Source organism: Streptopelia decaocto (genome assembly GCF_964273445.1).
Source record: "Streptopelia decaocto genome assembly, chromosome: 2".
NCBI classification, from domain to species: Eukaryota; Metazoa; Chordata; class Aves; order Columbiformes; family Columbidae; genus Streptopelia; species Streptopelia decaocto.
Window position 1 is genome coordinate 53,822,121 of NC_138655.1, and position 288,358 is coordinate 54,110,478.

The 288,358-nt window shown below is 41.5% G+C and overlaps 3 protein-coding genes across 18 annotated transcripts in view; all 3 read left to right on the forward strand.

Moving 5' to 3' along the window:
* PTPRM (protein tyrosine phosphatase receptor type M) overlaps positions 1-20,559 on the forward strand; it is a 470,229-nt gene extending 449,670 nt beyond the window's left edge. For all 8 annotated transcript variants that reach the window (XM_082045023.1, XM_082045024.1, XM_082045028.1 and 5 more), the window contains 9 exons: positions 2,871-3,025; positions 3,356-3,491; positions 4,097-4,246; positions 4,720-4,893; positions 7,216-7,347; positions 10,444-10,569; positions 12,366-12,529; positions 14,632-14,767; positions 19,784-20,559. In XM_082045023.1, the coding sequence (XP_081901149.1) occupies positions 2,871-3,025; positions 3,356-3,491; positions 4,097-4,246; positions 4,720-4,893; positions 7,216-7,347; positions 10,444-10,569; positions 12,366-12,529; positions 14,632-14,767; positions 19,784-19,837 (1,227 nt within the window). In that variant the 3' untranslated portion in view covers positions 19,838-20,559. The remainder of the gene's footprint in view (positions 1-2,870; positions 3,026-3,355; positions 3,492-4,096; positions 4,247-4,719; positions 4,894-7,215; positions 7,348-10,443; positions 10,570-12,365; positions 12,530-14,631; positions 14,768-19,783) is intronic.
* Positions 20,560-62,104: 41,545 nt separating this feature from the next.
* RAB12 (RAB12, member RAS oncogene family) lies at positions 62,105-87,720 on the forward strand. Its single transcript, XM_082046812.1, has 6 exons — positions 62,105-62,402; positions 75,993-76,053; positions 84,189-84,327; positions 84,863-84,952; positions 85,904-86,008; positions 86,480-87,720. Exons 1-6 carry the CDS (start codon positions 62,159-62,161, stop codon positions 86,591-86,593), a joined length of 753 nt encoding a protein of 250 aa, XP_081902938.1. The 5' UTR covers positions 62,105-62,158; the 3' UTR covers positions 86,594-87,720.
* Positions 87,721-118,572: 30,852 nt separating this feature from the next.
* Positions 118,573-229,268, forward strand: MTCL1 (microtubule crosslinking factor 1). 9 transcript variants are annotated; one of them, XM_082043854.1, is made up of 18 exons: positions 118,573-119,622; positions 130,734-130,958; positions 132,549-132,707; positions 177,937-177,996; positions 179,831-179,908; positions 181,065-181,082; positions 183,665-184,990; positions 185,933-186,088; positions 194,153-194,245; positions 197,069-197,299; positions 199,361-199,549; positions 206,511-206,678; positions 212,194-212,448; positions 216,351-216,656; positions 218,497-218,528; positions 219,937-221,488; positions 224,918-224,975; positions 228,104-228,162. In XM_082043854.1, the coding sequence occupies exons 1-17, from the start codon at positions 118,765-118,767 to the stop codon at positions 224,954-224,956; spliced, it is 5,745 nt and encodes a 1,914-aa protein (XP_081899980.1). In that variant the 5' UTR covers positions 118,573-118,764; the 3' UTR covers positions 224,957-224,975; positions 228,104-228,162. The 9 variants fall into 9 exon arrangements, with proteins under 9 accessions (XP_081899980.1, XP_081899972.1, XP_081899978.1 ...); XM_082043846.1 differs by lacking the exon at positions 224,918-224,975 and having other exon boundaries at positions 227,987-229,268; XM_082043852.1 differs by lacking the exon at positions 224,918-224,975 and having other exon boundaries at positions 228,104-229,268.
* Positions 229,269-288,358: the final 59,090 nt, after the last annotated feature.

Genomic DNA, 288,358 nt, shown 5'->3' on the forward strand with positions numbered 1-288,358 from the left:
CTCCAGGTTCAACAACCACAATTCTCTCAGCCTGTCCTCACAGCAGAGCTGTTCCAGCCCTCCGATCATCTTCGTGGCCTCCTCTGGTCCCTGTCTTTCCTGCACTGAGGGCTTCAGAGCTGGATGCAGGACTCCAGGTGTCTGACATCCAGGATGATTATGGATATATGAACTGCAAGGGGAGGTTAAGAGAGACGGCATTGTTCAGTGTGTTAGAGATGAAGAGGAGGGGTAAGGAGGATAAAATTGCAGCCCGCAACTACCTCAAAGATGTTTAGAAAATCAAGGCCACCAAATTCTTCTTATTATTCTTACTGGTGATAGATGGTAACACAAGCAGGAATGGCCAAGAAGTTGCAGCATAGAAGGCTTGCACTGGAAAAACTACTTCAAGAGGAGGGAAGTGCAGTGCTATAGCAGGTTACCCAGAAAAGCTGTGGAATCTCCTTTCTTGGAGGTCATCAGGAGTCAGTTGGACAGAGCCACTGGTGACCCGATTTAGTGTTGGCCATAGACCCACTCTGACTGGGAGGTTGGGCAGGAGACCTCGAGAGGTCGCTTCTGACCATCTTTTCTATTTGCAGATCAATACCTCATGACTGCTCCTAAAATACAGTTTAGAAGTTGATTTGTTTGGATATAAATTGATCACTTTTTTTTTTTTTTCAATGGCTATTTGGTAATTACTGAGAAGTAGGGGGACAACACTAAGAAAATTGAACCCAAAATTACACTCTGATTCTGAAGACCATTCCCTAGATACTGTATACATTTTGTGCATAAGCATTCCTTTGGAGCAGTTCCTTTTCAGCACAACAGTTAACTCAGATGAATTACTCAGATAGTAACACACAACAGCACCGTAAGTATTTGTAGATTTAGGATCTACAGTTTTTAACATCCTAGGTTTTATTAACAATGTACACCATTTTCTGTTTATTTCAGCTGAAAGAAAAAGTAAAATATACAGTCTTTCCAACTTGAGCGTATGCTTTTATGATTCATGCAGTTGTGTTGCTATTTTGGGTTTAGAAACCAGCAGGGAAGCTACAGACATGAAAGTCATTCTTTTATAGGTATAATAAGCAAACTCATTATAAAAGTACCCTATGTGCAAAACCTTTTCTAAGTAGCTCAGTGTTACCAGTGATAGACAAAAATGCAGTCAGCAGGACAGACAACATTTTCAAAACTTATGTACAAGATGCGTAGGACATATCCTGACCTGTGCAACAGCTGGGCACATTATTTTGGAGGGACAGTTTACTTTATGTAAATTACTTGAAAATCAAGGCTGCATACAGCATGAAGAACTTGTGTGGGGTACTTGTTTCAGTCCTCTGTTTTTATAGTCATGGTATTGCTTTTCTGTATGGGATCTTTGTTTCTTAGGGGATTGTGGGCAGCTGTTGTGAGCAATATAAAAGTGTTTGGGACATGGATACCCCACCTACGCACAGCTATTTACAGAGTTGAAGGCCTTGCTTTACAGTAGCACAAACCTGTGTTAACTAACACACTCTACAGTCCCCAGAGTACAGAGACTAAATTGTATCTTAATGTGTTTGCTAGACTGTCTTAAAATGCAAATTACTTTTCCTATTCTTGGGTTTCAATATGTTTAAAAATTGGGTCATTTCTGTTGCAAGGGTTTGATCTCCTCAGTCTACACCAGTGCCGCATATGCTCTTCACCTCCCTTGCCTGCCTTTTGTGTTACAGTTTCTGAGGGAGATGAGGGTGGACATTCCCCTGAACAGATACCCAGTCTCCACAGACCTCCAGCCTCAGCTGTCTGAGTGTCAGGACTCCAAGATACACTGAGCCAAAATTTTTCAGGCAAAATTTCTGAACCATGGAAAATCCCACACTCTTTTAACTTGCATACTAGCAATAAATTAGGAAGTTTATATAATTTCATAACGCAAAGAGAATTAGACCTTTTATATGCAAACCAGCTCAAGACAGAAAATACATCTTTAAGAAGAAAAACTGTAAACCAGCAGTTATTAATATCACTGACATTTAGTCCAGCCTAGACATGATATGTCATCATTTTGCTGTTTGTTTATGAAATATGTATGATGGCCTCTGGTCTGTGTATTTCTAATGAGAATAAAATACTGGCAGCTACATTTTCAGAGGGGGAAGGGGAAAAACAAACACTAAGAAAATCACTTCTGCTGTGTGTATCTGTATATCCAGACTGCTCCAGAAAGTCACATGGGAAATTACTTACATGATCAGCTTCTCATTCATACCTGTCTTACCATATCCACGTCCTTGTACACTGTGGCAAATCACTTCAAGGGTGAGCATGCAGAGGACTATGAACACAGCCCCTATGATTGGAGGTGCAAAAAGGTTTCTTACTATTCAGCTGTTTCTTTCAGACCCATGAAGAAGACAAATGATAAGGAAAATTATGCTGAAATTGTGTTTTTCTAAAGTCAGCAACAAAACTCCTGCAGAGAGCAGTGGGGGAAAAAAAAAGTCATCTGTGCTATATGTTCATGGCCTTGCTGCTGACCTGCTCTGTGATTACAGCATGCAACTTAAGGCCACAGTTTTCAAGCAACCTAGTGCTTAAATATAGAGATGAGCATCTATCTTGTTGATAAAAGTTTCTAACCAACCTAGCACTAAACTGCTCATTTTTGTTGTAAGGCTTTGAAACAAGTTGATACGTAACCTTAGAACTTGCTCTGCACTTATGAGAAAGTTCTCCAACAGTCTGTATGGATATGGCTGTTGCTAGGGGGTGAATGTTTTTCAGCAAGGCTCAGGCTTTTGAAGTTGCATTCTTACGATGCCTGTCATCCCATTTCTTTCACACTCCAGCTTGTTTTTCAACCCTTGTCTTTTCAACAGAGAGGTGCTCATGAGATTCGAGAAATTCGGCAGTTCCACTTCACTGGCTGGCCAGACCATGGTGTACCGTACCATGCGACAGGCCTGCTGGGCTTTGTAAGGCAGGTCAAGTCCAAGAGCCCACCAAATGCTGGCCCTCTGGTTGTTCACTGCAGGTGGGTAGAACAGAAATCCCTCCCTTGTGTTGTTCACTAAACCAGAACCTACTTTTGCTTCTCCTGTACTGCATCATCCACACACAGGTTGCTGAAGCCACTGGAGCTATACCCACAAGAACTTAATATCTAAATTATAAACAAGAATGGCGAAAGTGAGTCTGAAATCTTGGAAATGCCTGAATACAAGGCATAATTTCAGTAATCATCCCACCAAGCAAGTACCTGCAAGATGAACCCTTGCACTTGTTCAAGGAATAACTTCCTTAACATACTTCACATTTTTCGACTACACCACTGAAAATTAACTGTGCTCTTCTTTTACTTTAGTGCTGGTGCTGGCAGAACTGGTTGCTTCATCGTTATTGACATCATGCTAGATATGGCAGAAAGAGAAGGTGTTGTAGACATATACAACTGCGTGAGAGAGCTACGATCTCGGAGAGTTAACATGGTGCAGACTGAGGTAATGTTGATCTACTGGAATACTGCCTTACACTTCGCAAGACAAAGTATTCTTTTAGCCCATAAAACTAGAGCCGCTTTGTGGTAGGCACCATCTAGAAGGTAGTTTATTCAGCTGTATGCAGAAAATAATGCACACGCAAACTTGAAGAACCACTGCCCAAACAAGTGCCCAGTTATGCTGCACTTAAAGTTTGCAATGGTTTTCTAGGGGGGGAAAAAAAATAAATAAATAAAGGAAAAGTCATGAGTGTTTTGTCGCTAGGGAGGCTTCATTCTGGAGTACATCTTGTCAAGACTGCTATATGATAGCACATACAGAACTGTGCAGAGGAGTAAAGAAACCAGAAATATTCCAAATTTTATTACAGACTGTTATGGCGCTTCTGTTTGTATTTGTAAATAGTTTGAGTCAATCCCTCTATATTCATTTCTAAATGAGTGGGATAAAGTTTTGTGATCTGCTCTTGTTCCTTCTGGTCTTGCTTCAGTGCTGGTGAAATCAGAGGGAATTAGTGGCAACCATATTGGTTGTTATTTTTTATTTACCAAAACACTAGTAGCGTATACTTTCTATGTCAGTAATTATTTTAATTACTTTACCAGGAGCAGTATGTATTCATCCATGATGCTATCCTGGAAGCCTGTCTTTGTGGGGACACATCTATTCCAGCTTCTCAAGTTAGGTCTGTTTACTATGAAATGAATAAACTGGATCCTCAGACTAACTCCAGCCAGATCAAAGAGGAATTTAGGGTAAGTTGTGGCTAGCAGTACTCAGAAGCTCTGCAGTTCAGCTGTGCTAAAGACTTCTTCTTAAGTGTTTGCTTATTGCCATAAGAATTTTGGACCAGGCCTGGGAGGGAAAGACTGCAAAAAAAGGGGAAAATAATGTATCACTAATTGCTGTTGAATTATGCTGAATCCTAAAATAATGCAATACAGTAGTAGTAAAATCTTCTTTTTACTCAAGGGAAGTATATAGATTCCTTCCACTGTCATTTCTCCAGAAGGCAGGTTACCCTGCAGCTATCTTTGAGGTTATTTTTCAGATCTGTGCACTCCCAGGATTTTTTGCTTCCAAACCCTGCTCACTGTGATGTGTTTTCATTTCTCTGCATATTGATTCCCACTGAAACTGAATGCTGAGCTAATCTATTCTTAAATATTTTGGGATGCTTTCACTGCTGTGTTAATTTTTCTGTTGTACTGTTTACTCTTTTTGGAAGACTTTAAATATGGTGACTCCGACACTGCGCGTAGAAGACTGCAGCATAGCACTTTTGCCACGAAATCATGAAAAGAATCGCTGTATGGATGTTCTACCTCCAGACAGATGCCTGCCTTTCCTCATAACGATAGATGGAGAGAGCAGTAACTACATTAATGCTGCACTGATGGATGTAAGTCTCCACTACAACATTAATAATAAAAAGGGAATCAGCAGCCCTCCAAACTGAGCAATGCCAGAAAGTGGAGTCAGCATAAGAAGACTGAAATTCTTTTCACTTGTTTTCCAAAAACATGGCACAAAATCTTTAAACTCCCACGTACATTTAGGATCCCACATATGTTATGTCACAGCCAAGGTTCCAAAACCGTGCTCAGAGAGCAAGTCGGGGAGTTTCGATAAATTAAATGTGTCTGGTTTTCTCGCTAGTGCTTGAATTTTTAACCATCTGGCCTAGGAAAAAAAGAATTACCTATTAAGACACTCAGGCAGTTAAATACGATAATAAGGTTTGCAGCAATATTTCAGTTCCCTTTGTTTCTAATTTAAACAGTAATTAACAAAAAAAAAATTGTCTGTCAGCACAAGATAGTACACAAGCTATTATTTCAGTCTTTCAGTTTATTTCTGTTTGAATGAATGGTTCCTCTTCATGTGTGTTGATTTTTTTTCTTCTAATGCATCTATGGTAATTCTAATCCTGCTAATAGAATATCAGTAAAAAGACACTTAAACTGTCTTTACAGTCGGTAGATATTTATAACCTATCTTTGACAATTTAGAGCTACAGTAATTACGGTTCTCAAACACATAAACAACAAGAAAACAGAGGTTAGCAACGAATGAACACGTTGTAAATGGCCTTCTTGAAAAGTGAAGCTAGAGTAATAACAGTTTATAGCAGGTTTTGCATTTCTTTCCTTCCAAGTTCTCAAAGCATTTTCCCAAAATAAGCCTAAGTTCAAAACACTCCTGTGAAAAGGTAAGTGTATTATCTTTATGTTTATCTATGTAGAGAAACTGAGAACAAAAGTTTAAGTGACTTCTCTGGGTTCACACAGTAGGTCAACGACATTTCGTATTAGAACAGAACTTCCTTGATCTGCAATTTACATTCTTGCCATTACCTTGTCTTCCCTCCCAGAGAGTTCAGTACTGTTTTGTTCTGTAAATTAAGTACTACTCAGGAAGAGCAGTGCCTCAATATTTACTTTGAAAATACTCCCTTCCTTCACTGTTGAAATGATGAGCTGGATCCAAAAACGTGTCTGGGCAAAAGGATCCAAGGGAGGAGGTGATTTGGGTCACTTGCCATATCCCTGCACTGATGGACAAGATCAAACATCTGTACTTCTCTTTAAACACACAGTCTCCAGCAGGCAAGATGACGTCCTTCACCCTTTCCACTTGCATCCACTGAGATACAGCTGGATCACTTCATGTAAACCTTTAAAGCTCACTTCAAGCAAAAGGGGTAGCAAGCATAATTTTTGTTATTCAGTACCAAATGAGTTTGAGAATGATTCTCCCAGAAAAACTGTCAGGGCTTCTAAGTGAGGGAGTAATGGAGAGCCCTTCAGACATCTCTCATCCGCACGCAGCTTGCAGCAAGACAGGACCAGTAGGATAGAAGGCGGCTGACTGATGTACCACCAGCATCAATACCTGCTGGACACAGTTTCCTGAAACCGAAACAAAGAACTGAAGTCTTGCCTGTCTTCATCTGTACCCCAGAACGCATTGGATTCATTTTCTGTGGTGTCTTCAGTGACTGCCTCTGAAATAAATATCAAATAGCTGGTCAGATTGTATCTCTGTCACTCTACAAATACTTCAGTTCAAGGCACGTGGAGGCTTCCCTGCCCTCCTTGACAAAGCCAATGGCAGCTCCTCCCACAAATTGCCACAGTATGGCCACACTGGCCTTCAACCCTCAGGAGGACATAATTGAAAATTACACAACTGAACTGTTCTACCAAACAGCTCAGTCAATTATATACTCCGGTACTAAAAAAAATCACAAAGAGCACTGAAATTTATCCCCTGAGTATCCCTGCTGCTGTCAGACCAGAATTTCAACAGTATTTCTGAAAAATAACTAGATATTGGCTTTCATGGGCATCATTCAAATTAACAGCTAAGTGCAGACAGCCAATATTAATCTGTCCATTAACAGCTCAAAACAAAACTGTGGATCAAAATTTTGTAGGAGCTGCATTGAAAGCAAAAACCTCTGATGATTTTACTCTATGCCTGTGGCATAAAATACGTTTCAGAAATATAACATCTGCAGAAGTCATATTCTGTCCAAATAGAGTTTATTAAGTTTGAAAGATGTAAGATCTTGGGAAAGAGCTGAAAACAATGTATTAATTATGTAGAAAATAGAAATAATGCTTTCAGTCCTAAAGTTTTTGGGCCATGACTGGCATTCTGCTGAATGGATTTTTATCTTTTACCATTCTTCTCACCATCTCTTGTTATTTCTTTGCAGAGCTACAAGCAGCCATCAGCTTTTATAGTTACACAGCATCCATTACCAAATACTGTCAAAGATTTCTGGAGGCTGGTCCTAGATTATCACTGCACTTCAATAGTTATGCTGAACGATGTTGATCCAGCACAAGTAAGTCCAGAAAACTGCCCCATTCAACAGAGGAGCACTGATGCGTCAACATTTGAGCACATTTGCTTCAGAACAGCTTTAGGACATAGTTTTATATAACAACATTAAATACTAACACACTAAAAAATTGATTTGTAGCTTGCAGATACACATAGAGAAAGAGGAATAAATCAGACCATCAGCAGCTTCTCCACCAAAATGCTAATGCGCGCACACACAAGTGCAAACACCCATAATTTATTCTGATAGGAAAACATGCTTTGGGAATAGCTACCGAAACCCAAAAATGATGGTTGTAGAATTCTGACTCAAGTCTGAAACACACTAAAAATAGCCGAACGTCATAAACAGAAGCCAACAGCTATCCATTAGCTTGCCTGAAACAGGTCAATGACCCTGGTCTGCTTACCAGGGGATAGGTGTTCCCAGTGTGAAAATCTGTGTTATATTTGGCACAAAATGACATTGTTAGCAAGGAGATAGGAACTAAACAAGATTGGAGAGTAAACATTCTTCAGAAGACAAAGCAGAGCAACGGAACATATGGGGGAATGTAATTACCTAACAAAAGAGTTGTGCATGCTGTACATGTTCTTTAGAAAATTGAAAAACCGTACCTACTGGTTCGGCAATTTAAACACTAACATTAATCACTAAGTGTCCCAGAGCCTGACTCGCAACTGCGCAGTTCCGAATTCCTACATGGATATAATTTCCTTGGTTCCAACAAACCACACCAGACATCTGCTGGAATAACGTGGTGGTAATCTGGATTCTTAATATGTAAATATTCACTAATTATGGGTTAAGAGCGATTGTTATTTTTTTATAGCAGACTGCACGCCGTTTTCATTCTTGATATGATCAAGAATCTTAGCTTTCTTGAGTATTGCACATACTTATTTTTAACACAAAGAATTTGTTCTTAAAATATACTAATCTTCCGTTTTGTCTTTCAAAGGAATGTGTAGAAATTCCACACACTATTTTAAAGACTGAATTTCTGATTCCAGCCCTTGACTGTCTACAGGGAGAAAAATCGAAATGAAAGAAAAAAGTTTTATTCATGAGTCTAAGATTATTTTCTGAGTGAATAAGGAAAGACTCAAGGGAGTCAGGCTGTTAGGGACTGCTGAACAGAGGTTTTTTAATTTGTGGGCTGTGTTTTGAATTTACAATAGTGCATGGCTATTTCAAGCATTTATTAGCCTCCCAGGCTTTTAAAAGCTATTGGGATATGCAGTTAATGCACCTGCCTCTGCAGTATGTTAAACCTTTTCCCTCTAATGTGAGTAACAATCTTTTCATTAGGAATAAATCTCAAAACCCTCAGAGCAAACAGAAGGGGAGAGAGGGTAGAGCTTATTAAAAACACGCATTACATTCAGCTTTACTAATAATTACTGTTATCATTATTATTTATGTATATATGGGGTGTTTACAGTTCTGTTTAGATATTACAATTTATGTGGATTGTTATGCTCTATTGGGAAGTGAAACTCAACCCCTCACAGTGACTCTGACTCAAAGAGAGTCACTAGCATCACGTGCATGCAGAATACACAGACCTAAATGCTTTTGGGTTCTTTAGAAATTTAAAATCTTGGCTTCTCAAAATAACTCCAGCAAAGAGCTCTGCTTATTATCATTTAAGCATTTTTCAGAGATCTGTTAGAACAGGATTCCTAGGTATTTGAAACACGTGTATTAAATTGTGCATTTGTGCACATGTTAAATGATATGAGCACTGGCAATTTCATTAATTGTATACATGTCAGTATTGTATTTTGCTATCCTGTACACTAGCATATTTCATAATAAAAAATTGTGTAAGATTTAGACAATATTTGGAAAGTAATTTGCTCATCAGACTGAATCATGGGGGGGGGTAAAATAAATGAAAATATATTTTCCTACTCAGAATTTCTGGTTTTAACTTCTTAAAGTGAACTCCTGCAAATCAGACTCTGTTCTCTTGTTAATTGATGTAGTAAATGATTATGTTTTCCTAAAATGTAGTCATCTCTAAATGGCTTTGTTGAGGAATAAGTGTTATAAGAAATGCAAAACAACATCTGGAGTAAATGTGATTTGTCAGCTCAGCTCTGGATCACCAACAGCAATGCAGCAGAATGAAGACCACAGCTGTTCTACTGAATGAAATAAAGTTCCAAATATGACATCAATGCTTCTGCAAGCAAACAAAATTTCATGAGTTCATACTTAATTTTAGTGAATGCTTGCAAAAGCTACATGCTTGAACTGCTCTAAATATCTCTGGAAAAAAAAAATCATTAGGGATTTAATGGAAAAAAATGGACAGAGTCTCGCTTCAAAAACAGCCTTGCAAAGTGTTGATTTAATCTTTAAAGTATTAACACAGATGATAATTGGTTCCTGGATTAAGCCATCATGATATTATTAGACACTAGGACTGTGCAAGATAATGGTAGTATTACTTTGTGATCTTTAGATACCTAGAAGTTATGTTTTCTGAGCACTAAAGAAAGCATAATAACTATTTTCGGGTGGTATTCATACGTTGAAATTTAACAGTGGTTGAAAATGTAAATCAGTGCTGATATCATCAGTCATGGGTGAAACAGATGTGAAAGTTATGTCCTAAGTTGTGAGAACCGATGCACCCGTCATAATATAAAGCACACCTTCTGATGTAGCTTGAATTAATAGCAGCTTTTCAGGACACTTGAAGATACCAGGCCTCTGGTCTTTAGGCTTTACACCATCTCCGAGATATGGTGATGCTTGGCAGCATCCTCCTGTCTTGTCATAAGTTATTGCAGAATTGACATTGAGTGTCAAAAGTGTTACTCCAAATACCAGAGAATGGCGAGTACAGCAGCAAGCAATAGCGTGTTCAGTTAATTAAAAAGGCATTTGTTTAAACTTGTTCCACACAAGTAAAAGCAGAGTGCTCGAAACTGGGGGAGGGTGGTGCACTGTGTGTTTTATAAAGATTGTGTGTGAGAATTTCAGTAATAAATGCAGCACAAAGAAAAATCTAGGAAAGATATTGAGTCAGCATGAAATTCAAAGTGATTAACTGTGTTTGTTTGTGTTTGTGATCTTCTATAGCTGTGTCCTCAGTACTGGCCAGAAAATGGAGTACACCGACATGGTCCTATTCAGGTGGAGTTTGTGTCAGCTGATTTAGAAGAAGACATAATCAGCCGGATATTCCGAATTTATAATGCATCCAGAGTAAGGATGTTACTTGCAAAACAGTTCTGTCTCAGTAGATGAGTTGATTCTACTCGAATCACACACCCAAAAAAAGATAAATTAGCATAAAACCATTCTTATTTTTCACTCTTTTTATTTGAAAGCAACGGTGCAATTCTGAGTCACACCATAATCAATGAGAAACAAGCTTTCTATGTGTAATTAAAGTAAAAAATATTTTAATGCATATCTCAAGTGTGTTAAATGCAAATGAAATAAATGCGGTATTCAGATTACATGGTAGCCAAGAAATGCTGAAATCATCAGTGCTGTTTCCAACAGTTTGAAATTAACCATCTTGCATATTTCTATCCTGTGCCATGTGAAGAAAGCTGTGCACCAATAGCAGACATGTTTTTCAATACCAATCCCAGGCTTTTAGTGAAGATCCTGTCCCACTAATCATACTTCATAATATATTTAAGCACTTCAGAGGGCCAAGCACGTTCTCATATCCAGCTTTTACATTCCCATAAAGTTGACAGAAGACTAAACAAGGCATGTCTTTTAAGCTGAGTGGAAAAAAGATGCCACCACAGATCAGGCATGTCTTCCTATCCACACAAAGGGAGCCTTTGCAGCCCACTGCTATCGGTCACCAAAGAACCATAGCTAGGAATAAACAGTGCTCCCTGCTGCAAAAAATTCAGGAACTGCCCTGAGATCAAATAGCTCTCAGGGCAGTGAAAGGCCCCAAAAACACACCCCAAAACATGCTAGTATCCAAACAGGGAAGCAGATTTTAACATTCAGTGTAACTCTTTAATACTGTGAAGGCCTTGAATTTGCAGTAAATGTGGCAACATAAAACCACGATCTCCAGCAGTGTTAATGTGAGCTTTAGCAGGCACTGGGTCTGGCTGGGGTGCTTTGGGAAGAGGGGCCGTCAGCTGAAAGAAACTGGCCAGGAAATCAGTAGATGCCAAATTGTGACATAAAGCAGACAAAATCCATTGAAGAACATATCTAATGCTGCATCCACTTTGGTTTATTCCCTTATCTTGTTAATCTTACATCCTCTTTATTACCTCTTACTCTAGAGGAAAAATTGTAATGTCAACATTTCTGTGTGTTGCTCATTTTAAAAGTGGCACTAAAATGCCCTCACTTTGCACAGAAGTGAAAGTGGCAAATCCTAGACTACAAAACCAGTTTTGATGTGTGTGTTTATTATGCCCTTTTCAAAGGAGTGTAATTTTCTGCCACTAACACTTGTTCTATGCTCCTTTTTTATTTTAAATCACCATAAAGCAACTGTTCAGTAATGTTTCACCAGAGGGGTTCTAACTGCTGTAGCACACAATAAAATAAAATGTAGTTAGATTTTTTTATAAGCTGGAAAAATCTGAGGTTTTTGTTTGGTTTTCCAAATGTTTCCTGCTTCAAAATATCTTGAGAGGTTTTGACCTTTCTTGTAAAAAAAGACAGAAGCGTGCAAACATTCTTCAAAAGGCTGAAGCATATGAAAAAAAAGGTACATAATTGTAGTTGTGTTGTAGCTCCCTCTTTGCTACCACATTCCTGCTATGATATTAATTATTTGCTTGATCCTGCAGCTGTACCATTGCTCTATTCTAGTCTATTTGTATAGCACTCTGTTTAAAACCTCTTGTTCTAATAACTCTGTTGGAAATTAAAAGTCATAACTCCTCAAGGGCAGTTGGAATTGCATTAGTAGTTTGTCAGCGGTGATCTGCTTGAACAACTTTCCTTGCTGATGGAAATATCTTTATTATATACCAAAAAAATGCTGTAATTTTTCCTGATTGTTGCAGCCCCAAGACGGCTATCGGATGGTGCAGCAGTTCCAGTTCCTGGGGTGGCCCATGTACAGAGACACTCCTGTTTCTAAACGCTCCTTCTTGAAGCTCATCCGCCAGGTTGAGAAGTGGCAGGAGGAATATAATGGGGGAGAGGGACGCACAGTCGTACATTGTTTGTAAGTACTGGAAACGGGAGAGAGAAAGTAAAGGAATACTTATGCAGAATTTGTGCTGGGTTTTAAAAAATTTGTGAGAGCCGAAGAGGTTTCTATCTAATGCGAAACTGAATAAATAGTATGGCTGCTTATTTTAAAGCTTTGAATACAAGAGGAATTGTATAATTTTTTTTGTAGATTCATGAGTTTCCCTTTGTGCCCCTTGGCAGACCCCTGTGAAAAGATGATGGGTACAAGTTAACTCTGTTTTATGTAAATATGTGCAGTGACTTTTGCAGATGGAAAAGGTGCATATTTATTCATAGCAAATCAAAACTGTACCCTCAGAACAATGTACCTTTCATTTATACAGAGAAGGCATATAGGAATAAGTAGCACTGAAGGAGCAATTCCTCTTCCAGACACAAAGCACAGAAGTAAAAGTGGCATGACAGACCCGTTACAATGATTCCTTAATTGCCTTACCTTATATACCTTACATATGTATATATATCTATCTTCTTATATATGTATACCTTATCATGGTATATATTTTTGTTCTCCTGTCACCTTTGCACTCCACTGGTGCAGACTGTCATCCACTCTGCCACCATCCTCCTTTTGATATGGCTTAATACTTGTACATGCTGTTTGCCCTCAGCAGTAGCTGATCTTTTGAGATGGAGTCTTCAGTACTTGAAGTTGTGTCCATTTTCCTCTAAACATCTGCTTAAAGATGCTGCCGTGATGGGGAAGGGACATGTAATGGGAAAAGCACATGCTAACTCACTTTCAGAAGTTTGGACCCAATGTTAGAACGATGGAGGATAATCTAAGAGTGTATTAATAATTCCCACTATCACTGACCTTGAACAAGTCATTGTTCTTCAGTTTCCCCATCTGTAAAATGGGGATAATAATACTTTCATCAAAGGAGCATTGTGCGGTGTGATTAATTAATGTTTTGAGATCTTTAGCTGAAAAGACCCTTTTGAAGTGCAAATTACTGTTATCTCTGAGGTGGCTGATGATATTAAATAGTTGTACAACATCACACATGCGTCACTTCCAGGCAGTAAAGAAAGAAAAAGCTCTAATATAATCCTTTTAAATGACTTTATTTTAATTAAAATTCTCAAAGAGTCCCACAATATCAGGCAATGTTTTGGCAGCAGAGAGCATTCTTTTCATACTGCCTGGATGTGACAGATGTGCGACGTTGTATCTTCCTTTGAAAATCAACCATTTGCGAAGCTGGTTTGAAAGACCTGCTACCTAACTTGGCTGCACTCTAGTAATTATTAAGGTTTATTATTTTCAGTGAAGCGCAGCATAAAGATTCTGATTAGAATAGCTGTAGAAATAATAGGGTTTCCAGAAAGAAAGAGATTCTCTTAAAGATTAAAAATAACCAGGAATAGAGTATTATTACATACTGTGTTTGATCATGCATATGAACCTTTGTGCCTGGCTGCTTTGTTAGCAAGTCACTTTGGGTTCTCATCCTCTGATCCGGTGGGTGGAGGGGGAATACACACACTTTTAAGAGCTGTCATTGCCAGGCAGCCCGCCCTTCTGCCATCGCAGCACCACCCAGTGCCCTGCCAAATGTGCAGCCACCAGAAGGGCCCTCACAAATAACACTCTGGGCGCTTTTGCCGTTCCTCCAAAATGCCTTTGGGTCCAGGAGGAAAGCACCAGGATCTGGAATAAAAGAACTCAAAGATGCGCTTTATAACATCTCCAAGCCTGATGCTCGTTGCAACCTTGTGCGTTCGCAGTGCGAAGGGCTGTTGTACTGAATCTAAAAGTACCTTGTCCTCATTTTAGCCTCCTCTTTGTGCTGTCTCGAGTGTTCACTGAAGGGTGGTGCAAAACTCAGCTGTTCAATTCCCTCCAGGCTTTCAGCCTGCTGAAATTTGAATTATAGCTTTGAGATCATCCAGCCCATTAATTCCAATTAAAAATTGTGTTCTGCCTCGAGTTCAGCAGCCTTTGGGGGCACGAATGTTTTGTAGTTTCTTCCTACTGGAACTCATGCCTTCTGTACCCATCCCTGTTGTTTTACAAACTTGTAACATAGAGTCAATTGTAACTGAGCCATTTTGTCACTTTTATTGTAGGAATGGAGGTGGCCGCAGTGGGACATTTTGTGCAATCAGTATTGTTTGTGAAATGCTTCGACATCAGAGGGCTGTTGATGTATTCCATGCTGTGAAGACACTGAGGAATAATAAGCCTAACATGGTGGACCTTCTGGTACGAGCCTTTTAACTGCACCACTAAATAGAAAGTGTTCCTTTTACTCAGAAGACTCAGTAAGATTTCCAAGATTTGCTGTGGGAGTTGTTCACAAAGCAAGCAAGTCATTTCAAAGGGGATAATGAAGTCACTTCTCTTGTAAGAGTATTTTTACATTGCTTTTTTCCCAAGGAGACTTTGTCTCTGTTCATTTGAATTTTTTAAGAGTTTTAAACTTTCAGCCGAACATCCTTATTAATTTTCTTTCCTAGCTGGCTGAGCCAAGTGGAGAGCAGCCCTTGCATGGTAGAAATAATAGTTATGTAAAATGAAATGCCAGATTTTCAAATTATGTATTTTATAAATAGCTTAATCGCCTAATATTTATCAAAGCCATGAATTTCAGTTTGACATCCAGAATATTGCATTTAATTATGGTTGCTCTATCTCAGAGAAAGATTAAAGAAGTTCAGAAACAAGGAGCCATGTGCAATTATTTTCCTAGAGAGTGTTTTATGAGCTTTTTTTTTTTTAATGGAGAATTACTGAAGTGCCAGCTGCTATGCCACAAGAGCTGCAGAACAGCTTAAACCAGCAGGTTCTTACACTCCAGTGTGTAGTTCTGTACTTGGAGATGGGTGTAGCGTGATACCCTATTCTGAAGCCTGGGCTGTAAAAGACACTGTTTTACAACATCCCACTGTAGAGGTGGCTGCTTGAGAGGCAGCTGTATTCAATTCAGTGTCATAGGCAGGAGGAAACAGCATCTGGGCAGCTTCAGGGATGCTGAACCAGTCTGAGCTAATTTTGCAAGCTCTGGTTGAACAAGTTCAGGTCATATTTCAGCATCTTTTCTACAGACTGCCCAGGGTGAGACAGGAGGCATCTGATAGGGCTTTTCCAGCCTCCTGTAATTTTAGGAGAGATCTCCCTCTCTCAGACTTGCTGTTGAAAGCCAGGCATTTGACACAGTCTCCCACAGCATCCTCACAGCTAAACTGAGGGAGTGCGGTCTGGATGATCGCGTAGTGAGGTGGACTGCGAGCTGGCTGAAGGGAAGAAGCCAGAGAGTCGTGGTCAATGGGGCAGAGTCTAGTTGGAGGCCTGTATCTAGTGGAGTGCCTCAAGGGTCAGTACTGGGGCCTATATTATTCAATATATTCATCAATTATTTGGATGAGGGAATAGAGTGTACTATCAGCAAGTTTGCTGACGACACGAAGCTGGGAGTAGTGGCTGATATGCCAGCGAGACCTGGACAGGCTGGAGAGTTGGGTGGGGAAAAATTTAATGAAATATAACAAAGGAAAGTGTAGAGTCTTGCATCTAGGCAGGAACGATCCCAGGTTCCAGTATAAGTTGGGGAATGACCTATTAGAGAGCACTGTAGGGGAAAGGGACCTGGGGGTCCTGGTGGGATTGGAAGGGACCTCGAAAGATCATCTAGTCCAATCCCCCTGCCGGAGCAGGAACACCTAGATGAGGTTACACAGGAATGTGTCCAGGCGGGTTTTGAATGTCTCCAGAGAAGAAGACTCCACAAACCCCCTGGGCAGCCTGTTCCAGTGTTCTGTCACCCTCACTGTGAAGAAGTTTCTTCTCATATTTAAGTGGAACCTCCTGTGTTCCAGTTTGCACCCATTATCCCTTGTCATATCATTGGTTGTCACCAAGAAGAGCCTGGCTCCATCCTCATGACACTCACCCTTTACATATTTATAAACATGAATGAGGTCACCCCTCAGTCTCCTCCAGGCTAAAGAGACCCAGCTCCCTCAGCCTTTCCTTGTAAGAGAGACGCTCCACTCTCTTAATCGTCTTTGTGGCTCCTCCCCTTTGTGGATCCTCCCCTAGGCCCTGCTCTGGCCATGCTCATGGAAAAAAAGCCAGATGTTGCCAGCTGTGCAAAGCAAGGAGGTACAAGCTGCACCACAGGGCTGTGAGCCAGCAGTGTGGAACTGTGACTCTTGTATCGGTGAAAAACCATCAAGCTTTTGCAGTGGTGGGACAGAGCAGCTTATCTGGCTTCTCTTCCTCTAGTTTATATTCTCAGAGGGAGAATCAGCATGCTGAGAATCATACATTTTTGTTTCCTCGATATTAAGAAAAATGTCCTACTTCTTCATTCAGATAGTATAGTTTGGATAGAGACTTGGCAGGCCTGCTGTTCTCCCAGAGCTTAAGTCCGCAGAACACACTGATCTCTTATTCATTTATTTTATAGAAATAAAAAGATAATTACCAGTGTGAAGATGTACAGTTGAAGAAAATGCTCTCTATAAATTCCCATTTGTGACAGTTCTACAGGTGTCGGTTTGTCAGTCAGCTGTCTCCATTTTTTAGCAGGGAATCTTGTTAATCAAAAGCTAAATGTATAAGTATAGAATATAAAAATAACTTTTAGTAAATTGGGGATGGTATTGAGAATGTCTGGATAGCACTGAGGTCTTGTAAGGCCTTTTTATTAGGAGATTTCAAAGCAATTGTGAAGGAGATCGGTATTGTTTTCTTTATTTTACAGATAGAGGCATGAAGCCAGGGGATGATCAGGATTTTCCCCATTATCACGTAATTCACTGACAAAGCAGTTAGAACTACAGCCCTTCAGTCGTTATCTGCTACTTTGTAGGAACAAATATTTCAGTTAGCAAGATTTCAATTTCTGTGTCGATTGTTTAATGGTAAAAGGGAATCAGGACACTTGACTTCTTTTCCTGATCCTGTTACTGACTTTATGACCTTTCTTACAGTAATGTGTCTTTGCCTCAGTCTCCACATCTGAAAAATGAGAATAATATTCATCTACCCTTATCAAATACTGTGATAAGAGATGAAATGCGCAGAATTATAACAGTATTTCACAAAAATAGTTTCAAGACTGCTTTATTGAAACCTGTTATGCACTTTCTGACTAGATGAAGGGCAATCTTTACATTCCACACTTAGAGATTTATTGCTTGATGTCATTGAAAACTTTAGTTTTCCTGCAAGTGTAAAAATCTCAATGCCACATCCATACAATGTGGAAACCTATGCAATTATTCAGCCATCATGCAAAAGTAACGTGGCATTAAAAAATGTCTATTACATAATGCCCAAAGCATTTTGTGATAAATTTTATTGGACGTGCAAGTAGGTGCCCTAGAAAAAACTTATAAATATACTTCTCTGAAGCTAGCTAATGTAAAGAGACTTTTCAAATCCACCATTGAGTGAATGATAAAAATGTACAAAGGACATACAGGAGTGAGCACAGTGGGAAATTATATATGTCTGCTATTTAAGACAGGTATTGGATTTACTTAAAATGACAGTTATTCCGCTGTATCAGTAAATCAGCATAAAATGAGCATGGAAAAATGGAAATGGATGAGTAGCTGATCTCCTGTTTTGATCATTGTTATGTAGTTATAGAATAGTTGTCATTTATTTAGAAACATATATGCAATAAAAGCAGAAAATGAATAATTTACATAATACTCCTTTCTTTCCTTTCTTTGTTTTATTCTTTTCTCATTCCAAAGAAGACACTAGCAGTTCATGGAACCCTGCAGGATCTTAAAAACCTGACATACAACTTATTCATAAGTTAGGTGATCTGTGCACCTAAGATTTGTTTTCTTTTGACATGACAGCTCTCTGCAAAATAACTTGGAAATTATCCATGCTTGTTATTGCTTTTTTTTTTTACTGTTATCTTATTATTTGGTCTCTTAAATGTTAAGGTGGGCTCTCATCTAAAATGTGACCCAAAATCACAAGTACAGGCCAACAGACTTAATCCTTTAAAACGTTTGCTTCAATAAAAAGGAGAATATATCTGAAGTGTAATTGTAGGCTCCCTACTTGTCAGGTTGGGAAGGTGAAGGCTGAGTGCTGTCAGCTGGTTAACTCTGTTGTTACTATATAGCAGTACATGCAGAGTTATCTTTCATTAATTGATTAAAATGCATGAAAGAAAAAGGCATTTCAGTGGCCGAAATGGTTGCTAAACTGGCTGGTATTTCCAAGCTGAATTTTTGGAAGCCAGAGAACTTGGAATCAGGGAACCTGCACTTAACCATTTCTTTCAGCTGATTTTGTTTCATTTAAATGTTTGTAATATTGCTAAATATTGTGAGTAGCAAGAAAAGAAGAGGGGTGTGTGTGCAGACCCAAAACTGTGAAGTCAACAGCGACTGCACCATTTAAAGTTGCAGAGTGAGCGAGGGTCAGTGGAAAGCAGTGGTCTCTCTGTGCTGCCGAAGGTGTGAAGGGGACGAAGTCACAACCCTCTCTCCATCTCTGCAGGGTGCAGAAGGGGTTTGGGAGCCACAGGGAAGTGATTTCCCTGGGATCAGCCCCATTTACAAGCAGTCACAAATAATACCAGCAGGTCTGTGTTTGAAGCACAGGGTTGGCACCTGAAAACTTAGCCTGGGTAACAGAAGAGCTGGTAAGAGCCTAACTTATGCATCACCATTAATTGCTAAACATTAATTGGAGTGCATCCAATTAATTCAGCTCAAGGCTGATCTCCCAGTGCTTGTTGCACTGAGAGAGGACAGTATTTCAGCATCCTTTGGGCTGCATGTAGCAGAGGAACTGTAAGCAGTTCTTGCCCTGAAACATAGCAAATGTATGAACAACATCAAAATAAAAGGTACAATCTGGGAAGTACTAGACACTGGGTCTGTTTTAAAATAAACATCTCCAGGGAGGAATTTTATTAACTCCAATTCTCATGACGTCCTACATGAGCATTTTGACAGATGGGTTGCAAGTCAATTTGCTTATATGTAGTCAGTTTTTCTCATACAAGTGTATTAGAACAGCTAAATACACATCTAATATGAGCAGCACCATAAGTTACTGTGTGTGGTGTCTATTTTCTGGTTAATATAAAGATTTTCTTATCTGAATATAAATTGGATTTGCAAACTGGTCCCCATTGACAACAGCTGATAGTAAATAATTTTAACAGAAGAGAAACATTGATCCCCTTAATTAAGTTCCTTCAATAACTGACTTTGTGGTTTTCTTTTGATTTTTCAGGATCAATACAAATTCTGCTATGAAGTGGCTTTGGAATATTTGAATTCTGGCTGATTGAATAAACAACACAGGCAAAGTTCCTCCTTTCACCACCACGAACAAAGCAAGTCGCTTCATGATATCTGTGTAAATGAGATGAAGACTTCTCAGTGTTATGCTTATACTGCTTTGTATAATTGGCTCTTTTTTAAGAGCCCGAAAAGATGTTTATAAAACTGCTTGCACTGCCCATTTCCCACTATAATGCCGCTGCTTGACACCCATATGAACGTACACCAAACCACGTGGCAGTTGTGGAACACTGTATTCATACATAGCCAGTGATGTGGTGAAGCAGCATAGTCCTCTGGTAAATAAGAGAGCACAATTATATTCTTATGAAGGAATTTGTACTTTTCTGTCATACTTCGTTGCCTGTGATTCTCAGTTATTGTCACAGCCTAGTGTACATTTCTGTTCTGTGGAGAATGCTGTGCAGCATTTTGATAATATATGATTTTAGTTATATTTGTATTCTAACACGTGCATAACAAATGAATCATATGTAGCGTATCTGAACTAATGGAAAGACGTACCAAATCATGTTAACTGTTGAGTTGTAATTTCTATCCACTTTGTACCATTTCAGAGAGAGAATCTTGAGAGAAATACAGTTAGAAAATGCAAAATACAGGATGCTCAGATTAATATATCCAAAGCTTTTTCATTTGTTTATATTGTAAATATTTTTTGATTTCATCAAATTATTTATTCATTAAAATGAATTTTTTTGTGAAGCACAGTGAGTGACAATCATTTTTATTAAGCCCTGGAAATGCTTACTGTATGATAGTGTAAACATTTGTTTACCCTGTATGGATTCTCAGCTCAATAAATAATTACATACATGATAAAATCTCGTTTAATTTAATATCTCTTGGCATCTGAGTGCCTTCAGCTAAGCCTCTTTTCAGATTAATTCTTGTAAATACTGAGCTACCTCCAGAGCGTGTCTGTTGTGTGATCCGATGTTGATCCAGCCAATAGCAAGATGTGCCATGCCAATATATAAAGAGGTTAATTGTGTGTTTAAAGATGCACGTGCACAAGTGCAGAACCTGAAAACCGTCCTGCAGCATGAAGAAAGGATGATGTTGGGCTTGCAGGACTCAGTCTTGTGGCAGCATTCCTCTGCAGCCCTGCCAGTCGCTCTGTGCCTGCTGCCACGGAAGGGGTGATGGTGCATTTGTTCTTGAGAAGAACAGCTGCTGTGAAGGGGAAGAAATTCCTCGTGTTAAAGACAACAATACTAGAATGGCCAGGGGGGTTAAAAAGTGAATAAAACTGCTCTGTTACTGGGGCTGTTACCAGTGGACAGGTTCACATCATTAAAGTTCTTGCCTGTCCTGAGAATGGTTGCGCTGCAATTTCATGGCATTTGGACAGTTTGTCTTTCTCACAAGCATCCTGACCAGTGTTGGACCAGGCTGCGACTTGCCTTGTGTCCATGAATGGAGGAAGTGCAGCAGAGAAGCAGCAAGAAAGGGGAATGAGCTGGCAATGGTTTCCTGCACCGTCCGCTGGAATTGCAGATCTTTCTTTCAGCCAGCAGTATCAAGGAGACGTTGCAGATGGAGCAACCGCTCAATACTGAAGCATTCCAAAGCCATATGGGAACCCAATGCAAGAAAGTGGCAAACTGCACAGTAATTCTGTTCTTAAAAAGGTCCTTTTAATGTGCTAGCCATCTGGATGGGGACAGTAGCTATATATATGTATCAAAGTCAAAATATTTTGAGAGCCTCTAAGACATCCAGCTTGGCTAGGATGACTCACAGGTTGTCAACTGCCAATTCAGAATGACTGCACAGCTCAGATCTGAAGACATGAGGATACTCTTCCTCTGCAGCTGGAAAACATCTCTTTTAAAATTGCTTTAAAATGTAGCTAACAGGTACCAGCCACTGCTATGAATTGCACAGAAGTACTAAGGAGCTTAAGAAAAACACCCCCAGCCCTGAGAAAAATTATGGTCCTTAGATAAACCCTATAGCACTTCAGCCTGTTGAAAAAAAAATACTCTGATTCATTTGGAAACCCTAGTGTTAGGAAACAAAATCCAAACCTCTATCATATACCTCACAACGAGCTTGACAGACCAGGTATACCAGCCAGGCATGCTTCTTTGTCATAACTGGGACACTAAATATCTAGGTTTACACCATCTGTTTATTGAAATATGCGTGTATATGTCCAATATTTCCTGATGATGTCAAGAAGTATGAGTAAGACAGCTAAGTGTGCGAAGGAACCCTAGGACAGGCAAAAAGAATCATGTCAGTCTCTCCCAAGGACAGAGTGCCAGTGTCTGCCAGACTTTATTTCAGCTGCTGTCCTCTTGCAGACTTACTTTACACAGGTAGATGTTGGGAGATAAGGGGGAGAGTGTTTCTTATTGTTTTACTGATGATACAACATCTTTTTCTCCTTTTTTTTTTTTTTGTTCTTCTGACACAGGCATAGCCAAACCCATGTTACTGAGTCTGTGTGATGTTGTACAAAAAGGTGTTCTGTGAACTACAAAGCCTTAAGACTGGAGCCAGGTAAAGAAAGCACAGCAAGCAGTGTTGTGTCCTCACTCTCATACTACAGCTGTCAATCAATAGAAATGACAGAGAAATCCAGGTTCAGATAAAACAATATCTTGGCAAGAAGAAAAACCAATTGAGGACTTCAGGAGTCAGGAACAGAGAAAATGTAAGGAATCAGGAGTAGAAAGATGAACGTGGAGGGCAGGTATTCAAGCAGCAGCATGGAGCTTATGAAAGTGACCTGGGAGGTGGCATTTTCGAGGCGACAAGAGAAAGAAAGCAGCAGTGACAGCCATTTTAAGTGTTCATAAACCAACCTCCTTTTTCAGAAAAAAAATACACAACTACAAGCCCAGTACAGCTGCAGGATTTATGGAGACATCAGTCCTAGTTTGGGAGGAACAGAGGGATGAATGCTTTCTTCAGTTCCCAGTAAAAACGGACAAGGAGACACTGTAAATGGTTAGCCATGTGTATCACGCAAGTTATCGTCTCTCCAGGACTTGAGGTGGACGATTTTTGCCAAGCTCTTCTGGAAGAGCAGCAATGGGGATGGTGAGAGAGGTGGTCACATGCAGGTATCTGTCTCTTTTTAACAGAAATGCTCCTGACATCTTCCTGGTCTTGTTTATCAGCAAAATGAGCCTATCACTGGCATGGTAGCTTCACAGAGTACTAACCCAAAGCTTGCAGACTACATATAGTAATAATAAAAAAATAAAGCATAGAAAATTCAATTGATGCTAAAATATGAAATCTTTCCACCCAGCTGTATGCAGTGTGGCTCAACAGGTTCTCTGTGCCCTGAAAACTTGACCTGGAGGTGCTATGCAGCATCAATACTACCTTCATTTTGGATTTCTCCTTTAGCTAGTTAGGACCCATCTTTAATATATCTGAAATTATCTCTTCTTGTTTGACTGTATGTGCATGTCCCTCCAGGTCTAGCGGTTTACTGTATATGCCTGGTCTCGGTCAACACTGACCTTTCCATAACATATAGCAAGAGACAAATACATCTTTCTTCTTTGCGGTGTGACAATGAAGATAAAACGTTTCTAGCAGCAGGTATTCGAAGCAGCTTCCTTTGTGGGGCCTGGAGAAGCTGTCATGGTAGTAGCAAACCTAAAGCCCCTTGGCATGAGACACTCCAAACCACTCACAGCAGGATCAGCCGCTGAGTCTCCTTTCCCTTGTGGTTGTTTTGTGTCTCTCACCCTTGAAATCAAGGATGACTAAATGAAAGTAAGTGATTTGAAAGTTTACCTGAGGCTTTACAGCCTTATTAGTTTTCTGATTCAGAGGTAATTTGGTTGCTCTGCCTCCCAGAGTAACTTCTCCAAGCAGTTGTGCATCTGCCTTCATAAATAGCAAGGTATGTAGGCAGATGACTGTAACAGAACAATTTGTCACATCATTTTACAATTATTGTTGGTTTTACACTTATTTTATCAACTTGGAGCCTTAGACTACAAAATCTCTTGCATCCCATATTGGATTCCAGACACTCAGCTTCATAAAAATAAAAATCAGGAATAGAAGAAAAATACGTAGTTTAGTTCTTTCATTTGATGCTTGTTAAGAAAGCCAATGACCGCTGTCATTTTTGGGGCAGAGTACCAGTAAAATCCAACAGACCATCTGAAAAATGATGCCATTTCTAGTAGTTGTTTGTTTGTTTGTTTGTTCTTCATAGCCTAGGCATTGTCTATATGGTGAAATCGTAAGCTGCTGGGTGCATTTGCATTTACTGAGCCAGTCACAGCTCTGCCTGTGGGAGGCTTCCCGCATGCCGTCTCCCCCCTCCTTTCGTGTCCTAGCCCATTTTGAGCCACGGCACCTTTCTGAAGTCTTCTCAGCTCTTCACAAAGTGCAATAAACAGCAACAGCAAAATGTTTTCCTCACCCCTGCGGGGTATTTGCAAGCAGACTTTTCTGCAGAGGGCTCAAAAGGCAGTTTCTACACTGGTTATTTCCCCAGACTCACCCAGTTTCTTGCTCTAAGGCTGAAAGGAAACTCCTGCTGCTCCCCAGCTCCTCACCCCCTTTCCGGGAAAGCCTGAAAGAAGGTTACGGCATGGAGAGTGTTGATCTCTTCTCCCAAGTAACAAGTGATGGGACGAGAGAAAATAGCCTCAAGTTGCACCATTTTAGGGGACATTTAGATTGGATATTAGGAAAAATTCCTTCACAGAAACGGTTGTGAAGTGTTGGAACAGGCTGCCCAGGGATGTGGTGGAGTGACCATCCCTGGAGATGTTTAAAAGACATATAGATGAGGTTCTTAGGGGCATGGTTTAGTGCTAGAGTTAGGTTATACTTGTACTCATTGCTCTTGAGGGTCTCTTTCAACCAGAATGATTCTATGATTCTGTGATTCTATGATCTTCCTGGCCCAGCCTGGCTGGCCAGAGCAGGAGAGCTGCAGTGCTACTCTGCTTTCAGGCCTCTATCTTCCACCAGAGACTCCAAGGGTCCTCTTCGAAGATGCATTTCCCTCTGCTGCCATGGTCCTGCCTCTCAGCTCAGCACTGGGTGTAGCTTGCCCTCCATCCCAGTTCCTTCCCAAGCCTGTCACCGCAGCACATGACACTTTTTCTGGGTAAAATGACTTTACAAAGGTGGAAAGGTGATGTGATATTGGAAGAGGTTGGGATCTATAAACACAATTTTTTTAATATTGTCAATAGTATTTGATGCACGAAAGCACAGAAAAGGTGGGCTTTGACAATGAAGAGTGAGAGTGATGCTTGCTGTAGCTTGTCTAAGAGAATGTGTCAGGGGAGATTAATATCCCATGTTCACTGACAGTCTTTTCAAACAATGGTATTTTTACTCCTGAAATTCTTCTACTGATGTGTTTCCAGTAGAAGACTTTTAACTGTATCTCTACAGTCATGATGTTTCTAGTAATTGAGGTTTTTGTGAAGTTCTGCTCAGGGGCCATAATTAGAGCATGTCTCATTTGTGCTACACATACATTAATACTGCTGCCAGGCCTGAGTAAATGCAATCAGAACTCCTAGTCCCACAAACACATTAAATATCCTCGTCTCGTCCTATTTGTGCACAAAAATCAACTCAATACTCACAAACGTTTTATACCTGAGCTCATCAGCCATTGTACATACCAGGTCATGATATTCTACCAGGTCTGGCTGGGATGAAGTTAATTTTCTTTGTAGCAGCCCACATGGTGCTTTTTTTTGGTTTTGTGACCAAAACAGCATTGATAGCACACCAACATTTTAGCTGTTGCTGATTAGTGTTTGCACAGCATTGTGGCCTTCTCTGGTTCTCACTCTGCCCTCCCTGCAGAAAGGCTGGGGATGGGAAAGAAGTTGGGAGGGGACACAGCTGGGTGGCTGACCCAAACTGACCAAAGAAGGGATATTGGGATATTCCATACCTTATAACATCATGCCAGCAACAAAATGGGAATGGATGGGGTGAAGCCATTTCTAGAAGACTGTCTGGGCATTGGTCTGCTTGTGGGAGGTGATGAGTGAATGCCTTTGCATCAACTGTTTTGGATTTTATTTCCCTCTCCTTCCTCTTTCCTTCACTTATTAAACTATCTTTATCTCGACTCATGAGTTTCCACACCTCTTCTCTTACCCCATCCCACCAGGGTTAGGAGTATGGAAGTGGCTGTACGGGGCTCAGCTGCTGGCTGCAGTCAACCCACCACAGGTGGCAGAGATGTGTCTGCAGGACTCTACAGCTATCAGTCAACAATATGCTTAAACAAAAGGTTTTAAGTATTAACTTACTTGCCCTAAAATGAATGGAAATTCTTAGGTGCTTAAAATTAAGCACAAGATTTAAGCATGTTATTAAAATGAACCCAAATAGACAGGAGCAGATTAACGCACTCACTTAAAATGAGAAAAATGTAGGATTGAATTGCATGTGGCAGAAAATTTAGGACAGATACTTGGCCTTGTCTGTATCTGTGTGGTATTCAGCCCATTTTAAGTGCTGTCTATAACCAGCAGTTACTACAACAACAACAACAAAACCTCCTCAAGTGTTTTTGCTATCCAAAGAATGAACGTTACAGAGCTCTGCCAGGAAGGTTCCAACTCACTCGACTACAGGTGCTGTACAAGGAGGTGAAATTGACCCTGATGAGTTTCTCCCCCAGAAACTATTTTCTTTGGATAACTAGAAGGCAGAGCACTATGCTGGATCATATACTTAATACTCATACTACACATTGGGTTAATAATTACAGCCTCTGAAGAGACACTGGGATATATCCAGTCTCAGGTTACTCTCTGTATTTGTAACCTTTAGAAGTTGAGCCGAATGCACAGAGAACTCACCTGCTGTTGTGTCCCCTTGAAATTCCGATTTATATGGTATATAACAATCAGCCTGTAATATAAAGCCTTCTGAGGATGAAAAGTCTTGGGAGTGAAATATAGTTACTGCCTTGCCGCACAAGAAGTGGGATGAAATTTCATGTTGGTCCTTGAAGACTTCATTATCTGCTCGTCTCTGTGTTCCCTGGTCTGCGCAGTTTGGTGGGAACAGCTGTGAAACTGTCGCACCGCCAGGCATAAGCTGAGTGACCTTTGTTGGCCAGGTGTCGTGGAATGCAACCCCCCTCCCCTCTTTCTCTGGTACTTGAGGCTAACAGCTTCTTTTGTGTGGCCCAGAGCACACCCTGCCAGGCCCATTAGGAGAAGGGAGTGCCCAGGCGCCACTGAGCCGCTGGGTCCCTGCGGCCAGTATGGGGGATGTTTGGAAAGCTTCAGAGGCACCCACAGACAGTGTGGGGGTGCAGAGAAGCTTCTAGAGTGACTCCAGCCAGGTCTGATCAGCCTATAAAAACGGGACGCTCGTCGGCGACTCCGCCCCTTGTGCGGGTCCCTCGGAGCACGAGCTTGGCCCCTGCCGCCGGGAGCCACGGGCCCCCCCCCCGCTCCCCGGGATGGAGACTCCACTTGCCCTGCCGCCACGTGTGTAAGTAAAACTTCTCGCGGATTGCGAGCATATTTATACTTTTCGTGCACATTTGCACATATATTTTCCGTGCACATTTGCACGGGTACTTTAAATTAATCCTCGCACAGTCGCGAGTGGCCGCTGAGAGCCCCTCGCACAACCGCGAGTGTATTTTCCTCCCGTGCTTTCAGATAAGCACGTGTAGGATTCCGTGCACACTGGCACGTGTAAGTAAATTATTTCCTCGCACAATTGCGAGTGTATTATAAATTTACCCTCGCGGAATCGCGAGTGCACACTTCTCGTACTCACTACGAGTACGTGCATCTCTTTTGCACCGTGTTTGGCAAGTGTGTGCTTCTCCGGGACCCAAGGCTGGCTCCGGCATTGTTTTGGTGCAGCCACGTGCATGCACACTGTGGACCGCTGTTGTATTAGTTGCTGCCCCTTCAAATTATTTCCTCAACTGATATCTGAACCTGTATTTAAGTCACTTGTGGAGTGCAAGAACCCTGTTTCTTACTGGTTTAATAAAAGTTGCTGTGGACTCTGTTGTCCCTTAAATTAACCTTGGGGTGCCTCCGTGTAATATTTCGTGACAATTTTGGCGTAGTCGTGCAGGATATCAGAGATGGAGGAATTATTTGGAGGGTTGAGTAACATTTCTGATTCAACTTGGCATCTCGCGGTGTGTTTCCTTCTGGCCGTTTGCTTTAACTTAGCGCGGGCTGTGCGTAAACTTGACTTCCAAAGAGAGGAAGAAGTTTTGCGGCAAAACAAGCGCGCGGGCTTTTTAAGTGAACGCACCGCCGCCCCGCCGCTTCCCGACACTGAAAACAGTGTTGATGAAAGGGAGGATGTGCTCTCTCTCATTGAAATGGAGACGAGTACGTGCTTTGTTTGTGTTGTCCCGTGTGCCGAGGGTGATCGGATATTGTTAAGTGGTAGTTCGGACGCTTCCCCTCTCCCGGCCGGTCCCGACTGCCCATCGCAGTCGAGACCACCACCTGTCCCCAGCCGCGGTGTCCAGACGGTCCCCGCCCAGTACCGGCAACTCGGAGGGTCCGGCATAGCAAAGCCCGACCTTGCGAGTGCTGGCGACCGCCCCGGGACCGGCGACCGCTCCGGGACTGGCGGCGCGAAGCGGAGTCTCCAGCAACTCGGAGGGTCCGGCATAACAAAGCCCGACCTCGCGAGTGCTGGCGACCGCTCCGGGACTGGCGGCGCGAAACGGAGCAGCCTGAAAGGGCAGCTAGAAATACATGTCCAGTACGGGCGTGACCCGAAAAACGGAGACAAACTTCTCCCCGTGAAGCTTCTGCCGCCTCTCTGCGCACCTCCCCCCGGCTGGCCCCCTCCCCGCCACCGTTCCTGGCATCCAAGCCCTGGCGGTGTGGGGCGGGGCAGCCCGGCCTTGCGAGCGCCGGGAGGCAACCACCTTCCCCAGGTTGGCCGCCACCCCCCCTCGCTTCGGGCGGGAGCGCCCCCCCCCCCTCTTGCAAACTGAAGTAAAAAAAAAAAGCCGCGGCTTTTGGGCCAGCGACCCCGCCCCGGCTCAGTGCTCTCTGAGGTTCAGAAGCAGCCCCCATTAGGACCCGGCAATGTGCCTCAGCACTGCTGCTTACTAAAAGTAGCTGCTAATATTACTTCCTATCAAAAAAATTTACTGGCACTCCACTGCGGCTAAATGGGGCATTATGGAGGTCATTAATGATATTGATAAAGACCTGCCCCCAGAACAAAAGGTCCAAGAGATAGTTCCTGCCCAGAAACTTCTGAACTAGTTCAACATGTTAACTATGAAAGCCCGGTTCCAAAGGGACCGAGATCTGTTTTTGTGTTTTCTTACAGGGCGAAGGAAGATGACAGGGTGGAAGAGAAGTACAGATGCGTGTACCTCCACCAACAAGCTGTCTCATATTAAGAGACTAATAAGGGATTTTGACCAGAAGCAAGCAGAGTCATGGCACCAGTCTTTGCTTCGGCCTGGACATGTGAACGAACTGTACCTTCTAAGATTCTTTTGCATTCAGTATTAGCAGACTTAACTACTTTTGTTGCTTTTATGCATATTTGAAGCTGCTTTTCCTGGTTCCTTCTTTTCTACAAAACTTATGTTTGTCCATTGGAATAGCAAATTGAAATGTCCTTGGATAAATATAAGGCTGTTTTCTGACCTTTCTTGTTAATACACACTCTTTGCCTTAAATGGTAGAAGATTTTAAATAATAATAAGCCATTGCTTTGGAGGGTTAAAGAGGCAACTTAAAGCCCCCCACTGCGGTGGTTGCCTTAAAGTGTTTGCTTGTGTGTGTTTGGTGTAAAGTTTTAGCTACACCAGTTCCCCATTGCTGCAGCAGCCAGGGACCCCACATGGCCTATGGGTGTCTGGGTGCATGTGATTTAACGTGTGTGTGCACGAGTGCCTGATGGGGAATGCAAAATAAAGCTGCTACTCTTAGGTAAGCCAAACGCTCAGGTTAAAACAACTGATAAGTGTTGCTGTAGGTTTTTTCTACAAAATCTCTGTTTCTATTGTGGAAGAAGATCCAGCCAACACCAGCAAGCCATTCAGAAGGAAGGCCTTCACAGGAATGGAAGCACTAATGAGCTGTGACTGATGCTGGGACTCAATAACTACCTTGGGCAATTGTTGATAGTTGTAATTACTTCTATTGTATACTGTTATTAATAACTGTTTTGCAGGGGTAAGTCAACACATGAGACATGGTGATCCACAGTGGACATTAAGGCTCACCGGCAGAACCGTCCCCTTTTTACTTTGGAGGCAAGAGGTGACTATAACACCACTCCAGAGTTATATCAGACCATGACTGTAGTCACAGGGTGGGATTGTCGTGGAATGCAACCCCCCTCCCCTCTTTCTCTGGTACTTGAGGCTAACAGCTTCTTTTGTGTGGCCCAGAGCACACCCTGCCAGGCCCATTAGGAGAAGGGAGTGCCCAGGCGCCACTGAGCCGCTGGGTCCCTGCGGCCAGTATGGGGGATGTTTGGAAAGCTTCAGAGGCACCCACAGACAGTGTGGGGGTGCAGAGAAGCTTCTAGAGTGACTCCAGCCAGGTCTGATCAGCCTATAAAAACGGGACGCTCGTCGGCGACTCCGCCCCTTGTGCGGGTCCCTCGGAGCACGAGCTTGGCCCCTGCCGCCGGGAGCCACGGGCCCCCCCCCCGCTCCCCGGGATGGAGACTCCACTTGCCCTGCCGCCACGTGTGTAAGTAAAACTTCTCGCGGATTGCGAGCATATTTATACTTTTCGTGCACATTTGCACATATATTTTCCGTGCACATTTGCACGGGTACTTTAAATTAATCCTCGCACAGTCGCGAGTGGCCGCTGAGAGCCCCTCGCACAACCGCGAGTGTATTTTCCTCCCGTGCTTTCAGATAAGCACGTGTAGGATTCCGTGCACACTGGCACGTGTAAGTAAATTATTTCCTCGCACAATTGCGAGTGTATTATAAATTTACCCTCGCGGAATCGCGAGTGCACACTTCTCGTACTCACTACGAGTACGTGCATCTCTTTTGCACCGTGTTTGGCAAGTGTGTGCTTCTCCGGGACCCAAGGCTGGCTCCGGCATTGTTTTGGTGCAGCCACGTGCATGCACACTGTGGACCGCTGTTGTATTAGTTGCTGCCCCTTCAAATTATTTCCTCAACTGATATCTGAACCTGTATTTAAGTCACTTGTGGAGTGCAAGAACCCTGTTTCTTACTGGTTTAATAAAAGTTGCTGTGGACTCTGTTGTCCCTTAAATTAACCTTGGGGTGCCTCCGTGTAATATTTCGTGACACCAGGTACAGGAATTTAATCAATATTACACATCCCATAAAACAAAATGTAGCTTTGTTGTTACAGGAGATCTGCACAGATTCAGCCACGCTGGTGGATTGCAACCTTGTCTTTTGGAACAATTACAATCTCCATCTGAAAGCTACCAGTTTTGAGCAAATCCACAGAGACAGCACTGCTAAAAAAAACCCTCTGCCAATGGCTTATAACTCTTTTTCTTCATGATGTTCAGTTTGTGTATACATTGGTTTTCTCTTGGTAGGATAAGAGGAAAATACAAGCCATCTCCCAAACTAGATATTCTTCACATCCTGGTACTTATAGCCTGCCTGTACCAATCTCGGTCAAGATCTAGCAAGAAGATAGCACATGTAAAACTAATATCTCTTTGAATGACAATAAATGAATTAACTGCTATCAGTCTGCCCTCTGTCTTCTTTAGGCTGCCTAGCATGGATCTGTGCCTCAGCCTGACAGCCAAAAGGGTCAGTAAGTGAGTGCTGGTGTAATTGATTTGAATAAGAGCTTTTGATATATTAAACTGTACTGTCTTTCTGTCAGATGATAAAGCGTGCTGGTCAAATCGTGCTTCTTTCTCCTTCTGTTGGCACTCCTCCTTCCTCCCTCCCTCCCTGCAGCCATCATCCCCTCTTGCCAAATGCCTCTGACCCACATTCCAAATCTCTGACTACACTTCAAGGATCAGTCTGTGGTCACCCTGCGTCTGTTTTGACAGGCGGCATTGCCAAATGCGTGTTCTCCAGCAGAGGTTCTCATTCATGCTGACAGCCTTGCTCTCCCGTTTGCCGTCCCACCCTGTCTGTCAGCAGCACAGCCTGGGGCAGAGCTTCTGCTGAAGCTGGGCAGAGTCTTATTGGCTTGGGCAGTGTTCACCTTCTGTGTTTTTAAATACAGCATTCCCACACCTCCCCAGACCTCTGCCTAGAACAATTTTTTCATCACATGTACTTGTTGCATGAGGTTTCCATTTAGCTGAGACTCTTAGGAAGAGTTAGACAGTCTCCCCTCACTGGTGCTGCTGGTACAACGGCAGATTCGTTTGTCACACTTCATCCGGACTACAGAGATATAATTTAGCCCAACCTTGCACATAAAGCTACTAAATACTTTTTGTTACCAAGCAGTCAGAACAATTATTGCAATGTAATTTTCCACAATCAGCTGTGTCAAATGTACTGAGGTTACGGTGGTTGCCTTCTAGAAGCGGGCCGGCAAATGCGGCGTCTTCCCATTACAACTGATAAATGGCTGCGTGATTTGGCATCAGATTATTCAAGCAGACAAATTAGCTTCAAATATTAATACGTTCAGCAGCCAGTCAGCTAAATTGCTTGTTCTACAAGTGCCAGAGTGGTCACGGAGGGGTTTGCTTCTGCTTTCAGGAAACCAAACCTTCAGAGCAGTGCTTGGCCAGGCCAGCAAGCCCATCCATCAGCTAACAAAGTTGGCAGCAGTTTATCAGATCTTCATTTCTCTCCCGGAAAGGGGGAGGGGAAGAAAAACAAGGTTTGGCCGACTTGGCCAGTGTCTACCAGGATTGTCAGAAAGCTATATTTCAAATGAAACACAGGTGCCAAAGCTCTGACTCGGTCCTTAAATTGTGACCACTTGACTGAGGACCCTGCTAAGAGTTTGTCTACAACAGCCTGTTTCCTGTGGAGTCAGAGATGGCCATGGGGTCAGTCACCCTCGAACGGGTCTATCTGCCTCCACAGGCTGATGTAGATGGTGTACAGGTAACAGGGTCCACCATCACCTCTCCTTTCCTCTTACATATTTTACACCTAGATCTTCTCAGGAAGGATAGAATAATTTCAGTTGGAAGAGACCCTTAAGATCATCAAGTCAAAGCATTACCTAACTCTAGTACTAAACCATGTCCCTAAGGACCTCATCTATACATCTTTTAAACATCTCTAGGAATGGTGACTCCACCACATCCCTGGGCAGTCTGTTCCAATGCTTCACAACAATTTCTGTGAATGAATTTTTCCTAATATCCAATCTAAACCCTCCCTGGTGCAACTTGAGGCCATTTCCTCTTATCCTGTTGCCTGTTACTTGGGAGAAGAGACCAACACCCTCCATGCTACAACCTCCTTTCAGGTAGTTGTAGACAGTGATAAGGTTTCCCCTCAGCCTCCTTTTCTCCAGGCTGAATAGCCCCAATGGATGAACGTGCTGGTTAGATTTAAAGTAACGTGCTATATGATAATGTAACTTAAACAATTGAGGAAATTGAGTTTTATATATATATATATATATAATATAATTATAGCAGGAGACTTTAGTTTTTAAGTGCTCTTATCAGTTAATGAGAATGCAAAATCCCTGTATCACTTTAACTCTCTTCAGTTTTCAAGCTTTTGCACATTTACATATTTTTGGAACAGCAACGTTCTCTTAAAACTGATGGTAACTGAGTTGAATATGGAATTGGAAGCCAGTCTATCAGTGTAGCATATCAATAGACCAAATAAACTTAAAAGAAAGAAAGACATTACCACACATGACACGATATTGCCTGTACGAAATAATTATTGTGCTCTTTGTACTCACTTAATTGTCTGGTTGTAGAGCTTCAAAAACACTTCTAGTAAGGGAATATTTGAAGAAAGCCTTTAGGGGCAAAAACAGAAGCCAAGCTGACTGTTGCAACACAACCAAGATAAGATTACAAATATAAATTCTGTGTTCAACAGGCGGAAAATGTGTTTATAATTTTATCATTGTACTCAAGGCTTCCTTACAATTTATATCTTCGTTGAGTATAAATACATTTTCTATACAACATATGGCACAGAATTTAGCCAATCAGGAGGCACAGTTTGTTCTCTGAGAGCTAAAGCAATTTCATAAATTATGCAAAATATTTTGTCAGTAAATGTATAGATGGGAAAGTCATTAACATCACAAATCACACCTTATTGCTGTATATGTTAGCATATTTTTTTACTATAACTCACAGGTGTGAAGCTCTAAATACACTTCACATGGTGATGAGGTATGTGCATCCAACTTACTTGATTTGGCTTCCAGAAGATGTTTAATGTTACGGACCCGTGGGGATGGTCTTGTTCCACCATGGGACTTGGAATTAATTCCACTGCTGCTTCAGGCCCAGCAGTAAGCCACGCTCTTGCCACCCACATGTTGCATTCACATTACTGATTGAGACGGGCTCAGCAGTGCTGGTACATCCAATGCACGAATACACTTACAGACCTTGACCCTCCCGCATCCATCCCTACACTGAATAGATACGACTAAGTCCTTCGGGATGTGAGGTGTGTAATTACTCCAGGCTTGGTCTCCACACTTTAATTTAGATGTGAACAGCAATAATGTAGTGCTAATTTAAACAAAGGATTTTTATGTCCCTGACAGCAGAGATATAGTGAAGAAGATCATTTATCAGTAACACGTGGGCAATGTGCATATTTAACTTGATTAAGAGATTGTCTTCCCTCAGAACACACTGCAACAAGATAAAACCTGCATGATTTCTCCTGATTGCTTGAGATCAGAAGAGCAGTTTTTGGTGCCTCAGTGAGTGCGTCTCTGAGCCTTCATGGCTCCTTTTCTCTCCCCCCATGATAAGTCCAGGATCCTCCTAGGAGAAGGTTGACCAGCAAGGACAGCAACCAGCAAACACCTCCAGACTTGCTGATGTTTGTACCTGGAGTATTAGGAACCATAGCCTTTTACAGGCTATTTTTGGGGGCAGATCTGGCTGTGAATCAGTGTATTACAGGACAACCTTGCATCAGCCAGCTCTGCACCGCAGGCTCAGATGCAGCATGCACAGGACCTGATGTTCTGCTCTCCAGGCATCTCCTCGAGCCCTGGGGCCGTGGCCCTGGCATATTCCCCTGCCAGAACAACAGGCAGCAAAAAGGTCAAGAGAAGCTACAGGTCCTCCAAAGACTTTTAGTAATTAATGGGCTCCCACCAGCCAGACCAGCACACAAAACTCACCTTCTGCCCCCTGACAGCTGTGCTGCTGGCCCAGGGAAAGCAGACGGCAGAGAGATAAATATGCACTGCCCGCAGTGGTTGGACATGGTTTTCCCTTTGCAGGGTTCATGTCATTCACTGCTGTTCTTCTTGGCGCTTTCCCACCACATTTTCCCAGTAGCTCTGCAGGTGTTTTGCAGGAAGAAGGGGTAGCATCCAAATTAAACTCTCTCTCTGAAAGGTACCACAAATCACCCTCATCTTCTTGTTTACATTAGATTGCGTGTTGGTACCATTTTGAGGTTAAGTTCTTCAAATGCATTTCTTCTACCACAAGCACACCCACATATAGCTATGCCTGTTTTGATATGGATTTTTTGCTTTTTAGTTTAGCTTATTTGTATTACTTGCAGCTGAGACAACGCTTCATAGATTTGTTCAAGAAATGAATTATTGTGATTTCAAATATTTCTTTAACAAGATTTTTTTTTTTTTTACTATAGTGTTTCCTCCACACATCCTCCACCCCAAACTGTTCTAGTCCATGAGCAAGTTTTTAGTTCTCATTTGGAAGGAGAACCCCACTATCACTCTCCAAACAATGAGAAAGGTTCAGTGTTTGGCCTGAAAAGAAAATCAGTGGGGGAAAACCCACTGTATATTTTGACAAGAAAAAGGCATTGCCAGCACCCCATTTTGTCTGAAATTACCAGACCTGGGACAAGCTCACATTTCTGATTTTGCTGCCAGGAAACTTCTGCTAAGCACCAGCACCACCTTGCTCTTGTATGTAAAACTTGGTCTCATGCACAATTTTCCAACAGGTATTCACTCTATTAAAGAGTTTTCAAGAAATATCAATCTTCAAAACCCAGCTTTCATCAGTGGAATGCATTTATAGAAACAGGCTCTTCTCTGATTCCCTGGGCTAAGTAGCTTTGAGCCTTGACTCAATGGAGAAGAAGAGGGAGGTCTAAACAACCCAGCTTCCTAAGGACACTTGCCCTCCCTGTGTGGCAGAGTGTTTGTAGTTGACGCCAGGCTGCTCAGCTGGAACAGCATTACCAACGTGAGCATTGTGCTCCCATTTGCAAGAACTTCTCAGCCAAGCAGCTGGCTCTTCAGTGCCACCTCACTGCCCGAAGGCACTTGTGCCGTAGCGGGCTTCAGTTCGTGCCATGGGTACCCAAACAGCAGGACTTCACCCATCACAGCAGCTGTAGTGGTTATGTGGTCCAAAACACAGCATTGCCACACAAGTGTCCTGGGGGTTAACGACTTCACTAATGATGTATCCTTCTGGAGAGCTTCTCCTGGTGCTGGCACCCACTGGCATCTGTGCCTTATCCCGTGCTGCGGTGTAAGGGGAAAAGATTCCCTGCTCATACGCAGCTGTGCAGGAAACACTCCTGCCTCTCTAAAGGATGGCTCTGAGTGATAAATGGTATGAGCCAGAAATTTTGGCAAATTAAAAAGTTTAATTTATGATGCTGCATAATCCTAGCTGCTTAGCAGGTGTGACATTACTTGCTTATTTGAAAGCCCAAAGAGGTAAATTAGATAAAAATGTGTTTTGCAGGAGGCTGCTAATCAGAAAACACCACTGGGTCCTTCAAACCCCAGGTGTTTTCACCCAGTGGGCTGTGCCACCAGCAGAGACCTCCCAGCCCCATGGGTTCACGGCTGCCCACGAGGGCTATTTGCCTTGTTGGTGTTGGCAGCAGCTGACAGGTCTTTAACACGGCAACTTTCCCTCAGAAGGGTTCAGCTCCGACCGCCTTTTCCCCCAGCATGAGAGCTGATCACTGATTCTCAGCAGGAACTGGCACAGCTCCTTGGCTTATTCTGTATCCTACAAATAGCTGCTGAGCAAAGCAATTCTGGGGAAAGAGAGAGAATAACAGTTTGGAGCCATTCCCACCCAGTGTCATAGCAAAGTTCATCAGCCAGGCGATTTCTTTTCTGTCTGAAAAGAATAACATTAATCTCTGTAACAGAAGAAAATTAGTCTCTCTGTGTGGCAAGGTTTTGCTATCACTCACGACTGCTACTACACTTGCTCAAAAATCTAAAAACACCTGAAAAAATGAGTCGCGCAAGGTCCAGGACCTCCAGAATAGAAACTGCTACAACATGTATAAAGGAATAATAGGATCTTTCCAGGTCTACAAGTAGATTCAGCCAACCAGATGTGAGAGTAAATGCTAATATTATGGGGGAGGGAATTAAGTGTTTATAAGAAGTTACAAAAAACTGATATTGGCACTTAGCTGTAAGTCATCAAGGGTTCAGGTGTCTGTCCTGGGCTACACCACAGACCCGTACTGGTCCTTTAGCATGGTTGTGTTGCCTCTCATTTCTCCAGATGTAGAGTACAAATGAAAAAACAAGATCATACATACCCTATCATTTAGTAATTCCCTGGAAGGTGGTAGTGCAGATGTTACATGCACAGCCATGAGATGACTTTAATTCTGCAGCAGTGAACACAGGAGAGGACAAAGCAAAGGAACCTTTTATCTCATGTGGCACAGAAACTGTTCCTCACTCCCCTTCCCTGGCACTGAGCAGGGCAGGGCACAGCCACCCCGCCTGGCTTATCTAAGGATGGGGGTTACCCATCTGCTTGTTTTCTAGAAGTAATCTTTTCAAAGGTGCAGCTTCCGTGCGAGGTGGGTAGCAGATGCTGTTTATTATTGAAGAGACACAGAAATGGGAATAAAAATCAGTACAGGAAAGCTGTATTTGAAGCCTAGTTTCATCAGCACTCTGCAGACAGGATCTTCCTGTGACACAATGCAAAACATTCTACATTCTCCTTAAAATACCCTTTTTCTGTGCTATGTGAGTCGGGTTGCTAATTTTTCTTCACTTTAAGTCCCATCTTTACAGGTCTCCGTTGGCTTCTCGGCCTTCCAAGCGGAGCACAGCTGTCAGAGAAAGCAAGCTGTGAGGGAGAAACAAACCCAGAGTCCGGAGGGTCCCCAGTTGGACAATAAGATGGGTTGAAGTGGCAGTCAGCTGGTCAAGAGGTCTCCTCTAATTCTCTGCACCAAGGTCTGTGCTGACCTTGCCATGGTGCTCCTTCCAGTTACACGTTTCAGTCCTCCTGTGTTTCCTTCCCCTTCTTCCAGTGTATTAGGTTTGGTTTGGGATTTACAGGGTGTCCAGGGCAGGGGGTTTATTGCTGAATGAATCTGAGACTGAGGGGAAATTAATCTTCCTACTAATCCCTGCTCATATTTTTAGCTCAGTTGAATTTCCTAGTTTACTGTCACCTCCACCTCTCATAACAGCTCCCTAATAGGGCATAAAATACCAGTGAAATGAACACTGGATTTTGGACAGCCCAGAGCAAATGCCTCCTTCAGATTTGTCATTGTCATTTATTTGTTGAACTTTCTTTCCCTCTCCTTAAGTCCTTGATTCAATCTTCAGATCTCACGACTGTTTCTTTGCAGCTCAGATGGCTACTCATTTTTCACACCAGATTTTGTGACACACTCCATCAAACACCTTACTGAAAGCTCAGAACTGCTTAATCAATTTCATTCTCATCACCTATTAATTTAGTAATGCTATCAAAAAATAATCTAGCCTGGGTGGTATGATTTGTTCTTTGTAAACCTGCACAAATTTGTTTTTTCTTGGGTTTTTCTATCTCCCAGACATGTATGGAGCTCTTTCCCCCTTGGTATTCCATTACTGAACAACACACTGATATTAGACTCAGCAGAAGACACTATTTGAGAGCTGTGACAGGTAGGAAGAGGCTGCAGGATCCTTCCAGTCATTTTACTGTAGTATGGTGGGAATCAGTAGACTAGATTTCAAGACAAGTGATGCCCTGTAGTATGAGGTGACTCTAGTGCTTTCAGCCCTACTATTGCAAGAATCAGCAGATAGCAGTTTTTAAGAGAAATATTTTTAGGAGGAATTATTTCTCGTTTCCTTCCATTGGGAACTGGAGTGTACTAGGAGAGGATAAACATGGTAAACTTACAAACAAATTTCATATTCTTACACATGTTGGTCAAGCAACTTCTTCAGCTTTATCTTCTAGGTGAGGAAAGCACTATAAAGCCTGAGGATGCAACTAAACAATGAACTGCTCACAGGCTGTCATTTTCAGTCCGTCAGATGAGAACCTTTTATCATCCTGGGCTCTTGATTTCTCATCCAGGGCATTAAGCAGCTGAGGTGTTTCACATTCAAGCTTTAATTGGTGTTCACCTGTTGTGATTGCATGTACTGGCCCTCAGTGCTGGCCACTGGGCAACTTACCCTGCAGTGGATGGTTGCTCAGTGTGGACAAAGATTTCTTTTTTGTTGGGAGACAACAGAGAAGCCACAGTGGGATTAATAATTTTCAAGCCAAGTTATTTAAGTATCAGATTTTAAACGCAATAATTGAAGGTCGAGGGTTGTGGTTTTGTGTTTTACATTGGCATTAAAGAACAGTTAGTTGATCACAATCTTTGCTTGTGTGGAAAATAATAAGCCTGGGGCTTGGATCTTGCTCTGAACTCTGCTGGGTAAGGGATGAGAAAACTGAGGGATTCTGTGAAGTTTAATTTACTTTTGTCAATAAGACTAGAACAACTTGGTACCATATTAATCCACCAGCTGGAGGAGGAGGATGTGACTATTTTAAGGGCTCTTTACTGAACTCAGTCTCAAGACAGGATAGACTTCAGGGGACTGTGAACATTGTTCCTCTTGAAATGCAGGAAGAATAGAGGTACCACTCTTTTTTGGAGTAACTACTTTTGGCTTATTTTTCAGCAGACTGTTTGAAGTGCAGATAAGTAACCCACTCTTAGAGGGACATTCCTACAGCTCTTCCTGATCTTGCAAATGTCTGGAAATGTCTGGAAGCAGGTGCCACAGGGCAGTGTGGACTTAACAGCTTGAATCAGTGTTGTCTTGAGCACTGACATGCTCCAGTCTTGGAAGTTTTATTTGCTTTATTATCCCTCCCAATTATACTTTTCACTGAATGTTCTGATAGTCTAATTGCCATATGGTTTGCATTAGCTGTATTTTTACTTTACATAGGCCAACTTATGTCTCTGTTAATGTGGATAATCAAGAACTGATTGCATGCTGCCATGGGGGGCAGAAAAGTTTGAAAAGAGATGGTCTGTAACACGGTCCTTATTCCCTCCTTTCTATTTGCTGCTTTCTGGTCCCAGAAGTATTTTTCCCAGATGCTGTTGGGAAGCCATCAGCACGTGAGGTACATCAGTTAGAGCCTGGCAGAGCTTGAGGAGCAGAGAGAAGGGGCACCTGAAAGAGGGAGGGTGGGAGAAAGGTAAATATATGTATTTCTCAATTCTTATCATAACTGAAAGAGGCTGGGCCAAAGGGTAGAGACTTCACTTGAAAAGCTTTGTTAGCAGTTTTTTTCCAAAGGAAATTTTTCTCTACATCTTATTATGACAAGACCAGGGATTGTTCATATGTACTGTAGTCTGTGGTCACAAATCACATTTACACTGAACAGCCATTTTGATTTCTATATGCTGGCTTCTTGTCATACAGAGACACTATCAACACCTGCATGCAGACCATGGACCTCAACCCAGCAGGAATTCCAGAGATGTTAACAAATCTCATTTAACCTCCCCAGTCTCTGCTAGGAAGCTGTGATTTTCAGTGTAAATAACAAAATGGCATATACACCCTATTTCTGAAATCTGAGGACAGTGAGACCACAGAACTGGCTGATGCCTGGCCTGATGTTTGCTACGACTTTCTGTAAAAGATCCCCATTGGGAAAGAGATTGAGAACCCTCTTCCTGGGAGCGAGCCATCACAAACAAAACACTTGCCTCTTCCTACCAGCCAGCTTCTCAAAAAATGCTTTCTGAAGCTCCTGAACAGCCCTGCTTTGCTTAATCTCATAGCCCATCACACACCATGACAGGAGGCACAATCTATCATTTGTCCATCTGCTTCCCCCACACCTCCCCAGCTGGGTTAAAGCATGTCCAAAGGGCAATCAAAGCATCCTCCTGAGCCTGGTGCGGGTCCCCACAGGGACAAAGAACATTTCCAGGCGAGGCTGAATTTATTTTATTATTCCCTCTGGCCCCTCTTTCCTAGGCCATGGCCTCCAATGGGCTTTGTGCCCAAAGACAAGAATTTTTCTCAGGACAGTGCAGACAGCAACGCCTGGATTTTCCCTTTTTATGTCAGAATGGCTCAGGGCTTGAAATGATTAAAGGTGATTAGTCTGACCACTAAGACATTTACCACAAGCTTGCCAACTGGACTCCATCTGATTTTCGTCAAGAAAAACAAAGCAAACTGCCGTTTCAATGACTTGGAATGAGGTGCTGATTTATATTTATTTCAGTAGAAAATTTAAGCCTTTATGAAGAGGATAAAGTTCCACTGAGACTGAGTGACAGATCCTAACATAAGAAGCTTTAGCATTTTATTCATTTATAAGAGTGTATTTGTATTCACTGTAAAGCATGACAATTACAAATAACCATCTTTTTTCTTTAATGTGCTTTTATTGAAATAGAAGAAATATGTTAACAGAAGGCTGTTTTCAGAAATCCAGTATTTGCAACATATTCTATGCAAATAGCTATCCTTCAAGGTTACTTTCTGGTCTCCAAAGATGGGGAGAGAGCTCTTAGAGTCTTGCTAGAGCGAGACACCAAACTCTCAACCAGCAGAACAAGAAGAGGGGGTTAAGTCCTGATTTCACCTCGGTGTAGCTGATATGATGCATTGACCTCGGCACTGACAGCCTAACTCAGGTTAAACTAGGTCTGCTGGTGTTAAGAAGTGTTTCTCTCACAGCTGTATTAATATGACCTCTCTCCAAGTTTGCACTGTGCCTCCTGCTCCAGCTCTGCTCTGCGGTTCCTTTCCGGTAGCTGTGCTGTGGTCTACAACTGAGTAAATATAAGGGACAAGTAGGAAAGGCCAAAATCTTTCATCCAGCCCTTCAGAGGCGAAGAGCTAATGTACTAACCAGTATCGCCATGGAGTAGATGCATATTGAGAAAAATGAACAGCAAAAAGGAGGAAACCAACATTTTGAAGAATGATCCATAGTTTCAAAAGAGCATTAATCTCCCTACAGATAAATGTACTGAGGATAGAGAACACAGAGGATGTTAAATGGTTCAGTGGGAGAGCTTTTCAAAGGCAAAAATAGGAGTAATTGCCTCCCTGACATTCATATTTATTGTTAGTGTTGCTTTTATTATTATTATTACAGAGTATTTGTGTATCAAAATTTCCTCTGCAGTACCTAGAGGGGATGATGACAGAGACTACAGGAAAGTGTAAAATAGATATTTTAGCTATAAGGATGTGGGGAAAAAAAAATAGAAGCTGATTGCATTTAAAAAAAAGCTGCATCACCTTTTTTTCTTTTTATCTTTTTTTTTTTTTTTCCTTTGTCTTAGATGCTGAGTTAGATGTCCAAAATAAATGTCTGCAAAAGTTGGCTGGAGGATGACATTTCTGTTTCGTGGTAGCCCTGCAGGTTGTGACATTCATTGTTGCTGTTGTGTTTTTTACCCTGTACAAGGCTAAAAACAACCCATTTCCATTGTTTGCACAAAAGAGAGCTGTGCCAAAGTGATGCTTTCCAGGTCATGGGGCTGCGCTGGAACACAGGCTTTTCTCTCTCGTTTTTCAAGCCTTCATAGAAAGCCTCACTGAAATGGATACCTTCCTGTAAAACATCTGACCGGTGAAGCAGCCTATTTCCCGTATGATAAATGAACAGCACGTACTAACCAGCTGTAATGGGCAGGGTATGGGTGAGTGGCTCGAAATTGGTATAAGAATAGGAACAAATGGAATGGACTGAGGGACGGGAAAAATGCCCATTTATAGTGCATTTCTTGTCACAAGAATAGAGATGGATTTCTTTAAGCATGATGATATCCTCTCTTGCCCCAATGGTAACATTTTTAAAGAGGGTGCTGCCACTGCAGTCTCTGATTCGATGGGAACAGAAGGAAAATGACATGGAGCACATTTAAAATTTGCATCCCAAATATTTTTTTTCTTTGCATATTTACACCCTTGATTGGCATTAGCATGCAGTCTGGTACCAGATGAAAGCACAGACTAAGTTCATCAAAGATAACAAGTAATTCTGAGTAATGAGTAAATGGCATTCCCAGGTATCTACTTTTAAAAAAGGAAATGAATAGTTGTGGTTATAATTACCAACTCGCGTTCCATATACAAAGCTAACATTTATGAATATCGAACTAAGCTCTGTTCGACTATGTTTGGTATGTGTCAGTTTACTTTCCTAATGCAAAACAAAATTTAGTCATTATCACTAGAACTGTTTGTTAAAGTTGAAAGGAGATAAATCATTAATAGAGATGTCATTTATTCATTATGGTTAAAATATATATATCCACTTGTCACTTTGATGAATCTAGTTTCATGTCTCATCTCAGCTTATTGACATCGCAGATGAAAAGAGCTTCCTTTCTGCATTCCTGTTGGAGCTTAAAGCCTTTACAATGGTTTATTGATGAACAAGTATTTTGAAAATCAAGACTGCTGAGGCTTAAGATTGTAGTGACAATTACACAGTGTTTTGTTGCAAAACTAGCAATTTGCATGGGATTGATGATAGTTTGACATTAAGTAAATGAAGTATTATTATTGTAAATTAGTACAGAATTTTGTAGAAAACATTGCCTTGGACCAATGTACAGACATCTACTACACTGCTATTGTATCTCTTTCATGTAAGAATTTAACCACTTAAACACCATTCAACTTGGCATTTGTAACTGCACAACGCAAATACGGAACTGCCGAGACCTGTGTGCACTGAGGCATGTGAGTAACTTCTTCCAGGCTATTAGTTCTGCTGCAGATTATTTATCTGTATGAAGGAACTCAGGCACCCCCACAGTTAGAGGACTGACCTTAGAAGACCTGCTACAAATGTATTTGGTTGCATACAAGCCTGAAAGATATAGACGCTAGATTAAGAGACTTTTAAAAAATGTTTTAACCTGTTTATTTCTGCCTCTGCTAATAGCTACATCTTCACTAGAAAACATCTCCAAGACACTAATTGTGCCAAATATATTTTCATAGAACAGTTTGGCTTTGAAGGGACCTTCGGAGGTCATCTAGTCCAGCCCCCTGCAATGAGCAGGGACATCTTCAACGAGATCAGGTTGCTCAGAGCCCCATCCAGCCTGGCCTGGAATGTCTCCAGGGATGGAGCATCTACCACCTCTCTGGGCAACCTGGGACAGTATTTTATGACATCCATTGTAAAAAATTTCTTCCTCACGTCTAGTCTGAATCTCTCTTCTTTTAGTTTAAAAACATTACCCTTTTCCCTGTTGTAACAGGCTCTGCTGAAAAATCTGTCTCCATCCTTCTCATAGGCTCCTTTTAAGTACTGAAAGGCAGAGCACTGATTTTAAAAAAACATCTGAAAACCTTGGCACAGTAACAGAGAAACAGGCAAGATGCTCTTCCTGACATGTCCAATACCAGCCTTCAGGATCTGCTTTAAGACATTCAAGGTAGGTCTAAAATACTACATGTGGCTGTCCTTATATGTACTGATAGGAAAACAAGTGTATTCAATGCACAAAATATTGTGTGGTAAAGCAGGACAAAGCCTGAGAATTTTGAACCTCAGCTCTTACACCTGCAACTCTTTCACCAATAAGGAAATTATGGTGTATAGTGGAAAGCATTTTAACAGTCCTGATGTCTGATCAGCCTCAATCATGTGATCAGGTACAAGCATCCTTGGTTCTGATACAGGTCCAGCTGCACAAGCACTGGGAAGTCAAACTGACCATTTGATGTATGGCTCAAGTGAACATCATCATCAACATTAGCTTTGAATTACACCTTTCAGTTAACACTGGGCATGTGCTGGTGGCACTCCTCAGCTTTAATACTGAGAAAAGAAAGGTCCCTTGTGCCCTGTCAACTGTCTAGGAACATAAACTCCCCACATGGAGGGAGGAAAAAAATGTTGCCTCTTCTAATGCTGATTAGCGGTGTGACATCTTCCCAGAGACTGCCAGATCTAAGAAAATATTCTACAGTTTGACAAACCACATGCACCTACATAACCTAGTATTGCACTGGAGGCATGTATAGATTAATGATACAGATCTCACAAGATGAAATACATTGGCTGATGCTTCAATACCGTGAGGATATTATTCACTGCTGACTAAGTCAATAGATTTTTTTTTTTTTAAAGAACTGAGTATTTTTCTCAAACAGGTATCTATCAGTCCCATCTCCACATTGCCTCTGAAAGCAATGAGGGCACCTCCATAATTTTCCTTCCTGTTGTTCCCTATTGTGGCTTTATTTGTAGAGTCCCTGTTGATGCAATTTCTGTGTTCTGTATAAGCCACTGTTTCATGCTTTATCACTTAAGACTTTCAAGTATTGTTACTTGAGTCACAGACTGTAAATTTCACAATATATCAGTGATACATTTGAATACCACACATGAAATTTATTGTTTCATTTTCATTTATACTGAATTCACTCAAACTGCTAATTTTTGAGCATGCACAGAGTAAGCTGTTACACTTCTATGTACAAGGCATTGCTATTGTTTTTGTTATTAATATTCTATATTTTAATAATAATTTTTAAAGGGCATTTTTCCTCCATTTAAATCTGCAAAGATTTGTGAATTTGAACCTAGGAAAATATAATGAGATTTCTACTGTGTTTCATGGTTTTTCAGTTGTCTCTCTGACACACCAACTGTAGTGGTAATATGTCCTGGGCATCCCAAAATACCACTTGCCAAAGAGAAATACAGCAGAACGCACGTTCCAGCTGACGAAGCCACCTCTCTCATTTTAACTTTCGGTAACAAATTGTTAAACAGAAATAAATGAAACAACATACGTAACATTTGTTATATCTTTTATCCTTACACTTTCGATATTAAAAAAATCCATTGTTCTTGCAGACAGCAGCAGACAGAAAAGTCCATGTTAGGATTTACCAAAGATAAACACTGGACAGGCTGTAACATCCCAAAGGCACTGCCCGGTGCAACAAGTTTGTTCCAGATCACAAGATGCTGCTTCAGCCACTGTGCTTCCTCCTGTTCACCCTGCAGCAACACTGAGGCCTGGAAGCCCTTCTGCAACCTGTGCTGCACATGGGGTAGAATCACAGAATCACACAATGTAAGGGATTGGAAGGGACCTCGAAAGACCATCTAGTCCAATCCCCCCGCCAGAGCAGGAACACCTAGTTGCAAAGTGCTCTGTTGGGTTTTCTGCAGAAATGAGCGTACATTTTGTTTAGTCTTATCCCAATTAAAGACATCAATTTCTTGTTTCTGTTCACAGTCTGAAAGCAATCTTCCTGGCACCAGTGGGAGGGCTGGCATTGCTGGACCAGCAGTGATTTCACTGCTTGTGCCACCTAGTTCAGTTCTGAACCAGGTAAGTGGGAATGAAATACAGTACCCCAGTATTTCACATGGATGCACAGGGGATGCTGCATCCTCAGGCAGAAGCTGATAACAGTGACTAGGGGTGAAAACATACTAAATCCATAGGTACAGGGAAGGTGACATACTCAGCGTAATCTGTCCTGCCACGGGCTGGTGAAGAGTGAAGAATCTTATTGCTCTTCTCCATGTTTGCTGAAGTATTTTCATCAGGTATACGGCTGTGGCAGACAAGTGTACAAAGGGTGGAAGCAGGCGTAGGCATCCCAAGAGGAGCATGGAGTCTGGCTGATCTTGCAGAGACAGAGTTAGAAAAGCCAACACTGACCTGGAGCTGAGTCTGGCAAGGGATGTGAATGACAACAAGAAAGGATTCTACAAGTCCATAAACATCAAAAGGAAGATTGGGGGCGGAAATGGGCCCGCTGTTGAATGTGGTAGGGGAACTGGTGACCAGTGCTATGGAGATGGCCGAGGTACTCAGTGCTTTCTTTGCCTCAGTCTTTACCAGGAAAACCATTATTCAGGAAAAGTCTGGAACAAGGAAGATTGACCCTGGTGGAGGAGGAACAGTTTAGGGAGTGCTTAAACAAACTGGATATACATAGCTGCATGGGCCCTGACAGACTGCACTTACTGGTGATGGAGAAAATCTCCCTGGAAAGCATTTCCAAATAAATGAAGGACAAGAAGGGATTAGTCAGTCAGTAGTCAGAAGGACTAGAAGGGAGTAGTCAGCAAGGATTTACAAAGTGGTGAACATGCTTCACCAACCTGATAGACTTCTACAATTATGTGACTAGCTTGGTGGACTATGAGAGAGCAGTGGACACTGTTTACTTTGACTTTAGTAAGGCCTTTGACATTGAGTCCTGTAACATCGTCATAGACAAGCTGACAAAATACAGGTTAGAAAAGTGGACAGTAAAGTGGATTAAAAGCTGAATGACCAAGTCCAGAGGGTTGTGATCTGTGGCCCAAAATCCAGTTAGAGGCAAGCCACTAGTGGCACAAGTCACAGTGCTAAATATTGGGGCAAATACTGTTCAACATCTTCATCAATTGCCTCGACAATGGGACAGAGTGCTGCACCCTCAAGCAAGTTGACAGATTACACAAAACAGAGAGGAGGTGCTGATACACCAGATGGTTGTGCCACTGCTGAGAGACTTTGAATGGAGAGGAATCTCATGAAGTTCAAGAAGGGGAAATGCTGAGTCTCACATATGGGGCTGAATAATCTCAGGCACCAGCACACACTGGGTGCAACTGGCAGAAAAGCAGCTTTGCCAAGAAAGACCTTGGGTTCCTGGTAGATAACAAGCTGACCATGAGCCAGCAGTGCATGCCTGTGGCAAAAAAAGGACAAGAGTATCCTGGGCTGCATTAGGAGGAGTGTTGCCAGCAGGTAAGATGATCCCTCCTCTGTATTCAGCACTGATGAGACCACATCTGGAGTACTGAGTCTACTTCTGAGCTCCCCAGTACAAGACTGATATGGACTTACTGGATCAAGTCCAGCTAAGGACCATTAAGATGATGAAGGGACTGCAGTATTTCTCACCTGAGGAAAGGCCAAGAGAGCTGGAACTGCTCATCCTGAAGAAAATAAGTCTGAGGGGTATCTTACCAATTTATATAAATAACTTAGGGGAAGGAGTGAAGAAGACAGAGACAGGTTCATGTCAGTGATGCCCAGTGACAGGACAAGAGACAAAGGACACAAATTAAAATACATGATCTTCCATCTGAACACAAGAAAACGCTTTTTTTACTGTGAGGGTGGTCAAACACTGGAGCAGGTTGCCCAAGCTGCTGAAGACAGTTGAAACTAATCTGTTATTTTGCCTTGCTATGAATTAGATAGTGTATAACTCTCAGCTGAGAGCTGGGAACTGATTACGAGAGCTCTTCTGCTCCATCTAGGGGAAAATTAAAATAGGTGAATTTAAACTATTAATAATCTGATTTTTGTTCTCACATGGAACAGAATTGCTCACGTGGGTAATTACTGAATTGCAGCTCTCAGCCACAACTAACAGAGGAGGAGCAGCTAAGGAGAGTTTCTGACTTTGGGCTCATTGTTCCCCATATCCTAGTCTGCTCAGCAAGAATGGGGGACTCAGTCTTAGATGCTGACCCTGTTTCTTCCACCACGTTGTTAAATTTGCACTTAAGTTCCAGGAGGAGTTCAGCTGGACTAGACTAGACAAGTTAGACTACACTCTTTGTCTTTTGGGTGTCCAGGGCATGAAATGTCCTGTGCTGGGACTGTGTAGACCTACCCAATGGCTCCCCAAAAATGGATGCTGCCTTCAAAAGTACTGAAGTTCGTTTTAGCCTTTGCTACAGGCAGGGAAGTTCTGCTTTTTTATAGTAACCTACAAGATGAAGGACAAAAATACAGAAGTTCGATAATTCATGTCTGGCAAAGTCAGTGCACATTTCTTGGTAGACAGCCTCTCCTAGTAGTCAGTCCAGCCTGTACCTGTATAAGGCTATTACTGCACAAAAGTTGCAGCTGATGCTTTTATTGGATGTATATTTTCCATGTGCATTTTCTCTCCCCACATTTTTGCACACATTAAAATCTTCGTTTCCAACAAGCAAATTGGTCAAATAATAGCAATGTACACAATTTTGGTAAATAAATGGAAGTTTGGAACATGCTTATCTTCCTTTCAAAAGGACAGTAGAGAACAAAATAGTGCAAAATAAGAATAAATGCTTCACTTTTTTTTTTCCCCTCAAAATTGGATATAAATTATCTTGAAATCATTCTTCACCTAAAAATGCCATTGAGTTCTTGTGCTATGTCACTCAGCATCCTCATAACAAGTACACTGTGAACATGTCACAAGTGAGCATGGCTATCTGCTGTTGAACTTTTGAGTGCTATCATATCCTAGTTGCTTCCTGTAAGCAAATAACACTGGGCGGGGGGGTGGTGGGGGGGTGGAAAAAGTTATTCATTTGGTATTGTCAGGGTAGTTAAACTGTTTCTCCTCAGCTCCAACAGCACCATGCACAGGTCTGTGCTGGTGAACTTGCTCCCAGAGTTCAACAACTATTTTTAGAACCAGTTCTGGATTTTGTGACTATTTTTGTTGTTAGAGAGCCATCTTGTGGTGCATTGCATTAACAATAAATATTTTTTGAAAAAGTCTATTACAGTTCAGAAATTGGGGTCCACAAAAGCTCTGGTGGTTTTGCATCTTCCATGCATCTCCTCCTCTCAAAGATCCTTTTGAAATGGAAATGACCTAATCTCAAGTTGCATGTCTGAGTCATAGCAGTATTTGTTACAGAGTGAGGAAGAGGACATATTTCTCTTTGCTTTAAAAAAAAAACCAGAAACAAAACCAAAACCAAAAAACTGAATTGAAAAGGTTTGGGGTGCAAACAAATAGCTACAATTTACAGCACAGATTTATCCCTTCCCTAACAACTGATGTATTGATCAAGGCAGGAGGCAGGTGGTCTGTTTTTGTTAATGCAACACATATAGTTTCTTGCATTGACAAGACTCATTAAATATTCTGGAAACCATTTAAATTCAAATAATGCCTGTTGTTACTGGACTTATATAAAAAAAATGATCTTTAAAAATAGCAAAAGCGCATATTGAAATTGTCATTTGGCCTGCCTGCAGATTGCAAGAGTTCCCCAGTGTCAGGGACATTTTACATTACACTTAGAGTTCCTGTTTTCAAACCTGTGGTTAACTGAAAAAATTTTGCTTTCTTTCAAACTTCCTAGAAGTTATAACAGAAGCCAATAATCCAAGCAGAGATAGCCTCAGACCTCACCACAACATTGCTCTGTACCTTTCTGTATTCTTCAACCATATCTCCACATGCTTCATAGCATAGCTATGAAATATGAAGACAGTATTCTAGTTACTCTGTTACTATAGGTCTGTGTACTGGCAAAGTTACTTTCCTATTTCCTTTAGCTCCTTCTTCCTAACATGTAGCATCAATATATGATTTTGAGGTGATCACGTACAGTGAACTTTCAACTCTTCTTCGAGTCACTCATCTACTAGGACAGAGAGCAAGCAAGCCTGCACAATGCAATACAGACATACCTCAGGTGGCCCCTAAAGAGTTGGTTTGAATATCAGGGATAACATAGCCAAAACCACATGCCAAGACTAAGTAGCCCTGCTGAAGACAACTCAGCCATGGCTTAGATTTTTCTGTGCCCTGGTGATGAATCCTGGCTATAGATGTGGCTCTTCTGAATCATAGCTCTTTGGATTGGGTAATTGCATTTAATTAGGTAACTAAGTTTTCTCCGTAAATCAACTCATATTATGTCATCTTTAAACCATCCAGGCAAAGATTCTGTATCATCATCTACCTAATTAATTTTAAAAGAGCTTTGAAGTACTTTAATGACCCCTTTGGAACATGCTGGAGACACCCAGGTCTGTCAGCCTGGTATTAGTTGCATTTCAAGGACTCTCAGTAATCCAGTTATAAATCTATATGCTGTGCATGCTGGTTGTCCCACAAAAATCACATCTTTTATTCAGAATACACAGCATTTTATCAAACCCGCTGGAGAAATCCAACACTACTGTGTCAATACACCTGCCCTGTTCCATCAGATCCACAGTTCACTATAAAATAAACATGACAAGCTTGTTCAGAAAGAAAGATCTACCTTCCATAAAATTATGCCAATTGACAGTTTAAGTTTATAATTGTATTTTTAACAAAATTAACTGGTTTGTTCCTTTGTACAGTATTTAAGAAAATAAGTAGATCCTTGAGTTTCCTTCACTTTCTCCAGAACAATGCTGGAAATCTTCCCTGGAATGTCTTCAGGCTTCCAAGATAATTTGAAAATTAGTGTTATTTAATAGAATTTCAATAATATTTTTAACAGCACACGAATTATTCATCTAAATAGATTTAATTTTAGAAGATTATGACATATATTCTCCTTTCTACCTTCTTTAGGTAGAGTAAATATTCTGTTCTATCTAGAAAATGAGATGTTTGTTGCAGTGATCTTATAATCACTGTCATAAAGAAGCCGGCCTCACTACAAATAAAGGTCCACACCTTGTAACTTGGGCAGTTGTGTCATCAGACACAAGCCTGGCATTTACACACTAATCTCTGAACAGTGGCATTCTCTAAACAGGTCCTTTGGTCAAGCTTGTCATGTGTAACTGCAAATAACACCAATAAATAGCTGATGGGTTTTCAGGATTCGGGGATTAAAGCTTTGACACCACACAGCTGGTCACTGTTCCCTGGGGCAGGTTCTGTTACCAGTACTTCTTCAGTACCCCAGAGGTGATTTAAAGCTGTTTTTCTGGCAGATCTCCTGAAGGGAATGATGCAAACAACTAGCATCTTTCTCAAATCATGCTCATTTTTACTGCTGGGAAAGAAAATGTGTACTACAATACTGTAGTGACACGGACCAGGCAAGCTTCGCTGTTCCCACCTCCAGTACACACCATTTTTCTTTTGATCAGATTTGTATAAATGTCATGCAATGCTGCCAGTGTGAATAGTTGATGCCAAGTCTATCGCTCTGCAAAAGGAGAGAACATCTGCCGCAGAGAACACTGTGACTATGTGGCCCCAAACCTTGCAGCAGCTGTGAAAAACAAGGGTTTTGGAAACATGGATGGGACTGTCGCGCCTGTTTCACACAACTGGTAGCAGCATGAACGTCTCAGCCAGCGATTAAAGTGAAAGAAGAGCCACAGTAGTGATGGATGAGGCCTCGCTATACTGAAGTTAGAGGTGAAAAAAACAAAAATCTTCACATTAGCACAAATTGAGTTAGGATTTCCTAATTATAAATATAACATGGAGTGTGTTTTGATTCATGTTACATTTTCTGGATCACAACATCCTTCTGGGATATATAATTTCCACCTTGTAATTAAAGAGAGAGGAAACTGAAAGCTGAACGTGCAGGGGTTTATTGTTTCTAAACTTTGCTTAAGAATCTTACCCATGCTCTTACCATTATCCTGCTCCCTCAGGTGTTCTGTCACCTGACTACATTTTCTCTTAAGACAATCTTTACATGAGGTATTTATAGACAGATATTTTACAGAAGTGATTAATCTCTTCACCCAAGCTACTAATTTACTCTATTTTATTGTTTACACAAGCATCATTTTTTTTTCCAACCTTGAAAACTGTGGGTACAGCTTCATTCTTAGGGTCATTTCACTAATGTGGAGAGAACAACTGTTCTCTTGTAATTTTTTATCTAAATATTTGCAAAAACTTTGGCCAATGCTCCATCTGCCTTTCAACGCTAGTTTCACGTATCTGTTATTCTTCTTACTGAAAAAATAGCCTATTTGAGTCAAAGGAAGAATGGAATGTTATCTCTTCTTCATTAGAGAAAGAGAATGATGGTATCAAACACACGTAGCAGCAATAACCCTGCTTTCTGTATGCTGGATATTTCATGCCAATAGGTTTCATTTATCATAAAATTCTAATATTAATACACTGTCCATGACCTTTGCTTCTATTTTGTGTCCCATATTTATTTTCAAACACGTCCGTCTTCTATTATAGAAGACAGGAATGTTTTTTTAAGCACAGCAAAACCACAAAAGTTTCCAGGCCATTTCATGCAGCCATGAGCTTCCACTTGTCTGCGGAGAGGTGACTCACATGTTGTGATTGCTGTTGGCATTTCACTCTTAAGCATATTTACAACTATTATGGGTAGGCTTGTTTATAGCTAGAGATTTGTATTATTCTTTCTATTATAACCCTGCAGAAAAGCTTCCTTCTTCTATTCCTGCCTGTCCTTAATCTGCAGTTGCGCATTCAGAATTAGCAGGTAATGAAATGTATTAAGAAGGATTGTCTGTGAACTGTAAGAACCCAGCTCTTCATGTGTTATTTGAAAAACAATAGATGTAACATATAAGATGATAATGAGCATCAGCGCTAAAGTGAGATTAGAAACTTTTCAGTGAATCTTAATTACATTTTTCAATATTTAGTAATCGCCTGACAGTAAATCCCTCAAATGCCAGTCAGACCAGAGCATATGAGGGCTTTTTGTGTTTTCCTTTCTTAAAACATTGGAAAGGCTTCTTCCACGATTTTCTTGATGCCTTTTATTCAACATGTTAGTAATTGAGGGCTTGAAACTAAGTGGCCAAGGAAATGCTTCTCCTAATGACACAACATAAACCCTCTACCACATTTTTAGCTTTATTCTCAGTTGTTCAGACTACACGGGGAAGCAAAAGGTCTCAAGTTCAGTTTGATACTATGAATAATTTACATATTTGCTCTCACTCACTGTAAGAGACTGTGAGGTTTGCTGCAGTGAATAGGCAGCACCTAGTGGTCTTGAAATGCACAAACAGTTCAAGTTCTTAGCAGTTCCAAACTCTTGAAATAAACGTTTCATTAACTAAGAGCAAGTATTAGTTTTCATTCTTGTATGAGTGTGCACATTCAAGCATGTGTGTGTATGTGTGTTCGCACGGAAGAAAACACATTCAGTTTCTGACGTGATATGAGATCTAGATCTTCATCTGGAGAGAATTTATCCTGTAGTATTTCACAGACAAATACAAGAAAGAAAACAAACTCTTTGAGCTTTTAAAAGCCACTGGTTATAATGGAGCAAACCCACATAAAGACTCCACATTTTACAACAATTCTGCTATTTTTTATAATTAGTAAAGTGCTTTAACACCTTCACTTAATTGTAACCCTTCCATTTTAAATTCAAGACCTCCAAGTTAATCATAATAATTAGCAATATTGATTATCAAACCTCAGAGTTTATTTGTGTTTAAAGGAATCAAAAATTTGAAAGCTATCGAACAAACAGTTCTCTGGAATTGCTTGGAAAAGCATAGAATTAGAAGTAAGGGGTAAACTTGGTCAGTTAAGCTTATTATAACAACCTGAACTCCACAAGTTTGCATACCTTGAAGGTATATTTCATGTTTTATTATATTACAGTAGTCAGAGACTACTGGATCATTAGCTTTAATTTTATTCTAAGAATTTGTTTGTAGATCCATTTATCTGCAGGATTTTTTTTTTGCTCTCTACTGAGTTTCTCACTTCAATAGCAAATATATTACATCTAAGACTATTTGAAGTATTGCTGGAAACAGCACTGAGGTAAATATGCTTGCAGCAGCAAAAACACTCTACATTTTTTAGTGTTCTTTTGAACTTTATAGGCACACACCAGTTTGATTCCATAGAAATCAATGAACACAGTCTCTGTTTCCATGTTGGGGTACACAAAAGGCCATGATATGGGTAGACCAAGAGAAGAGTGGGAATTGCTTTGAACACTGGTAACCAGAAGCTGCAGCAGCCATTCAAGCTACTTGCTACCCATGGCTGGACTTCTCTGTTCTCCCTCACTACATCCCACAGTTCATCTGGAGTAAGCCAGCTTTGCCTGGGTGGGTGGGTGGGTGGGTGGGTGGGTGGATGGATGGATGGATGGATGGATGGATGGATGGATGGATGGAGTGGGTTTCATATTTCTTACACACGTACTGAAGCTTTCAAAACTGCCGTCTTCTTTTACAATGAATCTCCTGTTACGTTTAAAACAAACGCAGAACTGGAAAGCTGAATGGAAAGCATGACTGCAGAACCAACATCAAATCTGAAGCCAGTGTGTAGATATGAAGCCATTTCACTGAAGTCAATGATGAGAAAAGTGTTGCTCCTTTGTGACAATAATTTTCTATGAACCAAGGAATTCAGCAAAATATAATTCTAAGAGACCTTTTCATTGGGGATGGGATGCTGCTTGCCTTCACAGAGCAGACCACAACTCCTGTGGAAGACCACACAAATCCACGGCAACAGCTAAAAGTGATTAGATGTTCTGCATCCCCAAATTCGTAAAAAAATGAGTGCCTGTTTCTCCTGCTTATTTCGTCCAGTTCTCCCAAGGGTCTCTGCATATATAGAAATCAATCCTGATCCCAGGAAGAGGTGGAAAGCTGTTCACTCCTGCATTAAGAAAGGTGTGCATTACATGCACACAGCCTGTTCTGTGTGTGTATGACCTGCATGATGTGTCAAAGGAAAACTTATTCAGAAGTGACAGTGGTCAGAATACAGCCTATTAATTGTCACACTGATGGTACTTGTAAAATGTCCCTCCCTCACGCAAAATCCTTTTATTGCCTTTGTACAAGTTTTAAGGCACAATCAAGAGGCCATCTCATCCTATTGACTTTTAATCAAACTCCTCACTTAAATCAATGAGGAGAGCTGCTTAAAATTGATAGTACAATAAAGAATCTGCAGAGCTGTTTACAGTAGGACTTTTTCTAATTTTTGTTTTCTTCTTTGATTCAATCATACTCAATCTGACAGGTTGATACCAGATGATGAATATCCCATGTGTGTATGGGATTTGTCAAAAATGAGAACAGTAGGGATGCAATAATGCTAATATTGAATTTTCATGGATAAAAAAGATATTAAGGAACTAAAAGAGGGTGCAATATCACTAGAAATTGCTATATTTTCAAATCCCAGAATGGGTTGTGATGGCCTAGGAAAAAAGCTCTTTCGGTTCACTCACGCAGTAAATAAAATATTCAAGTCTGGAAAGGAACAAACATATTAAAAAAGGGGTTTATTGCTCAGAATAAAAACAATTTAGAAAGTATATCTAAAATTCACATGGAATCACACATGATCACGCTGGAAAAAAATAATATTCAGAGTTGAAGAAGTTCCTGGAAACAGGGAAAAAAAGGTAATTGTTTATTTCCACCAAAGGACAAAGTTGCACATAGATTCAGAGTGTTGATATCTTTTCGCAAATGTTTAGAGTAGAAAAAGAAGCAATGAAGCTAAGAGGAGCTACTGAGCTCATTTATATTTGAAAAGAGATTGCTATTATTCTGGGAGGGAGACTCTGCATTCTGCTAAGTACCTTGAAGAAACCGTATAAAGCTGTGGGGAAGATAGATGTTACACCCTGCACTTAAGCATTTCTTGCAGAGTAGCCCAAGACTACTATTTATTGGGTTACTCTTCTGAGGTGCTATAACTTTTTGAGCGTACTATAGCACAAGCCTTGAAATCCTGCTTTTAGACTACTCTGGCAATGTGAGCGTGTAAGCATGCAGTCCCTATCTTGTGTTCATTTTGACTGACATTGTATTAAAAATTATTTTGCTACCCTCTCCAGAACAGCAAATTTCAAACACTTTATGAAGGAAATCCTCAAGACTCCATACATAAAATGATCATATACAATTTTTCACATCAGTATAAAACAGTATACAGTCAAAAATATCAGGGCTTCAATTTCCCATCTATAATATGGGCATACTGGTATCCCTTCAATTGTGTTGTGAAAAAAAATAAATTAATCATAATAGTAACATAGTTCAGACGTTGAGGTATAAGTATTGCAGAACAGACTGTGAGTAAGATTGATTAAAGAGACATTTAAATTAACTAGACCGCTGTACTCAATTGAGTAGCACAAGCTCCTTCCACTGGAACGATGACCGGTCTGTCAATATTCCATCAATATCCTTTAAGCTTAGAGAGACTGGGTCTGACAGCCATGGAGGCTGATCTACCCAATCAATGCTGCTCTCCCCCCTCCCTCCAAACGAATACTTCATATATTTTCTTTTAAATATTTCTCTTGAAATAAATGCAACTTGGATTGAACCTAGAAGAGCACAAGACACAGCAGAAGGCAAAAGAAATTGCAGGAAAATAAAAAGAGTTTAGGCCTAGGGCATGACAGATAGGGGACACATACTAAAAGCTGTACAGTGGAAATGAACTGTATAGACAAAAAGCGACATCTCCAAAGAGCTCATCACACTGGAGCAAGTCTCCTTTCACATTTCTGAACATAAACACATGCACCAGCTGCACTAAGTGTGTCTGGGATGCAGAGAAGTGATGGGAATATCAACTACAATTTGCCCTAAGAGCACAGCCCGAAATTGTATTAAAACAGTCCTTTTTTCTGTACATCTGCTTAGTAAGAAATAAGAGGTTTGGAGGATTATTTTTTCTTTTGTTTCTTTGCTTTTTAAGAGGTCAGAAGCTCTTGTTCTATTTCAGGCATACTGCTGTACTGATCCTGTGAGCTTTGCCCCAAGCTTTTTTCTGCTGGCCAATACCAATATAATTTGTAATGAAAACATTGCAACTCAGACTATACTATCTGCTAGCACATTGATTATTCTTCACCAAACAGTTATGAGGAAATCAAAATCCTATTTCTTTTTCTGCTTTTTGAGCTAGTTTTTGATTGTTTTGTTTTGGTTTTCCATGTTGATATTTTATTTGTACACATAAATGAGTTGAAGTGCAGGCCAGGGTATCAATAAAAGTTCTACAGCTTTACCAAAACTTACTTATACAGTAATACCAGTACATCCTTCTGGAGTAGGTATGATTCTACTGATGTTCATACACTTAATATACATACAGGATCCCATTTAGGGAAAGTGTATGAACCACACCAATATAAATCTCTTTATAACAATAAAAGGATATTCGCTTTATGAATGGTAGCAGTATTTTCATTTAAAAAATCATGCCCACAGTCAAATCAATCCACGTTATAACTTTGCAGTTCAGATCCCAGCCCCTTCTATACCTGAAATCAAATAAATTTTTAGAACTTAAAAAAAATGAACAAACTCATCTGAGATGAATACAACTAACTAAAATACTATTTCTCTCAATTCAGAATAGTTTGTCTGTGCCATAGATCACACTTTACAGTTCCTAAATGTCACCTCCCGTTCTTAAATATCATCTCTTTCTAGCTCAGCCAAAGAACCCATTGTATATGTTTTTCATAATGACTCTTCCTCTAATGATGACTTTCTGGCACGAGTAGAAGAGGAAGAAATCTAGATGGAGGCGTCAGCCCCTCCCAGTTCTCACAGACAGAGAGATTAAAATGCTAATCAAGTCACCCAGAGATGGCAAGGAACACCAACAAACTAATACTGTGGCATATTCAGTTCCTTGAAAAAGAAATTACATTCCAAGCAATGAATGATGTTGTCTGATATAAAGCAGAAAATTCAGAAGACCATTTTGAAAGTCTATTTCAAAAGCTTTTCCCTCAGCAGCTATTGGTAGTACTGTTTGTTTTCCAAAGAAAATTCAAGCCTAGCTAATGGGGAGAAGGGGGGGAAAGGGCAGCAATAAAAATACTTGTTCTGTTTGTAGTAAAATAGCACAAATTCATTTCCGCAGTACTGCAGTCCTGCAAGTTGTCCAGATGCTTCTTACTCTGCTTGAGACTTATATTTTGATCTTGACAAATGAGGACCTACTGCTCTACTGGTTGGTTTGGGTTGATGACAGGTCTTTGGGTCTATTGGTTTGGGTTGATGGGAAGTTGAATGTGAGTCAACAGTGTGCCCTGGAAGCCAAAACAGCCAATCGTTCCCTGGGGTGCATCAAGCACAGTATAGCTTGTCAATACAGGGAGGTGATTGTCCTGCTCTACGCTACAGTGGTGCAGCCTCACCTGGAGCACTGTGTGCAGTTTTGGGTGCCTCTGTCTAAGAAGGATATCAAACTCTTAGAGTGTGTCCAGAGCGGGGGTGACCAAGATGGTGAAAAGTCTCAAGGGTACGATGAGGAGCAGCTGAGGTCACTTGGAGAAGAAAAGTCTGAGGGGTGACCCCATCACATCTACAGCTTCCTCAAGGGGAGCAGTAGAGGAAGAAGTGCTGATCTCCTCTCTTGGGTGACCGGTGACAGGACATGAGGAAATGGAATGAAGCTGCATCAGGGGAAGTTCAGATCGGGCATCAGGAAAACGTTCTTCACTGAGAGGGTGGTCAGTCACCAGAACAGGCTCTGCAGGGAAGTGGTCACGGCACCAAGCCTGTCAAAGTTCAAGGTTTAGTCATGGTTCAGTTCTAGGTACTCCTGTGAGAAGCAGCAAGTTGGACTCGATGATCCTTAAGGATCCCTTCTAACTTGAGTTGTTCTGTGATTCTATAATTCTATGATACTCAGTTATTGACTATGCATGTCAGTGTGGGAAAGCTGAAAACAGATGCTGAATGAAAAGCTTGTATGTCACAAACTAGCTAACGTGAAAAACCATGCTTGCTGAGATGACCCCGCCGAATAGCCAGAGAGGAATAAAAGTGAAGCTGGAAAACACAAGACAGACTGGAGGCACAAAGGAGTTCACTTCAGGTATGTGGGTTCTCTGCAGCTGCAGACTAATCAGGAAAAAGCTCTGCTGCTGCACAAAAGCTACAAACCACTCAAGGCTACACAACTGAAGCCTGGTATTCACAATTCAGTTCATTTAACAAGGGACTGAAAATGAATATTGATGTTGCTGAATACCTATGTGCAGGTACAGAAACAGAGTGGTCAACCTAGATCCGATTGAATTACCTTGTTTCAACGTGAATTAGTAGCACACGAAAGAGTATGTGGAACTGTGGCTACTCTAATGACTGATGATGCATGTGGGGAAACAGGCTGCGTCATACCTAGTGGTCTGTGTGATTTAAGAAGAGCTGAGCAATCTTGAGGATCTGTCAATTAGAGATGGGTCACAGCAAGTGACTGATTTTGGAGCACACGATAAAGCTAGAGGAAAGACCTGAGGGGGAAAAAACTAACTCACGATAAAAAGGTTATCTTGTTATGATGCTCTATTTGCTAGATTATTTCACTCTCAGTGATGGATTACCCCTTCAAATACCTAATTATAGCATTACAGATAGTCAATAAGAAGAGGGTGGCATGAGAATAACACACAAGAAGTGTTGGGATTGATTTGTTTTTTGTTTTTTTTGTTTTTTTAAGGTTTAAACCATTCTGATTGTTTGAAGAAATGCCAATATTTCTGGTGATGAAAAGATGAAAATTAGTAACAATTAAGAAACATAGCCTTACTGTCAAACTATTTCATTTCTTCAAGAAAATTAACTCTTGACAAAAATGGTTTCCTCAGTGTAAAGCCCAATTTGATATTCCCTGTGAAATTTCCTTAGCTTAGTAAGAATCTAGTAGATGGGACCAAATTTTCTCAGATACCCACTAGCTTTGGCTGCCCTCACCTCTGATGTCCACAGGAACACTGTAGATCTCTGTTAAAACAGTGAAGCATTCCTGCCTCTGGAAGTCAGGCGCACATCTTTACTGCCTGCTGCTACTGAAAAATCTGGATTCTGTGACCTCTAGGTGCTCAGTGCAGGGAGAGGTAGAAATTTCCTCAAAAATTACAGTAAGCAGTGTTCATCCCGATAATTTTCCTTCACATGTTTTATGACACTACATCCACTAATGCAATTTTTTTCCTTTGCTTGGAATTTGAACAACCGAGCTAGGACACACCATTGTTATGAAAAGATGCCTGGGAGCAAGCATGTCACCCCGATGTACAAGTATCAGGTTTGGATTTGATAGAATAGTTTGGGTTGGAAGGAATCTTCAAAGGTCACCTAGTCCAACCCCCCTGCAATGAGCAAGGACATCTTGAACCAGATCAGGTTGCTCAGAGCCGTGTCCAGCCTGGCCTGGAACGTCTCCACGAATGGGGAAGCCATCACCTCTCTGGGCAACATGTGCCAGTGTTTCACCACCCTCACCATAAAAAAAATGTAAAAAGCAAACAAACAAACAAAACCAAACCAAACAAACAAAAAACATGGCTTAGAGGGGCTAGGATGCTGGTGTTCTCTTGGTTGTCCAGGTTATCTTTTATCCTTCACAGACAGCACTAAGATTCCGAGAGGACAAATCTTTCTTTCCAGGTCCAGACTGTCCTTCTGGTCGTTGTGATGAGCTGGTGTCCTTTAGTTTGCTCTCTCAAGCGTGACTAATCAGTATGCAATGTGAACTATATACATATATAAACAAAATTAACACACTTTTATAGTATAAAGACTGGCGTAATAGGAAGGGAAATTTTCACAGCACTTTATTAACACACATACAGTACTTGACAGTGACATCTACCCCCAGCCAACACCAGCACCACAGGGGGTCCGCCTGCAGGTGCGGTCTGCGTGACTCCTTGCAGGTAAATTTAGGGGTGACCCCACGGTCCCAGCAGGGGTAACTCGCACTGGGCCTCGCAGCGAGAGGCCGGAGCTCACCACGGATCGTGAGGCAACGGCGCCAGCCCCACTCCGGGCGGATTCGGAGCCCTCCCCGCTCCACTTTCGGGGCGCACGCAGCCGCCTGCCGGACACGCAGCTCTGGCAGCGCCCGCGTACCCTCCGCCGGCCCAAGCCCGGGGGAAGGGCGGGGCGGGCGGCCCTTCTCCGCCCCCGGCACTGCGGCGCGGGGCCGCGGCTCCGGCGCTGTAGAGGGCGCTGCGCGTCCCGGCGCCGGGTTGGGCGCGCCGCTCCCGCCGGCGGCGGCGGCGCAGTTCCCGTTCCTGTTGCCGTTGCCGTTCTCCTCGGGCCGGGCCGGGCGCAGGGCCGGGCGGCGACCGCGTCTCGTCCTCGCTGCCCGCTCCTGTCCCTGCCTCGGAGTCGCGGGCGCCGCTGGCGGGGCGGGCGGGAGCGTGGGGGGTGGGGAGGGAGCGCGGCGGCAGCGCGGCGCCGCATGCGTCGCTGATGGAGCCGGGCTCGGGGCTGCCGCAGCGCAGGGCGGGGGGCGGCGGGCTGGACCTCGGGGCGGGCTCGGCGGGGGGGTCGCCGGCGCTCTCCGGGGGCCAGTCCCGCCGCAGGAAGCAGCCGCCGCGCCCGGCCGACTTCAAGCTGCAGGTGATCATCATCGGGTCGCGGGGGGTGGGCAAGACCAGCCTCATGGAGCGTTTCACCGACGACACCTTCTGCGAGGCCTGCAAGTCCACCGTGGGTAAGGGCGCCCGCCCGGCCGCGTCCCGACCCGGGGAGGGGGGTGTCCTCGCCGCGGTGCCCACCCTGCCGCATGGCCCGACCCTGGCCCCTCGTCTGCCTTCCCCCAAGTGCGGGCCCCTTCCCTACATGCTGGCCGGAGACTGTCCCCCTCAGGTGCCTCCCAGCCCTCGTACCCCTCAGGGGGGTGCATGGTGGTCCCTGTGCCCCCCCGGGGTGGGTCCCTCGCCCTGTGCCGCTTCGCAGTGGGTTTGTGGAGTCCTTGGTGTCAGACTTGCCAGCTCTTGGTGGAAAGATCGTGGAGGCCCTAGTTGGCTTTGAAAGTTTTTAGAAGGTTGTTGGGTGTCCCATTTCAGCCTTACTAACCGCAAACAAAAAAACACAGTTTACAAAAAATCAGGGGTGGATGGTAACAGGGGTTATTATGCACAAATCTTGGATGTTGCATGTAGGTAAACAGAAGTATTTTGGGAGTTGAGAAGTTGCACAGTGTGTATTCAATGTAGTTGATGTCACTTCAAATACTCTTCCAGACCATAGCCTGATTAACTCCAGATTGCTGTTATGCCTTCATCAAGAAACCTTCTGTGATGTTAGATCTGAGGAAGTTAATGTTTTATTTCTTGAAAAGTAGTACCTCTTGAGCATGCTGTGTGTTTTGCTTCTCACACAACTAACTGGAGAGCAACCTCCTAGTTCTGTAGTGTGCTGTCTTATTCATGATGTAGTCATCTGTACAAGCCTTGGAGGTAATTTAGTGCCTGCTGCCTTTTAATACACAGATGTGTAAAGGGAGGAAAACAAGCTAGTTAGCTTGCATTGTTATTAGAGTCTTGTCCTTGGAGTTGAACTCTTGAGTGTTGCAGCAAAGTGGTTGTCAAGTCTGTCTCATTGGAAAATATGTGTTCTTAGCTTAATTGTACCTTGGAATGTGAGGAAACTTATAGCATCTGATGGAAGGTGATTGTATTGCCTTTTAGAAGTTGACTTATTGCTATCCAAAACTATATTTCTATGGCAAAATAATATCGTTACTTTTACTTTAGTTTTAATGTGTATTTTATCAATTGTTTCATTCTTTTGTGGGTCCTCTAAAAATCTGGTAGTGCAGATTAGCACTGTTAGTCTTGGTATATTGTTTGCTTTGAAGTTGGTGACTTAAACTTGTAGAAGTTGGAAAGAGAGCAGTCGCCTATCAGAGGCATTAATCCTCAAGCGATGTGTTGTAATGAAGAAATGCTGATGGTTTCTGTAGTCAGACAGATTTAATTAAATATATGGTACAGCTGAGGAAGTAGAATAGTGAAATGTGTTCTTTATAAATTCTCCAGGTCTATACGTTGTTTTGAACTCACATGCGTCTTCTTTGGGTTGACCTACAGTAAAGGTTTCTTCAAAGCTGGGCTGCTCTCTGTAACTGGGGTTGGTTTCCCAATGTGAATCTTGAGAAGTGAGAGGAGGTTCTCTAGACCTGGTCCAGCCTTCCAGTCTGGTGCCTTGTGAGCAAAACTGATTTGCTAGATAACTTGAGACAGTGATTGAAGCAGAGAAACTTCCTTATTTTAGAAAAGAAACAGGAAATAAATGGTATGCTGCTAGACAGAAGATTACGTAATGTTTGATTTACGAAGTGTGCCAACATAAAGCAGCATAGGGAAATCAACTTGTGCCAAAATACATGTAGAAAGACTTCACAGCAATGGCATTCTTTCAAGGTCCTCTGACTACACTTGAAAGTTGTTGAGAATCTCCCAAGTCTTTTGACTGTTAAATTAAGAAGCTTTTCACAGTCTGTCTGCACCCTTCTTTTTTTGCACAGTAGAGTCAGAAAAAGTAACTTCTGCTATTTACTTTTCATGTAGATTGAAAATAACCCACACTCCAAAATGACCTGAGGTCAGACTTTGATACACAGTTGAACTCATAAAGCTCTTCCTTTGTCATTACTTACTGCAGTGGTTTTCAAGAATTGTAAGTGAAGAATGTGTTTTGAAACATTGTTGAAAACCCCTTGACTGATCCAATTTCAGAAGAAGTAAACAGAATATGCCTTGAGATTAAATTTCAAAAGACTATGTAGCCAAAAGAATAATTAAAATTTGCTGTATCTATCTCATATGAGCAAAGCTGTACTTTAAATAAAATGCTAGAGTACATATTTACTCCCTTACCTTGGTATTAATGGTCTCAACCTTACCTTTTTGCTTTTATACCTAACCAGGAGAAATACAAGCAAACCAGAACAATATCTAACACCTTAACCTTTTGTATGAAAGTGTACAGGTTACTCAGAGGTCTTCTCCCATAGTGGAAGAATTGCAAATGCCCAAAACCTTTGGCTGTCTCCTGGCCCCAAGTGCTGTTTAGGATAATGAGGCCATGTCATTGAAAAATAAAGTGTTTCTGCTGAAAAGAGGAGGTATGGATTCAATTAAAAAAGATACAGTATTTTAATGCTAATTAAGAAGACTGCCTGGCCAGGTTGTTAAAGTAAATTCTATAATAAAAACACATCAACATGACTTCAGTCTCATCTCAGAATACTGAAGTTCTTTGAAAGTGTTCAAAAATAGCTTGGCAGATTTCAGCACAGTATTCGTAACGGCACACGATGTGCTGTTGATCTAAAATTCTTTTGATGTATTTATTTTGGGCATTAAATTAGTTGCATAGAATATTTTGCCTACTTAATCTGCTATTTACATAGTACTGAAAATACTCAGTATGCTTAAATATTTACTGATTTTTGCATGTGGTTGTCAGATGAGAAGTGGATGTTGCTGTTTACAATTTTATGTGCTAAGTCTGAATGTTTGTTCTTACTATTAGGTTATAATTTGGTTTTATTACTTGTTTCAGCAAAGAAATTGTTTCTAGAAATGTTTCTCTGTGTCTGCAGTGATATAAAATTACTCGCTTCGTGACAGTGTTAAATCCAGAGTAGTTAAGGTAACTTATTTTCTGTAATGGAATAATGCTTGTGCAGGGGTAATATTGGCATCATATAAGCTTTGTCAACAAAGATATACATATAGATACACACAATACACATACTTTTTCTTTTCAAATAAAATTTGATCTCCATTTATGATTTGTTGCCTGACCCCCGTTGGACCTGCATGATTCACACAGGAGCAGAATCCAAAACTGTGGCTTGGAGTTTTTTCAGACTCTTGACAATTAAAAACAAATATGCCAAATTTGGCGTGCAAAAGGATGATGTTTTGAAAGGCAGTGGATAAATACTCATTGCCACATTTGTGAGAAGATTCAAAGATGGGTACTGAAGGAAGAGTGCTTGCCTTTGCTTCTTCCCTCTCTTTCCCCCTGTCCCTTCCCAAAAGTAGTTCTTGTCCCAAAAGAAGTACATCTTAATTCAGATTTCCGTAGTGAGGTTGTTGCAATTCATGTGTTAACTTTTAAGTGGTGTTGGTCTCATCCTCTTTTTTGCCAGAGCCACTTTATCTGTCAGAGGCCTCTCTTCTCACCTTCTACCCAACCACTGCTCTGTCTCGTGGTTGTCTCTCCTACCTGTGTCCACCATGTCTTAGCTCATCCCCAGCCTTTCTGCTGCTTTTCTTCCCTGACACATCTACAAAATTCCTGTGCTCAGCAGTATTCCCTGTCCATCTAATTTTGCTGTGGGCGTTATGCTTCTTTCTGAGTTTTAATTTCTGAACCTGAGGTTCCTGCTCACCCAAACTTGTGGCCCTGTGCTGACTCACCTCTCAGGTGGCTGACTCTCCTGCTCCCTCAAATAAAGTTGAGCTCCTCAGCTTTTCTTTTACATACTAGCTTAGTATGTAAATTTTCTGAGGCCCAGTGTTATCCTTCAGCTCTTTTCTGCCAGGTCTGACAGCATCCTGGGAGAGAGGCCTTACCCTTGATGAGATCAGAGCGGTTTGGGTGCTTCATGCCAGCTCATTGCTGGTTGCTGCAGCGCTGCTTGTAGTAAATGCTGAAGCTTCCTTCAGTCCTGGTTTACAAGCACAGTGACAGGTAGAGCTTCTTACTCAGCTAAGCTTGCAATGGGAAGGTTTGTTGTGACTCAGGATAGGAATGTTGTGACCTACGATCTGGTTTGGACTAATTGAAGGCTGTGGGATCCAGATCAGTGGCGTGCAAACGTGCTGTGGTGTAAGACTCCTTTGACTTCACAAGAAATACTCTTTGACCTTGTTGCACCTTACTTTGATGTCAGTGTGAAATGGTATGTAAGTTGGGAACTCATTAGATTTACAGAGCTCCATAGCTTTTTCTTCCAAGCAGTTTTTTTCCCTAGCAATTAATTTTAAAATATCCATGTCCATGTGAAATGCCTAATGTCCATTAAATAAACACTAGCAATGGTGAAAACTTTAGGTTTATATTTTATCAGAGCAATCTTAAGTAAGTCAGCTTCTGGTTTTAATGTGTGTACATATATATGATATATAAATATATACATATATAATTATATGTGTATACATATGTTTGGGGTTTGTCACAATTCAAACCTTTTCTTCATTATGCTTTTTAATCTTAACAAATTGGGACTAACAACATAAATGTTAAGTTTCATTCCCATAAGCTTATCATATAACATTATTATATTTACTTAGAAGTATCAGCCTGTTCATTTTAAAAATATCAATTGGTCATCTTTCAGGACCGCCCTTGAAGTCTCTCCTCAGTTTTTTAGTTACCCAGTCAGGATTTATTCTCAAAAGCACTGTGAATGTGGTATGTGGCTTACTAACCATTTGAAAAATAATTTTTCAGTAAATCATAACAACAATTGTGGTTTAGAAACAAGTTTAGTAATTTGATGTGATCTGAGATAAAGAATAATCTACATAAAATTTTCAGAAAAACATCTTGCATCAACTGGAAGAACATTTATCTTTTTATTACACTTGTATGTGCCTGTGGGTTCCTTCTGACAGGTATAATTAATTTTAATTTTTCTTGAAATATTTTTTTTTTCCCTTCCATAACATGACACTGACAACGTAGTTGGGGTGGGTATAGAAATTATATTGGCTTTTTGGCTAGTGCAGAATAGCGTAAATAAAACAAACCAATATCTCATTAATGGTGTGCTGCAATTAGTTGACAAACTACAAATAGAGAGGAGTTAATAAATAGGAGGCTGGAAACTGGAACAGAAAACAATTTTGTCTTACACAAAACCTTAAGATAATTAGGGAGAATGTATGAACCAGCCTTGTTTTCAGTTCTATAACCCTAGTTTTAGGAAATGCAGCTCGCAAAGGAAGCCTGTGTCCCTGGAAGCTGCTGCCTTTCACCTTTAGGAGCGACGTTGTCACTTCCAATTGGCACCAGAGGCTACAGCAACTGAAGGCACCTGGAAAGTCATTGTTTGCCTGGGATCTGTCAACTAAGCATGTCTTACAGCATTTTGTGTAGTCAGCAATTGCCTTCCGTGTGTAATCATTTGAGTCCTCATAAGGTAACAAGACTATATTTTAAAATAGGAAAATGTAGTAGGTAGACGATATAAATTGTCAGGGTTCATTAATAGTGTTTGGGGGAAGCATGGGGGTTTTTATTACCAAGGGGTTGCAAAGAGGAGCAAATTTGAAATTGACTTTTTCTTTGTTTGTAAACTAGATGTTAACTTCAGCTGACAGAAGTATTCAGGATTATATCAACACCACAGAACTGTCAGAGTACCTTGTAGTCCCTAGTCAGTACATATATGAGAATACGCAAGTAAAATGACGGGCAAAATGAAGAGGGCACTTGAATGGTGTCAAATGGGGAGTTGAGTTTGCAAGGAGAGTGGAATGCAGCTGTCAAACTCAGTCTCCGCTGTGAACAGCTGAGCACGTCAGAAGGGAAAAAAAAAAAAAGTAGGGACATAGGGCATATGATTCTTGGTTATGGACTTTCTTATTTCTTTCTGGGAGTTATGAGCTTAAATGTTCGTTTAAATAAAGTGGTGCATGCACTATGCAGAATAATTATGGTTTTAGCTAAGCCATAGAATGGAAGAGACAGACTTTTTAGAGTGCATTTCATCACAAAAATCCTGAAGTCTCTGCAAACAATGTTCACTAGGCTGTCCCTAAAGGAAGATGATTAACATTCCCGGTTGCTAAGATTGCAACTATTTAACAGCAGATAGCAGTATTTTTATAACCGATTTCTTCTGATATCTCAAGGAGTGAGAAACTTGATAGCCAAAGTGAAATGCTAAATTCAGTCTCATTTTGAAATAGATTCTGCCTTTTTAAAATCTGGATACTGCACAAATAAGTTAATTTTTCTTCACATTCAGTTTTCCTTTCAAGTTGGGTAGTTATTTCCTGTTCTGTAATCGGAAGTTTTTACAGCAAGTCTTGTTCAAGAAGGCACCTCATTCAGTTTACCAAAATTTCAGTGCATGCTTTGAATTTAGTATTTTAAATTGTGTAAAAAACCTACATTTTGTGAAAGATTTTATCATTTTACTGTCCACAAGTACATAAAGACATGATAACTTTCTCCATTCTCATTGAATTTGGAAGTACCAGGCATCTGAGATGTTTAGAAGCTGTATATCGGACATTCAAAAATCACTGGAGTTCCTAAAAAATCATTATAATTACACCTCCAAAATTTAGTCGCTGCATGTATATTACCTTTTTTTTCCCCCCCTGTTGTTGGTGTATCTGTTTAATTCTGGTCTGTAGCACAGTTGCCAGTTGAGATAGGGGTAGACTTTTATTTTAGGCAAGCAGTCTCAAATGGCTGCATGTTAATTGTTCTAGAATTACACACTGAAGCTTCACGAACAACATACATTACCTGCCTCTAAAATAATCTCCAAACTGGCTCATATATGACTAACACTTAATGCTTCCAAAACTCTTTTTATTACCTTTAAATTTATAACATGAATTCTGAAAGAGGTATGTCTGCTTTTGTGTGTTTTAAAATTAACTGCATATCCTATAGCTTCAATTAAACTAAGATATAATGTTTTGTGATTTTGTTCTGTTTGGTTTTTTTTTTTTCTTTAAACAGTTTTTGCAGTGTTCCCCTCTCCCCTCCATGTAACTTTTGTTGTTGGTTGCTTCCACCCACAAACAAGATGGTAGAAATCAGTATTGAAGCTGTTGCATCTTTTCAATGACTTTGGTGGTTTCTGGATAGGTGCGGGTATTGTATTGTATTTAGTTACAGACCAGGACTAACAAAGATGGTTCTTACCTCAAGAAGCATGTGACCTCAGTCATCAATTGTAGCAGAAGTAAGAAAATTTGTCTGTATAATGCTGTCAGTTGTCCAAATTAAATAAAGTGTTGTAGTCTTTGAGTTATGTGTCTGTTCTAATGGTTAATTAGTATGCAACCTCTGAATTTTTAAACTGATTGTTTCTTTAAATGTGGTCTGATTATTTTTCACTGTTTGAATTGCTTTGATGCAAATCACTAATAGACCTCTGAAAATTTAATCTATTGGAATTGATTTTAGTTGGAGGGGTTTTTTGTGCTCTATTTGCATTTGTTTTCCCAGCTCCTCCCTTAACTTAGTTATCAGGAAATCTTGGCCTCTGAAAGGTCACTCTGTGTGCATTAAGCAAAATGGTTTCCACTTCCTTTTTTTTTTTTTGCCACAACAAAAACCCACAACACCTAAATGCAAAATGCATAGTAAGAAGTTTTTTCACTATTTGTTTTATTTCTACATGAATTATTTTAAAGCGAGAGGGTAGACCCAGTTGTGTGTGTTTTAGTTTACGCTTTAGTAGATAACTTTTAGTTCCTGTTTGGGGTGAGAAATGAATATAGTCTAATCTGTTCTGGCCTAGGCTTTGTTTTTGTTGGATTTCAGTCTCAAATTTGGAACAGTCCCAAGTTTGGTTCAGTGACAAGATACGTCATCCTCACCGACTTGCCCTTATCTAGAACTTCATTAGTGCACTTCTATTTTGAGTGCCTGTTCTCTTTCTTTTAAGGCTGTTTATTTTTGAAAGGAGTGCAGACAGTTTGCTTAGCTGTGCATTTAATCTGATTTTAAAAACACTTCTACTAGCTCTTTGTTTTCCTTGGAAAAAGCATGTCAGTTGAGTGCATGTTGTAATAGACATTCTCATTTGCATGAAGCATATTTTTAATCTAAAGCTCATGTGCTATTAACAAAAACAATGTGTTTTGTATAAAATTTTGAAAATCCTTAACTAATAAGCTTACCTTACATACACTACATAAGTGCTACTGTACTTAATGCCTTATTTGACATATATGTAGCCTGTGGGGAGAGGGCAGCTGCTCATTTGCAGTTTGAAGTGGTGGGGCAAACTGAATCAGTATACTTTGAAATGCTTAATAGATACAAAATCAGAAACAAAACCAGAATCTGAGATCTATATTTTTGTGCCTTTTTCATTATGTCTTATGGGGTGTGTGTTTGGATTCCTGAAAAAGGCCTTTTCAGAGAAAAATGGGGGTTAAAATCTGACATCTAAAATGCATACCTTTAATTCATAGAAAGAGAGCTGATGGTCCAGATGTACTCATGGTATGAATGTAATAATTTTAGAAAATATTGAACGCATTGATTGCCTGTGGTCCATACAAGCCTAATGTATGGAGAGGAGGCCGACTTTTTAATGGAAGGGGAGATTGTGATAAGCCTTTTGGTTCCCCACACATCACTTTGACTGAGCAGAGGTCACAATTGACTATCATTGTAAACACAAGCACTTGTTGGCTCCACTGGCATGTGTACATTTGGTTGTTTCTTGACAATAAATTAGGCAGTGGGCATTTAAAATGCAAACTAGGTAGCATGCAAACCAACAATAGTTTGCTGGTGGTGTAGCAGCTAAAGAGAGCCTTTTAAAATCCCTTATTTTGATAAGATGTGTTGTTTAGATTTAATGCACTTGTCAACAGTTCTGTGGTTTAACACCAGCCGGCAACTAAGCCCCACACAGCCACTCACTCTCTCCCCCTAGTGGGATGGGGGAGAGAATCAGAAACGTAAAAGTGAGAAAACTCACGGTTTGAGATAAAGATGGTTTAATAAGTAAAGCAAAGGCCACGCACACAAGCAAAGCAAAACAAGGAATTCATTCCCCACTTCCCATGAGCAGGCAGGTGTTCAGCCATCCCCAGGAAAGCCAGGCTCCATCATGTGTAATAGTGACTTGGGAAGACAAATTCCATAACTCCAAATGCCCTCCCCTTCCTCCCCCCAAATATAGACTGAGCATGACATCACATGGTATGGTATATCCCTTTGGTCAGTTGTCCTGGCTGTGCCCCTTCCCAGTTTCTTGATCACCTGACACTGCTTGGGAAGCTGAAAAGTCCTTGACTACTTAGCAACAGCTAAAACATCAGTTTGTTATCAACATTCTTCTCATTCTAAACCCAAAACACAGCACTGTACCAGCTACTAGGAAGAAAATTATCTCTATCCCAGCTGAAACCATAACAACAGTAATTATTGATTCCTCTAGTTTGTTGAACTATATATAAAACCATGACCTTGGTTCTGTTTGCATAATTAAGGACACAAGGTGCTTAAGTGGCAGTTTTGCGTTGATATCCTAAAGGGATACCTGCCCTACTGGAGGCGTGTGGTGGGGAACGTGTTGGTGTAGCTGTGCCGGGACTGAACATGGAACAAATGCACGAGTTTAATAAACTCAGCTGTTAGTTGTGTTTTGGGATCTGCCTAGAGGGAGTAGTAGCTGTGCAAGGACTACCAGTATCATTACAAACAGTGTGGAACTTGGAAAAAATTCTGACAATTTGCCTGTACTTAACAGATCTAAGAATTAGTTTTAACAAGACCAGGAAAGACACATCTTACTCAGAACAACTGTAAATTAAGAGTTTGTCGAAGCAAAGATTTTAAAGAATTCATCAAATATTGCTGGCATCAACACTGTAGCATTACAAAGCACTTCTTAAAAAACCCCCACCGTTTATAAGAGCAGGCTTAATAACCCCCTCTATCCTGTGCTGAGTAGAGATGCTTAAAAGAACAGTTTGCAGTTATTTTGCTGAATAATGGGAGTTTTCAGCAGCTGGTCTGAACCTTGTGTTCTACAACTGCAAATATAAAGAACATACAAGACTGGCTTAGCATGTGTGAATGAAAAGGTGCAGTTGTCTAACTCTCAATGTCACTTACAACTAAGAAGTATTTGTCTTCCGTAGAGTGGAAAGTGTTAGTTTCCCAATTGACTCTCAGAGACTATTTTTCCTCTTGTTTTTAATAGCTGGAGTAATTTTATGGATAGCAAAACTTTTCATTTAGGTATTTTCATTGATGTTAATCAAGCTAAATAATTTGCTTCATTGAACTTAACTCCAGATGATATTGGAAATTGAAGTGAAAAACAAATAATTGTGTTGTTGCTTTAACTAAATTACCATTTCTGTATGTAAAGTCAAAGTGCCACCTTTGGCAGGTCTATGGTGAACTATGGTAATGAAACCTGACAGGCTTAGGAAGTTGTTTCTTCATGTGCAAAAGGAAAGTGGCCAGATTTTTTCCTTCAGTATTGACAGACATGAAGTTTTTGGTATCGTGTTGATGCTTGCAGAGCATTACTGATTATAAAGAGCAGCTGAGCAACCTTTGCTTCGTTCTGGCAAGCTCTCTGGCTTAAGTGTTAAATGATTCAAACAGTTCCGTAGAATAATGTGCTTTTCCAAAGCTGCTACTGGTTGCATTGTTCGTTGCAAAATTTGACAATAGGGAGATGTTTCGTGGCATGAGTTTAGGATGATTAAGTGAAAGATCTACCTTTGAAATAAGAATGCTGTTGAAGTACTATTTATTTTGAAATCTCCTTAATACTAGACTTTGCTACTTCATTTCATTTAGTCCCAGGAAGTGCCAAGTTGAAAATTTACTTTATAAGAAAGTTGGATTTTTCTCTGCATGATTCATTATTTTTCCATTTAAAAAAACAGAATAAACTGGTTTTGTTCCTTAGTTTGTGCAAGACAGCAGTGTATAAACCTCTTCTGTAAAAATAAAAATATTTTGTTGGTGAAACTTGCATGAAATTCCTGTAATGGTTTTTAATTCATGATTTTGGATCAGAAATGGGTTAGACTCTCTTTTCATACGACAACAGAGTTTCTCTTTACATAGCAGAGCTATATTCTCTCTCTGCTCAGATCAAGCTCCTCTACAAGTATAATTGTTTAATTGTTAGCCTAAGGTGAGTATATCCACCTGTATGAGCATCATGGATTATTTTTACTATTTATGTTTCTGTAGGAGAGAAAAGCAACATTATTTTTTTTTTTAACCTGAGTTCTCATATAAATGGCAAATCATATAGCATGTTGTGTATGAGATAATGGGAGGACTGGGAATTGGCGTTGAGACGTGGACAATTATGTTCAAATTTCCTTGAGGAAGGGAGAGGTTTGAAGCAATTTCAGTTAATACTGATTATCTCCTTAGCAAGTAAAGTTTGTCTTGTGGTAGACAAAGCTGTGACCATTAAGACAATTACATTTTATAGTTTAAATGCATTTATATAGAGAAAAGGCTTTTAATAGTAGAAATGGATCTGTTTATTAAAAAAAATATCAAAACAAAAAACAACCTTGTTAATAGAACTGGTAATAGAAGAATAGAACTTGTTAATAGAAGTGGTAATTACAGGAATTCTGATTTCCCACATTTTGGATGTTAGAGTATAGCTGGATCATTTCACTTTCTTCTGCTTTTATACTAACACAGATGGTTTTTCAAGAGTGGAGAAAAACATTTCTTAAAGTTAGGATTAATAAATGCTCTAAAATAATGCTAATATTTTTTTCGCAATTTGCATATGAATACTTGAAAATTGCCATTAAAATTGTAGACTGTGTAGTACAAATCAGTGTAATGCTTTAGCTTCTGTATTGCCTGAGAACTCTACTGGGTTTTGAATGTGATACTTTTTGGTAAGTGAAGTGTAAGCATCGTATGTCCTGAATAGCTCTCCAAGAATTGGTGAATAAATGTGCCAGACACTTTTAAGGACGTGGAGGAGGACAAATGTTGTGGTGATAACCAATATTTTTATTGCTGTGTAATGTGCAATTGCAAGCTGTTTGAAGGGATTTTCGTTTAGGAGAATGATGATCAATGATCCTTCAATGTCTTTAGTCTAGGGGAACAGTGGCAACCTGCTTTGCAAACTGAGAATAGAATTGAATGTATCCTTTACATGTCAGTTAATAAAGTGTATCTGTTTTTTAAAACTTAGCCCATTTTGTTGTCTCATACCAACAACTTTACAGACATAACTATCTTTAAAAGAAGTTCAAAATAAATGCCAAGGCAACAATGTGTAGCTGGTTTTCAGGATGCAAAATGCACTTTTTTTCCCCCTAGCTAAATTTTCAGGCATTTTGAAAGGCTTTGCATACAGACCAAGTTAAGTCCTTTCTGTCACAGTTATAGTCCAGTCTTGACTCTAACAATATCAGCAGGAACACTCAGCTTTTACAAGGGTAGACATTAGGAAAATGTGTAGTATTTGTTAGAGAAAATAAAATATTTTTTTCTTCTTCACTTCCATCCCTATCCTTGATATGCAACTGTATGTGAAACAGCAAAAGTGTTTCCAGCACACTATGCTTCTTCGCTTCTGTGTGAGTTTAAGTGTACTAGTCTGAATCATGTTCTCTTGTCTTTTTATTTCCTCCTTTTTGATTTAGCACTGCTGTTCAGAAAGAAGAACTGAAGCAAAAATCTTGATAGAAATGTATACTAAACTGAGGAAGTTCACAATCTACAAATGTTATGATATTCTAGGACATTTATACCCTGAAAGATTCTTGTAGTTGAGGTGGTAATCTTTTTCTGTCTGGGTATTGTTTGACTGTAGTATGTCTTACATGTTGATTGCCAGCATTATTTTTTTTTTTGTAGAAAAGATCTTTCTGTATAACAAAGTCTTCATGGTTCTATCTTTGATATTTAGCATGCATTCAAAATGTGGCTGGAGTTTTGAGATGCTGGATAAAAGTACCATACAGGTATAAAAGAAATTTTTCAAGTCAAATACCCTCTCTAAATCTAAGTAGTTTGCTAATAAATGTTTTCAGGAATTAAGAGTGACAGTGCTGAAAATCTTCTTCATAAACCAACCATTATTCCAGCACTTCTACTAAAGTACTTTACAGATGTTTTTGCAGCCTGGAAATCAGATGTATATTGTTCCCACTTCACAGGCAGCAAAACTGGTGTGGAGGGTCTGGTTTCACTCCATGCCTCAGGGGCATCTGTGCCAGTTGGGAGTAGAGAAGGCTTGTCCCTGACAGTCAAGGTGAACAGGGGAGGAAAAAACCACTGTGCCTGTTGTTTTATTGTTATGTTGGGTTTACCTGCTGCTGCAAGTGTTGCACAAAGTGGAAGGTTTATGTTGTGATGCTGCCAAACTGGGTGGCTCACAGACTGTATAGCGGTTGTCAAATCCCCATGATGTTCTTGAGGTGACGCACAGTGGTGCAAATCCTTCTGCTTGTTCAGACTGTTACAAGTTGATACTAAAAAAAAAATTAAAAAAAAAATAATTACACCCTCATTACTTTTGCTTCTTATTCCTCCTTTTCTGTTTACTGTATTTTATTTATAGGTGTTGATTTTAAAATCAAAACAGTAGAGCTAAGAGGAAAGAAAATTAGATTACAAATCTGGTAAGTAAAACAAATGTGCAACCAGCAGTATGTTTTAATTTTTATGTTCTAGCATGAATTAATATGCTTGTCTAATACTATTAACTGTTATAAGCTGGTTTAGCTCTTACCGTATTCCTCCTCTCCTCCATTCCCACAAGACTTAAGCAAAATTAAATAGCTCTTAGACTTCTGTGGAGAGGGGAAGGAGATATACAATTAGAAATAGGACACGAATGTAAGTACTGAAATGTTAATGCATCTCAAGTCGCTTTTCCTAGAAGAATGATATCACCTACACAAGAAATAGGAGTTCTACAAACAACAAAAGGTGACTGTGTTAAATAGACACTAGAGAAAGTACACTTTGGTTTGGTTTTTTTTTCATTTTCTGGACTGTTTAAAACCGACCTTCATTGTAACAGTAATTATAAAACAACTGTGAAGTATTTTCTAAACTGTTTTTCTAAAACTTGGTACAGTCGGTGCTGTTTCCTTGATGCTGTATTAAATAACTTTAAAGTAAAGAGCATTCAAGACTAACTAAATAATATCCACTCTCAACAGCACTGAGAAGTAAAAAGCTTTCATACAAATAAGATTCTATAATTTAACTGGTACCGATGTCCTACTACAGAAAGCTCAAAGTGCGAGCTAAGCTTTTCCTTTCTGGAGCAGGTTACATGTTTCCTGATAGTGATTCTCCATGTAAATGATTAATACAATTTTTACTATTTAGGAATTATTGAGCTTAAGAGCTCCCTTGTTTTGCAGAGTAGTAGTACACATAAACATTGTTATGAGAGAATAAACCAGCTATGTTCTGCACATTAATCTTACATACTACTATGTAGGAGCTTAGCTTTGGTTTATTAACAGAGTGTGATGCATAACTGGCATTGCAGTTAAACTGTTAAACCTGCTAACAATCCATAAAAGGGGGAAAAAAAGCTCTAAATATACTCATTATTACACTTTTGGGATGTTCTGGTGGTTTCTCATTCTTAACTACATGGAAGCAGTGAATTCAGCTTACTAACTCCTCTTGGCAGGTCACCATCAACTCTGTCTGTCACACCATGTGTCTGTCTTGCTTCCCTCTGAGTTAACTGCTGCTTCATCTTTGGTACCATCAGTCACCTAACACTTGAATGTCAGTGGCATGTCTTCATCCATCATCTGTCCCTGTTTGGAAACCTCTGACCACAAGGCTGGCAGTTGAGCCAGCGGTTGTTAGCCAGGGTCTGCTGGAGCTGACAGAGGTAACAAAAAAATTCTGGTATGGAGATGCTACTGTACACCTGATACGCATTCTTGCTACAAAATGTGCTAAGCTTATCAAACAATTTCTTCATGTTGAGTAAATACTTTATAGGAGAGATGTTTTGTTGGAAAAGAGATGTTTAAACCATTATTTTCCACATATTGAGAATATGCTGGTAGGATAGCTACTAAAAATTCATAGGTTGATAAAATGTGACTGTTACTCCTGTGTGAAGCCCTGCTAAAATGTTGGAGAAAACACTGTGTAAAGAGAGAATACTTTAAAATACAATAAAATCCAACATCCTTTCTTTCCAATAGTGGCTGTCAAACTGCTGTTCTTATACTTAATCCTTAAAACTGTCTTGGCATACTTCTGATTTTTTTGGAAAAGCAATGAGATAAGCACTCCTTTTGCTAATTTATCCAGAATTCTGTTGTTGGGCCTATTTATAAACTCTTATTATCATAGAATCACAGAATCATTTAGGTTGGAAAAGACCTTTAAGATCATCAAGTCCAACCGTTAACCTGGCACAGTCAAATCCACCACTGAACCGTGTCCCTAAGCACCACATCTTCACATTTTTTTTTAAACACCTCCAGGGATGGTGACTCCACTTCCCTGGGCAGCCTGTTCCAATGCCTGAAAACACTTTCTCTGAATAAATTTTTCCTAATATCCAATCTAAACCTCCCCTTGTGCAACATGTGGACATTTTCTTTAGCCTTACCACTTGTTACTTGGCAGAGAGACCAACACCCTCCATGCTCCAGCCTCCTTTTAGGTAGTTGTAGAAAGCGGTAAGGTCTCCCCTCAACCTCCTTTTCTCCAGGCTAAACGGCCCCAGTTCCCTCAACTCCTTATTGTACCTTCAGTTGTGAGATTAAAAGAGGAAAGCAATTTACCAAGTGAAACACTTCAAAGTTTACAAATACAGACTTAAGTCGCATTGGCTGATCCTAAGTCAGTCTCCTTTCATTCCTACGCAGAGACAGAACTAAGATTGTACATAAGACTACCAGAAAGTATGAGGCAATGATTACAGTAACTTTACAATAAAAAACTCTTTTACTTGGTGAACAGGTAATTTCTGAAGTTTATGCATATCTGTTTTCTTAAAATAACTAAGGTTATGTTTCAAAGCATCAAAGTTTATTTTTTTTTTAGGCATTTGATGAGTCTACTTCAAAAATCAAGAAAAGAACAGTTTAAAAAAAAGCTTAACTTGGGGTATTTTGATGGTCACTTGACCTGTCTCTCTGCTGACCACTCTGTCAGCAGAGTGTTCTCCACAGAGCTCTACCACTTGAATTTATCAAAACCAGCAGTACTATGTTGACTGTATCAAGCAATTAGGTGTGCAGGATGTCCTTTTGAAAGCAGCTTTCACACCTGCTGCTGTTAGTAGAGTGTTAGTAGTACACAAATTGGACTTGTGTCCCCTATTCCTTTCACAGTGGGATACTGTGAACTAAGGGTCACTGAGGTGTTTGCTTTTGCCTCTAGCTTAAGGCGTTCCTACCTCACAGCAAGTATTCCCGTATTTCGCTGACTTTGGGTCAGGAGCCAACCTCCTGCTCCTTAGATTATGAAATGGTAGAGCAGCACTGAGGACACAGAGTAGCATCCACCTTCCCTGTGCCACCAGGGACAGTAGTAGTGCCCCTTGGGCTTCCTGAAGTCGTAGATACAGCAAATCTGCTTCTGCATTGCAGTTCTTGGCTGAAACGAGCTGATGTGTTCAGTGAGAATGTGTGCAGGCAGGGCAGCCGTGGGGTGCAGTAACCAGAACTGGATAGCGAAGTATCTGAGCATCTATGAATCAGTGCTTTTCAAAGCCTGAAACCCAGACTAAATAATAGGAACCCCACTTTTCTGATTTGAAGCATAGGTGTGCCGGGAGGTGCTCAGCAGGACAGTGGGGTGTGTGACCGTGCCCCCTTACCCCAGTAACCTGGGCGCTCAGCTGACACGAGCAGCAGTGTCACTTCTGCCTTCCCCTCCAAAAGGACCTGGTTGCTGGGAGCTGAGATGCCCAGTTCCCTGCTGTGGAGCCAAAGGGGCTCTCTGGTATCTCCACAGGTTTAACCTGGCAAGAAAACAGTCTTCGTTTGCTTCTGAAGGTTGTTTAAATTGGTGCATTCTGATAAAAAGTTCACATTCTGCCAGCTCAGCGTTTCCTAATAGACAGTTGTCATCTTGGAAAATCTCTGGGGTGAGAGTCTGAGGGAAAGATCACCTGTCCTAGAATATCACAGAATGCAGCTCCTTCTGCTCAGTATCTCTGAAATAAATTATTTCATAAAATAAAAGATCCTAAATATATTCATGTTTTATTGGAGGAAAAAGCTCAGTTTGACATGTAGAGTTAGCCTCTGAAATGACTTTTAAAAATTTTTTAAAATTTTACCTGCTTTCATAAAAGCACAGAAGATGTGAAAGTGTTAAATTAGTGTTAAACTTTTATTTGTGGAAAAAAATGTTTCCTTTCTGTTGCCACTTCACACCACCAGTCATAAAAGACCAATTTAACTTCAGAGCCAAAGACAGTTTTGAGTCTGTCCATGTGTTTGTTTCAAGCAACTGTTTTAGATAGACACAGAGAACATTTATGTAAAACAAAAATTATCCAAACCGATTTTAATTAAGATCAACTGTGTTTGTATTGTATTTTATGCAGCCTGAAATAGTGAGAATATGACATGTCAACACTTAAAAATGGGCTTTCTGTGTTTTGGTTTTTTTTTTTATTTGCCTTTGTTTGGTGTAATGTTTGTATTTTTGGAGTGATGTCTAGTTTTTGTTTTGGAAGCAGAAAAACAGTCAAGCAGTGGGATTCTATTATTGCAGATTATAAATAGTCAAGGAGTCAGACTGTATGTTTCTGATTACAATTTAGAAATACTAATGATTTCCATTAGAACAATTTCTTGAAAAATCAATAAAAGAGAACTGCTTTTAGCATTAAAAAGGAAGTGAGCTGTTATTTATTTTTTTTTTCAGTGATACCAAATCATTGATCAGGTTGTAGTATTTCATTATTTGGACTTCTGGATTTTGAATTAAATTACACTGACTTAGTTTTTCATGTTGATTCTGACCAGAGCAAATAAAGAGCGAGCAGCACTTAGTATCACTTAGGAAATTTGTGAAGTTGTGTACTGTTAGCCTAGTTAAATAATGCTTGCCTCTTCCAGCTTTCTACTAGTGCTACAATAGCTATCCTTACGAAAATACTCCAGCTGCAGGAGTGTAATACATCAATGAAACAGTATAACAATCGCTCCAGCACTGCACATGAAAGTAAGGCACTTTAAGTTGGATATTCTTTTAGTAGTAGCTCTGCATTACGGGTTGTCTTTTTTTTTTTCCTCAATATTGGAAGAACTGAATGCACATTTTCATGAAAAAGAAGGTAGCACCTGGTAGAAGATGAGATTTTTCAATGGAAAAGATCAACTTGATATCAAACCACAACTTATTTAGGCAGGTTGGGGTTGCATTCTAAACTTCTTATTGCAGAAATATTTTTCCCAATTTTCACCTTACTATTTGAATCACAGAATCACAGAATGGTTGGGGTTGGAAGGGACCTCTGGAGATCATCTAGTCCAACCCACCTACTCAAGCAGGTTCACCCAGAGCAGATCGCACAGGAATGTGTCCAGGCGGGTCTTGAGTGTCTCCAGAAAAGGAGACTCCACGACCTCTCTGGGCAGCCTGTTCCAGTGCTCTGGCACCCTCAAAGTAAAGAAGTTTTTCCTCATATTCAGATGGAACCTCTTGTGCTTTAGTTCATGCCTGTTGCCCCTCATCCTATCGTTGGGCACTACTGAAAGGAGTCTCGTCCCATCCTCTTGACATGCACCCTTGAGATATTTATAAACATTGATTTGAAGTATAGTGTGATGTTAGTGTAACGTTAGAGACAGCAAATTCAGCTTATTTTCTTCCAGTTTTCAAAGGAAAGGAGGATTAGAATGTCAGGCTTACAGTCAGAAACTTGTTGACTGGTTTCATTTGAACTTGCTGCGGCAGTAGCAGCGCTGGTTGTGTGAAGTGTGGGGAAGTCAATGACTTAAAGTGAGGCAAAGTCAACCATAATCCACTGTAATTAGCACGACTGGCAGGTGACACTCAGTGGCCATCTGGCCATTTAACACATGTAGTGGGCAGCCAGCCTGTCCATGGGCATTTTGCACGGGCCACAGTGTGTGGTGTGTCTTGATAAGCCAGCAAGCCAGACTACACATCACGTTGTGTGATATTTGGGTGAGCAACCTACATGAAGGGAAGCAGAGAACCTGAGGTTACAGGGAGGAGCAGCATCCTGGGAATACTATAAACTTTTAAAGAGCCTGAGGGTGTTGTGGGGTGAGGAGAGGGTGATAGTACCCAGTAGACTTGGAGGTACAGCACTCAGCAGGCTGGAGGAAACATGGAGTTGGAGATCGTTGGAGCTGGCAGAGTGCGATGTTGCATAGTTGGCTCCATCGCCTACCCCAAGGCTTCTCCAGTGTGTTGCTGACTTCTTCAGAGAGGGTGCTTGAACATTTCTGTGTTTATTTCCCCTCTCGTTTTTCTAATGGATGAACTGAGTGACGTGGTACGTGGGTAGCCCCTCTGTGATGGAGCTGCTAAAGGTCCTTAGCGCTGACCTGAAGGCACAGCCAGGTGACTCTGAAATAGCCCCTTTATTTCTGTGTTCTGGTAGGGGCACAGAGTTCCGGGGGAAGACTGGCCAGCAAAAAAATAAGCTTTTTCCATTACTCTGGCCAAAGCTAGAGTTGATGCATTCATCCACATCAGGTATGCCCTTCCACCTGTTGCCTAGTTCTGTCTGCTCAGAAAAATTGAACTAAAGGGATCTCAATACACTTGATCAGTAGGCTGGATTAGCAACAGATGGCAGGGGCTGCTGTACAAGGTCATAATTTGGAGAATTCTGTTGATAAACACTGAAGCAATGTTATCCATATGTGGAAAATCAACGGTTCGTATTAGAATTTTTAAATCTTTCAATGAGTGAATGTCAAAAAAGACCTTTCAAAAAATAAATCTGACCATAGTGAAGAAGTAATGGAAGAGCAAGTAGAGTTACTTGCTCTGAGTAATACTTATATATGCAATTTCAGCTGCCAGAACTTTATTGCTTTAATAAAAATGCCCTATTAGTGATAAACCAACCAATTAACCATCTAAAACTCGTCTGAAATACTACTAGAGCTTGAACCTTTTGAAACTGTTTTCACCTCTGTAGGGCCCCAAAGGTTTGTATGAATGTAATTCTGCAGTTCGGAGTAGAGAACGGGATTTGAATAAAAAGAAAATAAAAATGGATGTTTTTTTCTGCCCCTTAGTGCCATCCCATTGGCTTGCAGTGAAGTAGTAGTCAATGTTTTATCCACATCACAGGCTGTGAAGCAGAGGTTTCAGATATTTTTCTAGTGGACACAGCTTTACTTTGTGAAATCACTCGCAAATACTTGTTGCTGTCAAGTACACTTGTGGCAATTTCAGGAGAAAATACTTCACTTTTAAAACTTAGTTAAAACTCTTAAAGATTTTGTGAAGAGTGAGATAGATTTGTAGTTTTTTCTACTGCTTGTTGTGCATAGATTTTAAAACAATTCCTTCAGGGCAATTGATGTGACATTTTGTGAACATGACCCTTATTTTGGTAACAAGTGTTACAGGTCTCCATTGTTGATCTCATTCCCAAATTCATCCTCCTCTTCCTCCTTTTGTCTAAAATGTGACTGTTGAAGAGGGTTCCTTTGAACTTCTGAGCCACAACACACATGCACACATTTTCCCCCATCCGCTCGTAATTTGGGTCCATCTGCTTGCTCTAGCAGTGAAATACCAAAATTATTTATTGATTCTGGGGGCTGAACTCAAACAGCAAATGTTTGATTGCTTTGGAGTGCCATATAACTTACTTTGCAGCTGTGATACCAGTCACATTTTAAGACTTAGGATATGTACCAGCTATTTTGTTTTAGTACAACTGCCAAAAATCTTCCATAAGTAGGCTTGATGCTATGATTAAAAGCAGTTCATGAGTTTTCATGGTTCAATGAAAAATAACCCTTCTGTCTCATCTGCTTTGGATTAGAAGCCATAGCTAGTACAGGCAACATGGTGTTGTTGCTGGAAAGTAGTCTCCAGTGGAGATGCACCCTGTCTGAAATACATACAATTCTGAAAGTGAGAATGGAAAGCTTATCTGGACACCTCAGATTAGTAGCTATAAGCGTGAAAGCCAGGTATCTGCTTTCAAAAGCCGTGCCACGTAGTGGTTGCTCTCTCATTTTATTCACTTCTGCTAGTAGCTTCTGCATTAGTTTTAGAACCGTGGCTGAATTGCTGTGGTTGATCCAAAAAGGCTCTGAAAACTTGAATCATAATGATCAAAGCATTGCCCATTTCATAGTTGGCTGTCCAGCTGTGATTGATAAGCATGGATCCATTTATTTTTTCATATTTTCAGGGCTATTGGGAAAACAAAACCAAAAAGAATCAATCAAACAAAAAACCCCAGACAAACAAACAAAAACTCAGCCGAAAAAAACCGCACAGCCACACAAAACCAGCTTCATCTGCTGGTACATTTTCATCAGACAGCTTCATTCTCAGACACCTATAGAACCATTTGGTGGCCTTTCTTGGTGAAGTTAGTATGGGATAAGTAGTCCTGAGATGAAAATGTTTTAGAATGGAAAGCACTGCTCCATTTTTTTGGCCTGAAATTCTCACATATGGAAGGAAATGTTCAATAAAAGTGTCTAATTTGTGTGGGGGTGTTTTTATTATAATGTAAACAAAGTTATTCTGTACTTTGCAAACTGGTGAAATATTTGTGCCAATGTTTGCTGCTGCTTCTTAGGGACACAGCAGGTCAGGAGAGATTCAACAGCATTACCTCAGCTTATTACAGAAGTGCCAAGGGAATTATTTTGGTGTATGATATCACCAAGAAGGAAACATTTGACGATTTACCAAAATGGATGAAAATGATTGATAAGGTAGGCCTTCAGTATTTTCTTTTTACATTTTTTTTAAGAAACAATTTTTTTCCTCAAAGGTACTCTGTAAGACTTTCGACAACGTTCGTATACGATTATTAATCTAATGCCACCTAATTTTTGCTGGATTCTTTTAGCCAGGATTTAACATTGTTATGTTTTTGTTGCAAAATGTCCATTCCTGCTTCCTTGAACTAGAACTGTCCCAGTTGGAAGTGTCAGTGGAAATATGTAACATTACTCATTTACCTGTGCACTGCGAGAAATAAAAAAAATAATTTCCTGCCTTTGAAATAAGGTTATGTTCATTCTGAGATAAATTAGAACAGCTAGTTCTCAAGTCATGTTTTTAAAATGGAATTTAAAAATTGAAACTGGAAAATTTTGAAATGAAGTTTGGGAAGAGCTTTTACATAGAAACTGTGTAGGCATGTGGTTCCTTACTTAGTAGAGCAATTGCCCTTTTTAATATGGTGTTTGCATTGCAAAATCTCACATTCCTAGGTTTAGTTAATTAAAATTGTTTTAATTGCAGTATGCTTCAGAAGATGCAGAGCTTCTATTAGTTGGAAATAAACTGGACTGTGAGGTTGAGCGAGAGATTACTCGACAGCAGGGAGAAAAGGTAAGAACAGGTCTAACCAAATCCTTGGTTACTGTTAGAAGCAAAATGGCTGTGGCATCGATGCTGCCGGTCTTGTTCAGAGTACCAGACCAAAGGAACATATTGAGAGTGATGGTGTTCTGTCAAAATCTAGATGGTATTTACTTACTTTTATAGAGCGTGCAATTCCATGCTTTCCTGTTGGGGCAGTGTGTCTTTGCGCTAAAGAAAGAATAAACTACAAGCTGGTGTACACTACAGAATAGTGTGGGGAATACTCCTTTTTGGGCTCTGAAAGAGCATATGGTAAAGACTTGAGTCACAAGTGAAGGTATCTTTACTCAAGGCATCTTTGTGAGCCTTCTTCCAGACATTTGCTTTTCAGTAGTTTTTTATTATAGGCAAGAGCCCTGCTTGATTGCTTGGGTCACCTTTGTTTTTGTGTTTCTTTTGTTCTCTTACAACTCCAAAAGTGGTAAGAAACCTGACAAGAGAGTTTAGCATGACACTTGGAACACCATCTTGATGAGGACGCTATCAGTATGGACATTCACAGATGTTTCCCTTCAGCTACCCATCACATGTTTGGAAATGAAGCATTTTCTGTTAGAAAGTCAAGACTAATTCTTACATCTGCACTTCCCTTTTCTGCATTTTAATAATAAGGTCGAGATAAACTCTTCTGAAAACTGCTTGCTTTTTGGCAGTTTACAGCAATCCACATCAACTGAAGACATTAATTTTTCAGATTTAAGTCTGGATAAATGCAGCCCACTTTTCCAGGAAACCAATTTTAAGTGAAAATTAGCTGTATGTGTTTCAGGATTATTAATTCAGTAAAACTTCAGTCGCAGATTTGGGGAAAGTTGGTTTTTGGATTTTTTTTTGAAGGTTTTGTGATGAGTGCATGTTTGCTGTTTGTTTCTATTTGTGTGTATCTTCATGTAGTTATTTTCCTTTCTCTTCCATCAGTTTGCACAGCAAATAACTGGGATGCGGTTCTGTGAAGCAAGTGCCAAGGATAATTTTAATGTGGATGAAATATTTCTAAAACTTGTTGATGACATTCTGAGAAAGGTAAAATACTCAGGTGGTAGTTCCTCTGACCACATTAAGTGGTCAATGTTTAAATAATGACTGCAAGTACTTCTTGGAAGAACATAGAGGGTAAAATTTTTGGTTAATGTGCAGTGGGTATGATGTAGTTCACAGATTCTGCTGTTGAATTTGGTAAATATCTGCTCCCATTTGCTATACTTTCTATAAATTCACTATATATCAGCAGCTGACTGTACATTTGCTTGCTTTCATTTGCAGGCAGTTCTGTTGTAATTTATTGCAATTGGTTTAGGAAGTAGCTTTATTTTGACAGTATATCGTGTAACTTTTTTCTGAAATAAATTCTTAGCTTATCCAAATGTAGTTCATTAATAAGGACCAAGAGATCCTGAAATTGAGGCTTTGCCTGACAGTGAACTCTTGAAACAAGCTCTTTGTGCTGAGTTCTATGCAGATGAGTGTTTACGGGTGATTTTTCTTTTCTTTAAGATGCCACTGGACGTTATAAGAAATGAATTGTCCAACAGTATCCTGTCCCTGCAACCAGAGCCAGAAATCCCACCAGAACTGCCTCCTCCAAGACCACATGTCCGTTGCTGTTGACTTGTTACTCCATACAGGGTGAAAATAGGAGCAGGAGGGTAAAGAAAGTATCTGTACTACTCTGCACTACAATCATTTGGCAGTTTCTTGTTGCACTTTGTTATTCGAGTCAGAGCTACACACTAACTTGTAAATATGCAAATATGCAATCCTGTGTAGGATTCAGCTATAACATTTAATTATTACCCCTCTCCCTCACAATGATGTCTCATTTATTGCCCCAGTGTTATAAATACTGTACAGTCGGTGGGGGTTTACCACACTTCCAGTCGTGGAGGAGGAGAAATTAAATCTATACCTATTCTTGACATAAATGTTGTAATAGTTCTTGTTATTATAAACAGGCAGGCAGAAGCTCTTCTGGTATGAAGATAAGTATATGGTGCTTTGCTAACTATTTTAAAGACAAATTTTTTAAAAACAGAGGACTTTATGTACAAAGCTTCCATAATCATCATTATGTTTCCTTTTAATGTAGTGAAAACATTTTTGGCTGTAGCATCCTCTGCTGACTGGATTTATTGAAAAGCTAAGTTTAATTTTTGGCAGTCTTTTATTTATTTTGTTTAATGCTGCAACCTTTATTTGTGTACCAAGACATCACATCTGGTGCAGATCTAAGATTGCACTCCGAAGTAGCATATATAATTTTCTGCATAAGCGTAAACTTGGTTGCAGGAATCATCGAGTTTCAATAAAAGAATGACGATATATTCAAGCTCTAAAAGAAGGTGTAAAAAGCAATGCTGCTGTCCTAGACAAATTCTTTAAAAGAAAAAAAAAAAAAAGATTATACATTTTCCTGTGTTAAGGAATATATTTGTGTATTTGTCTGAACACCTGTAGGGTTGGGGGGGAAGGGAACCTAAGGTAAAATTATTTTCTTTCCTAATGGTGGAAATTATTCCCAGCAAGCAAATACTGTGTTAGGTTTTTGTCTGATAATGAATTTGTGATTATATCTTTGGTATATCTTTTATTAAAATGCACTGTTTAGTTTAGCTGTGGTAAATCAGTAGTTACATATTTGAATAACTTGGTGTGTCCTGAATGTTGTGGTATTGAAAAACATTGTGGTCTTTCTAAACTAATGAAGTGCAAATAAAATTTTGTATTTATGAATGACAGTGGAACTGCACCTGTTATTAGAATGGCAAGTATCAAACAATGGCTAAAAGGTAGAATCTGGAACAAGGCTTGTTTTAGTTTTGTTGCAGTTTAATTTTCAGTTTGACAGTTCCTTTAGGTGTAGTTAGAAGAGCAGCAGATGTTAGTTGTTCACTTTGATCACTGCTCTCTTGAGAGAGCAGCTGATGACCCAACCCAACTGATACGTTCAAGGAGCATGTGACTGCTTGTCATGCTGTCTTAGCAGGTGGTCACCAAACTATTAATTACACTGGCAACACAAGTATGAACCAGTCTTTTTTTCACACTAGAGCTTCTCTACTTAGCGTTCTCTGGTGCTGGAACCCATTCTGTCACCTTGGCCGCTCTTCTAGCCAGAACACTGGCACTGACCAGTAAGGTATACCACTGATGTAAACAGCTTCTCTCTGTTTTCTGGAAGGAAAAAATACACAACAAACTTTTAACATTAAAAAAAAAAAAAAGAAAAAAGAAAAAAAGCCCTTATTTCACTGAGTAAGCTCTGACATTCGGAATACAAGACCATGCAGGTCTCTAGCTCACCTGGATTGCAACTGACAAATGTAAGGAATCATGGTTGATATTTGTGTTTATGTATTCTGCCACCTTGTGCCTAAACAGTTTGCTTTTTTACATGGTAAACTTATGGTTTACTCTCATGTTGGTAAGATAAAAACAATTTCTAAAGCACTTGTGGGATTTCTGATGGTATTGTGGGCAATAGCAAGGAAGGGAAAATTATGGAAAATGAGTTTTAACTTGACAACCATTTTATTTTAGCTGATTTGTTTTTATTTGTACTTAGAAACTTGTGATTTTTTTTTCCCTGCAGTTTTTGAATTTAATAAAAATTAAGAAATTTGACTTAGATAAATTTTCTTCTTGTAATTCTGTGCTGTTTGTATATAGGTAGATTGGGATCCCAGTCTCTTGTACCAAATATAAAAATGATTGCATTTGAGAAAGATGTATTTGTATAAGAATGCTGGAATGTATTTGATTATTCACTGGAAATTGTAAAAAGTTCAGGAAACATGTTTGCTCTGCATCTGTTATACTATGCAACTGCAGAGGGCTTGGTCTCCTAATTTTAACTCTGCAATTTTTATATGGGTCAGAAAAAGTTCATTTATGTCCTTGCTCCACCTAGCAGGCATTTGCAGTGTGGTACAGAAAGGTGGGTGGGAAGAAATTATTCTTGCTGCTCTGTTGCCTCATGTGGAAGCTCAGCTGTCAGCCCAACCCGTGTTGACATCTAATGACGGATAGTTTGAATGGTCTTCACAACCACTGAGAGATCACAGGTTGAAATAAAGGGAGGCTGAGCACTAACTGCACCTTTAAGTTTCTTCTAATTTGTGTTAGCAGATCACTGTTCTTTTGGTTAAGGGTAACCCGTTCCCCTCTTCAGGGTATGTGTGGGGGTTTGTTTTCCTCTTAACATTGTGCCCAACGTGCTTTACCACTAAACTCACCAGATGCTGTGAGGTCATCCATTCCCTGCCAGTTCATTCATGCTGGAGAAAATACACAGGAGTGTCTTCTGATAAGCAAGCACAGCAAGCAGAACTGGCAGGAGTGTCAGAAATAGGATAGTAACATCTACTCCAAATTAGTTGTGGCTTCTTGACTTTCATGAAATAATCTTAGATTGATCATGGCCATTGAAGGGTGGTTTGCTGCTGATTTTAAGTGTGCTTAGGATTTATGCAGTAAATTCCTGAAATGACACAATTTCAGTGGTACGTTTAGTTGACATTGCATCATCTACCAAAGCCAAAGTTCATCTCTAGCAAGAGACTGATACAGTATTTGATTGTGTCTGTAAAGTTTTAGATCTGCCTATAATAAACATTCAACCAGTGGGTTGAGTTAGATCATTTCTTCATAGATGAACAGAAGAAAAATAGGAAGGCTAGAAATTTCTCTTTTATGTAATCGTGAGTTGGGATAATGGAAAAAGCCGAAACCCGCTGTCTTACCAGGACATCTTGAATTATGCATTGTTGTGCCTTGTGTGCTAAAGGAACAGTAACAGTCACATCTTCCTTTCACCAGATGTTTTGCCCCTTCAAAGCAGAGATACACAACTAATGTCAATATTTGGTACTTCAGAGGAAGTAGGATGAGAATAAGGTAGAAAAAAAGCACTGGAAGATAAAAGCCAAGATACGGTGACTTGCTAAAGCAAATTTAGGGATGCATGTTGGTGCCCTTGCTGGAGATTTCAGCATTCTGTCATTTAATTTAATCTGTTATTTATGTCAGCACACTGAATGGGCAGGAATTTCTGACAGCGAAGGGTTTACCTTCATTGGTTTGTCTTTTTATCATAAACTGATCGTTACTTAGAGTGCTAGATTTAAGCAGGATTAGGAATTTGGTAGGTCATTCTGACTTGGGCAAGGATTTCAAGTTAATCCAGTTAGCCTTGGAAGCCAATGGTTGTCTAAATGGGGCTGTTCTGCTAGCTGGCAGTGCTTTCTGTGTGTCAAAATCTCACTGAGACAGGAAAATTTATAGCAGGTAAGTTTCTGAGGTAGGACAAAATGCAAAGCAGGTAAGAAAAGGGAAACAGAGAACCAAGCTGGTCAAGAAAGAACATGAACAAACACCTTTTCTAGAGGGGGAATGGGGAATGCAGCCAGATTCCAGCTTGGTTGCTTCCCTGTGCTGGGAGTTCATTGACACGAGTTCATCTCTGCAGTTTGTGAAAGACAAATAAAACGTGCACCAGCTGGCATGAATTCATTCTCCCTTCTTGTGTTGACAGTTTTTCATTCAGTGGAAACAGTAGTAGTTTTGCTGAAGCAAAGAATCCTTCCCTGTAAGGAAAACAGCTCGTTGCCTTACTCATGGCAGGTGTAGTTTCATTTTAGAGAGAAAAGGCAGAAATATGTGGACTGTATCCTCCAGATTACCAACGTCATTTATACAGACCCTTGATTGTGCTGATGGCAAGTCTTCCTTTTAAAATAGTTTAAATGGATCAATTTGAGATGTCCTGAACATTTTTTATTTCATGTTGAAAGACGCAAAAACAGTTGACTCTAGTTTTTAAAAAGCTGAATTTGCTTTGTCGCGACCAGTTGTCTGAGCGACTGCATTAACTGGAGGGTTTGCTCGCTTATCTCTTCCTTCTGGCTTAGAACATTTCAAATGGTCAAAATACGAAGGTGGCATCCTAGTAGGTACAGTTGTCTTGAGTGTGAGCTATAAATATTTTCACACTAGAAAAGGAAAAGCCGAAGTGCCAGGGTTTATTTTAGGCTGAAACGGGAAGTTTTGAGTACTGCGAGTTTTTATGGTGTGGCTTGGATTTCCTGCATGGGTGGAAGTTGCCCATTAGGGGTCACTGAAGCTCCATCAGAAGGAGCCTGTTACCTTTCTGTTGGATTAGCCATCGCTTCTGGCTGCGCCTGCTGAGTAAACATCACCCTTGTCAAAACTCCTGCTTTTTCCAAAGCAGCAGCTCGAAGTATAGTAGTGGTGAATAGCTGTGGACACTAAAAATCTAGCCAAAGAAATGCACGACTGTGTTGTGTTGGTCCAAGGATGGTCGTATTGAAGAATTAAAATAAGACAATTCTCTTTCTGTGTGCAAAGTTGTGTTTGCTCAAGTATCTTCTCTGACAGGATATTTTTAGCTAACTTCCTGTCAGCTGTATGGTAGATGCAATTTGTTTAGTTGTACTTCTTGGGGATCCCCTTGAATGACTTACTCAAAAATAATTAAGTATACAGACGAGCCTTCTTCATTTCCTAATAAATGAATCAACATGTAAAAAAAAACCAAAAACCTCTGTGTGAATTATTACTTGTGTTTCTATCAGGACTCATATCTTAGAGTTGTCTCTAAAATCTATTCTCTGTACTATTAGTTGATGAAGTGGTCTTGAGTGAAATTATTTTTCCTTCCAACTCTGGCCAAAATATACATAAACTATTTCTGGTGGAGGGTATTTTTCCGTAAAATTGTGACGGTCAAATTTTCATTTTAATTCTAAGTACTTTAGAGGTCAAATTCTAGAAATTATTCTTCAAGGATGCTGTTCTGCTGCAGAGAATTACAGGGTCAATGCTATTAAAACAACCCTTGCAAAAGAATCCAGCTTTCTGTAGGTCCTAGCAGATAGTTATGAAACATTTTGGTATTATTTTCTTCCTAATTTTGATTTTTTATTTCGTGAAGGTGATTTTTGTCTCTTAAAAGGAGGAATCTGGTTTGGTGTTGGCTATGATTGTTGTTGTTATGAGGGAACAAAGATGCTTTTTTAGATAAAAATTGTTACATTCTCATTGAACCCAGAGTTCCTTATCACATTCTCTAAAGCCCTCTGATGTTGCATTTAAGGGTTATAAAATCTACCATGCGTATCTCAGTGTGTTAGTACACACAATCCTACAGACACCTTCCCTAGCTGGCATAAAATTATGGGTCCCAAAAAGCTGGCTAGTACTGAGGAAAGCCGTCAGTTTTCCTCCTGAGGGACCGTGATGCAAATTCACAGTAGCGATGTAAACATGGGCTTCATGGAATTGTCCAAGCCTACGTGAAAAGCGGGAGGGAAGGCAGTAGGGCAACCAAAATGTGTTACCTGCCGAATTATGAAGTTGCTTCATGCTACAGGTTTCTGACTGTAGTCACTTCTCCTTGGAGGAAGCTGTGGCTGCCCCTAATGAGGTTTCTAGTGGCATGTCAGGAGGGAGACAAAATCCAAAGAGCTCTGAATACCCCTGGGAGAAAAGAGCAGACCAAAACATCATCTGCAGCCAGTGATGACCTCTGCATAAGGGCAAGGCTTTGTTTGCTCAAATGCAGTTGTGATTTTTAAGAAGAAGAAGTGGAAAGGGCTGCTCAGACCTCTTTAACTTAATCCCCCATGATTATAGGCAAACATAAAATAGAGGCTTTTTCGCCACTGCCGTCCTATAATAGACAAGGATTAAAAGAAAAGTGAAGTTTTTTCCCCCGCTCAGTAGGAAATCTTGATGGTAAACTGCTCTCCCTGAGACAATGAATTGTAATAGTACAATGGATTTTTCTTCCAAGAATTGCTCTGATTGCTTGCAATTTTTTAGACCCACGTGGATTATTGATATCTTCAGTATACTGTGGTGGTAAGTCTACAGCATAATGATTACGCTATGGGGAAAAGTGCTTCCCTTTATTTTAAACCTATCATCTGCTAATTCATTTCATCCCCCGGCATTCTCTTACCAGAAGAAGCAGTTGAACAATTGTTTCCTTTTTACTTTTTCTGTGCTTCCTGTAATTTTAAGATCCTTTATCAAATGTTTCCATCGGTTGTATCCTTTGGAGGCTTGACAAGTCCCGATATCTTCAACTGTTCTGTTATCAAAGCCGTTTCATATCTTTAAATATCCTTACAGTCCTCCCCTGTACAGTTTCTCTATTAGCATATTTTTTCAAGGTGGCCAGCACTGAATTCAGAAATGTGATTTCAGCATAGGTTTTCACAATAGCTTGTTATCATTTAATCAATAATTCATAGAGAAGACGAGTTGTTTTTTTTATCCCGTGGCATCTTAGTCTCTCTCAGAGCCTTCGATGAGGGATGTGGTTGAATAGCTTTTATAAATCCAGGTAAATTAGATCAAGTGGATCTCCCTTTTCCTGCAGTCTGTGATGGCTGGATATCACAGATATTCTTACATCCCAAATATCATTTTTCTGTCTTCTTTGATAACAGTATCTACTAACTGTTCCATACCAGTGTCAGTCTGATGTCCCTTAGAGAACGCTATTCAGTGGAACGTGCATGGAAGGACAGACAAGATGGGTGGTTTTTGCAATAGACCTGTATGGTTTAAAAGCATTGAAGATCTCCATGTTGATACATTTAAAAGTTTAAACCTACTAATGTTTAACTTGCACCACTGGTGGCATTCTGGATACAAATCTGTACTGAAATAACTCACCTTGCAGGTTCTTGTGAGCTCTGCGCATCCAGAGGAGGGTTACTCAAAGTGGCAGCAAAAGAAATCTTAGTTGAAATCACTTTGTTATTCTCAAAATCCTGTTATAGGCAAAAATGGGGACATACCTTATATGCAAAGACCAGAATTCGTTGTTTGTCTACCTAAAATTTTAGTAGACTTAAATATAATGCAGTAAAAAGTTTCTACAATTTGTTAGTTAGTAAACTTCACGGTCCTAGTTATCTAATTAAACAAAGACTTCTCACAGTTAAAAAAAAAAAAATCAGCTTAAATTGTATCAGAGAAATGCACGCAAGTATACACACACACACACACACACACACACACACTGGGTGGAGAGGGATGTTCATGATGTGGTTTCCTCCTCTTTGCCGGGAGGAACATGGTGTTGGCGACTTCTTCACCACTCGAGGTTCCACTTGGGACCATTTTCACATTTGCTGACACTCTCATACACCTTGTTCTTTCTTCACTGGTCTGAAGTACATTCTATCTGCCTTTACAGTGCATTTTACATGTGTTGGATGCTACTTTTTGTTCTCTTTTACTCCTAACATTGATTTTGCCCAGCTTCAAATTGTTTGCATCGTTAATTGACCATAAGTGAGTACTTGCATCCTTAGTGTTAAACTAAGCCCTCTCTTATCAGCCTAGGCCTGTATTTGTCTAGAACACAACCAGTGTCCCCACTTTGGTGGCCTTTGCTGTCATACCTTGCTGCTATTCCTGTGTAATTGCACTGGCCACTGTCTGTAATTATATATGTCTTACATACATTTTTCTATGTACAATAACCAACTGCCATTACTAGCTCTATAAAAATTATTACATCACATGATTAAGCAAAAGTACACAGAATGGGTAGTAACTGTCTGATCTCTAGAAAAAAAATGTTATAGCTAAGCAAGCTGAACCAAGGTTTTCAGTCAGGCTGAGCCAAGTTCAGCTGAAGAGGAGAAACAGATAACTACACTAGTCAAACATCAGATTAGAGACACATCAATTACAACAAAAACATTAGCAAAAAATCATATTATTCTAGATCCTCTGTATATCCTCTGCAGGCTCTTGCAAGGCATCAATAGATTAAACCAGGTGAGAGTTGTGTATTCCTATGTATACTGTTGATGCTATGTCAATCTTAACAAGTAATGTGATCCCAACTGAGCAGATCTGTCAAACTGAATTGGTGCTGGGAATCTGCACAGACGTTGCCAGGAAAGGGATTGCTCTGGGCTTGCTCTGGTCCGGCCTTGGTCACTGACTGCTGATAACAGTCGGGATTTGTTACCTGTGCTCTTGAACATCTTCTGGTTTAGACGCCGCTAGAAAAATCCACTTCATTTTCTCCAATGCAATTATGTGACGGGAAACAAAGCACAGTAAGAAGGGATGATCCTGATCTGAATTACAATACTGACATAGGCTAGCCTTGTGTGGGATCAGAACCATGGTGATTGAAGTTCTTAAGTGTAATTTTTTTACTTACTGCAGCATCTTCCAGTAGCAAAGGAAAAAAGGAAAAAAATAGGACTGGAACCAGGAAACTAAACAAAACAAGTTAAATGTGAGAGGAATATGTGGTTGCATAATGAATGTGTTCAGCCAACCAGTGAGATTTCTGTAAGGGCCATGATGAGAAATGAAATGTAGCTGTAAGAGACCAAGGCCATCTACATTCAGATCAAGCTGAAAAATGCGAGAGCTCTGTCCACAAGCCTGGAAAAGCATACACTCATGGTTCAATGGGAGGAAAAAAAATAGTAACTAGGTTGAAAGACAAGTGCACTTCAAACTGAATCTCATTCTGCTAACTTCAGTCCTTATTTGTAATGTCCTGATCTCTTTTTCTGCAGTTGGGGCACAGAAGGGATACTAGGCTATATGAAATGCCAACTAACATCTTGAATTACAAAAGGAAGGGAGAAAAATAAGATCTGATTCTGCAGTGAAACCATCCACTCAGAAAATGCTTTTCAATGCTAAAGTAATAACTGCATGCTATTAACTGTAACCGTAAACCTAAACTAATATAATATTGTGTTTATTCCCACTGAGTGGGCTCCTGTGAGTCTGATTGTTTGCATCTCCTTAATCCCTGCTCATGCTACTTTATGGATTTTCCTTTCTAATACTCTGCTTCGCTACCTGCTGTCTGTGTGCCACATGCAAATTTTGTAAGCAGGCAGGTTTATCTTTTCAGCAGCAGCTAGCGCCGGCTGGCATTTGCATGCTACCCGTATTCAATTCAATTACTGACTGTCCACTAGGCAGTAATTGCAGTTTCAGGAAGCTAAGGTTAATGAGTAAACTGAGTTTTATGTCTTCCCGGGTCATAAGATACTGATGGGTAAAATGTATTTGGATAGGATAGATTTAAATCATAGCAGTTGTGCTATGCTGTGCCAGCAGCTCTTAGAGACTAAGTTTAGGTGTCTGCTGAATTTGAAAATGGCATTGATAATGGAACCCAAAGGGGGATGGAGGAGAGCTGTGCTCACCAGTTCAACTTTTCCCAGTAAAAGGACACAGCATGCAATTAGGTCAGTGAGAAAGAGATTATTTCATTTTTTTAAAAAAAAAACCCCGACTTTTGCTACGCATTACATGAGTCCAAGTAAGCATTGTAAGTAAATGAGGCTTTGAGAGATAAAAGGCCTAAAAGAGGGTTTTATCTGATGTAGGGGTCCAAATGAAAATGAGACATTTGCCTCCAGGTGCTTGCCCATCTCTGGAGAGGTCAGAAAGCAGTCCCTGGAGTACATCAGTTATCAGCCAGATCCACAGGCATCAGGGTTGATTGATTGAATCAGCCATCCAACTCTAAACAGCCGCCATCTAGAAACTGAATTCCTAATGAGTTAATAATGGGGCTTTTTTGTATGCTTCAGTTTTTAAAAAAACTTTAGAAAGTCAGCAGTTCCAGAGGAAGTCTAACTTGTCCCAGCTCTGCAATGAGAAGAGAAAGAGGAGGGGGTTATGCTGCTTTTGGAAAGTGCTGTGCTTTTTAATAAGTGCTTTCTTCCTATGTGGCAGAAGAGTAACTAAAATGAATAGGAGGCAGAATGCAAATGTGTGTAGGGATGTGCACAGTCAAACCTCACATCTCAAATGTCACACACCAAGTAGTAATTCAGCTGAGAGTCAGATCTGCCCCGTGTCACTTGGGGCTTTTGATGCCTTATGTTTTCCATCTTTCTTTGCATCCCTTCAGTCATCCATGAAGAGCTCCAGCGAGGGCAGTGACTGCAGGGAGCCGGACCTGTTTCCTTGTGCCTCTGGCACACTGCAACCTTAGCACATCTGGGCAGCCTCATCTTTGATCTCCCTGAAAAGCTCTTTGTTAGAAAGTGTGTCTCAGCCACGGCTAGGCCTTGACCTCTCTCCTGAGCACATGACCCATCACATCTCCTTCTTATTTAACTCCATGCAAGGCTGTGTTAGCGAGGGCTCAGAAGCTCAGTAACTTACCTACTTGGGCTTTAACTGCTCAGTGCACTTGGCCACTGTTGCTTCAGGCAAAAGAATTACCTCTGTGATCTGCTCTAGGTGATCCTGCTTTAGCAGGTGAGTTGGACTAGATGATCTCCAGAGGTCTCTTCCAACCCCAAACATTCTGTGTGATCCTGTGAGAATTAGGGGAGTTTTTGAGGAGAAAGCAAAGAGAAAATGAAGAATGGATGGGAGTGTATCATAAGTAAAATGAATTTAGATGAGGGACTAGAAGTGGGAAGTAGTAGTAATAGAAGTAGAAGCAAAGGAAAAAAGACATGAGACTAATCAAGCAAATATTAATGAGGTACTGGAAGAAGAAATTGTACTCATTACTGTTAAACCTGTATTGTCCACCTGTCAGAGCTGGTGGGGGTGATGCCTAACTTGTCAGCAGTAGCTGAGCACCTGGTGTGCCCAGATGAACCATCAAAGCAGCCTCTTGCCAGTCATGAAGGGGTAGCTGAGCACCGTACAGGCTGCACCAAGGTGCTCCCCAGGCAGCCCCAATGAGTGAGCAGGGCTCAGATCCTCAGACCAGGATCCAAGGAGCAGTAACATGAAAGTCTCGGGCACATTTCATACCTGCAGGACAGGACTGACAGCAGCCTCCAGAGCACTATTGCAATGGGAGCAGAAGAACTAGAAGAGATGAAGGAGAAGAAAGAAAGAAGTAGGCATACTGAAATGAAAGAGAGAAACTAGAAAAACTGTTGATAATATTAAAAGTGCAGTCTAGATCTTGCCAACAATATTGTTAGCATATGAGTGGAAGCATCTTTCAGCTAGAATCCAACTGTATGTACTTTTGGTTTTTTTTCTAAAATATATATGTAGGGCTACTTCTGTGGTGGCACAATAAACTATCCCTCTGCTTCTGTTAAAACTGTGCAAATAACAGCAGCAAACCCTCTTTTTCTAGCATTGCAATATTTAACTTGACATCCCATCTGATACACAAGACAGCAGAACCAAAAGGGATATGGATTAATGTAAGTAAGTATTTTCTGCCATGGATAAATCTACTTAATGTCATTACATTATACCTTCTTATTCCTTCCCTGTGGGTTCACAAGCACCTAAGCATATGTCAAATAGTTTGAAAATGTTTCTGGCAATCAGAAGGGCAGTGTACTTGACCATTCACCTGTGGCAGACATAATTAAGGAATTCCTCAAATTCTGAATTGGCATCATGAGTGCATTATATTTTACTTACTTGTATTTTATGATAACACAACAAAGTTCTATTTCAGCCTTTCTTTGCCCTCACATACTTTGTTCCTTAATTTGCAAATAATATTGCCTATATTCCCCGGTTCTTCTCTTAGCATATGGTCAGATGATGGTGCACTCTTCTAATGACTAACAGTTATTTTCTAATAGTGCTAATATTTCCATAACCAAGATGGGTGTTTCTAAGGGAAAGACTACATGAGTGCTTGCAGCTGTGTTCAAAACATAGTACGGCCAAAGACTGTCATGAGTGTATGTTACACACCCAAAATTCAGTTCCAATCGTGTTGGGGCTGCATTTTGAGAGCTCATTTTAGTTCTTAGGCCTCTCTATAAAAATCAAAATTATTGGCGTTGCAGGATTAGTCAATGGGAAAACCCAGCTGGATTATGATTTTTTTGTCTCCCACTGAAACTGTGGGTGGAGATCTGGGTTCGTATCCTTACACTCTGTTCTCTGTTCCTGGCCAAAGTAGAATTGATTGGAGTTGTGATCCTGAGCCTGTTTAAATAACCCTTTAAGAAGTGTTCTGGTTTTCTCATTATAGACACAAATTTCAGATCTAAGGTTGTAGTGTCTCCATAGCTCTTTCCTAGGCTCTACACGATTATATTAGCTTGTGGCTCTAGTCCTGAAGAGAGTGTAGTTTCATCCTCACATTTCAAAAGGTTAATTTCTTCTCATTAGCAATAAGGGATCACATCATGTGGCTAAAAAAAATAGTAACATACATCTGAATTTCCTACTCATATGAGCAGTGGAAAAATGAACGGGAGTGGGAAGAAGTCATCACATCATAAACTTAACTCATTTAAATCTAGATGCTTAAATTAGGTTCCTCCACCAGCTGGAGTTAGGAGGAGTCATCTCTTTCACTGTTAAGAAAGTCAACAGAGATTAGGCTCCTAACTTATGTATCAAAATATTTTATTGTATTTGATTTTGTATCAAATACCTTTAAAAGGTGCTGTGAGTATCTCACCTTTTTCCCAGCCTCTCCACTTCTTAAGCTGCTAACTTACAGATCCTGATGTACAGAACAGTACATCAGATCTTCTCTTGGACTCTAGACCAACAAAAAACAACAAAGAAGCTTGAAGAAAGCCTAGAAGGAAAAATGTTCAGAAAAAAATCCAGAGCTGAAGAAGAGGAGCCGCAGACATGTGTCATGGCAGCAAGAGCAGCTGCTGGTGTGGAGCTAAACTCTCAGTCCGCATGACCTGTGAGAGCTTAGTGAGCAAAACTGGCCATGCACTTAATAAATATTTGGGCTGAAGGACTGCAGAAGGTCATGTTTTGAAGACCTAACTACAGACATTCCGATCATGATGGGGCTAACGAGGTATTTCTAGCAGGCAAAGGTGTGACTCCAGCAGAGCCAGGAGGCAGGAACTGTCATGGGAAGGGCCATCAAGCCCATGGCCCTTGCAAGCAGATGCCCAGTGCTCCCTGTAGGGCTGTAAGGGCCCCACTGCTGTGATAGCCTCTCTGCCATTGGCTTCAGCAGCCCAAAGGTTGCAGAAACCTTTAATTGCAATCCAGCCAGATGAAAGCTGCTGCAGGTATACCTAGCCATGCCATAATGGCAACTTCGATTACAGTGTAGGTATCTTCAAAAACAGAAGATCTTGAGAACCAAGGTCAGGATGTGATTATAAGAATTACAGGCTTTCCTGAAAGTACTGAGGAAAACAAAAACACAAACAAACTGAAAACCCCACTGATTCTTCTATTTTAATCCTGATGACCAGCTACATCAAAATTTTTTGCCAGGAGCTATCACAGACAAATCCACAATAAAGGCAACACTGCGTGGATTGGCAGCAAACATCAGAAGCCTTCCCAGGGGAAAGAAGAGGTAAGGAATGTAGAACTGGCCTTGTTGCTTCTCGTTTGGCAAATGACTAGCTCTCAAGAACCCTAATTAAGTTTCCGTCTTTACAATGTGATTTCCATTTGCTCACTAAGGTTTAAAAATAGTAAAAAGATTTCAGCAATTGATGATACTCTCAGTTGTACTAAATTAGAGCATAAAGGAATTATAAGCTGCTGCAGCTGGTTTCACATAGTAATGGTCTTTCCTTCTCTTTTCACCTTTGCACCAGGATGCTGTTCCCCACCGCCACCCTCCCTGGCAGCAGCCACATGATGAAGAGGCATATCACATTGTCAGCTGCTGGTGGTACCTGGTGGTCAGGGTAAGTTTTCTGTCACTTCTGGATTCACATAGTCTTTAAAGTCCTTTGTTCAGGTTTACCCATGGGCCTTCACCTCCAGTCTTTCCTCACAAATCACAGAATCACAGGATCACACAGAATCACAGAATGCTTAGAGTTGGAAGTGATCTCTGGAGTTCATCTAGTCCAACCCACCTGCTAAAGCAGGTTCACCTAGAGCAGATAGCACAGGAACGTGTCCAGGTGGGTTTTGAATGCCTCCAGAGAAGGAGACTCCACAACCTCTCTGAGCAGCCTGTTCCAGTGCTCTGCCACCCTCAAAGTAAAGAAGTTTCTCCTCAGTCTATGCCCGTTGCCCCTCATCCTATCATTGGGCACCACTGAAAGGAGTCTGGTCCCACCCTCTTGACATCCACCCTTGAGATATTTATAAACATTGATGAGATCCCCTCTCAGCCTTCTCTTCTCCAGGCTGAACAGACCCAGCTCTCTCAGTCTCTCTTCATAAGAAAGGTGCTCTAGGCTCCTAATATCTTCACAGCCCGCCGCAGTCTTGTGAAAGGAAACAATTTTGCATTTGTGTTTTTGACAACAGCTTAACTTTACTGACTGCAATGGAAATCCTGTAGGTTTGCACTGCTGGGAACTTAACCAGGCTCAGGGGATCCATGTGTGTGGGTTATAGACTGCTTAATTGCATGTGGGCAGTATTGTCCTCTGACTCAGAAATATCTTTGCCTTGGGAAAAAATAATATACCCCCCCAAAATTCTGGTCTTTCTCCATTCACAGACATCATCTCTTTATTGTTGCCCTACATTTGTCTTAACACAATTTGTTGGATAAATGGGGAAAAAAAAAATAAGTATTAGTTGTTTCCACTTAAATCTTTGAATGTTAAACACATATTTTACTCCTGTACAGTAATTAACGTTTGTGATTAAATATTCCCTAATTCAAAAGCATCTCACCTGCTCTCAATACGACAGCAATAAAAACATAGCTATGTGCTGTGTTTCTGGCATAGTTTCAGCTCTTCCATGGAACTTAAATCGTGACCATATATTCTAGTTAGCTTAGGCTTCAGGCTTTCAAAGCTCAATGTGAGTAATGAAGAGAAAGCAATCTGATTAGCTGGTAGAGCTGACTAAAAGGCACCTTCGTTACAAAGGAGCTTAAAAAAGGAATAAAACTATTTTAAATGGATTAAAGGTATAATAATAATAATAATAATAGTGTCAAACAGCATAACAAAGAAAAATGTCCACATTCAACTGAAATTAATATTTAATAGATGGCTCAGTGATGTCCATGGCTTTATATTCTTCTATTTTAATGATCTTTACCACAGCTTGAGGTCCTTTGTCTTGTCCCCTTCTACTGACATCAGCTGGAAGAGACAGAGATTAAAACAAGGGTAATTTCCCCACGGTCATTGCTTGGCACTATTTCTGCTTGGCTCAGCCACGAATTGAAGTTTAAAGGATGAAGTACTGTCACTCAGACTGATTCTTCCCTCCACCCCTTCTTACCCGGGTTAACCACTCAGCCAGTCACCAAGGAAACGTGTGGCTCCTTTGCCCATCTGACTGCCACCCTACAGCCTCATATTGGGAATGTCTCCATAATCTCATTAGGAGGCTGAATTTGCCATTGAAGCTTGAATTCCCATAACAGGAGGGAAGTGGACTAATGCAATTAAGCAAATTAGCGTTTTGAGACATTGCATGATATCTGTCTAGTACCATAAACAAAGACTAGGTAGTTTTCTTCCTCTGTTTAAAAAAAAAAAAAAATCAACAAAAACAGTACCCCAGTCCTCTACCCACGTTATGTTCAGGGAAATATTGTAGTTCTCTCTCAGTTGTGAAGGTCTTTACAAATGGGAAGATAACTGTTCACTTGACCAAAAGCATTAATTGCTTCCCCTTATTTTTCCCAATTCTCCCATCCCAGTGGTTCTGATTATTTTTATCTGTGTAATATTTATGCTTCTCAAAGTAAAGGAAATAAAAACAGAACATTTTGGTTTGCTCCTCTCTTACGGTATGTGACAGTGGTTTCCAGATGAGAACAAAACTCCTATTAGTTTCAAATCTGTTCTGATGTGAAGTGTTTATTAAGTGCTACGAATACCTATTTTAAAATACGCCAAATTTTCTGGAGGTAATTCTGGCATATTCAGTAATTCTCTAGAAATGCAGATTACTAAATGCCTAAGGCAGAGCTTTTCCGCCTTTTGCTGTGGGGTTTTGAGGCTAATCCAGTTCTGTCCTCCCTCCCTCACCAAGTAAGCAAAGCCGTGAGAGCAGACTATAGCGAGAATCGGGAACCATGAATCTTTGAATAATGTCCTGGCACGTGAGTTTCAAAGGCAACGTATTTCTCTGGGAGCCTGGGGGTGGGAGGGAGAAGAGCAGTGGTACCCTCCTGCGGATAACGCTGCCGCCTCCGTCACAACACTTCTTCCTGGGGAGGTGGAAGATGGAACGACAGGGAGAGGATCCAGGAGCCTCTTACACATATCGATTACCAAGCAGGTTACACCGCTGGCTGCTTGCCGTCTTCAGCTTCAAATGAGAAAGGCAGGAATAACAAGTGTGTTTTAGTAGATGTCATGGTGCTACCGCTCATCTTCCAAATAGACCGCAGTCTGCCAGCAGGCACTATGGTCAGAAGGAGTGAGAACATGGGTTATTACTAAATAAGGGCATTGGTTATACGCTCCACTTTATATAATACATAGTCCCTGTCCTAAACTGCTTACAAAATACATACAGATAATGTAGGCAGTATATATAGTCCCAAAGGATAGTGTCATCTTAGCATTTTTGCCTGAAATCACAAGTAACTTCAAGACTGAGTCAGTACTGAGAATATCTGTCACAAACTTGAAAACAGAACATAGTACAGGCAATGCTGCAGTTATTTGAAAAGTGTCACAAAGCTCAGTATTTCAGTGGTCACAAGCTCCCGAAATGTCAGAGCTGAGCTGGTGCTGAAGAGAAATCGAAATGTGCTGAAACAGAAAACACAGCACTGAGGCTCAGAACCAAAATTATCTCTGCCATGTGATGGCAGTAGCCATACAGTTTGGATTAAAGTATTTTAGTATTTTTGGTATCAGATTAGATAAGGACACACACACACTAAGAATTAATGTATTAATGTTTTAAAATATCTTCTTTCCTCTGGATACCATTACAAGATAGAATCAGGGGATGAATTATTTCCCCATGTAAGTTCTTACATAACATTGCTATAAAGTAGTCATGTTTTGCCTATTTTTTTTCCCTTTTATCATGTTTGGATTTAAATGTAGCCTTAATCCTGCATATCCTGCTTTGCAAAGCTTAGATCTGTAATGTGTTATATAGTATTCTATAAAAGGCTTTGCTCTTTAATGTGTGGTAACCTTGAGTTAACAATATAGATTTCAATTCTTAACCTTATGCTTGATAGTTTTGCTTGGATAATATTCTTCATTTAATACAAATTAAAATTTCAAATGTGCACACTAATTGAGACAAAGAAAACCCAGCAAAAAGAAAGCCATTATTTAATATCACTTATTAGATAAAACATGCAGTAGCAACACAGATTTATGGGTAAATTCACCAAGATACCAAAGAAGACAAAATAAAGCATGCCATCTACTATTGATGAGTTTATGGATTATATTTTCCTATGAAAATTTCCCAACAGACTATTTTCCCATGACTTTTTTCATATATGAACATGACCAAGCAATTGAGACACAGCCTCTGAATCTGGGCTCTAGCTTTAGAGCTGATCTCTGAGGTTGCAAGACCGTTATGGTGAGACCAATATTATGTGAAGAGAGAGCAGCAGAGCTTGAATCTGAGCTTTCATGGCTGTAGCTCAGCAGTGGAGAAGCAAGCAGTTGCCTTATCTCTGATCACACAGTGACCACTGAAGAGTTACCTGCACTCGTGTCCTGAACCCGCCTGTAGTCTATGTAATCACAGTGATTAGACAGAAGACCATATAACAACTCAGCAGAACTGTAACCAAATTTCTGCCAGTGTATCCCGTGCATGATACAAGAATGCATGCGCATGCCATCATTCCTAGTCTTTAACTAATATCACATCAAGCTAATCAGTACATATTCTTGAAAATTCTTGAAGGGCAGGCACCATAAATGTGGCATTTTTGGCACAGAAGAAGTGCTCTGGCAGGGGGGTTGGACTAGATGATCTTCTGAGGTCCCTTCCAATCCCAAACATACTGTGATACTGTGTGATACTGTGATTGAAGCCTTCTTTTGTGTCCACCATGAAATGCATCTTCATTTGGAGAGCTGTGACTGCTGTCCCTGCAGTGGACGGATGCTACTTGTCCTGGAGGAGGTAAGATAGAGGAGCGCTGCCAAGTTTTGCTGGTTACCTTGTTTCATCCCATACTGGAGTAATGAGTTCACTGAGTAGCAGTTATACTTTTCCCCCTCCTTCCCTGTCCTGTTCTTGATAGTATATTTTGTGGTGCTGTGAGTTTCCATCACAAAACAAGGTTTCAACAGGTAGTTTACACAGCCCACCTCTACAATAGATATAATACATATGAAAGCCTCTGCCTTCACCCACTGCTAGACTTAATACTTTCATACTCTGCAGGCCTATGGTGTCTTTCTTACCCAAATCATAATTTATGCTTGGAAAGAAGCATGGAGTGTGGGCAAACCCATGAAGATGGGAGTATAAGACCTTCAAACTTATGCTGCAGGCAAGAAGGATTCGAAGAGAGGAGTAATGTGGCCCAAAGGGCAGAGGTGATCTTGATACTCTGAATGAGCAGGAGTTAGACGAGCAGAGGAAGCAGGAGATGGAGATCAACAAAGGCACAGGCATGCTTCAGGGAAAGTGTAGTAAAGGAAGAGAAACTTAATGCCAGAAGTGAACCTGCCTTTTTATATTCTCAGAGTTTATTTCTTTTGTGCAGTCCCATCAGGACAATAGGTGTTCACCTAGACTGCAGGATCCATTCATACTTTTTTTAATCTCTTCAGGAGTTTTTTAAAATAGTACGTGACTTTGCCTTTTGAGACAATGTACTCTTTTCTTGAATGGAAAAAGGATGGTGTACAGAATCCAAAATTAAAGCAACTAAAACGAGCTTTAAAGTCACAAATTATGATAGGCTTAAAAATAATTAGTGACAAATGCTGATTTAATAGATGTTAAAGATGTTTCTTGTTCTTCAGCAGGCAACAGGGGTGTTATATAAATCGATGCATATCTGGAGTGTGGCAACACAGATTTTAGTACACAAGTCCAAAAGATATGAGGACACAACCTGTTGTGTGGCATGCAGAGGTACTGCTGGATCCAAATATGCTACAAGTAACAGACAGCAGGAAGGATGAATGAGGTGTGTATTTTTCTCCATTCAAGTGATGGCTGTCCTACCGTGAAGCTTTACATTATCATTCACTGTTTATTGCTGAAGGTAAGTGTCCCAATTTTAATATCAACACTTTTCCTGAATAAATCCCACATGCCTGTTTCTTGGGAGGAACAATGAAGATTCACATAGAAAAGGTGACTAACAACAAAGCAGAATGGGAGGAAAAGATAAAAATAATGAACCCTTAGTGCTTCTTTTGCAGGAAGGGCTCTATTTATGATGCAAGTGATACAAAATTAATGCATCCATGACAGTGAATTAAAAATGAGAGGTAGCACAAACAGAAATTCACTGTTGTTAAAATGATACTGCACTACTGTGTTCCTTGTGAGCTACAGTGTTACACTGGTGCTCCTTGGAGCAAAGCTGCTTACCCTTGGAGGGGTGAATGGCTTCTGCACCAGTGAACATAGAAAGCAGAGTGACATTCTCATGTGACAAAGGCCTCTGATGTGTGGGATGCATTTGCTAAGAGGGAGGCGCTGCCGGCAGGCGTTGTACATGGCCATGGTGTCTCACAGGGCCTTCACCAGCCCCTTCTTCATCCCTGACCTCGTCACCTGGCTCTTCTTCATCCATGGGAAGAGGAGGAGGTACAAGTCATTGTCAGGCTGCACTGGGGTAGTTTTCCAATTATACTGTAATAGGAAGTATGTCCTAAGCCTAGAGGATTTTATTAACTGTTGGAAGGTAATTTTATTTGTAAGCTTGCTTCTCTTTTTCTTCTCGTCCAGATTCTTTCCCCTTTTCCCCCAAATTCTCCACGTTCCTGTGAGATGGTATGTTTACAGAAATCTAGGTGTGCAAAATAATTTATAATCCAATGCTAGTTTTTTGTAACATGTGCCAAAACAGGCTCAGCACAGATTTTTATAAAATGACAAAAGGTTGATCCAGTTCTCATCTCCAAGTTGTTCTCAGCACACACAGTTATGATGCCCATTAGCTGGGGTTTTAGATGCTGTTGATGAACATACTTTCTTACTTATAACCCACAGAGTAGTTTGGTTTCAAAGCAAACTAAAGTTATGTTCTTAACTATTGAAATCTTTCTTGACCATCCTGATAAAATGACAACACTAAAGAGATTCCTGTGGTACTGGACTGATCATCTTGGGTCTTACAAACCCTCTGAGCTTCTCTACAGTCTTCCTATGAATTTCTGTAAAAAATACCATTTTTACTAAGATCAATTCTCCTACATTTTGTATTTACTCATGTAATTTTTATAAACCTCATTTTATATTTGTTAGCTTATTGCTGCTAAGCTCTGATTAAGACCATGTGTTTTAGCTTATATTTTTAAAATCCCATTGAGTTACCTCTTGCACAAAAAAAAAAGAGAAGAAAGCCTGATCCATGATCTGTGTCTTGCACTTACATTTTCTACTCTATCATACATTTCTCTGCCACTTCCCTTAATTTAGCTAATTAGAAACTTTTAGAAATCTCTCTTTATCATATTTAATTAATGCATAAATGAATAATTAATGCATCAATGAAGCATGGTCTGGGGTTAAAAGCACATATATCAGTTTGTACTGCTTCTTCCAGATACCATCAACCTGTAGTCAGGAGTCAGAGCATGTGTTTTGAGGTCCCACCTAATAAAATGGCCAGAACTGGCCATAAGAAATTTATGAATTGAGAATTATTCATAACAATTTTGTTGGAAGTGCCAGAAACAAGTAATGAATTTTGGAAAAACATAAATTGATCTCTAGCAATTTGCAAACATATACAAAAGCTAAATATGCTAAATACATTTTAGAACTAATTATTCACTCATCTTGAGTCCCGAAGAGGTCTAAATTAAATTTAACACAAAATTGTCTATTACCTAATTTCATTAAAGTCTTCCTAGACTCTGTCACAGTCTTGAGCCACCAGAAAAAAAAAAAATTGCTATCAGCAAATTTGATGAACGAGGACATTCACTTCCTCTTCTAAATTGAAAATAGAGAGATTGAAAATGCCGATTGGGTTGTGATACTCCTTGATAAATTCAACGATTAACCACTTTCTATTTTTTTGTCAGCTATCCCTACTTATTTCCCACCTTGCAGTAAGTTTTCAGCTCACTTCAAGATGATTTGTCAACAACCTCCTAAGAAAGATTTTATCAAAACCTTTCAGAAAAAATGCAAATAAATTACAACTGCTGTTTATTGTGCATTTTCTAAACTCTAGGTATTTAGAGGAACATTAGTTGTTCCATAAAAGTCTCGACGGTTTCATTTTATTATTTTTAATTAACATCTACACTACACCCAATGTTGAATCATCTTCTGTACTCTCCCAGAGCAGCAGCTGGTTTGTGATTTCGCCTCTATGCCGATATCATCTCTTGGTAGGGGACATCTTCCTTCCTTCCTTCCTTCCTTCCTTCCTTCCTTCCTTCCTTCCTTCCTTCCTTCCTTCCTTCCTTCCTTCCTTCCTTCCTTCCTTCCTTCCTTCCTTCCTTCCTTCCTTCCTTCCTTCCTTCCTTCCTTCCTTCCCTCCTTCCCTCCTTCCCTCCTTCCCTCCTTCCCTCCTTCCCTCCTTCCCTCCTTCCCTCCTTCCCTCCCTCCTTCCCCCCTTCCCCCCTTCCCTCCTTCCCCCCTTCCACCCTCCCTCCCTCCCTCCCTTCCTCCCTTCCTCCCTTCCCCCCTTCCTTCGCAGTCACAAGCCACCAGGGTCAATGGGTTTAACTTTCTGCAGGGACACGAGCAGCAGAGGCAGCACATGCAGAGCTCCAGCTCACACCCAGCCCACAATCTTCAGATCATCCATACCACCTAGCTAGCTGTATGTGAGCAAACCACCCAGCTCACCCGTGCCTCCTTGGCGAGGGGCAACACAAAACCTTGGGACAGAGAGCCAAGGCCATGGCAGCACAGAGAGGAGAAAGGGTGGAAAACTGAACCCCTGTTCTCTCTCCTCCCAGCTCCGGGAGGACCTCTGCCAGCAGACACGGGCAGCGTTGCCTGCACCCCGCAAAGGGGCTGCACCAGGTTGTGAAGGGGGCTGGCTCTCCCCCCAGCCTCAGCAATAACTCCCCACTGAAGCATCCACTGCCATGGCATCCCTTTGTTGTCCCTAAACAAGGTTCCTTACCCGGTATGCATGTAAATAGGCCAAATTCTGCACACAGAGAAGAGATACTGTTTATTATGGAGTTCCGCAAGTCTGGATGCTGGAATAAAGCCAGGGCACCTGAAAGAAAAGTAACAGCCATTATATACAAAATCTTATCGCTACTCAGGACAGTCCTAAAGAGCCAATTGGTTGCACATTTGCATATTGGTTACATAATCATTTTAGTGTATAATGAGCAACATTTAGCTAAGGACAGTATCCAACTGTGTTAAAACAAGCCTCAACTAATTGTGCAGGCTTCAGAATATCTAAAGCTGCAAGGTCAGTAGTCTCTGTAGTTTCTGATTAAGTGTTTTGCAAGTCGCCCTTATCTTTGTTAGAGGAGCAGACTGACCTAAAGCTGAAAGGATTTACATATCTTTAGGTTAGCAATTGCTGACAGGATTCTTTCTTCTAAGTGGTAATGACTACACCTCGGGCAAGTGCCTCTTCTTACCAAGGATAAATGAATTTAGGAAGTTGCAGTGTTACTGTAAGAAAGACAGCAGTAAGAACTTGTGATCATTCCCAGGCAGACACAGATATCCAAGAAACAGAGGTTTTGTTTTATTTTGTCTTTAATGTAAAAAGATCTTCGTATGAATATTGGACTAGCTATGCACAGGTAAGGCATTCTAATACATTTAACATGGGTCAGTGCTAGCACTATGCTGTTGTTTCATGATTTTAAATAGAGACTATTAGAGCTTTAATTGCATTTCAAGGCAAGAAATTGAACAAAAATATATTTCTTTCTTCAGAAGCTGGAGAAGAGACTTCAAATGGTCTTACAAAATAAGATAACTTGAAAACTCTTCTTCTTCCCCCCGTTTTTCCTGCCCTGACAGGGTGCTTCAGCATAGTTCTGAGCTCAACTCTACAAACAGAAATGCAGTAAGTTAATTAGTTATCAAATTATGTCTTATTCTTTACAAAAGGCAGGCATTTGCATCACTAAATGACATAAAGAACTGCTTCAAACCATCCTCAAAAAAGAAGAGCCCCAAAGTGTTGAAAAGATAAAACAGGTGTCTAAATCTTCAGCCTTTTTGAGAATTCTAATAATTCAGTGCTAAGAACACTTCTTGGATATGCTAGAGGCATGTGCTGATCTGAAAATATTTTTTTAGTGAACATTAACTCCCTGTTTTACTGAAAATCTTTGTTGTTGAACCTTTTGTTACAGGTGCAGGGAAACAATGCTGTCAGTTCTGCTACTGATCAGAAACCAACTGTAATACATGATGAAACGAGTTAAGAAAGGAAGCAAAGATTATTATTCAACTTCTGAATTGGAAGTGCTCACAGTACTTAGTTAAATTCACAAATTAAAGTGAATTACTTATTTGCTTAAAGAGCATGGAACCCTGAAAATACCACTAATACTATTTTGGGTGACTTATATTGTGTTTTTATTGTACATATATTGTGCCTCTATCTTCCCTTGCAATTAATGGTCCGTCTTCCACACATCCCTCTGATGTGTGGAAATCAATTTTTCTTGCTTATGCTGCTCTGTATGTCAGGGTAACACATTCCTGCTCATTAGCTTCTGCTTCTTCCAGGCCTTTATATTTTGGTCCTTAGTAACAGGTGGGTAAGAGTTTGCATGTTTCTTAAAAATCATTAATATCTCAGCTGATTGCAAAGCCTCCTTGGCTGAGTCTAGTCTGCAGGAGGTAACTGTGGGCTTGACTCAAAGGTGCTGCATAATCGAGAGCTTGACCACCACACGGGCATGCAATGATGTGCCCCAGATTTGGAGGGGAGAGTTGGAGAGGAAAATATATGTGAAAGCACAGGCAGGGAAGCAGACTTCAGTAATCAGCTTTCCTGAGCCCTAACAGAACAGCAGATGCACCGAGGACAAAGCGACTCCTAAACCATCACAGTAGTACTTGTAAGAAGTAATTGTTTGGGATTTTCAGGGTCAGAAAAAAAACCCCAGAGCAGCTGTCTCAAAAACCAGACTTAAATCAAAAGCAGCTACAGCTTTGAAGGGAACTGGCACTAAAGCCGGAGGTCCTAAAGGTTTAGGATCAATTGCAGGTAGATTAATTGAAACACTGAAAAGAGACAAAATAAAGAATACAGCATGTGTGCCCACAGAATCTTAGCAGGAATTGAAGTGGGAATGAAAAAAAAAATTGGGGATTTAGTTTCTACTGGGAACAGGCTCTTTAATCATACTCAGAAGAGAAATAGTTGAAGTGGTACTAGGGGTAGGAGAAAATAATACAGAGGCCATAAAACACTGTGGAAAAATACTGACTCTTTAATTGCTAAATTGGGCACAAATATATCTAGGAAGTTAATCCTATTGAATGTTTGTGATATTAGGGTATCAGTTAGTTATCAGAGGTATGTGTGTGTGTGCAAAATATGGTATTTTCTGCAATTTTCTTCAGCCAACTGTGCCATTAGAAATGGATAATTTATATTACTCTAAGACTGATGTTTTGCTCAGTGTAAGGTGATACTTTTCTTCGCAGAATATCCAAATGAGTAACACTACCAACCAACAGACATCATATTAGTCTGCCTCCTCGGATTTTAAAATAAGTTTCATAAATCTGTGAAATATTTCTGGTGTTGAGTAATATCAAACTATAACTTACTAACAGTATATCCAGTAATACACACCAGTTTCAACAACCAAAACCTGTGAAAAGCATCTGTCTTGCAGTGTGTAACAAGTGTATATTTCATTTTCCTCATTGAATGTCTGATAAATTAATACTACTTTCTGTGCCAACTCCCTGCTGCCTGTGAAGGAAGACCCAGAATGCACTGTTCCTCTTTGGGTGCCTTTGATTAGAGCCAGCCTTTGATTTGAAAGGGTTCATGACTTATTTGGTCTCTCCTTTTTGCATGTCACCAAACAACCAAGGGTTCAAAATAAGCAACTGTTTTAGGGTTTTGAAAGTCTCAATTTAGTACAGTTACCTCCAGAAAAGAAAAAGGAAAGGAAGGGAAAGGGAAAGGGAAAGGGAAAGGGAAAGGGAAAGGGAAAGGGAAAGGGAAAGGGAAAGGGAAAGGGAAAGGGAAAGAAAAAGGGAAAGAAAAAAAGGAAAGAAAAGGAAAAGGAAAGAGAAAAAGAAGAAAAGAAAAAAGAAGAAAAGAAAAAAGAAGAAAAGAAAAAAGAAGAAAAGAAAAAGAAAAGAAAAGAAAAGAAAAGAAAAGAAAAGAAAAGAAAAGAAAAGAAAAGAAAAGAAAAGAAAAGAAAAGAAAAGAAAAGAAAAGAAAAGAAAAGAAAAGAAAAGAAAAGAAAAGAAAAGAAAAGAAAAGAAAAGAAAAGAAAAGAAAGAAAAGAAAAGAAAAAGAAAAGAAAAAGAAAAGAAGGAGAAAAGAAAAAGAAGAAGAAAATAAGAAGAAAAGAGCAAACAAACAAAAACCAGTAAGGATGGTCAACTGAGTTGGGCTGTAGCATGTAAGGATTAACAAGAAACAAAAGAAGCTGTATCAATTTAAAAGAGAGACTTGTTGAAATGCCACAAATAACCCCCTGAAAGTTAAGGAGCTGGAAAATGAGTGGTATGCAGTGCTTTGCTACAGACAAGACCAGGTTCTAGGTACTTGTACCTACAATGTGAAGCAGATGATAAATTTTGAAGTGTTCACGTGGGTGTTTATTCAGGTTGCAGGTGGTTTGTGAGGCGGAAAAGTACAAATTTGTTAATATTGGAAGCTGCATGTTTGACTTGTTCAGTTCTGAAATGGGCAGTAACTCTAATAGCATGGGGTGTGCTCCTTGGTGTTTGAGGTTTGCAGAAGCCACTTGGTATGATAACTTTATATAATAATTTTGAAGAGCTTTCTTCCCCTTGGACTTTACAGCTGGCTGTACTATGCAGAGGTGGGACAGTGGGTAACAGACGAAGTCAGGCCTCAGCATGAACTTCTGTGATTCTCAGGCAAACACTGGACTGAAAAAACCCAGCCTTGTAATGCTGGATACGTAGAACTTAATATGCTGGCTCCTTGGCATTTCCATGGCCATTGAAAGAGGAACCATGCAAACTTGGGAATACCCGCCTGTACCACGGTTGCAGATTTCAGCCTGGGCAAGGGTGACTAACCCAGAGCTGGAGGAACAGGGAGAAGGGGTAGCTCCACGCTCGGGAAGGGTAGGAGAGCTTCACCCATGGGAAGCACCTGCTGCTTGCATGGGCAGGCCCAAAGTCACACACACATACACACACACACACAAGCTCAACACCAGCAGGAATGACTGGCAGTGGGCAGCCAGCCCCACCAGCCCCTTTGTAGTTGGGGGTTTGGTCTTTAATCCCTGAAGTCTGTAGAAGATTTCAAAGCCCAACATCCCACTTGCTGCCCCACCACATGGTCATCAGGCCCTCTGCAAGAGGTGGGGTGCTGCTCTTTTGCCCAACAGAGCTGATTGCTTCTGTGTTTTGTGAGGACTCCAGAGTCCCTACAAGAAAGCCTTAGTGGTGAGTGCATGATGCCCAGGGGCTCCATTGCTGTCTCTGAGTGAGCAGACATAGACACATAGGCCAAAATTAATATGAGGTTGAGCCATGGGCTTTGGGGAATCACACTTTTGGATTAAGATGCCTGAAGTCTACCTCAGCCCTTCTAGTACTGAAGGCCTTTAAGACTAGGAGCTAGTTGATGCAATTGTTTCCATTCCCCAATTGCATTATGGCAATCAGTAATATTATTACTGTAGGACAGAGGCTCCAGTAAAGAACCGAAACCTTTAATAGCAGGGTTTTGTACAAATAAGGAGCAAGCAGTCACAATGTAGATATAACTCATGGGACCAGGAATAAAGCTTAAAAAAAAAGGTCTTTGGGGCTTTGAATCCTCCAAGGAGAGACAGCAGTTGAGGGAGACATTGCAGAAAAACAGCATTTGTGAACTTGAAAATGTCACACATTTTTCTGTTGAAGCTATGCCTCATTGCTGTTGTTAATGTGTTACTGTAACACCTGCTGGCCCTGGTTAGGATTCTTCTGGGATGGTATAATAACACAGCACAACGTGGCCACAAAGAAATTACAACTCATGATCCACAACATAAACAGAGTGAATAATGACAGGCTCAAACAGATATATGCTGTTTTATCCATACTTGTGACCTGGTTTCATTTACTATTTTGTTTTAACTCTGTAAGCATCAGTGCTTCCTTATAACTTTGAACATTATAAGTTCCCTGCTCTTCTGGTGTCATTGATCTCGAAGAGGGATTTGAAATAGGAGAAAATTACAGTTTAGGCTTAGGCTTAGGCTACTGTAAGATGGGCCAGCTGAGGGACAAATTTACATTTAGATTGAGCCTCTTCACATCTTCTCTAAGTAATTGTAAACTCTCACATGCCTCAGCCCTGGAAAAGAATTTAGACAGCCCTGCACTGCCAAAACCTGTGTCTTATGCTTTGTAAGATGTGTGATAGCTAATCTAAGTAGTCAGGCTTAGCATCGACTTTTCGTAATTATTTGTGCAAATACAACTCAGTTATCAAATGTCTGCATTAATCAGACAAAGCGTATCAGTATTGCCAAAATAAATTTGTTGTAGAAGTGTTATGTCTGATTATTTGTATTATTCAACCAACACCCAGACGTCCTATTTTGTTAAGAGCTACACAAGCATGTAAGAGACCATTCCACCACCAGGGAGTGTATGACTAATTTACGATAAGAGAAAACAATTGGACATTACAAGCAAATAAAAAGAAAGGGAGAGGAGAATTAGGGTGAGCGTGGTAGTCTGTGCCTGCATGTTCCTGTGAGAACCATTAGTGAGTTTTAAGTAAAGGAAAAAATGTTTTGATATAAATAAGTAAGAAATACGATATCAGTAATCCTTACTGGGCATTTGCCTAGCCCAATGGAGATTTCCGTGGTATGTACTTAGCTTTCATATTAGGGTCTTATTCTCATTCACGCCGTGTCTATTTACACCACTTTTGCACAGATCTCCAAATGGAATTGCACAGACAGCAGAGGACAGAGGAACGCAGCCAAAATGCTACAGCTGGTCTCACACCACACAAATCTGCCGTCTGCACCCAGCCGGGCACGTGCCCAGCGAGGGTTGCAGAAGCTGCATTTCTTTGTTATTAAATGTTTTATACTGCCAGTACAATGTAAAGGGATCTTAGTGTGACTGAATATTCGTCTCAGTCCAATGTGTTTTGCTGCTGCATGTTTTCAGTTCCACAGCTATTTTGCTTGAGCATCAATGTAAATAAATCACTTCATTAAGATGCCTAGTTAAACTGGTGCTGCCTCTGGATGCAAGGATAATGAAGCTTACTTTCAGTGAGAGCAAGATGCACAGAATACAAGGATACATGTTTACAGAGGTGTCTACTGTCCAGTCCCATTTCTAATCTGAGGTTGCCCTGCAATGTCAGGGTTCAGGGTTCTATAATTATTCTGAGGGTCCACTCAGTGAGGGCACCTCCTGAGAAGTCAGGCTGAGATTTTGTCCTCTTTGCCTTTAGTAGCTTGTGGTCAGTGATGCACAACGATATAAGAGGACATATTAAAAATAAAGCATTTAGCAGTTGAAACAGCATTTAGTGGGAAAAAAAACCCACCCACAAAATAGCAAAAAATATATTAGTTTATGTATTTGCAATGTAAAATTTACAAGGTAACCACAGGAAACTGGACTCTGTCAGGCACTCTGGTGTCTCAGATTAATTCTCCCAGACAATTCCCAGCCTTTTGTGAATGTGCTCCTTTTTTCACCTCCCGAATTCTTTTCCCCTCCTGTGCAAAGAAGCCTGGCACTGTCTCTCAGCTATTGTTTGTAGAAAAGTGGCTTATCTTGAACTGTACTTTTTCCTTTCATTTTCTTTTTGAATTGAACTGTTCTGTTCATGGGGCAAAGTCAAAACAGGCTACTCATAAATTATTACAGAGCAGTTCCCCTTTCATCACAGGAATAGAACACATTGCAAATCTATCAGGGAAAGCTGGAATTCCCATCTATTCTTGAAAGTTATAACCAAAACCAAGTAAGAGTGGCAATATAGTAGGGCAAAACAACTTTTCTGATATCTCTCATCTGGGGCAACATCCATAATATGTAGTATTTCCATAATAATTATTATTTCTCAGGAAGAAATACAGCAACTGCCACCTCTCTCACACTTAAACATTATTGAAAAGGAGGGTTGCTTGGACTGAGCAGCAGCTTATTGGCAAATAAACCCCCAACTAAGAGCACAACAGCTTGGTAGGAAAGACCTATAATGTGTGATGGCCTGACACAAATGCTGTCATTAAAATGTAACAATAGTTTATATTTCATAAGTCATCCTTCTAAATCAAAGTCTATTTGAGCCGCTTCATATGGTTTCTGTAGACTGGTTATTTCACACAATCAACAATTACTAAAGTTGTACACGGAGGGAGAACGAGGGGACTTACACCCGTGAGCGGGTTTGTTGTTTTCCTTTCCTCGGAATATTTTGTAGACATTCTAAAGGCCTTGGCCCAACGAAGTCTTCCCGGTAGCTCTGCTAGATGTACAGACCGGCAGCAGCAAGTACAACCTTTGCCAGAAGGGACATCTCGCCGTGTGACCTGAAAGGCACATCTGGATGCGGGAACCGGGGCGGGGGGGAACTGTGAGCAGTAACAGAAGCTGAATCTGTCAAGCTATTAAAAACCCCCCGACCAACAGCAGCAACAAATCCCTTCGCTGAGTGCCCCGTAGCAGGCCTTTCATCTCCTGCTCACTCGGGGAAGGACCGCACCGCCCTGCCCTGCCGGGAGGGTCCTCCTCCGAGCCCGGTTTTCCCTGGGGTGCTGGAGTCGGCCCCGCCGCAGCCCGGCCCGCATGGCGCTCTTCCCGGCTGGCGCTGCCCGGGGCGGGGCTGAGGAGCTGCTCCTCGCTCACGGAGACTTGTAAATAGAGCTCTGATTTGAATATGTTTTGTTTTTTTTTTTTTTTCCACCTCTGCAGCCTTTGTAAAATAAGGAGTACCTGTTGCATACTCATGCGGCAGCATCCGTGTTGCTATTCAGCAGGACAAATCAGTTTTCCCCTCGTTTACCGGGACGAGGAGCCCCCGGTAGACCGGCCCGGGCCGTTTCAGGTGCCCCAAGTCGCCTGGAAACTGACCTCGACTGGACTTGCCCGAGCCAGTGGCCGGTTTTACCTTGGCCCCCCTCACAGCCCGGTACCCTCAGGCTCCAGCAGTCATCCGTGACACCCTGGGGCTTTTGCCTTTCGGGGTAATACCTTGGGCCCACATGAGCGGAGCAGGGGACTCGGAGTTCCCCAGGGTGCTGTCCCACAAAAAACCCCTCGGGACTGCCCTTCCACGGGGCGCGCTGCAGTCACAGCCGTTCAGAAGCAGGTGACTTGAGCCACCCAAGGATTTAATGAGCTAAGCACCCATTTACCACCTCCGTTTGACAGATAAGGGAGCCACGGCTGTTTGTCCAAGGTCCGTCTGTGCCCGAGCGGAGGAGTCAGAAATATCCTGGCTGCTGCTGCTCTGCTTTACCCATTAGGCTGTGCCTCTTTCCCACGCTTGAGCCTCTCCTCCCTTTCATTTACTCTCCCGGTGCTTTGCAAATGTAAGGGCTGTAATTTCACATCCCCGTGCTGCAAAAGGATGGGTCCGGGCCTTTTGTAGTTTAACCACACTCAGGAACTTGCCGATTCCATCGGATACTCGGCCCTGACTCTGGGTGAACCTGTGTCAGCCTTAAGCACAGAGATAATGCGGTGGCTGTTGTTTCGTTGCTGCGAATCTCTGAAAAGACTGTTTTCATTTAGTCTTAGCTCGGAAAAAAAAATAAAAAAAAATGGAAAGAGTACACGGGCAACGGTATGCAGCTTATGGCTCGGAAATTAAAATTTCCTCCCAAATGAGGCTTTCTGATAGGAAGCGGCTGGCAGAGGCGCCCCTATAATAAAGCGTGGAGGCAGCTCGAGGAAAGTAGTTTACAGGGAGAGCAGCCTGGCTGGCTGACAGAGGGGGCGGATCCTGCGCACAGGCGGGCAGCGCCGCGCCGGAGCGGCCCCGGCAGCAGCGGGGCTATTTCAGGAGCCGGGCGGAGGCGGCGGCGGCGGTGGCCGGAGCAAAGGCTCGGGGCAGCGGCGAGCCATGGGGTTAGCGGCGCCGGTGGGCTGAGCGGGGACTTGCGGGTGGAGGCGAAGGCAGCCGGGAAACGCGCTTTTGCCTCGGATTGAGGAGAAAAGGAGGTTTTCGTCGGGCTGCATCACAACTTGAGCTGCATCAAGCTGAGCCAGGCAGAGAGGGGAGCGGGAGAGGAAGGAGAGGGAGGAGGAGGAGACGGCTGCCACCGGGGGATTTGGGCTCGTTTTATTGAAACAAATCAGTGCTCGGGAGAGAGCAGCGGGGAGAGAGAGGAGGAGGAGAAGAAGGAGGAGGAGGAGGAGGAGGAGATGGGGATGGGGGGGCAGGAAGAGGGGGATCGAGAAAGAAAAGTGTGAGGGCTGTGGCTGGGAGAAACAGAAGTGATGAGAGAGCGAGCGGGGAGGCTGGAGGAGGCTGCCCGTCCTGCTGCTGCGCCCCGCGGGGACCGCCGCTCCTGCGGCCACCGGGAGTCCCCGCGGCCGCCGCTGCCGCCCCGCCGCCCCCGGCTCGCACGATGGAGGCGCTGAACGGCCCCGGCCCGGGACCCGGCGACGCGCTGCGGCCGCCGCCGCCTTCGCCCGGCCACCACCACCCGCACGCCGAGAAGAAGAGGCTGCACCGCGCCCCGTCGCCCGCCAGACCCTTTCTCAAGGACCTCCACCCCCGCGCCGCCGCCAAGCCGCCTCCCGCCCCCCCCAAGTCCCCCGGCCTCCCCAGCCGGGCGCCCCCGTCGCCGCACCCGGGTGCCCACCCGCCGGCCGCGGGGCTCCTGGCGGCGCCGGGCCGCTTCTCCCGCCGCCCCGCCGCGCCGGGGGCCAAGGCCGCCGCCGCTGTCACCGCCGCGGGCAGGGCGGGCACCAAGGCCGCCCCCTGCACCAAGCGGGCGGCTCGCGGTCCGGAGCTGGGCCCCGGCGGCCGGGGCGGGGGGCGGCAGCCCGGCAGCGAGGCGACCCCGCCGCCCGGCAAGGGGAGGAAGGGGAAGCGGGTCACCGGGGCAGCCAGCGGCCATGCGGCGGCGACGACGCTGGCCCGCGTCGGCCACACGGACAGCAGCTCCGACCTCTCCGACTGCCCCTCCGAGCCGCTCTCCGACGAGCAGCGCTTGGCCCCGGCCGCCAGCAGCGACGGCGAGTCCGGCACCGGCTCCAGCGACCGCGAGCGGGAGCCGCCCGCCGCCCAGCCCGCCGCCGCCGAGCCGCCCCGCACCGGCCCCGGGCGCGGAGTCCCGCCGCCCCCCAGCCCCCGCGGGGATCCGCTGCCCGCGGCCCCGGGCGGGGGGCGAGTCCCGAGCCGCGGAGAGCCGCCGGCAGCGGCCCCGGAGGAGCTGCAGCGGGAGGTGGAGGAGTTGCGCTCGGAGAACGAGTACCTCAAGGTGAGCATCGCCCGCGGAACCCGGCCTCAGCGGGTCCCCGCCTGGGAAGGGGACGGGGGAGGCAGCGGTAGCGGCGCAGCCCCCTGCTCCCCGGGACTGCGGGGTCCGCGCTAGGGGTGGCGAGTGGATTCGCGCAGCCTGAATTCCCCCCGCCCAGCGCTGTCGGAACAAATGCCCAATTTCACCCGAGGGAGAGAAACAGAGGCAGGAAGAGCCACCCGGGAGCCTCGGCGCTGCCCCGAAAAGCGGAGCCGTGGCACGGCTTAAGGGCAGATAAGGGACTTAAGCGTGTGGTTACGGTTGTCTGCAAAAGCCCTATTTGTGAAGGCTGGGTGAACGTAGTCCGGTGCAACATGTACTATGGCAATGTTATGTTTGGTTATCGTAGTGGTAGCTTAGCAATCTCCAGCTCTTCCGAAAACACCACAAACACTCTACTGGTTAGCAAGACTTTGCTTTTCAGGAACTGTTTTTTCTCAATATCACCCTTAAAAAGAAGCCCAAACTGCTTCCCTCATTTGACGTGGAAAGGATGACAACGTTATATTGTCTGTTTATTGTATTACTTTATCACTGGAAAGGGAAGCCACTCTTTGTGAAGTACTAATAGAATAACAATAGCAGCAATAAAACGTGTCATTGCATCCTCTTGGAGGTAGAAAAGTACATCTATGTGCATTCATCCTTGGAGAAACAGAGAAGCTATATTCAGGCATGCTCTGAGCAGGATTGACTTGCGGGAACTTTTAGTTGGACTTGCACTTACCATCTGATCTTTTGGCACAGCAAAGAGGCTACATTCATAAAGATCTATAAATAAGATAAACTGAGATAATCATGTAACCGCAGCTACTGTACCATTTGACTCTGCTGCTAGTGAGAACGATCTTTGTTCCCTGATTTTGTAAACACCCTGTTGCCAAGCAAAATTACTGTGGAAATCCACTGAAGTTTTGTTCAGATGAGGACTAGAGTTGGGTATAACCTTGGAACTGAGCAGGGTAGTAAAGATATAGACTGGGCTTGCTAACAGGTTTTGGTTGAGGGACAAGAAACGATGTTCATCATAGCAAGAGGTTAACAGCAGGGGTGCTGCAAAGTTCTTTGCTGGGTCTGGTGCTGCTTAATGAACTGGAAAAAGGAATGAACAATGATACAGCAAAATTTTCAGATGACATTAAGGGGCTTTTTTATTAAGCCAAATCCAGCAAAGACCAGACAGAACTTGATTTTAGACTTAATGCCCAAGGAATGAGTGAAAAATGAAGGCAGATGATGGGAAATAAATCTAAATATTGAAAATTTGAAGCACTCAGAGAGAAGAAAGACTGAGTATGCACTTTTCTGGGTTTAAAATGTGTTGGGTTAACTTGGGAACATCATGAGAACAGGAACAGTGAAAATCTCCACTCAGTGTGAAACTGCAGGCAAAAATTATGTCAGATTTCAGTGAGAACTGACCATAGAATAACAAATAAAATATTATAATATTTTATAGACCTGTAGCTGTTACACAGATCAGTGGATGTACCTGAAATACTGTGGGCAGTGCTGGTCATCTAGAAAAGGATGATACAGAACTAGACCAATAAAAATTCTTGCCACATAGCAAAGCTTTTATAGCACTCATTGGCTGGAAAACTCTGGAGTGTGTTTAGGGAAATGTAGTAGTCTATAAAAAATAAGCAGCATGGAGAACCTTTATCAGAGGCTTCTGTTCTACTTGACAGCCCAGAAACAAGAGGAGATGTAATGAACTCAGATTTCATAATAGGAATTGCTTTTAAGAGTAGGTAAACTGGCATTTCTGTCAGAAATCACGGAGGCCAAAAGCCCAAGAGCATTTCTTTGCATTACAGGATTTGCACAATTATAGTACTGAAACTTTACCCCATTATGAAGAATCTGTTAAGCATCCTGTTTCATATTGAAGGTAGTTTGTAACTATGTGAAACAAAATTTTAAAAAAAGGTTTTGTGAATTGTTGAGGACTGATCACCATTTGTCCCACCTTAGGGACTTTCTGACCACAGGACCTGATTGACATTGGCAAGTCCTAGGTAAAGAAATTTCTTCTACATCATTTCAAAATTCTCACACTGTGCAACAGTGCCTTCAGGGCTTTCACCTTGATGTCTTCATCATCTACAGCAATTGTGTCCCAACCTTTCTTTGATTTGGACTATAACCTTTTCAGGCTACAAGTATTTCTGAGACCAGTAGGATAATACAGACTGGTTTCTTGGGGCTCTGTATCTCAGCTGACTTCCAGTGGAAGCCACGAGCTCACAGTGTCACCTTTTCTGAGGGTCATGAGTACATGGTTTGTCTGCTCTCCTTGGCCACCTGGGTGCATCAAGTCTTAGCAGTTCTGCTCTGCTCTTGAAATTGTTGAAATCCTCCCAGTGGTGCAAAAGTTATCAGGAGAATTCCCAAACTTCATTTTCCTTTCTAAGGAAACCTGTAAAAACTTTCTGCAAATCAAAACAACAGCACTGCGGGAGTTGTTTACTTGTGGATTTGTTCTTTGTGTTTCTTACAACACAGTTCTCAGCAAGAGATGTTCTTTTTTTACTGGAGGGGGCTAAAGGATAACAGGGAAGCTGTCAGCTGTAAGTAGGCAAATTATTAGATAAATCCCAGAAGAAGCTGTTGATTTCTTGAGTGTGGACATATGCCAAATTTTGTAGCTTTCACCGCTCCTTATCCCTTCCTGCTGGATTAAAGCCCATTTCAGGGAAATCTATCTTTCACATAGGAAGGTCTTTCTCATATCTTTCATGAGTCTAGAATATAGAGCATAGTCTGTATACATATACATACATCATATACATAGACTTAGTGCTAAAGATAGCTGGCAATTAAAGGGCTACTAAGAGAAACAAAACAAACACAATTGTTTGTTTTAATTTCTACTCAAGAAGTGCTAGAAGGTCTCCCAGATTGCTCCATGGAAGCCTTTCCAGAGCAAACTGCTGATGCTGCAAATGTCTCAGACTTCATATACTATGAGCCAAATCTCAACCTGGTGTCAAGTTATCACCTTATATATTTTCAGGGACTGTGATATTACCCTAGGTGAGACTTAGACTTCAGCAGTGGCCAACTATCTGTGAAGTTCAGCCTGTAGGTGAAGTGGTTGAGGCAAAGTGTTTTCACTGTAAAGTGTTTCTTTTACTGCCTCTGTGAAATTTCATCATTCATTTCAGTTTCATGTATTTCTTGCGTAACTTTATTTCAGCTACCTATGGGCAGCACTGTTATACCACGGCAGCATTTTAAAGGTATCACTTATGTATCGAGGTGTATGAGAGAAATTATGTAGTGGTGTCTGGCTTTGTGGGCCAGGAGGTCATCGGTACATGCTAGTAGAAGGTAAAGTTTTAGTTATTGCTAGTCAGTCCTGTTAGTATTAATAATAGCAAAATACGGCCCACACAAGTGGTTATTTTCGGGATTACTTTAGTCTCCAGCAGAGAGTATGATGCACTATGTGAGTCCTGGGAAACTTTGACAGAAGGTCTTTGTGGTGTAGATCCCTCTAAAGGATGAGGGATCCTAAGAAGGAGGGCCCAAAATTTAGCAACTGAAAATGTTCTTGCTTTATCTCGGCCAAAGTTTAATACAGACTGCTTTCATTAAATAAATGTGCTCACAAAAACAGCAGTGGTATTTTAGTCATGACACATGCCCTTTTCTCCTTTATGTCATGTCCTTCATGGCCACAATGTGAAAGCAGCATCCTGCATGAAGCATAACACTTCGTACAGCCCTTAAAACAAAAAGGGTGCTTGCTCTGCTGTGCTTTACTGGGTCTTCTCTTTGTACATGTGCTGGTGTAAGTTCAGCATGCCAGAAATGCTGCTACAGTGTGGACTAGCACAAAAATATATTCTAAGCTGTCTTGGATTTATTAGATAAGCATCTTGTTTATCTTGTTTTGTCTTTTTTCTTTCTACGTTCATTTTTATCTGTGTCATGTGCTGGATATAAATTGAATAAGGGGCCACTCCAGGCCCCTTATTCCAGTCTGATAACATATAGAGGATGTTCGTTTTTGTTTAAAATCACAGTACGTGTCATATGAGGTTACATTGTAATTGTTGGCTCCCTTGAAACTGTAGATCTTTAGGTCCGTAGGCTTGAGATGAACTCATGAGGAGTAATAGCACTGTTTCTTTTATTAACCTGCCAGGGAGTTGTGTACATCAAAGAGTTTTGCAGAGTAAAAATGATATGAAGTGATGGCACCAATTTTTTTCTGTTTGGTGAGGGTTACCGGGGTTGGCAAAACAAAGCTTGTCCCCCCATCTCTGCTTGACGTGCTGCTTTGCCACCTGGTGACTGCTGGTCCCAAAGAGAACGGAGGTGATAACCCTGCCTGGGGCACAAAACCTGCATGCAGTGGCTCATCTAGAGGGACAATCAGCTGCCAGAGGGAAATGTCTCTTTGGGGAAGAATAGCCCAGCCCCAGCTGTGTCCCTGTCAACCCCTTCAGAGGCTGGAGGGGATTAGCTGCGTGATGCACCAGGCGATAGTTTCCCTTGGTGGCCCTCAGTGGGTGATATCAGTGTTGCACCAGGCAGGTGACTGCTTGAAGGGCTTCAGCCGCCCCAGTCAAGGAAGCGTTTAGAAACAATACTGGGGCGAATGCTTGAATGAAACAGAAAAGCTGCCAGACACTGCTCTTGCTCTTGGATCCTGCCAACTTAAACCAGCCCTGAAGTCAACAGGTGCTCATGGCCCTACGGTTTTTCAGTTCTCTTCTTGTTTTGTGCATAAGCTTCAAGCAACGTTGGATCAGTGCATGACTGATCAAGTAGTTTGGTTTGAGAGCTAATCAATAATATCAGAGGCCCAGAGACTTTAGGTTCGTTAGCATATTTTGCAAGAAGCAAAAATAATGGTCGTTGCTTTCTTCCCAACCAAAAGCCTTTTAGAGCATATTTATCTCTGCTGCATCACTGCTGTAAAGTGATATGGGGGATGTGTTTATTCCTTAGCAGCAGCAGAGTCTCCCACATAAAGACAGTTTGAGATATTTAAAATATGAAAACAGAGATTACATAAAATCACAGTTCATGAATCTTAGCTTTATCAAGGACTTTCCAGAAGTTCTGGATTCACCAGCACAGTAGCAGCTACCCACTGTAATTTCTACCCCTCCTTTCTTCCTCATTCTCCCCTCATTTCATTTAATGTATAATAATAACCTTCTATTTGAAAAAAAATACTGGCACAATCTGTAAGAATGACTTTTGGCTAAATTAATAAATACTTATACTTTTTACATAGACAATTGAATTTCATCCTTCATTTACATTTGCTTCACAGTTGGTTTTGTATGTTTTTGTCTTCCTATTTTGCAGATGTTTCTAAGTTTGTGTATAACTTCTGGACACTGATGTGTTCTAATTCCATGGAGCCTAAAGATCTTAAGTTTGGTAATACATGTAATTGTAAATGCATAGTAATGGATTCAGTACCCATATGTCTTTTATGCTATTTTCTGCATGGAATTTCTCCATAATAGCAATTTTCAAAAATTTTATTTTTCTTTTTTACTTATGGTTGGGTTCCAGTTTTTAGTCTCTGGTCACACTCTGAATTAAGAGATTTTTCTGTATTAGCCAGTCATTCAGCTCAGTGAGGGTAGATCAGCAGGCAGACCTAGACGCAGCTGGTGCTGATGCCTCTATCTCTGTCTTTATATGCAATTTAGGGGTCTTATCTTGAACTATATTTAGTCTGGCCCCTTGAAAGAAACATCCGCATCGTGCATGTGTTTTACAGTTGTCCAGAGGAGTCAAGAGTAGTGAAGTACATTTAGTGCACTCTTGGAGTGTAGGTCTCTATTTTATTTCAGAAGGAATCCAGTTGTTGTGTGCTCTGTGGGCTGTAGGAGTGCACAGTCGTTGAGGCTCATTGGAAAATTTACTTTCAAACCTCATTATGGATTTCAACCCTACTGGTTGGGTAGACACAGCCCATGAGTTGTGCAAGTATTCCTGGTCGTTTCAATGGGAATGACTCAGTGTAATAGCTGCATGGCCTGACTCTTTTTCCCCCTTTGTTTTTTGTTTTTCAAGAATCCTAAGCAAGGCATATTCCTGTAATTTACCCTTAATTATACTTAAATTAAATCAATAATAAACAAGCATGACATCAGTAAAGGTATTAATGAGATAATGGCTTTTCTCCTGACAGGCAAGTCTTCAATTTGCACAGTGCAGACATGAAATGACACCATCAGTATGTATTTGGGCTACACAGCAATGTAAACTGCACACAGGCTTTTTCTCTTTCAGCCAATTCACCTTGGCTTGGCACACTGACATGGCAACAAGGAATCCTAATTCACTTGCTTTTGCACTAAGTCTAGGGGGATCCTGCAGAAGGAACAGCTATTTATGTGTGTCCCTGTGTTTATACAGCCACTGCATGAATCTCAGATGAGTGATCCCTATTAGACCCCAAGTGGCTGGCCTTAGGAAGTAATTTGGGCCAAGTACCTGAAACCGTATGTGGTTAGACTCAGGGACAACTTGGATGTCTATTGCAAATTTGGAAAGAGCTGCCAGGTAGGAAGTTTGGGGTTTTTTTTTGTTTTTCCTGTACTTCCATTTGTTCTTTCTAATGACCAGGATGACATCTGGAAAGCAAAGCAGTTTAGCTTTTTCCTAAACAATATTATTTCTTCCAGGACTCTCTGCCTGATGCTGTTCTTACTGAAGATAATAACATAATTACCATGAAATTAAAAGGGGTCAAGAGGAGGCTCTCATCCCCTACAGGAATGTACAGCAAAGTGAAGCTTCTTATGCTGACACTTAACCTTCAAATTTCGGTTGCCACTTTAGGATCCTGGAGTAGGGCCTCCCTGTTTAAGAAAGGGAGCAAGCTCTCCATTTTTTAGGTGCACAAAGGATGGCTGCTTTCTTACTTGTTAGTTTTAATTACTCTTAAGTGCCTATTTTGATCTTTTCTTTTTTTCAGTTTTACAATATTAAAGTCCATGGAATAAAACTCAGCACCTCTTGAGAAAAGAGTTCTAATTCTCACTCTCAATAATAGTAATAAGAACAATACATTTTAATGAGGTTTGGAATTAGGTTTATGTAGTATTTCCAACTGCCTCAGAGCCAAAGCATCTTTTTTTGCAAACTACTGAGTTTGAGATTTTCAAGGTTCTGGCTTTGCTGCTTTTACCTTTGATTTCTCTAATGACTGACATATTTTCCTCCAAAGTGGTAGGATTACCACTTTAGTAAGTAGGACCATCATAGTTTCAGTTGTAATTTCCACTTCCCTGGGTCTCTAACTTAGCTTCTTTTGTTTGCTGTGCACACATCAGTTTAGAAGGAGAGTTTAAGCTGTCCTGGTTTTGTAGGTGTGATTGTAACAGCTATGAGTTGAGAGATGCTAACACAAGGTTTCAGTGTCTATGGCAGAATCACAAGTACCTACCAAGGAGAATAAGCTGTTAGAAGCTGGAAGCATCTACACCCTTGCCACTGGTTTTGTGGCCTGTGTCGAGAGCAAGATTATGTCTTTAGTGTAAACTGTCCTATTTGGGTTTTTCCTCCCTTTTGGACAGACTTTGTAGGTCCGAGCCCCAGGCATTGCAGTAATACAGCAGCAAGTGAGCTGGTGCTGTGTACAGCCCATACGGAGAGGTTTTTGCTCCTTCTCTTGTCAAAATTGTTTGTGCTGTCACTGTGTTTGCATGTAAGTTGCTGTGTTTAAAAGCTCATCCAAAGGATGCTATATTCCTAAATACAAGGGGTCAGGACACAGTCTGTATTTTTATATGAAAGTTTTGGGAGTAGAAAAGAAATTAACTGTGGAAAGGAAGTTCAATTCAGTAAAAACAAAACTGACACTTTCAAAGTACAGGTTTCTTGATGCTATCCCATATTTTAGTTTATCTGTAAAATTACACTACAGAAAAGCGAACTGTGAATTTCTAACCAAAATCAGGTGCAAGAATAAAAAAAAAGTCACAGACTTGCAAGGCTAGAGTTGTGATATTAAGGGAGATGAAGAAAACTTCAGTTTTCCTGGAAGTAAAAGGCCCATCCACTGAAATACAGCTCATGCTAATGCTCGCAGCTCTTCAGGGAATGTCTTTGGTGGGAGGAAAGACATTGGATTCAAGTCTCCAATGGAGACACAGTGACTCTTAAGGCTGGGACAGCTCCCCATGCCCGCTGTGAGGATTTGCAAATATTCAGTTTCAATGGGATGATTGTTTCAGGGACTTGGTTGTTTAAAATGATGTGAGTTTCACTTTCCAAATTTGGTTGTAATAAATGTTTTGAGGTCAAATATTGTGGATTATTTGTCTTTAGAAGCTGACTAGATTTAGTAATTCAAAAACCTGATACAGATAAGAAGCAAGTTTAAAAGATGAGCAATAACATTATAATTGCTCTTTGCAGGCCACTTAGTACATAAATCCATTGCTTAGTTCTTGAAGTATAAACAGCAGATTGTAAACTAGATCCCATTAATTTAGTGATGACAGATGTTTTCCTTTATTGTGGATTTGTTTTTCAAAATTCTCGGTTTACAACCAAACTATTAATCTAACTTAACATTAACATTCTGAAGATGAAATTAAAAAGTTAATCGAGCTTAAATCTAGTTGAGGTGGATTCATCTCCTGAGTGTGCAGACAGCCCTAAGCAATAACTCTGGTCCTGTTCATTCCAGAGGGCTATATTAGCTCTGACAGGTAGAGTGTAGTTTTAGTGTGATTACTTTAGCCAAAATACCTAGTTATATACAGGTAATGCAAAATTATATTCCTTTTCTTAGGTTCAAAAGCCACAGCTCCTCTCTAACCATTTTCTAAGACCTTGACTTTTTATTTCTGCATGTCTATCTTTACTGGGTAAACTTTTACTTTACCTCTTGGAAGCCTCTGTAAATGTGAATCATACTGAGAATGTGTGTACATTACAAAGAAAAACAGGCCTCCTCCCCAGTTCACTCAAGCATATATTGTTATATTTTCCTTTTAAAAAAATATCAGTCACTCATCAAACCTTCACTAGTGTGTTAGCTCTAAACTGGCCTGAGGATTTGGCCGTACCCTGAGAAGGGGTAGGTACAGCCTGGACTGTGAATTGTTTTGGAAGAATTCTGCTGGATTTGGTCTGCAGAGCTCGTTTGCTTCCTTGCAGTCTGCTGTTTGTGGTTAATTAATGTATTTGCAACTTCTGAGGATGTCATTGCTGCAAGGGTAACTTCTGTTACTGTGCTTGCTCTGTTCCTTTTCAGACAGTGTATGGCTCGAGTGTGATCCAGCACTTTTGCTCCTCCATCCTCACAAATATCCTGCTCCTGCAGCTGTCCCAGGGAGAATGTGGGGCAGGATGCCCCTATAGCGGGAATCTGAATATATTAAGAATGTATAGTGCTATAGTGGGATTGTGAGAAAATCTGACTGTCCTTTATGAGCATCTAGGGAGAACTGTGTAGAGCCCTTGGAGGACCACACCAATGGAAAAAAGCCTTGCTGCTGAGCCCAGAATGGTCATTTTAGAGATAATAAGTCTTGTTCTTACCTAAAATTAGACTTATGCTGTTTCAGCTAACTGAAGTTAAAACACCACTGTCTAAATACTGTAGTTTTTATATGTGGATAAGATTTTAGTAGGAGTAACACTATAATTCAAAAGTAACTATAATAGTGAGGCTAAAGAAGTTCAACACATCTTCCTTTGGTCAGGACTGTGCTCAGAGGCAAGATCTGTCACTCATTTCTTACTGAAGCTCAAGTGGACCAAGATAAATATGGGCAGAAACATGACCAGCCATCCAGTTAGACCATGGGAAGGGGCAATGGTTGAGAGGGCTATCAAGAGGGATGTAGGTGGACATGTTCATGGAGGGAGTGGACAGGGATAGTCCAGGCTGGGGGGGGGGAGCGCTTTGTCAAGGGAGCTAACACCATAGCACTGTCTTCTCCACCCGATACAAGTGTGACATACTCTGCAGCCATCCTTGGTATTTCAGATGTCTGTTACAAATCTGAAGTGAGGTGACAGTGCAGCTAGCCCTGGTGCAAGTTCTGCTTGAATCTTATTTATGTTTTGCACAGAAAATTTGGTCTGTGTAATATCAAACTCAATTTGAAAGAAAACTATTTAAAAATTAATAGTTTGTTTTAAATGTACTCCTCCTGGCTCTCTTTATTGACTTTTTTTTTTTTTTTCAACTTTGTTCAAAGTTACTACAGTCATAGTTTTCCTCTCACACAGTAGTTTAATGGCTTGTACCCCTGAGCTTGGAAGACCTTTATAAGAGTTTTATCTCTGGAGCTTCAGTCATGCACAGATTAAACAAAAGGGAATGATAGAGCTTATCCTGTTCAGCCGTAAATCTTTAAATCTGACTTTAGAGCGCATGTACCGCTCATGGTATGATGTGGAACTGGGACAGTTCATGATTCCCAGAAAAGAATGACCAGGTAATTCCCATGGGCACAGGTTTTATATTGTCCCTGAGGCCCTGTTATGGAAATGTGCGTGCACACAGCTGAAACCCACTTATCCTCACATCCAACCATCTGTCATTAAGGATGTACACGGTGCTAGGCTCAGATGAGACAGCATTTTCCCATGGAGCAATTCGGTATTTGGCATAAAGATTCATTAAAATTTTTCAACGGACAATTTTATTTTTAGGAAGTTCTCATTGTTAAAAAGGCACATAACACAGAGATATTGAGACACTTGGTTGAGGAGGTTTACAGTAGTCTAAACAAAGCAAGGGATCAGGTCAGGTAATGGCAAAGTATTATGTACTTCTTGTTTCAATTAGGGATGGTGAAAGGAAGGTGTTACCAGTTTCAGGAGACAGACGAGCATCTGGTCTGTTTTTAATTATTGACGCAATTATAAGAAATATAACAAGTATTCATTGATTTAGTTCAGCATAATTACTCAATGTTGGGATAAAACTTCTGTTCCTATGACTTCTGGAGCTCCATGTTTCAATTTGTATCACTTCATTAATATGGTATCCTAGTGAGCATGTTTCCTATTTTGCTCCCACGGGGGAGATTCGAGGTATGATAGAGCACTGTTTTGACTTCTCACAGGATGAGCTGGATGAACTTCGGGCTGAAATGGAAGAAATGCGTGACAGCTATTTAGAAGAAGATGTTTACCAGCTGCAGGAGCTCCGTCGAGAGCTGGACCGGGCAAACAAGAATTGCCGTATTCTGCAATATCGTCTCAGGAAAGCAGAACAGAAAAGCTTGAAAGTTGCACAAACAGGCCATGTGGATGGAGAGCTCATTAGGAGCCTGGAACAAGATTTAAAGGTGGGTGAGAGATTTATATTCACAGCAAAAGAGAGGAAATGGGGATTCAGCTCCCTGCAATGGAAGGCAGGGTGCCACACGAAACAGGCAGTAGTTATCCAAACGTCAGGACCAATTTCCTTCTTCTGTTGTAGAGAACAAATATTCAGCTTATCATCATAAAAAGATGTTTTAGTGACTAAAAAAGCATGTGCTTACATTCAAAATGAAATAAATGCAGTCAAGTTGCATTTGTGCGTTTGAAAGATTTAAAGGATTTTGTTTTACTGGTTTTACAGAAAACCTTAGCTTTGCAAAATTGTATAAACAAAACCTGATGTGCTTTTCCCAAGTCATGTCATTTCCTTCCTTTTCACTTCTTGCTTATGCCAAATAACTGGAAAAAATCTAGTCAAAGTTGCATGTCACAGAATCACAGAATGTCAGGGATTGGAAGGGACCTCAAAAGATCATCTAGTCCAGTCCTCCTAGTCTTAGTGCCTAATAAGTTAATCATAACAGGAGCAGGCTGTTATAATATTTAGACACTCAAAACAGACAATCAAAATGCTATGCCCATAAAAACACAGATTTCTGTAAAAATTGTGTTCATGCCAAAACTTGTATATTTTTCAGAAATGTTTCCATCAAGACTAAGCTTTGTATAGGCATGGTGCTTATCTAGCTTTACTTGTCTTTCTTAATATTGCTGTTTTCTAGCTGTTTTGAAAATATCTTCTCTAGAGAGGGACTGCTTACCACTAGAATTATTAAGCATTTTGTACTTAAAAATGCAAAACATAAAACCTTCTGAAACTGGAATAATTGGTTCCCAGAAGTGGAAATGACAGTGACATATCAAGCCATCAAACTTCTCAAAATGTCAGACCTTATTTTCTCTTTTATGATAGAAAATAAATGATAACTGTATCATGATAGAAATGATACATTACTCAGTAAAAATCTTGTACAAAGATTTGAGTGAAAGACATATTGAGGTCTTTTTTTTTTTTTAGGTTGTTTGCTTTGTTTTTGCTGACTTGTGATTCAGTAATCCATCATTTTGCATGATGAATCACCTTTTCCAAATGTTTTTGGAGTAAATATTCCAGCTAGTTAGTCTGGCCTCAGAAAACCTAAGACACCATATACTTCTGTGCTTTCATGTCACTCTTGCCTAGTTGTGATTGCTGCTGGAGCAGCAAGTTCAGGTGGATGAGACTGCTGTACGGATGCAGCTTTGATCGATGACCTGTCAATTTTACAGCACAATTCCTCATCTTCTTTTTTATCAACATGACATACTGGGACTTTGATGTGCAGGTTTGGTATCTGCTTGTTTCTTCCTGCTGTTCATTACACTGCCTTAGCTTAATGTGGAGAAAGAGCTGGAAATGGGTAATCGAATGTATTTTCATCTTGGATTTCTGTATTAGAAATGAATATTCATTTTGGTACTTGAAAGGCTTGGAGTCTTTCATCAACAGTCTTATAACTGAATTTAAAATCTCTGAGCTGTCTAGGGTTGTAATGTGCTTCCTGCTGTAGGAGAAATACTGTAGCTGTTGCTCCTCAGGGATCCTCTTCATGCATTTGTGCTCTTCTGACCAGGTAGCCAAAGATGTTTCTGTCAGACTGCACCATGAGCTGGAAAGTGTGGAGGAGAAACGTGTTAAAGCAGAAGATGAAAATGAAATCCTTCGGCAGCAAATCATCGAAGTGGAAGTATCCAAGCAGACACTGCAAAATGAGCTGGAGAAGTTAAAAGAGGTAAGCGATGGTCAGGAAAGCCATACAGAGCATTGTTTCTGGGTTAGATGGGAAATTCGACACACGGGCATCTTAGACTAATTGTTGGATGAAATCCTTGCTGATATTGCTTGTACAATTGCCAAAAATGTCTCCTTTGTTATATGTCCTGAGTGTGTTGGTAATTTAGAAGCAATAGAGAGGTAGGTGAGTGATGCTGGGGCTTTTATCCAGGGCTTCTCACAGGGCTTCTGTCCCATCTTAAACTGTCTCCTCAAAGCCTCTGTTCCTACCAGAGCTAAACGATCTTTGATTTGATGCCAGCTGGCTCTGACTCTCCTTTACACAGATGTATCTTCCACCTATTTGAGAGTCAAATGAGGGGTGCATGACTCAACTCTGAGAGGGTGCTTCAGATAGGCATGCCTCTGGTTTGGCTGGTGCTCTTCAGTGGTGACAGTGGGAGCCACTGGCATGAATTAGGCAGCAGGAATGTGGTCTGTAATGGATAAATGACATGGCACTTTGGGCACAGAAACACTGTCTGCTGAGAAAAGGGATCATTTCAATCAGAGCTGACATGCAGTCATACTGGGTGAAGTGTTGATCCTTGGAAGCGAGTGAGCTGAGGAGCAGTGGACAATAAAGGAAAGCCAAATACTAAGTGTTGCTCTTTGCTGGAGCCCACAGCCCAGTCTGTAGTGGTTTTTCTGTTCTCTTAACAGTACAGCAGATTGGCAGCTCGCAGCCTCTGCTCTGTTTTAAACCAGATTGAGATAGAATATTTAAACGTAATGAGGTAAGGCATTTATCCTCTGAGCCCTGGTCAGATTTAGAGAGCTGGTGCAATTATGTGTTATTTTAATCTTTCAAACAATGCTTGCGAGTCAGCTGGCACAAAGCCTGACTCAGTTTTATAAGGACAACCCCTATTTAATTTCTCTGTGTGTTTGAGTTATGAGGAGTCCAGTGAAAGAGTTTTGGAGCATTTTGTACCTAACAGGACAGATGTGCAGCCTTCTAAATATCAGTGTTGCGTAGATTACTTAGGAGCCTGACCCAAAAGATAAAGTCTGCATGATGTTTTAGCTATTCTTCTTCTTTCTGAATGTTATTTGTGAAGGCTGTGCTTAATGGACATGATACCATGTTACAGGGTCTGCAGTCTATATTCCAAATAAAAATAATCATGTCATCCACAGTACTGAATTTATTGCTTGCTGTTGATTAACACATGGGTCCACTGGATACTGCTTGATGGTCTTTGGGGTTCAGCAATTTGAGAAACTAAATTGTGGGTGGACAGTGGGAAAGAAACTGGTCCAGCAGTGCTGGGAGTCTCAAGCTAGCTCTACACAGGCTGAATTTACCCTGCTTCTTAGATTGCTGGAGCCTAGTAGGAGAGGGAAGCCCCACTAATGCAACCATCTCTCTGCAAGTCAAAGTGAACGTACCCTTACCTGAGAAGCAGACTTAGCTCCAAGAGAGGCAAAGGCTGGAGAGGAGCTAGGGAAAGGGGGAGATGGCAGGTGGGATGATGGGATGTGTGCATGCTGATCTGGAGGCACAATGGGGCATAAGATGTGACATAAAATGCAGTAGCAGTGGTAGAGATAGTCTGGTGTTTTTCATACTGTGAGTAGTGGTTTCTCTGGGAGTCAGAATGAACTTCACAAGGTCACACACAGTAGGTGAGAAGACAGACGTTTTGGTCTTTGCCAGGTTAGACAAGGACAGATGAGCTACAAGTTTGAGAAACACAGTGATATGTGTGCCAGATAAGTATGTGTTTGTAACATTGTTGACATTGCAGAAAAACAAATTTTAAAAAATATATATTCTCGCCTCAAGATGTGTTCAAATAACTACCAGAAGTGACTCTTTAGGAACATTTAACACATATAAAGCTCTGAAGCAATGTATCGTAGGCATGCCAATGGGAAAACTAGTTCTTTATATGTCAGGAGAAAAGTGACCCAAGGGGCATGTAGCTTCTTCCCAGTCCACCCTGACTATGCAGCTTGTCTATCTAAAGGCTGACACTTAGAAGGAGTCTCTTTCCTATCCAGCCCTGGAGCATTGCCCAAGACCCAGTTAGACAGCATTCGCTCTCTGGTATAGCTTACTGTCACCATATGCTCTCAACCCTTTTCCTCTATCATCGTCTGATCAACAAAAAGGTTTTCTCACATCCACATTTGTGTTTACTGCTTAATTCAGTGCTAAATTCTGCTTTGTCCTACTGTACAATTCCCTCAGGTCCAGCCTCTTGCTGTGGTAAATGGCATTTATGTCCATTACCTTTAATGTATTTTCCATGAGGAAATATCTTTAGGAATTGTACATGTCTCTGAAAGTGCTCTTTCTTTAAAGCCACCTTCATTTTTTATCTTTTGAAGAATTTCCAACACATTCAATGTTTAGTGCCATTATGTATTCTTTCACCCCTGTACCTGTTTCTATATTGGTGATACTTTAAATGAGATATTTTTGACGTGAAATATGTGCAGGTTTGCTCAGTCTACATAAAATTATTATTTCCTTCAAAAAAAACTGTGCAGTTTTAACTGGGAAATTAATTTTTGCCTCCTCCTGACCGTGTAATTTCAAGTTGTTGTATTAAGTAGATAGGAGGTAGGCTTTCTTCTTTTGTCACTAATTAACATTTCTCAGTGCGTCTCAGCTTTGCAAATAATAGAAGCAAAGTTACAATGAAGAGGAAGGGTGACAAGAAGTCACCTAACATGTCCTTCATAGTGTTTTCATCTCCTTTTCTACTGGTGTGTCGTAGCTAATACACTTCCTCCCCAATTCCAGATGCTTTTGGGTTCCCATTTCATTACATGCTTTCAGAAGCTTTTGTGTAATCTGTCAAAACCACATCTAGACTCTTGCTTTGCTACAGTGTCTGCCAGCTACTCCCCATCATCAAAATACTGTGCTTTTCACTTGTTTCAATAAGGAGCTCCCAGATCATAGGTGAGTCACTTACAGATTTTGAGAGTAATGTCACGTCTTTCCTTTTTTTCTTTTTTTTTTCTTTTTCCATAATTATGCTCCATCCCTCCAGCCTTTTGCAGCATTTTCTATAGATGTGTTTTGAGCTAAGATGTGGATTGGTAAGGATTTTTAACCAATACTTGTGTTTTGTATTTAATTCTGATATATTCCAGTTAGACACCATTCATCTCTGAATGTCTTCATCAGCACCCTCGAATTCACTTTGCTTAATCATGCCACTTCTTCTTTTTTTCAGTCCTCTTAACCAGAAGATAAATACGGTGCTTTCCTTTCCCATAATGCTTCCAATTTTTTTTTTTTAGATTTTGTTTATTTATTGCTGTGTAGGTTCCTCACTCTGCTACTCTTCCCTGAAATACTTCCTCTGATTCTTTTGAAGCTCCTTCTTTCACTGGTTCATAATGTTTTCTCTCTGAATGTTTTTTAACTTTACTGACTGTACTAAGATTTTCTGCTTTAGTCTTCCCTAACTGCTACAAAACTGTGGTCCATTGAATTTTTTTCCATTATTACATTCACCTACTTTTTCAGTTTCCCTTTTTGAACTCTTTTTTTTTTTCCTGTGAACTTTTCAACTGGTTTTGACCTCCCTCTGATGCCTTTTTTGTGTCATTCTCCGTCAGAGCTTCAGAGTTTTCCTACTGCTGAGAACACTTCTTTGTAGCATATCCTTGTAAAATGGGATGTCTCTAAGAACTCTCCCTTCTAGGAATTTGCTAGGATTTTCTGTGATTTACCAAAGCTACTTCTTCCTTATGACTTGAAAGACAAAGGCAGCGTACCCTCACAAATTCAATAAGTACATATATCACTGCCTAGGCTTGCTTGCTTTTCTCTTGTTGTCTTGATTATTAACATGGCCATTTGGAGTCGATAGACAACAGTGAGTTGATTTTCTTAGAGATCTGATCATCTCACTCAGCATTTAACCCATCATACACATCATTTCCCTGGAGCCACCAGGACATTTTCTCAGCAAGGATATTTCACAACTAGATGATCTGTCTTTAGTGTAAGTTTAAACTACTATGAAATCATGCTTGGCAAGTGTTGGGTGCCTTTTATGTACAGGGATCATTAATTATTCTGTAAGTAATACCTCTCGGAGTAATTCTCTCTCTAAAATCTCTGCACCTGTGGAAGAATAAACCATGTTTGCTACTTATTGTAGAGATGCGCTGAGATGGCACAGGACCTGCTCCTGTTCCCCATGGGGAGAATGAGCCAGTCACTTATTTGCAGCTGCTAAATGTGTATTTTCTCACTTTCTTTGTCTGGGCTTGGCATTGTGAGCCAGGGAAGAGAAACAGGCAGGGCTGTGGCAGCGCTGGTGCTGCTGGGGAATGGTAGCCCTGTCGGACCAGACAAAGAGAGGGGAGGATTAGGGACAAGGGGTAGCAGCTGCCGAAAGATTTGACATGAGTGCTATGAAACGGTTTAGCAAGAAATGAATGAGAATTGTGTCGCTGGGAAGAAAGGAGCATTTATTGCTTGTGGGACAGCCACACTGAGCAGGTGATGGTCGCTCTTTATTGCCGCTGAAAGAAGAAGGACCGGAGTGGGGGTGGCTGGAGGTGCTGCTTTCTCTCCTGCAAGGACCTCTGGCATAGCAGTGACCTCCCCGGCAATATGGAGGTTTTCTTGGCCAGCTCCTCACTTCAGTTGAAATAACTCATGCTTCCAGCCCTCCAGGTTGTTTGGGACCATTAGACGCACGAGTGCCATCCTCTGGGCATGTTCACTTGGGAAATCACTTCCAGTTGTTGGAGAACCATGACTGCAGGTGGTGTTTGCTGGTGTTTTTACAAAGAAAGGCAGAGGCAAAATGGGAAGGCAAGAAATACTGTTACCATTCATTTCTGCATGAGAGAATTTCAAGTCCACTGGCCGTTAGTAATGTCTCCAGTGTCTCCCTAGGACATAGATTGAGATGAAAAACAGTATGTACTGTAAATTGGATTTCCCCAGTTACCTGTGGGCTTTTTAGGGCAGTGGCTTCTCTCAAGGCTCTTTCATCCAAGGCTCACTTGCTAATGGGGATGCCACCACGCCTGAGCTCACCCTCTCCTTCTCCCCTGCAGCGCCTGATTTTTGAGGAACAGTTCAAGATCTGCTGCTTTAAAGTCAAAGGAATTTTTTGTTAAGATATTTGTTCATTTTAACAGAGTCAAAAGCTGTATTCAGATGCTTTCAAAATGATAGAAATATATAAGATGAAATATCTTTCAGGCATCTTATTTAGAAACAAATTTTACTCCAAAGTGCATGTGCACTACTCTGTTTAACATCACTAGAGGCAGAGGATGTTTTGCTGATAGAAGAATTCAGCTCTGTAAACATAATATAGCAAAATGAAAACTAGAGGCTACTTCTAAAGCAGAGCATTGCAGTCTGGTTATCATTGCCTTGAACCTTTTAAATAGGGCGTAATACATGCAACATGTGTGTAAAGTGTGATTATTCCAATCTGAAATCACATTTCCCTCTTGTTTTTCTGATATAAATATATAAATATGGTGAAAAGTAGTGCACAAATGGTGAGGAAATTATTATTGGTGAAAGCATACTTGTTTGTAGAAAATACTGACCATGTTTTAATTAGCTAGGACTTCATACATGTTTATTAAGGTAGCACATAATTTTCTTATGTCATTTCTCAAATGAAACTCTCATACTCACCAAGGTGAATGTACATTCAATGATGGGAACTTGCTGAGAGGCAGGGCAGAGAGAAGACTCACAAGCTATGGACTGAAATAACATTAGAAGGGCTAAGCAAGATCACCATGTTGACTCAGTAACCCTGCTTGGAAGTTACAGCTTGTGACAGTTTTAAGTAATGAAGTCTTCTGCAATAATCATAACTAAAACCATTAACTGCATGAAAGTTTTAGTGCAGCACCATCTTGTCTCCGGTATCTTTTTTTCATTGTAATAAATAATGAATTGGTACTTAAACCACAGTGAATGATTTATAATCATGATGGCATTTCAGGAACTGTATATATGCTGAAATAGCCTGCTCAGTGTTGATGCCAACAAGCAGGGTGGAGGGAAGGAGTGGGAATGGATCTGGCTTGACTCAAAATGTATAGCAGTTAAGAAGTAAACTCAGGAACATAATTATTTTTTTTCCAATAAATTATACTATACAACTTCTAATGCACTGTCTCTATTTCTTTTTAGAATTAAAAAAAACAAAACAAAGCTATTTAAACAAGAAAAGACAGCAAAATTTTCTCATGTTTTGTGCCAGTCTCTTATGCTTATATATTATCCCCACACCCTGAACAGTATGTGCATCTGAATTTATGATTTACCAAATAAATTGCCACCAAGCTTTGGCTAGCCTTTGTTTTCTAGGCATTCATTATTACTTGCCAGCAATCACTTGCTGCTGCTTCCAAATCCTACTATAATGTTTGAAGTGAGGGCTTTTGAGAGAAAATAGTAGTAACTTTGCTGATCAGATGCAGAGTTTTATATCATGCAAAACCCCCTGCCTTCCTGGTGCTCAGCCTGAGCAGATCCTCCGCTCCCAGACACGGGCTTCCTTTGACTCACCCCTTTATGTCCTGCTCCCAAATGCTTTGGTGGACCTCAGTTGGCCTTTGCATATGGAGAAATGGCATTTAAGTGGCGGCATTTACAGCAGGAACAATGATCTCCCGTAGCTGCATGATTGTCCAGATACTGGTTTGTTATAAGGTTTGTCTTTGTATAGTAGCTGGAATTCCTCTATGTCCCATTCATCATGCATTTTTCCTGCTATATAGCAGAAGTCTTTCAGTAACTAAAAGACTGATGCTCTTTCAGCAACGGAGACTGACATGGAGATAACCTCCATGAAGCTCAAATTGTGTATTGGCCTCCCCATCCTCCACCCAGTTACCAAAAATAATCCTGCTGTCTGTCACGTGGGCTTCAGCAGTGACAGTGCAAACAAACTGTAGCCTCTATGACATCTATACAAAACTTTCATGGGAAAAATATGGGCTTATTTTTGATTCCTTCCCTTAATCTATCCACAGCATAATTAAAGAATTTCTTCAGCAAGCCCTTTTAAAAAATTGGTAACCAAATCCTTCAAGTGCAATTTGAGGGGCAGTGGGGGAAGGAAATTAGGCCATGCTTTCTGATTTCTAAATCATGTTTCATCTGGGGCATAAGTCCACAATGAAAACTGTACCCTTTGCTTTCCTTGCCAAGGTGTGGGCAAGCATTTGTCCCTGGGCAAGCAAGTTTTCTTAGCCTGCTGCTGTTCTCAGAGAAGCTGGGATTTAAAGCTGGAGTATCCACAGCTGAGTGTACACTGGAGTTAATTAGCAATACCCCTCACCCTTCTGCTTTCTGATTATATTCAGATCAGCCACTGTCTATCAAATGTTCATGTGGGAAGTGTCATACAGTGCTTGAGTGGAGATGGGCACCCAGGGCATCGTGGTTTCAGAGATGTCTCACACCCTGCCCTCCTCACTTTCCTCCCAGGGCTCAGAGCAGCCAGCACAGATACTAAGAGAATCTGGCCTCGAGCATTTCAGGGAGCTCCATCTGAAGGAGAAAGGGTGTATAAACCTGTAAAAAAGCAGCCTTCTTCTGGCCTTCAGTGCAAGCTGGCATTGCGAGCAAACTCGATGCGGCATCTCCTGTGTGGTGCAGCTTTCGTGCTGCACTTCGGGTGACTCACGGTGAGCAGGAGCCAACTGTTTTCATCTCACCTTGTCCATAATTTCATCCCAGCATCTGGAGCTCTGAGTAACAGGATGGAAAAGAAGAGACAGTCTGTCAGCATGAGACAAAGAGCTTTGTGAGACGCGTAGTTTCTTATGAAATTTCCCGGATTTCCTGTGTTTTTTGTTATGGTGATGTTCATGTAGGCCTGTGTGTCACATTGGAGTATTGGCCGCCATGGGGACAACACCATTTGGAAATGCTTAGACAGGTGAAAAAAGTCAGAGCTATTGATTTTTGTCCTTTTTTGAAAGGGTTAATTGATTATTTCTCTTCTCAAATTAATTATTTATACTTGCTTCTCTAGCTCTATTTTTAAAAGGAGAACGTAACTTATTGCACAGTTAACTTATGAATTATTAACATTGCGCTACTCAAACTGTCAGAGGATGAATGAGGAGGAAAGATCTCACTGTCTTGGCAAGTTTTGCATTGCCACATGCTATGGCACTGGGCTTTCCCACTTCTCTGTGCCTGGCACTGTGCTGGTAAGCCTGGCACCACTGCTCAAAGCGTTGCTGTCTGTCAAGTGTTTGGGGCATCTTTATTCTCCTGGATAAATGGTGCATCACATGTAGCCTGGATCTGTCAAGAAGTTCTCCATTCCTCTGGAATGGAGAAATAGAGTCCATTGGTGCAGATAGGTCAGTAAAAGGGTTTAAGTGGCAAAGAGATGGAATTGAGCTATTGGGAGTCTTCAAGAAACCTCTAGTCTGCACATTTTGCTGCTTTCTGTAAATAACCTGTCTCCTGTGTGGCACAGATGAGGATACTTTCACCCATCTCACTCTTTTTGCAACGCTAACTCATGCCAAAGTAGTGGCATGTACAGTACTTCAGCCTCTTTCTCATCCCCATAGGAGTGATCCCCTCACAGATCCAACTGGGTTTTGCCAGCAGTTATATCTCCAGAGAGCTCACTGCAAGGCTGGCATGTTTTTCTTTCTTTACCCCATTCCTATACTCAGCCTGCTGAGAATTGCCTGGGAAGGAGATGGTTTCTGTTCTGTAGGAGGAATCACAGCGAAGCGTTCACTTGATTGGGGTTTGGGTTTGTGCCTTGATGTGAGGAAGCCTGAATTTTCTTTTAGCACCCGTAATCATGTTTCATTCAATCTAGAAAAATGACACCATCTGCCCCTAATGGGTATGTTAACTCTGTTTTCTGTGTTTCCTTTTCTTTTTACTCTGTATTTTGTTGCAAGATGGAAGCTTGAGCCCAAATGAATATAAGCATTTCAAGATATTCTTACCTAAATATGAAAATTTTAGGTCTTGCTCCAATGATAGTAGCCGAAGCTGAGGAGCTGAGGGTAAATTGTGCTGATATTTAGGGAAGTCAACATGATGTCTTATGTGGGCAGAAGGAGCACAATGATCCATCTGAGATTTCTAGATGTACGTATTTGTCTATTTAAGGCCTCTTTCTTGGGGATCACTCCAAAATAGTTACAGTCCAATCTCTTCAGCATGCTCTTGCTGCAGTCAGCTGTGTCGAGAGAAACTGGGTCTTGTGCAGAGATTGGTGAAGGCAGCTCACCTCACCATTTCTGTGTGCAGAGCTGGGGATAAATTCCTATCCCTGAGTTTGGTGGTGTCAAAACAGCAGGTTTTGAAGTTATGAAGGAGGGAATAAAGTAATTAAATGGCATGATAATTCTAAGGCAGATTTAAATCTGACAGGTTTTAAGTTGCCTTTCTCTTTGATGTTTTTCATTATATATAATATATTTTTCCATCAAAAATAATTGAGCATTGTTTGTTCATGTCCCCTTTCTGTTTCCAAGAGCCTGGTCCTTCACAGAATCATAGAATAGTTTAGGTTGGAAGGGACCTTCAAAGGTCTTCTAGTCCAACCCCCTGCAATGAGCAGGGACATCTTCAACTGGATCAGGTTGCTCAGAGCCTTGTCCAGCCTGGCCTGGAATGTCTCCAGGGATGAGGCATCTGCCACCTCTCTGAGCAACCTGAGCCAGTGTTTCACCACTCTCATTGTGAAAAATTTCTTATGTCCAATCCAAGTCCACACTCTTTTAAAGTAAAACAATTACCTCTTGTCCTATTGCAACAGGCCCTATTAAAAAGTCTGTCCCCATCTTTCTTGTAAGCCTTCTTTAAATACTGAAAGGCTGCAGTAAGGTCTCCCCTGAGCCTTCTCTTCTCCAGGCTGAACAACCCCAACTCTCTCAGCCTGTCCTCACAGCAGAGCTGTTCCAGCCCTCTGATCATTTTTGTGGCCTCCTTTGGACCCTTTTCAACAGGTTCACATCTTTCCTGTACTGTGGGCTCCAGAGCTGGACACAGAACTCCAGGTGCAGTCTCACCAGAGCAGAGTAGATGGGCAGAATCACCCCCCTCGATCTGCTGGCCACACTGCTTTTGATGCACCCCAGAATATGGTTGGCTTTCTGGGCTGCAAGCATACATTGCCAGCTCATGTCCAGCTTTTCATCCATCAGTACCGCCAAGTCCTTCTCTGCAGGGCTGCTCTCAATCCCTTCATCCTGCAGCCTGTATTGATACAGGAGGTTGCCCTGACCCAGGTGCAGGACCTTGTACTTGGTCTTGTTGAACCTCATGAGGTTTGCATGGGCCCACTTCTCAAGCTTGTCCAGGTCCCTCTGGATGGCATCCTGTCCCTCAGGCATGTCAACCATACCACTCAGCTTGCGGGGAAGACAACCGGCTTGGCTAAACAGGGAGATTCTGAATGAAATCAGAAATAAAAAGAGACTTTACCGACTGTGGAAAAAAGGGCTGGCTACTTATGAAGAATTTATGGAAATAGCTAGATCATGCAGAAAAAAAATCAGGGAAACAAAAGTGCAGTTTGAAGTTAATTTGGCCAGTTCTGTCGGGGATAATAAAAAGTCCTTCTTCAAATATGTTAACAACAAAAGGAGGGGCAAGGAAAATCTCCATTCTCTGTTGGACTCTGAGGGAAATATAGTTAACAAAGATGAGGAGAAAGCTGAGGTACTTAATACCTACTTTGCCTCAGTTTTTACCAGTAAGACAGGTGTCCCTCAGGACAACTCATGTCTGGAGGTGGTTGACAGAGATAGGAACCCAAATAGGCCCCTTGTATTCCAGGAGGAAATAGTTGGTGATTTACTGAGCCATCTGGATCCTCACAAGTCAATGGGACCAGATGGGATCCATCCTAGGGTGATGAGGGAGCTAGCAGAAGAACTTGCCAAGCCTCTCTCCATCATCTTCCAACAGTCCTGGCTCACTGGGGAGGTCCCATATGATTGGAAATTGGCCAATGTTACCCCAGTCCACAAAAAGGGCTGCAAAGCTGACCCTGGCAACTACAGGCCTGTCAGCCTGACCTCAGTGCCTGGCAGGGTTATGGAGCAGATCATCCTGAATGGAATCACACAGCACCTTCAGGATGGACAAGGGATCAGACCCAGCCAGCATGGGTTTAGGAGAGGCAGGTCCTGTCTGACCAACCTGATCTCCTTTTATGATCAGGTAACTCACCTGGTGGATGAGGGGAAAGCTGTGGATGTGGTCTATCTGGACTTCAGCAAGGCCTTTGACACTGTCTCCCATAATATACTCCTGCAAAAGCTGGTAGCCCATGGCTTGGACAAGTGTACTCTACGCTGGGTTAAGAACTGGCTGGAGGGCCGGGCCCAGAGAGTGCTGGTGAATGGGGCTGCATCTAGCTGGCGGCCAGTCACTAGTGGTGTTCCCCAGGGGTCGGTGTTGGGTCCAGTCCTATTTAACATCTTTATTGATGATTTAGATGAAGGGATTGAGACCATCATCAGCAAATTTGCTGATGACACCAAGTTGGGAGGGAGTGTCGACCTGCTGGAAGGCAGGAGGGCTCTGCAGAGGGATCTGGACAGACTGGAAAAATGGGCTGATTCCAATGGCATGAAGTTCAATAAGGCCAAGTGCCGGGTGCTGCACTTTGGTCACAACAACCCCCTGCAGCGCTACAGGCTGGGCGCAGAGTGGCTGGAGAGCAGTCAGACAGAAAGGGACCTGGGGGTACTAATTGACAGGAAGCTCAACATGAGCCATCAGTGTGCCCGGGTGGCCAAGAAGGCCAATGGTATCCTGTCCTGTATCAAAAATAGCGTGGTCAGCAGGACAAGGGAAGTGATCCTTCCCCTGTACTCTGCATTGGTGAGGCCACACCTGGAGTATTGTGTTCAGTTCTGGGCCCCTCAGTTCAGGAAAGACATTGAAGTGCTGGAGCGAGTCCAGAGAAGAGCAACACGACTGGTGAAGGGACTTGAGCATAAGACCTGTGGGGAGAGGCTGAGGGAGCTGGGGTTGTTTAGTCTAGAGAAGAGGAGGCTTAGAGGTGACCTCATCACTCTCTATAACTACCTGAAGGGAAGTTATAGCCAGGTGGGGATTGGTCTCTTCTCCCAGGCAGTTAGCAATAGGACAAGGGGGCATGGGCTTAAACTCTGCCAGGGGAAATTTAGGCTGGATATTAGAAAGAAATTCTTTACAGAGAGAGTGGTCAGGCATTGGAATGGCCTGCCCAGGGAGGTGGTGGACTCGCCGTCCCTGGAGGTTTTTAAACTGAGATTGGACATGGCACTTAGTGCCATGATCTAATAAACGGACTAGAGTTGGACCAAGGGTTGGACTCGATGATCTCTGAGATCTTTTCCAACCCAGTCGATTCTGTGATTCTGTGTGATTCTGTGTCATCTGCAAACTTGCTGAGGGTGCACTTGATCCCACTGTCTGTGTCATTGATGAAGATATTAAACAGTACTGGTACCAATATGGACCCCCGAGGGACACCACTTGTCACTGGTCTCTATCTGGACATGGAGCCATTGACAACTACCCTCTGGATGAAGAAGACCACTTGGCTGGTCAGGCGGGACTTGCCCTTGGTGAAGCCATGGTGACTGTCTCTAATCACCTCCCCATGCTCCATGTGCCTTAGCATAGCTTCTAGGAAGATCTGTTCCATGATGTTCTTGGGCACAGAGGTGAGGCTGATAGGTGAGTAGTTCCCAGGGTCCTCCTTTCTAAAGGAGTCTTTCTGGTTTTCCACTGCCATGCTTATGTCTTTTATGATGACTTTATTAATTTGTTGATTGTTCCTAAACCAGAAGATCTATCAGGTATCATGAACTGTGGGTAGTTACAGGGGAAGGTTCCCATATTAATCAGGATAGGGACTGAAACATAGGTCCTACGTTACTTATTGAGATGTGAAGTGATGGAAATCACTTGTGGGAAGGAGGTTGCTGTTTTACTTTGACCATTATGCATCAAAATTATAGAAGGATAGCTCTTAAGTTCTCCACTATTGTTGTCAGTTGCCAAGGTATGTGACTGTAGTATCTGGATTACCCTCACCAGGGAAAGGAAAATTAAATTAAGGTTAGTTTCCAAAAAAAAAAAAAAAAAAAAAGAGTTGGAGCTCAAACCACCAGTCCTCCCTCCATCTCCTCAGATAGCCAAACATCTCCTTCCTCTGCATATTGCAGATGTGGATGCTAAGTTGAAACTGCAATTCTCCAGTACATGCATTGCTATTTCTCTGCTACGAGATGATTAGGAGAAAACTTGGCAGTAATTTTCTTAGTCAAAGCAAAGGAAGAGGAGCCTTGTGGGGATGAGCATTGGTGGCATGGACATTTCACACATGCTTCATGTCTTCATGGATGCCTTCCTTAGAAGCGAGAGCAATAGACAGGCTGTGGATGTAATACTCCACAAGTATCTACACGTGATACTCCACAGAATCCACAACGTAATGCTCCATGAGCAGTATTGTGGGAAACTATGGCGGGTCCGTGAATTCTCTGACAGAGGGTATGGGAACAGAGATTAACCTTGAAGATATCAAGGTCTATCCTTGTGAAAGATGGGAGTAAAGGAGTATCCGGAGATATTAAAGTGTACCCGTGAGAAAGAAGGGAGTAAAAGAGTAACATTGATGATAGCAAAATTAGCCAATGATATGTTACTATTGCAGCCTGTAACGAATAGCAAAAAGACATGTGAGCTAGTAAAGACTATATAAAAAAGTGTTTGTGGCAATAAATGGAGACTGCTGTTTGTACTTAAGAACTTTGTCTATGTCATTTGTCTGTCTCAACCACAACAAAGTATAATACTTCTTCAAAGAATCTGATATTAACAGAAAGATCTCCATAACATTACTACATGATTTTTTCATAGTGAACACAGACCAAGAGAGAGGGGAAAAGAAGGCCTTTCTGTACATTTATCTTCAGTTTCCTAAACCATCCACCATGTAATTCTTGGCGCATAAAGACTGACAGCACTTTCCAGGATTCATTGAGAATGGTTACTAATAAAGGCATTTTCACAACTGAACCTGACAGTCTGTTAACTGGTTTTAAATGTGGATGTTGATTGGATCCTGGCACCTCTTTATTCCAGGTCATCAGCCAACATAATTTAAGGGGACGAGAGCACTAATTAGAATGCAAAGGTTGTCATTCTTATCATATTACAATCTTGTCTTTAAAATTAAAGCCGTCTTTTCATCCCTTTCCTGGTCTGCAACTGATTTGGTTCCTCACTTGGTCACTGTAGCTCTTGCTCTGAGGTCCTGGAATTAAGTTTTACTTGGCAGCTTAGAGATGAGAAGGGGGAGAATATGAGATTTCCGCTTGGGCAATCAGGAGAGGAAATAGTTCAGATAAATCGCCCACCACCAAAGACTCGTTTTCCTCCTGTCTCAGAAGTGGGAACTGCGGGGTGAGAAGGATGTGGCAGGAACCACTTAAAGACTTGTGATGGGGCATGAGGAATAGAAAGCCTTGGAACACTTCCAATTTAGTTTTCATTTTCTTTTCATGGGCATCTCATGTTGCAGCTGCTCATAGCTGATTATCCATAATCAAGACATTTCAAACAAAGCCATTAACAGTAATATTTCTTCTCTCCCTCTGAAATTCTTCATAAAGGTTTAAAACTTTAAACCAGATTGGCAGGTTGACATTCACAAGAAGAATTGTTTTTACCATGTAAAACTGCCAGCATAAAAGAGACTAGGCATCATTAAGGATTTATTGAGTTTCTATTTTCTCCATTAAAGTACCAACTATTATTTTCAAATGAGAGATTTACTGTAATGAAATCATTAGTGACTGCACTTAGGGTTGTTTTTTTTGACAGCACTCCTAGCTATTACAGTCAGGCTCTTCCTCTATAGCACCCGTAACAGTGGCAACTCATCTTTTCCTTTTTGACAGGAGATGGAGAATTTGACCAGAAGTGAGCAGATGTCAGAATAATCAGAGCTACCTGTATTTTTTTTACGCTCATGGTGTAATAACTCTTCAGCATTTTACATTGTTTTCTTTCTTTAACTGCAGACCTAGGTTTTTTCATAACTGAGTGTGCATTACAAAGGCAGCCTTAGGGAATGGTGCAATGAAGAAACGCAAAGTGAAATATCACGTTACTGCCCAAGTAGAGAAAAATCAGTCCATGCTAAGCTTTTTAGGACTTTAGCGTTCAGGTCATGGGAATGTTGAAATATGGGAGAAACTGATGACAGTGCTTATATATTTACAAGGGACTGGAGGTAGGGGAATTGGATCCCTGGAGGTGTCAAAGGTCTGTCTGCAGTTTTTAAAGAGAAGCTGACTATACAGCGAAGGCAAGTCAAGCCTTCCCAGGTAACAGTAACAATCTCTGGAGGCAAACTGCCCAACAGGAAGATTTTTTTTCTGTCTCAAACCGTTAATTATTCTTATAGACCTAACAGATCCTTCAGACTAATACATGTGCATCAAAGCACTCATTATTTTGGTTTGACATTCAATAGCAAACGCGTGTATGATGTTTGTTGAGGTAATTTGATTACAGCCAAATAAAATATCAACATTTCACTATCTTGCAATTGGGATACTCTGAATAGTTGCCTTTAAAAACCTCCAATTAGCATCATCTGGTGGAGTGTCTACTCCTATCCATACAAAGTGGGATCCAGCAACAACAGAGTCCCTTTCCCCTATCTGTGGTACCATTTTGTCAAATCCAGACAGTCAGTTCAGCATTGTGGCAACAGGTAACAAACTAAAACCTGGATTGGGTGAGGCTAAGCATGCTGGTTTTGAAAATGGTATGTAAAGCAGCGTCTGGGGTTCGCTGTTTGATCAAGCAGACCTTCAAAGTAAATCTGTTTAGCGTCCTTTTTGATTACCAGTCCTGAAATCTCAGCATGGGATGAGATTTGTTCATAAACAACAGCAAAAGAAGTTCTGCTGAACAGACTGTATTCCTTGGCACAGATTGACTGTTCTCTGCTCTGATCAGTGGAGGTAGCCTCTTCTTACAATAACACATCTAGGGGCACCAGCCAACCCACCAGCTCCTGCCTTCAGTAGTGGATGCTAATTCGTTTGTCTGCCGGGAGGAATGGAAGAGAATACGTCTCCTTTCTTTGCTGAGCATCAGGGGGACCTGCATGCACAATGTTCCTGATCTGCCGTGCAGCCAGTGCCTGGGGCAGTTGGGTGGTGCTTACAGATACACCAGCTGCAGGTTGCTGCTTCTCTCCTGCTGCCTACTTCTGCTCTTTGGTGGGTTTGGAGCATTTGCTAGGTGAGGGGCACTGGAGTCAAAAGCTCAAAGTGAAAGTTCACCCATGCCAGTGAAAGTACGTCTTAATTCTCAGAAGATGTTGTGGCTGTCTGGGATTATGTGCATCCTCTGTATTTTGTCTCACAATTTTCTGCAGTTTTCATGAAAGGGAATGAGGAGGGGGAAGAAGATTATAATGTCCAGATTCTTAGAGGCTGCTGGTACAAAGAGTGGGATTGTGAAAACAGAACAGCTCTTTAAGATATAAAACATGATAAGTTGCATCAGCATAATGATGCTCAGCAGAAGCAAGTGAGTAGCAGAAAAGGAATGTAATTTCAACTATGCCATAAATTTACTTTTGACTGGCACAGACAGCTATCAGAGGGCAGACAGAATTTCCTTCCTAACATTAATGAAATACAACCACTCTGGTTTTAATTTGCAATTGGCATTTCTTCTTTGGTGCAGCAGAGGTTGGAAGACACCTTCCCCCTTTTCTTTTGGTATGAAGTTTAGTTGCCTGGAAGCATTAATCTGTTTGTATTATTCCTTCTGTGCTTTTTTACTATGTGAATTTCCTGTGATGATCTCATGATGTTTACAGCATTCCCTGCCATGGCATAAGCAGAGCTTGATGCCATGTTTGCATATTTGGGTGTGGAAGCCACATGCAAACTGCTGCTCAGCCACATGCAGGGAGCTTTGTCTAATGTCAGCTTGAGGCTCATTTCAGGCACAAAGTGGAACCTCTGCTAATGCCATCCACTGGGTTCCAGGGGGATTTAAACAGTAGTGGGAAAAGATAAATCATTAAAGAAGAAAGAGCATGTTGAAAATAAATTTAAGTTGTTATTGATTACTATTTCATCTACTACAAGGAAAACAGCCATTGAGAAAAAAATCAGGAATCCTTAGAGCTGTTGTGTATGCAAGAATTTCTGGTAATCTGAAACAGATTTTTAGCCAATGCAACTACTTAAAGTACGAGTAGCTCTTTCATTCTCATAAAAATGAACAGGAGGTATTTCAGAGTGTTTACTGACATTTAGTAATGTATTCGGGGCTATCAAAATATTTTCAATAGGAGACACTCACTGTAGTTCAAAAATATTAATAAATTACATGATAGAGTTAGCTATGTGATTTACCCCAGGCTTACTGATGGGGAAGGGTGAGGCACTAAATTATTTTAAACATATACTGCTTCTTCTGTTGTTCCTGATCCCTGAAGCAGGAATAGTCATTGGGCTTTGAGGCCTAACTGCTATGCAATGAATTCTGATTCTTTAAGTGCAACTACAGGAATTTGTCAAAGGATATGTTTGAAAGCAGCTTTATATCTTGCTTTGTTTTTCAGATTGGAATTTTAATGTGTGTGTGTGTGTGGCTAAAGAGTTTCTGCCCAGTTTGGATCTCCTTTCATTGACAGCACTCCAAGTCACAGCTTTTAATATCAATATTTAAACCCCTGTCATTTCTCTCTAGTGTTTACTGCAGAAAAAGTGTTTCTACTGGTGCTTACTGTCCTCCACCATTTGAAAACAAAGTGATTTTTATACTGGCACAGAGGGTTGCTGGAGGCAGAAACTATTACAGAGTAACTTGTTGGGTAGACAGCATAAACAAGTCACCAGTCTGTGAAACTCACTGCTACATGATTATCAGCAAAGGGCAAGGATTTAGGGAGACTCCAAGGAGACTAGGCATGCATCTGTATAGTGAGCAACCAGACATGTCATACAAGTGCAAATATTACCATAAATTTTAGGAATTAAGGCAGCACTGGATTTAGGATTTAAGTGCACATCAAATTTGGAGATTTACCTGGGGTCCCAGGGATTTCCTGCAGACGCTTTTTCTTTTGGGTACTGTCGGTGATCCTCTCTGTCTTGCTTCCCAAAGGGAACATGCAGGTGTGTCTCAGTCTGATATGCATAACCTTGCTAAAAACATGCTCATGGAAGATGAGAAGCTTCACAGCCCCAAATCCCTAACAGAGGGATTATATCTGAATCGGCCCTAGACTGAAACTGCAGTTTCATATTCTTCCTTCATCTGAGCTATTAGAAATTCTCATTCAAATGTCAAAAGTCCATTTCTGTAATGTGTGCTGGCATCTCATTTTTTTAATTCTCAATACAGCTTCCAGACATGGCTGGCTTTTCTTAGTTGATGCTTATCTTCTCCTCAGGAACTGTAATTAAAAATAATACATTCTAATAATGCAGTTGCTTGTGTAACTTTTCTCTGGCAAAATAAATTAAAGTAAGCTATATCATCTTGCTGCTTATGGATGGATTTTTTTTCATGGAAACTGCTAGATTAACATCTAATAAGTAGTTCACCTGAACCAAGGTCTTTAATATTTTCTCACAACAACAAATGAAGGAAACATAATGTTACAGAATCTCTTGGAAGTCTGAGAGACCAGTTTTTAGCTGGTGCATGGCTTTAACAAGGCCTTTTAGTGAGGTTTAGGCTATCATCATGGATGTATAAGCTTAATGCTGACTGTCATAAAATAGGATTTAGTGCTTCTCTGTACCTTCCCAGCAAAGCTGGAGTAAACAGGATTTGTGTGGGCAGGTATCTGAGAGGAACAGCTGCATAGCAGATCTACAATTACTTGTGGAGCCCGTGGGCTGCAGCATCACAGGGGGATTTGGGCTCTGGGTTCATGCAGGGGAAGAGCTGCCACTCAGAGCCAGGCTCAGGCCAGCCACCTTCTCCAGGGCATGAAGGGATGGACATGGTGCAGCAGACCTCATCCCAGCCCAGTGGGCACCACTTTTTGTGCTGGGATTGGTGAAACCCAAGTGAGGGGTCAGGCTCCGCACAGAGATATGCGTAGTCCTTTTCATTGATCACTGAAACGTGTTAAAAAGTGTTCTTTAAGTTTTTAAATCCTTTGGATGGGGATTAGATAAAATCTATTAGTCCTCTCTTTACATTTATCAGACTTAATATAGGAAAAACAGGAGTAGTAAATACAACCAAGATGTAGGAGTTAGAAGGAATTAGAGCAAGTGCTGGGCGTACAGGTTAGTGGCACTGCTTAGGAAGAGAGAAGAGGACCAGCACTAATCCCATGCCACCTCAGCACTGCTTGAAAAATTCAACCCAGAAAATTTTGGGATTTATTACGTCTTTTTTAGTTATTATGCTGAATTTCATAGTATCCTGCGTCACTTGGGGAAGGGCCCAATGGTGGTTTTCCATATCTTCTGTGGGCGAGAACTGATGGGCAGGTAGTATTAAAATATTGTTGTATGAGTTCAATAAATGAAGCAGTGCTTGACTTCCTCCCAGAAACTGCTGGTCTCCAGGCAAACTGCTGGTCTCTTCACAGCAAACTCACCTTGCCTGACTTACTCCTTCCCTCCCCTCCCCTCCCCTCCCCTCCCCTCCCCTCCCCTCCCCTCCCCTCCCCTCCCCTCCCCTCCCCTCCCCTCCCCTCCCCTCCCCTCCCCTCCTCTCCCCTCCCCTCAGAAATGGGTCACTTCATCAGTTGGTCCCTTGTCATTTTAATGTGCATGGTTAATTTAAATACTCATGTGTATTTTACTACCATTTTAAAGAGCCCTGTGTTGTCAAAGAAGCATGTTGCCTTTGAAACCTGGGCTACATTTATGCTTGTTTGATTTGTGGATGCACACTTACATCATCCTGCTAGCTTGCAGGAGATGTGAGTGACCTACGTGGACACCTCTCAGTGTGTGGACACACACTCCTGCTCCTGCTGGCTGATGGATTTGCTCATCTTGTTTCCCTGGGATGGTGCCTGCGTGGAACCCCACACCTGGTGGGTTGGTGCTGGTGGGGTCAGGGCTGCAGCGAGGTAAATCCCTGGGAATAGGGAGTCACCCTGTGGCTCAAAACCACCCCTGGAGCTGGAGCCCAGCCCAAACTGTGCGGCAGCCCTGGGAAGCAGCCAAATGCCTGTCCCTGCAAAGGTGGCATCCAATGTGTCCTTCTCTTATCCTGGAGGATTGCTTGATTGGGAGAGACAGCACTGGTTTCCTTCCTTCACCCCACATCTATCACACAGGAAAATGGAGCAGCATTGCTGTTTGGGCCCAAAAGAGTCCCAAGCCCAGACGTGAACCACTTTTCTCCACACCAGCTGAGAATTTGGAAACAAGGACAGTTTAAAATGAGTGTTACAGCCCTCTTTGTGGGTAGGATTGATTTAGAAGTCCTTGCACGTATGAAAGAGTAGGTGATGGCATGGAGGATTGGGGAGTTGAAGGCTACCCAAGAAGGAAGTATGTTCTTCCTACAACACCTCTCCCATTGAATCAAGGCAGGCAAAGGGGGATTAATCACTGACTTGCAAAGAACCTTATTCATCAGGTTATCGGTGAGACACAATTTTGTTCTTCTTCAGGCATTTGGTATGCTTCATATGTTTACTTCTGACTCACGTCCTTTCTTTTCTGTGGGAATTCAAGTGTTAGATAGAAAAGATGATATGGGGAAGTCTTTACCAAAAAGTTGAAAAAGTCAGAAAAGCTGAAGGCTTGATATTCCTTGAAGGCTGTTTCTTTGAGTCAATATTCAAGGACATGGGACAGCTGGGAATGACTGATATCAACCTCAAGGCTCTTTTGACCCATGGTACAGTTTTTAGCTCTGTGCAGAGAAATTACATGTGACTACTGAGATGTGTATTAGGGCAGACAGAAACTCTAGTGAGAATTGTGTGGAGCTGTTAACAAACTCCACTTTCTGGCATGCCCATCCCTTAGACCTTTGCAAACACACAGAGTATTCATCTGAGATGTGTATTCCAGCAAATCTCTTATAGTATGCTGTGAATGCTAAACAATAAATTCTTGAACAACTGGAGGTGGGAGGTCTTCAGCATTTTCCATCGTAAATGTTAATGTATGTAGCAGACAGAAGGAGTATTATATAAAAAGTTAACGCTTTCAGATTTTTCTAGTGCTGACCTATGGCAAGAAGGCCAGAATTTGCATTATTTCTATGGTATTTTTTTCATAATGGAGGAGTGAAAGCAAAGAATAAAGAGATTTCAACTTGAAGCTATTTGTTCCTGTGGAAGTATGATTTAAAGTGAAAACATGTTTAAAAGTACAAAGGGATTAAATCAAGATCTGGCAAGGTAGAAATATGTTTTGTTATAAATAAAACTTCCAGTTAGAGATAGGTATGCTAGAATTTTTCTAAAACACTTTTTTCTATCAAAGAGGCAATTATAGCATGCTAGGTTTTGCTACCTTGATTGCAAGGGTATTATTATCATTTTGTGTGGCCCCAAAATACCACAGAAAAGTCAGAAGACAGGTCCTCTGTTATAAAGACTCTACAGTTTAAAAGTGAGGCTTACATTAACTGTTTTAACAGCTATCAGATAATTTTCTAAACCTGTAGTATATCTGAAATGTTAGCAATGATAAACCCTGTAATGTTTTCCTGAGAAATGCAGTGGAGCATAAATATAATGTGAAAGAAGATCTACGCTGAGAAGACAAACTTGTTTACAGGTATGCACTGAAAGAGACTGTAATAAAGTCTTACTCAAAGCTCCTGCGTAGACTCAGACTGTGGGCAGGTCTCCTATATATGCGTGAGTCAGGGGAATATGTTGCCAACTGTAAAAAGGCATGAAATATTTGCAATCTCTCTCTTCCAGTTTTCTCCTGTAACGTGGCTGCAGGATTGTTCTCCCTAACAGACTCTCTTTCTTAATTTAGCGATCATAAAGTACCTCTGTAAACCAAGAAGTTTCATGGTGACCTACTGCACGGTGGTAATACAATTTAAAAAAAACCCAGAACAACAGGTTTCTGTCTTTGATTTAATTGCTTTTTACATTCTGGTAGGGGTTGTTCCAGCTGTTTTCCAGGAAGTTGTGTGTATATCAAATATGTTAAGATTGGCAACTGTGGTTTTGATAACTTCTTGTGCTGTTTCCAAAATTCATGGCTAACTCAACGAGGCCCTTGTCCCAAAAGAAGGAAACAAATCCAAGTCAGGAGCACATACAGCATTTGTGAAAGCAGAAGGTCTGTTTTACTTTGGCCAGCTGAGTAACACAGCGTGGAGAATTGCGGTGCCACCCTTACTTATATGTCACAAGACATCACACTCGCTTGGATGGAAAGACCCACTACATGCTCCTGACTGGTATAGACTCTCATTTGCCCCCAGAAGTCTCTCAGTTACTTAAAACAGGGGCTGACCAAGCGGTGTTCGTTATCTTGGTACATCAGCTCTGTTATTTTAAGTCTGCCTCTCTTGATCCTTGATGCTTCATATTTTTTATGTGGATTCAGTCCTTAAAAATGAGGGTGATCTGAAGTTGTGACTGAGGGTGGTCTGAAGTTGTAACTGCAGCTCTGCATATGGCCAGTGACGTGTGCTTCTGCCTTGTTTCTCTTGAGGCGTATGTGTGCTGCTGATGGTCAGTCTTAGCGCACTTCTCGACAGCAGGGATGCTTTTGAGGAGGTAAGTCACCATTACTTAGTCACTGTACAAAGAGGAAGAGAAAGCTCGTTAGGTTATGTCTCCATTCACACTCTGTTGCTCTCTATTGAAAGCTTAAATTCAGGCCAGAATGGGTAAAGTCCTTGTGATTTGTCATGTTCTGACCATATTGATGAATTATGTGAAGAGAGATTCAGTTAGTCCATTGAAGTTGTTTATCTTCATAATCCACTGGAATAATTCTTGATTCACAGTCCCCGTGTAATCCAGCATTCATAACTTGAGATAGTTTTAGGAGATTGTATTGGGTTTCTGTCCAGAACATCAGAAACTTCAGAATGGGATTTCCAGTTTTGGAGACAAGCATATGATTCCCATTCATTGCTTGCAATAGTGGCCTCAGTCCTTTTTCTTCGAGTGAGTTTTCATTCCTGGAAACTTCTATAATGAGGTCTTTTGCTCAATGTGAACACAGAACAGGTGAGCCTGACTACAGCCCATTCACATCAAAATGAGGTGCTTAAGTGAAATTGAGCACAGCTAGTAAAGACTGTAGTGGATAAGTAAAAGTGTCTATGCTGTTTAATTGAGCTCCATAAATAAAATATGTAGATGTAGGGCACGTAGAACATACAGCCATAGTGCACTTGATGACTTTGTAGGCACATCCATGGAGATACATAAGCAATTGCAAGTAGAAAAAGAAAATAAATGTAAGGGTTCTCTAGTGGCACCATCTCTCTCCCTAAACTTATTTTTCTGCCCACTTCAAGCAGGTATATGGTATTTCATGTTCTTAAAGTGACAAACTGCCAGCTGGATAGATTTTACAACTTCCCCAAATTTGCTTCCCCCTGCATCTCACAATAAGCCCTATACCCCTTTAGTAACCTTCATGTTTTTCATGGCAGTCAAGGAGGAAAGTTTCTTCCCCTCAGTTTCACTCCAGGGACAACAGCTTAATCTTCTCCTTTGATGGAGCACTCATCATGCTCTGTTTTCACTGAGTTACTTGGGTTGATCCACCTATTGCCATTCCTCTGATCCTCTCCAGGTCTTTATGCATATTGTGATAAAGCCTTTAGTCAGGTAACCTTACATCTTCATTTTTTGTTCTTTATTTTTTTCAATCTTTCAAGGTGTAGCTTTTTTTGTAACAAATTGCCTTAGTATTCCTGGTCACTCTCAAGCCAAATAAAATTACAGTCTAATGGTGTATGTTAGCTAGGCTATCCTGAATCCTTCTCCCTCACAGGTCACATTGCCATCAATACTGCTTGGGCTCATCATTTAATGAAAAAAAAAAAATTAAATTGTCACATTGTTCCCAGAAGGAACAATTTAGAATAGAACTGTTCAGACATACTCTGGGTTATTGTGGAGGTTTTGTTAGGCCTTTATCTTCTTCTACTAGACTGTAAAACCAGAAATGTGTGTCCTGTTCTTTGATGAGCACTTGCCCCTGGAGTACTTGTTTTTCTTAGAGGAGCTGGAATATCTGCCCTATCAGTTCTCTTGCAAAACTCCTCCTTTTGGAAAAAGTGTAGCACCGTGCTCTGGTTATTCCAGCGTTGCTACTGCATCAGTAGCGTATTTGTAGCTTTCAGTATTGCAGCTGCATTTTCAGTACTTATAGAGACAGTAATGAGGAAAAAATGCCTGTGTAGGAAGTACATTTTTCCAGATCTGCTCAGATTTAGTATTCAGTTGGAATAATGAGGAACAGATGAATGCTAACATGTTTTTTGAAGTCCCCTTTTAGTGAAGCAGCTTTGCTTGGAGCAGTTGTCCACAGTGCCTTAGAGAGGAGTGGACATACCCAAGGTCCTTTAGATAAACCATCGGATAAGCAAGAGTCACTTAAGCTTTACTCACCGTTAGAAGAGAAGTTTGTGCCAGTTTGGTTGCCCTTAGCAGTTCCTGTTTGGGTGTCTTCTGTTGCTTGATCAAAGTAAAATTTTAGGTACTGTTGCTTTTTTGCAGGGCTTTAGCACACTAGGTAGCACAACATACAAAACAGGGGTGAGCAGCTTCTTCCTTTTAATGCAAGGGTCTGATCCAGCTTCCTGGTATGTGGGACTGCTCTCATTAAACATAGGTTATTAAAGAGATGTAGCCTTTGTACCACCTTGATTTGTACATTTTCATGTTATTTAGTGCTGCTGTTGATCCTTGATAGCTGGTTTGCATCCCAAAAATGTTTAGTTACTACTAGCTCAAGGCTCATTATGCCTTTTTCATTGTGTGTTGCAAATGTCTCAAAGGCTGATAAGGAAGGAATCAGGCTGAAGAAAGAGGGGCCACATGTGGTTATGAACTGTATGTTCTTGTGAGACCACAGCATCAGGATGTGTCAGTCCTTTTTCCATAAATCTCCCCTTTCACTCTCTAAGTCTGGCAAACTGAACTTCAGTTTAAGCATCAGAAAATGCTGTTGCTGACAAAGCTCCTTAGCAAAATGTTCATTTGGGGTAAATGCTTGCCTCACCAAAGTCCAAATGTGACTCTAAATGCAGCATTCTTTGTTTACTATCTGGCATAAAACCATGCATGAAGGAATACAGGCTTAGCTGAGACTAAAATGAATATCAGTTGGAGAGATACTATCAAATTCTACCTCCCATCCAAATAAATATCCCTGACATCACTTCTGTGGTCTGAGTTGGGCCACGCTTTTTGATGTGAGACATCAGATCAAACCAAGCGTGGATCCAAAACAACCACTCCTGTGTACTCAGTTTGGTATACTCCATTTTTTTACATTTTAGAATATTCTCGTTTGCTAGAAGTGTGTAGGCATTGTGTAGCTGCTCCGATTTAGGATTGTCATGGCACTGCTTGAAAACAAGCAAAAAAAAACCTGAAAGAAAGTCCCGAAAGGGCCACGAAACTTCATATTTGAGATCTGAAACGAGTCTATAGCTGGTAAGAATAAGGAGGAGACTTCCTGGCTGGGCCAGCTATCCCTATTAACTTACTATTCAGGCCTCTTACCAATTTCTCTGAAGCAGCTGCTGATGTCTGCAGCAGAGGCGTGATACTGAAAGATGGATGAACAACTTGATTAGTCCCTGTATACTTTTCTTACATTTCTGCTAGAATGATGTTCACATTCACAGGCATTCAAGGACAGTCTGCTGTCCTGAAATGGACCCATTCCTTTGAGAGACATAAATTGGGTAAGGCAGATGAGGGAGAGTCTATACCAGTTTATGTATTTATGATAAGCTTTTGCTGACAGCGAGACTGTCCTTTGTTCTTTTTTTCTGATTTGTATTCAGCGTTGTTTTTCATTTGTGATGGAAGAATGATCCTATATGAAGAATTCAGTATTGGTCACTCATTTCACAGCTGTGGCCATGGTTTTCTTTCTTAATAATGAGTGTAATTATCACCAGCCAGGCTTGTTTGTGGTGGGACTTCACAGCCTGGATAGCATGCACGTTTTCTGTTTCATGGGCATAGTACATTTTTATTTTTCCATTTGCTAAGATAGCTGCAGTTATCTTTATTGCTTCTTTTTTTTTTTTTTTTTTAATTCTGACAAGTGCTAGCAATAAAATTAGATTCCATTACTTTAAAATAATAAGGTCATCAGCAGAAGAACTATTTGGGGAAAAGGAAATGTCAGAATAAATAGCCAGTTTTACAAAGAAGACAGACAGATGGTTTGCTCATTAGCAGTAGCCTCCTGAACTGCCCTATCCCAGTTTTTCTTTATTCTGTAGCTGAGCACCCTACTGTTTGGCAGATCATATCTGAGAAGCCAGTTGCTGGTCTTTATGAACTTTAAATTGAAACCTATGATTGCACAGTATTCAAGGGAGCCCAGAGTGCACTGGCATCTTTCTGTTAGATGGGTGGAGATTAATCAATCATCTCTTGGGTGGAAAACCCCTGGGAATCCAGCGAGAGCTTCAGTGGCCCAGGCCAGCGTGGGACTGATGTCAGACTTTGGTCTACAGCTAAGAGGGAAGAGTGTTTTGCAGTCCCTGTGATGTGGAGATTACAAACATTTGCACAGAGCCAGGATTGTACATTTCCCTACCAAATGATGTGACTGAATAAGACTGTCACTTGCTTTTGTAGAAGTGGCTTGGAAGAACTAGTCAGACATGGAAGAGCAAGTTTAGTTACGGGCTACATCAGCAGCAGCTGGGGTGCACTTTAGAGCAGCCTCGTTAATTGTTGGTCAGGGTGTTATTTCCAAGTATAAATCTGTTTTAAGTGCTTATTGTCTCTTGCTGCCAGATGGCTCTCACCTCTGTCATACCACTCTCACCACCAACACAACTCCCTGGTTGCTCTTGCTTTTGTCACCAGGCTGCCCTTGCAACTGATCTCTTCTTGGAGATCTTCCCTAATGTGGGTTTCCAAATCACAGACCTTTTCTTTTCTGGGCTAGACCTTCCCTGAGACCTTCATCTGAGGTCTGTTTATGTGTATGTGTTTCCAGATGAAGGGAAGGACCCTTTTGAGGTGGTGTCCTTACCCTTGCAGTCTGTCCCACTGGGATTCGGGCCCTGCAACTCTTGGGAAGCCACTGGTAGCAAATAATAGAAGTGACTTGATGCACAGGGTCCCAGGGGGGACATGCTCCTGTCCCCCAGTGACATGCCTGTTTCTCTGGGTCTTCATGTCAGTGGCAGCCACTTTTACTGAATTCAACACACTTTTTAAAGGTCTTTGTCTTTTGTCGGAGCTTACAACAAGGAAATCTGAACAGCTCTGGCCACAGGACCACAGCTGAGAAGTAACTCCTCATGGCTATAAATCTGGACATTGTGTTTTGTGGGGAACTTCTTATCTATACTGCGTTTTTTACTTTTCCGCTTCTCTTTGATTTAATGCTTCACATTCAAGAAGACAGCAGTATAGAATTAAATAGGGGAGCAGAACTTCACACACTGACCATAAAGGTGTAAAACTGACACATTCCTGGTTTGACAGAGCTTTGAACCAGCTTCATCTCTGTTGGCAGCAGCTGTATCGTGGCTGCTTTATGCCAGGTTGCACCTATTAACACCGATGCTGAATTTGGCTCGTTTCCAGGACCACTGCCATAATATGAAATGACATATGTGTTTGCAGTGGGGGGGAACATCAAAGGGAATCAAAGAATAAATTATGACTGCTATTTGTGTAACTGTGAAATCATCTGAGGTCTGTTTATTTGTAATACCTGCCTGCTTTTTAAGTTATGCCAAATTATGTACAGATTTTATACCAGGATAACAGTGATTTTCTAAATGCAATGTAAGATAATTACATGATAGCTATCAGCTGATCTTCTAATTTCTGTCGCCTGGAGGGTAATCAAGTGACCTTACCCATAGCTGTTATTCTACATATAAAATGCAGATTTAAAGATTAATCCTTACAAGGATTTAATCCTTGCAGCAATCCTGTGAGGTACATACATGGGCAAACTGCAGTCCAGAAATTAGGTGATACAAAACTTGGCATAAACTAGAACTCAACAGTCTTCTTTATCACATCCATCCTTGCATCTGCTGCTTCAGCCATCTATCTGTATGGGGTAAAAACAGAGCGTTGGAGAAATTAAAATTGTGACCTCTCTTGCAGAATAATCTGCTTGTTCTGCTCCAAAGTGAGGGTAGTCCCAAGACATTTTTCTTCTTTTTTCCATGTGTCTGCTTGACCTTTGCAGCTGAACTTTTGGATTCTGCTGACTGTGTAGCCTCTTCAAGGCTCTGCAAGAAAGCCTACGTATTTTAGGAGTTGTTTGCATTATAAATATCCAATTGTAGGGAAGAAGAGAAAAAATCAATAGTTTTTCTTCATTTAGCAGCTTTTTACAACTGCATATGAAGATCCAGGCACTTATTCACAATAATCCAAGTGTAATGAGGTTTAAAACTCATGGTTTGGCAAAATTAGCATCAGCACTGTAGGCTCTGGGCCACTTTGATGCCAGTTTTCCCTTTTTGTTTGGGGTAGTGCAATGTGCAGCTAATGTGTCATGTGGGAGAGGACAAAGAGACTTCAGTGGAGTCTGAAATTTTAGCTAATCTCTCTGCAATGACACATTGACAGATAGGAAAGCAACAGTAGGGCCATAAGGAAACAAATTTGTAAACTTAAAAATTGCCAGAAGAGCTGAAAATACCAGCCTGTCTCTAATTTGGAGCAGCCATCCGATAGCATACTACCAAGCCAGTGTCCTAAGAAATATCTCAGAACTGCAGGATTTTCTACATTAAGGTTATTCTGTTCTCATTTTAAAAAGACAGACTGAAATAGCCAAGTAAAAATGTAAGACCTAGAGGTGATATTAAAAACTGTAACCTTTTAGGTGGCATCATTGCACCGTTGTAGCCAGAATATTGATTCAGAAAAGGACTGGTGGGTTTTTAGGTTCTGTTTTCACGATCAGTGGTTGAGAAAAAAAGGCTTTTGAATCAAAAGAGTGAATAGAAACATTCAGACTATAAAAGCCTATATGCATTTGCATTCATTGTTAAAATCCAGCCAAAAGGAAAATACTGCTTCTGCAGATTATTTCTGCATTAGACCCTGTGTAGTTTCTTGCTGTGAAATGTATCCAGAAGTGCTGTTCTGGCTGGGAATGTGTTAGTGCAACAGCAGCGGTGGGGACATCATTCCCTCCACACAGCATGCAAGGAAATCTGCCATTTCTTCCAATCTCCAACACTTTTGGTATTAAAGCATTGCTCTTAGAAAAATCAGCATCTCCTGGCTTCTACGGAGAATAACATTTCCAGAAAAAAATTTGGGAGGAAAAGCAGTTGGTTGAGAGGGAAGTTTGTCAAAGCTGCTTTTTTAAACATTTCCTGGAAGTGTGATCAACTGGAAGCCTGAAGTATTTTCAGCAAACTATTTGCAGACAGCAGTTATGAAGTTTTGAAAGTCTCTTCCTTTCCCTCAGCTCTTACCTGGGCTCAGCTCTTTAGCATTAGCCAGCGAGCATCTTTCAATTGCAGGTTTATTGTGTGACTCGGCATTTCATCCCTGGATCTTAATGAATATTGTCTAGCACTCCTCGTGAGAACTGTGTGATCTTACATGGGAGTTTGCAGAGGGGCTGGCTGGTTAAATTCACGCTTCTTATGAAGAGCCACAAAGAAGTTAGAGGGCAGAGGAAAGAAAGGAAGAAGTGCCTAAAAAGAAGAAAAGCAGGGCCTGAAGAGAGCACGTCATTCAGAGGACCCGTGTGAAATCTGACAAGTGTGCATAAATATTGGGTCTGCCCATAATAGGGCTGTGATTCTGCCGTTTGTGCTGAAGTGAGGTCAGTGGGATGCCTTGCATAACTAATAATGAACCACTCACATCAGTACATGCAGCACAACTTGGGAGCCTGAACAGCTGTGAATACTATAAAGTCACTTTACTGTGCAGAAATCAAAGTGGTTATCGAATTTTGGTTGAGGGTGGGAGGGTTTTTAATTTCTTTTTTTATATTATTTTTGTCTTGTTTGGGGATAGAAAGTTTTTTTTTTCATTTTATGTCTCAGCAGCTCTGAATGGTGTTTTAAAAGTTTTATTTTGAAAGAGAATCCCTGTTGAATCATTTGGAACGTAGGGCCTACTTAGTTCTTTTTGCAGTATCTACAAGGCACTGCTGGAATCATAGCAACAAGTGATATAGAGCATACATAATGCTGCACAGAGCCCAGTGGCAGAAAGCAAGCTGAAAAAAAAAAAAGAAGTATCTTCTTTAAACACCAATCAGAATCAATAATTTGCTATTCCTGAAGTATGAGCATTATCTGAAATGTGGGATGAGATTTCAGATAAGTATATAACTTCTAATTAAACTGATAATTTATGCCTCTTCAAGTTTGCAACAAGGTTTCACGTTAGTTTTTGTTATAAGGGTAGACTATTTGGCTAAAACCTGCCATGTTTATGTTGACAGAGAAATGAATAGGCAAAGTCTGAAGGGGACTCATCCAAATGAGTTTTGGTTCCAAGTAATTAAAAATAATTATCTCAATTAGCGTTTTATTTTGCTTAACTCTAGATCTTTTGCTTCAGGTTTCATTGTCTCCTTCTGGGGCACGAACAGCTTTCTCCAGTTTTCCCATATAAATTGAGATGCAGTAGACATTCATACTTCAATTACATGCAAAATAAACAGAAAATAGCTCATATGTATGTGCACATGTACTGTATGAGAGAACACTTGAGCACATGGGATGAAGTTTCACTGAGCTCTTTTTTTTTCATTTTCATAACTTCATGTCAGTTTAGTGAATTTGCAGATATGCAAGTCAATATTTTTTAAACTATTTGTGTATGCTGCAAACTTTTGCCTGTTTTTTTTTTTCCTGCTTTTTTATTTTTCTTTTTTTGGGGGGGTCCTTTTCAAAGAGATGCTGTACATCTCTGAGGGCTTTCACTCCTTGCATACCCATCCCAATATGTGGTGTCCAACCTTCCCATCGTGTACTGTGTGTAATAACTTGTGCCAAATGCGTACCACAAGACTCTCTAAAAAAAAACAAGCCTCAATATACATGTATCACAGTATCACACAGTATCACAGTATGTTTGGGATTGGAAGGGACCTCAAAAGATCATCTAGTCCAATCCCCCTGCTGGAGCAGGAACGCCTAGGTGCGGTCGCGCAGGAACATGTCCAGGCGGGTTTTGAATGTCTCCAGAGAAGGAGACTCCACAACCTCCCTGGGCAGCCTGTTCTAGTGTTCTGTCACCCTTACTGAGAAGAAGTTTTTTCTCAAATTTAAGTGGAACCTCTTGTGTTCCAGCTTGATCCCATTACCTCTTGTCCTATCATTGTTTGCCACTGAGAAGAGCCTGCCTCCATCCTCATGGCACTCACCCTTTATATATTTATAAACATTAATAAGGTCACCCCTCAGTCTCCTCTTCTCCAAACTAAAGAGACCCAGCTCCCTCAGCCTTTCCTCATAAGGGAGATGCTCCACTCCCTTAATCATCTTGGTTGCCCTGCGCTGGACCCTCTCCAGCAGTTCCCTGTCCTTCTTGAACTGAGGGGCCCAGAACTGGACACAATATTCCAGATGTGGTCTCACCAGGGCGGAGTAGAGGGGAAGGAGAACCTCTCTTGGTCTACTAACCACCCCCCTTCTGATACACCCCAGGATGCCATTGGCCTTCCTGGCCAGAAGGGCACAGTGCTGGCTCATGGTCATCCTATTGTCCACCAGGACCCCCAGGTCCCTTTCCCCTACACTGCTCTCTAATATGTAATTTCCCAACCTATACTGGAACCTGGGGTTGTTCCTGCCCAGATGCAGGACTCTACACTTTCCCTTGTTAAATTTCATTAGGTGAGGCTCCTTTGGTTGTAGGGACAAGGGCAATGCACCTCCTGCTTTGCATTTAGGGGCAAAACACTGCAAAAGGTGGGGGAGAATCAGTGCCTGGAGAGGGAGACCTGAGCTTTGCCACACTTTAGAGATTTATTGGGAGAAAAAGTGAGTGCTTCTCTATTTTTCTGTTTAACCAGAGCCTGCCTCAGAGCTCACTTCAGGGCTCCTAGGAGCCTGGCAAGGTAGGGCAGTGAGGAAAGGAAAAGGAAAGGTTGGAAGGGATGCCTTGGTTGAGACCAGCTGCTAATTGCCTGTGGTTTTATTTGCTTTCTACCTCCCAATAATTTAGGTGTCAAGACTGCCAGGATCTTCAAAAATAGCTGCCAGAAGGGTCTAGGGACTTCAAGCTTTTCAAACAAGAAAACAAACAAAAAAATGCAACCAACCAAACAAAAAAAGCCACACCCTGAGATTTTTAGGAAGAGAATAGAAATGCATGTTTTGTCAACATCCTCCATATAAACTGTGATCACCTGAAATTTTCACTGCTAATCAGCAGCCACATTGGGAGATCAGCCCCATAAACAGTTTGATGCCCTTTCTTTATCACTCAGTGGTCACAGTGTACAACCAGGTCCAGCAGGAATTCAAATTATGTAGTTATTTTTCTGTGAGAATCCTTAAGGCAGCTTTTGTGCCCTTACTTTAAGCACTGACACTGCAGCAGCACCCTCTGAGATAGGGTGGGCCCTCAGCTAAGAAACAGTTTACCTGTGAAGAGCTGCTTTTTCCAGGTGGCTGGGGATGTAGAAAAGAGAGAATGATGAATTAAGTGGTAGAGAGAAACAGTTTTCGTGTTTTGATTAGAAAAATGAAAAGTGCATGAATTTCTGTCATCTGAGAAATAATGATGTAAAAAAAAAAAAAAAAAGTGGGTCTCTGGCGGTCCTTCCTTCTATCATTATTCACTCTAATGCATACATATTATTCATAGTCATTAATCTTCTGCACCCAGGCTGGGATAAAGCCTATTCTGCTGTTAGTTGCCGTGTTTCGTGTCAAAAACTCATCCACTGATGTAGCTCAGACATTGCAATTTTGTTATTACCAAGAGAGTAACACAGCCTTTTGGGAGCCCTTCTTGACCAGTGGTAGAGAAAGAATATTTAGCCAGGTGATTTGAGGTTTTTTCCTTTTTCTTTCCCTTTTTTGGTTTGTTTTGCTAGTCAGAGAAAAGAGGTGAAGGTTTATCAAGTCCCCTAACAAATCTGCACTTGCTGTGTCTTCAGGCATTGTGAGATAATCCCAGATTTGTATTCTTGCCTGTCACTCAGTGTGGCTTCAGGACATGACCTGATCACATCCTTGCATCAGGCATCCCTGCTGCCTTGCTTTTAATCACAGGAGAACAACAGTAGTCACGGATTAGTGACCATTAGATACCTCTCTGCAGGAAACCCTGTATGCTCTCCAGTCTTCTGGAAACTTCTGTTTCAGCAAAGATGAAAGCCTTACACTGCCTGAGGCCTAAGTCCAGCCCTCACTGAAGTTAATGAAAAGGTGAGGAGATTTTTTTGGAAAAAATCATTAAACAGTAGAGATCGGTGTGAATTTGGTGCAGAATTATGTTCCACAGTGGTATCTGGTATTTAGCCATTTGTATATGGTTAAATCCCTGTACTATGTATGCTGATTTATAGTTTATAAAAAAAAAAAAAAAAAAGTGCTTCTTTTCTTTTTGGTCAAGAAGTATAATAAAAAGGTACTTCCCCTGAATAATTTCCCAGCCTGCAGTCCCCAGCAGGAGCATGCTATTGCTGCTTTGCTCTTCCTGAGTGCTTTGCAATGCTTTCGACATATGAAGAAGTTCTTTGGAGTAGGCAAATCAAATACAAAGCACATAAGGATGTTCCTGCTCTGATGTATTAATACTTCGGCATGAGAAGTACCCAGAGAATAGAAGGTCTTTGGGACTTACTGTCTAAAAATGATTTTTTCAGAAGCTGATCCTCGAATCATCTTCAGACCTCTTTTACTAGGTAGCAGCATCAACAAGCTGTGTGAATGGGATGAGTAAGCTCTGCCCTGTAATTTATGTGTTTTGCTGCGTCGTTACAACTGAGGATATACCAACTGGCATCACCTTTCAGGGACTTGTAAAGTCGACAGTGCTGTTCACCTTTTTCGTATTTCATTGCCTGTTCAGGATTGGATTTGTAGCAGCACAATCCAGATAGCTGGAGTGGGATTTTGCCACTTCATCGGTGAACTGTATATATTCTCAGCAAAATGCACATTTTACAGCAGGTATATAAAAGTACAAAGGCATACTTTTATAGCCTTTGAGAGAAAGCCATCAAACCCAAGTGCTGTCAGTCTTCATTTACTATCATAATAATTATCATAATAAAGTTACGGTGTATCACCTAACTAGGGTTACAAATTCCGTCACTGGAAGGGTTAGGAAATGCCAGAAGTTTCCCAAACAGCCTAATGCAGTGCAGACACGGTCCCTTCCTGCTTGCTGCCTTGGTTCAGGGCTGGTCCTGGCTGCAGTGACCTTCCTGTGCTGCTCTGGTAGGTCCTCCAGCTTCTGGAGGGTACAAGGTTTCTTGTGCAGAAGAAGCTCCTGAAAATCAGCTCTGGCTATGTGCCTGCAGCTCACCCCACACAGGAGAATGGAAATGTGGGGTGTTATTTGGCATAATGATTATATTTAAAAAAAAATTTAAAAAAATAAAAAAAGCCAAACCAACAAACCTACAAACATGCATCTATATTGCCATTTTAGGCTTCTTGTGTTTGGTTAGGTGTCAGCGAGAGAGGCAGAGAGGAGGACAGCGGGATAAGTTCTCGGAGACGAGAAATCCTCTCCTATGAGTAGTCCTTAAAGTATAGACTAAATTGTGATGTCCTAATCCATTTTTGTTATGTTTCATTCATATAACAACTTAAAGTAAGACGTGATGATCCAGGTCCCTTAGTCATGTATTCTCAAATCAATATGTTGCTTGAATAAAGATTTTTGCCTTGGGTTATTGCTACTTGAGTGGTCTGGAAGCTAATCCGTTTTCTGGTTTAAAGAAATCTAAATGGGTCATCCTCTTTCTCTCTTCAATTCTGTTTTGGAAAAATAGACAGAACATTGTGATTCATAGCAAATCTATATCCAAACAAAATACAGCAGTTAGGCCCCAAACAGGATGTGTTTAGGTAGGGACAAATACCAACAAAATGGAAGCTGTGAATTCCTCCTTTGAGCAGGTGCTGATCACTGTCACCTCCCCAGAAACCTGCATCCTGAAGCACTGAGGCACTGCAGTGGGGAGGCTTGGGCCAGTCAGCTCCTGCATGAGGGATGGGGAATCCAACTGACCTTCCCAGGAACCACAGAGGAGACCAAGAAGTGTTATTTCACCCTACGCTTTCACCTGTCTCCCTAGGAGCTGCTCTCAGAGGTCTGAGAGTTTGAAGACCCCTTCCCAGGTCTCCCTTCTCCACGTAAGACCCACTCATGCACAATATCCCTTTCATTTTGTGCTGTGGTCCTGAGGGTCAGAGCATCCCTCTGTATCCAGAGGCAGGGACCACGAATCCCAGTAAGGAGGCGAGGCAGCTCGTTTAGGCTTCAAAGCAGTGGTAGCGCATGAGAGCACAGCCCCTGTATGCTTACAGTCACCCCAGCTCCCTGCAAGAAATGGGAACAGGTTCCCAGGTAATCATGGCCCAGCCCCAGGAGCAGGCAAAATGGTTAAGGATAGCCCAAATACCCATCCAAATGGGGGTCTCCTCACAAGTATGCTTCATACTGGAATGATTTACTGGTAACATCTGTGGCACCCTTATAATTTTTCTGTGCATTTTTAATTTTAGTGTTTAAAGCACTGTGTTCCCACTTGGGCTTGTCATACTCATTTCCAAGCACATCTTTGTGAAGCTGTATCTGTCACATAGAGTTTTTCATTTGGTATTTACCAGGTTGCTGCTGACATATCTTTATAGACTTCTTTTACTAAGAAAATGTGGCTTTTACAGTTGTAGTCTCTCCTAACAGTTTCTTTCCCTCCTGGCCATTTCCAGCTGCACTTGGGCTCATAGGTAGCCTAGCACTTTTCTTCTATGAGGGTAACTCTTGCCCTGCAGAATGTGTTGATGGAGCGGGTGGATGTCACATTGCTGTTCCTAAAGCATTGTGCGCTTCAGCTCACCAGCAGGCTGTTGTGTTCACAGGAGCTCCATCCGTCCCCTACTTGTCACCTATACCTGCCCTGGCCTGGCCTTCACCGTTTCTTAATTAAGTGCCACACTCTGGCTTGAATTTCATTCCTATAATTGATGGCCTTGTTCATTGTAGCAGAACTGACTTTATTTGTGCTTGAACTGTGACTCCTATGGCTTGCTGAATGTGGATGTCTTGGGGGTGACCCATCACCTCTTGGTAAATGATTGTGTGCGCTGAATGATGTGTAGGCAAGTGTGTCACAGGTAGCAGCTATATGAGGTTCAAAAATGTCACCAGCCACCAAAGTGTGAATTTGCTGGCTTTTTGCTCTATTTTTATAAACCCCTTTTTCAGAGTGCCGTGTCCTTAAAATTGTGAAATAATAGATGGGCAACCAAGGATTACAAGGACTATCTGGGACATGTTCGTTGGGGATCATTGCAGTTGGCCTTTAATCTCTCTGCTTCTTTAGAATTTAATTTAATACTTTGTAGAAATAGCAAGTTGCTCTAATCCAGGGGAGATTGAATATGCTTGTACTTATAGTTATCTGCTCAAGGAAAATTTTACTTTCTGTCAACGTGAAAAACAATCCCGTGGCTGTTGATTTATTAGTGCGGAAAGTGCAGATGTTGCGCAGCTCTGAATATCTTTCTCTACAAAAAGACTTCCAAAAATATTCTTTTTTTTTTTCAGATTCTATGAGATTTGCTCTTTACACCTATACCTTGACCACTACAGAGATTGCAGAGCTGTGCATTTTCTCCCTCTCCCAGTGCCATAAATTGCTGCAGTAACCTCCTGACATAGTATGAGCTTGGGGCTTTGCTCAGCTCCCCTCCTGTCCTTTACTAGTGCTGTCCAAATCGTGTCTAACTCTGCTTTGTCCTGTCACTGTCAAACTCTCCAGTTTGTGCCTCCAGTGTGCTGAAGGCTGTCCCGATACTGGGACCACCAGCTATGTAGCGTTGCTTTCTAAATGCCCTTGGTGGCAGAGAATGAGCAGGCTCTATCTATGCAGTTGGAGAGCAATTATCTATCCCTGCACATACACTGCCTTCTCAGTTGCCTTCTGAAAAAAACAAACAAACAAAAAATCCCCATAAACATTTATGCCTGTAATAGATTGGCTGTGCTACAGGAAATGCCAGGCTGGATGTGCATTGATCAGCAATAAATGCTCTCGTATTGTCGTCCTTTGGGAATGTGAACTCCTGATCCCCTCTCTGAGCACTACCTGGCCTGCAGTCCCATTCCACAGAGCCAGCGCCAGATGGCTGCTCACCAGCAGCCCCCGGTTGAAAGGCCTGTGACATGACAGCAGTGCATTTGCTGCAGTCCCTCAGAAAATATTTGGCTTTTAAAGCATTTTCTCAGGGAGAAGAGGCATGGAGGGAAGTTCACCTCTGTTTTCAGGCAGTCTGCATTCAGCGTTGGGAAATGCTGAGCAGTGAGTCGCAGATGGGTGATGGCAGAGCAGGCGTGTCAGAGGCTGTTTCCAAGGGTTTGTTTTCTCTAGCAGTTGTGTAGTTTCCCCAGGCTTCTGCAGTAAGTGTCATCATGAGAGCAAAAAAGGGCTTTAAAATGTTGTATGAGTTGTTTGGTCTTCTCCAGGAGTTTTGCAACCCCTGTTTTTTTCCAGAGAGGCAGAGAATAGAGTCCCAGGCAGCATCTCTGGGGCTGTCACCTCCTGGCAAGTGACACCATGTCTCTCGCAGCATGCTGAAGCTTGGCCTGGGATACTGTGGGCAGTAAGCATGTATCATTACATTGGGTTTTGTGGCTGAGGACAAGTACTATGCCCATTGGTAAGCTGTTTCAGGACAGGTCTATTTCTGTGTGTATATAGTGCTGGGTACATTTTTCACGGGCTGTCTGCTACGATATAATACTAATGAGGTAATTACAGGGTCAGGCAGTGTCAGCACAGCACATACCACTTGGATTAGGCTCAGCTCTTGAACAAACCCTTTCCGAACAGGGTGCAAGCTGACGTGGCTCACAACTTGTTCTCCTAGGCCTGGGCTGGTGCTCAGTGGCTGTGGTGCAGCTGATGTAGCGGAGTTTGGGGTGCTGCTTCTGTATCTTGTGCTGGTGGGAAGTGAAATCATAGAATCATTGAATAGTTTGGCTGTTGGAAGGGACCTTTAAAGGTCATCTAGTCCAGCCCCCTGCAATGAGCAGGGACATCTTCAACTAGATCAGGTTGCTCAGAGCCCCGTCCAGCCTGGCCTTGAATGTTTCCAGGGGTGAGGCATCTGCCACCTCTCTGGGCAGCCTGGGCCAGTATTTTAGTACCCTCATCACAAAAAACCTCTTCCTCATGTCTAGCCTGAATCTCCTCTCCTTTGATTTAAAACCATCACCGCTTGTCCTATTGCAACAGACCCTGCTAAAAAGTCTGTCCCCATCTTTCTTATAGGCCACTTTTAAGTACTGAAAGGCCACCATGAGGTCTCCCTGGAGCCTTCTCTTCTCTAGGCTGAACAACCCCAACTCTCTCGGTCTGTCCTCACTGCAGAGGTGTTCCAGCCCTCTGGTCATCTTGGTGGCCTTCTCTCGACTCCCTCCAACAGGTCCATGTCTTTCCTGTACTGAGGGCCCCAGAGCTGGACCCTGGGTGGATGGGCAATCCCAGCTAGCACACCTTATTGTGGACGTTACAGGTGTAATATAGTGGGAGATGGAGAAGAGGAGGAAGGGCAGCAAGCCCCTGCTGTGGTCAGAGCTGCTGCGGCTCCTGCCTGGCAGGATTGTGAGGGATGTGTGGCTGTGGGTTCCTCCTCTGGCACAAGGATGGGAGTGAGGTGGTGCCATGGCAGAGGTTTAGCAAGTGTGCCTGTGGTGTAGGGTGAATGGATGGGCACAGCATGGGGAATTCACATTTAATAGCTGCACAAATGCAGGGGAGACAAGGCTTTCAGGGACGTGTTTGCTCATGGCACATCAGTGTGACAGCACTGGTGTAGCAAGAGGGGGAGAAGCAGTGCTGTCTGCAGCAATCTGCCTGGCTTCTTTTTGGTTTTCTTCCTGTGAAATAGGACCTCCTCCCCCAGAAAAAATAAAGAAAAAAATGAAAGTCTGGTCTCATTGTGCTCATTGTGTTATAATTTTCTTTATATATTGTGACACATGTGATGCAATTTGAATATTTTATGTGTTAACAAAACAGGACAAAGACTTTTCAAATACATTTTAATGAATTTAAGAAGCTATTAAGGAAAGTGTTTGGGCAGAAGCACTGTGTAAGAGTGATACACCAGTGAGGGTTTAGGATCTCAGCTGTCTGTTGCAGGATTTTGTTTATTATATTAATAACAATTACTACATCACCATGCTATAATTCTTCACCAATTCTTACTATAGAGATTATTAAGTAATTAGCATATTAATAAACACGATTCTATTAGTTTCAGGTCCCCTTGTCAGCCTCCACTGACCAAATATTAAATGATGTGTTTTGAACAGTATGTTTTGAGCTGGACCTAGGAACAGCCCAGCTGTCTCCCGTCCACCCAAGAGCTGCTGTCTCACCTTCCAGGGCTTCAGACAGCGGGTGCAACCCTGCTGCTTCCCTCCTCACAGCACACTCCCAGACTTGTCACACCAAATTATTTGCAAACACCAAACCAGCTAATACCACAATGGTAGCAGTCCACATGCGAAAGGCACTGGGAAGCCGTGAGAGACAGACGGTGCCATGTGTTAGTAGTAAGAGGCAAAAGAAAGAGTCTCCTCCAAAGCCCCTATTCATAAGCTTAGCACAATAGAGTAATGCAGCGTTAGGGAAATTCAAGCTGGTGCTGAAAGCTAGTGTGCTTTGCTGCCTTTTACTCAAGGGATGGCTTTTATCATGAACTGTAATGCTTATGATATTTCAGACATGGCTTGCTTTGGTAGGTCATGTGAATGATGAATATCGCAGTATTTAGAGGTTTCTAGTAAATGAAATGCACATGGGAATGAATGCAGATATAGATCATTTGCGTCAAACCCAGCTTTATCAGGGTTTGGTGTGATATCTTTTTCAAGGGCCTACAGCAATTGAAAAGCAATTAGGATTTCATTGTATTTTCCAGTTACATTAACCATCCCATAGATCTGTATGAGAGTCCACATGGAAAAAGCTGCCACCGTACTTTAACTGTGCAGTCATTGTAACACAGAAACATGGGATGGTGGCAAAATAAAACTGCAGTTGGACACCTGGTATTTAGAGACACTTCAGGCCTTAAGAAAGAATGGAAAGCCACCCTGTCCTGCCACTAAAAGAAGGGCTGTTGCTACAGAAATGGGAAAAATGCATCATTTTTCCCAAATGGGCAAGTAACAGTACTGGAAAGGAGATTTCAGAAGGCCGCAGTGTGATAGCTGAAAGCTGCCTTTCCTAAAGAAACAGGTCTTAGTCATGTTTCTTCAGTGGAGCATTTGTTAGAAGATTTTAATAATTAGTGGTTTGAGAGTGACAGAGCTCTGCACAAAAGACCAAGACTGGGCAAGTGGGGATAGCTCTAAAGCAGTGAGATGAAGGGGTATCATGCACCCCCTCAGTGTCAGGGTTTGGCAAGTCCAAAGCTACAAGAAGTTGAGGAGGAAACTGCCTGCAGTGACTAGCAGAACTGGATTTGTGTGGATGGGTCTTGCCAGAGAAGCAGCATGGAGATCTCCTGCTTTTTTACATCCTCTGCCATATTCTTCCCATGCAGTCCTGCACAGTGCCTGGCAAATGCTTGCAGTGAGGCGTTCCTGAGCAGTGATTAGTGATGCAGTTGACGAATGCTGGTTTACATCACTTGGGAATAAATCCGCCTTCTGACCATATGTTACAAGTGCGTGTGGTTTTCTTCCGATTCACGTTCATGCCAAGCAGAATTACCTTCATTTAAATCACTGGTGTTTCTTGGGGTGTAACCACTACCAAGGAGTTGGTCCATTTTCAAGACATTTGAATCAGTCATATGGTGTGGCATAGAGATTGTGTCTCTCTGGATGTTTTGTTCATTCCTGAACATGAGGGGGTTCAACAGCTAGCAAGAAGTTAGCTCTTATTATGAAATGCCAGTATGCAACTCTGAAACTGTTAGCCTTGCAGATGCCCCAATCTGAAAGCAACTTGCTTAACCTACTGCTGTACCTTAGAGCAAGTGGGTTTGGTCTTCGTGCTCTTTTTTTTTTTTTAAAGCACTGTCAGATCTCTGACAGGCAGTATTTTCTAATGAATGCAAACGAAAATTGGGATTATGCATTTCAAAGCAATCAGTACCAAACCATTGTTGCACACGGACCATTTATACAGCTCATAAGCCCCAGTGTTGCTTGTACATAATTCCTCACACATCACAGTGATAGAAATTGCCTTCGGGGCCAGGCTTTCCTAGGCAGCCTCTCTGTTTCTAAGGTGCAGACATTGTCACTTCAATGGCTGACTACTTGATTTTGCAGGTTCAGTTTGATGTGCATATGATAGCAAACCCACACTTGCCTGGAGATGCCAGACAGCACCTAAAATTACTTGCTTCTCTTAATAGCAGTGTCTGAAATGACAGGCTGGCAGCTCTTAGGGACTCTTGGTTCTCTCTTCTTATTTTCCAAGTCCTTCTCTACTGCCGCCTGTTCACAGCTCTTTTCTCATTCTACTCAGCACTTGCCTCAGTATGAAAACTTGGGGTATTATCATGTGTTTACATGTATGGTTGCTCTTAACTCAAACTTCATTCCCACATCTAGTTCAACTTCTAATTCCAGTGCATTGACTCCTGCTTGGTGTTCCCCAGAAGAGAAGCCTCTCTCTCACTTCTCAGTTTGCAGGACTTTCCTGGACCTGTTAAAAATGAAATTCACCAAAAGATACAAATTATCTCTTCCTGTCCATGCTAGGCTCCTAGGGAAAGTAAAAATAATTGTGTCTCTTCCTGCTGTTAATACTGTAGTTGCTACAGCCAATAATCTTCTGGGAAGTTTAACTTTTAAAACGTTGGGCAATTTATTACCCTCCATGTATTAGCTCTCCTTGGTAGCCAGGAGGTATGGTGACAAACTGCAGTGAAACTGTGAAGGTAGAAAATGTCTGGCAAGTAACCTTTTTCCTAAGAGACTATGTTAACAAAAGGACTAATAAAATCACTGAAGGACTTTTTGGTAGACAGCCAACCCTGGCCCAACCCTGGTTCATCTCTTGAGTATAAAAAGTAGTACAGAAATGTTCCTTCTAGCATGAATTCAGATCAGCTTCTGATGCCGATCTCCTGTCTATTAAAGAGAAATGCTCTTTTATTGAACCATTTTACATTTTAAATCATTTAAGCTTGTAGTGCGTTCCACCTACTTCTTGCAGGGACACCCTCTGCCCTCAGTTCAACTATCAGCCATACTGGTTGGTGTTTGTGCACAGGTGCGGCCTGGTCCCACAGTGGTGAAATCGAGATCTTGCGCTCAAATAGGGCTTGGGGTGTTTTGGCCCGGCAGTCCCTTGTTGCCACACCTGTGTTTCTAGTCCTCCACTGACACGTGGGAGGGAGGCTTTCCCCTGTAATCTGCTGGAAGCCCCCAGAGGTAAATACACCATCCTTTTTATTACAGCAAGGCCAGATGCAGCCTAAGGTTGAGTCTCTGTCTTATGGAAATACAAAGCAATCTCCCAGCCAAGCAGTGATTAGAAGGTTGTTCTTAGGCAAATCCGAACAGGACAGTGTGAAAATGCTTAAAGCCAAGCCTCATCTATGGCCTTATGGTACAAACCTGTTAGTCTGGATTTGTTAAATCCATTTTTTCAGGTACGAGTGCTGCTTACAGCTTCCAAAGCTAGATACTTACCTGCTTGTTTCTCAGCCTGTGATCCATGTGTCCTACATTTTAATCCTCGATTTTAATTCCCTTCCCCTTATTTTCCAAGTATTACCCTGTATAGCAGAGCAAAGGCTTTGTTACTTTCTCTTACACAGCGTAGCCCATGTGTTTATATCACCTAGCTTCTCCGGTTCCATGTTTCTAAATAGAACCTTTTGCCTATAGTTAGGAAAGAGCAAGAGGTTTTTAGGCTTTGACATGAGGTTTTGTATTTCTGGCATGATTGGTAGCTGTTTGCTACAGTCGTGTGTTGAGGGCTCTACCGACATTGGTAGACTCATCCCTGACTCTAAGGACTTAGAAATTCAATGCAGTAACCAGACAACCTCCTCTTGCTCAAAATACTCTTGCTTGAACTCCCATGGAAAAGCAGAGAGTGTGAGGGCCAGGACTGTGACCCAGCTAGCACGCTGGGGCATGATGCTGATGACTGAAGACTGCTTTCAGTTACATATCCACTGCTAGAATAACACCACATTTAAAAGAAAAAAGAGAAAAGAGTAACTGTTTATCCTGGTTAAGCTTGTATAACAGGTTTTCATATGGTGTTTTTAGTGCTGAAAGTCTTTTTTCATTAAACTGTTTCAGTATCCAGAAAAAAAAAGGAAAAAAAATTCTCTTACTCAGCTTCATTAGTTATAGGAAATCACTGGATTAAAGTTGAAAGCAGATTAGCAAAAATAAACTTTAGTATGTCTTGGGCATATGGTGCCACATATGAATGGGTTTTAACTACTTAACTGTGTATAACAAAGAGCAGAAGGAGAGATTTGTCTTAACGTACAATAATTATAAATTGCAGTAGCTGCGTAGCTTAACAGTCAGAAACCACAAAGCCATGGAAAGCTTTCGGTTAGGATTTGCAGGGGGTGTGTTTGCCTGTCCCCGAGCTCACGCTGCATTTTCTGCCAGCTGATGGCTGGGCACGAGGCTGGGCTTAGCTAATTGACAGGATGCCCCTCCCTTCCTCTTCGCTGGGCTCATGGTTTGCAGTGCTGGGTTTGTGTGGATTACAGAGACCAGGGTTTAGCCCATCAGATGCAGGAGCCAGCGCTGGTCCAGGCACGCTTCCCTACCCCGTGGGCTAGAGGGAAGGCATGCTGTGGGCATGCCCGTGGCAGCCTGGGCTTCGCCTCAGCTGGAAGTTGTCCCCCACAGAGAAAATATAAACAGAAGTAGTAAATAAAAGAGGCAATAACGTCAGGGTGATTGCTGGGGAGTATCAGCCTTCAGGCTCTGGGTGCAGACAAAGCAATATGGCCAGCTTTGAATTCAGATGACTCAGTTGTTTCTAGCTTCCCGCTTTTTTTACCTAATATCTGTCATTCCCCTCTGACACTTCAACGTACAAAAGTCAAATTCATGCCATTTCTAAATAGATCCAGCTCACATCAGTTTGAACTCGGTCCTGAGACACAAGTCAGTGCAAACATTGGTAACATCCTGATGGTGTTCCAATCCCTGCTTCTTAGGAAAACTGCTTTTCCATTTGGGTGCTGAGCAGCTTCTGAAAACCAAGCAGTGGTGTTGACATCATTTCCATGTCTTAAAAAAATGCTTATAAAGGGATATAAAGATTTGCAAAGGAAACCAAATTCAATTTATAAAGTAAATTCAGAAATACCTGGTCTTTATTTGGGCTCCTCAGTATGTTGGCTGGCAAGCTTTAACTAATAATGTTATACCACATACTAAAACATACACATCCTTCCCTTTTTTGGGGGTTGCTTTCTTCTGAGGTTTCCACAATGTGTTTCACATCCACTGTGAGTAACATTCTTGGACTTCTGCCCTGCATTAATCAAACATAAATCATTGCCCCATGCAAAAAGAAAGTTTTGCCAAAAATTGTGGTGGCCCAAAGGAGAAGAAGAGAGGGTTACTTTTTTTTTTCCTCTGTGAACTTTCAACTAATGTTTTGGGTTTTTTTCGGTGGGAAGTTTTGTGCATTGAAAATTTACTGACAAGGCCCTGATCATCTTGTTTTTTTTAGTGATTAGTACAAAAAATTAAATCCCCAGCTGCCCAGGAGAATATCCTTGCTTTCTCCCCAGTTAGTTTTACGGTAGTGAGCTCTGCTAAACTTGCATGCTTTCTGCTTAGCTTTTCAATAACTCTGTGTTGCTTCTATTGCAGAGTTCCCTGAAGAGAAGAGGCAGCAGAGAAATGCACAAAGAAAAAAAGACATTTACCCAGGTATGGTTTTCAAGACTGCAATTTTGAGCAAAATCACATGATAAAACTGAAGATTTCTTTTTACGGGTGTTGACAGGGCCATCAGGTACATTAACTGGAGTGCAATTAGGCCTTAATCTACTGAGACCTCTCAGAGATAATGTAGAAGCAATTTAGGACACAAGTGTGATCTCTAAACCGTGCAGCTTCTTGGTCTCATTGTGCTTCTATCCATAGATCCAGGCTGCGGGTTTTCTACAAGAACACCTTGCCTCACAAAGTAATTGTATCGCAGCTTAGGGACTAACTAACTAAATTTATACACAGTGCCAAAGATTTTGTGCTAATGAGCATCTTGGCAGTGAATGCGGTTGACACGCTGCAACGACACCTCGCGAGCTCTGGTGTTGCAGCCCTGGGTTTGATCTCTCTTGGATGCTGGGGGGGCAGCATGTGAATTTGTGCTCCCCCAAAGCTGAGATACAAGGCAGACCCTAAGCTACCCACTCAGTCTCCCTCTAGACACCAGTTTTATTGAAATCCTGTAGGCTGATCTTTCTCAGGGAAGCAGTCTGTCCAGTTTCCTCTGCTTTTTATGCTGACTGTAGGAGTTAAAGCTTTTCCCAGCGCCCATACAGTTGCTGTTTATAGCCAGAGAGATGTGGATATTGTTTCACCTAGCTGCAAAAGGAGCCAAGAGAGACATTGTCCCTTCATTAGAGAAAGGTTGCACCTCCCCTGCCACTCCCTTGGCAGGCTCAGTGTATGCAGCTGGGACCCTAGAGGTCTTCTCTGGGTCAATGGAGTCTTAAAATCCATTGATTTATAATAATAACCATAATAAATCATTACAACATGTTGCACTTGAGTGGGTAGGGCGGGCAGCTGAGTGGGTAGGGTGGGCAGATGGGGGCTCATGGTGGCCAGGGACTGGAGCCGCCTTTCCCAGGGCACAGCAAACCAAGCCTCCCTGCCAAGCCAATACAAGCCTGGCTTAATCAGACCTTAAAATGGGGCACTGGGCTTTCTGCGTGCAATGCTTGCTACGGAGAATTATTTAAGTCATCAGTCAGGTCAGAGAATTTGTTTTTCTGCAAGTCAGTAAAATACACAGATTAAATATATACATACATATATATATATATATATGCCCAAACACATGCAGATTACAGATGAAGCTGTATGAACACAGAGTTGTGTCCACTGGGGCTTGTGGGTGGCTCTGTCCTACCTTTCCTCATTCCTGGAAATACAGAGCAGTGCATAGGGAATTGATTCCTCATGCTTGCTTCCTCGACCCAAATTCAGGCATTAACAGCAGCTGTAGTTTGCCTTGTAAGACCTTAAAAAGGACTTCACAAAATTATCCGAGTAGGCCTGGGTCAGCTCTGCTCCACTAATAACGTGGGGAAGTAACCCCAGAAACCACCTGGGGAAAGAAAACCCTTTACACTCTACACACAAGTTGTAACTTGTGCAAGCAAAGGATTTGGACATGGCCTAACGAGGTAGGTACAAACACAGCCAGGGAGCTTAAAAATGCTGTTCTTCAGGGACAGCCACCCTAAATACCTAAAATAAGTAAAATATCCATTACATATTTTGTGAAAAGCAACCACAAACTTAGATTCTGTGCATCTGCATACTAACAGATATGTGTGGCATATGGCAAGACCAATGCTTTTACTTACTGGGAGCTCATCATGAAAATTAGCTGGAACGTCACACCCAACCACAGGGCACACCAACTAAATAATACCTGTGAAACTGATTGTCTTGAAGTCGTGTAAAAGCAGAATTCATAGTCGTGCTTACCCACCTCTAGCAGTATTGAAGAAAAAAAGTTTTTGTTCAGCAGAATTGCAAAACGGAGCTTCTTGGAAAATACCAGGCACCAGGCAAAACACAAAGAAAAGTGGTTCTCCAGCGCAAGGTAGGAGTGCTGGCACTCAGCCAGATGCTTGGGTGCTGGTCGTACTGCCCTGTCGTCAGACTTGCAACCCCAAAACTGCTTGCCCATCTTCTGCCTGGCAGTTCCCTTGAGCCGGTGGTGGTGGTACAGGAGATGGCGTTGGTCTCTATCTATCTTTGTGTCTTCTTGCCAGAAAAGAAATATCGTATTTGGAAATTTTTGATCAGCTCTTCATTCTCATCACATCATTTATGTTGCATAATGAATTTAAGTTCATTTCTTTCCTTTAAGTTTCTTTTCTTTAGCTCCACATTCTACATTTGTCTTAATTAGACAGCAGACTCTGTAGGGAGGGATCTGCTATTTTTCTTTCTGTTTTTTTTTTTTTTTCCATTAACATCCCTCTGAAGTGCTGTGCAGAGCCATGGTGCTATTGCAGGCAGATAATCACAATCAGTAATCATTAATTCCCATTTATCCTTAATGATATCTTAAAGTCTGTGACAAGCACCATGACAGATCTTTCTATACAGTCTGCCCTGCGTACGCTTTTTAAGAAATGATGTGTAATATGGTCAGGTTGCCATAGCCCAGACTCAGCCCCTGGAATTCAAGCCTCTTGTTCCTCCAAAAAGATGAAAATACTATTCTCCTTTTTTCCCCCCTCACCTTTCTTTTCATTCATGATTTAACTAATAATGAGGTATGCTTAATTTTGGCGATTTGGCCTCTCCTTAGTTTGCCTTATATGTCAAATCTCTACTTGCCTGCCTGGGTGTCTCACCCCCTTGTTATTTCTACTTCTTTTCAACTGATCAAGAAATCACTGATATTTCTGTACACAAAGTTTCCGAGGGACAGACGCTTGAAGGATAGAGTCCTACCCTTCTGGCATGCTTAGATCTGGCTGATAAATCTCTCCTGACCATTCTTTTCCTTTGGAAAAAAGCTGTCAGCGGAATGGGATTTTCAGTAGTCATGATCCCTGGCAGAGAAGCAGGGAAGATCTAGAGCTTTCTCACCTTTCCAGATGGGATCCATATTTAGTAGGCAAGATTAACATCCATCGGCTCTGTTGTTTGTAATGAGGCTTGTGTTTGTTTAATGAAAAAAATCTTTGTTTCAGCTCTTGTGAAAAACAAAACTTACAAATGTAATCCTTTTTTTCTTCTCATAGACAAAACCTAGCAATAAGGTAACACCGTTATAAGAAGTTAATGGTGATTTTGTCCTGCTATAATAATGTACTAACTCCACAGATGCATTGAGTCGTGCAGTGATGCCAAGCAAAAACATTGGGGCCCTGACCTCAAACTCATTGAAGCCCTTACTTTTTCTTCAAAGGCTTCAAAATGCTGAGTGCCTTGTCCTGAGTGTGACTGGGTGGCTGTAATGTATATTGTGTGAAACACAGTGGGTGTCAGGCTGGAGCCCCCTCTGAGCCCCAGGAAGGAGCTCCCAGCTTGGGGAGAGGGGTGCGAGCAGGCTGGTCCTTCCCCACTGGCACCAGCATCAGTCCTGCAACCAGGCAGGGAGGTGCGAGGCTCCAGCTAGTGTCACTGATGGCTGGGTGTTTGCAGCCAGGGGCAGACAAGAAGTGCAGTGAAAAATGCTGCATTACAAAGATAGAATGAGGAAAATGTCAGATGTTGTTATTTCTAAGCTATTAACAGATAAATAAATAGACTGGAGTAATCACACCACCTCTGAGCTCTGATGTGCGGCACGGTCTGGGTGTAATTTTCCTTCCTTGTGATCTTTTTATTTCCCTAAAAGCAAAGCCTACAGCTGCATGGATAAACTGATTCTAGATGAGGGGGAAAAACAGAGGTAATGTAATGTGCAGCCCTGACCAAAGATGATACTTTAATCATACAGCTTTATCCATACAGAGTAACCAAAATTCAGAGTGACTCCAAGTGGAGGCTTCAGGGAGTTTTGCCAGATTTAAATCTGATACTTAGTTTGCAGATTTCAGTTATAAAGACAAGAGCAATTTGCAAATATATGCATGAAAAAGAGGTGTGTGTATGTGAGGAGATGACAGAAAGAAAGCTGATCTTCTAGAGGCTCTGCTTCTAATCACTTATATGCACCTTGATTGTATTCATTGTATTCACATTTCTGGTGCTAGAAACATGATGGCCAGAGTTTTAGTCAGTTTCAGTCAGATCAATGGATTGCAATTGTGGTTGACTCCTGGCTATCACTGAAAACCACGTATTAACAGAAACAGGGTTTTGTTTACCTCTGTCATGTTATTAACATTTAAGATAACTTTGTTACTATTTAGTATTTTAAAGTTCCAACCTGTGCCAAGCAGAATCAGTAAGAAAGCTGAATTCAGAAGTATACAGCCAATTACTTTTGTGGCTGTTTAGGTATTAATAGTTGAAAGTAAGACTTGATTAGAATATATCTAAATAGAATGGGGTGAAATTAATCTAGGTAACATAAAAGAAACTATTACCCATGTACAAGGATGTGTGCTATATAAATTAAATAATTTCCTCAGATTGCTGAGCCATAATTAGTTTGCTAAATATTTTTATTTTTTAATACCCTGATCTAAGTGGATGATTAAAGTCAGTCGTGTTTTCTCCTGGACTTGGTTGCCATTGTTAGGAATTATAACAAAATGGTGCTTGTGAAAGATAACAGTGGTCCTGAGACTGAATGAAGTTTCCATAGATAATTGCACATATGTCCACATGGCCTACCAACAATGATGAAATCTGCTGTCTCAAGAGATCATCTTTCAAAGCCTGCCTTCCATTATACTGCTAATGCTGATAAATGTGTCTCTTACAAGGCCAAGTGCCTGTATCTCCATGACAATTCATGAAAGTGATTCATGCAAAGAAATGGTTTGTCGGCTTAGAATTTGCTTAACCCTGTCTCTTACTTGAGCACAATACACACTGGAGTTTTCATTTGAGCTGAGATGTGCTGCTTTAAAACGCCCAACACACACAAAAAAAGTCAAACTCTCATTCAATACCCTGGTCCTTCCTGAAAACGCAGGTTTTCACGTGAGATGGATTTGGATGTAACTGCGGTTTAATGAATTTTTCTTTCCTTTTTCACATATTTTCACCAATCTCCCATGTGAACAGTTGCCCATACCAGAACCACTGATCACAGTCTGGTTCATCCTAATAATAACAGCAGCAGAGACAGCAGTAGTGCTTCCTATTCAGAAAGTGTGTTAGGCACTCTGACTGGTTCACAGCATTGTGAGATCCAGTACTAAAAGTCTTAACTTTTCAAGGCAACCCTACATCTTAGCACACTTTTTCTGTGCTTTCTAGCAGAAGGAGCCCAAGATGTGGGATTATGATGAGCAAATTAATCTGAGTAGTCTTTGTTTCATGATGCTAAAAGGGAGCAAATGTATCATTAAACATAAATGGAACAGAAAGTGCCGATAAATCATGGCATCTTTTCATTCAAGTAATTCTTATTTTCCACAAAATTTGCTCACTATTTGAGATAAACTAAGCACCGTGTTGGCACTCTTGCATCACTTGCACGGGCACACCAATTTTATTTTTTATTTTTTGCCCTCTTTAACTCTGGTCAAGCTGCTTTGCCAATTTAACCAGGACCAAGCCGTGAAATGTGTCAGCTGTGTGGTTTGCGCAGGTCTGTGTGTGTATCATTTGCATACCTAACAGATACAGCTCAGAGGGTAGGGAGGTAGAGATTTCAGAAGGTGAAGAACTGATTGCACTTCTAATATAATCTTTTGCGGGGGGGGGCGATTATTCTTGGCAGGAGGACAGTGCTGATTTGAAGTGCCAGCTCCAATTTGCCAAAGAGGAGGCAGCACTGATGCGTAAGAAGATGGCCAAACTGGGGAGGGAGAAAGACGAACTGGAGCAGGAGCTCCAGAAGTACAAGTCAATCTATGGAGATGTGGACAGTCCCCTGCCTACTGGGGAAGCAGGGGGCCCACCCAGCACCAGGGAGGCCGAGCTGAAGCTTCGTTTGAAGCTGGTGGAGGAGGAAGCCAACATACTGGGCAGAAAAATAGTGGAACTGGAGGTGGAGAACAGGGGGATTAAGGCTGAGATGGAGGATATGAGGTGCCAGTATGAAAAAGAGTGTCTCAGCAGGGACCACATTTCAAGCATTCCTACCTCGCCCTATGGTGACTCCGTGGAGTCGGCCACAGAGCTGCGCCGGCATCTGCAGTTCGTGGAAGAGGAAGCAGAGCTGCTGAGGCGGTCAATCTCTGAAATCGAAGATCACAATAAGCAGCTAACAAACGAGCTGAACAAGTTCAGGTTCGAGCCAGGCCAGGAGTCGGGCTGGTTGGATGATGCAGCGTCCAAGTGCGGCGGCACCTTGCAAGAGGAACTGAAGTCAGCCAGGTTGCAAATCAATGAGCTGAGCGGGAAAGTGATGAAGCTCCAGTATGAGAACAGGGTCCTGATGTCCAATGTCCAGCGTTACGATCTTGCTTCTCACTTGGGCCTGCGCACTTCCAGCCCCAGGGACAGCGATGCCGACAGCGATGCTGGAAAGAAGGAGAGTGACAGTGAAGAAGGTCGCCCACCCCAGCCAAAGAGAGAGGGGCCCATTGGGGGTGAGAGCGACTCTGAAGAAGTTTATGAGAAGACATCAGGTTTTGGGAGCGGGAAGCCATCAGAAGTCAGCGACCTGTGCTCTGCCGAGCTCATAAGGGTGAAAGAGGACACTGAGTCTTTAATTAACATCAAGCGCGAGGCTGAGCGACTCGAAAGGACCGTGGACCGCCTTATCACTGATACGGACAGCTTGATTTATGATGCAAAGGTGCACATAACCAGCAACTCATCCACCGAGCAGGATTTCAAAAGTGGTGAGGAAATGAGAGAGGATAAGCATGAACCGGAGCTTCTGGACACCATCAACTCCAGGATGAAGGCTTTCCGGAAGGAGCTGCAGACCTTCCTGGAGAAGGTTGATCACATTGGGGAGGGCCTTAAGGAGCAGATGGAGGACCTCTCCCCTCTTCCCCATCTCACAGAGTCTTCCAGTTTTCTATCCACGATGACATCCATGTCTCGAGACTCTCCCATTGGTAACCTTGGGAGGGAGTTAATCACCGACTTCCAGGTAGGTCGGCCCCTTGTTTGCCTTCTCTCTATTTATTGTTTCTCTTTCTTGCTAGCATCGCTACCCTAGAGCTAATTTTCCTCACAGCTGCTTTGTTATGATTTCAGACCCGCAATGTATTAAAGTGTGTAATGTTAAACACTTTATAGGTTTTTTCTTTTGTTTGTTTGCACAAGTCCTTTGATTCAGAGGCGGTTCCTCATGGCAAAAAGGCTAATCCACTGGTGCTATAGAGATCTGTCTTCTTTTTGTCTGTAACAGCAGTGTTTCCATGTGAAAGAGGAGATTAATTTAAAAAATATAAAATTCTGATGAATGTAAATTAGCCTTGCTAAGAAATGTGAGGAGGTCTTTATTATGCTCTCTCATAAAAGGGTCAGGCGTGTTCTCAAAAACCTTGCCAAAAGAACCCAACCAAATGCAGTTTTCTAAGTGATATGTTTTGAAAAGCCTGCTTACAGCTCACTCCCCTAACCGAGCAGCGAGTGAGAAGCTCTGTAGCCAGCGAAGGACTGCCTTGCCTAAAGCCTTGCCCATGGGCGCATGTCTAAACTGCCACCACTGCCACACTGGATATGGCTTTTCTGCACAGCACAAGTAAGGAAGGAAGAGCCTTGTGTCCCGTATCCTTCATGACTTATATGCTTGCTGTTGGTTTGACTCATGCATCCTCATTGCATGCGCCTCATAACCAGTGTTTGCATTCTTTTTTCCTCTCTTTCTCTTTTTTGCTTTTCAGATGTTTCAGCCCATCATTTTGCTCATCCTCATTTTGGTTATGTTCTCTTCACTTTCTTATGCCACTGTATTTAAGTTGGTTTTTCTGTTCACGCTTTTCTTTGTCTTGTAGTTTTTCAGTCGTCTACTTTACCCATTTTTGTTTTCTTTATTCCCTTCTGTCCTTTTGTTTTCTTTGTTATAATCCGCCCATGCACCTAACAGTCCAAACTGAGGGATCAGATGACGTGGCAGCTCAAACAAGATCGTGGAGAGGAGCGAGAGATTCACCACCAGCGAGCCACCACCGACCCACACCGCAGAGCTGATGGAGACATTAAACTCTACAGGCCAGGAGACAAGGGCTGTTTCAGTCTAGAGGTCAGCAAAGCAGCCCGTCTTACTCACTGCCTCCTGCTACCTTAGCCAGGAGATGAGTAACAGGAGCCAGGGTTTGGGGGAGTAAATTGGACCAAACACAGCACCCCTGTTGTAAAATTTGTGGTTGACCTTTTTTCCCCCTTCCAGTTTCAGAGAAGCAAATTGGTCCTGACTTTGGACTTGTCACTCTGTTCCCAGTAGCCTTGCTACGTGGGAAAATATGGCTCAGGGACCCCTTACAATTGAGTATAGTAACAAAGTATCTCTGGAAGAGGTAATTCCAGATGTGAGATCATGCTTCTCTGACTCCAGATTTCACCTTGTTGGATATTTTAAATCTGGAAAGTCTACAGACAGAAACCACTTTGCGTTTTGCCTGGCAGTAGTCTGCACAGGAGGGGGTTTGATGCTGGTGTGCATGATGATTCTCAACAGGGAACACAGCACCCTGCAGCTTCTAAAGAAAAACATATTTAAAGCAGAATTCTCCATTGTTTGGGTTGTTGTGTAATTTTCCATTCATCAAAAACATCAATCCGTTTTTATTTAAATCCTCATCCATGCAGAGGCCATATCCGCCTCAGTAAACATCTCCTTAGCTGCTTTCTCATGAACATGGGTTGTCCAGATGCTACAACTGGTCCTGAAGAAAACAATTTCTAATCTGTCTCCATAAGGGCGATCTTGGAGCATTTGAAAACTTTTCTGCTGGCCACTGGGAAGCCAAATCCACCTTGAAACTGTGGTGGCTAGAGGAGCTTCTAGTGAGATGAGTTTGAATGTTTTCAGTTCTGAAGATAAATGCAGAGGCTTTAGTATATCTGAAAAAGCTAGTTGAGTCTGGGAAAAGTAGAATGCTGGCTGAGACAGCTGGGTTTGTGAGTAAGCAATAACAAGGACTAAATTGCAGGAGTAGGAAGAGAAAGCTTCAGGGTGGCTGGTAGCCAAGTGGCTCAATGCTGTATTGAGTGTCAGAGTGGCCCTTCATTTTAACACAGGTAATTCTTTGCTGCTTTTGGTTGTTTTAAACTATCCTGTCAGTGCTGAGTTTTGGTAGTATTAGAAAAACGAATTGGTTGAGCAGCTTCTCTTTCAACTTCTCACTTGGACCAGTGATAATAAACCTCAGGAAGGATATCTGATAAACCCAGGACACTGTAAGTCTCTCACTGCAAGGTGAAGTCTTTCTTACCCACCTGTGAACAATAAGGTAGAGAAACCTTGCTGTTGAACGTGGATCCTTTTGGTTAATAGTTATGGTAGACTTAGGTCAGAAAATGACCACAGTAAATGTTTACAATATTTCTGCCTAAGTTCTGTCATCTTATTAATTCCCTTACCTTAGATGAGCCTTCTTGTTATATTAATTCTTGTATATGTGAGCCCTCTTAGAATTAGGAGTTTGGGTAATTTTAGCAGATATTTTTTAATTTTCCCAGGATGGGACAAAATGTAAACTGTACAGCAAACTGTGTTTAAATGAAGGATGGAAGTTTTCATGCCATAGCCTGACAAGGAACAAGCCAATAATTATAATCAATGGTATGGAATATCCAGCTGAGTTCCAGATGTGATCAAAAGATGAGCAAGTTCAAATAGCCCAACCTCAGAAAATGTTGAAGACTGAGGTGTTTGTTTCAGGGAAGTTTACTTAAGCAACAAATAATATTGCACTGCTTTATGCTGAAATATTTCAGTGGGTGGACAGCCAGTTCAAATCTTGTAATCTGTAATAGTCAAACCCAAGTGAAGCAGAAGATTCCTACAAATAATTTTGTATGATGTCATTTTTAGTATTTCTTTTTTAATTTTCTGCACCACATTAGCTAAAACTACTGTGGTTTTTTGTGCCAGATGAATGAGCAGGAGAAAATATTATTCAAATACAAAAGGTTTATTTTTTTAATTACCACAGAAATTTCAGGTGGAGGCTCAAACCTTTTAATGCACACAGCAGAGACGACTACACACGAGCCATTGTCTGCTTTAACTTATAAAGTGAAAATACACACACTGGCCAGTGGATAACATTGATTGATGATCTTCTTGCTATGTATGAGAAGCATGAAAAGAACACATTTTGTTTCAGTGAGGCAAATATTTTATTTTTAAGCAAGCAAACCCATTTTTCTAAATTCATTTTTCCCAAGCTGAATTTTAAATGTAAATTTTCCCAAGCGATGCTGAGTAGCTTCCATTTAGCCATTTCTCCTATTTTTAAAAATGAGCATCGTGGGAGCCTAATTATTTGATTAAACAAAATAAATGCAGACTGACTTGTGCTTGAAACTACCCTGTAGCCTAGCTGTAAACATCTGCCTTTGTTTGGGCTTTGCACTACAGTTGTTAGTGCAACAGTATTATTAGAAAGTATTTGCATGTTAAAGAGATGGGTTAGAGTCACAGTCCAAGGGAAATTATATCTTGAAATTGCCTTAAGAGCAGGGCTTTGTTTTCTTGCTGAAACAAGCCATTCAGCTGCTGTTGCAGAAGGTTGGAGCCCATTGGGGTGGATGTTTGATCCATTATTCATGATTTTAGCAGAACCGGGTTATGGTGGGAGAGGGAAATCATTCTTTACCATCCAAAGAAAAAGCGAGTGAACAAGTGAGAATTGCCCTGACTAAAAGGCACAGAGGAGCTGAAAAAGCTAACACAATGCTTCATGAAGCAAAGGCCCAGCACAAATCAAAGGATTACTATGGCAACAAATGGGAACCAGTGGGAAAAATGGTAAATAATTTTTCGTTGGGTGAATTTTACCCTTTTTACGAATGGAATACCCTTTATCGAAAGGCAACTTCCTTAAGCAGTCTCCTCCTGTTTATTCAGAAAAAAAAAAAAAAAAAAGAAAAAAAAAGAAAAATACATTCTGGAGAAGAAAAATATCACTCTTCCAAATGACTAAATGTAGTTTGTTGCCTGATGCTCTAAATAGAGCTGGATCTCCTAGCTCTGATTGTTCCTTCAGAGGATATCAGTTCTGCCCTTACTTGAGTAAGTACATATCACCGAAGGCAAAAGCACTCATCTTTGCATTTCATATTTGGATTGTTTTCATACATGACTTTTAAAGACTTACATATTTTTTCTGTGTAGAAAAATGTAACAAAATCTCTGACACTCCCAGGTTATGGAAAAAGAACCACTGAAGTTAATTCACTTAAAAGGAACAAGTTGTCACCAGAGAATCCAAATAAAAGTGTGTAGAGTAGACAAGGAGAGCATGTCTTAAAAGGCAAGTCTTCCACAAGGTCTGGTAATAAGTAGGAAGAGCTCACACTGAAGGATAATTTCTTTTAGACCATTCTTAATCTGTTTGTCCATTTCCCTTACTTATCGTGCCCGTAAGAAATATAAAACATCTCTATTACTCTAGACTGGGCTAAGTGAGAGCCAACCTGATACAGTGATATGCAAGTTAGGTAAGTCACTTCACCGCTTGCTTTGAATCAAAACTTTTGTATGGATCCATTTTGGACATGTGAGGAGAATTTCTGTCTGTATTTTGAATGTTCTCTTTTTAGCTGTTTTTGAGGTTATCTGTGCTCCTGTGCAATTTTCATAATTCCACGTGAGAGCTGTTCAGCTGGATGGCTTTCACAGTTAACTCCCAGCTATGTGCTGAAAATTTACACATCCTGTTCTCTTGGCCTGATTTAAGATTTTGTTTTCCCAGAAGGGAAGCAGTGAATATTTAATACATTGTGACTTTTCTTTCTTCTGAAAAAAAAAAAAAAGAGGACCACAAAGTTGTATCTCTTAGTGTCTACTATTCCTCCAATGCGAAGTTGCGGGAAGAAGAAAGATAAACTACTCCTCTCAGTATTCCTTCCCACCAAGATTAGGGGCAGCAAGAATAATTTACTTTGATGAATTATATTCTTTCTTACTATGCAAGACTCCGTAAAGGTTGACAATACAATGGCTTAAAAGACCCTTTATGATGTAAATCTGGATATGCCAGTCCTAACCAAACTCAGTGAGACTTTGTATACTACCCATACAATGAGATGGATTTAAAATATTTGGAGTAAAGTGTTGTGTGTTTTCTCAAAATCAGAGACTTTCCACATAAGCACAGACAAATAACCACACAACTGCCTATTGTACACCAGCAAATGGAATATACATAATTTATATTTAAGGGATGAGAAGAAGAATGCATCTTCAGAAGCAGTCTCTGAGAACTCAGTTAGATGTGTATTGCATGTAAAAAGTAATACAAAAGGCACTGAAAGTTCCTATCTAGTCTGGTTGAATGTGTGCATGCAATGGTCAGCTGTCATGTCTAAAAAAGTAGCAGCTTTTAGACTGCGTGGTCAAATGTAAGGTCCAAATATCAAAGCATTATAACATATAGTTGAGCAGCACAAAAGGGTCATCTTTTGGCTTCCTGGGATTGCACACAAATGCTAGAGAGCATCTTTCTACCCTGCCTCCTCAGGCCTTATTTTGCTCCACCCCTTTGGAAAGAAAAAAAAAGGCTAAAAAGAAAGATTCCGTGAAACCTGATGTTCACAGTTGCTGCAGGCAAATTGAGATTGCATGGATTGCGTGGAGAAAACAGACAAGAAAAACCCAGCCATACCTCATGGTGCATGGCAGTCATGTTAAATCAAGTCATGGCAGAAATGTGGGATTGTGCCAACTGGAAAGTAACCTGAAAGGCCTTCAGTATGCTGAGCAGGGCAGAAGGGGGTCAGTGTGATGAGGGGGTGGTGGTGAAGCCCCCGAAGCATGGGTGACTTTTCTCTGAACATCCCCTTGAGGTAAAGACATAAGCATGGATTAACTTGTTCTAGAATGATAACAGAAGGATTTGGCACTGTCTGTCCAAGAGGATGGGGGTGGCAGGAGGTCTGGAAGTACAATAATTGGGATTCATGGGAAACTGTCAGTGTCTGTTGAGCTGCAGATGAAGTGCAGCTGTTTCTGTGGTGCTGTGATGGAGTGGCACTAGCTTGTAGTTCCCGTTATATTGTGTTTGTGTGTCTTGTTGTAGTGAGTTCGTGTCGCGTAGTGAGTTTCTGTGGTGTCGGTATGTTGTGTGGTGGCCATCATATTCGGGGTGTTTTCCGTTCTTCCTCATGTAGCACATTCATTAATGACAACAGAGGAAACTAAGAATGGAAGTTAACAGGTTATCAATTTTGTGTTCATTTTGTAGCAGTGTTGTTTTCAAAAGCAAAACAAAACCACAGTTGTGCCACAGACTACACCCTGCTGATTATATCATAGGGGCCTGATATCCACATATAAATATGTAGATGTCTATCAGTGCAGTATGAATTACCTCATCTGCGTATACAAATATCACATGATGTAATTGTACATAGTCTTCATTCACGATCCAGATGTTTGGCAGCAATCTATTAGGCACTTAAGCAGCCTTACCTCCCTTGATTTGAGCAGTACTAATTCCAATGCTTCTGGTAGAAATTCTATTATATGAAATAATAGATTACAAAGAGTCCTCAGGTTCCAGCAGAAGGAAAAAGGTGTGCAGCTCTGCATTCGTGCATTAACTGCTTTTCAACATGTTTACTGCTTATAAAAATCTGTCGTCCTTAAAGAGGCAAAGCAATTGTGAAAAGATATGTGCTGTCTCATGTGCATGTAATAGTCTATCTGCCTATATGATGTATTTAATCTCTTTTTAGTAATTCCAATATTTATCACATAATCCCAGCATCCAAGTTTCCTGAAACTTGGCTTTGCATGGGCTGCATGTTTGTAGAAACGGTGCATGAGTTAATAATTTTCTTGCTCTAATTTTGCAGACATAAAGTGTTGTCAGTATATATGTAACTATGTGATTCCAATTAATAGTAGTCTGAAGTAGAACAAATGATCTTTTGGCAAATCATTGTTCATTGGAAAACACAAGTGTGAAGGGAATAGTGAAAAATTCGAACCTTACTTTCCTGGTGACTTTTTATGTTTCAATTCAGCTTCCAGTTTCAGGAATCCCGAGGCCAACAATATTTCTAACTATCTAAATGTATAATCTGTAAGGAGAGGCATATTAAGATCAGTGATTATTGTGAACAGAAGAGCATTGCCATGTTATATCTGTTTTCACCAGATCGGCTTTGCATTATTTTTGCTGATTTTGAATTAAAAAAAAGAAGGAGCACACTTTTTTTTTTTTTTTTTTTAAATTACACCTGAATTAAATAGGTACATTGGTTCTTATCTGCTGTATTGCTACAGAAGCCTGATCAGAATAAAAGAATACAGCAGGGGTGTCAAACTCATTTTTGCCAGGGGCCACATCAGCCTCACAGTTGCCTTCAAAGGGCCAGAAGTTATTTTAGGACAGTATAAAAGTAACTACACCCCTGGAATACAGAAATTGCTGATGCAAGTAATTTTTCTGTTGTTGAATGAGAAAATTAAACTGATGATTTACAAATGATTGTGCAAAAGTGGCAAATCCCATTGCAAGCAGTTCTTTCCAAATTATTTGTGAGACTGAATTTTGGCCTCGTGCAATAAAAAATGTCTACAGACACATTAAGGCACAAGATGATAAGGCAGCTAATGTGCACTTGGTTACCTGGTGGTACGTTTCAGAGGGCTAGAAGTGTCTCTTCCTCGGGTACAAAACAGACATGCACAAGTCAATACGTGAATCAAGTAAAGGAAGAACCGCTAGGGCCCAGAAGGTATCTGTAGGATGACTTTTGTTGTTCGGTGAAGTATGGTCCTGGTTAATGGGATACTTCCATCTGCCTTATCTCCTTTTTCCCTGGAGGAAGAGATGAGCATCTGCTCCAGCAACAAACATGTTTTCAGTAACCAAAAGTGTCCCAGTAAGGGCTGCCACAGCCCCAAGAGCAGCAGCAGCTGGTTTTGCTCTCAGGAAGCGGGAGGGATGCCTGGGGAGAGGAGATGGGTGTCAGGGCTGATGCCGGAGGGGAAACAGCAACGCAGCCCCTGAGAGCGGTCCCATGACCTGCATTATGTCCTTGCAGCTGCTGAGGTTGGAGTGCACTGGACATCAGCCAGCAGAGAATTTGGGATTACGCTTTGAAGCCTGAGCAGTCCTTTCTTAAATGCATCTTTACTGTAGGAGTTTGGTGCCGTAGTGTTTTTCTGCGGACACACGTGAAGAGGACGGCGTCTGGCCAAGCATCATCTTTGTACTTACAAATCAGTTTCAGCTCCAATGTGAGAGACACAAAATGAAGGGCACAGGAAATTCTGATGAGGAATGTAAGTGCCACAGGATGAATTCACATAGAATAAATTATGAGGTCTGTGACTCTGCCTTCTTGAGTCTTTATTTTCAAATTAAGTAACTTTCAGAAGTAAAGTGGATGGGATGCCAAACTTAATGAGAACATAAAATTGAAAGTATTAAGATTTAAATGGTGTTGGACCTGAAAGGGAAGATACTTAAACATTTTGGTCAGAACTCAGGCTCACACAGCTTATCACTATGACATTTGTGAAGTCATTATTTTGAGCAGAAATCAATGAATGATGTTGACTTGTGCAGAGAGCTGTCTTGCCTCTGAAGAAAGGGACCTTATATGCTTAGTTGGTTTAATAAATGCTATCCCATTAACTGCCTAATCAGAAGTGTTGCAAATGGATATATAATTAGATTCAATATATGCTCACTAGATGCATCTTCTGCAGAGATATTAAAATTTTATAGCTTTAATTATCATAAAGAAATACGTCACCGAATACGTAATCCTGTAAACAGGAGCTCATCTGGCAAATGTCTTTGATGGTGAGCTGTCTCAGCTACTCAAGTGCGAACTCAGAGCAGAGGTCTGAAGGGAATATCCAGAACGTAACTTAAGGATCCCAGCTTTAGTTTTCAGCAGAAGCCACACAGGAAATTCCCACACATATTTAGGGCATTGCTGTTTATTTGCACACTGTGCTTTGGTTTTAACTATTGATAACCGTGAGTTGTGCAGATGTCTGTCCTGCAGTTCTTTTCTTTTTTTCCTTTTTTTTCACACCCCGGAGACATGTTTTCTGCTAAATCTATCCCTTTATCCTGCTGATGAGCTCAGGGATTCCCATGTTTTACCTGTACAGAATGTATCGATACAGGAGCTTCAGGCTCAGCTTGAGCAGGAGACAAGACTTCACCGAGAGGAGCAAGAAAAGTTTACAGAAAGGATCATCCAGGTAAATACAACACCTGCCTGCTGGGAGAGACGCGTGACCATAACGTGTGGTGTGGACCCTGTTTGTCAGGACCATGGGAACTTGTGTCCTGATGGCTGCGCCTGTTTGAGCTCATCTGAATAAATGTAGAATCTGGAAACTGGGAAAATATAAACTCAAGCCTAATTAGCCACTTTGAATCTGGCTTCTCTGCTTGGTAGAGACAAGATTTGCCCTCCCCTGTGTGGGGGAAGTCGAGGTAGAGATGTGAAATACTGCATGGGGAATTATATCAGCCCCTTCAGTTCTCTGTGGGCTCAGAAAGGATGTGCTTCATATCTGGGAGTGCATTTTGGCTCTGTGCCTTATTCTGACACTTTCTAGCCCAAAGAAAAGCCAGTACTTATCAGAAGTTGGAGGAGCTGTTACACACTCATAACTGAGACACAAATCAGGACTTTTTTTCTGTTTCTCAGTACCCCATGCTTCCAACCCTCTAATTCATAACTGGTGAATAAATCATATTTCATTACATGGTCTCCCCTACTCTTTTGAATGCTGGAACATATTAGTAAATCATTTTGTGATCTCCTGCTCCTAGAGTGAAAAGTATCTGTTGCTAATTTTTGCAGGCTGTTTGGCTCTTAACTGAAGATTTGTTTTTAAATGTACTTCATAGACTAAATTCAGCATAATTGTTGGTGTAAAGCATTTATCCTTGTGCCAGGTAATCTCATTATGCCCAAGTGGTATCTGTTTTTTCATAAGTAGCTTTAATTTCCAGTCGATCTCCATGGGAGCTTTCTCATGGAGGCTTTTGAAGGCAACCAGTAAATTGATTTCCTTCCTAGTTGCCTTGGCCATGAAAGCTTTTTGGAAGCTATATCTGCCTCTTAAAGTTCTTTTCTTTTGCAATAGCTATCTACTGAAAGCATAATACTCTGTGAAGTACACCAGGGTCTTCTGCAAGAATTTGTGACCACGGGGACTCAGATCATAACAGCTTGTAAAAACAATGAAAAATGCAGCAAAATCAAAGCTAGCTATTCATGTTGGCAGCCAGGAGAAACAGAAGAATAAAAGCATCTTCTGGATTCTTCATTTTTTCCACATTATGCCCATCCTGTTGATATTGTTCCTTTTTTATCCTCTTCCGGGATTTCTGGTGGAAATGACTCAGATCTTTGCTGTATTTAACCATAACTTCATTTGGTGGAAGAACCAGCATCACCACAAAATTTGCTTCTTCCTGTAAAAATTAAATTTTAAAGAACTCCTTTTTTTCCTATTTCATTTTGGGCAATGTTTAATGGTATCAAATTGATGTGTGCTAGCAGTGTACAATCTCTGTAAGTGTTATTAGGAGTTGTGTGTATGTTTTTTGGGCCATTATATCTAATTTTGCTCCAAACTACTTTTAAGCTGCATTTTAACCCATTTAAGCTAACAACTACTGTAAATAATTTTAATTTAATCGGGAATTTTTAAGGCATAGGAGCATAGGTGCTGAGAATTTGCATTATGCCAGAGCACATCATTTAAAGGGCAGGAAAGTCCTTAGTAAACAATCTAGTATGCACCAGTAGCCTGTATCAGAAGCATCTGAATGTTGCCATGTAAATCAAGCCTGTATTTCTCAGCAGTATTAATTGCCAGGGGCTCCACGCTCCTGAAGAAGAATCTCTGAAGTATTCGTCATTCCTGTTTGAATGTTTGTTGCAGGGTATGTTCTTACATTTTAAATCATCATGGTCATTAGTGTACTGTGGCTTTCATAGACTTCATCTATGGAGCTGGTCAGCAAAGGGAGAGGCTGTTGTTCCATAGAATGGAAAATGGTAGCAACTGGTATCTGTTAGCAGTGGCTCTGTACTTGTTTTCCATCAGTTTTTTCTTGATAAATGTGAACCACAACTTGGTTGAACTGAAAACATCATCTCATCCATGTAGAATATGAGATGTTGTACAAATAACTTCTACATGTGCTATTGCGTGCAGGTAATGTCATGGTTGGTTTTGACATATTGAGGGAGAAGTCAAATTTAAAGAATAATGTTTCAGGTGGCCTTGTGTTGAAACAGATGTAATTATACGTGTGCTCCAAAGAATGAGCATTTCTTGGTGCTTCTAGTACTGAAACTGAGAGAAGTGGTGAATACCGAGTTGCAGCCCATTGCCGTCTCTTTGGTTCCTGCATGTGTCCCTGATCTGGTCATATCAGAATGAGAAACAGTTTACTGTGAGTCATTCAGGTGCCTCCCAAGTATGCACTGTGAGAAGTAAGGGACCAGTAGTTGTACCTGAAATACTGAATGTGGTTCCTTGGGAGGCGTTGCCCCTTCAGAAGAAGAGGGAGATGTAGCCACAGAGGAAAGGATGCGTCAATGACTGGGGAGGCAAGAGGCAAGGATAACATTCCAAGTTGTCTGAAGGGCAGCTGTGGTCCCACCTTGTAGGAATGACTGCAAATGCATTCAGCAGGTGTGATATGTGCAGCAGTGTGGGGTGGTGGCTGTGCTGGGAACACACTGCAGGTATGCAATCAAGAGAGAGGAAAACAGTGGTATAAAAAGCAGCAGCAAAGGTCTCATGTGTCTTTAAACTAAACAAACTGTCCACTTCCACAGCAGGTTACTTGGATGTGGTTATCTAAGCTTATCAGCTGTTGTCCTCTAATTTCCTCAACAGTCGTAACTGCTGAGGGACTTAGTGAGCCAAACTCAATAGCTACTCACTACTGATGAAAACTAGAGATTTCAGTTTGTCTCACCCATCAAAGTACAAGTCCTGGAGACTGCCCCAGGTCACCACCTCATTGACATGGTGTCTGTCATTCCATTAAAGCTGGAGGAGGAGCATATGCAGACCCTGCGGAGGAAAGACTTGGAAGTGCAGAGCTTGACTTTGCAGAACAAACTGGAAGAGAAGACCTGGAGCCAGGAGAAAAGTCTGCTGCAGCAAGAGCTCCGGCATTTCAAGCAGGACACCTTTCTCCTCTACGTCAAACTGAAGTGGCTGTTGAAACATTGGAGGCAAGGCAAGCGAATGGAGGAGGAAGGGGAGGACATCTTAGAGGTAACTGTCCCACCTTATTAATCCAATGGAATTGCAAGTAGTGGGGGTTCTGGGGTATCCCTTCTTTAAGTGTAGACTGTAAAGACAGTGTGGCATCAGCAACTTTATAATTACATGTAGATTTAAAGGCAAGTCAAGTTAAACATGAAGCCTTTTTTTTAAGTTGGCATGTGCTAAAATATAGTCTGCATGATATGTTACAGATCAGCCATCTTTAAATCTAAACCCTTAACTAGTACAAACATCTGGTCCTGAAAAATTCTCTCATAGTAAATGAAAATTTAATTAGGTCTCAGCAATACAACTCCTGTGTAATTTTTGGAAAGAAAAGTACATTAGCGAGCTGATGGAGTCAAATCTATTTAGATGGGTGGAGAGCTGTCGTTTTTTTCATCGTGTGCACAGTGTGTTCCTTACAAAGCCTTCAGCAATACAGATGGAGGGAAGCTCTGTTTTTGTGTTGGCAAGAGAATTATACAGCTTCTTGTGGGAACTTACAGTGAATCATTCTTGTTTGTTCCTCTTCTCCATGCACGCGTCTGTCACCGTCAGCAGCAGTACACCAGTAGTCATCATGGTGATTTTCCAAGTAGCAACTAAATTAAGATCAGGAATTTCAGAAGTACATAACAACCTGGAATCCCCAAGCTGACACATCTCAACAGGAGCGTGATTGCCAGCCCACATGTGCTGTGAAGAAGGGTGCTGCTAAACTGTGTAGAGTTGCACATCCAGGATTGCCATTTGCTTTGGAAACTTAACCTGAAGAAACAATAAGTAGAAAAAAGTTTTTGCTCATTCTGACATTTTGTGCAAAATTCTTGAGAGAAATACATTTATTTCACAGGTTCATGCAATTCTGAAACTATTTGCTAAGTCAACTAAGTAATTTTTCTCAGTATTTCTGATACTTACGTGCCTAGTGTTTTTCAACATTTGCTGCATTTGGCAGCACAAGTAACCTTTCAGGTCTGATAGGAGTGTGCTTCAGATGAATACTCGAATGTTTTGTATTCGTAGACAAAAGGTGGATGAACATCTTCATCTGCTGTGGTAATATGAGTCAGAAACAAGAGATGAGTAGCTATTTAGAAATAATTTGCTTCTACTTTACTTCAGCAATCCTAATTTGCTTCTATGTAAACTAGCTCATATTCTAATATCAAAGTAGCTTTCATTTTTTCACTGTTTGGATTTTTTGACTGGTTAATTAACAATCAATCCACCTCAAGTCATTACTGGAGTTGTGTTTTGCTGACACATTAGAGGACAATAAAGTGCTAGATTTGGATACTTCCTGATGTCCATGCCTTCAGCAGACAATACACCAGTGTCTTCTATAGCTTTTCATTAGTGCGTGATGGATTGTATCAATTATGGTGCATTATAGTTGTACACGCATCTTCTCAGCTCCAGAGATCTCCTATTTTGCAGGCCTGCATAGTGTTGTGTTCACATATGCAACATGTCATACATGACCCAAAGATAATTTCCTGTACCCTACTGAATCGAAGTCAATATATCCCACCACAGAGATGCAGAGGAAGACAGTCCTTTCTCTTAGCCCTTCAACAAATTTCAGAGAATCAGAGAATCATAGAATAGTTTGGGTTGGAAGGGACCTTCAAAAGTCGTCTAGTTCAGCCCCCTGCAATGAGCAGGGACATCTTCAACTAGATCAGGTTGCTCAGAGCCCCATCCAGCCTGGCCTTGAATGTCTCCAGGGATGGGGCATCTACCACCTCTCTGGGCAACCTGGGACAGTGTTTCACCACGCTCATTCTAAAAAATTCCTTCATCATATCTAGTCTAAATCTCCCCTCTTTTAGTTTAAAACTATTACCCCTTGTCCTGTCGTAACAGGCACTGCTAAAAAGTCTGTCCCCGTCTTTCTTATAAGCCTCCTTTAAGTACTGAAAGACCACTATAAGGTCTCCCCTGAGCCTTCTCTTCTCCAGGCTGAGCAACCCCAACCCTCTCAGCCCTCCCTCATAGGAGAGGTGTTCCAGCCCTCTCATCATGTCAAAGGAGTGTTGATGTGTCCCATCATTTGCATTTTAGACTGAGCACCCTGAGGCCCTCCCAGACTTCGGCGTTCAGTCTGAGCAGAAAGAAGATGATGCAGAGCAAGAGGAGGAGGAAGAGGACGTCGTGTTTGCACTGACAGATTTCTCCCCATGTCCCACCACAGAGAGCACTGATCATGGACCACAGCTGCAGACTGCAGAATTACTGCAGCAGCGGAAACAGGTACTACACCATTTGTGTATCATGCCCTGGGAATGGAAACTCTGGATTTTCCAAGGGAGTTCATTTTCTTCTGCTGCTGTGCTAAATCACCTAGAATCATACTTGTAAAAACACTTCTAGCTACACGGCAATTAGAGTGGATTTCATCCATTATATTTATATTTAATCAGGAGCCATGTGATTACTGTTCTCCTGTTGGCAGATGCTATCAGTGAAAAATCCTATTTCCTCTTGTGGCTGTTTGCCCAGAAACATCTATCAGTATGTGATGGTTTGCAGAATTTACATGCTTCTCTTGCCTGAGCACATCTATTGTATTCCACTGTCAAGTTAGCAAGAAGAGGTGATTTTATTTCCTTTAAGTAATCTAAGAAACTAGCACATGTATTTAAGGTTTCCCTTAGAGACGATGGGAAAACAATGCAAAAGTTCCTTCCTGTCACTGGGCTTGTTTTTAAATGCCTAAAATCTAATCCTGCTGACTTTTCCCCAACATCTCCTGTGCCCTGTCTGTGTGTTTTAGAGCACTGCCATATATCCTAGCTTTTTCCTTTGTGCGTTTAATATACCAGCAGTCCTAATAATAATAATAGCAAACATTAAAAGGGGACAGACGTAGGGCTTCCAACAGTTCTTCAGAAGCATCTTTTTATATTTGTAAAACAGAAAATAATTCAGATGAAAAAAAATCCTTGCATGGACTTATTTGCAATCATAAGTAGAATGGAGTAAGAATTCTGTGTAAAACACAAATTTAGTGGAAAAGACCTTGAAGCATTGTGCTTTGTGCCCCATCTCTATCCAGGCCTTTGTCGTGGGAGTCTGCTCCACAGGAAGAGGTATCAGACAAATACGTACTCTATATTATCACATTACATTGCTGAACTCACTGCAGGATCTGGATATGGTGTGTGTCTTTGCATTTCAGTTTTTTGCCTTGAATTCCCCAGACTCTCACAATGATATGCAACCTGTTTATTTACTATCTATATGGTCTAATAGATAAACAGTATGCAACAGTAAGTCTCTATCCTATAATAAAGTTGGGCTGGTGCTGGGAGATCCGCAGGCTGCCTTGCAACGTGCCTCTCTAGTTCAGTCTGCACCCTCAGTCAGAATTTCTGTTTGAACAAAAAATTGTAGAGATCTGTGGTCTTTATGCTACTTCATATTCTGCTTTAAGTTTATGTACTCTTTTGCTTTTTCCTTTTTCACAGTGCTAGCTGACAACTCCATTCTCTAGCTATTCTTTTCTGTGAAGTGTGCTACCAAGGTAGTTTTCATTTGATCAGTTTGGCATTTGGAAAGGTTCTAGTGTTACTGATCCTGTGGGAGGTTAGACATTGCTGATTTTGAGGATATACTGTGCCAGTCACCCGGCCCCATCACTGTCATCCACTCAGCAAACTCCTCTCTCACAGAGGCTGAAGAAGGCTGTGGAATAGATGCTCCTGAGCACATAATTTAACTGCATTCCATCTGTAGGCTGATTTAATCTAAAATGAGTAAAATAAATATAAACCAACGCACTATCTCAGTACAAAGTCTGTCATGTACTAATTTTCCACATAGAGCTCTTAAAATGACCAAGAACATGCAAATAAATTAGATCCTTTTTGAAATAATCATTGCTTAGGAATTAATCTCAATCGAGGTGGCAGAAATTGGAAGTAGAGATGCTTATAATTCATTTTTATATACACTGAATGATATTCTAATGCAGCAGTTCCAGGTAATCTTGCTTAAAGAAATGACCCATAAGAACAGACCACCTCTTGATGTTGAATATTGCATGATATCCAGATGGATTTATGAAGGTAAAATAGGCTTCTTGCCTTCCAACTAGGAAAAAAGTGTTATTTTGACACTGCAAGAGTCGGTGAGCCTGCTAAATATTTCTCATCTTGAGCACTATTACTTGTTTTGCCCGTTCACGCTAGTGAATCTTCTAACAAGCACTGCGTTTATTGACAGGCATGTAAAACCAATTTTCAGTGCTACGGGACTTGTATTTGTCAATGGCGAGAAAGGATTATGATTATTCTCTGGCACAGAACTAGGAAGCCTTAGTGTAAGTTAATTCTGCTGCTGTCCTAGATTCAGGGCATCAGAAGTGTCTTCTGGAGGACTGCAACAGAGGACTAGCTGCCTGCACACCTCCTGGCCATCAAGGCTCTGCCAGAGCCAAGCTCTGCTCCCACATCCCTTAGTATCAGTTGTACTGAATTGTCCATCTCACTATGGTGGATGGCTTGGCCCTGCAAACTTCACACATGCAAGACCTTCGTCATGCTCACAAACCTCACAGGTCCTGGTCCTGTCCTCTACACACCGACCCTGATCCTTGCTCTACACACATCTACATACATGCAGACTTTCACCCATAAACATCAGCTCCACTTCATTCATATATGATCCCAAAACACATTAACTAAACATAACTAGAGCAAGAAACCACTTTGCCTGTGTTGTCCCCGCTTCAAAAGCTCTGAAAGTATCAGCAGACCCAGAGCACGGTCCTTCCTGAAGGGGTGGATCTCACCAGTGCACGTCCCCCAGTACACCACTGACTTGTCAGGCTGGGCTGAAAAACACCCAGGGTTTTTGGGGTCTTCTGCAGTTTCCTTAAGCTCTCAGCTAGAAGTAAGCACTGTTTATATAGGGAATTTGGGGTGAGTGTGAGTGGTGAAGATGGAAGCCTCTAAGGTTTGCATCTGCCCAGGAGAGACCTAAGATGCTGGTTCTGCCTGACAAGCTCTGAGATGAAACACATCAGCACTTGTTTCACATTAGGAAGGAAATTTTATAATAGTCTAGGAGTGGCTGAGATAACTAGGTCAGAAAAAATAAAGAGCTTACGGTAACTTGAAGTAACCCATATTTATTTTTAACTTTTAACGTTAATATTTAATGGCTTGTATTTTCAACCTGCACTCTGCTGCTGACTTTCTCACTCTGCCTGGAAAGCGGAATTGTTTTGAGAAGAAATGATAAACCCTGCAGCCTTAATTTCAAAAAGCAACCTCTAATTTTGTATTATTGTGATTTGAGGTACTCGACTAGGTGGAAAGTACACATCTCACTTGTCTGGGAATTTTGTGTGGCCATTGTGTGGAGTGATGAAGGAATAGCAGAGGGGAAAATGGAGAAAAAAGGTTAGTTGATGAGAGGCAGAGTAGATGTGGACTCTGAGAAGAGCCAATTCATCTTTCTCTTCATGGCGTTATCTCTTGGCTGGCAGCTGGGGCACGCTGCTGAAAGATTTGGGCAAGGAACTGGCAAGGACTCAAGAGTCAGGTCTGATCACCGGCAGGAGATACACAGGCAAGTCAGGCTGGTGACACAGTGGCAGAGGGCTTGCTGTGAGTCAGAGTTTCTATGTGTGTAGTAAGAGATCATAAAGAATAGCCTGCAGAAAAAGGAAGAGCTCTGGTTCAGTTGAGTGGAAAGGCTGAGGTGCCCGTTGGATGGTGCAAGATCAGCGGAGGAAGAAGAGTTTACACATCTGTGGTCCAATGGAAAAAGCATTAAAAACCCAGTACACTCATGTTGTTGCTGGAGGGGGTCAAGAAAATCCCCAGTTAGATCTCTTTTTGCTCATACAATATTTGTTTTCAAAGTTTAGCTAAGAGAAAAGCCCAAAAGAATAGTAATTAAGACCTAAATATACTAAAATTATTTGCACCGAGATCCAGCTTCACTTTTGCCACGGTCTGTGACTACACAGAGAAAATGCACAGTTCCTGTTTGCTGTTTAGGTTCCTGACCTTGTGTTTTTAATTGACTGTTCTACTAATGTGCTTGTAATACCAGACTGTGGCTAAATTCTTAAGTTAAATTCTCAGACCAGAAAATAACTGTGATTAAAAGCAGAACCAAGCTTCAAAAACTGCTGTGGTGCCAGACTTTTCTAGAGCTGAAGTCTCCCATCTCTGGGATGGACTTTGTGTAGTACAGACTCCAAAGTCTTAGAATTTAATTGAGATACACTACGTTTTTACTTATTGTCAGCTGTTGTTCCCTTTACCTATAAATCCTGAGGTGTGCATGCAACAAGGCTTTAATCTGCTTTAGTAATTCTCTTGTCTTAGGTCAATTGTGAATCAGTCAAATTCCTCCAGGCTCTAAAGTTTGGTAACTAGTAAGGTACTAACTTCTTGCATGGGAAACTGTCCAGGAAATCACAGCCATAACCCATTTCTTCTGCCTGGACAACATCCCTGGAAGGAATGGAAGGCTGTAACAATCCTTGTTTTGTATCTATGGGACTTATGCAGAAGATGTTTGGCAGTTCTACCAGCAGAAATCTAACGAATGTCTAGATGTAAATGTATTTCAGAGCACATTGTCTCAGAAGTACTTCATCTGTTCTCCAAAAACACTCCAGCTTGGCAACACAGAAAAATAATCTCACAGACCTGTCCAACTTCAGACTGTAAATACGAAATCAGGCAAAAGAGACTTCTCTGCAGGAGTTAGAAGTATGTAGCCAAAACTGGATTTATGTTGGCAAGTTAATTATAATCCCAGCAAGCCCAAGGGGCACCTGGGGTACTTGTCTCATAACAGCGACATTGATGTAATGCCTCTAGAAATAAGACATGCCCTCATCCCAGTAGGCTGCAAACCTACAATGAGGCTCTTTTGGCTACTCTCTGTACTAGTCCATCACTTCTTTCTTTGCACACTTAATTTTACAGGACTCTAAAGCTATCAAATATATGCACAAGAATAAGGGATATAGCTTGCTTTAGTGTTATTTGGTTTTATTCTTCTTCTGTGTCAATTTCCTTCATGGAGCCTTTAGACTACTTGGCCAGAGAAAGGTTTATGCAACGTACCAGAAAACACAGAATGTGTCTTTTGAATGAAAGCACTTCTTAGACATTTGGAGTCAGGGTTTGCAAAGAGGATGAGGACAGATTTTGATGTGCTCAATACCCAGCAGCTCCTGTTGTGACATTAAGGACGAATCTTCAAAAGATTTCTTATTCTGATTACTACACAAGGGGCTTGAGATGTTTGGAGAATTTAGCCTTAATTGGGTATCAGAATGAAAATTCATGGTGGAAACATAAAATCTCATTGCATATTGAAAAGTAGGTGATCTTATATGCATGATGGAGACTACTGCTGTATAGTAGGAGACTGCTAATTGGCATTAAATGTTAATGGAATTAATTCTGCTTCTCTGGGTGCATTTGTTATGAAGCCCTGTGTTGTACACCATCACATTTAATTAGCCCAAACAGAATATTGGTCAGTCAATGAGCACCTGCAGTCATTTCCCTGCATCTAGCATATTTTTGCTGATGAACCAAATGTCTTGGAAAAAGTAGACCATATTTGTTTGTCTTTTAAAGAAAAAAGGCACTATGATGTGTCTGATCAGTGATTACAAAAGTGAGGTGGGTTCAGGGATGCCAAAAACCTGATGAGCATATGAAATCAGCTTAGTTGCCTGCATAAAATTTTATAGGTATTGTCACTGAGAAAAGCACATGAAAATTATTTAGATTTTTGTGGACATCTGTTTACTTGACTTGTCTACAAAGAAGTCCCCATGTAGATACTTTCATGAAACATCAGATAAGAGGAATTGCAGGAATCCTCCACTTGGAAAAATAAATAAAAATAAAATTAATTGGACTATCATGCAAGAATCGAGACAGATAATTTGACTTAGGCCTTCCCAAGGAACCTAACACATTCATAAGAACCAGGTGATTAAATGCTGAATTTGTTGACTAAGCTTTCCCATCTTTCTGCTCATGCTGTGTTTGCTAATCAAGTATAATTTTCTCCAAAGTCTTTTCTATTCAGAATAGCTTGTCAGATACAATCTCTGGCTACTCCCTGGTCTTTGAGAGGCTCATTGGGAGTATTTTATTTAAATTTTGGATAAATAAATCATGTTACACTTTTCTGTTTTCTTACTCAATGACTGCAAAAAAACAGTGGGATACCTTTTGTTTTACTGATCCAGAATGAATCTTGAAAAAACGTTTTTCAATATTTATCATAAAAATGGCAGGTTTTGCAAGTCTTCAGGGAATTTGCAGAAAGTAAATGCCAAAACTAATTGAAAAAAATTAGAGATTTGAATTAAGTATGCATGCTGTCTCTCAGTACTTGCCAAGATCAGATCTCAGCTCTGGGCTAGACTTTTAACTCAATTGTTGGCTCCTGGCCAGAACAAGAGCACAGACGTTTTCAGTATGACCACAATGAGATGTGGATGGGGATTTGCTCTTTGATCCTGTCTGCAAGAGGGAAGGTGGCTGACCTGACCCATAGAGGAGAAATGTGAAGTACAGACTAGTGAAACATCTTAACAGAGATACTCAGCTCAAAACCACACTTTTTTTTTCCCCAAAGTAATTTTGTCTGATAATACAAAAGCACTGAAAATTAATCCCTTTTCTTTATATGTAGTTTACAAGTATTTAAGATTTGGTGCTGAGCTGTGACTTATCTATGAGATGTCCAGCTACCCAACAAACTTTAGGAATGATACTCTAGCTTTGGTTTACGGTATTAAAAAATAAGTTATTACACGTCCTCAATCCAGAAAGATGCTTAGTACCTTTTTCAGTGTGACTTAAGTATCTTGGGTTTTCATGGGTGGTTCAGGACTAGAGCTAACAAGAAGTAGAATCACAGAAGTGCAGAATCATGTAATCATTTAGGTTGGAAAAGACCCTTAAGATCATTGAGTCTAACCATAAACTTAACACTTCCAAGTCCACCACTAAGCCATGTCCCTAAGCACCACATCTTCGTGTCTTTTGAATACCTCCTGAGATGATGACTCAGCCTCTTCCCTGGGCATTGCTATCCTTAGTTTTCTCATGCAAAAGATAGCCAAGGCACTTTCTCTTCCATGCAGTGGGCCTGCAGGCATTTTCCCCCTAAAAACGAAGCATCCTTTGACAGCATTTCTCTTGCTTTGTTGCGGCAGGCAAGCGAAAATCGGAAGCTCCTGAATGCTCTGAAGGGTTTGCTGGATGAGTTCCGCTCAGAACTGCGGGACGAGGAGCGGGAGCGCCAGGGGCTCCAGCAGCAGTACGCCCTGCACAAGGCAGCCTGGGAGGTGGAGATGACTGAACTGAAGTGCCACCTGGAGCAGGTAACATCCCCCACAGCTAACACCGGTAAAGAATGGCTGAGTTGCTTAATTAAACATGAAATCTATGACAGCCAGGATTGGGACTACATTTATGCCATTTACTTTGGTGCCAGAAAGCCCGCCCTGAAAGCCTGAGCAAAGCTTTGCCTCTTGAGTTGCCTCCTGGATTCCAGTTGTCCCAGTACGAGTGCTCATGTAGTAGATACTGTGCAATATAGGTGAGGACAAAGGAAGCGAACCTCTTCATGCTGTATTTTCTCAGAAACGTTGGCTAGTAACCTACCAGCTGTGGTAATGAGATTTGCAGGTGTCTGTATTTATTGACATTTATAGGAGATAAAATTTCTTTTTGTTGATGTGCTCACAATTAGCTTGTCATTGTGCCTGGCCACATAACAGTTGTGTTAGGTGACAGGAGAGAAAAGAGTGATTTAATAATACTGAAGCGTGAGACCACGATGTTAACGTTAAACCAGCTCTTAAAAGCTACTCATTAGTGAGGGATGTTACCCCACTGAAGAGAGAGCTCTAACTACCCACCATGGGATACTGTTAGAAGTGTGTATATAAAATCTGGTGCCAGGTGCTTCAGTGTCACGTATGGCTGTTCACAGAAGATGTACTGTTTCTGAAGCAATATGAAAAGAGATCAGTGAAATCCCCACAAGGGTTTATTTCCAAAGCTGGTGGCATAAAAGCTCTAATTTTTCGCATTCAGGAGGGGAGGGGTGGGAGAATTAGTATGTTCAGGTCCTGAGAAAAAGATTTGTAATTGCAAAGCTTCTCTGCAGAGGACAAATATAATAAAAAATTTCACTGCCAGGAGGCTGGTACATTTAGGAGGATTTACTGAGCATTGGAGACTCACTCTGACGCACAGAGCTGAGATGCGAGTGCTGCTTTTCCTGCCGAGGTACTGTAGGCTGCTTTCCCAGAATGAAGGAAGAAGCTTTCATTTTGGCTGAGTTTTCTGTCAACAAATTCGAATTATCAGTTCAGCTGCTTCTTAGTCCACACACATTTCCAGAAAATTGATCACTTGAAAAAGGAAACAAAATCCATCCCCATTTTCACTCCTCTCAAAATAAAACCTTGATGACAGATTTACCATAAGCTTGAGATGGCAAAAAAGAACAAAACTTAGTGAAAGTTAGTTTGACAACAAACTGCCAATTTAGAGCTTGCATATTTTGCATTTGCATGAGTGATATATTCTCAGGTTTCTGCTTTGGCTCATGTTTGGTAAGCAGGACAGTGCTGCCATTCCTGCTCAGGGAGAAGATAGATTTGCATTCTTCCTTCTAGTGGCCTTATCAGGCTCTTTGCTACTCCTGCTGTTCCACTGGTAATAATATATCACATGTGGTAATTATCGAGTCATGGATGTTATTTTTTACTTTTTTCCAGCAAATGAAAAGAATGAAACTGGTCAATGCTTAAGACATAAAACTGTCTTCCTTAGCCAGCACCCCAAACTGAATTTCAGTTTCACAGTAAAAACAGGTCCTTAGTGCAGCAGCAGCAAAAAGATAGCACATAAATCCCTAGAATGTAAATTAGGATAGAGCAAACAATATGTGTCCCACTGAGGTCTGGTGTACCTGCTCACAATTACAAGGAGGCAATTAAAAAATAAATATAAAAATAATAATATAATAAGCCTGAAATAGAAATAAACATAAATTTAACTTGAACTAATATTAAGGATTCAAAATACGGGGTGCTTTTGTCATAGGTTCGATTTCAGGATCAAAATGGGAGGAGCTAGTGAATAACATGTAAAATATCAGCATTACCTATAGTAATGTTAACATCTTTTGCTATTCTGTACCAATATGTGGCTTAACAATATCTTCAACTAAATAGCCAAGTCTGTCATGTCAATGTGGGTAGGACAACCCCTCATGATGTCATTTGATTGTTTTGATTGTTAGTGATGAAGCAGCGGGCTGTCCAGCACTCCCACCACAGGGGGCTATAGAGCTGCCAAACCCTTGACAAGCCCATAGAGAATCAAGGCCTTTCTAGTCTCCACTCTTGTCTTCACTGCTGCTGTTTTCCACTTTTTTTTGTGAAGGAGTAGGTTAATTAACAAGAGCATTTTCAAGAGAGTCAATGCCTAATTAATAGTCACTGGCAATAGTTTTGCATTTTGCTGCTTCAACTGGTGCTATAGCAAAGAAACTGAAAAAAAAATGAAAGAAAACTCTTGATAAAAAAGCACTGCATATCAGAAGTGACAATGTACTGTTGCCTGCTGCTCTGGAGCTTTAACACTATATATCATTAAAAATAAAAGTCTTGATTGTCAGAAATGCATGTACATCTTATTTAGCAGAAGGATCCTTAGGCATAGTTTTTAAGATAAGAAATAATGAGATAGCTCCTAAATGTGGGATTGCAATAACTCTGAGCCAATAAGTAGTCCCAGTAATTCTTAGCCTCCAGTTGAGCAAGTGAGAAATCCCAGTATTTTGGGAACTGAGAAATGTTTGGAAGAAGGAGGGAGTTAGTATGAGGGGTCAAACCCTGCTTACACATTGAGAACCCTCACTAGGACTCGGACCAATGGTCCAGCTTCAGGATGCTTGGAGGGAATATAAACTGTGGTGCACACAAAGGGGCATCCGGCCACCCTTAGCAGTTAGCAGGGTTAGGAAAGTTGCATCTAGACTTTTGTGCTAAGGAGCCACCAATGGACCTTGCCCCCATGATTTGAGGCAGAAGGCCTCTTTCTGCCAAGAAGATTGTTCTACCTTCTAGAGGCACTTAGAATTGTCTTCCAAGTCCAAAGACACTCCCTCTGACTGGAGAAGGTTTTAGGTCCCAAATCACTGAACACCAGAAAATTATTTTGAAGGTGTATCACTATACCTGCCTTGGTTCTGAACTTGTATGTTTTTTCTTATAGACTTCCTATATGCTTTTGAAATGGGGCAAGACCCAGGGCTCTGGTCTGGGTGAGCCTGTGGTCTGACACAGGATAACTTATTGTATTTTGGCAGCTTGGGCACAGCACCCTAACAACAGCCATGCATTCTTGGGATATCGCTCTTCTGGAACATGTTCTTACTCCCCACTGCCTCTCAGCTTTCCTGCCCTTCACAGGCAGCATGGCCTGGGCTCCACTGCTTTTCTTGTTAGCTAGCTGAAAGGCTGAGAATTTGCCTGGTGGTGGTGAAGAACTTAGTGGTGTAAGGGGAGAGAGGTTCAACATTTTGATATTTTTTTGTTATTCAAAAAAATAAAAGAATGAATTTGATTTACAGGATATTCATACAAACAGTATTTAGTACATCTGAGCATGACATGCACCTGCTGGAGAGGGGCCAGAGGAGGCCACAAAAATGATCAGAGGGCTGGAACAGCTCTGCTGTGAGGACAAGCTGAGAGAGTTGGGGTTGTTCAGCCTGGAGAAGAGCAGGCTGCAGGGAGACCTTATGGTGGCCTTTCAGTACTTAAAGGGGGCCTATAAGAAAGATGGGGACGGACTTTTTAGCAGTGCCTGTTACGACAGGACAATGGGTAATAGTTTTAAACTAAAGGATGGGACATTCAGTCTAGACATGAGGAAGAGATTTTTTAGAATGAGGGTGGTGAAACACTGGCCCAGGCTGCCCAGAGAGGTGGTAGATGCCCCATCCCTGGAGACAGGACTCTGAGCAACCTGATCTAGTTGAAGATGTCCCTGCTCGTTGCAGTGGGGTTGGACTAGATGACCTTTGAAGGTCGCTTCCAACAGCCAAACAATTCTATGATTTTATGATTCCATGATTACCTGAAGTGATTTCAGAAGCTAGCAGCAATCATTTTACACATTGCTGAACTAAAGTGTGAGTAGTCAATGTGCTGGGTAGTGAGCAGGGAAGCAGCAAAGCTCACCAACTTCTCGAGGAGTTGCACTGCCCAGGATGGTGTCTCTCCTCATTGATCTGCAACACAGAGGTGTTTCTCCTGGAATGTTCTCTGTTTCTGCACCATGGCACCTCTGGTCTGCCACTGAGCCATGCTGTTGTGTGCAGGACAGCCTCTCACACATCACTGTGGGTCCAACAAATTTACACTGCACAAATAGGGTGAGTATGAGAAAGAGAATGTCATGTCAACTTTGTTAAAATAGGATGCTGCTTTTTTTAAATTGATTTTTTTGGTTGCTTGGTCAGTTGACTGGTCATTTGAAAATAATTTTACTTTGGAAATTAGTGGTAGAGGACATAGGTGTTTTAAGATCTCCCTGTCAATGCAGGTGGCTGTAACAGGATGTTCTCTGCAGCTCAGTACAATTTTAAATGACTCAAGCAATGACATCTCTGCCATTTACTTGGGGAGGCTGTTCCAGAGATAGTAAGCTTCACTCCTGAATCCGGTCTGAAGTTCTCTTTGCTCAGAAAGTTTGAGCTTGCTTTCCACATGGGGCAATGAGAATGTTTTGCTTTCCTCTTGCTAAAGGAGCTTGTTTCCCAGAAGACCTGCTGCCTCTGTTTTTTGAGGGCAACTTTAACTTCAGAGGCAGAAATGAGTTTTTGCTGCCTTTCATTCCAGTTCACCTGCAGAGCCATGGGATGGAGATGTATCCCATTCTGAGTCACTCACACATTTTCTGAGTTGTCAACAAAAGGTCAGGCTTCAGGAATAAATTCTTCACTCGCTTGAACTTATACAAAACCATTAAGTGCCTTTTTCACTCTGACAGCAGTCTAGCAGTGGCCCAGGTTGGCCAGAGAGGTTGTGCAGTCCCTGTCAGGATCCAATCGAACAAGGTTCTGCACAATCCAATCTGATCTCAGAGCCAACCCTGCTGGAAGCAGGGGTTGAACTAGAGACCTCCTGACACCTCATTGAGCTTGCATTTTCCTTTGAATAAATTACCTTTGGCCAGCTCTTCTGATCAGGTTGAGCTGATCCCTGAGCATGAAGTGAAAGAGAAGGGAGGGAAAGTAGCATCAGCTAACTGCCCTAGAAATCAGTTTAGGCACCAGAACCCACAGAGATTATATGAGGGGTGATCTTAGTACATCTGCTGCTGCTGCTTACACCCAATTTTGTTGTGAAGTGTGAAGAGCTGTGTGGTAAGACCATTGCTGAGGGTTGTTCTGGGAAGAGTCTCTTCAGAAAATGAATTCATGGTCTTTAGGTTTCAGGTGTACTGAGTGAGAGCACAAAAGCAGAGCAGTGGCTGAGGACATTGTCCTGGTGATTGTTGAGGCTGGAGTTTATCTCCATGTTTCCTTCATTGCTGGTACCCACACTCCCAACAGAAAGATCATAACGGATGTCTTAATAGCATGAGCTGGTAAAGCTTGAGAAATTATTTACTATGGTTTTCACTATCTTGATTTTAAACTTTTTTCAAGTTGAATGTATTTTATCATTTATTGAGATCCTAAGTTGTAAGAATTGCCATAATTTTGCCATTACCTTTGTGGAGTTAGGTCTTTTACTCAAATTAATTGTCAGACACAGGTGTTCACCGCAGAAAGCTTAATGTCCTAGTAACATTTCATTTTCATGCCAGCTGGAAGGGAAGAGTGCGACCATCTCAGGAGAAACAGGCCTCACTTCTGATGCAAGGGGAGCTTTTAAAAGGGAAAGAGAGGAGCACAAGAAGCTTCTGGCTGAGAGTCATGGTGTGGTGATGGACCTCCGCTGGCAAATCCAGCACAGTGAGAAGAACTGGAACCGTGAAAAGGTCGAGCTCCTGGACAGGCTTGATAGAGACCGGCGAGAATGGGAGCGTCAAAAGAAGGAGCTGCTCAGGCGGATAGAGCAGGTAAGGAATTATCTTGGGTGAGCAATGGCTGGCTGCAGGCATGAGGCATTGCACCATTACTGCACCCAGGCCGAGGTCAAGGGACTGTATTAGGAAGCAGCACAGGAACAATTTTAGTTCCTTGACTACATCAGTGTTTCTCATGCTCCAAAACAATTTACATACACAAGGGAGTAGAAGGAAAATGCTCATAATCCCTATAAAAGACCACTTATGAGAAATCAACTCCAGGTTAAAGGCCATTTCCTGCCTCATTTCAATTACCCTGGACAGGCTCGGTCACATCGATTCATTCTGTTTGAAAGCTTGTGTGCATCTCTTCGTGCTAAAACACTCAATCCCACATGCAGGGTTATTCAAGGTTCGATATACAGCTTCCTGCCAACAAAGTCTGTTCAGCTGTGAATTAGCCACCAAAGATGCAGATGCTGCAGCTATTCGGTCTCAACTGAATTCTTTTTCTCTAGTAAAGGAACCTGGTGGTTAACATGAAGAACCCTGACTGGTAACAAACAGCTATCAATACTAAATATTCAGAAGACCCTTCTGACCTTGGTCACATTAATTTTGTCCACATCTCCGCTATCATTAGCAAATCTGATAACTGTGTACCTGTCCTCTTGTTTCTCATGCCCATCCACACTTTCATCTGCTTAGTGTTAGAGACAAATTATACCTAATGAGTTTATTATCTGACTGGAAGCTATACAAAGAATAAAAAGTTTAATGAGGGAGAGTTAACACAACATTTTTGACTGAACATTTTTCAGCTCTGAGTCATGCATTCCAGGAGAAGTAAGAAAAACAACCAAATTGTGGGTCCTCAATTAACTGAATACTTTCTGTCCTTAGGACATCAGAAATGGAATGGCACCAAATTTGTACATGCTCTCTAGGGAGCACTATGCTTGAATGAAGCACAAAGTAGCTTCACAGGTTAAGCTGATGAAAGCCTGGTGTAACTTCATAACTTGTTTTTGAAAAACGTTTGTTATCTAGATCTCATGTTCCCATGTGTGGGCTGCAACAAGAAGCTAAAGAAAAAGACACCAGGTGTGAGTGCAAGACTAAACCTGTTTAACCTATGGCTGTTAAACCCACAGAGAAGCAATTAGGAAAACGCTGTACTCTAAGAATATATCTAAAATCCCTGCCAGAAGTGTAGGTCTGAGTGAGCGGTGACCAATATGAAAGTTTTACAGACCAAGAAAACTAAATTTCAATATATAAACAAACAATATTCTGGATTTTTTTAATCTCCCATTTATCTGAAGTTCATGCAGCTTGTTCAGCTAGCCCTTATAATGCAGCCCACTAGCACGTCTCCTAAGATGCAACGACCAATGCCTATGAGCTAGGAAGGCTTGTAACAGAGCTCTTCATCCAAATTACCTGATTTTCCAGGGTTCAGTGGCAGGAGGTGCCAAGTTCTCCATGGCTGGAGAACTGGCCTGATTTCTAGCTGTTGATTTTCAGTGGCCAAACTGCCTCCTGTGGATCCTTCACACACAACGGGAATTAAAGGACACTCAGAAAATTTCCCAATATGCTATGGATGTGGATGCACACTTTTCTTTAGGGAGTCACTTGGTACATCTTTGGATGTTTACATTGCTGTCCCTATGAACTGTGGTTTTTAATATTATTTCTTCAGCATATCCTCAATAGCTTGAGGGACTTAAACTGGTTGAAGACTGGGAATAGGGCACATTGAAGGAAGTGACAGAGAAATCTCTGTTAATGTTACCTAGCCTTTAATTCTCTTTAAACCTGATGTAACCTCTCAGTGTCATCTTGGGAGAGCCTACAAAATAGCTCTTAACTATTCCTGGAGCTGAGTTCTTTTGTTACTATTCTGAAACCTCTAGGGTTCAACTACATATTTTCTGTACAACAGAGTCATACACAGAATTAGCAATATATAAGGGAAATAAAAGATCAAGCTAATTTCAGATGATCAGAGTAGCATTTGAAATCTTGGCTACCTGCCTGCAAAACTTCATAACTCCATCTTTGCTTATAATCAAACATTTCCCTGTGTGACAGGAAGCTTCCAAATATTTGAAGGCTTTTAGTTGAATATCCTCTCAGATTGCAGTTGTGCCCTGCTTTATATGGAAACAATTAATATATCTCTGAAGTCCTTTTCCCTGGGGTTTTTCTGTGTGTATTCCATGTATGGCAATACGTAGAGGATAAGGAGACTACACCAGTGTGTATGTTTGGAAGACAGAGTCTAAGAGACAGCAGAAGTGTGTGTACCACATTTCATACTAATGCTTTGTGCCTGTCTGCTTTCACACAGCTCCTGAATAATGCATGTTTGTTAAGGTGGAAGCCCACTCCAATGTATAAAATATATAAAATACTTTACTCTGGATGGTTATGGGAATACTGCTCACATATAAAAAACATTGTGACCTACTTTTTTTCGGAGCTCAAAGTTGTTTTTTCTCTTTTCAAGTACACTGTCACTTTGTTTTCCCTTACAGAATCCCCCTCCACTGTCCTCCTAAAGCCAATTGTGCACAGGGCACACTGGCAAATATTTAAACCCACAATGTTCCTGCTCCAACAAGGGGACTGGACTAGATGATCTTTCAATGTCCCTTCCAGTCCCTAACATTTCTGTGATTCTGTGAAAATCACCTGTGTGAAAAGTTGTGTGTTTAAAGGTATAAACACACGGGGACTCAAAGTCATTAGTCACTCTTGAAAAATTAGATCAGTATTTCTCACTTTAATTTTCCTGTCAGCTGTCTGAGATTCAGAGAGCAAGCTAGTAATCTGTACTGTTTTCTCATAAATGTTCCCAGATCATTATCCTTATAGGATCTCTGAAAATCTGGAAGAGCTTGCAATTTGAACTGCATATAGAGAAAGCATGTGATTACCACTTCTCCTTGCTTTGGGTTTTGCCCATATTCTGGAGAATGTGCTCCACGATTTCTTGAGATATACCTTCCAGCCCCTACCTTCGTAGGATACCTTAAATTAGCTCCTTCTAATAAAACTGTTTCAGATTTTGTATATCATGAAGATGCATTCCCTTCCTTGTAGACCCAAATCAAGCAAAAATCTTACTGATTTCAGCCCAAGTGCAACTTTCATCATTTGGGACCTAAAATGTTTTGATCTACATTAGGCAATATGATCTCTGCTTATTTTTCCAAACACATGCAGCAAGATTAAAATAACATGTTTTGTAGGTCCTCAGTCTCCAGTGTCCTAGGGAATGACTTGCATTTGCACATTATTGTCACTAATCTTAGCAAAACATCAGTGACATATTGGATTCCTGCTGACATTAACATTTGAAAATATCACTTCATCTATCTTGTTGTATTTACAATTAAAAGAGAAGTTGATCACATCATAATCTAATTTTACGATTGGCAATTTCACTAGTGGTTCACTCTCTCTTCACCCAGTTTTTACAAAGTGTAGAATTAATAGCTTTGGTGTCCCTAGTATAAATATGTATTTTCTTCAAACATGCTTTGTGTGCCTAATTCATCCCTTTGACAATGCTGTTCTGTACAAATAGCCAACTGTCTAGCCATGCATTAGGGCTAGACCATCTGTAAAGCGAAGCTTTTGTCATTCGTTAAGTGGAATTTTCCACCTCTGGAAATAAGTAATGTACATAAAAAGTGCAAGCTGACCACAGAAGAAAAATATGTTTGTTTTGACGAGACTCCAAGTCACTGACCCTTCCTTGAGCTTCTACTTGTATTGCTTTAGGATCTCGTATCAAGATTGCTTTATAAATAACAGTCAATGTTGATTTGTTTCCTTAAAAATCAGATTACACACAAATGCATTGTTTTGTGTATGTATAGACACAGTGTGCCACACGCTACCTGAGTAATTGCAGTTCTTTAAATTTGCCTTGTTTCCAGCTTCAGAAAGAGGTCAGCCCACGAAGAGGAGGTGGCTTTCTGTGTGACCAGAAGGAGAGTAACCTTCGTCCATTTACGACCCAGGGGAACCTTCATGCGCCTCGTCCGATGGGGTCAAGATCCTACTCTGATTCAGATGCCATTCAGTTTGACGATCGGTCACTGTCTAAGCTGAAGGAGAGCGATCGGTGCAGCGCCACAGAAAACCTCTTTCTGGAGTCGCTGTCTCTTGATTCCCCTGACGAGTCCGATGAGCACCGGTCTCGGCAGCTGGAGCGGGAGAAATGTTTGACGGGATTAACAGAAGTATGTGCTCCTCTACCTTTTATTTAGCAAACAGGGAAGCAGAAGCTTTCTAGTCAAAGACATATCCATGTACTCTGGCTTGAAAATTTGGCCAGTTTGTCAACAGGTTAGATCTCCAGCTCCTCACAGGACCAGATTCACTGGTGTGCCTTGACCTGAACATGTGTGTACCTCTGAAAATTTGACCTAAGCATTTTTTTTTTGAGATGTAGAACTTTGTTACTCAACTAAAGGATTGGTAAATCACGTTCTTTGAGAGGAAGAAGAGAAAAAAAGAGAGGCAAGAAATGTGACCATCCTTCTTACATTTTAAGGAGCTATAGGAACCTGTGTGTTCCAGTTAGATTTTCCTCCCTCAGTGCCACAAAAGTATGGCTGGCAATGTGGGATCTCATATTCATTCTTAGCTTTTATTTTATATATGTCCGAGTGCTCAGTGAAGAATGTTGGTATTAGTGTCGAAGATCTGTTGTGTTTAATTTTGATTGCTATTTTCTTTCCTTCAAACTCAATCTGCTGTTTAAGAGGGGAGATCTCTAATCCCTTATCTGTTTTTCAGACATTACCACCATTAACAAAAGTGTTGGCAGCAAAATTTGGTCCTTGATGATAATTTGCATAGCTTCTTTCCTTCAAAGCATGCTTTAGTGAAACCTGGGCAAAGTCACTTCCCCTCAGAAGGTTTGCTCAAGTGAGACTGATTGGAGTTTAATGAAAAGCTTAACTGAGGATGCACAAAGGCAACTGCAGCTTGCTGACTGTGCCTCTCTACTGTATTTTTTTTGTGGAACTCACTGTAGCAGCAGTCTATCCACCCTTCAGCCTGATTCTCCACTCAGTGAGATCAGATTTACTCTGCAGTAACTCCACCGAGTCTACCGGCATTACTCCAGATTTACAGCAGAGTGAATGCAAGGAGGATCGGTTTACTCCTATTTTTTTCTGGATAAATAACAGAAGGGTATTTGCTGAGATAAGCAGTGCTCTTTTTGAATAGTCACACTTTGAAATACACTTCTGTTTTGGTAATGTTCATGATTTGATGAGGTCTAATAAAAGTAATAGGTACTAATGCTAATTTTTCCTGATCATATTTTGTATTCCCTGTAGTTTATTAGAAATATTAGCAAACAGCTAAAATAATAGCTGCAGAGCAATCCCTTCAGAAGCATCAATTTAAAAAAAAAAGAAAACAACAAGCAAAAAAACCCTCACAACTCATTACGGGAATTGTCACAGGGAAATAATTGCCATAACAATATCTTAATGCCATTAGCAAGCTGTAGGTATTCCCCCCATGAAACAAGTAATAGTCTTCCCACACTTAATATAGCTAACTTAATGAGTTTCAACTGGTGCCATTTGTCAGTTCCTAGAGAACATATAATGAAATCTTATGTCAAAGGACCCCAGCTTATCTCTTATTTCAGCATAGCTAAATCTCTGGCATAAAGCAGATTACCTCCACAGAACAAATTCACTCACAAATACATGGTTCAAAACAGTATATTGGACATGTGGGAAAAAAGCCATTTGCAGCTTAGTTCCATGTGTGATTGCATGGGACTATAAAAGTTCAAGGCTTTTGTAGATTTGCTGTACAGGCTTTCCCTGGGCAGTCTGTTGTCTTGATGGGATTGCCCATTCTGCTGCCTATGTACAAAGGGAAGAATATTCCCACTCACAATTTAAGATTCCTTATCAGAGGGAAAATCATCTACTTTGTAGAGACAAACATCCCTGGTGCAACTATGCGGAAATTAATGACAAAATACCCAGAAGATAATGGCACCAACAGGTTCAGAAATAACTTATTCTGTTTGTTTCTCTTTTTCTTCAGGAGGAAGAAACACACAAAGGAAATCTTCAAAGGTGAGTAAAACTTACAGGGAAAAACCCAGGAAATATTCAGCTGCCAGAGCTATAGCTCGCTGCTACCCAAACCACATGGCTGAAGCGCAGCTGTGCCACCTCCTAAGCAGCCTGTGAGCCAGATTAATGGATTTACCTAGGGATTAATTTGTCTCAAGATGCTTCTGTTCTACTCTGATTAACTTGGGCCACATTCAGCTGTGGTGCACAAAGATCAAACTGTGTGAAAGCGCATGGATCTGCAGGTTACACTGAAGGCTACACCTACCTTAGCAAGTACTGCAGGCCTGTAGACATCAGTATATAGAGGAAAACAGTTGGTGCTGAGGACCTTACATGCCCTTCCATGTCAGGGAAAGTTTGCTTTGGACTCGTTCTGGTCTCCCATGGGATGAATACCCACCTAACCCTAGAGTGCATTAGTTGTGCTTCTGGAGGGCATCTTCCAGCTCACTTTGATCCCAAAGGAACGCAGCCCGTGCTCTCTGAGATTGCCCTCTGATGCAAACCAGAGCATCTTAATAGGAGATCCCCTTCAGAACTGCACTCCTGATGTCACGTAACTACCTAAAGTAGATGCACCCTAACTGCAACTGGTGCTCTCGGTTAAAAATTCACAGTGTAATTTTACTGTATCTTCTGGATCACTGATATAAAACCCACTGCTTGCTGAATCCTCACCCAGCTTGAGATACCTCATTGAGCCAACTTTGATAACTACACTCATTTGCATTTTTAAGTAGTCCCATTCAGAAAGCTGCTTTTTTTTGTTTGATTTTTTTCTTAACAAGAAAAAAAAAAGCAGTAGGACAACTCGGCTAAATGCTTGTGATTTGTACAAACCAGCAAAACATGGGAAAGCAAATTATTACATAGCGATTCCCTTTAGTTGAATTTTAGCATGAGCTCAATTCCCCAAGCTGGTTCAATGCAACAGCATCTAGACTGGATGTCCCACATCGCTATGCACCAGCTGTGCAGCCTGAGCAATCTCAGGAAAGGGGGTGGACTTGCTATTTCCCAGCAAGTCAGAAATACTCCACACTTGCTTTGAAAAGGGTGCCTTATATTGTCACAAACACTCATTTTCTGTGAATGGTATTATTTCAGAAATGCATCCTACTGCTCCATATTTCAGACATTTGCCAAGCAGTAATCCATGAGAAAACAGTAAATTAAGAGCCATTAATAAACCATTTGGTACTTTTAATGACACATCAGGAATGCTTGCATTTCACAGCTATTTTAAAGATAATAAAAGGGAACTTTAATGAAGGAGAAGGATAAAGTGGTTTTATGTATAAACAGATGGTGAACATCAGGTTTCCTGAGTTAGTTTGCTGCTGAAAATAAGTCACTCCATCAGTTTTCAAGCATATGATTGACTCTCCCATGTTCCCCTCTCCAGGGCAATGTCCGTTTCGTCCATGTCAGAATTTCAGCGCCTGATGGATATATCTCCATTTCTACCAGAAAAACACTTGCCTTCATCCAGCAGCAAAGATGACATAACCCCTCCCCTGTCTCCTGATGATCTGAAATACATTGAGGATTTCAACAAAAACTGGGATTACAGTAACACTAGGGGAACTACTGAGAAGCCTGCAGAAGGCTGGGCAGAAAGGACAGAAATTGGGAAAGCTGGGAATGATCCTGCTTCAGATCCCTTCCAGGCGTCATCATGGTACCTCACCACCAGTGTCACTATGACAACTAACACCATGACCAGCCCAGAGCACTGCCAGAAGCAGCCAACGAGGAGTCACAGTGTAGCCGAAAAAATGGGAGTTCGGGTCTTTCACAGCCCACCCGTTGTCCGTAGGTTTGATAACTCAGTGATAGCTGGCAGTGAAGGGAAAAACCAGGTTGAGCCGGACTTCCTGTTTTCTGTGACCAAAGCTATGGGGAATGTCACCGAGACAAAAGGTGGTTCCTCAGATATGTTTGGAAGATGGTCTTGTGACCTGGCCAAACATCATAAGGATTTTCTGGAGAGTGGTCTTCATCCCATTGAGCGTCCTATTTGCACTACTGTGGGCTTTGCCTCACCCCTGCACAGCTTAGAGATGTCCAAAAACATGAGTGATGATATGAAGGAGGTTGCTTTCTCTGTCCGAAATGCAATACGCTCAAACTCTAATTCAACAGAGCCTCAGTTTAAGGACACCGCGTGTCAAACCAATGGCATGAGAACAACAGGAACGCAGACCACCCAGACGATCAGTGTTGGCTTGCAGACGGAAACCCTGCGCAGTATCACCAGCAGTCCACACAAGTGTCTGACACCAAAGGGGGGGTCCACACCTGTCTCTTCACCATCCAGAAGCCTAAGAAGCAGGCAAGTGACCCCCGTCATTGAAAAGGTCCAGGCTAAGTTTGAACGCACATGCTGCTCCCCCAAATATGGTTCTCCAAAGTTGCAAAGAAAAATCCTTCCCAAATCTGACCAGCCAAATAACCGGACTTTGCCTGGCACACCTCAGAAAGGATTCAGTGAGTCCGCTTGGGCTAGATCAACTACTACAAGGGAGAGTCCTGTCCACACCACCATCAACGATGGCCTCTCCAGTTTGTTCAACATTATTGACCATAGCCCCATCTTTCATGAGACTTTCCAAAAATGCCCAAGGTCTAGCAGCAGGTCCAGGTCAGCAGAACCCAGACCAGAACTAAGCCCAGTGCAGGAGCCATGTACAAATGCCCGTGGCAGATCACCCAGTCCTCTCCGATTGGGGACAGAGACGCAAAAGGAAGAAGGGACTGAGGTGACAAGTATCAGGCAGGACTTATCTGCTCCTCCAGGGTACACACTTACAGAAAATGCTGCCAGGATCTTGAATAAGAAACTTTTGGAGCATGCCTTAAAGGAAGAGAGAAGACTACGTTCACACAGCCCACCAAATCTTAGCAATGACAACAGCACAGGAGAAATTGTCAAAGTAGATCCAGGGTCCATAGAGGTAATGAGTTTGTTTGTTTTTCCTCCTATAGCTAAATGCACTCTTCTTTGAACAGATGCATTATGAGATCTCTTGCAGTCCTAGTGAGTATTTACAATGAATGTCCTAGTCCTGTCATGGTACCACCAGCGATCCCCAGTCATGAAACTACTGGCTTAGTCACTGAAGAACTGATTAAAGAATTGAGTTTCTATCCTGACAGCTTATCGGGCTTGAAAGCATCAGAAGAGCTTTATCCTTTACAGGATAAAGATGCCTTTACAGGATAAAAATGGTTCTCCCCTGAATTACTGGGATAAGGGGTTTCTGTCACAAAACACACCATGTGTTACAGATGCTCTAGGTTTGAGTAAATTTCTTTTTTATGCTGGATAGGAAGGTAGACTTTCTCCTACACAAGAATGGGTGTTGACAAGTCTGTGTGGAAAATAGTCTCTACGAAGAGAACCAAAACTTCAGGGCCTTCAGCATGTTTTCTGGATGTATCTGATTAAGTTTGGCTCAGGTCTGTGAATGTGATTAAATGGTGTGATATTTGGTACAGAGTGTTGCTGCCTGACAAAAACAAGAAAAAGAAAAAAAAAGATAATCAACTAGTCTAAGCACATACCTACTTAGTGTTTAAGAACTCTTTGTTGATATTTTGCTGTCAGCAGTGTAACCATCATCATCTGTATCAGCAAGTATGCCCAGGTATTTGGGCTTAGAGTCTCAGGTACAGTAATGTGCTATAGCAATCAACAGAAAAAAGAGGGTGTAATGTTGGACAAAAGCTTTCAGTTATCAGTGTCTAAGCCTCCTGTTCCTGGTGAAACTTTGTGCACATGAGAGTGTTGCCATGAGAAGGAGGGCCTGGGGAAGCTGAATTGTGCTGCCCTTGTAGCATCCTGATGTTTTGGTGGGCCCTGGCCACAGGGCAGCTGCTTCTCCTTCACCTCTACACATCTCCCCTTGGCCTCGCTAGGCTCATTCCTACCACTCCTGCCTAAGATAGCCCCAAGGGAAGGTTCAAACCTCATTTTCTAAGTCAACATTTGGCTTGAAGGATTTGTGGGAGCCTGAGTGCTGAGACTTTTGGTCTGCAGTTTGCCTTGCACTAGTGGGTGTTTCTGCATGGACAATCGGTTCCTCTTTTGTAGGTACTGCTCAGAGGACATGATCTTTTTTGCCTAACAGAGAATCCAAAGCTGAGGTTATATTCCCTATATGCAGTTTAAACTGATATAATTGGGAAGTTTGTACCTATAAAAAAGAAGCCATATCCACATTATAAATATCAGTGAATGAAAGTTGGCTTTGTGCACAAACCTCAGAGTGAATAAAAGGGGAAAGCAGCCTCATTTATTTGAATCTTAATAGTTACCTCTGTATTTGTTCTTAGTCCAAAACACTGGGAATGCATTACTGGTTCTCATTAGAAAGTGTGTTGCACTCTTACAGGTTCAACTCAGCTTTGTCTTCAAAGCATCTCTGGAAACTCTTTATTTCCTCCTGCATCTTTTAACTGTCTCCGCAGATTTCAAGTATAAGTAAATGAATGTCATCCCACGTCATCACAAATTGCTATTAGCAAAATACAACTACCATCAGTACCTGAGTTTGATGCACAAAGAGATTTGTGTCAATGCTATTTAGCAAAAACCCATTGACCATCAACCTGGTAGAGCATTGCTCCTCTTTGTGAATTCTCAGTATTTTTTGCCTATTTTTTTGAGTTCCAAGCTTCAGAACTAGGACTTGTTCCTTGCAAGTCTTACACAGCTGTTATGACTGTTGTCTAGATGCACAGGTTTATGATCTTTGGGTGATCCTGCCATTTCTCAGGAATATGCATGGAAAAGGAAGGCGGTGGGCATTCATACAATGAGCTTAGCTCTTCCTAGGTGAGTTGATGCTCCACAAGATGTACCTAATGGAGCACGGGTTCGCTGCTGAAAATACTGCAAATAAGTTCTAAACTCTGCGGATGCCTTGGTTTATATATGGATTGCACTGACCACACAAATTACGCTTTGTACAAATTCCACTTAGCACATTTTGTACAAAGTCAGACACAGCAGTTCAGCGAATGATGATCTTGGGGGAGGCAGGCTGTCCTTGGGGTGGCATCATGTCACTGCTGCCCCTGCCACCCTTCTGTAGATCCCTGCTGTGCTTCCGCCTCACCTGATGGTTTCTGGCCGAGACAAGTGACCTTCTTACCACCAAACGCCTTCTTGTTTCTGCAGTCATGGCATGATATATTAATGACTTTTAGACTCACACAGGTCACCTGTTGGTGGCTTTCCTTTAATTTGAGCTTCTGGGTGGTTTAGTTACATAATTTCCTTTTATATTCCTGCTGCAAATATGAAATCTAGTTCATATATACATTTATATATAATATTTACGTACATATGTATGTGTGCATGCGAGTGTATATGCATACAGAGTAGTAATAACTTTGTATTTTCTAACTTGCCCAGAGCTGCTTAAAAGCAAATTCATATCCACCCAGTGCAGCCTACTAGCGTCTTATACTGCTAATTCACTAAACCGCTATTTTAATTGCATATCATGGGATTCATAAATATTACTATTATAAATACAGATTAGCATTACCTAACTAACAATGTAAGAGCTGTATGAACATTTTTCTTCTATGACTAGCAAGGGCGTAAATCATAGAGGTTACACAACGGCCCTGTACTGGGGATCAGACTCATTTCTGACCCATGGAGGAGAGGGCAGCTGCTGTGTCCTCTGCTCACCAAGGCACACCGCTGCACACTTGCCACTGAATGATTCAGCATGGGAGGGGGAATGTTAAAAGGAAGGGAAGGTATTGTCAGAATTAAAGGGCTTTTGCTTTAGTTCGGGTCTCCCATCCAGCTGTTAAATAGGAACAAGGGAAAAGGGTGAGGCAAAGGGCTTTCATGAAACCTGAGTAACGTAAGCATGAGCAACATGAGAAACATGAGCAATACAAAATATCAATCGCTTTTCAGTTTGTTAAAGTTTTCCTAAGCAGAAATTCTCTCTTGAAATCAAAGCAAGCAAAAAAAATACAGCTTTATTCCTCTTTCATAGTGAAGTGTTTTTTCCCTAGCCCTAATCAAGGTTGGCAAAGAATAACAGATGCATTTCTCTGCTGAGTAGAAGTATTTGGTTTGTTTAATGCTATGTCCACTTCTGATATCGTGCTAGCATTGTAAAAGGTTGGTTTGTTTGCTTCCTTTCTTTCTAAATCTTTTTCTGCTAGTGGCTTATCTTTTATTTTTTGACTATTAGTTTCCCTGTGATAACAATGGTAACATGATCTGAATGGGTGGTCACATCTGGAGACTTCTTCCTTGCTGACATGAAATCTTCACTTTAAAAAAATAATTTATTAAAACAGTTCTTTCCAACCTACTTGCTCTCTTTTTCTTTTCTGTCTGTTCTGTCCAGAACCAAACTGTCTTATTAACTGCCCCCTGGGGACTCTAACCCTGCCTGCCTCACTGCTGTAAGTCCTTTCTACCTTGTTTCCAGAGCTTTCCGAAAGCGGTCATTTTTTAAGGTGTGGGTTAACGAAGGGAGGTAAATGACCACAACTCCAGAGGTATCGCTGGCCACCCAGCATCCTTGTGGGCTCCTTCATATGCAGCGGTCAGGAAGCTCTCAGGATAGAGTCCATCTGCCATCTCCTGCGGCAGCTTGGGCTGTGAGAAGGTCACGCTTAAGTCAAAATTTAGGCTGTTGGCTTTTTGGGTTTGTTTTTTTTTTTTTTTGTTAAACTTTAGAAAAAAAGCAACATTTAAGACCAACAGGTATGCAAAAATGTTGGGGAGGAATTCAGATTTAGAGCAAACTTTTTTTTTTGACAAACACACAATGGTGTGCAGGGCTTCTGGCTGTCCCAGGGTGCATCCCCCTCCAGCCATGGCTACAGCAGCCGATGGAGTGGGCTGGGGACCTCCAGCACCAGCCATGGCTGATGGTCACCTTTGCTCATTAAGCTGTTCCTGGCCCAGTTTTAGCCATTGGCTGGGGTTGCCGCAGCAGAGGGAGGGCAGAAGCTGTGCAGATGTGAGCTCTGACCATCCACTCTGCCTCAGACACAGAAAACTCTTTTATTTATTTATTAATACAGGCATAGCCATGGTGGCTGACAGCCTGGCTTAGGAAATAGCTAAAAACTAAACATGAAATAATCTTTCCTGTTTTCAATGTCTGGGCTAAGAAGTGCTGCCTTTCCACCCACACCCCAAAGCAACCACCAAACTAAATTACCCACAGGATACTGATTTAAAAAAAAAAAAAAAAAATTCTAGCTATGACAGCTACATGTGGTAAGTGAGCAGGGCTTTTCACAAACCATTCCGGACAGTTTCCTTATCGTGGCTGGATTTCCTTAGCACATGCCGAGGAAAGCACAGTGCAGGTGGGGGTGATTGACACATCGGCCAGCATGTTGTAAGATTACGCTGCCAGTCACTTGTTGGCCCTGGAGCAACATCCATTGCCATTGCATTGTGCTGGGCATGTGTACATCACAGATAAGATGAGCTTAAGCCTGCTGTTCCGTAAAAGCTGACCAACATCTGTGGGCATGCTGGAGAGAGGCTTTTGAACTGGGAGGCAGCAGTGGAAATAAATTTTGTTATCACCATGCTGACTCTTATTTACTCCTATGAAACTAGGATAAAGCAGCCAGAAGCAAGCAGCACTATAGAGATATCATATTAAGCCGCTGTTTAGAAAGCGGCTAAGACAAAGCCTGCAGATCTCACAGCCTCCATTCACTGTGTTGCGCTGCCTGTGAGCGTTGCCGTGCATACGGATTTCTCTTAACAAATCTGAGTCTAGTGGCAGCTTTCACAGACCATATGTTGCCCCAGGCGCAACAGGATGAGGTGAAGTAAGGACACGGAGTCAATCTTCTCATTAGCACCGCCTTACTGTTGCTTTAGCAAGGGTCCTTGTGATGGGGCGGGGGGTGAGGGTGCAGGAAGGCGGCGGTGCAGGCTCAAGCGCCGTAGCCCCCTGGGCAGCCCCTGCCATGGTCACTGGTCTCGCTCTTGGTGAGTGCCAAGGATAGATGACACAGCTCTGCCTCAAGCAGTGGTGTGTGGCTGTGGATCAACCTCTTGGCTGTGTATTGCCCAAAGACACCGAGGTTCACCCTCCGCAAAGGCTTCCTCTCTCCAAAACACGTGCCTGCACAAGCTCCATTTCCCGCACCTCAGCTCTGTGTCTTCAAAACTGATCTTTCTGTCATGTAACATTTATGTTTGGTCCTCCCACTCCAACGAAGAGGTTCAATGGCATATCACCTCGTTTGTTCACTGCCAGTCATATCATGTTACCTACTCCAATATTTTCCATCTCGAGTCACGTTTCTCCTTCTCCTTTGCTTCCCACTGTATCGTTCTGTTTTTGCCTTTGCTTCCCTGTGCCTTACCGTGCTAGAGTTTTTCCTTTGCATTGTATCGTTTCTGGTCCGTCTCTTCATTTATCACCAGTTTACATTCTGATTTTGAGACTGGTTTTATTGAACTCCCCTGTCCTCTCCAGTGACTGCTCCTCAGTGTACACATTTATATAGGTTGGCAAACTCCTCTGATTTGCTTTTATAAATTACAAAGTATGCAATGAAATGCAATGAAAGTTTGTCTTTGGCACCACAAGACAGACTTACGGCTACAATCACTTATTTTGATGTAGGGAGCACTCAGAATGCGGCAGGAAGCCTAGCTGTGCTATGAGCAGAGTCCATAAATATTAGAGGCAATTAGCAACTTAGTGCCAAGGTGAAAAATCACAGCTGCAGATTGTTTCTAATCACAAAGGCAGGCCAACCAAGCCTGGAAAGTTGGTAGAGGAATAAAATTTCCATTCTCTTCCATTTCTGTGAATGTCATCTTTAATGTACAGTACCATTGAATCCTGTATTTCAGGCTTCAGCAGCTGACAGTAAGAAGTGATGTTCCATAAGATTAAATCTGTAGGTAAACCTCATTTTTAATCCAGCTGGAGATCATAAACTACTCGTGTAGTCATTATTCTGCCACTAAGAAGACTTTCCTGCATGTCAGTATGAGCTCTGAGGCAGGCAAAAGGAATCGGTGGTTGATTTTCACCACTCTTGCAAATGCCAAACCTGGCTCTTTTATGCCAGGTCAGCACTTAGAGCACTGTGGTGAATAGTGGATTTTCCTGAATTATCATGCAAATGTACTTTTCAGCTCTTCTCTTTCTAGCACAAGGAGAACTAGCAAATGAAAGTTTGTCAACTACTTCAGCTCATCCCAGACCTCTGTCTTTCATTCGCTCCTTACCTCTTCCATTAATCACAGACATACATGCAGGAACCTGGAGCCCACACACAGCCAGATGTTTGCTGCTTGGTTTTGTCCCGCGACAGGACAGAAGCTTAGCTTTAGCTTGAACTTTTTGCTCCTAAAATGCGTTGTGCATCCAGACAGCTCTTTAATGCAAGTCACTAACCGCTGTTTTGCTTTCTTGGCTGCCAAGGAACTACCTTGTTCTGCACTAGCCCCATCCCTCCAGCCCTGCTTCTCCCGGCCAGAGAGACCAGCGAACCGGCGCCCACCGTCACGATGGGCTTCACATTCCCCTACTGCCTCACAGGCGCAGTCCACCGGAGACCTGACTTCCTCGGAGGAGAGCGGAACCCAGGAGCTGCCGGCGGAGACCCCCAGCCAGGAAGGGGGAGGAGAGCCGGCCTGACTCCACACGGGAACCGGGGGGGGGACTACGAGTCGTCACCTCCACCAGGTCACCTCCGCCAGCCGTCTCTGCCACCAGGGAGAGAGGTCCACTTGGAGAGGTTGAAGAATGTTCTCAGACGCAGCTGCTGAATGTCCGGCCTGGGAAAACAGAGGTGTTTCTAGAATGAAACAGTTAATGTGCCTGTAATAACATAATTTTTTTCATAGCTGAGAATACTATTTTTGTCTCCATCTTTTCTACATACAGTATATTAACAAAAAAAAAGTTGGGGGGGGGGGGAATGATATAAAGTAAGATTTAAAAAAAAAATTGTAAATTAAGTTTTAAGGGAATTTGAATACATGCTTGCGCTCTCTCCAAATACTGACTGCCTTTTGGTTATATTTGCACTGTTCTGTTTTCAATTTTAGTTTTTCATTTTTTGTTTTGTTTTGGGGTTTTTTTTAATTATTATTATTTCTCGTAAAACTAGAGTCTTAAGTTAATTTTATTCTATTGTAATGTCAGTGTTACTGGTTTTTAAAAGTAAGGTTCTTAAAGATGCTTCAACTGTCTGAAGCGATGATACCTTTTAAGTAGTGAAGAAAGCCATTAAGCTAGTTCACTAGACTTGTATTAATTGAAATGGAGGTGAATACAGGTAAACACAAGAAAAAGGGTAAACAAAAAAACAACCAAGAATGCCTCAGAAAGTCTTATGGAGTTAGCTGTAAAATACACCTACAATACTTGACTTGCATGCCTCTGGGTCCTCGCACTTTAGTGCATGTACATACTGCTACTGTACCATCACATAAATGTGAGTCAATCTGTTTCACTGTAATATTGTTGTGAATTTACCTGTACTGTATTTTTATTGTTGGTATTCCTGCATTGACTATACAAAAAGAGTTTTTAACTTATTGTTAGCGGTTCAACTGGCTATGTACAGCGTTTACTGAGAACTTCCTTCATTTTGGGAAAACCATGGAGATCTCTGGGCATACTGAGTTGTAAGTGGTCTTGTTTAAGAGTCTGTTAGAGACCATGTGAAGTGGAAATAAAACCCTCAGTATTTACAAGCTGCTTGAGTGCTTCGTGATGTTTTTTTTATTATTATTATGATGCTTCCCAGGTTCATTTAAGTGGGAGAAAAAAAGTTCTCAAACTCCTCCTTTATTCATAAGGGAAGAATGCTTTGTATGAAATAAATCATGGCAAAGCCAAATATTATGCTGTGCTCCACAGACTCCTGTGAGCACTGGATCAGGCCATGGGAAGGTTTCTGAATTTCCCCACTGAACTCTGTGGAACAGCTGCTCACACAGATAGTGGGACTCATCTTCTCCGTTCCTCTGAGGCCATATGGCTTCACACTTTTAGTCATTCGCAAGAGAGAAAACCAGCCAGCTAAACATAATAACAAAATTATGACATGTCCAATGTTAATCCAGGCTTGTGAGAGACTAATAAAACCAGGGCTTTTGTAACATCGGTGGCTAACACTGAGAAGCAAATGCAGCTGAGAATTCATGCGCTTCCAAGAGGTGGAAGCCTCTCGAGCTACTTTGCCTGGGACCATCTGTTTGGCCACATGTTTTCTCTGGGAGCCCCAGAACTGCTCTGACTTCTTATCCCATTGCTAAACTGGCTCATTCCTGTTCAATTTCCTTTGCTGAGGCTTTCTGAGGCTCGTGTGTTAAAGAGCACCATCTGGGATCCCTAGAAGCCTTCCTGGTTAGCTCTGTCAAGCGATAAGCCCCTCATATCCCATCCTGCTGTGTCATGGCCAGCTTTCTAGGAAGTTTAATTCAGCTGTTGGATAAGAACAAACTCTCTGTTTCCCAAATATCAGCCAGCTGAGGTCTGGGTTTTCCGGTATCAGTCAGGACCGTGGCTATTAACCTCATACCAAAATGTCCACCTGTGGGCCATCATTGTGGAAATTGCCACTTATCAAGATAGGCAGACTGAAAAGTACTGTTGTCTAATGGCTCTCTAGTGCCCCATCCAAAACAAGGGGTGTCCAGTGCCAGTCCTGAGCAGCAGTAGTGATAATTGCCTTCCCAGCTGAACCAAAGCCTCACTGCTATTAATAGCATTTTTTGGGACCGTTAAGTTGGCCCGCCCAAGTCTGAATGCTCAAAATTGTCCGCAGTGGCCACCTTACTTGCTTGAAAATCTTCTCGCTGTGACAGTATGCTGAATTGCTGCAATAATTTTAGTTTGGGAGTGAAAGGAGGAACATGTGCAACTGTTTGGAAGGTCAAATAATAGTTGCAATGGTTATTGAGGAAGACAAGCCACAACTGAAAGATCTTCATTTGTTTTCAAACTCTCAGTTACCAGGAGCAGCTTCACAGGGAAAGGGGGAGGGGTTGCTGCATCCTTAGATCTTTCTCCTAGATGAAGTAACTTAAAGTTGTAAGTGACAAGCAACGTTGACTACCAGCAAGTAAAAATGCTGTTCTGATTCTTGTGACAGCCGTAATTTTTGTTAATGATCCAGAAGAAAATTCAGGTGACTAATCTGTAGATTTGTTACCAGGAAATCGTATTTGCCTTTCAAATCAAGGATACACCAGCCTGCAGAATTAGCTTCTGGCCATCCTGAAGTAGGAAGGTCTGTGAGGATAAGCAGCTGCTTGTAGCTTGACAGGCAAAGTGCTTCTGAAACAGCAGGAGTGGCTGAAACAAAAGCGAGGCGGTAAGCAATAGCAAGAAGGAGAAGGTTAAGTGCAAATAGAAATTCTGCAGACGGTCATAAAAAGAATCACATTAATTAAACATAGCTTCTTTCTAGTCTAATTAGCAAATACAGTGACATCAAGAAATATCACATGTTTCTACTGGCTCTTTGGAAACACCAGGGCTTTTATCTTCCAATATTCCTGCTGGTGGGGCTGGGGGATTTCCGCCACCCATTATTCCAGCATGTTCCAGAATTGCTTAAACAAATCAGAAAATAAATGATGGGCCTGCAGTCTGTCTAAGGTTACTTTAAAAGCTTCTGCAATAAAACGAAAAGCCTTCTTAGAAGGTCTGCAGCTCACTCAGTGTCTGGGGGTTATCTGAATTATTGCCTCATGAATAATCAGGGCAAGAGAAGCCTTGCAGATTGCCACGCAAATTAGTGAAGAAATCTGTCACAGCTTTGCTCGAGGAGGCTGAAATAGATAGCTGGATTTCAGCCAGGGGTTTGTGGTGCCTGAGACACTGGCCTTGGGACATCGCCCGGTCCTGCAGCACAGTGGGAATCAGGAGCAGAACCACGACCTGTGGCATCCCTCCCGGGCCAGCCAGTTTTTTGTGGGGCCACAGCACCCCAGGGTGTCCCTTCTGACACAACACTGCAGTGTCCATGTGGGCAGCATGAGGGAGGTAAGGCACCCCTCCCTCCCACTTCCCTTCATGCCTATCTGCAGCCACTCCCTGATATGCTTCCCTCCCCTTTCCATGCCAAACAGACTTGAATATCACTCTAAACTCACCTACCCAGGTCTACAGGGAAAGACCCAAAATAGAACACGGCATCTGAATTCATGGCAACACCAGATCAGTGTTGTGCCTCATTGACAGGGCGAGGACTAGACTTGCACCATCCCACTCCACCACCCCCTTCCTCTCACGTCCCCCTCTGCACAGAGGAAATCACCATACATGTAGGGTACCCCAAGGCATGCATCTTCACTCCCTTCCTTCCTTGAATATCTGGAGCCATCAAGCTTCCTCTTGCTGTCTTTGGAGGTACCTCATCTCTTGCTTCCTCCCTGTTCCTCTGTTTTGGCTTCCTTTGATGTAAATCACTGCAACCTGCTACAGTATTATTAAGCTGCTGAGTACATATAATTTTCATATGAAATGACAGCTAATGTCTTCAGTATCCACAAAGCCCAGCCTGCTTTCTGGAGAGGCTTAATGGCTTTAAGCAAAGTCTGCTTCCCTTTCCTGTTTATCATCTTCTTATCCATCTTGCTGGAGTATGAGATATTCTGCCTTCAGGTGTGGGTGAGAGAGACTACTGTGGTGTTATAGATGTCTCTAAAATAAGAAAAAATACCACCTGTTGCTCAAAAACACCTTTTGTGTTTTTCTAGCTGAGCAGATTTAGGACTTTTTCTCTCATTATTCTTTTCTGGTGTACAAACACCTTCTGGAGGGCAATCCTGGCATCCTCTGAAAAAAATGTCAGGGAAATCCTGAGAGCATTTGATGGTCTGGGCAGGATTTTGCAGGTGAGGGAGGGCTCAGTGAGCTGCCCAGCAACGCGGGTGCAGCCACTTGTCCTGGAGCTGGCCTGAGGAAAGGTGGCATTCCCTGCGGAGTAACTGTTTGGAGGCAAAGGTGGGGCTGAGGCTACACAGACCCAATGCAGGTCCTCAGAAGTCCCTGGTCTGGCAGCCATTGGTTGCAGGTTGGAGCTGCAGGAGGTGGAGAGTTGGGGAGAGGTAGGTGGCAGAAACATTCTCCTGCTGTGGGCAGGGCACCCACCTGCTGTGGTTAGTCTTGCCAGGGGTGATGGACTGAGATCTGAGGAGAAAAGGTCATAGAAAAAAAATAAGTGTCCTTGAAAGCTGACAGTAGATAGATATCTGAATGAGAAGAAGAAAGAAGGTAGTTCGATATTGAGTTTTTTATGTCCCTTGATGACAGTAAGCCTGGCTGAGCAATGTAAGCAGATACCGCACTAAAAGGGAAGAGTACTTCTAGGCTATGAAACGTGAATCCTATTATACGCCAACAACAGCAAATTTTGTTTTGTCCTGTTAAATCACAAGATTTTTTTTTTTCTATACCTTAATTGGATTTTTTTTGTCCCTACAGTAAGACTTCAGAATAGGTTTACACAGAAAAATGATGTCATGGACCCAGGTGCTCTCCTCATCCTCCTTTTGCATCTCTCCCACACTGTCATCCCTCTGGCTTCGGCTGTGGAAGAGGGAGCTGAGTGCAGGCGGACAGGCTCATCCCAAAGGCACTGCTCAGCAGGCACTTCTTGCTCACTGATTTGGTTGGAACTAAATTGGCTCCAAAATACTAAGCCCTGCAGTAACAGGCGATGGGATACAATTTTGAGGTGTTGAAAAATTTTCCCACTTTACATAGAAGAGGAGTGGTCCTAATATTTTAACTACTAAGAATTGCAATGTTAAATGCTTAGGCCATGAAGAACGTAAATCTCATTGAATTTTCTGCCCGAAGAAGAGACTTAAGTAACTTAAATACTTTGAGAACTTCTATCACAAGTCTCAGACTACAGCTTTCAGTATGTTTCTCATTAAAATATGGCCTCTGTTCCTGATGTTGTCTGAGAGAAGATGTGTATTGTGTTGTTCCTTGCTTGATTTTCTTCACATTGCATTGACAGAACAGGAAAAACCTTCACTTTGCATATATGAATGAGAGGAAGAACAATAAAGGCCATGATTTTGTCACAGCTATTTCCATGACAAAAACAAAGACTTTTGAGAGGGTATTTTATTAGTACAATGTCACTGTGGTTTGTCATGGAAATCACATCTTAGACAAAAATCAAATCCCTGGCTTCACAAATTGCGTTCACCTCAGTCTGTGATGCCTCTGACAACACCACAGCTTCACTACGTGCACATAAAAAGCAAGTTAAATACGTTATGCAGGCAACTTGAATGTTTTACAAATAGGAATTGATGTGTAGTCATATTTAAAAAAAAAAAAAAAAAGGATATTAAATGTATTTTTTTATAAAGTAGTAGGACCATGAAATATTCTGGAGGAAAACAGCAATAAGAAGGCAGGAAAAACAGAATTAGCCCCTAGAAACCAGCAACCTGGTAAATAACAGGTCTGCTTCTGATTTCCTGGGGAGCAGTCCTGCACCTGTGGGTTGGCTGTAGCAAACCTTGATTTGTACCATTGCATGGGAGGCCACACAAGGCTACAGACCTTGCCTGTCTGTAACACTGACAGTGTGTCTCAAAATTGGTCCATGTTTGACTGACAGGGAAACCCCGAGCTGATGGAGCTGTTCTGCACTGTGTTTGTCCAGCAAGCCTTCAAGTTTTCAGCAGGATAGACTGACCTGCCAAGCGGTGACATCCTGAAGAATGCAATGAAAAACAATGGTGGGACATTATTCTCCTGATTATACAACCCCTTTCACATCAAGAACAGAAGCAAAATTATTTATTCAGGAACTGCAGCACTACAGTGTAACACCTCCTCATGCATGTGGGCTGCTTTTACTCAGCAAATAATTAGCGCATCTTCCTAGCACAGAGCTAAATAATTTAGTAGAAACATTTCCCTGCTTAGAAGAATATGCCTGAGCTCCTGGTCAGCAGGTCTGGGTTAGGTGACCAGCAGTCCTCCTGATTCACATCAGTCCTTCCTGAAGAACCAGGAGAACCTCCATTCCGTTCTGACCCTGTCCCCCAAGCACTTCTCAGCCACCACCAGCTCTCAGATCCGGAACTGGTTTATTTAGCCTGCTCCACTACCAGGGTTACTGGTTTGTCCCACTGGAGTGAGTTACCCTGGAATCACCCCAAGGCCAGTGCAGAAGTTCCCTCTGGTGCTGGTTCTTCAGGTTAGGCAGAGGCAACTCTGACATCCAAATGGAGCCAGGATGGGGAATGGAGTAAAGAACTAGCCCACTGTTACCTGAGGCCACTCCTGACCTGGATGGGAAAAAAGAAATAAAACACACCACCGTACACCAAACTTAAATGATCATTTGAGCTACTTAGCAAGTTAACTAAATTTACCATGACCTACATACCAGAAAGTCTTGGATACGTGAAAATGCTTCTTTCTGTGGGAAAGAGGTCACTCAGTAAAATCTAGTTTAAAAATCCATGGACGCTTCTCTGAAACCTCCATTGTTGTTACAGCAGAGAACAGCCAACCTGAAGAAGCAGTGAGACATTTTTAACCTTGACACCTATTAGGTCAGGCCTGCAATGATTTTAATCTCTTGTCAGGGTAGCAGACAATGATGACAGATGAACTGATTAGCCTTTGTGCATGTTGTAGTGCAGACACCGTAATTACAGCCTAGAAACAATCATTTAAACAGAAAATAATGTGTTGCATGAAGAAAGTTCATTGCCAGCTGCCTAGAAGCAGCACCTCCTTGGCTACTACTCAGAAATAAGACACATCAGACAGCACATTAGGCATTAAATCTTTCTAAAAGTACATTGGCTAAAGAACAACCGCTTATAAACAGATTATATAGTCGCAGAAGATAACATAATTAAATGTATATGTTGAAAACAGTCTCCTAAAGAAATACAGATAAAGGTGCATCTATCTTTAAAATAAAGCAGTCTATTTTATCTTTTTACCTCTAGTTTTGTATATGTGTATATACCGTGGTAAAAACAGATCCCTAATAACAGATACTTTGCATGGTCTACAAATACAGCCTTTTCCAAAAAAAGGCAGAGAAGATGCCCTTCAGACCAGCACTGAAGCCGACCAGCCGGACTTTTCCACACCTCTTAGCATAGTTTTCTATCCCATATCAGCATCACTCAACTTTTAACCACAGACTGTTGCAAAGCTGGTCTTTGGAAATAAAAGAGCTGAGCCACCACATAGTATTTGCTCTGCTTTTTTAAAACAGTATATGTGTATAAAAGCTCAGCTTAGAGTAAGAAGATAAATACAATAGAGAGCTTTGAAGGTAAGTTAAATGGACAGTGAAAATTGGCCTTTAATCTACTTAGGAAGTCTTTGTGATTAAAGTCTAACATTTTTTTCTGTGCTAATGAAGGACCAGGAAAGACGGTGATTGAAGTACTGTCTGGGGAATAGCGTATAAGCCGTGTCCAGTTTTGTTGTTGTTGCTTTTCTTTCTAAATCATTTATGCAGATAAATTTTGATTTCTTTTCCACATCAATGTAATCAGATGAAGCACACAGACTCTATCAAAAGATGCACACATTGGCTTTCAACCTCCATCACAGTGAGTTTATTTTTTCCAGCAGGCATCTGAATGTGCTACCACGTACGTAAACCTCCTTTTGATGCATGTTTGATGCAAATAAGCCTTCGCTTTAGGGAGCAGCAGGCCACAGGCTGGCCCATACATCAAACAGCATATAAATCCTTCCCCACCGAAGATGAGGTTTATAGCATGCCACTGGATTGTAAAAATGTAAAACATCTGTCAAATAATGTATTGCTATGGCACGATGGTTGTTAAAAGCAGCCGTGCATTGCATTAACAGAACATATGTTTTGCAAAACCTTCACTGAGACATCTATACCCTCAGCGGTGTATTCAAAAGCAGTAAGAAACAGCAATTAGTCCTCCTGATGCTTTAAACTGGATTAGAAAGCAGAGGAAACAGTCACAGATCTCAGTTTAAACCAAGTTAACCAGAGTTTAGTTTATTGACTGGATTTGCTGGCAATCGGTTTTAGCAGCAAGATAAAGACAATATTAAAAAGGCACTAGCATTCACTGGGAGATTTTGGAAAGCCCGAGGGCAAACTGATTGGAACAACTGCATTGCACAGGGAGGTATCACTTCAGGTAGGGCTGCCCTCAGTTAACCCAGTGTTTTCCAAATAAGAAATGGAAATGAAACATTATGTCCCAAAAGAAATCAAAGAAACTTTGTGTGCTCACCTCCTCTGAACATGTGGTTATAAAAAACAGACACCTAAAAGTAATTTTCTCTCTTCAGTCCCGCCACAGTTACCACTTCAGTATTTGAATACCACCATCCCATGGTTTAATAAGCAGCATGGCTAACATCTGTCCCATAATTTCTTTGCTCATCCTCTCCCTCGGGAAAGACGTGTGTGCAGTATGTATACACACACACACACACACACAAAGTAATTACACAAGCACACACATGTCCATACAAGTTTGTCAGAGAGGGTTAGTTGAAGGCAAAGGTGTCTCATCCCTACCGCAGGGAGTGCTGAGATTTGTGCTGAGGGAATGAGGGGGCTTGGGATAGAGTGGCCCCCAGAAGATGCTGCTCAGACACACCTCGCCCCTCTCCTGGATAAAGCACAGTTGTGCTGGAAGGGTGTTTGCTCTCACTGTAGCACTGCTGTAGCACGTCCTATCTAGTGGCATAAATAACCAGACACTCCTGCTGACCTGTGTGACCAAGTGGTTATGGGAATGTTGGAGTCTCTTACATGGGTTTTAGCTGTAGCTGCTACATGCATTACCTGGTAACAACAAGGTAAAGAGATTGACCAGTAATGATATGTCAGGATTTCTTCAGGCAGAATTTTAAAAGTTTTTCTCTATGTGACAGCACTGTATTTTACCAGGAACTAGTTTTCATATTAGTGAGAGAAGCTCTGTGCAATACTGTTGTGCTGCAGTGACCTGCAGAAGAAGAAGCCATTTCCTCAGTGCAGGAAGAAATTGTGGTACTAATTAAATCTGAGCAAGTAGAGGCAGGAGAAAGGAATTTCTTTGTCTCTCTATTTCAGGCAGTGAGAGAAACAGATTTACAAGGAGGTTTTTTGATCTTCACCTCTTTGAATAGGGAAAATTCATAGCTGTTCAGGAAATACATTAATGTAGCAGCAGTGCTGTGCAAGAAATATCCACTTCTAGTTATTTTCATGATTCAGGCTGTGTGCCCTTTAGGTGGCTGTGTCCTGTGACTGAGGACAGGAGCACTCTTGCCCATTTTTCTAGAGGTGTGTGCTCTCTGTGAATATGCATTTGTAATTTTTAACTTGGAAGGGAAATCCAACCGTGGAAACATCACTAATCCAGAGACCCCAGCAGGTCTGAGCAGGAGTGGTCAGGCAACATTACACCAGGAATAAGTGACAGCTGACATAAGAAACTTCAACTGTTCATCTCATTTCCAGAGGCTGAGACGAAGGATGCATGCTGCCAGCACCCAGCAGGACTGTGTCTGACCTTCAGCCTCTTTCCTAAGTAATCATCTGAATTTTCATACTGTTCTCCCTGTTAAGTTCCAATATGAGCCCAAAAAATGCTCACACAGCCGTCTGCTTCTTGGGAACACATGGCAGTTTGCATTCTCTCCTGTGATGGGTGCTGTTTTGCCAGCTGGGAAACTGAGGCATTTCAAAGTTTAATGATTTATTTAACGAGGTTCAAACCTGCCTTGGAAAACACCCCATTCCTGCTGCTTCCTAGGCCGTGTTGTGTTCACTAAGCTGCCTTTGCACTAACAGCAAATCAATGGCAAGGTTTAATAAAAGCTGCCAGATCCTGTGCACTTTTCTATGGAACAAGAAGGGGCCATCAGGCTGGAGAAGGTGAGCCTGCAGGACAAGAGCACCCCTCTGGTGCTAAGGAGCCAGTCTCTAAGTATTGCCAAGCACTTCAGTTGATAAGTGCCTTGAGGAAGTTACTGAGACACCTCTCATACCGCCGAAAGCTTCACCACTGCAAGCAGACAAGGCATTACAGCCACAAGCATGACCTCCAGCCACTGTAAGGGGACCAAAGCCCAGGACTGGATTCCTCTGGGCTGCATCATAGAATCATGGAATCACAGAATAGTTTGTCTTGGAAGGAACTTTCAAAGGTCATCTAGTCAACCCTGCCCTCACAATGAGCAGGGACATCTTCAAGATTGGGTTGCTCAGACCCCTGTCCAGCCTGGTCAAGATGAAACTTGCCCAAACAGAGACCAGCTCTGGGTGCTGTTGGGCACCCTCCACAAAGAGAGCAACTTCAGATACAAGGATTCTGGCCATGGACTTTCTGATGCTGCCTCACTCGTAGCACGCCGGAGCCCAGAGGAGGACTTTCTTCCCACCAGGCTTCTACGCTGTGTGGTCAGCACACAAAGAAGAGCAAAGCCAGATGAGCAGGGCAGCTAGAGTGGGGGTATTCACGGGTCTGCTTGTATTTATGTTTTCTGCTTTTTTCCAAGGACAACAGCACAAAACAACAGCATCCAAATGCTGTGTTTCAGCCTGTTTTCAACCTGGGAGCGTGAAATGTGCACGCATCTTAACTGCTACAGTGGAAAACAACTTTTGTTTCAAGCAAGCATCTTTAAGGATTTCCTGGGAGTTGCAGGTGGTGCACTGCCATATATAAGGATTTTAATGTAAATAAAAACTGGTCTCTGTGGTGAATGAGGGGCATGAATCCTTATGAAAATGTGTTGCTTGCAGGCATGTCGCAGACCGGTGGTGACAGCAGTCTCAGAGGTGGTGCTGGCCTTCTGCCATTGCCCAGCACAATTAAAGGCCAGCTTGGCAAGCAGCGGGGACATTGTGTGGAGCTGTTTGTACAGCAGATATGGTGCTACAGATTGGGAAAATCTTCCCTTCAATTCCTTTCCTTATGCTTCCTGCACCAAGGGTGGGACAAGGACTGGGTTTAAAACAAAAAAAAAAAAAAAAAAGAAAAAGGTCAATTGTGTTAAATGTCACATTTAGCTCTCTGGATGCACTCAGCGTTGACCTGTGCCTGTTTGTCTGTGCCCACAAGCTGTGCCTATATTCTTTTGTAATAGGAACCAGTATGGAAAAGCAGCTGGGACAGGGTTTTATTGTGGTGCTGAAAGAGACCCCAGGACCTGCAGAGCATTTGTTCTCCTCAGTCCTATCTTCACTCAGCTCACTGGTGCCTGGTGTGGAAAAGGAGGATTCATAGTGCTTGTTGTCTGCTGAATATTGTGAAAACACTCCAGCATCGACAGTCTGGGCACTGGATTTCCTCTAGAGGGAAACGGTAGCAAAACTGTTCTCAGGAATTCAGTGCCATTCACTGTAGCAATATTACAGCGTGATTTTTTGCATCAAATTATTCCTTCACACATTCTCAATAATGTCAGATTTCAAAGTCAGGACACAACTTTGATTTTAAGAGACAGAGCTTTGTAAATAAACCTGATATGGTCATGAGCAAGCAGCTATGCTATTGCAACTGTATTCTCCTTTAGTATTGACAACAGGAACCTGCGTTCTGCCTTGAAGGATGAGGAGGGCAGAAAGGTCACGGTATTAGAGCAGTGTTCATTATTATATTTAATTTTACTCAGTCTATTAATAATAGATTTTTACGCAGTCCTCTCAAATGTCACCCTCATGTTTCTTCATAATTCTTCACTGAAATTTTAAACATTCAAATTGTAGCTAGAAATGAAGGCAGACACAGAGTATTACAGATTGCCTCTTCCTCTCCTCGCATGATTCAGTAACTTGGACAATTACACTGCTTGGGCTCTAGAAGTACTGGTAATTCTGTAATTCCTTCACAGAAGAAGGTTTCCCTTTCTTCCCTGGTCTTGGACCATGATTCTTCATCCCACATGTACCTAGAGCACCCAAAGGGATTTAGCAAGGAAGAGAATACAGGATGAGGCCCTGGCAGTTTGCAGGGGATAAAGAAATCTGCTCCCACTGCGTGCCCAGCTGGCAGTATTTACAGCAGCTGTCCAGTGCTTGTGGAAAATCGATTGCTCTACCAGAGCCCAGCAAGAATTCTGGAGAAGAGAAGGCTGCAGGAAGACCTTACTGCAGCCTTTCAGTACTTAAAAGGGGCTTTTAAGGAAGATGGGGATAGACATTTTAGCAGGGCCTATTGCAATAGGACAAGGCATAATGGTTTTAAACTAGGAGAGGGGAGATTCAAACTAGACATGAGGAAGAATTTTTTTACAATGAGGTGCTGAAACACTGGCCCAGGTTGCCCAGAGAGGTGGTAGATGCCCCATCCCTGGAGACATTCCAGGCCAGGCTGGTTGGGGCTCTGAGCAACCTGATCTAGTTGGAGATGTCTCTGCTCATTGTAGGGGGTTTGGACTAGGTGATCTGTAAGGTCCCTTCCAACCCAAACCATCCTACGATTCTGTGATAACCCACTTCCTGTTCCCCATGAGCCACAGTGCAAGGGCAGGACAGAAAGCTGCTCAGGTGTGAAGGACAGCACTTCACGGTGCCTTTGAGATTTGCATCCACGGTACTCATCAAAGGTGTTATGCTCCATTTTACATTACATTTGAAAAGAAGAAAGAGTATATGTCTCTGCTAAGTGTTCAGATAAAAAAGAAACTTAACCATCCTATGTGTGGATGCACCTGAAGCCTGTAGGTTAACTGGCTATGGTAAGGATAGAAGTGTAGGGAATACAGTGCTGTTGTAAACCCTAGCCAGAAGCTCAGATTTACATGTAGTCAGAATCAAGTGCTCATCCACACTCCATTTTTTACCAGAACACAGAGCATCTCAGGTCCAGACCAAGATGCTGGCTCATGAACATTTTTACTGGTTCTAAAACTTTGGCATAAAAAATACGTTGCAAGGCTCGATCCTTCTGGGGATTTCTGAAGCCACTTACATCTATGTAAAAAGCCTGTGGGCGAAGTCCTTCGAAGAAATTTCTCTTGTTAGTTCCACTGAGAATCACTGACGTGGCTATAGCAGACAATCCAGCCCAGATTCTCTGACTTGGTACCATTTCTGTCCTCCCCGTGCACAGAGGAAACAAAGGCTGAGACCGTGGTGCTGCCAGCAACATCTGCAGGAACCCATTTACAGATGGAGAGCAGTTCTCCAAGGGTCTCTTCCACTCTATTTCAAAACACACCCAGAGGTACAATTCTTCCCCTTGTTTTCATCATATTTAAAACATAAGGTTTTGGTGAGAGATATTTTAGAGTCAGAGACAAACTTTATCTGACTGGTAAGGCTTTTTGTTACAGGAACTATCTCCTAGGCTGTTAACTGTCTAGCAGCCTTGCATTATTTCAGCCATGCTGTGCTAAAGATACTAATAAAATAAAGATAACGATTAAGATATATAATAATACAGTGTGACAATAAATGTTTTTCTATGGTTGGGCCATTAGCCCAATAAATGTTTGATGCCTTAAGGATGGAAGGCATTCTGTCAGGGATACAATTTTCCTTTTTTTCTAGTAAAAAAAAGTGATGAATTTTAACTTCCAATGAAAAAAAAAATTTCAAACTCTTCCTTGCAGTCAAGAAAAGTTAAGAAAATGCTTTGAAGAGCAATGTCCATTCTAAACCTCTTAAAGAGTGGTAAAGAGCAATCCTAGGTTTGCAATCAGCTTTTCCAAGTAAGGGTTTTCATGGGCACCCACTCAAACTGGTCTTGTTATGGCACTGTGGTTTCAAAGCAAGAAAAATAGGGTGGAATTACAGAGAAAAATACCGTTAAAAACACAAATGCTTTGATTTTTTGTTAACACTTGCTAAGAGTCAATACACTAGCAGTTTCGTGCTGCAAACAGAAAGGATTTCTTAAATACGAAGATGTCACAGAGGGCCTCTGCACTGAGAATATCAAACCCTTAAATTATCATCATATAAAAAATAATACATCTAGCTCTCATAGGAGCTTTCTGCTGTGAACCAGAGAGAGGAGAGTGCTTAGTCCGATGGAGGTTGACATCTGGGAATGTATTCAACTTACAGAATCCACAAATGACTGGCAGCCCACATTAAATTTGTTGCCTTGAATCAATTGAGAGTGGTGTGGGGGATTCCACAAGGGATATTATTCTGTTTGGCCTTAAGCCACTCACTGGAAAATATGCATGTTGGAGGTGAAATTGAATTGCATAGATTTGTCTTCTAAATATTCACCATATGTTCTCATAAAAGGAAGTGCCAGCCCTATCTATAAAATGAATTGTTTATTGTGTATCTGTTTTCTTTAGGCTTTGCTTCAAATCCTTAGTACACAACATGAGATCTGTAAACATTTGAGTCATATATGAAATGTTAAATGGGTTTATTCAAAATTTTTAGAAAGGAAGCCTTGACAGCTTCGATGTTTGTTTACATGTTGATTGCTCTGCTTTGTGTAATTACAACCATGCTGCAGTCCCTCAGCAGTTTCAGCTTGTCTCTTTCTATCCTAAAACAATCTGTTTTGTCTCAGCTATTGTGGTATGTACCATCCCAGAAGGGACCTCACCTCAGTCATCATTAATAAACTTGCAACACAGAAAAGTATAATAACACAACCCATTCTCTAGTTACTGGCATCTTGTGTGGTCTATAGAAAGCTGGAAAAACACATCTGAGAATTACAGCTGTACACAATATATCTACAAATGTTATCTAGTAAAATAATAGGAGTGTCTTCATAGCTCCAGCTGGACTGTGTAGCAACAAAAGAAAACAACTGTAAAGACCTTGACGCCTTGGCTATACAAAGCTAAAAGATGCTGTAGGGCCTCTGGGTGAGAGACATAAAAGCAGGTAGGGAGAATTCCTACTCTAAATAGTCTTGGATTATGTCTAACACCTATTTCACTTGTAACCTGGTTTCAGGGTGTCATTAAATGCAGTTTTGCTTTGTTTGCACAGGAGGTCTGGTGTGAGGGGAGAGAAGAATGAGAAAGAAACTCTGTGGACTTAGTGCAGTGCCATCCTGAAGCAGCCACCCAGAGTGCTGCAACATGTCCAGGCAGAAACGATGAACTGGCATCCCAGGACACAGACAAGGACAACAGAGGCTGGACAGAAGAGGACCAGAGGGGCTTGTGCTGCTTGATAGGAGGTATTCATGTGAACAAGCAGGTGCCGCAGCCATTCTTGCACGTAACAGCTGGTAGAGATACTTTAAAGCTCTGTGCAAAATCCCAGAATGCCAAAGCTTTCCCTTTTGAGGCACTGCTAAAAGGCATCTATGAAGACTGCTGAGACACTGAATCCAAAATATGGGCTCAGGTGAAAATGGAAGGCAAATTTGTCCATTAGATGCCAAACCATGGGGAATGACCTCTGCAATCTCCAAGCCTCCTTAATGCAGTGTTTTGGCATCCTCTGAAGACAGCCCTTACTGGACCCTGAGGATGGCTTCTTGCAAGTTCTAAGACATGCCTTAGGTAAAGCATGGGCAAGAGCCACGGCTGGGGGAAAGAAACACTGTTGCTTCCATACCATCTCCTGCTTTAAGTAACAAAGACCCCACAAGTCCCTCTGCATGAACTCAGTGTAGGGATGCTTCCACACTTTGGGGGGGAACCTGTTGTTTATAGGACTTGTAAACTTCATTCTCAGATCAAACATTTGATAGCAGTAGGTTGTACCTTGAGTTTGGCAATTTTTGCTGTTGTGATGCTGGACTTCTTGTATCGTACAACTTCAGTTACTGTTCTTGGGATGCATTTCTCTTCCAAGACCAAATAAGAATTCACGAATGGAGAAAAGGTGTTCTTAATTAAAGGAGGGTTTTTTACCCTTTAAAAAGACATTCTGCTTTCTTGTGTGACTGCTTACTCTGCAGTCTCTTCATTGATATTTTTCTTCTCTTATTCACAACATCACTGAGAAAATTCCCAGAAAAACAACACAGATTCACTAAAAATGATGGCTTTTTGGGAACATTATCTTAAAGAAAACACTCGCCTACATTTCTGCTGCTTTCATTAGCAGAGTTCAACAGTTTCAGGGCATCACAAATTCCTATTTTTTCTTTTCTGTACTGTATTTTTAGATTCTTACGATGAATGCATACAACCCCACCAGGACTCACACTCTTATTCCTTCCCATAATGTGTTTGTCGTGTGAACTCCAAATGGCCTGAGGCCACGTAGCTTGCAAGCAATAAAGGTTAAGTTCCTTCTTCCAACCCTTAAAAAGAATCACAACCTGCTTTGGCATTTTATAAGAGAATAAATGTCACTGCTGATCGTAGCCACCTTAAATATAGTTTTATTCCCTCTCTGACATAAAATTGTTGCTCTCACTTTATAAGCATAGGATCCACACATTAGCTTTTGGCATATTTACTCAATAATCTAAGAAACTAGCCCCTGAGAGCTTATGTCTTTCTAATAGTACAAAAAACCCCAAACAACTTTGATTGTGGGATAACATTATCAGTAGAGATGGTTTACTTTAGGACAACATAAATCTAGCATTGTTTTTGCCATTTTCTAGGGAAAATGCGTCTTAATATTGCAGACACAAGATCTCTTAATTGGTGTCCACATCATGCAGCGAATTAATAACTTACCAAAGACCTAAAAGCAAAGACTTGAAATGAAGCTAACTATATTCATATGGTCTAAATCCACTTGAAATTATATAATTCAAGGTTTTTTAAGAATAAGAGGAAAAGAGGCCCCAGCTCAACAGGCAGATATCAACCCTGTACAGCTGTTAATTAACCAAGTCTGGGCCCTTGCCTTGCAGTTCAGGATTTTAGTTGCTCAGGAGCATTTTTGTTTACATTTTTGATTACACTAGCACTGTCCACTGAGATTTTCCTGCAAACTTTTTCCCAGAATGATTTTTTAATGGCTTCTGCCTTGCAGCTAGAACAAAAGAAGGTGGTGCTCTTTATAGAGTTTAGTAGGCCCTTCCTAAGGTCCTCTTTTCAACAGAGAGGCAGGTAGAACCGAAGAAAATTACATCATACTTCCAGAAGAGATGAGCATGTGGTATATATGGAGAAGACAGGTATATAGTGTGTTTGTAAACTCTACTTATAAAGAAGTCTACCGTGCTCCCTCTATCACGCTTTCTTTAGGCCCATGAATCTGCATAAGGAAACCTGCCACTGTCTGAATTTCACTTCAGGTCTCTCGCTTCTGATTCTCTTCTCAAGACTCATCACAAAGTCTTGAGAAGACTCATCATCCAGCATTCCCTATCGTGCAATTATCAAAGGCTCTGATATAGTAAGTACTTACTGATTGTCTGAGATCCTTTTTCTTTTACTTGTATGGCTGTGAGAACAAGTGGAGGAAACAATAAAAATACAAGAGTTACATAAATATCAAAGTGCCCTGTGAAAACAACTAAGAAAACAAATTCTCCAGAGTGAAGGCTCATTTAGCAAAAACAAATATCAAAATTTTGGGCAGAAAGCCAAGAAGCAGCAGCCAAGTAAATTTATGAAGCTGCTGCATGGACTTCAAGGCACTCTTTTTCAAGCCTTAGCTGGTGTGTTAAGCAGAAGTTTGTCTCCAAAAGGTGCTATGTAGGGTCACTTGTTTTCATGAGCTAGTCATCACTGTCAAGCCCCAAAATAATGTTAAGTCAGTCAGATTAAATGATATTTGCGGAGATGGTGAGACCTGATGACAGCCACAAAGGATGAATTGGTCTTCTGGAAATCATCTCAGATTACCACCTCCACTGCTTGTTGCTTATCACAAATGACCCGAATATCCAACATTATTGAAAAATGAATGGATCCTGTAATCTGTGTCAAAGATTGTGTGACAAAAATAACGCTAAAATAGTTGCAATGATAAAATCCATCCTCAGATGGGTAAGCCATTTATTTTCTAGCCCTGGAAATATTTGTGAAGCTGTTTCTATTTTGGATATGGGTCACGAAGCTAGGATCTTCTGGAGCTGCAATGGGAAAAAGAAATTATTCATTGTTCAAAATTGAGTTAGGAAAGCTTATAGTGATCATGTCAGATAGAGCTTATCTCCTGAAGAAAGTGTTGGTAGCTGGATGATGCAGAAGTCCTGAGAATTTCAAGTCCCCGACTTGGGGAACTGAATGAAAGAAATGGAGGAAGGATGAATCCAGCCCTAGAAGGAGGTACATCAGTGAGTTGTGAAGAGCTTGATCTTCTTATTTCCTGCAGAATGGGTACAGGTAGTCTTTACGATTTGACCAGGAATAGAAGAATCATTCAATGTGCCAAATTTCTCTCATGTAAGAATGAAAGTGAAATCTCTGGAATGGGGAAAAGGAAAGAAGAGGCAAGAGTTGTAGGCTAGCACACAGAGCAAAGAAATCACCTCAAAAGAAGAGCAAACTTGTGCACAGCTATATTTATTTTCAATTAAACCTCATTTAGAGTTCCCTCCGTTTTAGTTTGTTGAAAGAAGAAGAAAATAAATTCCCAGCTCTTTAACAGACCGAGGACCTGCTCATTTCTGAAATATCCCAGGAGGTCAACCTTGTGCAGTGAAGTGTTCTCAGCAACAGTGCTGCCTGTGTAACAGAAGGTGCATAGCGACTGCTGTAGCAAATTTTTCATGGACAGTAAATAACGTATAATGTGTTTCAAAGGCTAGGGATGTGCACCACTCTGCAACATACACAACATTTCTATTCTGGAAAACATTTTTATTTTTGTTTAGGTTAGTTTTGTCTCAGCATCAGCCCTGTGGGTAAGCATGACCTTGCTAAGTCTGGGGATTTTTTCACACACCATGTGACAATTCCCCCACCTACTAAATGAGCTAAAAGAAAATAGATTTTCTTCTTGATCTTGTTTTTATTAGGATTTATTATTAAGTTCATATATAACCAGGCTAATTTGTTAACCCTATATCTACATATGTTTTCCTGGGGGTAGTATCTCCAAATCATATTATCCTGTTGGGTTTAGTGGCAGTAATAGTATTTGCAACGTCAGCTACAGAGCAGGTTCTGTAGCAGTAAGTTCTGCATCAGCCTCCTGCAGAATATACTCTCCATCCTTGGGAGCTCATAAACTAGGTTATGATAAGTTGCAGCTGGCTGATGAGGTAACAAGCGAGCAAGATATCATTTCCTAATTAAAGGAGTTGGCTTTCTTTCCACTTGGCTACTGTAGTAAAGGGAGTTACTTGGAGAGCTGCTTGTCTCCCTACCTCATGTCTGAATAATGTTTATTAATCATCAGTGATGGCTCTGTGTACTTCTCTGTGAGAAACAGGGGAGGATCTTTCTCTTTCCCTTTTACTACATGTTTTGCAGCCTGGATGACTCAGGGTAAGCTGTGCTCTTTCTTCTCCCTTCATTTCAGGTAGTGTGTTTACCACCCTCTGGACTGGTTTGCAGAACAGCCTAACCACCCCCATTAGCTATTTAGAAACAAGCCAGACTAATGGGTACTTTTGCCTAAGATTCCCAAGAGCTATTTCACTCTTATAATCTCTTAGGCAAAAGCAGTTGTTAAATTTGGTAATGTAGTCATACACTCTTTCTGAGGGACAAACAAACTTACTTTGAAGACATAACTGTCCTGTAAAGGTTTATTTCCAGGAGAAAGTCTCTGGGGTAGTTCCAATCTGATTTCCCATTTCTTTTACACTCTTTTCAAGTACATCTTTTTCAAAGTCAGGATATTTTTCCTTTTCTTTTTATTTAGTACATCTATGTAAAGAAGCAGGAGGGGAAAAGTTCTATTATTTTTTTTTTACTGAACTTTTTGAGTGTCTTCTCTTCTACAATAATCTTGGTATCTTCTAAGTATGGGCACATTACTTGAACAGTGTCTGACCACTCTTCAGAATTAAAATGGTAACCATTAACAAAGCAGATTTATAATTATGAATTCTAAACTATGCTTAATCAAAAATTCACACATGCCAGTGATTTACCTAGTGAAGACATGGTTGCAGTAATATATGAGCAATATTTTCAGTCTGAGAGTTAATCACTTGAATAATCTCGTTTAAGCATTAGGTAAGTAGAATTTAAAGATAATCCAAGAAATCTTCAATGTAAATACACTGAAAAAGAAAACTTCTTTAACAATAAGACAAAGTGACTTGATTTGATTAAATCATGAATTATTTGTTAATATTGAGTCACCAAATTGCAGCTGTACACATCTGGGGTGTTTTCAGGTTTTCAGATTTGTCTGTTTTGAGTGCTTTAAAAATCTCATCTATTGCTGAAGGCCACACATGCAATTAATGAGACTATCATATTCTCATGCTATTGTTACAAACTCTGTTTTCCAAACAATTCTCAAATTGACCTGCTTTACTCTTCAATTGGCATGACTGGCAAATATCAAATTTAATTGAAGATAAATGCACATGAAATGCTGAAAAGAAAGGTGCTACTTGCATTAGAAAGATGAAGTAAGTACTCCAGGTACCTTGGTGCAACTACGCTAGGAGAGAAAGTTCTCTGGATCAGCTAGAAGGAACAAAAACTAATAGATCTTTATACCTAAAAGCTATCAACTGGAAATCAGATGGTGACCAGTACAGACATGTTATGCCATGCTTCTCCTGGGTTAAGAATATCTACTCCTTCCCAAATCTGTATAAAAACATTTAGCTCCTGCTTTGTTAGTTCTCTCTGGTAGGTTAGCAGGTGGCAAAAATACTTTCACAGTCTTCACAGTCTTCAGAAATAGCTCCATCTAAGACTGTGTTACAGCAACCTACCCCAAAGATGGCCCAAGCAATTATGATAAGGATCTAATTTGGCCAAGTATAGATATCACTAAGAGCAATCCGACCTTATGTCAAAGTATTCATCGAGGACAGACATTCCAGCAAAACTTCTATACTGCAAAAGACAGTGAGCAAGTTTATTCAGTGAAAGGAGCTGAGAAAATTTCCTTACTTCCCTGCATCCATCCTGCTCTTAGCTGAGTGTCACTTTCATGTTAGCCCTGGTCTCAGTTGGCCCCAAGTCCATTTCTACCCTGCTGACTGGATGAAAAGAAGACCGAAAATAAAGGTTGTATCAGTAGCTCATTAAACTGTTGGTTAACTAAACAGAAATAATGAAGATATTAAAGATGAGGACACTTCACACACAGATAGTAAGACTAGACAGTTGCTCGCCTTGTTCTAGCTTCTTTCATTTCTTCTGCATAGAAGAAAGCCCTTGGCATGGCAGAAATGAAGCCTCCTGCCTCATCCTCCCAATTAGATTTTTCTCTCCTCTTGGACTTACTCTTATGGTTTCAAATTCTTGCTGTACCTTCAGGCTCTATCATCACAGCTGCTCATTAAAACTAGCAGTCATCTTAAAATCATCTTCTGCAGACGTAAAGACTGTGACTAAATAACCTCTCATTTAGTTTAGCATTCCCATCTTTTGAGTGACTTGGCAGTGCTATAAGGAACTCCTGCTCTAAGTCCTCGATCAAACATTCTAAAAATACTCATATGCCTCAGGGTTGTTCATTTTCCTCGTCCTGGTTTATTCCATGGAGAGTTGTCATAACACCACAGCTATACCAAACTCATCTGGAAGATTTAACGTACTGCATGATAAACAAGCAGCAACCAGCAAAAAAGGTGGAACTGGGAGGCCTTTTCTCACAATGGTGAGCAGCTATTCAACAGCTGAAATCACTGGGATGATTCATGTGAGTCAGTCGCTGCTCAGCAATGCCAGTAAAGATCTCACAATTTCATCAGATCTCGCGGAGACCACTGCCTTACAGGAGACTTCCAACCCCTGATGCATGAGGTCTGGGATGCTGTTAGATAGCTGATGTATGTGCTGCAGAGAGAATGGCTGGGCACACAGAGATAAATTGTCTTATCTGATGTGACAAAATCCGTGTTCCAAAGTACTCTTCAGCAATCACCAGATGTTGTCACTTCTCTCTTCAGAAGATGAAAAGGCTAAGAAGTCATGCTAATTGTAGATTATAAGAGGATGTGACTACGACCCTTGGACCTGACAGTTGATATTAGGCTGTTCCTGTGCCTCTGCTATCTCCAGTACATTGCTCTCCACAGGGCATAATGACACATCCTCTTAGTTTTTGCACTCACATACCAAATTCAGCTTGGCATGCAATTTTCAGAGAAGAAACATACTAGTACAAGAAAGAGCTTTTACCTGAAGAATGTCAGGATTTTAAACCAAATACTTTTTTTTTTTTTTTTCAAATGCCATTGACTTTTGCAGAAGGTAGGAGTATGGAACAATTCGTTGGACATCAAGGGAGTAGAATACTAGCAGGACTTGGACTCCCATCATAGGTTTCATCATATGCTCAGCCAGGTTAATGACATAGAAACAAATTATTCCCCTTATGGGAGAGAGGGAATGTGCAAAAACTGTGATTAAGTCCTGAGTGACAGAGGTTTCTCTTCCCTTACAATATTTGCGTGTGCACAACCAGCTCTGTAAATTTATTTTATGTCCATGTCGTGGTTGTCCTCTGCATGGACAGGAGTAGGACTCGATGATCCTTGTGGGTGCCTTCCAACTCAGGACATTCTCTGATTCTATACACCAGCAGAAAAGCAAGCCATGAGCTTCCTGGAGTTTTTTCTGTTGCACTGGCAGTTGTTGGTTTGAAAGTTAATCATTAGGTACACAAATCTAAACTATTTGAAAGCTGATTATCCTCAAGATAGGCAGCTAGGAATATACAAGGATCTGTTTCCTCTGAAAATGTAAAGGGTAAAGGATGGCTTCATTTCTCATTCTTACAACTAAGTTGGTCCTACTTTGTACTACCTAGGGTAAGATATATTAAATACAATGCACATGAATTTCTCTGAAAGTACTTTTTGTCCTGTTTGGCATAAAGAGGTGGGGCCATCAGACCATGGTAAGGATGTTGCACTGCCATTGAAGATTCTTGGTAGGGTAAAGAGAAGCACCTCATCCTCCTTCCCCTCATGAAGCTTCACCTGTTTTACAAAGTAATTAATACTTTCATCATGTGCCCTTCCTAAAAGTTTAACACGTACTACTATCATCAGTTAATATCCCTATAATTGAAGAAATAATAATTGTTGGTTTATTGGAGATTAAGATTCTAAATTTGTATTGAAATGGCTTTTGTGTACTTTACATATTGGCCACAGCCAAGTGTATTTGTATGAAATATGTATTTTTATATAAATATGGAAATTCATTCTAAGTGAAGTCTATTTCTCCTAAAAGTTCTGACAGAATATTGGATATCCTGGATACCATTTTAAACCCTGCAGCAAATTGTGATTGAATGAGTGCTCTTCCTGAACATTTCCTTGCTCCTTTCCATCCTATTTAATCTGTCCTTGTAATTCCTTAGAAAAAAAAAATGACCTTTAAACTAAAAGCCCATCATTTCATTTCTAAAATAAAATGCATCAACATAATGATACTACTGTGGTTTGACTGTTCGGTGCTTCTCATTGCCTGAGTGCTAGATGATCTTATTTGCTATTTGTGAGCCAGTAAACCCACTTAGGCAGCTATGATATATGCAAATCCCTTTAGTATACAGCATTTTTTCCTGACTTTAAAAATCTCTCTTTTACAAAGGAAATGAGTGCGTGTTATGTATGGAAAACATCTCTATATGCCACTCCCTTTATAGAAAGGGACAAACTGGAGTTTCAAGAGAACTTGACTACATTTGCATTTAAAACAAGCTTTGGATTTAACTCACTGAGTTTCATTTTTCTTTTGCATACCAGACGTCTGAAGCATGTTATCCTCCCATCATTCAGTTAGAACTCTGTGGCACCAAACAGTTCACCTATGGTCTATGAATTTTAAACATACTTTTCCTGGTTACTCAGAGGTAGGATTCTCCTACTATGTCCGCAAGCCAAAACTCTCAACTCATCAAATCAATTCTTAACCTAGTCCTCAAATGTTTGGCACAAACAAAGTTTCTCTGCAAAACTAAAGAGAGGTGGGAGGATTCACTTCAGTTCCTCCCCTTGGCAAGGGTTGTGTCAGAAGCACAGTGAGAACACTAGACCTGATCTAAAACAGAGCATCTCAAGGATGTAGAATTTGCTGTACTTCATTTTCCAAGCACAGCATGGGGGTGACAAGGACAGCACCTATCCCAGCTCCCAAGGGGGTATGATGAAAAGCTGGACTCTACCCTTCATTTGTAGTTCCTGCTGTAACATGGGTGGTAACGCCACATCTTATGGCATGAGCGACTGAGATGCAACAGTATGTTGGATATGCTCATATCTGAGGGTATGAATGAGACTTGGTGGAATTACAAACTGTGTGACACTACTGTGAGGCCAAAAATATCCATCTGGCACTCAGGGTGTCCAGGGTGACAAGGTGCTGTCTCTGGACCACCAGACTAGCCCCAAAGCAAGTCTTTCTAATCCCTGCATACACTGGTTATTTTTGTTCTCTAAAACAGAGATACATTTTGCAAAAGAGACAAGATAACAAAGAATTCCTCATGCAGCAAAATCTTTTCTCTCAAGGACAAAACGAACAAGGAATCTATTTCATGCTGGGGAAACAGGAACTGGTATGTCTGAATCATGGAGAAAGCCACCTTAGTTACCTGCAACCTGAAACAAAGGCAAGAAATAAATCAGTCAAAGGGATATAAGCTGCATTTCAACAATCTTTAGTGTGCACTTCATATGTCACGCTGAGGTCAGAGCAGCGGCATACACTTATCCCTGAGACAACAAAAGAAGATTGAATGTGAATATTCACTTGGCAATTCCACGTGTGCTCTGAGCACACAAAATGCTGCTCTGAAATATGTGCTGACCATTTTGGAAGCTGGATTAGCATTTCTGGCCCACAGTAAACAAAGCCTGCAACTTCTGAGGCCTGGAGAACATACAGTGGCTGCTGCAACCTGGCTCTGGGCAGCCTTTCCATGGCAGTGTCAAGGAACAAAAATGTTAGGCCTGAAACATCCTAATTTTCAAATATGTGCTTCCAGCCTGGCTATGGTCTTGTCCCTGTGTTGACTTCTGTGCCAGCCCTGGGAATGGCACACACAATGCTCCAGTTTTTAGCATGAGAACTGAGTGAGCTACAACCTCCCAGAAGCTTCCGAGACTCTTGAACTTCCTGGCACTTTCGAAGCACATATAGCTATGCCAGTTTTCATGAGCAGGAAACTACTGCTTTAATAAAAAATACTACTGATACGTTTTACCTTTGTTGTCAGCTATTGATTGTAGCAAGCCATGTTTTTTTGTTTTAGAGAGGAACCAGACATACACATCATCCCTGACAGGTGAACAAGTCAATCTGCTGTATCTTTGCCCCTTAATACCTGCCATGGCAGTTCTTAGCATGTGAAAAGTGCTGAACATATTGTTTTTAGGAGAATCCATGAATTCACACTATATTATTCCCAGTTATAGAAACCGTTTCTTCCAGGGCCAGGTTTGAAGGTAGTATCAGTGTTTGTCCCAGCAGTTCCAGTTGCTTTTTGAAAGCTCTCTTCAAAACATTAAGAGAGTTTTTAGGGTCCAGTTGAAAATGAAATGCATTAAACAACTAATAACTAAAGTTATTTTTAAAACAGCTTGTGGCTAAAAGACTAGATAGGAGGGGGATGGAAATAAAGTCAAATGAACTGCACCAAATTAAATCACCACTTCTTACAGGCCTATTTGTTGGAAATCCTGGAAGATCCTCTAGACCATTAATAAGACCTTGACAATATCCAATCTCTTTCAACCGAATTGATCATAGCAGTTACAACCTTATGTGTATTTTCTCAGACTTGTGTAAGTCTGTGTTTATCTCAGAGTCAGCTCCAACTTCTCAGCAGTGTGGTCAAAACTGAGTTTCACCATACCATGAACAAGAAACTGCATAATTTATTTTGTCCTCATTGTTTACAACAAAACAAGCTCAGGGTGAGTTGGGAAGAGGTTCACAGGGTAAGAAGGAAGGAAGTAGCTGAGTTAAGACTGTTGATAGAATACAAAGGGTAGGTATTTTTATTCCTTCTCCACCCCCAAAATCTGATGTTATCTGGTCTTCAGGACAGAAGGAGGAGGACTTCACAGTGACAATGCCAAACCACATTCTGGGGGGCAAAGATATGCCTATTCTACCAGCTGAGTTATGGCTAAAGATCTTGCTCCCTTTGCAGTCCAGGCCTATCACTACCCAGTCCAACACAGACTGTCTTCTCCTAGCTCATCTCCTGTTCTGCCTTCCCTCCAGTAGTTGAGGAAGTCACACAACCCACCTTCCTTCTCATGAACACTCAATCCACTTCCCTCTTGGCCCTTTTCAACCTTCTCTTCTTCTCTCTTCCCTTCCCTTCCCTTTTCCCTTCCCTTTCCTTCTCTTGCCTCGCCTCTTCCCTCTCTCTCCTCTCCTCTCCTCTCCTCTCCTCTCCTCTCCTCTCCTCTCCTCTCCTCTCCTCTCCTCTCCTCTCCTCTCCTCTCCTCTCCTCTCCTCTCCTCTCCTCTCCTCTCCTCTCCTCTCCTCTCCTCTCCTCTCCTCTCCTCTCCTCTCCTCTCCTCTCCTCTCCTCTCCTCTCCTCTCCTCTCCTCTCCTCTCCTCTCCTCTCCTCTCCTCTCCTCTCCTCTCCTCTCTCTCCTCTCCTCCCCTCCCCTCCCCTCCCCTCCCCTCCCCTCCTCTCTTCTTCTCTTTTCCTCTCCTCTTTTCTTTTCTTCTCTTCCACATCCTCATTTTGCTCCTTATCCAAAATGCACAGACATGGACCAGTCCCACCTATGTGCTGTACCCAAGCACACTAACTCCCCTTTCCCTTCCATCTGTCCCCGCCAGCTCCAACCCACCCCTTCCTCCTGGCAGTGTACAGGGACTGACATGGGCTCCTTTGCCACCATCGTTCTTTTTAAACAGTTGCCTTTTCATTATTCCAGGCTATATGTCTGTGTGTGTGACTGTTTGTGTATAAGTCTGGACAGCTGCAACCTGGCAATCTTGCTGTAAGATCTCCATGGAGTAAAGTTTGCTAGCTGGTCAACCTTCCTATCCAACTCCTCTCCATTTGTCTTTCAGGAAACAGAAATTTGACCTCAGTAACTAATACAAATGTAGTGCTAATTTCTGAAAGTAAATATCATCCTGCTTTCGTCTCAATATCCTTTTTTAATAGGCACTTTTCCTGTGCCACACACATAACTTGCCATATTCATTATCTTTAAAAATATCATTTGGCCAAAAGATTGGTTTTAGCCTACTGGATAGGGCCAACTAGATCACATATTTATAGATTATTATTCTTATTTCTGTGTTCTGTCTGCACCTATGTTATCCCTCTGTTTGTGTCTTTAATTCCTCACAGATTTTCCAGGATAACTCTCATTGTTTCTTTATGGACAAGACATTTTTATCCTTGACATAAATCCAGACCAACTCTGCATTTAATGCAATTAAATTAATGAATAATTAAATTATCATTTTCCTATACACATACTCATTACACACAAATAAGCTACCACAGAAATCACAAATGGCACACTGAGAATAGTTGTTTCTAGGACAAAGTGCAGACATTAGTAACATAAGTGATTTGTGCAGATTCATAGAGCTGTGTTTTTCATTTTGCTAAGGAGAAGCAGACAGGAAAATGTGTCACATTTTCCAGCAATTTACATGAAACCTCAGCCTACTATCTTAAATGTGATATCCCTGATTCTTCTTATCCACAAGCTTTAGCAATTCAGAGGGCCTTCAGTGTGTGCCAACAGCCTAAAAGCAAACAAGGATGAGGGAGTGACACTTCTTTGCATGCAGGAGTTGGCCCATGCCTCACCAAACACAAACCCAATTCATCATCTTCCAGACGCTATTTCATACCAACAATTTTGCTGTCTCTTTAATGCATCTGTCTGTTTATCTATTCTCAAGTACCATCTGCTTGTCCTGCTCTCTCGCACCGCACATGTTCACAGCAACTACACCTCCAAGGTGACAAATGAGCAGTCGAGCTAATTTCATTGGAATAAACAAGAAAGCAAGAGGCAGATGGAAAGCCATGGAGAGAGCCAATGTCATCTGGGGGGAGGAGAGAGTGTTTGGAGGAAGAATCACCATAACAACAGCAAGTGCAAAGAAGAGGTTTCTATTCTGTCTATATTACTAATTACTATGAATATTTTATTCTTTCCCTGTGGTTTATTCATGTCCAGATCTATGATTTACTAGCAGATGGCTTGTTTTGGTTTGGGCTGTTGGTTTTTTTTCATAAAGTTTGATTGTTTTTATTTTCATGTGGCTTGGAGGTTTAGATTTTTTGATTCTGTTTCAGGAGTTAGGATTGTTTTTTCTCATAGGGATGCAGTGCTTGGAGGGTTTCAATGACTTAGTGAATTTTGAAATGAGCCCACCATTTAATTACAGATTTTAATTACTGTAAAGACACAAGTTGCTCATTGATAATGTTCATTCAGATCCTTCTTTCAGTTTACAGATAAGTTTTTGAGACTGTAACTTCTTTTCTCTACATGGTACTTCGCAGCACTGGCACAGCATAAGATCCTACAAATAATCCTGACTACACTGGCAAAGGTCCAGCTGACTTCAAAGCACTGGGCTCTATCTGCCTGTCAAAACACAAAGATTGTACCCATTTAACTAAATTGGTTTAAAGAACACTTAAGGGAAACCACCACAAAGCTTAATTCATGCTTGTGCGTGCGAATGTAGCTGTAAAATTATTTTATATTGCTTTAGCTTGCCTCAGTAAGTATCCTAAGGTGAGGGAAGACAGCTTAGACTGAACTAAATAAGCCTATATAGGCCTTAACATGAAATGGATTTTTAAAACATGATTTTAGTTCAGTGCAATTTTGCTTGATGTATGTTTATGTAGCACAAGGCAGTGCAACACAGACACACCTCAGCTATTGTGTGGGGACCTAGCTTAGAGCTTGAAGCAAAAGTCTTTGTTCAGGCTAATAAGGAGTGACCTTGTTCAAAAATGGCACAGTACAGTGTCCTGCAGAGATACCTGGGCCAGGTGGGCATTGCCACACAGCAAAAACCAACAACCATACCATAAAGGACAATCTGGCTTGTCATTTCTAGTGGCACACAAATACACAGCTAAGCCAGTGGGCTGAGAAAGCTCTCAAGTTCATTGTCATTGCATCCAATAATGACTTATTAAATTTAACAATACAGGCTCAGCAAATTCTTTATTTTGCTAATATGAACAGATAAGGCACTTCCGAAATGTCTCTGCTTTTTGTACATTATCAGTATCATTCAGCAGAAATTGGTTCCTGTATCTCAACATGTAATACTCAAAGAAAAATAACATCTGAAAGTAATGTGATCTAACTAAAAAATCACCCTACCTGAGCTTCCCAAAATCCAATTTCAATGTTGTGTACATTCAACAATTGCTCCAAAGACTAATCTATCTGCATCAGAAATGCTTATTTCATGCTTTTCAGAAAAAAAATTCTCCATTGCCCTGTGGCATATAAACTTTCACTTTGAAGATGCATTTTTCAAACAATCTTCCTTCTTTAAGAAAGTCATTCTTGATGTAGTACAAGCTTTTATTGTAGGGACACTCTTTTAAAAGCAGTTTTAGACTTCGTAAAGTAGGAAGTACTCTGTTTTCATCCAACCGTAGCTATTCTACTGAGTGGTACAGAATCACACCGTGTGATTCTGGAAGACTTCTCACTTTGTCTCCCTTCTCTTAATAAAGACATGGTTCTCTATCAGCTTTCTTGATCACTTTGCTTTTGTTATGTTAAATGCTCATGGAAAGATCAAGGCTCAAATCTGTCCTGTATTCCTGTGTGTTCCAACTGCACTCAATGTTATTTTCATGAGAGGCAATGTTAAGACACCATTTGTTTAAATTTTGGGTGTGGTATTATGTGATGCGGTTGCATATTGAAGTGGGGGCTTCAGCTGAACAGAAGGGTCCTTCCTCTTCTATAGCCTAACATCCTAAGGGAAAGGACCACTCATGAGAAAAAAGGTTCTCAACAAAAAGCACATAAATTATGATATTTAATCCTTAAAATCTTATGTAAGATTTTTCTCTAGGCCATGTTGTACTCCGTGGAAGACAATGTCGTGGTAAATCTCACCATATGTTCTTCTACTTGTAAATAAACAAAACAAATGGCTGGAGAACTTACCCAAAACCTTAAAAATAATGAGTTTTAAGACTGTGAATGTTGTGTATTTCTAAGTGTCAGTTAAACAAATGTGTGCACTTTGCAATGGAAACCAAAAAGGAAGAAACTTGCCATAAACTCAGCTCTCTTACATGAGTGTCTGCTGGTGTACTGGCATTGTAAGAAACAAGTTCAGGTTCCACCTTTTTAGGATGAATAAATAATCTCCGTAGCCAGGCAGTTTCAAGAGAACCAGCACACCTGTCAAGGCACAAAAGATTGCAAAAAATTTCCTCCTCCTCAGCACCCATGAGGTGCCCAGAGCCTAAAAAATGGAAGACTTTGAAGTACATCAGCATCTTTCCTGAACAAACATCAGGAACTCTGGAAGGCACCTTCAGCCAGGGCCTCCCTGCTGGGCCTCCTGTAGTCTGCCAGGACAACAGCACAAGCGGAAAATATTTGGTCATCTCAAACACAGAGGATGCACTCTGTTTTCAATAGCATCCCCTCCACTCCCCTGCCTGCAGCACTAATGTCCAGGTGCTTCTGAGGGTCAGGTTTGGCCCAGACAGTCTTGTGTATGTTTATAACCCTTTGACCTTCTCTTCTCCCTTTTTTAAGCCCTGTTATTTCTGTTTTGAACACTCTCCTCCTCCATGCGAGGATGGACAGACACATGGATCTGCAACAGGTGACCTTCTGTTCATTGCCAAGGTGGAAAATGTCAACAGACTCAGTTAGCAATAGAAATTTGCCCCACCAGCATTGCTTGCAGTAACTGGCACCTACCCTGGACGAAATGACCATAGTCCTCATTCTCCCTCTGAATGCACGAGGCCTCTGGATGAGTAAGCAGTACCCTGAAATCAGTGAAGCAGCTGCATAGTTTGCCGGTGCTCTGGAGAGAATTAGCTTTTCCCAGTGCTATCACAATCACCTGATATTAAAAAAAAATCCACAGAAAAATTCTTATGGAGCTTTAAAAAAAAATCACTATCCATCTGTCAATCTTTCCTTAACGTTAACTGCACTTTGTGGATGATCTCACCTTTGTTGTGCCTGAAATAAGAGATGATACGTCTTTTGGCAAGAGCAAAGACCAAAATTTACACCAGGACAAGAACCTGTGAAAACTCTTGAAGAAAATCTATTTCAGTATAAAAGTTCAAGTTGTATAGCTTTTGTTTAATCTTTTCAAAATGCTTATTTGACTAAGACTTACATGAGCACACATTATTTCAAAACTGTACAGTTCACAGTCTTAATAATCAATAATTAGCTTTGTTGTGTGTGATGGATACTAGAAAATCTGCTGTTACCAGGTCCTGAAAATAGGTCATACACATGATAAGTGAAGGGGACAAAAACAAAACAAAACAAAACAAAACAAAAACAAACAAAACCACAAACAAACAAAACAAACAAACAAAAACAAACAAAAACCCACACACAAACAAAAACAAAACAAAAACAAAATAACAAGCAATGAAACCGTGACCCAGACAGAGAGTGTTCCTGCACCCATACCACCTTAAGCCACCTCTCTGCACAAACATTATCATCCTCTATCTTTCAAAGTTAGGTATGTGGTGAAGAAGTTCTGGCTTGGGACTTCCAAGTGAAAGATGATTACTTTTTTGGTGGGTCCAGTGTCAGGACTAATGGCTTTAACTTAACTACTCCTAGTTTAAATCCTTCTGGACTTCTCAGCTTTGATGCCTCCATCTAGAAATACTCCTCAGAACTATTGCCTTTCCTCTCAGCAACTTTGTAAGGCTTAGCAACTTGACACATGCAGAGCATTCTTAAGATGTACATTATACTCAGCTTCACTATGTACAGGGCTGGATGTTCACCTTTCCACAGAAAAGGTACCAGGTCTCTTAAATAAAATAATTCTGGGCACTTTGAAAAAATAAAATATTAAAAATAGAACACTAAATAGTCCTACTTTGGACTATCTCTTATGTCTGCATGTACACAACAGCCAAACGCAGCTTCATTTAATTCTCTGTTAGCCTAATTGCTGGGTACCTACCATGTCCATCTGTGTGCATTATAGTGAATACGTGCACTGAGGGCTTAATGACTCAGACACCTGCTCAGATGAACAAATGGCCTAGAATTATCACTGGTAATATCATCCATACATTTAAGCTGCTCTTAATTTAAAAGGAGTGCTACTGCACCAAAACAAACGGATATGTGTATTAGGACTGCTTACATTACTCCAGCCAGGCTGCACCTGCAGTAACAGTGACATGTCCCTGGGACCATCCTCTGGCAATGCAACCGGAATGGCTGCACCCACACACAGCTGGAGAGGGAGAACCCTCAAAGCAGGGAAGTCCTGTTGGGAACATTCCTGCCAAAGGTACCTGAGAATCTGGGGAGGAAATGCTAGTTGACCTGGATTACAACAGTGATGGGGACTGCTTTAAATATGTAATGGCATAACAGACCAAACCTCACTGCCAAGAAATGTTCTCTGGTGCTGTTTAATTTACTGTGATTTAATTGCCAGTGAGCCCAGAACAGCAGAAGTGTATGTCTGAAGAGCTATAGTGTACAGAGCGGGGAAACCATATCAGTTCAGCTCCTGTTACACAAAAATACCATCTTCATGTTTCCATACCATTAATACAATTCTCATGCAATTTTCTGTTCTCAGAAAGACTTGACTATTAAGTAGTTTGTTCTGAGTAACTATAGATACTCTGGAGTCAAACGTCCCAATCACCCTCCTACAGTCAGAAGGGTTGTTATGGTTGTGTTTATGGTGACATTTCAGAAAAATAATGCAGGGGAATAATGAACAAAAGCACAAATACAACACAATCATAAAAGCCTACTTCATACTCAGTACACAAGCTGGCATTTCCAACCTCATTTTCATTTATATTATTTGAAGTATTTAGCTGATGTTTCTCTCAAAGCTTTTTTCAAGGCCTGAAGGAACACAACTTCCAATATAGGCCTTTTTCAAGGCAGATTTTGTGGCATTCAATTAAAATTGTGTTTTTACCAGTGTGGTACTTCTAATTGCCCTTGTTACCCTAAGCCACCAAGACTGTGACCTGGCATTCTTTAATTCTGGCTCCGCTCTTGTACCACATAGTAAGTATATCAAGCTGTCTTCTTCTTCCATAGTATCTTATTTTTCTAGAAGAGCCCAACTTTATTTCTATGTTTGCACAGGCAGGAAGGTCCCAGCTGTGAGTTTTAGCTCACTTCTCAAATTTAGCTCACTTCTTTCAATTCATTCCAACTTTGAATGTCACGTCCCTGGGTTCTGCCAGTTCAGCACTCGTCCTATGGCAAATCTCTCTTCCTCCTAATTCCTACTCAATCCATTTCTGTCCTGCTTGAGAGATATACCTTTATATTTGCTGAATCATTGTCCCAGCTTGCTTCGCCTTTTCACTGATACCAGTCTTATCACTGATTACTTGATGGGGAAAAGGAACATGCCTTACCCACTTGAACATGTTCTTCCACACTGTGTAGACCCAGTTAATGTACTCCCACCAGAAAAACCCTTAACTAATTAATAGCAGGATAAGGATTAAGAGGTTGGGAAGTTTTTTGTATTAAAATAAGAGGGTGCTATTAAATTCTTGCTGTTATACGTTCAAACACACAGGATACATATGTGTGTGTATTTGTACACATGTCTATATAAGTGCATATTCTTGCTTCTTTACCTTTTCCACTAATTATATACTGCACTCCATTTTTGCATATTGTAATTCTTTTATAATCAGAAACAGCACCTGTCTCAATGTTATTGGAGTTCCAAAGGGGCTCTTAGATGACACATCATCACAGCCATTTTGTTTTAAATCTGTCTGTAGTAATGGCATGCCATATGATAACATGGGGAAATGGAACATGCCCAAGCAATGTGTCTGTTCTTAAATTTCACCCAGTAAGAGTAATGAAGGTTTATTTCACCATTAGATAAGATGTCACTATCACAACAAAATATTTCAGGAATACCAATATCAATAATATCTCCTGGTCAAAAGTTAAATAACATGCAAAATTCTCCACTGTATTTATTACAGGGCTTCCAAGAGAAAATATTTTGAGACAGAACCAACTCTAAAAAGCAAAGCCAACTCTACACACTGAAATTTAACAAGTGAAAGCACTGACAACTGGTCAAAGATCAGCAATTTCCTAGGTTTCCATAAAGAATTCGCTTACCTATACTGCTGACTTACTTTATATTAAATAATTAAATCCTCTGCTTAGATGAGTGATTTGATTTAGAGAATGAATTTCCAACTATTTGTTATATGCCCTTGATGGGCTTTTTTACAGCTATAAAGTCATGACATAAACCAGAACACAATCCATCATGCAACATAACATTCTGTAAGTACTATAATAGACTATACTTCAAATATGAAACTAGTTTGCAGTCGCTTAAGTTGGAATGTCTATGCCATAGAACTATTTTGTGGTGGTAGAAGGAAAAATCATCCTTAAACCTGAATGGAGTGACTAGTTTGGCATTGTTGTTCCAGACATTATGCTACATATGGTGCTAGTAAGCCAGAAAGAAAATCAAATTTAGGCTCTTAACCATGAAGTATCATTCCAACAGGCTTTCAACTCTTGGCAGTCTTCACATACATAGGAATCCGACACCCCATCGACACTGGAAATGGCTTGACATTAGAAACTGCAAAGGAGACAGATCAAGAAAAGAGAAACCCATGGTCCAAAAGAAAAAACAAGGTCCAATTTTACTTAAAAGATCACCACGTCTGCCCACAATGGTCACAGCAACAGCATCTCTCTACTTCCTACTGAGCAGATACTGCCCAACAGTCCTTTTGACAAAACAATTTTGCAATGAGTGAGAACACAGTGAAAGATTCAATATACTACCCCCATGCCATAATCACCTCCATATCACACCACAGAAATACAAGCCCGCTTCTAAGCTTTGCAGTGCATTCAGAACGCACTATACAGTACATCACTTTGGCAGTGATATGCTGCTTCTCTGTGCCTTTCCAGAGTGGACGTGTCACCAGTCTGTGTTCCTTCAGATGTCAATATTTTGCCAGTGACCCAATGACTCCCACAGCAGACAGAGAAAGGATTAGAGATCCTGTAGCCTTCCTGTTCATGTGCATGTGGTGGTGCAAGGATGAGAGCAACACATTTAGGGCTACAGTATGCCAAAGGAGAGGGGACACATGATAGTACATTTTTTCACAAGCACTCTGTTGTTAGCATTCAGCAACAGTCTTATGCAGAAAGGATTGGCTTTATTCAGACAAGTCCAACTGGGTGTAACAGAGTTTGGTAAATAAGACATTTCCTTCACTCAAGTTTCTGTCTGCACATTTATTTGGCATTTCATAATGTTACTTACTCTACTGTTATTCACACCCTTGAAAAGAGGGAGGAAACCAACAGTATTTCAAGCTTGAATTAAGGCAGTGATGATCAGCAGAGTCTTCCCATCCCTGATGGCTTGGGGGAAAGTATGTTTTTCCTCTCAGGTGTGCGTCTCTTCACAACTCTCCATACCACTGAGGGACCCAAGGAGCTTAATGGGGAGCAGAATATAGTTGCTCTTTAATACAATAGCCCTTCTAGGTGCTACACTGAGGAATAAGCAAAGTTTTAGCTCTAACATGCAGGTTTTGTGTGTTGTATTAGCTTGACCAAGCTCAGGAGGTGGTTTCATCATGATAGTAGCAGTCTTTGAAAAGTTTCCTAGTCTGAAAACTGCTTAATTGGAATATAAAGACTTTTTCTGCATTCACAGATGAGAACAGCAGAAACATTTACGATTCAGAGTCCAGAATTCAGTTTTCTTCTGTCCTAGGAAGAATGTTTTGATTGAAGACTATAGAACTTGTCACCAAGACTTTAGAAAGTTTTATATCCTGTTTCAAGGATATTCTATAAGTCAAGCTTAGCACAAATGTGATTTTATTTCCAAACCAAACAAGATTTGCCTAATTAGAAACCTAAAATATAGGCACATTTTTACAGAAGGCAAAACTTCTTACAGGACATGGATGCAACATCTTTTCAGTACATTGCACATGCTCAGCTATACTGTTACAGATGGTATGTAATATTTGCTGCATGCTCCAGAAACTGCCAAATGTTTTCCATAACCCCTCTTTCTATTAAAATATTCCAGATACATCTGTACTGCACTAAATCCTATGCTGCTATTTTGGCATTAACTATATCTTCAGACTACTCTGCAGAGTTAAACTGTGCCAAGACTGAAGTATTGATTGCTACTTATTGTACACTGCATACTAATAAATCCTGTCTCTGTGTCCTGGTCAGCCATATATACACACCCCGGAGAAATCACTTCTGCATTTTAATAGTCCTGTCCTAACGGAAGAAGGCACTAACGAGTACCTTTCACAATTTCATGAGATGAATAAATTAATTCAGCTGAGCCATTAGCATATACACAGTAAGCAAAAGCAACTGGCTGCCACGTCTTCAGTTTAGCTCACAGCGCTGGAACAGGGGTGTCTCCACCTGGGCTAGAAGCTATGACCAAGGGGAAGAGAGAAGCAGGCAGAGGCTAAAACTTCTCCACGATCCTGTATGAAGAACAGTCTTTATATTCATAGAATCATACAATCATAGAATTGTAGAATCATAGGATGGTTTGGGTTGGAAGGCACCTGAAATATCATCTAGTTCCAACCCCACTGCCATGGGCAGGGACATCTTCAACTAGACCAGGTGGCTCAAAGCCCCATCCAGCCTGTCCTTGAACACTCCCAGAGTTGAGGCATGCACAATCAGTGGGCTGTACGAGGCTTGGTTATCCCTCAGTGATACTCCTGATGTGAGCTCCTAGTAAGCAGCACACCTCTCTAGAGAGTGTGTCAGGTCAGCAAATGGATGCTTCTATACCTCTTAGAGGAGAGTCGCCTACTACTATCACCCATCACCTTTTCTTAGTTATGCTAGTTGTTAGGCAGGGAGCAGATCAGGCTGCCTTACTTGGTGTGTCTCCTGATATGATGGGTCCTTCCTCCTTAGTTTGCAGCGTAGTGAAGCTATTCTGCAAGGACACAGATTTTAGGGGGAATTCTCTTCCTCCTGTTGGTCCCTGCCATTGCAAGCTTCCATTTTTCTGCATTAGTGATCCCCCCTCGCTTGCTCTGTGTGTGCCAGTGGGGGAGGTTTTGGCTGTTCAGCGATGTGCTGTGGGTCCACAGCAGACTACTCTTGGAACCATCTATCTAGCTCCTTCTCACTTCCCCCAATGTTATGCAGCCTTCTCACCATGTCATTACTCCTGGCCCCGCCTGGTGTTCACACCACATTTGATATTATTTTTTATCCCATACATTAGCATACACTGACTCCTTTTTTTCCCAGACAGCTCTCATTCTAACCGAGCAAGCTTTCAGGGACAATTTAAATGAACAGTTATTGCACAATAAATTCTAAAATTATACATATGTGCCATGGGAAGACTGACTCATGAATCTGGAAATAAAAAGACCTTACTGCTAGATCATTCTGTCCTATTAAGCTTAGAAGTTGTTATCTCAATTTAATTTCACCCTGAACATTAATGTTCCCCACCTAGCTGTCTGGAGACATAGCCATTTTTGGAGACACTATTGCCATGACTGTATTTTGTCAGAAGTCTGAGGGAGAAAAGTTGTTAAGTCAGAGTGTGGAAAAAAAATGTAGAATGACAGAGGGATCCTTTTCAAGTATGTCACTGCAAATTGACTACATTTTTGAAGCGGCTCACAGTGACTTGTAGAGCCAGATACTTTTCCTCACTAATTACCAAGCAATGATACATTTGGGTAGCTCAAATGTTCACCTTCAGCGCCTACTCTGTACAATTTTTAGCTCTGCTTACTGAGGAAATGAAGCCTACTCTGTAGGATTTGGATGTCTATCTGTCCCTCCCAGTAACACTTGGCTGACTCCTATCAAATCTAACATTTAGTATAAGCTTTAATAGGTAATAGGAGACAATTCAATTGCTCAGACAAGCATCTAGGGCTATTTTATTAATAGATGTCCATCTGCTGCTCCAGAGAGGAGGTGCAGGTCTTCAGTATATTTTGTATCATCTTAGCTCCAGTCCCACATGGAAGTCTCCAGGGTAGCACACACCAGCTTTAGGCGATGACATAAATGTCCAGGCACCTGAATCCTGCCCTAAATTCCAATAAGTTTTGTGAAATTCTATTGCCAGCTGAGCTAACAGCCACAGCATAAAGCTTCCAAGTGTCAGTTCAGAGCTGGCCACAGCCAGGTACTGCCTCTTTCAAACTGCTAAGTGTGGGTCTGGAAGGGCCTGGAGATACTGTGAAGAGGCTTAAGATTAAGTAGAGAGGGAACTGCAGGAATTACAGGGCTCTCATAAAAGACATGCTAGACATGCTGTGATTAGTGCAGTGAGGTCAAGGCTGGAAATCAGATATAGACTTAAAGAAAACCAGGCTCCCTTATTTCCACTGTTTCCCCTGTTTATTTTGTAATAAACTACTTGTAGTGCTGCTCACTAATCTCTCCAGACACAAATAACCCAAATGGCCCTGATTCATCTGCAGACTTTGCTAATCATCTTTCCTTGCAGCCCACCAGCCAGGTGCTCCTAAGGCAGATCCAAGGCATGGCTGCAGGAGTATCCCTGCCCCCTGGACTTTGGTCAGGGCTGTTATCTGTTGAAAGCAGACCCAGCTCTGAGGAAAGCATCTCTCTCTCAGATTTTTACTGTAATGTAGTATTTTTGCCAAATTTCAGATGAATTAATTTCAATGACTAACTTAAGCCATCGTTCTGACTGCCTAGTTCTAATAACACATAGATTAACTCCTAGCCAGTAAAATGCTGAAGTGCATTTTTAAATCCCTTTGTTATCAATCAGCTATACTCCAAGATAAACAAACCCCCAGACTTTGTTGAATACTTCTGGCCTGAGTGTTGAATAGTTCTGAGTGAGTAAAGGTCCAGGTCTAGCCTACATTAAGCGTCTCATTTGTACATTACTCAGTCAGATGTATGCATTGTGATAACTTTGTCCACAGAATTTACTGTCCCTAAAGCTTGCTAAAAACTCTAACTTTTCTTTTTAAATTAGAAGCTTACTGTATGTTCATTATTTTTGCTCTGCCCTCTGAGGTTGCCCAGAATTCATCAGAGATTCAGTGAGACTGACCAGCTTTGTGAGCGACTCTGATAAAAAGGGTGGAAATAAAGACAGGAAACATCAGAATGATCATCCGAAGAGAAACGGGACAAAAGTGTAACTTAGCATGGACCTATGATCCTGTTCCACCCTAAAGTCTTTTACCAGGTCCCCTTGAAATAATGACAGCACACTATCTGAATCCAGAGCATAAGGTAAGGCTCCAAGTGATGTCCATTTATCATAAGATTACATGAGACCTTCCCATCTGAGGACCCTCTTGCTTCTTCTTCACACCACCTGAAAGCAAGAGAATCACTGATGCATTAACACACCAATATTTTAACACATGGGATCTTGGAGCTCCCATTTGGGCTCAGTGGGCAGGAATCACTCAGCAGTGTTTTCCTTCCAGTCATCTGCCAGACACAGAGAGGCAGGCAGGGCAGGGCTGTGGGCCCTAATCTCCGAAAACACTGCGGACAGGTCCCGAAGCTCATCTGTCAAAGCAGAGAGAGTTAAAGTGCTCTCTGCATGTTCTGGTGATCTACTGGCAATGGATGTAGAAGTGCTGCATTATCGTCAGTATTTGGTGTTTACACCACCGGCAAGTGAAATCAATTCATAACAATATGCTCTGTTCTTTTTGCATTTGGAAATCTTTGAATACTTTTCTACATCTGGCTGCTTAAAATTGCAAATTTACAAAATTGCTTGTCATGGTATATTTGACTAATAAGGAAAAAAAATGCCTGGCAAGTTATGCAACAGAAATGCTTTCAATGGTTCTTGCTATCTGCAGTTTGCAGCTCTCCCTGGCATTACTGATGGCTAGTCCACCTCTTTCAAAGCCTTAGTGCATTAAATCATTTTGTAAATTAAACAAAATGTGCCATCTCCAGCAGACAAAGAGTGGATAGGGGATCTTCCAGGCTAACAACAAGTCTTCGAAAAACCTTTTGAGATCTCATTACTCAGGTATCTAATGGACAGAGTAGCAGTTGCTGTGTGATCTTTACTATGCATTGTGTATAACTGACATATATCAACACTCACTATCTTGGTAAATGGGGTGGATTATCTGCCAGCTTTGATTCCCTTTAATACAATTTTCCATAAATGTAGGAAATGAATGTTTACATATTATTAAAAATACATGTAAATGTAGTTTAAGAGGATTGCCATACTGTATATTGTAGTATATTTAAAGTGTGACCAGAAAGCCTCATTACAACCACTTCACTTTATCCATTACCTAAAGTAACATAAAATATATTCATAGCAATCCCAGTTTTTTCCTCACATCTTTCTCAAAAATCCAGAGATATTTTAGTATGACCAAGATTTGGATTCATTAATGTCTAATGAAGCACAAATTCCAGTTTTAGCCTTATGCAAATCTGGGTGCTGAAAATCACTTTCTCCCTTGCTCTTCCTTCCTCCTTCCCTTCCTCTCTCTCCTCAAGTGAGGCCTCAATTCACACTGATCTGTTCTTGACTGAGGAACTTAAGTTTAACTTACATAAGCTTGCATTTATATTATATATGGATTCAATTATTACAGCACATATACAGTTATGACCTCCTAAGTTACACTTTCTCACAAAGTCAGGTTAAAAATAATTTCAGGTAAAGTCTGTCCACTCCTGGATTAACACAGCAGCATTTAGCAAAATATCCTAAGCAAGACAGAAGCTGCATATTCCATAAATGTCTAGACACAGATATTCTAGAAAGAACAATGAAAGTATTTTCAAAAGTACACTACACTCATTTAGTTCTGTCCAACCAAGCCAGTAGTAGTTTGACAAATGATCCCAACAGGGCAAAGAGCGTTGTTGAACTCTCCCGACTGTCTTCTGCCTGTCTTCTGCAATCTTCTGACTGCAGAATTTAGTTTGAATTAGTGCCAAAAAAAAAAAAAATAAAAACAACCTACTGACCATCATCCAAACTTGAGCAGACACTTGGCCCTATAACAACTTTACATCAATCCTTTTCCTTGTATTTGTGTTTTGTCTGCCTTGGGAAGTATATGAGAGCCTGCTCTTTGCTTTTGCACGCACCCTGCCTCAAAAAGCTATACAACCCAGTGCCTGGGGCTGCCTGTTGACAGCCAGGTTCGTGGAAAGGAAACCTTGTGCCCACCTGGAGAGGTGCATTACAGACCCAGAGACCTTTTGCACAGAGCAGAGGGGACCAGCATGGGATGAGGAAATTATCTTAATGCCATGACTGTAGGGAACTACTAAAAGATGCAAATTGTGACTCAGCTCTGAAGGGAGAACCAATACGTCCATTTTCTATCTCTGCTCAGAGTTAAGAAGTTCTTTGTGTGTAAGCATACAGAGACAGCAATTACAATTACTAGATAGTAATTATTGGACAAAACGTAATTAAAAAATCTTGATTCTTGAAATCCATAACACATTGTGGAGTTGTTTTCCATTAGGACTTCAGGTGAATCTAATTCAAGTTTCTGTCAGGAAGTCGCCTTGTGAGATGGTAGTGACACAGTAGAGCCCCGTTCTCTGCAGCACAGTGCAGGAATGCTCCGCCAGCACTTAAAATTTTCTGTCCTCGAAGTAGCAACCTGAAGGGTCCCAAACCCTTCAGAGCTCCAGTTCAAGCTGAGGTGAACTTTTGGATCCATGGAAGACCTTCTTCTCCAACTGCACAAAGTCTGGAGCACCACCATCTCCACATTTATTTGGCAAATGGTTTTGCATGCCTACATCTTGAGGAGGTCTTGTATGCCACTGCAAAAATACCATCTTTTTGGTATTTGCTATGTAATTTTTTTTCTTCTAGAAGTTTTGACAAATTTGGTTTAATTTCAAACTAGAACTAAACCCAATGTCAAAATAGCGATGTGTCTCTGAAGCACACTCTCCTGGGTTGGGCCAGCTCTGATTATGGTGAACTAAGAATGAATGTCCTCAAACTGTACGCCCAGCATTTACCTTTCCACAAGGAATCAGCCTGTTCCAAAAGTCCCAAACATGTTGAGCAATTCACCTTCCCTGAACAAAGAGACGAAGAGCTGAACAAAATGTGTACATGGGAGTGGGCACAGCATCATGACTTGCGAGCTGTATTACCCAGCAGTCACAACGTGACAAGCAGGTCCTGTGGCCAGACTGCACTTTTGTTTGGGAAACAGTTTGCACAGTCTGGTTTGCATCTTTCTTTGGGACTAACCAAAAGAAGATGGAGAACTGCCTTTGAAAGGCAGACACATTGATTTGTCATACCATTCAGGTGTGAGATTTCTAGTTCAATGGGGGATTTAACCTACTTGAAAAATCCAAAGATTAATTCCCTTTGTTTACTCCCTCCTTCACATCTAGTTCTTGCAACATTTCGTTCTTACATGTTTTTGAAATTCATATGCGTTCTTACTGGGAATAAGAATGATCGTAAATTCCTGAGTGACTGGGTGGCTCAGCAGGATTTCTCTATGACTAATGAATTTTTCTCACTCCCTCAAAGCTTCATCATTAAGGCCATTGTTTCCCCAGGGAGATGTACTTGTGCATTTAAAAATTGCATTACATTCTTCCCATGTACTTTGCAGCAGACACAGTTGAATTCCAAACACCTGTGGAGACTCAGGAAGTTGGTATCAGCCATTAGCTGGTAAGCTCTAAGGATAACACCTGCTCATGTAACTACACTCTTATTCCTCCTCCTTTACTACCTGTTCTCATTCTACAAAGTTTATGGCAGGGGTATATATTTTTAAATATATATATATATATTATTTGCTCTCCATTAGAATCATCAGGTATATGACAGGATGTGCCTGTGAAACTGCAGATTGTGACAAAATGGGATTTCTGAATCTTTGTCTTACTTTTCAGGTATTCAGCAGTCTCTGACCTCACTCTTTAGCCTCACCATTTGCACATATTTTAAAGGAACAAGAAGTGAACAAGTTAATCACAAAGGTAAAAGCAATCTTTTCTTATCTCTTCTTTCCAGAAAGTCTGTTTGCTTTCAACACAAAAAGCTTTCTGCTTATAAATTTGTGAGGGTGAGGAGGTCAGTTGATATTCAGGCTCTTGAGTGATGACAAGTGAGAACAAATATTTTTATTTTGTTCTGTCTTGACTTGAACTTCTGTAAAGAGAGAATGAAGCCCTTTCCTCCAAAAGAAAAAAAAAAGGCTGTTTGATATGGCAGCACTAAGTGATAACACAAGATCTCTTTGGCACTTTAGTGTGATAAAATTAAGTAATAGTTATAAAATAATTTTTAAAGTGCCAGAAGAGGAGCTATTACCCGCTTCCCATATATCTAGTTGTTACACCAGCTTCTCACAGTCTAGCACTTTGTGGCTGTTATTGGCTGTTTTTAACAAGTGTGCTTTATGCCTCCTCCCTTCCTAATGCAGATTTTCCTTTTTCTCCAGACAACAAACCTTCAGGCTTGTACAGCTTCACAAGTGGACATAAATGGCCAGGGCACGGCCTGAAGAAATCCCTTTCATCTGTACGCAGTACCACAGGTGAGTCTCATTAGAGCTGTCAGGAGGACCTGCTCAGCTTCTCTCCACTTCACCAACCTCCTGCCCATCCAAACCCTGCTCCCATTCTACAGAGGCAGCTCTGCCTACTTGGTTTCTATGACTCCTGCCCTCCAGATGAAGCTCTTGGCACAAACACACCTGAGAGCTGAGCCAAAACTTCCCATGGGCCTTTTTGCTCTCAGCATGTTCTTCTGCTGGCCCATCGTCTGCCAGGCAAAGAGGAGATGTGGCTGACCCCAGAGCAAAACCAATTGCTATCAGGATCTAGAAAGACTGTTTCTGATCTCAGCTGACAGATTTGGGAGTGTGTGGGAGGTGTATTTCAGTATCTTCACTCTGCTGTTAATCATTAGGGATAAGGGATCAACAGTATCCTTTCCCAGGGAATAGAAACATGAAGTCTGTCTTCTTTGAAGATTTTGCAGGGTAAGATGTTGGCTGACAGCTAAAAGACTTCTTTCAAGGAACAAAAGGGAGTGTAAAATGACTGAAGTTTGTATGGGTTTGGGAGTGGACAGGGAAGAAAGAAGCTTTGTCAGCCTTTATTCTTCATTCTTCTTATTGTTGACCAAACTCTCTAACTACACACAAACATGCACAGCTTATCACACTCAGTTGCTGTTTGCATTTTCAGTGTGGTACTTGGTAGCAGCCTCGATCTTAGCTTCTAGTCACTGCATATGTAATTCAGGTCTATAGAGCACTAGTAACACAACCAAGGATTTTTGTGGAAGGGCAAAATTAGCTGAGTCCCCTTCAAGTCACTGAGAAGGTAATTAATGTCAGACTCATACCTTGGCTGTTCACATATTGGTGCCATTAGCAGGAGAAAGCACATACTAATCAATAAGCGTTGGCATTTAATGGCTCTGAAGTATTGGTGGGCTGGCAATTTACATCTGCTCACAGCACTGTACCTACTCACAACAATTTACCGTCTCCTCTCCTGTTGAAACCCACCAATATAAACTGTCAGGCAGGCACTACATAATTCTTCCTTCCTGTCTCATAAATGACTCTTACAAAAGTCTGTTTAGAAATCAATAAATCTTCTATGAGGAATGGGTAAGGAGAGCAAGGTGCTGTTTAATTAATAGGTAACTGACATAAGGTAACGTCATGTTTTCCCCATCAGATTTCTTTGTTGTGACTCCACAGATTTCCTCAGAAGAGCACTCATGGTACTTGTGTATCCTTCAGAACTTGCAGAGATTGGTTTTCAATTTATTCAGAGAGGTGCTTGTGTTCCTCAGCTCTCCTGAGAGTCAGTTTCCTTCCTCAGGATCTGCTCATCTCAAAGGGCTCCATAACCTCCTGCAGTTCCAGCCTGGGAGCCCATCCCTGGGCAGCCCACACCCTGCCCTGTGTTGTACAGGGAATGGCAGAACATCCCTCACCAGGGGACAAGTTCTGCACTGCCAGTTGCTCTGGTGGCCTTATTCAGAAGGGAAATCCACCAGTGGCAACTTCCAGCTTCTCCCACTGAAGATTTCATTCATCAGCTTCAGTTAGCTCACTTCCAAGACGATAGACTTTGTGGAACTACTATCCTATAAAGGAAACTTCTCAGAGACGGAGTATTTCACAGGGCTTTCCCAGAAATTATCACCATTTATCCCTCAGTTGCCAAGGAAACCAACAATGGACTCTTGGCAATGTAGAGAGCAGTAAAAAGGAAGATTTGCACACACCTGAAGAAGCATGAGTGCTCTTCTCTAAGAAAATTTTGAAGATTATTGATATGGCCTACTTACAGGAAGGTACACTGAGTCCCTTACTGATCTGAGACAGTGTAAGGGACATGTCCACTCACACTTCACTGCCACATGGAAATGGGAATATCACAACATCATTCAAAACTTAGTGTTTTGCACTTCTCTTGCCCACTATTTTAAAAAATCATTAAAACACCTTATAAAGAGTGCCTTTTTGTATTTTTATTCTTTTAAGAATTTTGAGATTTTGTCCCTGAGAGATGTTTATTCATTTTTTATAGCCTGTTCCCCAGTGAGTTTAGTTTGATGTGGCTTTTGGACCAAAGGTAATTATAGAGATGACAGCCAATTACATCAATAGTTACAGTCCGAGGACCAAATCTCAGTTCCTCTCAGGATTCTCCTTCATAAGCAGTCACTTGCCTCGGTCACTTGATGTGGCAGAAGGAATTACAGATCAGACATGGAGAAGCAGCCAGAGAGCTGGAGAAGGTCCATAGCATGCCACCAATGAGGAGTGAGACCAGATAAGTGTTTTCAATCTTATTCTCCATGACTGAGCTTCAAGAAGTCTGAAATTGTATCCCCTGGTCCCTTTGTTAAAATAATTAAAATCTGGCATAGAGAATGCTCTCCAAGTCCATGCACTAGGCTGGAACATGATTAGATAAGGAGACATGATTGCCATGAAGGAACTCACTTAATCCCTCTGTTCCTGAACACCAAGTAGAATGAAGATAACAGCATTGCACTCCGAGGCATTTGGTAGGGACAAATGTATGAAGATTCACAGAGAGCCCAGAAGCTATACTGTTGAGAAAGTAAATCTATTAACAGAATTTATACACATTATACATGTGTTCTGAAGATTAACATTTTCACATGTTTTATTTAGCGCTTCTCTTGCATCATAGAAGTAATAAGAAACTCAATGAGTGCAGAAAAACACATCATAGTTACATTGTGACCTAGATTCTCTGGCCACAGCTGGCCTAAAGTCTTCTCTCTCCACTGATTTCAAGGTGTTGCAACAAATCTAAGGTACCCTGTAGGTTCTTTGATGTTTTGAATACTTGTAAATATCACAGATCACGCATACACAGGGCGATAAAACAGCTGCAGATAAAACAACTTCTTGTGTTTGCCCCACCTGCTCAGTGATGCCCAGTGGGGAGAGAAGAAAACTAGAAGTCATCAGGTCACAGGCATGAAAGCTCTGAAAACCTCTTGAAAGTGCCTGAACATGAGTACTGAGCAGAGACAGAGACGTGGGAGTGGCACAAAGATGCCAGTACCCAGAAAGCACACCCAGCTGTGGCATTTCTTTCAGACTCCGCCACAGCTGTGCAGAGAAACCTGCTGCATCCCGGCCAGGCTGAGCTGGAGTCCCGCTCTACAAACCACTTATGAAAGCCGGAGGCTCCTGGAAACATTAGGAAGAAAAAAGAAAAAAAAAAAAAAAAATAATGGGCTATTTGCACCAGAGGGACAGTGTCTTTAGACACCTGGAGACTTGCCTACAGGATCCCATCTTCTAGTTCTCTCTTGCTGTGGAAGCTGAGATGGAAAACTTTGCCTCACTAGGTAGTTGAGAGCGTCATAGAAAGTCCTCTGCATTCAGACAGCTCAGTGTCCCCACCGCACACAAAAGCATCACTCAGATCCGTGGGAGTTTCCAAAATGAAAACCAGCCTGTATTTAACCAGCTTCAGGGTGCTCTCGCATTGAAAAAACAGGTTCCACCCTGACTGCCCCTGCGAAAGGGCAGCTGGTGTGGTTGTAAGAACATGGCCATCTTCAGTAACAATTAATTTTGTTTGGTGTCTTGTCTCTGAAAGTCATCTCTGCAAGAAACAGTACACAAAGACACCTCACAGAGCAATACAACACCAGTATACACCTACAGCAGGCTTTGACTATTTGCATTTATTTGAAATAAGATCTGAATTACTGTCATAGAGTTTAATATCTTGCATTTGGGCTTTTCCCTGGGCTCTCTTGCTTTCTCATCCATGCCCTACGTTTTTTTAAATTAGCATTGTCATTTAGTCTAACTAAAGCATTTATCTTAAAATTAATTAACAGATGTCAATAAATGCATTAACCAAATAAATAAATCCTGCCTAAAATACAATGTCGATTTGGGGATGGTCAAATCATTTGAAGTTTTCAGGTCCTAGAGGTCACTGTGCTATAAACTGATGCAGTCACCGGATGGCACAGCGCAGCACACACCACAAATCTGGCACAGCTCTGGCAGCTGCTCCCTAGGGCAGGCACAGAGGCACTGAGGCTGGAGGAGAGGACCTTTTGTGCTCCCTCTTGGTATGGAGCATTCAGTGATTTGAACAACCTGTATGTGAGGGATGCATGTACTAAGTCACTGTGTCCTACAGAAACTACCAAGAGAAAATGCTCAGTGCTGTCAATCATTTGCTTTATTTCCCTCTCACTATTCAAATTCAGTCTCTTAGCCCACTAATAAACACCGTTTGTCAACTGCATCCCAAGTGTATTCCTCAGTGAATCACATAAGGTGCACCAGAGATACAGTCAATGTCCAGATTCACTGGTTTAATTTTAGCAAGTTGCCACTATCGCCTCATACTTCATCCTACTAACAGATTTATATCTAGGTTTTTTGTTCATCCATTATTCCTTGCACTATTCAGCAGTTTACCTTTCTTGCCCTTATTTTTACCAGACCAGTGATGCACACAGCTCTCTCTGGGGCCAAAGACACTTTCAATTCTTCCTCCTGCATTAATAACACATACAGACAACTTGTCTTCTGAGGGTTTCTTACTGTATTTTGCTGCCTCTTCTTCTACAAAAGAGATACACTGCTATGAAAAGACTCATTGTAGTTGCTTTCTCCTGCCTTTATCCTCAGGGTACTGTTATTGTTATCTATTAGCTACAGAATAGCCTACGTTTTCCATGTTTCTTAATAGTCTTGTTTATTATTTACTGTTCCTTTCACTAGAATATCAGCTCATCACTGTTCTCTGCTATGTATCGTGCTTTAATCACTTGCATTGTTGTTTCACCTTCTATGAAAGCACCTGGGGGTGGGAGGGGGCAGCCTCTTCTCTCCTATGTCTGTGGAAAATGTAACTGTGGCTTGTACCAGGAGGGACATTTCAGGATCAGACAGAGCATCTTTATGAGTATTATTCAAAAACACTCAGGTTCATAGAGGTTTGGTTTTTTAAGTCTTTTGCTTTACTTGAGACTGCCCTCCTTTGATAATGTAGTGAAAGTCTTTGATGATGCCTTAAAATAATACAGCAAGATTTTCTTCCCTGTTTTTGCCTGTGACTGAAACAGAAGCTCTTGGTGGGGACAGCTGAAAAGAGGGCTGAGTGGCGATACAATAGAGACAAGGCTCCGTACAAAATCTGCTGCATTCACTGTTTATACTCTTGTTGATCATATTGTTTAACATAATTCTGCACCACATAACAAGATCCAGCTGGCTTTTGACAGACCTTTAAAGGTATGGGTCTCTATATATTCCTTTTCCAGCAAAGTATAACAATAATAACTAATAAGCAAATTACTGTTAGGCAAGTTTCAACATGTACAAGTAGCCTGTTAATGAAAATAACTTTCAGGGACGAAAAAAACCAAACCTCTTAAGGGCTCTCTTAAAGGACTATTTAGTTTCTTTTGTGGTTTTCTCCTCACCAAGAGCCCAGCAGTCAAAACCAAACAACTTTACCTAAGACAGGGCAGAGTGTTTTGTTGTGGTGATGCTTTGTTCTGCTTTGTCAGACATAATCCAGCTCCGGTCATTGCTCCAGCCTTTCCAAATGAGAACATATCTGCAACTACAAGTTCCTCCAGGTTTGGCTGCAGTTTGGAGATCTGCACAGCTGAATGAGATATTTTTGTACTCAGGATAGGGAAAAAATAATGTTGTTATCAGCCAGGCTCTTTCTGGAAATGGCAATAAATTGCTTATGGCTGATTTCAGCTAATTCTGGCCTTTTCCCACCATATTTCCCCACATTTCTTTGTATCTCCAGATTATATATCCAAATTCCCTTTCTCTGATTTTGCTGGTGTAGGGGCTTTAAGACAACAGCTTAAACCAACGCCTCATCAGAGAAGTGCACATCCGTGGAGCCATTGGTGAGGTTATTTATAAATGTCCTGCCCCAGTGCCCACTCCCTGTGCCAGGCATGCCCGGGCAGTGACTCAGTAGCAGGAAACCCCATGTTGTCCCTCCTCAGCTCACACCCAGGGCACCGCCGCTCCCTGCTTCCAAACAGTCACCGGGGCACCACAAAAACTCTCTGATAAAGGCACGGTCCCTTTCACACCCCCACAATGCCCAAGCTTCATCCCTGCCATGTGAAGCTTTGTATGGCCCCTCTCCCCTTCACTCCTGCCTTAGGCCTTACTTTGCTACAACTTAGGGCACAGAAGCATACAGAGATGAAGGCTCATTAAAAAAAAGAGCATAGTCTTTTTTTCTCCTTGCATTTAAATCTCAGTAACATTCTTAGACTATATTGCATATATATATGTGTACTATATGCACAGAACACTGGACTGCTTCTTGATCTGCTTCAGCCCAGTGAACACATTCCAGCTAAAATAGCTTTATGCCACCTTTTCACTTCACAGTTTCTCTCGCCCTTCAGGTGAATCCCAAGGGGACAGGTGGGTAACCCACTGATGTTTGTGGCACAAAACTCCTCCAAGAGCTCCTCCAAGCCAGGGCCCCCATGAAAATTTGCCTCTGGGGGAAAAAAATCTTTACTTTTTTCTTTTTTATAAGGCTAAATCCCCCATCCCTGATGAGCACCCAGGTTCAGCAGCCTTAGCACCAGTGTGAGCCTTCTGCAACGGAGCAGCTGAGACACACAGACTGAAACCCAGCGGAGGACATCCGTGTGCCTCCCTTTGCCAGCACCCTGACTGTCACCCAAATGTGGGGATATTTGTGTTGCCTGCCCTTCATCTCCCTCCCAGAGGAAAGCCAACAGTACCCACAGCGCTCAGCCTGCGTTTCTGAAGTCAGGCCACCATTCCTTTGCTGGGTACCACAGTCATGCTGGCTGTTACGGCTATACACGCTGAATTTGTGTGGAGTTTGTAATTCAGCCTCCCCAGGAGACAGGATGGGGAAATAGGGACGGAGAGAGGGGAACAGAGAGACGGAGCTGGAGCAGAGCGGTGGGTGAGGGAAGCAGGCTGCCCAGCTGCACAGTGAAATGCGGCCTGCAGAAGGATGAATGGTGCCTTCGCATCAGCATCCCAGCCTGCTACACCCCGCCATCCTCCAGCCGGTGGAACAGACCCAGCTGAGGGGCCCCTAACAGCAGGCAGGCTGACCCACATCAAACTATCTTGCTTTTTTTGTTGTTTTTCTTTTTGATGACTCTCGGATGACGTATTTTTCCTGTTTCCCAAAGACCTGGCCAAGGAGAGGAGCAGGACTAAAGCACTGACTGCTTGAGAGAGTCCAGTGTAGAGCTACAAAGATGATTAAGGGAGTGGAGCATCTCCCTTATGAGGAAAGGCTGAGGGAGCTGGGTCTCTTTAGCTTGGAGAAGAGGAGACTGAAGGGTGACCTCATTCATGTTTATAAATATGTAAAGGGTGAGTGTCACAAGGATGGAGCCAGGCTCTTCTCGGTGACAACCAATGATAAGACAAGGGGTAATGGGTACAAACTGGAACACAGGAGGTTCCACTTAAATATGAGAAGAAACTTCTTCTCAGTGAGGGTAACAGAACACTGGAATAGGCTGCCTGGGGAGGTTGTGGAGTCTCCTTATCTGGAGACATTCAAAACCCACCTGGACACCTTCCTGTGTAACCTCATGTAGGTGTTCCTGCTCCGGCAGGGGGATTGGACTAGGTGATTTTTTGAGGTCCCTTCCAATCCCTAACATTCTGTGATTCTGTGACGGGAGACACAGCCAGGGGGTGAGTGGTGGGGAGAGGGAGGGCACCTTTGCTGTGAGGAGGAACTCATTTTGTGAAAACTGTTCCAGTTTTTCATCATCAGTCCTAAATCACCTAGGCCTCCTGAGCCCTGACAGCCATGCCTGGCACTCTGTAGCCACTCCTGTGGCCCAAGAGATGGGGAACCTATGTGTGTGGGCACCCCATTTGTGTGGGTACCCCGTGGAGGTCACAGGCTCCTGGACACCATATTCCAGCAAACGTATGGGTGCTCTTCCAGGAGGGCTCTGTGATGCTTCTGTGATATCCAGGATCTGCAGTATCCAGTATCCAGCAAGCTCTTAAGTGTAACAATACCAGAAACCAGGTATAAGGACAGCCATTTTCACTGGAAGGCATTTCTTTCCACTGCTTGTACCCAACAGCAACTTTCATTTGTTGTGAGCAAAATGGGTTTTTTTGCCAGAGCATAAGTATCCACAAACTAACAATGAACTGAACTCCTTAGTGTCAGCACAGCAAAGAACTGAAGAAATGGAATAGCAGAGAAGAGACAAAAGCTATGCAGGAAGCATAATTGTCCCCCAATCCATACTCACTAGAATTTCTCCTCAGTACTCTGAAAAATGCTTGGGGAGAAAAAAAAAAGGCAGCACAGAGAAGTAACAGATATGTTGTTGATTGATCCATGTAGACTTTGGGTTCTAAAGAACCCTCGGAGACAAGTGAAGTTAAAATCTTCCTAAAAGTCTAGTAAAATGGAGAAACATTGTAGAGGAGGAAATGAACTGAAGGAAATAAAAAACTCAAGAGCACAGAAATATCTACAAAAAGAAAGAGTTAAAAAGGAAGGAGTAAATGACTACCTCAAAGAAAAAGTCAAGACTTATTTTAATATCCGGAGTATTTTTATTTTGTGTCTTCACTTCCTAATCAAAAGCCGTGTGCTTGACAACTGAAGATGCAGTATAGTTGTGGTATCGTTCTCTCTTTTTTACAGGTTATCTCAAAAAACACTTCTCTACTGTCACTAACATTTGGATATGTTTGCATCCTACATTCCTCCAAGGGAAGGCCAAAGTAGGCTTGGGAAACGATGAGCAAAAGTATAGAGAAAGTGAAAGAGCAGAAATAAACTGATTCTGAGCATCTCATTGCCATGTATGTAAATACTGTTCAGGACAGTATAATGACATACAGTTTTCTTCTTCTGTTCTTTATTTTTAAACATCTCTAACACTAAACATTCATCAAACACCAATTTATAAGAACTCTGTGGGCAGATTTAGTGAAGTATTACTTTAATAAATAATATCCTACACTTGTTTGTACAAAGTATAAAACAAAAATGTAAGGATTTTTATAATGTCCCATGATTCTTATTTGCAATCTAGAAAGTCAATGCCTGCTTACCTCCAGCTGAACTAATGCCTATTAAATATAAAGGTCACTTGAATAGCTGTATGTTTTAGACTGGAAGAGAGGGTTAATGGCTTAGAATATGGAATAATAAATCCACATTCCTCAATAAGTGAATGTGCATTTAGCTTTGTTCCAGTCTGAAATGACCACACGTAATTTCCAGTATTATGTGATACTCTGGTTATGATTAGCATAAGTTTCTACTTAAAAAGATATCAAGTGTATTTCATTGATTTATGTCTGGTAAGAAGGAAAAAAAGGCTGCTGGAAAATGTTGAGAAGCCCAGCTGGGTCCTCTACCTGCTGCTCCCCTCACAAGCCAACATCCCTACCTCATCCCAGAACAGCATCAGCCAACCAAGTCCCTAAAGCCTCAGTCATGCACACAGATATATTGACCAGATGTGTGAAAAGATGTGGGTGAGGGCAGTTCCATTTCAATAGCGGAAAAGAGACAGTAAATGCCCAGCAAACGTGTGGTCAGATCATTCCTGTTTAAAGCAGGGGTGTCAAACTCATATTCACCCGGGGGGGGCACTTCAGCCTCACGGTTGCCTTCAAAGGGCCGAATGTAATTTTAGGACTGTCTGAGTGTAACTACTCCTGTATTTATACAGTCCTGAAATTACCTTCGGCGCTTTGAAGGCAAGTGCACAGGTGAAGTGCCCCCCCAGTGAAAATGAGTTTGACACCCTTGATTTAAAGCATGTGAACAGGGATTCAGGTATCAAAGCTTAGGGATGATGCTTAAGAAATTGTAACTCCAGACAGTTCCTTGCATGGGGATGCAAAGAGGGGTTCAGTGTTTTTCTTTCAGTCTGGCAGGTGAATGGATTATTTATTATTAGTCCTAGGCTGCAATGGCCCATAGCAGCATTGCAGGAAATGGGTTCTGACCTCATTCATGAGCAGAAAAAATGTGTTTGTCGTCATAAATTTCTAACTACTTATTGGTGTGTCCTGGTTTTGTTAAGAACAAGTTTCTCTTTCAGTGAATTTTGCCTGTCAGCTAAAGCCTTCATATTAACTGCATTTTCCTGGAGAACCAGACACATGTTTTGGTAAACCTAGCAATGGAATGCAAACTTATTGATAAGCACGGATGGACATCTCGCGAGAGGGGCGACAAGAAACAAGTGACTAAGAAACTGACCAACTGTGTATAACATTCCATTCACGTGAATACTTCATATAAAAGTGGGAGATCACGAGGATCTCGGCCCTTTTTGCCTTTTCTTCCTTTTTCCTTATGGCTGACATTAGGAGAGGACCTTGCTACTCATCCCTGTGAACTGAGGCCCAGTGAGAGACTGAATCCAGCTCCGGTTGGCTGCAGAGTCTAATCCAGGACTTTGGTGGCCGGCTCTGCAGTTGCTGAGACTTTCAAGATTGGTTTTGTATATTTTGTATTATTTTCTCTATTCTTATTAGTAGCATTAGTAAAACATCTTTAATTTTTCCAACTCTCTTCTCTCTGTTCTTCTTTCCCTCCCGATCGCCTGTCCTTAGTGGGAAGGGGGGAGAGGGAGGGGCAAAAAAGGGGAAGTTGGGGGGGGAGAGGGGGTTAACAATACATCTGCCAGGGTTTTATTGTCACCCCGCAATCTTAACCCTCGACATGGTGCAATCAGCACAGTTATTGTGAATGCCTTACAACTTTATATGGTGTGAGATAAACTTAAATTTTATTATATGCTCTCAGCAGATTGTATTTCTTCTTGAGCTTGTTGATGATAAAACTCCATGGAGATGAACTGCATTGTGTTGCTAAAAGTAGAGAAGGGTAGTAGCCCTGGCTTAGCTCCACCATCAGTTCTTCATAATTAATTAACATTTTTGTTTCTTCTTTTTTCACTCCGTACTGTGACAGTTTTGAGCAAGCAGATCCAAACATGTGCTTTCAATGCATGTGTTAGGGAAAGAATGAGGAGGCAACTCAGTCACCTATAAAATCCATGTCAGAAAATAAAAACAGAGTAATAAAGTAAAGGAAATATATAGTAATGGATGTCTGCATTGCAGACAAAACAATGAAGGCACTGCTTTACCTTAAATCTACAGTGTGAAGCAAAGGTCACAAATGTTGGCAGTGGATTTTGAACAGCACGCTAAGTAAGGCATAGAACAAGTAACTGAATAAGTTAGCATTGAAGTCAATAATAACTTAGTTATTCTTTGATTTTTCAAGCAGGTGAAACATTAGGTAGTCACTTGTGATGTTTGCACCGCCCTGAAGCCTTTTACTATGTTCCCATCAGCTTTCCATTTGGAAAGCCCGAGTTTAGAGATCATATCACCTCACAAGAGTGTAAAAAGTTTACAGTGTCTGATGTTTCTCCTTTCCACATTTCCTGCATAGCAAATGGAACAATAAACATAAAGAACCTCCAGTGTTGATTAATTTGTCATCAAAACATGCCACCAGCTATCTGGGGGCTCACGAAGGTTTTTGCTTTACATCCTAAAGTCTCTAGAGCCCTATATGGTCTCTGATTTTAGAGGGTGTTTTAGAGACTTGTAGAGGACACGCTGTCTTTATGAGGGAAATGCTGCAGGGACCAGCCCACAACATGCTCAGGAGCTCTCTGGCTCGCTCAAATCCCCTGCCAGCCCAGGCAGACCTCTGCATTTGCCTTCCTCTGGGGATATGTGTGTGTGCATTAAGATGTGCTCATAAATATGTTCTAACTGTGTGAGAAAACAAAATGATAGCAGCTGGGAGGAGACGTCAGTTTTATAAATGCGTGCTAATTTTTCCATAGATTATTACCGAGCATTTTAGAACAGTGATCTTGCCGGTAAGTGCCAGTTCTTTTCGTTCAGTTCAGTTTAATAGCTTAATAATGCATAATTGGAGTTCTTGGGTACTGGTAGTGAAAGGACACTACGCTCCATTAAGTCCAGGATATTTATTTTGAGAAAATGAGTGAGTGCACAGTTTTCTGGGAGCACTAATAGACATAAATGGATTTCAAAAAGCCTTTTACCATTAAAGAATAAGACCCAACTATGGGTCACATGTTCTGCTCCCAGGATGAGCTCAGGATGCTGTCTGTCACTCACTCATTCTTCATTAAAGAAATTCTGTGGATCTTGCTGGGGGTGTTCTTGATTCATTGAGCTGTGAATGGGATCAGACTCAGGCCTCTTATGTTTAGAACAGGCAGCACTCTTTGTAAAAAAGATATGCGATTTTGAAGCAAGTTTGTTCAGCATTATAGTGATGATTTTTAATGCTACCCACTAGAAGTACCCCTAGAAATTCTGTTATTGTCTAACGATTCATCCACACCAAGGGATGTTGGTCTCAGGGTGTTTTTAAAGTTCTTTCATTTATGAGTTCTGTGTTCAAATTTCCTACACCTTTTCCTGCAGAGCTCATGTGCGATGGACTGTAATGGAACGTAACACCCTCTCTGCTGCTTCCTCTGGCCTCAGACTCCACACCGTGATGAGGTGGCTATGGGATAGAGAGGTACTTATGGGGAGCAATGGACATTTGGGGCATTTTCCATGTCTGTGGAGTACCACGCCCTTCCCACACTTAAGACTTCTTAGTCTTGAGTCTTCAACACAAATACCTATTTAGCAGTGATTTCTGACTAATGGTTATTTCATGCAGTCTATCATTTCAAGCCTCTCAGCTAGCCTAAGACTTTGCTGTTGTAAGTAAAATAAAGTTGCTAAGAATAGAGAGAAAATCTGGTTAAAGAGGTGTGACATACACAATACATTCACTGTGGTGTTGTGCAAGGCTTGCCTACATTTCCTTCATGTCACTGAAGAGAAAGGGAAGTTGAGATATTTTCTACTGCTCAAGCCTGGGAACTTCATTCCCTTCTGATCAAATTGGCTCATGATATCTCAACATCCTTCAGTCTTGTTAGATATTTTAGTCATGTCTTATTCACCTTCCAACTTGCTAAACATAATGTACCCTCTGTTGAGGAGATGGATTTTTTCCCCCCCCAAAAAATACCTGGTATAAAAGCCCAAATCTATTCCAGTCTACGTGTCTTGATTCATCTTAACTTTGTTTCTCCATTGCTACTAGCACTAGTAAAAGTTTTTGGAAAATCTACCCATTTTCTACCCACCACTCATCTCATGTCTAAATAAGAAACAGATAAAATCCATGAACCAACATGCTCAGCTGATGCTTGGCATATAAACAATAAAAGAAAGAACTAAGAGACCTAACATTTCACTTTTTATCACATCTTATTTTCACTTGTCATTTGCATTTGGGAAACTGTCTTACAACAACATTTTCATTTTCAATTTTATTTCTATTGACTACTTTGCTTTTTTCAATCCCACTCACATAGGTATGGCAATATGAGTTATCTATGGATGATTCATTTATCTTGTTGACAGCAAGTCTGTCCAATGAATTAGAAACAGCCATAGCACATCTAATTATACTTTCCTTCTCTTTTTCCTATGTTTTAAGAGGAAAACAAGGTCTTAATCAGCAATGATGTGTATTAAAATATAAAATATTTTAAATATATTTGAGGGCTTTCATTTGAGTTAAAATGTTTTTTCTTTTAATTTTCTAACCGTGTCAAAGATACACGCTTTCCTTAGGGAGCTGCAATGTTCTATTGAACATTGGAGTTAATACCTAGTATAAATATGATTTTGTTTATTTATGGTTATTTCTGTCTCTAACTGCAGCTTCTCCACATGTAATAATTCAAGCACCACAGATTACCTCGGTCAGGTAAGATTTTCACCATACACCCACTTTCTCCTTCATGAAGTGCGGTTTGCATCCTTCTCCACTCAGGAGCATTCAGCCCCCTCAACTCTCGTGACTGTTGACCTGGAGTCAACCTCTGTCACACCCATCTCTGATTATTTTAAAGGCAGTGGTGCTAAAGAGAGATTCCTAAGCAGCGTTCCTGAGGACAGATGGAAAGCAAATTTGAATCTGTATTCCATAACACTCTCAACAACAGATAAAATCCTAAATAGCTTCTTTCATCACCAGCCGTGCAAGGATGTGAGTCCTTGTTCACAAGTCTGCTTCTGTTGCGAGAACCCGTACATATTCAAGGGCTTCCTCTGAGAAACAGGATTTACAAGTTTGGATCCGCACTTTCTATGTGAAGATGATCAGTAGAAACAAGATGTGTTGCCAAACTTGAGTGCGAAAGGGAGGATCTGCTCCTCACAAGCTCATACTTCACCAGGAGGTGACCTACACAGAGCAACACTTCTCCTGAATTTGATGAGTACTTGTTAAAGGAGAGGGTTCAGGTATCCCCACGATCTTCATGACTTTTACCTCCTACTACAACTTTTTGCACCAATCAAACTGATCATGTATTGGCCCTCCTCTACCTGAGACCCAGGAAGAGCATCATTTTGCTTTGTTTGCTTCCACATTCATCCATATGGATTAAGTCATACAAAAGCTCACATCTGCCAGCTGGCAAGAAGCCATAAAACTTATTGTTTTGCCGGACCTCCAGCCTTTGGTGAACACTACTGTTGACACCAAGGTCATTGTGCCTTTGTATGAAGCATTGTCATTTTTGCCAGCGGGGCTGATGAGCTGCGGGGTGCCTGACAGCCCGCCATCGCAAAGCGATGTGGTGGATCTAACTCAGAATTTTGAAGCGGAGAGAAGCAGTAGGCAGACAATGATGCTGAACTCTGCTCACTGTAAGTAAAGGGTGTTGAGCTTTGGAGGAGGTGTAAAAATTATTAGTAAGGCACTTAAAAGCTCCTGCTCTTTTTCCTGTGTGCAGCTATTTTTTCCTGATGTCAGCTTCATATGGAGTTCTTTGCAGCTGTTTTTCATTCACATCACTAACACAAAAATTTCACTCACCGTTAGACAAAGTAATGCAAACTATACAGTAATCCAACTGAAGGAAATAAAGAGGAAAATCAGAAGATTGTCTCAAATCTATATATGTTTTAAACTTAACAAAACTCTGAGTGTCAGCTAAATGACTTGTGGTTACAAGAAGCTCAGAAATTTAAAGCTAAGAGCCATAAAATTATCAAGATTCACAGTTAAGTTTTACGTAGCTGCTAAACTTCAAAATAATTAGTGTTGACTATCTCTTCTAATCAATCTGAAGCAAATGTTTTATAACTGTTGCAGATTTTGGCAAACAGCCACTTAAAAACAAATATAAAATTTAGCTGCAAGTGTCTCATAATTAGTCACATGACAACTTGCATTGTAAGATGCTCTGAGAGCATGTTTGTTTCTGGGGTTATGAGATGCAGCCACAGACTGAACCCTAAAAGACATTTGACAAGGGGAGAACAGGCCCAGCTCTGGAAAAGCGTTTGTTCGCTTACTTCAGTCTGTCTCTAGCCTGGAAGTTCCCTACTTATATTCTTAGAGGATCATTTCCAAAATGTGGGCTGAAGGAGTGAAAGAAAGAATTTCAGTGGCCTTGCTGGCTTTTGAAACTTATCATGGCTTTTAGAACCAGCTACATCCCAATTAGAAGAATTGTTTCTTCGAGGTCTCAGTACACTGCAATTTAAATGGGACTTGTAAGTCGTACCTGCGAAAACACCATCTGGCAACTCTCACAATATTAATGTGGCTAAGCCTTCATGAAACTTGGAAGAAAAAGATGGAAGCTAATTCCAACTATAAAGAGTATGTAAATATACAGATAATTACCTTTCTTTGTGAAGTTTCATGAAGCAACAAGCAGGCTTTGTTGTAACAGTAGAGCAAACATGTTCTGTTGACAATAATGTAATAAATATCCTTTTAAAAATATTTTAAAGAGTTCATTATCAATAATAAGTAAATCCCAGTTGCTTCTGTCTGTCTGTCTCACAAACCAGGAGTGCATTTGAGTGGGAAAGGCTTGAAATATTGACTCAAATGATATGTTTGTGCTGAAATTCCTGGAGTCTGAAACACAGGTCCTGAATTGTTTGCAGAGCTGATCTCCATGATTTGTTCTACTTCAGCATAAATG

Excerpts from the sequence above, each read along its gene's own strand:
- RAB12 (XM_082046812.1), top strand. The coding sequence starts at position 62,159 with ATGGAGCCGGGCTCGGGGCTGCCGCAGCGCAGGGCGGGGGGCGGCGGG. Across the intron at positions 76,054-84,188 it reads AAAATTAGATTACAAATCTG|GGACACAGCAGGTCAGGAGA; the intron begins GTAAGTAAAACA and ends GCTGCTTCTTAG. Across the intron at positions 84,328-84,862 it reads GGATGAAAATGATTGATAAG|TATGCTTCAGAAGATGCAGA; the intron begins GTAGGCCTTCAG and ends TTTTAATTGCAG.
- MTCL1 (XM_082043846.1), top strand. The coding sequence starts at position 118,765 with ATGGAGGCGCTGAACGGCCCCGGCCCGGGACCCGGCGACGCGCTGCGG. Across the intron at positions 177,997-179,830 it reads AAAAAAAGACATTTACCCAG|CAGAATTGCAAAACGGAGCT; the intron begins GTATGGTTTTCA and ends GTTTTTGTTCAG. Across the intron at positions 221,489-227,986 it reads TAGATCCAGGGTCCATAGAG|GAACTACCTTGTTCTGCACT; the intron begins GTAATGAGTTTG and ends TTGGCTGCCAAG.